We start from the raw sequence: 280336 nt of genomic DNA, 5'->3' as shown, positions 1-280336 counted from the left end.
GGCAGGAGAGAGATGATTATGCGTTGGAGTTGGCAATGGCTGACGAGTAAATTGGCAAGTGCAAGCTAGCAGTTGCACTAGGTGGTCTTAGGACCATCAGAAATGAATATCTTTTGACTTTTTCCTCATTTGTAAAAGTAGTTTGTCTTTGTTACTTCTATTGTTTTGTTTTCCTTTTTCTTTTCTTGGTGTGGGGGTGGGGGTGTTGTTGAGGACTGATTCTCGTGTGCGTGCTCTATTGAGATGTAGCCCAATGAGGCTTCTTCCTGAACAAGATCACTTACAGAAATTTTATGTATATCGAACACGAGAAAATATTTTTTCTTTCGCAAGGAGGCATCTGTAATAAAAGAGATTTGAGGCATCACAGAGAGCTCCCAAATGCTATACTTGTGAGCATGGCCTGCAGAAGACTTAGCATTGGCGGCCGATGGGCCAGATGCACATTTTGTGACTTCTTTTCATGCGAATTTGATTCTAATTGCCTTGTAGGATATCCAAATCGGATTTGAACAAGTGGCAATCTGAGCCATATGCTTCCAACTTGTTGCATCTATCTAGACTAAAAAGTCGCGTCGAAGTTACAAAAAATAGCATCTGATGGCGATAATGTGGTACTGGACCTGCCAAACCTCCTCCTCTCTTTCTTTTTTACGTTTGCTGAGCAGAAAGAGCAAGCCAAACTTGACTACTAACGTACAATACATGTCTTGAGGAAAGGCCCTTTTAGGATCCCTGACCTGGAAGACTTATAGGGTCCTCATCACCATCTCTCTCTCTCTCTCTCTCTCTCTCTCTCTCTCTCTCTCTCCGAGAGAAACATACCCCAGATAACAGAAGGCCTTCACAAATAGTGCAGCCTCATTGTTTCATGAATTTGTCACCATCTCTCTCTCTCTCTCTCTCTCTCTCTCTCTCCGAGAGAAACATACCCCAGATAACAGAAGGCCTTCACAAATAGTGCAGCCTCATTGTTTCATGAATTTGTTTTCTTGAAGGCATCCTTGATCCATCCGAAGGATGCCTCCAATTATGAGTGGGAGAGAAAAGAGAAAGATGATCGAATACCTTCTGATTGCGGTTCTCTAAGAATCTTCATCTCTCCACGCATCACCATTTGCTTGTAACCCGTGCAAAGTAAGAAAAGGGGTCTGCACTTCCCCCACACGGTTGGACAGGAGGCACTGGTTCGATGGAAATTATTTGGAGAGTCGGCTCACTGGGCCTTACTGAAGGAGTGAAGGAGATATATTGCATTCTGAAGGCGTTGAACGTCTTCTTCATTGACTCCATCAAGCAGGCGCAGCTCTTTTATCTCCTCCTGCCATGCCTCTACCTGCTGCTGATGAATCCTGTAAAGTAGCAGAGAGAATCAATGAAAATTCATTTCTTGTTGCTCCGTGCATGCAATAGAAATTCATGGACTTCTGTAGATCTGAACTGACGCTATTACACGCTCCTCAAAATCATTGCTCAATTCTTTGTACATAGCTTTTCCTGCTTCTAGGACCTCCGAGACCTGCACAAGCAACCAGGTTTTCCTATTATACCCTGGAACAGGGCCTCATCTGGCATCGACTGGTTGTAGATGCGATTGAACATATAAAACAATTGTAAGTAATTGCCAACGCAATGAAAATGACTGATTAATACTACGTTTAGAAAAAAGACAAATATTGCATATGCACCCAAAAAAAGTCGGAAACACTGGTTTGCTTGAACACTCTATTCAATTTCCAATACACCACCACGCTTCCATTTCACTTGTTTTGTCCTGCAGTTTTTTTTTTTCATGATTTCCATAACACTGTTCACCAAAGAGAATCTTGTATTCATGTTATAACTCCGGAGTGTAGAAATGCCAAGCTAGATGTGTCCTTTTAGTGTGATATGGTGCCTTTAGGGAGTTGTGAGAGGCATGCCTCTCTTTGAAGACTGAGCCTCTCCATGAGGAAAGAGGAAGACGCTTCTCACTTTTACCAATGCATTTGGGGCCCTCAACGCATATCCGACGACTGCCTTCTCGACCACTAAAATAGAGTCGCTTTAATGAAGACAAGTTCTTGTCTTAAATGAAAAAGGTAAATACTTCAAGTTGACGATCCAGATTTTCTAGGAAGCGTTTCTTTTTCCTCTAAAAGAGAAAGCTTACTTGTTCAGTAAATCTTTCAATCTTTTCGACAATGAGATCGATTTGTTTTTCCATTTCTTCTGAACCCAGCGTATTCCTGTCCTGTGCGTCATCTTCCTCTGCAGCACCTGTACCCTCTCCTACATCATTTTCCTACAGGTAAACATTAGAAGGAGACAATTATAAACAGGTATGAATACCAAGTTTTTTGTTGGTTGCATATCTTGAAAAATCATTCTATGGGAAACAGTTCAAAAATAAGTTGTGAGCAGATGAATAGTTCGTGAGTCAACTTTTTATGCATATGTCCAGAATGCAAAGTTGTACAAAATCGAAATGAGCAGAAAACGGCAGATTGATGCTGGAGCCTGCGGTCATGAATATGATCAATGTTTAACACTGAATAACTCGTCTTAAGTTGACCTTATGTAGCTTCCGAGGTTATATATGACAAAAAAGGAAGGTGGCCTAGATTTCTATATTAGTGTTGGCAGCCATTCGTTCTCTTGGTAGCCGGAAAGTTGGAAGAGCCTTACCGTCCAATAGAATAACACTAAACTCTTACAGTTAATTTCCTGCGTTTGATGGTTTCTGAAATGGATGTTGAAGTTGTAAGTTCTTCATTATCATCTTCAGCCAAATACTGAAGTTGTCCCTTTGCTTCGTCCGACTTCTGCAGAGAATGACAGTTGAAAATGATGACAATTAGCATTTCCATTCTTTGTTTGCACGAGATATCCATTTGGCACGACCAATGTTCAATGGCATAGTCAACAGTATTTTAGTAAAGCATGATAGTTAGACTAAATATGTAAAGAACAGATACACCATACTGACGAACATATGATTATTCTCCCGTACACATCCAGGAACCTTATTCAGATTTGATGGAAAATTTACAATTATTGGAGTTGTGTTAAGTTCCCAAATAGATACATGTAGTGCATATATCAAAAACTAGTACCACTGCATACTTCAAGGACATCAGACTCGATAAAAAATAAATATCAGCAAACAATTCCTTTCAGGAAAAGAAAAATGCTAATGATGTAAAAAATTGAGTAAAGCCGTGAAAGCTACCAGTCATATATATGAACTCGAGGCAAACAGACTTCATGACTCTTGTCAGTGTTTATGCGTTTCAAGCATACTCATACAATTTTGCAGTTTGCAAATACATGGTTCTCTCGTCCATCCATCTTGGCACTCCACGAGCCCTATTTCTAACGCAAGGAAACAGATCTGAGATCATGAGATTTAGTTGCACTTCCAGCAGAATAATACCCTGTGGCTAATACTGTTGAGGCCAGGACCTATGCATACTTAGGCTTATGCAGAGGGTGGTGCCGAAGGGATTTGGAATCTGACTCCAGACAACTAAAGCCCAACTACTGCACCAACTCCCTTGATTTCATCTGAAGTTCTTAATCTCAAAAATTCATGCTAAGATTCACCAAAGACTAAAATTATATTAGTCCTTCTACAATCTACGCAACTTCACTTTCTCTTCTACTCGTCAGAGTTTTCTGATTTGGTCCCTCTTGGACCCCGCAAGCATATCATGATCTATTGTGTCAAAATGATATGTGCTAGTATCCAGGGTTTCTGGGCACTTGATAAGCGCCAATGAACAACCCAGAATGAAGGATAACCAAAATTGCCAAGAAATGTTTACTGTTTTATCCAGGATCCATTGCACAGTAGTAGCTTGAAGACCTGTAACTGCTCTTGTTGCATGTAAATGCTGTTGAGCATGTGGATTTTTTGTAAGTCGTTAAACAAAGACACTTTACTCATGGCATGTGACATTAAATGAACCTAGAAGACAGGCAATCCTTGTGTTTCTTTAATGGAGAACTTAACTGATATTTTGCATGTATGCAGATACTAATGCTTAACACTTAACGAAGCACTTGTTGCCACGATGCATGAACATTGTTTGCACAAATTCAGGGAAGCTCGATTTCCTATTCTGGTAATATTGCTAGGAATGATGATATAACGAAAGGTAACACATGATTAAAAGTGAAGCGAAAGAAAATAGCTGGACAGCCGACTCACAGTGGCAGTGGTAACAAACACAACTTCAGATGATTAGGACGCATGCAATGTGCAAGCCCACTTCCTAATTGGCATTTTCTAATTTATTGAAGATAAAGCTAACAGAAATCAACTACTACTCACAATAGCAATTCTGGTTTCATCTAAAGCCCACTGAGTTGTCATAATCATGTCAGCCTCAGCAGCATCCTGGAATAGCAACAAGTATCTTTCTTATCATGAGAAGCTTAAGTTTTACCTTAAGATATTTTCAAACAGACCATCAACAATACTTAGTGCCAATCTAAAATAAGATTCTGCAGATTTACAGGTTTCTCAGGTAAAGCAAATACCTGAAACTTTGAAAGAACTTCAGTTAGAAAAGGCCACGACTGATTGGCATCAATCTGCACTGTCTTCCAAGAATCCCCAAAAGCCTTCTGATATTCATCTAGTACCTGGCATCAGATTCTCTTTTTTTCCCTCATTGTCTCGAAGTTAAAAGTCAAGGATTTTCTTGAATGGTAAAGCTTTGTACATTCACCTAATGACAAGCCTTCATTCAAGAAGCCAGGAATAGATACAAGTCATGTAGCACTCATTCCCAAAGGGTGATGCTTAAATGAGCAACAAAACACTCGTATATGAAGGTTTGCATCTTCATGAACTAGAAATAGTAATCAACAGACAGACAAGTGGCCGGGCAGTTTCCACTAATTCAAGTTACAATCGTGAGGCCAATTTGGATTCTCAACAGTAGCATACAATCGTCATTGTCGTTGTGATAGTAGTGACCTAAATTAATGGAAGAACCCAAAAAAATTGTACGTTGGAATAAGAAAGAAGCATGGGTTTTCAAGATGCTAAAAGTAAAATCATTGCATGACCACTGAACGGAAAGATATAATGTCCAGTCAGCAAAAATGAGTTATTTGCAACAATTTCAATTTGAGACATTTGAAGAAACCAATGAATGAAAATTCACAAAGTTTTTGTTAGCAATACAACTTCAAGGGAAGGGAGGCATTCCATGGCACTCGACAGCAATGGGATTATACTAGCATGTTTACTGGTAGACTTGAGCTAGGATAGGCTTGAATAGCCGTGAAAGATATAGCCGTCTCACGTTCATCAATGAACATTTTCTTGTTAGATACATGGAAAATAAGCAACCGAGGCAAACACAGCGGAAGAGACCAATTAAATTGTTCGATAATTAACTGCAGCTGACAAGTCATGTAGATTCGAAGAAAAGAGTATCTACATATCATGTAGACTCAGACAAGTTTCAGATAACCTTTACATCACATCCATCAGAAGACAACCTCAAAACCATCAGAACGACAAAATAAAGAATGACTGCACAACAGTGAGACAAAGTGCAAGAATGACCACAATGAGAACAAAGATTGAAGTGAAATTTCCAGCACAAACTAGATGACACTTTGTGCGATCTTGAATTCAACATTTTAAACACTTAGCATGAACAACAGCAAATTCTTGGGATCCAATTTATGTATTACCTTGTTCAGAATGCCAAACGCCGTCTTCACTGGGTAATGCTCATCAACAAATATCACGTCAAAGAGACCATCTCGGATGCAATAGTGTACCTTGTGTTCTGGAACATTTCTTTATAAAATCAATGAAACAAAGGATTTGCAACATCAAGGAGCAAAATGACGGCTGTGACAGCATATCACACATTAAATGTTTAAAGGAAGACCAGAAACTGTTCCTAATTGTTCAATTTTTTCAGATTGAGTTTATTTCTTCCACACCCCCCCCCCCTTCCTTCCCGCTTCTTTTCCGGTGCTGATTTAAGATCACGTTACTTGCTAAAACGTGAAAGCTGGCGTCAATAGCTTCTAACAAATTTGACGAAGAAAAAGCGCTATAATCATCGGACGGCAAGGCTAACTCAGGAGCACGATTTCATTACATCTACATGGAAAATCGTCTACAATAGAACGAGATACAAGACTCGATCTTGTCATCTATGAGCGGTAAACTAACTGTAACACGTCGGAAACTACAAAAGAGACGCGGATCTCTAAGTATATCAATCGAAGTATGGAACTTCTAAAGAAAATGCGGACAACAGGGAAAGGCAAAAATTGAAAACGGAAGAAAGAAGGAAAGACGAACCGTCGTGCTGAGTGGAATTCTGCTGTGAAGGATGGGTGGCCTTGGCCAGCTTCCGAGAAACCGATAAGATGGCCTCTTTGGCTCCAATCCTCTGGTAGTACCCGAATTGCTTGATCTCCATCGCGCTCGCAAGGATCACCGGCTCCGTCGCCGAGGCCGCCTCCGATCTCAGAACCAGCAACGCCGTGATCGTCATCTCTCTTTCTCGATAAGGAAAAAAACAAGACGGAAGAAGAAAAGGAAGTAGACCACAGTCTTGGAAGGACGATCGGAGAAGAAGAAGAAGAAAAGGAAGAGAAATGGCGGGAACGTCTCCGGACGATCTCGCGAGCAACGTTGGCCGTTGGGGCGGGACGCGCCTACTGTTGCATTAGTAAGTGGACGGACCCCATAAATTTTGGCAGTCGGGTCCTGGATCTGCCTGAGATTGGATTTGGACTGTCCAAGGGATGTCCATGGGTTGGCTTTACCAGCGAACCATTCGGACCACGTATCCATTTGGATGGGTCCGATAAAGAAATCAAGATCTGAATACCAATTGGATCCATCTGCAAGTTCTATGCCCGAGCCTCATCCGCTCCATTTTATTTGTAAAAGTAGGGGTTTGGTTTCAAAAAGTTCAAACCCAACTCGGAGTCTCAACCTGATGAAGTCGGACTTTTAGAAACATATTGACGTCCCCAAATCTGAAACCTATATATTTGATGAATCGGGTCGTGATGAATACATTTTTTTATTATCTACACATGGTTGTCTTCTTTTTCATGATTAAAAAAAGTTAGGCCGACAACTACCAAAGAGTACCAAAAAAAAGAAAAAGACAACATAACTTCTCCCATTGGAAGGGCCTAATAAGTGAGTCGAAAAGAAATGGAAGAAACAGAGAAAAATTATTTGGGTAATAAAGTGTGGTTATGCATCTGAAAAGATTGGATCTGGATCGGATCCGAGATCCAGTGATCATGTGCGTCCTGGTGGGGTTGCGTTGGACCTGGATCCGAGCACACCAAGCTTGAACCGACCACTTGGTTGGGATTTGGGAAGAATCTCGTTTACCACTAATAATACTGTAATTCGATCGTTATGATCTTCGAAATGGAGACCTCTCCATCCCCAATCGGTAGCGTTATGCTTCAAAGAACCGGGAAAAGGAGGCAGGATTCTTTTCGCCTTCCCTTTATTCGAGCTCTCCTTCTCCCTAAGCCTTACGTTTTTCCTTCGTTGGTTCTCTCTCCTCCTTCCCTCTGTCTTGTCTCTCTGGTTCTTTGATCATTGTTGTAATTATATATATTCCATCGGCCCGTGGCCTTGTACCTCTCTCTCTGAAGCGTCGATTCTGCGTGGTGACAGCTCTCCGGTGAATCCTCAGAGAGACAGAAAGAGAGAGGGGAGGAGATGAAGATCACGGCGTTGCTGGTGATGAAATGCGCTGGGGATTCGGCGGTGATGCTGGCCAACGCCTCGGACGTCAGCCAGTTCGGTTACTTCCAGAGGTCGAGCGCCAAGGAATTCATCCTTTTCGTTTCTCGTACCGTTGCTGCCAGGACGGCTCCCGGCCAGCGCCAGTCCGTCCAGCACGAAGGTCCCCTCCTCTCTCTTTCTTGGCTTTTTCCTCTCTTTCTCTCTCTCCTTTGTGTTTCGATATTTTTCTTGTGGCCCTTCATCAATATTCTTCTTCTAATCGCTGAAAATTTGGAGGGATCCTTTTCGCGATCTAGTGTGTGGGTGGTTTCATTTTGTCAGACAGGGAAGGATCAGTTATGTTGGATCTTCGGTTTTATAAATCGGAATTGTCTAGCCAAGAATCTGTTCGAGTTGTGCCATAATTATGGTTTTCTTCGGCGAGAAATTTCCATGCCCTCCAGATCGTTGTGCCTGCAATTCTTGTGATTCTCTAAATAAACTATAACCTAATAATCGTTTCAATTTTGAGCCACGTTAATAATTTTCGTTTTTCCCTCCTTCTGCTGGCTTGTTGAATTTTCTCCGTGGTTTTTCCTTTTGGCACCCTTATGTGCTATAATTTTTCTTTTACATTTTAATCATTGGATGCCATACTAGTTCCTGGAAGAAATTATTTGGTTATTGGTTTTTTGAATTTCTTTTGTGAACAAGAAGGATTTCATGAGAATTTGTCTGGCTAAGTGAAAAGATAGATGGTAGAGTGGGAGCAGCACCGTAACTCTGGCCATATGCATCTTAAAATGTTTGTTTATCAAGAGTTCGTGACAATGTTGGACAGATATATATATATTTTTTTTTCTGTTCGTGTTTGTATGATCATCTAACTAAGCTTTCAACTAGTAGTGCTGTCTATTTTTCAGAGAACGATCAACTTTCATGATACTGCAATTTTATAGCATCTAAGTTAGTGCTTCGAACGCCATTCTCTTTGGCTCTCCATTTAGCTTCTGTTGAAGAATATCATTTGAAAAGGAAGTGAATATTGGCTGGTTCCTGATGATTGGTATTCATTTAGTTGCTTTACAAGCAAGGAATGTAGCATCATGTAATTCTAGCACTCTATTGGTGCCCTCATACTTTTAGCTACTGTGTATGTGTCATCTTGATATTTTGCACTTCTTCTGCAGTTTGCTGATGTTTATTTCAAAGCATCATACTAATTCGTGCTCTATATTTAGTTATTCGGTTGTAACTAGCAGTTTTTGTTTGTCTTTTTGAAAAATGTGTAATCATTTGTTAATACATCATATACTTGCAGAATCATGGAGTCGTGGAAGTGCACATGCACGTATATATCTATATGTATGTTAATGGGAACACACATGCATGAGCGGAACAGTTTGATTATTGATATGGTTTTTAATTGAATTTTATTTGCCTTCTGAATTTCCTTTTTTTTTTTTTTTTTTTTTGCAATCCTGCATGTTTAAAATGCTGCACTATGAGGTCGAACATGGTCTGCATGCATTCCATTGCTTAGTTTGTAACTTTGTATAGGCTCTCCATTTACATTGGTCTTTTCTTTTTTTCCTCTTTTTATGTGGAAAGACTTTGCATTTGTTTGTTGTCAATTTAATAGGGCATTTATTCTTATTTCTTTTCCATGCATAGGCTTTATCACCAATTGCAGTCCTCCATTGCACCCATCATGTCTTAGCACCATATATCTCCAAATCTTGACCTGCTGTTTCTCTGTGAGCAAGTCCAACAGCATCCTTTTTCCTTTTGTCCTTCCATAAACATATTCCTCCAGTTGGACAGTTTCTTTTGACCAAGCCTTTACTTTGTTTCCATCATGTCTTTTAGTTCAGGACATTAAAGTCTAGGGATATTAAATTTGCATTAGACCTGTATATCCAATTGAATTTCAATGAATTTGTCAGATCTGAAGGAAGCTTAGGTTCCAATTAACAATCAACTTGGGTTCACTACGGAATATTTCTTCTAAATCCACCTCCACACCAGGATGGAATCCAGATTCCTGTAAATGCTGGATCCTGACCTAATGAATCTGGAAGCCCTTTTACATTGTTCATCTAAATCTAGATTTTGCTATATATCTGATTATGTGAAACCCAGTTAGGTTGAATATGGTAATGCCTAAATCAGATCTGAACTGGATCTGAAATTCTTATTTTGGCCTTCATTTCCTACTGAATATTGCATCCAAATCCCTTTCCCCACTGGGTTCAGATCCAGATGCATGTAGATATTGGATCCTAAGCTAGTTGAATCAGGACATTCACTTAGATTGTTCATCTAATTCCAGATTCTATTATGAATCTGATTATGTTATGTGAAATCCAGTTAGGTTGACTTTGGTAGTGCTTAGATTTGGAATGGATCCTACCTGTTTAGAATCTTGTTTGACCTTCCTTCCCCTGCCTCGTGTTGTTCGCAGAAGAAAGTACATAATTCATTTTACCTGGTTAGTGATCTTTAAAGACAAATTTTGAAGGACCTGAGAGACTTGTTTTTAGCATGAAACAAAGTGGAGTGTCATTGTGCAGATACTAGAAGTTTATTAAGGATACCTGGCAATCATTTAATTCTGTGATTTGGTATGATATTTTTATGCTATTATTTTTTAAAAGTGAGCTCTTTCCTGAGCTTTGGTTGTCTTTCATTTGGAAGTAAGTGACTTTTATAGAATGTGCATAACTTTGACATGACTATTTTTTTCTTTTATACTTAATTTGATTTTTTATGTTTTTTTGTGTTGATTTCCTGAATGTGGTTCCCTTGGAGTGCTGTTCCACCATTGTTGTTAGTGCTTTTTTGCTCTTTTTGGTTTATCCAAATGCTTATGTCGTATCTACCTTATCAGAATACAAGGTGCATTCTTACAACAGAAATGGTCTTTGTGCCTTGGCCTTCACGGATGACCACTATCCTGTTCGCAGTGCATTCAGTCTTCTGAATAAGGTCAGACCTTTTCTTATAGTGCTTGCCCCCTTTTTCCTGCTTTTGCTTGTCCTTTCTTCTTTTATTTTTAACCAAGACTTCTTTAATTTGTCTGAAACATGTCCTTCCATGTAACATGTGGTGGCTTGAAGTTTTCTGGTTCTTTTTCACATCCTTACTGCTGTCCTGTTTTTCCCTTGTGCAAGTTTTATCGATATTATGTTGAACTTCTCCACATTTTGCGTAAAGTTGATGTTTAAGTATGCTGAGAACTCCCTTCTTTTGATAAAGTCCCATGACTCCATCACAGCCTTTCTTATCCTTTTCTGTTCTACTTCTGTATTGTTTGATTGAGTATTATTCTTAAGATGCTATGTTAAATGAGGAAACATGACTTAAATATTGATGAGCAAGGTTATAAAAAAAATTTGTTAAATGTAAAATGCCTCCTAAGTTTGACACCTACTGACACTGCCAAGCTTGTGCTTAAAAGGTGGTCTAAGAATGATGAAAAGTACTTCGAACCAGAAGTTTCATAATGATGTCCTTAATAGACTTGGTACTCCAGGATCTATAGCTGTTTATCTGTGCAAAATTATGTAAGTGGTTTGCAGAAATTTTGGGTGTGGTGGCATGACTATTTATATATGACAAATGCGTCTGAAAAGCTCTAGAGAAGCCTTCTTGTTCTTATGACGAAACCTCTCTTGTTCTGTGAAGTCATCTCTTGTTGTGTTTGTTGAAGTCTTTTTTTCTCATAAACAATTTCAGCTATACTGGAAGTTGTATCTTGAGAGTTTTCTCAGTCTGTTTCTGTTAATAGCCAGTTAAGTGATTCTTCAGTTGTTTGATATTTTATTGCTCGCATGTCAAGCAACTTACTCCTGTTTTGGAGATTGAATTTGCCTCTGTGAGTCTCTGTGTGGTAACGAACAAAGGCACTTCTAATCCCTAAAAGAAAAACTTGCCTGTATTTTAAATTTTCTTGCAAAGGCATTTTTTTCTAGTTTTCCTTGATGGTTGGAAGAGCAGGCAACAACCATTTCAGAAAATGTAGGTTCTGTACTATTTTACGTTGTTCACATATGAGCCATTATGAGTCGTGCCTTTTCTAATGTATGGAACATGTCATGTTTATGCCTACAGAATGGCTGCTAGATCTTCCCAGCGGCTACTTTTGTGGATGGAACAGTTTAAATGTTATGCTATTTTGGTAGAAATTCAGTTACTAAAGTGTGAGAGAAAGGTCCCAAAATCTAATTGTCTGAGTACCTAAGCAAGTTAATAGTTGATCCGGTCACTGACTGCTATTAGCATTTGATGACAACTATTGCTGTCCATATTCTTTTGCATTTTCTTCTTTGCATGTCAGATGTTCATGTTACTGGATTTACATGCTTATATAACTGGACCAGCTGCTACTCTCTTTATGGTTTTCTGGAACTTCTTAAGCAGATGAATTGTGAATATAACTAAAAACAATCTCAGGTCCTAGATGAATATGAGAAAAATTTTGGAGATTCTTGGAGGAGGGTGCAAACAGATGCAAATCAACCTTGGCCATACTTGAATGAATCACTTACCAAGTTTCAGGTATATGTATTTGTAGTCTTATGAAGTTATCCAGTTAGCTTTTCATCGTACTGTTTAGTTATAAAGTTGTGACTCATCTGCTGGCTTGAAATCTATGAATGTCAGCTTTAGCTTTTATTCTTGAAGTGTATGATATTTATGGTGCACTTGCAATTTCAGGACCCCGCAGAAGCTGACAAGTTGATGAAGATTCAGCGAGATTTGGATGAAACCAAAATTATTCTTGTGAGTGAACTTGTTTTATTGTTTATATTTTCTTTGAAAGAAAAAAAAAAAAAGACATCTTTAATATGAAGTTGGTGTGCTATCATTTATTTGGTGCATCTTGGAGGCTTTGTCTAGGCAGAATATCTTATTTGGTATCAATCTAGCTCTTAGTTTGTTCAACAACTTTAATTTTTCATAATCAAGTAAATACCCAAACATGAATGACTTTGTCTGTATTTGATCTTTTTTTAAGATGTTTTACTGACATGAACATGCACGGTTTGGTGTCTCTGTGCCATAAATTTCTGGAACGAGGCAGCATAAAACTATTGACAGCGTCCTTGCAAGAGGTGAGAGGCTGGATAGTTTAGTGGAGAAAAGTTCAGATCTGAGTGCCGCATCTCAGGTAGATCTCTCTCTCTCTCTCTCTCTCTTTTGTGCATGCGTGTGTGTGTATGGTTGTTTCACCATGGGATGTGATGTCTTGGTTCATTTTGCAAAGTGGATACATTTAACTCAAGAACATTCATCTAGATAAGCCCTTGACCTTTGTCATAGGAGAATACCATACCATTTGCATGGGCATTTTCATAACTAAAATTCATGATCATTTGATGTGGTACTTCCGAAAAATTTGTGTAAGATAAAAAAGAAAGTCGTCCTTTTATTAATCAAAAGAAAAAAGTAATTGTGCCCTCTTCTTGAAAAAAATTTTGAACTTGCTTGTCAAAGCCATGTTAGATGTCATGTGCCCTGACCTAGACCCAGATGACAGCCTTCTTAAGCCAGAAGACAGGTGCCATCCTCTCCGCCACCAGAACAAGCGAATAAGAATAGGTAGCAGTGTCATCAGCTGTTGGTCTGAGCCATGATCACACACTTGATGCCGCGAACTCCCTGATAGGCTACTGGATGTCGTTTGGCAGAGGCTGCCACAGCCAATTCCAAATTATCCAGTGTTGGTACCTGTGCAATAAGTCTACAACTAGACTTCTAAAATTTCAATTTCAGCTTCTAGTGTGGTAATCCTAGTTTAAGAAATCTGGACAAAAGGTGGTTGTATTAACCAATCCTATCCTGTTTCTCCAGAATGTATCTTCTTAAAAAATGGCCGGAGTGGCTGTCATTTTGAGAAAGCACAATTTGTATCTGATGCACAAAGTTAATATAATACCAAAACTCATAGTGGTTGTAACACATGGAAGGTGTGTATTATGCCGGTGGCCTAGTATACTGTATCGAGATACACATTTGGCTTGCCGCGGACTCCTTGAACAGAAGGCAATACGTTTGACATGTTTTGCAGAATTCTCCAGGTGGACGTGTTTGTACTTGGTGTGGTTCATGCATTCTTAATTGACATATAAACAAGAATACTGTGTCCTTTTTTTGTTTGATCAAAATTGGTGGACCAGTAGCCGTGCTGTCATGCTAGCTGATGCTTTCTGATAACGTCCTGCTTTTTGCATGTGACAGATGTTCTACAAGCAAGCAAAGAAAACTAATCAGTGTTGCACCATTCTTTGAGTTGGAGAAAGAAGCACAACACAATGCAGTGGGATATGCTACTCCTAGTCTTTTATGTTGCATATATCTAGATGATCTGATGGTCTGTCAAAATTGTTTATAATATCTATAATTTAGTGTTTGCTTCACAACATTTAGAAGTCTTCTTGTTTTTTCTTTGTTTTTCTTGGTGTGGTTGTTCCTTATAGATGACATTTTTATTTTTGTAATCCTTTGTGCAATTGATTCTTACCTACCAAACATGAAATAGGAAGTTCAAAATCCATTGAAGCATTCTTAGAATATTACAGCGCTACAATCCCTTATAATCGCCCATTCGTGCAGGGCTCTATCGAGATCCCTCCCTTGACCATTTTTCGATGAAGGGTGAGGATGTTCATGTAGCTTTTTAGGTAGACGGTCCTGTATTAACTATGTTGAGACGTTTTTGTTTGCAATTTGAATACGATGACTTTTCAAAATTTGGCGCTATGAGAGTCTGATCCACTTGCACATATTGATTCGACGGTGCTGGAAACTCGTCAAAGTTAATTGATCCCGTGGGGACTCTTGAGATTTGCATGAGAAGATATGATCCAGTCATTTTTATTTCAAGGTGGTACAAGCTGCACGAATCATTTCTTACATGTCTCAAGAAGGTGGGTTAAAAGTTTCGTCAATTCGGGCAGTAGATGAAGGAAGCGCAGGATGCAAATGAACACTTAAACAAGAATGTATGAGGGAAGGTGACACATTCGAGTCCGAAGCACTTTACTGCATTATTTTGTTTTATCATGTGGGAAGAAGGGCAATAACGAATGTTAATGTTAATCCTAATTGTCTCATGTAAACAAATATTTGGGTTTGCCAGAATAGATTTCAGAAAAATTAATAAAATAAAATTCTACAAACAAGTGAGAGTCGGATTAGTCCTAGATTACTCTTTTTGAAAAAGAAACACAAAAATTTATAACATAGCAGGATAATATGAGAACAAGTGAAAACTATATCTTGGTTTTTCTTGGGTGTATCTGAATTAGATAAATCTGATTTTTCAACGTGTTTAGAATATCCTGATCCGGACGGTTTACATAGGCACCGGGTTGGGTCTGTACTGGTTACATACTGGACTGAGATCCAGAGTCTCTCTACTGATTTGGTCGGCCTGTGGATCAAATAATGGGAAAAAGAAATGTCATTTTTGAAGAAGAGAGGAATATTTGAGTAAAATGTTGACTCACGATAAGGTATACACGCCCAGACCGGGGCAGCGAGGTGAGGCAACAGCGGTGGAGTTGGCGGAGCTCAATCCAGGAGAACTATGGCGGTCTCTCTTTCCTTGTCCTCGTCCCTCTCATTCCTCAACTCCGTTCGCTCTTCCTCCCTCTCTTCTACGACCGCCCTCACTTCAAACTTCGGTCCCAAGAATGCCCGGTTCCTGAAAATCGAAGCCAATGCCAGGACCAGGAGAGAGGACCGCATTGCTCGGCATGAGCGTATCCGGAAGAAGGTGCTTCTCTTTTCATATGGTTTTATTTAGTTCTAGTTTTCGGTTTTCTTCATTGTGCGTCTGCTTTTCGCCTTGAATTTGACGGCAATTTGGTCGGAGTTATCGGCTGTTTCCAATTTTGGCGGCAAATTAGTGCTGTTCTGGTGTCATTGCTAACATTTTTGTGCTCGTTGCATTTCCAAGGTTCATGGAACACCGGAGAGGCCAAGATTGTGTGTTTACCGGTCGAACAAACATCTTTTCGTCCAGGTTATCGACGACACAAAAATGCATACGCTTGCCTCCGCTTCGACGATGCAGAAATCCCTTGTTGAGGAGATTCAATGCACTTCTGGACCAACAATTGTAAGTTCCTGAGCTGGGGGATTAAAATTTTGCATTTGAGGTTTTCAGCATTCTTTCCGTATCTTTGTGGAGAGGAGTTTCGGTTATCCCCTATCACATTGTCTTGCTTAATTGGATAAATCAACCGATAGTAAAAAAAATCAGTTTAATTTACTGCTCTTATCTTATACGGTGAGGATGTAGGTGTGAGAATGAGAACACAAAAGCATAGACGTGTATAGTTGAAACAGTAGTATAGTTCATCCAATAATTCCTAGAGCCACCTTCTCTAGTTGGTCTATTTTCAAGTGATTATAATTGAACTAAGTCTATGTTCAAGTGATAATAACTCTATTAATTGAGGGGAATAGTCAAATTTAGTTTGAGTACGTTATTGTTCAATAATGACTTAATTTCCGTTCAGCAGCTTCCACGATTCTATAGGGGTTTCCCTTTCTTTTGCAAGTGCCCTAGTTTACTCTGTAGTCTGTCGTTGCATGGTACAGAGATGCCATTCAGGGACCGGTTCATCTGCGTATCTTTAGGCGATGAAGGAAAGCCATGAATTTGCGTTTGGTTTGATGTTGCTGTGCAAGTGCTCAACGTCAGTGGAAATGCACACTCTGGTAGTGGAGATATGATGTTCAATGCCGCTTTTTTCTTGAAAATGGGTGGATTATAGGACGTGCTTTTGGAAGATATAGAATTAATTGGTTCCACATGGCGTTCAGTCTCCATGATAGTCTCTGTGTATCTGTTTTGATCACTGACCTGAAAATGGTTTATGTACCGACCTAATAGAGTGGATTGGACATTTTTTTTTCTACTAAAGACAGTTATTAGCATCTAACGTGGATATAGCATTTTCCATTATTTTATTTTCCTTTTTTGGACTTTTTAATGCTGCCCTATTTCACAAGACTAGGACAAGGGAGCTTTCTTAGGCAGTTCCACTTTCCTGCAAGACTGCATCTAGCTCACAGCCATGACACTCTTTTCCAAAATTGTCCTACATGGATTCAAATTTCAGATCCTGAGTTACTTTTTACCACATTCTGGTGAATTCTAAGTTAAAATTTATGCTGGCCACGTTGTTCTTTACTTTGAATGTCTTGTTTAAGTGAGGTGAATTAAGAAATACTAGCTTAGGAAACTTACAACATCTTCATTTACAGACTTGCTGGCTGGAAAGACTAGATCGAGAGCTCCAAGCCATGAAACCCCTAGCGATAGAGATATCAGTGTTTACTGATTGCGTTCTATGTGTGTAAATAACATACCGAACTGTGTTATAAAGTGTATTCTGTAAACAGTTTTGAGAGGGTTGAAATGCTCCGGGATGATTTTGTGTTCACATCATTCTTAGCCATATGAAGGCATCGATTCATCCAATTCTAAACTAAGTTGGTGTATTATTTTATGTCATTTTGTTTCTGACTAATTTCATAGGTAATAGTTTCAGTCAACAGATGGTATCTGAAGAAAATATCCTGTTTTTCTTTTTGACATCTTAATGGCTAGGCAGAAATAATATTATCAGTGGCTACAGTTACTGATTTTTACATCTTACTGGTTGGAATATGAAAGGAAAATTTTCTTTATACCTTTTAATGGAAAGTTCACATTTTCCAACTTTTTTTTCTCATAAATTTTCATCTAAAAGTGGATATATGTCCTACAACTACTTGAGGATTTACATCATAGTTTCTCATAATGGTTGTCCTCCAGCAAAAACTTTTGCTGGGAGGCTTCCATATGACAATGTGCATTTGTCACTTAAACTAGATTGCATAATAATCAACTACACAACTTCAATTAGATTTTTTTGAAACCTAAGCAGTATATACACTTTCATAGCTAATGGAAAGGCAAGTGTGGTTGTCTTTGATACTGTATGTAAATGCAGTAAATGAAGGACCCTGAAGATAAGGACATTTCTTTCCAGAGGAAATTGGCTAAGGGAAACCCTGTGGTGCTTGACTCTTTCACATACATTATCAAAGACAAAAACCCTTGCCTTTACTGCACTTGGTATGATATAAATCTGTTTAAGTCATTCTATTTCCTCAATGGATATCAACTTTCTTAATCATCAGTGTATTGTGATTCAGATATGTCTTCTCTTCGCTTAATAGATGCAGATATGATTTTTAGCCTTTGCAGAAAACTTAAAGAACTTGCAGTAGAGAGGTCATTTTCCCCTTCATGTCAGTTGATACCACTCAAACTCTGTTTTGAAGGCAAATTAAAGATACTTGATCTATTCATACAGGAGTCTTCTGTTTTAGTAAAAAGAAACGAGTTTATCATGTTGATTTACTTATTTTGTTCTTCTTTCTTTCTTTCCTGGCTTTTTTGTCATGAAAGTAATGATTTTTTTACTTGGTACATTCTTTTGGGAGCTCAATGATGAGTCTTTTTCACATGAAATTATTTACTTAACATCGAACGACAAATCAACCACAATTGGCACTGTAAAATATAGATAACCAAATGCTCTACAGGGGCCCTGAGGAGACAAAAAGGGGAACATCCTAGTAGGCAGAAAGAACTGCAAGCATCAAGCATGTCTATGTGACAGGACTTGAATGTGGTCTAGATGACAGAGCCTTGCTTCTTGATGACTATACTATACACCTGCGGCCCTGCCATTGGGAAATCTGATTATCAATGTACTCTCCTTATAAGACCATCAATTTCATGACTTTGTTGCTTCACAATTTTGACACTGACGAAAAAACTAAGGTGGAGATACTGGGCACTATGCCCTCTCTCTCTCTCTCTCTCTCACACACACACACACATACAGGCACAGTGGCACACACACTGTTCAAGGAACATGAAACTCAGTAAAGGCCATGAGGTGATAAGCACTCAGACTGTGGATTGACTTTCATATCTGGTGTAAAGTTCGATATAGATGCAACAGCTACCTTTCCAAGAATCTCATCATTCAATAGTTTCTTTTCTTACCCCAAGGAATTCTAGTTTATGTTCCTTACTCCTTAGAGATGTTAATTCAGATTTCGAATTGGTGATTTTAGGCATTGTTTAAAAAAGCGCAAAAAGAAGTGGGAAAATAAAGGAAAATGAAAAAAGTGAAATGTCACAATATTTTGTAAAAGTGGCATCATGAGAATATCAATTTTGTTTTTGCAATTTTTTTTTAAAAAAAAAAGCTTTCTTTTAACATTTTAATAACTGTTTTTAATGTTTGTCAATGTTTTTGCAATAAAATAATAGAAAATTCAAAATTGACACAATTTTCTATATGTTTTATATTTTTTGATTTCCTGAAATTTTCTCAAGGAAAAAAAATTGCAGATCGATACCCTAGAAAAACCTTGATAATAAAAACCTAAGAATAATGGGTTTCAAGTTTCTTTGACTCAACCGTTTTTGGTGGCCCAGCTCAGGAAGGCTAGCCTGTTGTTTCTTTCTGGTGGACAAGAGCAGGTTGGCGCTTTGCCATAAATATCCTTTTCCGTTCCTTTCCTGCAATGATCAAGGGTGGACACCTTCAGTTGCCCCTTCAGTTGTACTTTCAAGTTTTGAACTAGAGTACAACTGGAGAACGGTTCGTTCCCTTTTGGTAGTGTATTAATGAACTTGAAACTGTTGAGCCTGGTACAAAATACTTTCTTGACCTGGAAGTTGCAGGGTTCAATGGGAAGATAGTCATTCCCCAGCAAGCATGGCCTTGAGTAAAAGATTAGGAACCATTTGGCCTTCTGAATTTTTACAATCCATAAAGAAACATCATGTTAGGGTTGCATACCATTACCTGCATACTGTTATTTCTTCTGGTTTCTCTAGCTATTTTGGTTCCATGCTCTGTGCTAGTCCTTTTTCATTGTTTGTTCCTTGCTTTGTAGTTCACTTTTGGTTGTCTGTTATTTTTCTGGTTTTAATTTCTTTGCCTCTTACCAGAGTTGGCCTTAGTCACCTCAAGTTTCTCATTTACCATATTTCTTGTACCAGGAAGTTGCAAAACGAGTTGGAGAAGCCATTGCCAAGGTTTGTCTAGAAAAAGGCATAACCAGGGTGGCCTTTGATCGTGGGGGTTATCTATACCATGGACGTGTTAAAGCTTTGGCTGATTCTGCCCGTGAACATGGTCTTGACTTCTGAACGTGTCATCAATCTGATCTCTGATTTTTTGTCTATAATGTCTCAAATGTTTATGACAGGTCCTCTTTACAGAGTCGTTTTTCAATTTTTCAGAGACATATGGTTCTAATTTTCAAACTTGTTATCGATTGTATCCTCTTGTGCTTGGAAAAGGACTCGGTGTAATGCTTGTTGTCTTGTGGATGAAATCTACAACCACGAGCTTTTCTTCACCTTGTATGGCAAGATATGCTTCTTTTTTCCATGCCTTTTGAGCGTTGTATTCTTCTGCTGCCAAGGTAGCGGATGCTTTTCTTCTTCAACACGGTCATGGCCAGTCGCTTCATTGCAGGAGTGCCCACCATAACGAAAATGGTGTAGAGAAGATCCTGTTGTTCTGTTTAGTGGTAGGCATGATGCATTGTGAAGCAAAATTGTACAAAAATATTTCTACCCAAAAGGAAAAAAAAATCAAAGATCAACTAGAACGACAGGGAAATGACTAGAAATTGAATTTAAACCAGGAAATGATCTCATGTTAAAACAGGATGCTTCAAGATCTCATGACGCCCTCAAAGAGCATAACCTAACTGGTGCGGCAGGCGGTTGCCTTTGGTTCGATTCGTGTAGGTGTTACCCCAATGTATACAACATTCTAGTTGATTAGTGCACCATACCACACTTAGTTCTTCACACAACTTAAGACTCTTGGGGCAGGTTGCAGGGGCCTTTGGGCATCTTTTTTGGATGATGGGTGGTTTACTGCCTGCTCACTAGGAAATCTCATGACTCAAAAGTATCTTGGTTTTTCCACTTGGAACTCTCTTTATAATTGTGTATGGATCGTTTATCCGTCCCAAAAACTTGCAATGGATGAGATCTGGAGCCAGATGGACCCAGTGCACCTGTCTTGGGCGTTGCATCAGGCTATTTATTACTACATCAACCCGAACCAAGTGATGTTGAGTTTTAATATAAAATGAAAAGTGGAAGCAAGCGACTTCGACCTAACCAAGATTCGCACCTTTTGGACTCGAAACCTGACCATTTTCAGCTACACCTGAAATCGAACATGAACAAAACTTGTTTGGGGTTTGGATCGCATATTCGGAACTTGTTGTTACCAGGGTTTACTCAAACAGTGTTTTTAATTAGCCCAAAGCTCACCCCGCTTTTGGCATTCAGTTTTTGGACTTGGTTCGGAAATTAATGTGAAAAGCTCGAGACTAAATCCTGAATGTAGACTCCGACTTGGACCTGGTCATCAACTCGAGAACGGATTTGCTCGTAGTCGCTATTGTGCTTTGTGGTCTCGACCTTGAAAATGATTTCCTTTGTCTACCTATGGATGCAACAAGAATGATGATGTCATATAAAGAAAGACGGCAAAAATTTCTGTGGACAATTATAATGTACCATACGAAAAGTTTCGATCATGGGGCGGGGACACCATGCTTGGTTCCTTCCTTTAGACTTTTCTTACGCGATTTGTGGTTGTCACTCGTTGGTACATCCTTTTTCTATTGAAAAGGATGGCCACTAGTATTACTTTTTATAATTTCACTTGTTTATCAAAATCACTACATTCTCCTTTCTTGATAAGACTGGAATTTTGCAACAGCTGTGTTCCTTCTTTACTGTTCTGAGTATGAATAGAACATTGTTCAAGTTCTTTAGTCTAAAGGCATTTTCAAAGAACTTGCTTTCAATTGCTCTTAGGTTTGGTTTCTCCATGAAGCACATTTTTGCCAGCTATCAAGGAACAAAACTGGTAGCAGAATGAAAGTTTTTCTCCATAAGAACGCTCCAGCTGCAGCACATTTTGACGTTTATGAAACTGAAGACAAGAACAATTGCCAGAAACATGCAATTGTTGGCGAAATTTGGATCCATGATGGCTCTGCAATGAGATTGGTCTGGACTTGGTTTTGATTATGTTCCATAAAGAAAACGCAGTTGGATCAGAGGCATTGTGACTGATAGGACCTAACACTATCTAGGATACATGGTACAACCAATGAACTGACCCTTTTTGTAACTGAGGACGATTTTGAGAGTCCGACGAGATTCGTGATCATGTATGGACACAGAGTAAATGGCAGGCATCTCAGCTGGACTGTGTATCTGCTACTGTACTTAGATCAGTGATTTAGCAACACAGAATTGTCTGGTTGTCTGTCGTTCACAGACAAGCCATCTGCACATGGCCTTGCTCAATTATCCAGTTCTTTCTGTGAAGGCACGTTATTCAGTGAAATGATATGCCACTTCTGGTTGTCCAGGCATGGTGGCTTTCTGAATATATCTATTAGTGTTAATACCTCGAAGAGGCCAAAGTATTTCCCTGGCTGATTCGGGACCTGGGTTAATTTAGAGTTACTCCTTTAAACTCGAGAGTGGCGCTTGGATCTCCCTGTTCTTAAGACGAGAAAAATAATAAAGGTAAACTGATCAAGCTAATTGGTCCCCAGATCTTGCAATCTAGTTGAGCAAACTCCGAAATGACCTTTGTAGATTTTGCAGCCAAAATGAGGATACTATTTAAACAGTACACACCCCTTTACCTCTACCGTTCATGGACGGCAAGGACATTAGAAAACATGTCGATTGACTTCCACCGAATACATAACAGGATCAATCCACCGAATTTGAATGCCTTTCGGCTTCAAGGGATGCAGCAAACCACGTGAGCGCGATTTCTCTGCCCATCATTTCTTCTGAGTTGCATATGCTCTCCTCTATCTCTGCTGCAAGCAGATCTTCGTCAGATTTTAAATTATCGTATAGTTGTAGATACGTGATGAGATGAAACTACAAAAAAAATATATATATATCACTTCTCTATAGATTTGGTGAAATGCATTTACTGGATCATGTTGTCTCTCATGCTTATATGAAATTTCAAGGAGAAAGAAAGACCAGGTTATGTTGACAGTACAGTCGGGCCTTGATTCGACCAAGATGATTTAAATCACGCTTACACACACTGCAGAGATTCGTTTCATCCGAGATCTTTTCAAATTCATACATATGTTCAGACTAAGAGGGGAAGTGAAAAGCAGAAGCTGCTACTGCCTTTGAATCCTAATAACCTTTTGGTATTTCAAAAAACCGATGTGCTGCTAAGAATGTTTTTCTGGGAAACAAGTACGAAATACAACATAAACACTGACAATATCACAAATCGAGAGAGAAAGAGAGAGATTTGTTGGCCTAGATATGCTTTCTCTCAGCCCAATTGGAGTTATCTCATATTTGATTATCTTGAGAAAATTCCATGAACATTATTAGATGCCCAAAGAGTGAGCGGACCACCTGTCTTTTTCATTTTTTTGTCACTTGGCTAACTTTCTTCTCTGCCATAAGGTCAAAGCTGTGTACTAGTGGAGAGGGGACCTTATTGTCACCAGTAGTGCTGCTATTATTGGAAAGCTTTCATTATGCAGAAAAAGGAGAAGAAACCATCCATTTAAAACATGTATTCCAGTGGAAAAAATCAGACTAATTAAGGGGCACTAAGTGATGATTTGAAGAAACAACGGCGCATGCTCTAGTTGGTGGGTGGACCCATAACTCATTCGTAATCCATTGAAGGTTGGGTCCGAAACTCCGCGACAAGACCTAGGTCCACCCACACTCAATTGCCCACATGTAGCTCCGCCACTGTTTCCTTTTCTTGATTTCACCTTCTTATGTAATCATCCGATCAATCAAGAAGTGGACAACAGCTTAGTATGGAGATAAGTCCTTGTTCATTAGGAGTGCGTTTTGCGTCCCTGTAAATCCAAACGAACACCTTAGAAGTTTGTACTTTGATGTTTTTACGGTAATTTCTCAATGCGGTAGCAGGTGGTTCACTTTGCATTTTATGATGGTTTGTTCTTAATGGCAATTTAATTGCATTGGATTCTTTACCTCTGGAAAAGATTATCTGTAATGAGCTACTGTCGGTGTTTTTTTTTTTTTAAACTCCTCGACGAATTTCCGGCCGAGCTTCTTTCGGAGAAGGTGACCTTGAGATTTGTGAAAAAAGAGAGAATCTGTAAGGTCCGGTCTTTACAGATACGATAAGAAAAAAAGGGTCAAAATCTGACAATTTTTCTATTTTCTACTGATTAATCCTCCAATCAATTCTTGCATCAGGTTCACGCACAGAATACTGAATATATTCTTTTCAAAAGTGCTTGATTGGTAGGGAAGAGAAGCCCATTTTCTCACCGGTTTTTCTCCTTTTGCCTCTCGTTTTTTGTTTATACTGCATTTTCTTCTGTAATCTTCTCCTTTTGCAGCTTCTTGTGACAATTTTTTCTATTGCATTTTTCATTTTGTCGGCTTACTGGTTTTTCTGAGACGAAGGTACAAACAACCCAATTTATCACAAGATGGAGAGTCGCAATTCGTGAGAATTTTTCCCCTTAGTTTCTGCTGGACTTATGGGGATGTGACGGAAAACAGGGTCGCGCAACTTCTTTTCCACGATTCAAACACAATCCTTTACGAGTCATAAGGACACTGATCTCGAAACTCGTGTAAACAGAAGAAAAAAATTCCCTTGGGTGCACCTTTCCAACCTTGAGAGATGCCCCAAATCAGGGTTCCTCCACAAATGGGAAGCATGAAAATCAAATTGGAACTGTGAAAAGGTACAATTCAAGTTTTTTACACATGAACTCATTGGTTCGGATTCGAACCTTTCGGTTAAAAAACTGTTGGGAATTGAGGCAGAACGGTGGCCTGAATCAATTATTCGTCTACACAGCAGGTTCACCGGCGGCTCCAGTTTGCACGTGAAGAAGCTGCGGCAACAACGTCTGTTGAAAGGAGCAGAATAAGGAGAGGAATAGAAGAAGAGAGAACAGAAGCAATGTTAGAGTTGTTCGCGGGGCTTCCTTCCTTGAGGCTCGTATTAGGTAATCATCAAAGATTCAAAGATACTTTCTAATTGATGCATTGCTAAGCTTAAATAGTCAGCCTCACAGGATTTCTCGATACCCAGCTTGCGGTTGGGCAAGTGAGAGATAAACAATGTAAAGTTTATCTTAAAATTTATCAAATAATATGATTTTAGCAAACTGTTTTGAAGTTGATATCTTAACTTAGAGTGGCCCTCTCACACTTACGAGATGTTTGATAAGACTCAAAGGTCATTATCCAACATCTTTTACTTGGCCATAAGACAATTAAATTGTTTTCATTAAATGTAGGTTTCTTTAACCTTTAGTTACTTGATTTTTCAGTATTGGTTTGTCTATGGTAACTTAAGAAGAAGAAGCATAAAACTTGTGTTCATAGGTTTGCTTTTGGGAGGCACCAACTAAACCAACTAAGGTGTTGCTTCATAGGCGCCGTTTTGCTGTTGAAGCTCCAATAAAAACTTTGATACAATCAAGCTTCCTCTTCAATGATGATCATGTTAACACAAAACCCAATTTTCTGGAAATTTTCATGAATAATCCTGTTGGTAATCACTTTCACAAAAATAAACAAAAAAAAGGGAAAACCTCATGGGGCATTGCGCAGCGGTCCGGCTGGTGCCGGTGAATCTTTTTGTTGTTGGTTTGATTCGTATGAGCCTTATTTTCTTGGGTCTTATAATGTGCGGCATGGTGAAAAGTTGAAGGTACACTAGGAGGGTCATTTAGCTCTCACTCACTCACATGGTGGAATACCTCCTAATCACTTGATAAATAAATAAATAAATTATATCTTCTACTGCCCTTTTTATATTTTTTCAGAAAATAATTCATCCACCCAACAGATTCCAAATAAAGGGAAAGTGACCTACTTTCAGGTTCAGAGTCTGGAGGTGTCATTGTGATACTTTCTGCGGCTGTGCGCAGAAAGACAAATACATAACACTCATAATAATAATCAGACTGCAATCCTTGTTTGATTCGAACATTTCGATCTAGAGCTAGGGAAAGTCAAAATTTGTAGACTAAAGAACTCACAAATCACATGCAAATTTCTTTTCTTTCTTGTTTTCTACAATTATTATTTTGCAGGCAACATTGCGACTGCATCTTGGTCAAATTTTATAACACAATCAGACAGATACCCGATCTGATGTATCGAGATGGGCTTTTTTCAATTCGAATGCGTGACGGAAGGGCAACGCCATCTTGCAGTATATGTAGATAACTCTATCTGCGATGAAGCTTTAATTTATCGGGCGCGTCTTTCACGAAGGTCCCCAGTACAAAGAAACCATTAATAATCTCTAGTTGAAGTTGAAGGACTACCTTTTCATCCATAATTGTCACAGACAAAGCGTTGTCTCTGCGATGGGGCAGCGGAGTTGTATGTTTCTCGTGGGAGTTCCTACAGTGAGAGGACACACAACTATCCCCTTCATTTACTCGCAATGAAGATCCTTTACTGCCGTCACGCGCCCTTCCTATTCTTTTCTTCTTTTCTTGAGATGAAGGTTGTCAGTGGAAGATCCGGAGCTACCACAAGTCTAATAATGGACAACTTTTATGCCCAACAGAAAGGTTGGCAATCTGCAACAGGAAAAGGGTAGAAGCTAAAAAATAAAGTAGAAGCTAAAAAATAAAGTTTCGAAAGTTGTAACTTGGTGGACTACCAATGCGAAATTTCTCAAAGTAACTTGGTTTTTACCGTATGTGAAGATTTTTTTTTATCTTTCCTCGCTTTTCCATTTTCCGATCTGTTTCGCGGCAATCTAAGAGGAGGAACTTTTAATATTATTTCAAAGTGAATAAAGGGCGAGGCGCGGATGAAAAAACGCGGGCAGTTCACAAGAGGGAAAAGTTAAGAAAGGAAGCCCATCGGTCGGCAGGAACTGCAGCTCTCCCTCCCTCCCTCCCTCTCTCATTTTCTCTCTGTGCTTGAGCAAGATCCTTGGAGGTTAATGGCCGCTTTCTAGTGTTGGTGGCTATATCTCTGCAGGAACCCTCTTCCAACCTTCAGAAGCGTTTTAAGGACCCTGGGACCGTTACAGTGACGCCCTGCCTACCCATTTACCCGGTTGTTTTTTCTTCCCTTTGCGTTTTCTGCCACTGAGAACTAATCCCTATTGATGGTCCTCATCAATGCAATAAGCTGAAAAGGGGTGACACATCTCACTCATTGCAAATCTGCATCTCACCGCTCTGCGGTCCTATTTATATCCCTCACGTATGCACCACTGAGAGAAAGGGAGGGAGCGAGAGAGAGACTCGGTTGCGGCATAGAGAGGAAGAAGGAAGAATGGCAGGGACAGAGAACGGATGGTTGGGACTTCGTAGATATGCATTGTGGGTGCTCTGCATGGCCGTTTTATGTTTGAACAAAGGCGGAGTAGTGGCCTTTGAGGAGTTGAATGTGACAGAGATCCCACAATGGGTTGCCGAGTATAGTACCACTCCTGTCATGGTGCCCTTAACCCTCGTAGCTGGTGCTGCTGCAAAAGGAGCAGGCAATCTCTCTCTCTCTCTCTCTCTCTCTTTTCCTCCCGTTTTCCTTCTTCTATGATTTTCTTTCTCCGTTATCTCCATCAAGCATAAGATATGGTGGTCGCTGATGGGCTGATCATCAGATGGGGAGCGGTTATGCTATTATTTTAGTGTTTTGCAGTCACATCCTCTTCAAACAGGCTTTTCCATGGTCACCCATGTGGTTGTAATGATTACGGAGGTGATGAGTATAATTGCTCTCTTTGTTGCCACAAGGACAGGTAGCAGAGTGGGTTATTGGGGTATCAAAAGGTATAAAAGCGGCCTGGCTACGACAGAATACGGGGATAATTTGTTTCCATTGCTTTGCGTGGATACGACTTTTTACCTTTTCTCCTACTTCTCACTTCTTCATCTCGTTCTTTTTTTTCCAGTTCCTTTTGTATTGGTTATTCTTAGGTTTCGGCTTTAGTTAAGATCTGAGATTCTGAGACAGGTGACCTGGCAGTTATCATGGCCATGGCTTCCACCAGCTATGTTTGATGTTCTTCTCAGTCTGGTGTTTCTGATAGATGTCGTTTGCACAACTATACTCATATTTTTGAATATGTTCAACACTAAAGCTCCATGACATAGCATTAACTGAAAATAATTTCGGCTGCTAATTCGTGAATAATAGTTTTCAAAGATCTGTCCGTAACGAGTAACGATTCAGTCTAATACATGACCTGGCTTTGTGATGGCTATGGCGACAAATGGATTATGTCATTGCCCTCAATAAGGGAATCGTTCAAAATGCTAGCAAAAAGAATATATAATCAAAACTTTTGGATTCTAAGCTACAGTTACCTTTTCAGTCAAAAAAAAAAAAATCTCTAATCAAATAAGTCCTTAAGGTCATGTTTCAAAAGTTTATGATCTGCCTAATCTTTCTTTCCTTCTCACTTTTTGTAGTCTGCCTGGATGGAACTCTGCCTGGTTATCACCTCCACCGTGGATTTGGTTCAGGTGCTAATAGTTGGCTCATCCAATTGGAGGTATGAGAATCTATGCAATTTTGCAATGAAAAGTCAGCTCAAGAATTTTCGTAGTTGATACCTACATAACTAATATTATGTAAGGTGCCTCACCCAAGTAGTTTTGAGTATTTATTTCTGTTCTTTCATTTATGTGGATATCTGTTTCCACTTAGATTATTCATCTGATAACATTCTAATTGCAGGGTGGAGGTTGGTGTAACACCATTAGGAGCTGTATTTTTCGTAAGACAACTCGTCGTGGTTCATCAAAATTCATGGAAAAACAACTTCCATTTACTGGAATTCTAAGCAATAATCCTGCAGAAAATCCTGGTTTGTCAAATATGTTGCTTTGTTCCTTTTTGCCTCTTTCTTTGAGATGGGTCCAAGACATCCTGCTGTATCTTGGGAGTTGGAATGCTTGATTTGTTTGGAGAACTGCTAAATATTTTCTATTTAATAGACTTTTTCAACTGGAATAGAGTAAAGATTCGCTACTGTGATGGTGCATCTTTTAGTGGGGAAGGTGGAGATAAGGTGAGACCTGTGCCCATAATCACTATGATTACTTTTATGTAAATGTTCTTTCAGCTGATGGTGATGGCAAAGTTACGTACTTTATATGGAATTGATTGCTAGGCTTCCCCTTTCTAAATATCATATGTTGTTTATGGTTTTATCTTTTGAGTGTGACATGCATGTATGGGGCCATCAACTAAGTTATTTCTTTTAGTTGGTCGTTCTACGTGCCAGTGCATGGATGGTAGTATCTTTTCTTGTTCATTGTATCAAACAACTTTATTAACTTTTTTTTTTTTTGTGTTGAATACATAAAGATAAGTTCAGATAACTATGAAAAAAACTTAGGAATAAACAGTGCCTTTTTGCATTACAGGCATGAAATATGCATTAAATGATAGCTTTTCGTCTTTGTTGACATGAGAGTTCAAATGCATGATGAAACAACTATACATTATATTCATGTCCATCAAGGAAGAATTAGTTCATGAAATGAAAAGTAATTTCTTCAATTTGATATTTTTAACTGCTATTTGTCCAAACTCTAATCTTCCATTTGAGATCACTAACACGATGATTCAGGGAAAATTTATGAAAGGCATCCTAATGAATTGTGTTAGTAGGGCAGGTAGATTAATTGCAGGCTGCATCATATGAACATTTGCTGTTTTCAATGGTTGATCAAGTTGACCATGTGCCAGTGCTATGTCTCCAGCAACTGTGGGCAGGATATTTTTCTGAAATGCTTTCGAGGATCTCTTTGGAGTTCTGTTCTTTCTGATTTGGTTTCTGCTATAGTATGCTCTCTTTGACATTATCTAGTTACACCCTTTTTGTCCTTTCAGGTTTCAAACCTTTACTTCCGTGGACAGCGCATCTGGTTGGCTGCAGTAGAGGATCTAATGTCAAAAGGCATGCGTTATGCAAAGCAGGTTAGCTCCTTTATCTTGTAGTTTTCAGGTCACCATGTGGGTTTCATATTTTATGCTTGCACACGCATATGTGTGTGTGTGTGTGTGTGTGTGTACACATATACACACACAACACACACACACACACATACACACACATAGAGACAGAGGCATACAGTAAAATACAGATATTTGGAATACATGCAAAGGTGATCTTCAATGCTTAGGCTGATAAATTCTAGAAATGATAAATTTCAAGGACTTGATTTGGTCAAAATTTGTGGTGGAATCAAGTGTATATTAATATGAAGTAGCCTTAAATCCATCTCGCATATGGTTTCATGTAGAAACTTATCTCTTAACAGCCTTTGTTATATTCTGCAATAGAGCAAGTGCATATTCATGTTTGATAGTTGAGTTGACCATGACTAAATGAAGTTTATCAAAGACATTCATGTGGGAAAGTTGCAAAGATATACACAGACAATGTGAAAGGCTATCAATGAAATACAATCTCGAAATAAAATATGGAAAAAGAGAAAGAGGAAACAATCAGTTAAGAGGATGACCTATATATATATATACATATATATAATCTTTCTAACACATATTATTGCTAAATGTAAATTATTCATATACAGAATTTAAGGTAGTGCACAGATAACATTTGGATGAGGACATGAATTACTAGTCAAGTTGTTTAAATTGTTGTATGTAGCTTAAAAACCAAGAACGATTTACTTGCTTCTGAGAGCATGCATCAGATGGACTTGATGGATAGGGAGGGGGAATTGAGTAAAGAACACACTATCAAGGAAAAGAGAAAGAGAGAGAAGCAATACAACATATGGTTGGAGAAAGAATATGTTCTTATATGTTATACATGCTAGATACATCCTTAGATAAGTGATGCCTGTCATGTATCTTATTTCTATATGTTTCTTGGATGAAGATTAAATTGTAGAAGAGAGAATAAGACCTGAAAATTACCACAGGAATAATGCTTATAGTTAACATTGGTAGAAATGGATACATTTTGAATTTTGATAGTAGACTATCAAGTTGGAGAAAATGACCTTATACATTTGATACATCACATTTGCTCGGGATCCTTTGACTTGATAAAGATCCAGTTAATTTTTTATATTCAATGTGCATTTGCGACTTTTGTTTTTCTTTAGCATGTGAAATGGTAGTTCATCACATTCCATATTGTCCTTCTGGATATGGCAGTCAAATAATTACTGTCATGATATATGTAATCAAATTTTCTCCTGTTACCCAGAATGTCTAATTATTGGCTCTTTTGGAGCTCTGTGCATGGTATTTTTTTGTGGTGCTGTTTTTGGTACTTGAACTTAGTTTTAGCTATGACAATACTAGTCGTTTGCTTCCAAATGGCCCAGTGCAGTGCACCCAAAAGATTTTTTGATTGAAATTTGTTTAATTCACTGTTTTCTTGTTCACTTCTATATCATTATGGATTTCCCCACTAGTGCACGTGTCTTAAGATTCAGTATATATGCCTGGTTGATTTCTATGTTGGCATATGGTCCTCCTGTTCTTGCAATGTTAAGGCTGTCTAGATTGATCATGGTAATCCATGCATTGACAACTGTACCCTTTGATATATCATGTGGTTAAGATAAACAATGCTGCTTGTCTTCTACATTTTAAAAAATTTAGAGGCTTTAGTCTAAAGAATTGTGCTTCTTGTCGTCTTCATTTTTTCAAGGCAGTCCAGGTGATGAAATCATGAAAGTATGGTCAATCCTTGTTGCACCATATTAACATGTTATTGATCCTCACTTGTAACAAACCCTTCTTATATATTCTCTATACATCGGATTTTCTCTATTTTAGTTGGTATTGCTTTGAAGTTATCTTTTCTGCTGTAGCTGCATATTTATTGAGGGTCACACGTGCTGTACAGGCTCTTCTCTCAGGATGTTCTGCTGGGGGTTTAGCATCCATATTACACTGTGATGAATTCCATGAATTATTTCCAAGGGGGACACGAGTCAAATGCCTTAGTGATGCTGGATATTTCATGGATGCGTATGGCTATTGCTCTCTCTCAGTTCTTGCAGAACATTAACCCCATCGTGTTAAAGTTTGTGTTAACAAATCCACCTGAAAATCTTAAGATTTTACCTGTTGTAGGATTGATATTGCTGGTAGACGCACGATGAGGTCGTTTTTTGAAGGTGTTGTCAATATTCAGGTACTGCTAATTTTAGATGCGCCATCATTTTGGACGTTTCAAACTGGATAGCCTACCATTTTAGAAGCGCCCAAAGGCATGATGCTGAAAATTTTGTTATTTATTAGGGTTCAGGAAGGAACTTGCCATCTACTTGTACATCAAAAGAGGATCCAACTTCTGTGAGGCTCTACCACTTGTTCCTTTAAGTTGGCGTAAAATTACATAGCAAGTTAGCAAGACATTGTGGAAAATTTACATTTTTAATGTGTGCATGGGCCTGCAGTGTTTCTTCCCCCAGAACTTGGTGGCTAATATCAGAACCCCTTTGTTTCTCTTGAATGCTGCATATGACTCTTGGCAGGTAAAGAGAACTCATCTTAAAGCTCAAACAAAAAAAGGCCATGCATCATTTGTAAGAGCAATTTAATGATTGCAGCAAAACACTTATGGTATGTTCTTTGTTTCCTTTTTCCAGCTCCAGGCTAGTTTGGCTACTCAACCTTCTGATCCTCATGGTCACTGGACCGCCTGTAAAATGAATCCTGCACATTGTGATGCTTCACAGATTGGATTTTTGCAAGGTTTTTGTCCTTTTATGTATTCCTGCAAAAGGTGGCCATAAACGTTTATGTTACCAATTTTGATCTTTTATATTTCCTGAACTTTTATCATTTATGAGCAGGTTTTAGGGTGTCGATGCTTAATTCTATGAGGAGGTTTTCTTCATCTAGGCAAAATGGTCTGTTTGTGAACTCATGCTTTGCACATTGTCAATCAGAGAGGCAAGACACTTGGTTTGCAGATGGTTCTCCTACAATTGGAGGCAAGGTGTGTATATGGCTTTTTCTCTCTCAGAAACAATTTATTGTTGGAAGGTTTCTTGGTCTTTTTTCTTTCCCTTGGTGAAACATGCAAAGTTGCAAACTATGTGCACGTTTGTGATATCGTATAGCAAGAATCCATTAGCTTTGTGTAGTTGACTACTTTTGTTTCAAATCCTACAATGTTTGATCTAAATAAATGACTTTTTGCTATTTTCTTTGTGTATGGTCTCTGTGCAGTAGTCCTTTTTGTCATTATGCAGCCAACACTGAGGCTAGTCGTAGGCACTTGTAATCTGCATTACTATTGAAATTGTATTTCTCAGACAATGACAAACGGCATATCTCACATGCAGAAATATTCCTGAGGGATACAATTTTTTTGTGTTGTTCTTTGCATATTTTGGTTTGCGAAAGCAAAAAGCATCGTTTTAATGGCTTTCGTATGGTTGTGTGGACTAATAATACATAAATGACCACTTTAAGACTGTTACGGCTTAACTGGGTTTGTTTTCTGAACTTGATGTTTTCATGGAAGACGGCTCTTAGTCTTCATGGTACTTGTATACTGCCTTGGTCTAGCATAAAGTTTGTTTCTACCACAATAGACACAAAAGAAGTGAACTGCGAGTAATGTTGTTCATCTTGTATGGTATTGCATTATATAGTAACTTTCAGGAAAGCTTTTTGCTGATCTGCATTCAAGGATACTACTACGAAACTGAAACTTCTCTTGTTAGGCAATGCCATTTTATATGCGAATAGGAACTTCTTTTGGTTGTTAAAACTTAAAATAACTATTTCTTATCAAATACGCATTTTGTTCATAGTTCTTGATTCGTCTCTTTGATTGCTTAGTGTAATTCATGACTGTACTTTCATAATTGCATATATCTTTACTATAATTTCTTCTTTTACTTTCTGCAGAAAATTGCAGTTGCTGTTGGGGATTGGTATTTTGAACGAAGTGAGATAAAAGAGACGGATTGCGCTTATCCTTGTGACAAAACCTGCCATAATCTTATATTTTCGAATCTTTGATTGGCAAGTCCATTTCTTCCATTCATACAAGCTGTGAATTTCTACAAGATGATCAATAAAGTCGGAGCTTGCATTCTACAGAATGAAGATGGTGAATAGGCTCATGAAATTAGAAAACTATTTAAAGCATTTATTGTAAGCAGCGTTGTAACATCACGGGTGTTCAGTATCATTTTTTATGTCATTTTTTATGTGATGGTTTGATTGGTGATTTTTTAAAGCTGAATGACAATATCCTGATAATTGAAGGTCATATATATATATATGACACTGAAGTCAATGAAGTGCAGTTTAAAGATGACATTCTTGTTTCATGGTGTTATTTACTTTGTTTACTCGTGCGAGGGGCATTTGAATTCTTCTTGATAATGTAATGATATATCAGAAAATCAACATGCTTTTGTTTCTTTCAACTTGCTCCTGATAAAAGAATTGAATGCCGTTTAGGCCATGAAAGTCTCAGGTTGGAAGAGAAACTCAAGCCAAAACGTTCTTGGAGAAGCAACAACTTGCCTTGCACAATGATTTGGACTGTATTTTGCCGACATGACATCTAGGGCCCTGCCCTCCATTCCGGCGCCTTTGGGTTCCATCCAATGTCTAATTGTCGTGTAGCAGATCTGAATCCGAACCCAAATGGTAGAAAGGGTAAAGTCTGCATCTACAAACTTATATCTTGATCCGTCAAATTGTGAACGAAACCAAGGCAAGAATATTTAAGATAGAGAATCAAATCCTTCTGTTTAACCGTTTCATATATTGTCTTAAGACTGGGGTTAGTGGCATCATGAGAATATTAACTTTTTTTTGCAATTTTTTCAGAATTTTTTTTTAAAATAGCTTTCTTTTAACATTTTAATAACTGTTATTAATGTTTGTCAATGTTTTTGCAATAAAATAATAGAAAAATTCAAAATTGACAAAATTTTCTATATGTTTTATATTTTTTGATTTCCTGAAATTTTCTCAAGGAAACAAAATTGCAGATCAATACCTAAGAAAAACCTTGATAATAAAAACCTAAGAATAATGGGTTTCGAGTTTCTTTGACTCAACCGTTTTAGGTGGCCCAGCTAGGAAGGCTAGCCTGTTGTTTCTTTCTCGTGGACAAGAGCAGGTTGGCGCTTTGCCATAAAAATATCCTTCTCCGTTCCTTTTGCTGCAATGATCAAGGGTGGGCACCTTTAGTTGCCCTTCAGTTGTACTTTAAGTTTTTAACTAGAGAACGGTCCATTCCCTTTTGGTACTGTATTAATGAACTTAAATTGGAGAGCCTGGTACAAAATACTTTCTTGACCTGGAAGTTGCAGGGTTCAATGGGAAGATTGTCATTCCCCACCAAGCATGGCCTTAAAGATTAGGAACCATTTGGCCTCTTCAAATTTTACAATCTATCCATGAACAAGCATCATGTTAGGGTTCCATACTACAATGCCCTAAAAGTTTAGTTCCGTATACTTATAAAAACGGTTATTAATGAGATGATTGTCTTGGTTCATAACATTTTTGAGAATGAAGTCGAAACTACTAGCGGGTGGGTTGGGATCTGCCGAACCAGGAGCCCGAGCCGAGTAGTGGGTCGGGTTGTTACAGTGGTATCAGAACAGTTTCAACACTCAGACCTGGGGTCCCACACGTGCGGATGCGTGTGCCTTAACGGGGGTGGATGGTAACACCCCAAAAGTTTAGTTTTGTATTGAAAATTATGAGTGATCTTCAATGACTTATAAAGGTGGTCATTAATGAGATGATTGTGTTGGTTCATACCCTTCTTGAGAATGAATCTTCTTGTTTTTCTAACTATTTTGGTTCCAGGCTTTGTTTTAGTCCTTTTTCATTTGTTGGTTCCTTTGTCCGTAGTTCACTTTTGGTTGTCTGTTATTTTTCTAGTTTTAATTTCTTTGCCTCGCCTTAGTCACCTCAAGTTTCTCATTTACCATATTTCTTGTATCAGGAAGTTGCAAAACGAGTTGGAGAAGCCATTGCCAAGGTTTGTCTAGAAAAAGAAATAACCAGGGTGGCCTTTGATCGTGGGGGTTATCTATACCATGGACGTGTTAAAGCTTTGGCTGATTCTGCCCGTGAACATGGTCTTGACTTCTGAACGTGTCGTCAATCTGATCTCTGATTTTTTGTCTATAATGTCTCAAATGTTTATGACAGGTCCTCTTTACAGAGTCGTTTTTCAATTTTTCAGAGACATATATGGTTCTAATTTTGAAACTTGTTATCGCTTGGATCCTCTTGTGCTTGGAAAAGGACTCAGTGTAATGCTTGTTGTCTTGTGGATGAGATCTACAACCACGAGCTTTTCTTCACCTTGTATGGCAAGATATGCTTCTTTTTTCCCTGCCTTTTGAGCGTTGTATTCTTCTGCTGCCAAGGTAGCGGATGCTTTTCTTCTTCAACACGGTCATGGAAGGCCAGTCGATTCATTGCAGGAGTGCCCACCATAACGAAAATGGTGTAGAGAAGATCCTGTTGTTCTGTTTAGTGGTAGGCATGATGCATTGTGAAGCAAAATTGTACAAAAATATTTCTACCCAAAAGGAAAAAAAAATCAAAGATCAACTAGAACGACAGGGAAATGACTAGAAATTGAATTTAAACCAGGAAACTTCAAGATGATCTCATGTTAAAACAGGATGCTTCAAGATCTCATGACGCCCTCAAAGAGCATAACCTAACTGGTGCGGCAGGCGGTTGTCTTTGGTTCGATTCGTGTAGGTGTTACCCCAATGTATACAACATTCTAGTTGATTAGTGCACCATACCACACTTAGTTCTTCACACAACTTAAGACTCTTGGGGCAGGATGAGTTGCAGGGGCCGTTGGGCATCTTTTTTGGATGATAGGTGGTTTACTGCCTGCTCACTAGGAAATCTGATGACTCAAAAGTATCTTGGTTTTTCCACTTGGAACTCTCTTTAAAATTGTGTATGGATCGTGTCCCAAAAACTCGCAATGGATGCGGTCTGGAGCCAAATGTACCCGATGCACCTGTCTTGGGCGCTATTACTACACCAGCCCGAACCAAGTGACGTTGAATTTTAATACAAAATGAAAAGTGCAAGCAAGCTAGTCCTGATTTCGACCTAATCAAGATTCGCACCTTTTGGACTCGAAACATTGCCATTTTCAGCTACACCTGAAATCGAACCTGAACAAAACTTGTTGAGGTTTGGATCGCATATTCAGAACTTGTTAGACAACGGCCTTTTACTCAACCAGATTTATTATGCCTCAAACTTTTAATTCATGTGGGTCTACAAAATTTTTGATCAGCCCAAAGCTCACCCCGCTTTTGGCACACTGTTTTTGGACTTGGTTGGGAAATTAGTGCGAAAAACTCGAGATTAAATCCTGGATGTAGACTCCGACTTGGACCTGGTCATCAACTCGACAACGGATTTGCTCGTAGTCGCTATTGTGTTTTGTGGTCTCGACCTTGAAAATGATTTGCTTTGTCTACCTATGGATGCAACAAGACAGATGATGTCATTAAAGAAAGACGGCAATAATTTCTGTGGACTCTTATAATGTACCATTCGAAAAGTTCCGATCATGGGGCGGGGACACCATGCTTGGTTCCTTCCGTTAGACTTTTCTTAACGCGATTTGTGGTTGTCACTCGTTGGTACATCCTTTTTCTATTGAAAAGGATGGCCACTACTATCACTTTTCAGAACTTCACTTGTTTATCAAAATCACTACATTCTTCTTTCTTGATGAGACTGGAATTTTGCAACAGCTGTGTTCCTTCTTTACTGTTTTGCCAGCAAGCAAGGAGCAAAACTGGCAGCAGAATGTAAGTTTTTCTCCATAAGAACGCTCCAGATGCAGCACATTTTGACGCTTATGAAACTGAAGACAAGGACAATTGCCAGAAACATGCAATTGTTGGCGAAATTTGGATCCATGATGGCTCTGCAATGAGATTGGTGTGGACTTGGTTTTGACCATGTTTCATAAAGAAAACCCAGTTGGATCAGAGGCATTGTGACTGATAGGACCTAACACTATCTAGGATACATGGTACAACCGATGAACTCACCCGAGGACGATTCTGAGAACCCGACGAGACTCCTGATCATGTATGAACTGAGAGTGAATGGCAGGTTTCCCAGCTGGACTGTGTGTCTGCTACTGTACTTAGAGATCAGTGATTTAGCAACACAGAGTTCTCTGGTTGAAGTCTTATGTAATCATCCGATCAATCAAGAAGTGTAGTTTTAGCAAACTTGGTGGACAACAGCTTAGCATGGAGATAAGTCCTTGTTCATTAGGAGCGCGTTTTGCGTCCCTGTAAATCCAAACGAACGCCTTAGAATTTTCTACTTTAATGTTTTTATGGTAATTTCTCAATGCAGTAGCTGGTGGTTCACATTGCATCTCATGACGGTTTGTCCTTAATGACAATTTAATTGCACTGGATTCTTTACCTCCGGAAAAGATTTCTTCAATGAGCTACTGCCAATGATTTTTTTTTTTTTTTTTACTCCTCGACATGTTTCCGACCGATCTTCTTTCTGAGAAGGCGACCTTTGAGTTTTGTGAAAAAGAGAGAATCTAACGTCCGGTCTTTACAGATACGATAAAAAAAAAGGGTCAATATCTGACAATTTTTCTGTTTTCTACTGATTAATCCTCAAACCAATTCTTGCATCAGGTTCATCACAAAATACTAATATATTCTTTTCAAAAGTGATTGATTGGTAGAGAAGAGAAGCCCATTTTAGAAAAGCCCATTTTCTCTCCTTTTGTAGCTTCTTGTGACTTCTTGCCACATTTTCTTCTATTGCATTTTTCATTTTGCCGAATACAACCTTATAAATATACAAAAAATTTATAATAAATTAGAAACAGGCGAATACAAAAAATCATAAAAGACTACAAAACATTAGAGTCTAAATAAAATAGAATGCATACTAGAGATAAAAGATTTACTATTCTCCAACAAAAAGATAAAGCATGGTTCCCACTAATTAGTAGCAAAAAGGCACCATTTTGTAAAAATTTCTTAATAATTAATGTAACCCTGCAGAATAAACATATGACAATCAAAATAATAATTATGATATGATTTCCTTAGTTTTGAAAACCAAAACGAAGGTACAAAGAACCCAATTTATCACAATAGAGAGAGTCGCAATTCGTGGGAATTTTTCCCCTGTTGGACTTGTGAGGATGTGACAGAAAACAGGGTCCTGCGACTTCTTTTCCACGATTCAAACACAATCCTAAACGAATCATAAGGACACTGGCCTTGAAACTCGTGTAAACAGACGTAAAATTTCCTTGGGTGCACCTTTCCAACCTTGAGAGATGCCCCAAATCAGGGTTCCTCCACAAATGGGAACCATAAGAGTCAAATTGGGACTGTCCATCAGAGGAATGCTGCTTCCTTCCACCCCACTTAGCCTAATACTCTGTTATATTTCTACCAGAAAATTATTCACCTTTTGGATAAGTTATCCTAACCTTCAAGTGAAACAACACGTTTCTGGTTAAAGAAGTGGCAAGCACTCAGTCAAATAAAAGGTCCATGTTAGATTTCTTTGCTTGTTTTTTGTTTTTGTTTTATTTTTAAAGGGTGAGTGGTTCATTCCACCCCCTTCTAAGAGAGACCAGTGCCTCTTTTTTCGTGTATGCTTCTTTACCCTCACAAAGTATGGTTGATAACCTTTTACGATCCATAAGTATAGTGCACTGAGACATGATAGTGATCTCCAACATTCTAACAGGAGTCCTTAGGGATCTAGTTGCTTGTTATTGTTTGGGAAAACTGTTTGAAAAGTTATAGTTCAAGATTTTTACACATGAACTCAATTGGTTTGGATTGGAACCATTCGGTTAAAATTTTTTGACAAAATCAAGCTTCCTCTTCAATGATGACCATGTTGCCACAAAACCCAATTGTCTGAAAATTTTCATGAATAATCCTTTTGGTAATCTCTTTCACCACAATAAACAATAAACAAAAAAAAAAAAGAAAAAACCTTGGGGCATTCAAACTGGTGCCGGTGAATCTTTTTGTTGTTGGTTTGATTTCTATAAGCCTTATTTCCTTCGGTCTTACAGTGTGTGGCGTGGTAAAAAGTTGAAGGTAAACTATCTCTACATGAAGAGGAAAAGGAGGGTCCTTGAGCTCTCACTCAGATGGTGGAATACCTCCTAATCACTTGAAAAATAAATGAATTAATTATATCTTTTACTGCCCTTTTTATATCTTTTTCAGAAAATAATTCATCCACCCAACAAATTCCAAATAATGGGAAAGTAATCTACTTTCAGGCTGAGAGTCTGGAGGTGTCATTGTGAAACTTTCTGTGGCTGTGCGCAGAAAGACAACTACATAACACTCATAATAATAATCAGACTGCCGGCTGCGACCCTTGTTTGATTCGAACATTTCAATCTAGAGCTAGGGAAAGTCAAAATTTGTAGACTAAAGAACTCACAAATCACGGGCAAATTTCTTTTCTTTCTTTTTTTCTACAATTATTATTTTGGAGGTAACATTGCGACTGCATCTTGGTTGAATTTTGTAACACAATCAGATAGATACCCGATCTGATGCATCTTGGTTGCAGTACATGTAGATAACTCTATCTGCAATGAAGCTTCAGGCGCTTTTTTTCAAGAAGGTCCCCAGTACAAAGAAACCATTAATAATCTCTAGTTGAAGTTGAAAGACAACCTTTTCATCCATAACTGTCACAGACAAAGCGTTGTCTCTGAGATTGGGCAGCGGAGTTGTTGTAGGTTTCTCGTGGGAGTTCGTACCGTGAAAGGACACACAACTATCCCCTTCATTTACTCGCAATGAAGATCCTTTACTGCCGTCACGCGCCCTTCCTATTCTTTTCTTCTTTTCTTGAGATGGAGGAAGGTTGTCAGTGGAAGATCCGGAGCTACCACAAGTCTAATAATGGACAACTTTTATGCCCAACAGAAGGTTGGCAATCTGCAACAGAAAAAGGGAAGAAGCTAAAAAATGAAGTTTGGAAAGTTGTAACTTGGTGGACTACCAACCCGAAATTTCTCAAAGTAACTTGGTTTTTACCGTATGTGAAGATTTTTTTTTTATCTTTCCTCGCTTTTCCATTTTCCGATCTGTTTCGCGGCAATCTAAGAGGAGGAGCTTTTAATATTATTTCAAAGTGAATAAAGGAGGAGGCGAGGATGAAAAAACGCGGGCAGTTCACAAGAGGGAAAAGTTGAGAAAGGAAGCCCATCGGTCGGCAGGAACTGCAGCTCTCCCTCCCTCCCTCCCTCCCTCTCTCTCTCATTTTCTCTCTGTGCTTGAGCAAGATCCTCGGAGGTTAATGGCCGCTTTCTTGTGTTGGTGGCTATATCTCTGCAGGAACCCTCTTCCGACCTTCAGAAGCGTTTTAACTCATCTAAGGACCCTGGGACAGTTACAGTGACGCCCTGCCTACCCATTTACCCGATTGTTTTTTCTTCCCTTTGCGTTTTCTGCCACTGACACCTAATCCTTATTGCTGGTCCTCCACTCCTCCTCAATGCAATAAGCTGACAGGGGGTGCCACATCTCACTCATTGCAAATCTGCATCTCACCTCTCTGCGGTCCTATTTATATCCCTCATGTATGCACCACTGAGAGAAAGGGAGGGAGCGACAGAGAGATTCGGTTGCGGCATACAGAGGAAGAAGGAAAAATGGCAGGGACAGGGAAGGGATGGTTGGGACTTCGTAGATATGCATTGTGGGTGCTCTGCATGGCCGTTTTTTGTTTGAACAAAGGCGGAGTAGTCGCTTTTGAGAAGTTGAATGTGACAGACATCCCTGTCATGGTTCCCTTAACCCTCGTAGCTAGTGCTGCTGCAAAAGGAGCAGGCAAGCTCTCTCTCTCTCTCCCTCTCTTTTCCTCCCGTTTTCCTTCTTCTATGAACTTCTTTCTCCGTTATCTCCATCAAGCATGAGATATGGTGGTCGCTGTTGGGCTGATCATCAGATGGGGAGCGGTTATGCTATTATTTTAGTGTTTTGCAGTCACATCCTCTTCAAACCGGCTTTTCCATGGTCACCCATGTGGTTGTAATGATTACGGAGGTGATGAGTGTAATTGCTCTCCTTGTTGCCACAAGGACAGGTAGCAGAGTGGGTTATTGGGGTATCAAAAGGTTTAAAAGCGGCCTGGCTACGACAGAATACGGGGATAATTTGTTTCCATTGCTTTGCGTGGATACGACTTTTTACCTTTTCTCCTACTTCTCACTTCTTCATCTCGTTCTTTTTTTTCCAGTTCCTTTTGTATTGGTTATTCTTAGGTTTCGGCTTTAGTTAAGATCTGAGATTCTGAGACAGGTGACCTGGCAGTTATCATGGCCATGGCTTCCACCAGCTATGTTTGATGTTCTTCTCAGTCTGGTGTTTCTGATAGATGTCGTTTGCACAACTATACTCATATTTTTGAATATGTTCAACACTAAAGCTCCATGACATAGCATTAACTGAAAATAATTTCGGCTGCTAATTCGTGAATAATAGTTTTCAAAGATCTGTCCGTAACGAGTAACGATTCAGTCTAATACATGACCTGGCTTTGTGATGGCTATGGCGACAAATGGATTATGTCATTGCCCTCAATAAGGGAATCGTTCAAAATGCTAGCAAAACGAATATATAATCAAAACTTTTGGATTCTAAGCTACAGTTACCTTTTCAGTCAAAAAAAAAAAAAATCTCTAATCAAATAAGTCCTTAAGGTCATGTTTCAAAAGTTTATGATCTGCCTAATCTTTCTTTCCTTCTCACTTTTTGTAGTCTGCCTGGATGGAACTCTGCCTGGTTATCACCTCCACCGTGGATTTGGTTCAGGCGCTAATAGTTGGCTCATCCAATTGGAGGTATGAGAATCTATGCAATTTTGCAATGAAAAGTCAGCTCAAGAATTTTCGTAGTTGATACCTACATAACTAATATTATGTAAGGTGCCTCACCCAAGTAGTTTTGAGTATTTATTTCTGTTCTTTCATTTATGTGGATATCTGTTTCCACTTAGATTATTCATCTGATAACATTCTAACTGCAGGGTGGAGGTTGGTGTAACACCATTAGGAGCTGTATTTTTCGTAAGACAACTCGTCGTGGTTCATCAAAATTCATGGAAAAACAACTTCCATTTACTGGAATTCTAAGCAATAATCCTGCAGAAAATCCTGGTTTGTCAAATAATGTTGCTTTGTTCCTTTTTGCCTCTTTCTTTGAGATGGGTCCAAGACATCCTGCTGTATCTTGGGAGTTGGAATGCTTGATTTGTTTGGAGAACTGCTAAATATTTTCTATTTAATAGACTTTTTCAACTGGAATAAATAGAGTAAGGATTCGCTACTGTGACGGTGCATCTTTTAGTGGGGAAGGTGAAGATAAGGTGAGAACTGAGCCCATAATCATTATGATTACTTTTATGTAAATGTTCTTTCAGCCACAGTCACAAATAACGTCTCGGACTTTTAAACAGTGAGATTTTTCTAGGGTATAATACGGCAAGCTTGAAAAAAATGAGAAAAACACGGGAAAAAAACCATAAATTTTTAAAAATTTGAAAACTAAAAATGGGGAAATAAAATAAGTGAGAAATTAATAACACAAACATCAAAAGGTAAATAGATTTGCAACAAATAAAAAATAGAAAATGAACAAAAAAACTGTTTGGCATTAAAAAAACTGAAAAAAATGAAACAAGTGAAAATAAAAATGAAAACACTTTTTTTTTTCGTTTTTAATGTTTTTTTCAAAAAAACACGCTGTTCTTAAGTTTTAAACGGCCATTTAATTTATCGTGGCTTTTTTGCTTTTTTTTTTTGAAAAAAACACGTTTTCTGTGACTACCCTTTCAGCTGATGATGATGACAAAGTTATGTACTTTATATGGAATTGATTGGTAGGCTTCCTCTTTCTAAATATCATATGTTGTTTATGGTTTTATCTTTTGAGTGTGACATGCATGCATGGGGCCATCAAATAAGTTATTTCTTTTAGTTGGTCGTTCGATATGCCAGTGCATGGGTGGTAGTCTCTTTTCTTGTTCATTGTATCAGACAACTTTATTAACTACCCATTTTTTGTGTTCAATACATAAAAATAAGTTCAGATAACTATGAAAAAAACTTAGGAATAAACAGTGCCTTCTTGCATTACAGGCATGAAATATGCATTAAATGATAGCTTTTCGTCTTTGTTGACATGAGATTCAAATGCATGATGAAACGTCTATACATTATACTCATGTCCATAAGGAAGAATTAGTTCAAGAAATGGCAAGTAATTTCTTCAATTTGATATTTTTAAGTTTTAACTGCTATTTGTCCAAACTCCAACCTTCCATTTGAGATCTCTAACACGATGATTTAGGGAAAATTTATGAAGGGCATCCTAATGAATTTTGTTAGTAGGGCAGGTAGATAAATTGCAGGCTGCAACATATGAACATTTGCTGTTTTCAATGGTTGATCAAGTTGACCATGTGCCAGTGCTATGTCTCCAGCAACTGTGGGCAGGATATTTTTCTGAAATGCTTTTGAGGATCTTTTCGGTGTTCTGTTCTTTCTGATTTGGTTTCTGCTATAGTATGCTCTCTTTTAACGTTATCTAGTTGCACCCTTTTTGTCCTTTCAGGTTTCAAACCTTTACTTCCGTGGACAGCGCATCTGGTTGGCTGCAGTAGAGGATCTGATGTCGAAAGGCATGCGTTATGCAAAGCAGGTTAGCTGCTTTATCTTTTAGTTTTCAGGTCACCATGTGGGTTTCAAATTTTATGCTTGCACACGCATGTGTGTGTGTGTGTGTGTAACACACACACACACACACACACAGACAGAGGCATACAGTAAAAGGCAGATATTTGGAAAACATGCAAAGGTGATCTTCAATGCTTAGGCTGATAAATGCTAGAAATGATAAATTTCAAGGACTTGATTTGGTCAAAATTTGTGGTGGAATCAAGTGTATATTAATATGAAGTAGCCTTAAATCCTTCTCGCGCATGGTTTCATGTAGAAACTTATCTCTTAACTGCCATTGTTATATTGTGCAATAGAGCAAGTGCATATTCATGTTTGATAATTGAGTTGACCAATGTTGTAAAAAGTGTATTGTAAGCTGTATCGGTCTGGCTTTAAGATACGCCGTATCGTAAAATATCGTAACGTATCGTAACCGTATCGTATTTTTTTTTGACTGATTGTTCCCTCTTTCTCTTTTTCCATATTTTCTTTGGAGATTGTGTTTCATTTATATTTCTAACACATTTTATTGCTAAATGTAAATTATTCATATACAGAATTTAAGGTAGTGCACTGATACATTTGGATGAGGACATGAATTGCTAGTCAAGTTTAAAATTTTAAATTGTTGTATGTAGCTTAAAAAAACAAGAATGATTTACTAGCTTCTGAGAGTATGCATCTGATGGACTTGATGGATAGGAAGGGGGAATTGAGTAAAGAACACACTTTCAAGCAAAAGAGAAAGAGAGAGAAGCAATACAACATATGGTTGGAGAAAGAATATGTTTTCTTATATGTTATACATGCTAGATACATCCTTAGATAAGTGATGCCAGTCATGTATCTTCTTTTTATATGTTTCTTGGATGAAGATTAAATTGTAGAAGAGAATAAGACCTGAAAATTACCATATTGATAATGCTTATAGTTAACATTGGTAGAAGTGGATACATTTTGAATTTTGATAGTAGACTATCAAGTTGGAGAAAATGACCTTATACATTTGATACATCACATTTGCTCGGGATCCTTTGACTTGATAAAGATCCAGTTAATTTTTTATATTCAATGTGCATTTGTGACTTTTGTTTTTCTTTAGCATGTGAAATGGTAGTTCATCACATTCCATATTGTCCTTCTGGATATGGCAGTCAAATAATTACTGTCATGATATATGTAATCAAATTTTCTCCTGTTACCCAGAATGTCTAATTATTGGCTCTTTTGGAGCTCTGTGCATGGTATTTTTTTGTGGTGCTGTTTTTGGTACTTGAACTTAGTTTTAGCTATGACAATACTAGTCGTTTGCTTCCAAATGGCCCAGTGCAGTGCACCCAAAAGATTTTTTGATTGAAATTTGTTTAATTCACCCTTTTCTTGTTCAGTTTTATATAATTATGGATTTCCCACTAGTGCACATGTGTCTTAAGATTCAGTACATGTGCCTGGTTGACTTCTATGTTGGCATATGGTCCTCCTGTTCTTGCAATGTTAAAGCTGTCTAGATTGATCATGGTAATCCATGCATTGACAACTGTACCCTTTGATATATCATGTTGTTAAGATAAACAATGCTGCTTGTCTTCTACATTTTGAAAAATTTAGAGACTTTAGTCTAAACAATTGTGCTTCTTGTGGTCTTCATTTTTTCAAGGCAGTCCAGGTGATGAAATCATGAAAGTATGGTCAATCCTGGTTGCACCAAATTAACGTGTTAATTGATCCTCACTTGTAGCAAACCCTTCTTATCTATTCTCTATACGTTGAATTTACAGTGATGTCTATTAATATCAGTCTTTTTGAGCTTCAAATTGTTATTCATATTCTCTATTTTAGTTGGTATTTCTTTGAAGTTATCTTTTCTGCTGTAGCTGGATATTTATTGAGGGTATCACATGCTGTACAGGCTCTTCTCTCAGGATGTTCTGCTGGGGTTTTAGCATCCATATTACACTGTGATGAATTCCATGAATTATTTCCAAGGGGTACACGAGTCAAATGCCTTAGTGATGCTGGATATTTCATGGATGCGTATGGCTATTGCTCTCTCTCAGTTCTTGCAGAACATTAACCCCATCGTGTTAAAGTTTGTGTTAACAAATCCACCTGAAAATCTTAAGATTTTACCTGTTGTAGGATTGATATTGCTGGTAGACGCACGATGAGGTCGATTTTTGAAGGTGTTGTCAATATTCAGGTACTGCTAATTTTAGATGTTCTATCATTTTCGGCATTTCAAACTGGATAGTCTACCATTTTAGATGCACTCAAAGGCATGATGCTGAAAATTTTGTTATTTATTGGGGTTCTGGAAGGAACTTGCCATCTACTTGTACATCAAAAGAGGATCCAACTTCAGTGACGCTCTACCACTTGTTCCTTTAAGTTGGCATAAAATTACATAGCAACACATTGTGGAAAATTTACATTTTTAATGTGTGCATGGGCCTGCAGTGTTTCTTCCCCCAGAACTTGGTAGCTAATATCAGAACCCCTTTATTTCTCTTGAATGCTGCATATGACTTTTGGCAGGTAAAGTGAACTCATCTTAAAGCTCAAACAAAAAAAATCCATGCATCATTTGTAAGAGCTATTTAATGATTGCAGCAAAACACTTATGGTATGCTCTTTGTTTCCTTTTTCCAGCTCCAGGCTAGTTTGGCAACTCAACGTGCTGATCCTCATGGTCACTGGACCGCCTGTAAAATGAATCCTGCACTTTGTGATGCTTCACAGATTGGATTTTTGCAAGGTTATTGTCCTTTTATGTATTCCTGCGAAAGGTGGCCATAAAGGTTTATGTTACCAACTTTGATCTTTTATATTTCCTGAACTTTTATCATTTATGAGCAGGTTTTAGGATGTCAATGCTTAATTCTATGAGGAGCTTTTCTTCATCTAGGCAAAATGGTCTGTTTGTGAATTCATGCTTTGCACATTGTCAATCAGAGAGTCAAGACACTTGGTTTGCAGATTGTTCTCCTACAATTGGAGGCAAGGTGTGTATATGGGTTTTTCTCTTTCAGAAACAATTTATTGTTGGAAGGTTTCTTGGTTTTTTTTCTTTCCCTTGGTCAAACCTGCAAAGTTGCAAACCGTGTGCATGTTTGTGATATCGTATAGCAAGAATCCATTAGCTTTGTGGAGTTGACTGCTTTTGTTTCAAATCCTACAATGTTTGATCTAAATAAATGTCTTTTTGCTATTTTCTTTGTGTATGGTGCCTGTGCAGTAGCTCTTTTTGTCATCACGCAGCCAACACTGAGGCTAGTCGTAGGCACTTGTAATCTGCGTTACTATTGAACTTGTATTTCTCAGACAGTGACAAACAGCATACCTCTCATGCAGAAACGTTCCTGAGGGATACAACTTTTTTGTGTTGTTCTTTGCATATTTTGGTTCGTGAAAGCAAAAAGCATCATTTTAATGGCTTCTAATATGGTTGTGTGGACCTAATAATACATAAATGACCACTTTATGATTGTTACGGCTTAACTGGGTTTGTTTTCCGAACTTGATGTTTTCATGGAAGACTGTCTATTGTTTCTACTACAATAGACACAAAAGAAGTGAACTGCGAGTAATGTTGTTCATCTTGTATTTGCATTATATAGTAACTTTGAGGAAAGCTTTTTGCTGGTCTTCATTCAAGGATACTACTACGAACCTGAAACTTCTCTTGTTAGGCAATGACATTTTATATGTGAATAGGAACTTTTGGTTGTTAAAATAACTATTTCTTATCAAATAGACATTTTATTCATAGTTCTTGATTCTTGTCTCTTTGATTGCTTAGTGTAATTCATGACTGTGCTTTCATAATTGCACATATCTTTACTATCATTTCTTTTCCTTTATGCAGAAAATTGCAGTTGCTGTTGGGGATTGGTATTTTGAACGAACTGTGATAAAAGAGACAGATTGTGCTTATCCTTGTGACAAAACCTGCCATAATCTTATATCTTCGAATCTTTGATTGGCAAGTCCGTTTCTTCCATTCATACAAGCTGTGAATTTCTACAAGATGATCAATTAAGTCGGGGCTCTTGTTCTACAGAATGAAGATGGTGAATAGGCTCATGAAATTAGGAAACTATTTAAAGCATTTATTGTAAGCAGCGTTGTGACATTTCAGTATCATTTTTTTATGTGATGGTTTCATTGGTGATTTTTTAAATCAGAATGACAATATCCTGATAATTTGAAGGTCATATATATATATATATATATATATATATATATATATATATGGTGTTATTTGCTTTGTTTACTCATGTGAGGGGCATTTGCAGTTTTCTTGATAATGTAATGATATATAAGAAAATCAACATGCTTTTGTTTCTTTCAACTTGCTCCTGATAAAGAATTGGATGCCGGTTTGGCCCTATATCTGCTAGAGTATCTTTGTGAATGCCACCAAATTAATGGAAAATGCTTGGCCTAGGGAAGCAGGCCATGGCAGGCAGAATGATAGGCTCGAGGGCAGTGAGGAGTCATCCCGAAGACCATAAACGGAGAGCCATCCAATGTGCTTTCCTGGCATAAGTGAAAGCAAGTAATCGGTTGATTCCTTTTCTCTATTGGGATTCTTTTGTTTTTCGTGATGGAAAAAGCGGCCTTGTTAATAGATAAGATTGGAAATGGCTCTGGACTTTTCTTGCTTTTTTTAAATTTAAAATTAGCTTGGACTTTTTCTATGGTCTATTATTGAAAGATTTTCAAGATGAAAGAGGCCACGGGTTCAACACCTTCTTTTTGCCTCTTGGCATAAGTTGCCGGTGCTTCTGCCTAACCTCACCTTGTCTAATGAAGAAAAAGCGGTAAAGCCAATGATCTGTCCCTGACGAGGTCCCCTTTGTGTTATAGGCTTCTACTACGAACCAAAATTTCGCAAGCAATATGTTCCCTCCGGCAATATCTTCCATGGTGATTCCAATGGCTACTCTCTCTCTCTCTCTCTCTCTCACACACACACACACACACACACACACACACACAGCCATTGCCGGATTTTGGAACTGTAGAGTGGGCCATAATTTCAATTACTCCGCTGCTTTCACGGCACCATAAACATTCATGAACATATACTGGTAATATGTACAATGGGTAGTAACAAAATCATCCAGGATACTTACCCTGGTTACAATCAAGGATCTAGCTACCTAAAATCATGAGAACTTATTTTCCTTTTTCTTTTTCCAGAAAAGCAAAAGTTGCAGGATCACCTTCAGTGGCGAACCTTCTATATCTCGGATATTAAGCAAATTAGAGGACAAGACCACTTTGTGCTACGACGGTGTGGCCGTTAATTATGCCTTTCCTCCACAACCACCCAGCTCAATCACTGTGTGAGCGCCGAGGACATCAAACATGTCTTACCCTGAACACAATGTTGGCTTCCATGGCTTCTTTCTCTCTCTCTCACACACTCACGCACTCGTATACGCATGCATGCACTGGTCCATGCGGGTGCATGCACACACTCACACTAAATAATTACAGACTGAAGCCTTGTGGGACAATCTGTCATTCGAATCTACATTCAGAAAAAAATCAATTGCAGAGTCGAGCTGTGGAGGCCACCGCATGCGCCCACACTAAGAGTCTCGCCTTCACATCAGTTGGGTCATCCCCTGCAGGACATGAAAGAGAAAGAAACCACGGTTAAGGAGGGGGGTGGTGAGAGAGAGAGAGAGAAAGAGAGAGAGATGCTTATTAAAAGAAAAACCAAAAAGGCCAATATTTGTGAGCCCTCTGTTAATGGGTGTTCAAAACAACCAAAAAGATTTCAATGTTCACTGCTTTTTGGGAGCTTGACTGCACAGATCCTATGTGATGTAATGAGCTTTGGCAGCTTCAAATTCTTTTCAACTCCCATGTCTATTCGATTGTTGTCACATTTCTCAACAGTTTATTTCCTCCTTAACTCTATTCGCAGATTGGAAGCTGGTATGCGCCAATTACAAGCTGGACTAATCGGTTGCAGAATCCAGCTTGTATCTGAACGTATGTGCTAGTTGCATCTGTTCTCTGAACAGGTAGACATTTTTTTGGCAACTCCGTAAGTCCTTCCTGACAAATTCAAGATCTTACGCTGATACACTTGACAAAGAATCAAAGTTGGTTGTTTTGCCTGGATACTGATCTTTGCTATTTGATTACCTTTTTTGTTCTTCTACTAATTATTTTCCTAAATAAGTTGTTCTTATTTCTTGGCCATTTATTGAAACCATACTTCTAAAAATAACTAAAAATGTGCTTGTCCACCAGCTGCTAAATGGAGTTTCGCCTTCCAGTACACCCAAGACTTCTAAAGAGTATATAGTCACCGATCCTCATTTCTAGATCCCGAATATCCAGTGAGCACCATTTTAGGAGACATTGGTAAATATTAAGCCTTGGAGGTACAAAAAGGGCTCTGTAAAAAAGACAAGACATCAAGCATAATGTGCAAGTCACATCTGATTGCAGGAGAATTAAAATCGAGTTATTTTAATCAAAGCAACATCAATGTATATAATTTGCCTCTATGCAGCACTAATTATAATCGAGTGTATTATAATCAAACAGCGCAGTTAATTTCCTAACCGTCCACAGGCATGGCCTGATCTTTGCATCGATCAATCTTTCCTTGGCTATAAATGATAAATCTCGCTCCTGCTTTCATTGTGGGCCATCACGACATTATTGAAAAACCACGAGTGGATCAGAACGAACCCGCACATGGTGCGGGAGAACCTACCAGGACAAACCTTCCACCACCTAACCCTCCACAAAAGCCACCAGTCATTCTGTTTCCAAGTTTGCTATAAAAATTAATGCAGATATCCGCACTCATAAATGCCAAGACTACAATATTTCTTTTAGGAATATGGCATCTCTTATAAGGTTTAAACATCCTATAGAAGGAGGGAAATGGGAATCTAAGTCGTCTTTGCTGTATCAAATCGCATGTACCAATAGCTTTGGCTCGTGTAAAGAACCTTGAGAATCAAGTAAAATGGCAGCCAAAGCCCATTCTTTCTATTCCACCTCCTTCAGTCATGGCTCCAATAATGTTAAAGCATTTCAAGTAAATAAACTCATCATGCCTAAGCTTTTAGTAAGATCAGAGCAATTATTAATAGCCCAGCTCTTTAGGAGGAAAACTTTTAGTAGGGTTGGTCTGGTTAGTTTGCTAGTATTTTGTGGCGGAAATGCTCAAGTCACAGTGTTACAGAATGGCAGGATTCAGAGTAGTGTTTTCTGCTTTTTCTATGCCTACTCCATCACCTGTCCGCCATGATTGTTAATTAAAAGCTTGAAGTTAGGGTTGTAGTGGGGAAGGACTAGACTAACCTGGGCTGGAGATTCTCCAGTTGGCGATGGGCGAGGTGCCGGCGCTGCTGTTGGTGTCAATGGTCGAACACGAAAGCCTGCTCCTCACACTCGAGCCGTCGACCTTAAACCCGAGATCCCGACACGCCTTCAACTCGTCCATGTCCATGTACGTGCATCCCGTGCTCTTTGGCGTCGATGGCATCGACTGGTGATCGTTGCCACCATCCTCACAGTCGTCGTTGTAATCGCCGCCTGCCATCAACATCATCATCGTCTTCTTCATCTCCCACGCCTTCTCTAGTACCTTCTCCTTCTTCACCCTCGCTCTGTACCCTCCCTTCCTTCGCCGGTTTCCTCTGAGGCTGCCCTCTGCGACGTCGTTCTCGCTCGCGTAGTTCTTGGCTTCGATGGGCTTGCTCAGTGGGTCGGCTTGCATCCTCCTCAAGGGGTCCAGAGTGTCGCCCCTAAGCGACACATCTCTGCCCGGTTTCTTGCTGGGTTCGATGTCGGAATCCGACGTAGTCCTTGTCCCCGTTTCCTTCTCACTTTCTTTCTTGTCCGAGAGTTCCCCATCTGCGTCTCCTGACTCGTATTGAGGCTTCCATTGATCGTCGTCGCCATAGTCGTCAGACAAGGGGGACCTGGTACTGTTGCAGATGGACAAGCGAGACATGCATATCCTTCTAGCATCATCGCCACCATCATCGCTGTGATCATCGTCCATGAGGTATCTGGCCGAACTCATCCGCGTGAGGGAGCCATACCCACTGCTGTCATCGTCATCTTCCTCGTAATACCGATGATGGTCGTCGCCATCATCGCATGTGAGCTGCTTGGCAAGGGTTTCAGGAGAAGTCGACTCCATCTCAAGTTCGAGAGAAGAGAAGAATCCAGAAGAGAAACAAGGAGTGACTTAAACAGAGAGACCGATCTCTCTGAAGAAACAAAAGCAGAAGAATTTCTGTGGGAATAGCTATAACTGATCAGTTTTGTCGAAGAACCGCAAGATCACGTGAATCACAAAGGCAGGAGCAAATGGCCGCAGGCATCTCATCTTTATACAGCAACAGCAAATGAAGGCCCATTTTGGGCCTTCTTTCTTTCTTTCTTTTTTAATTTCTGAAGACGTGTGATACTAGTGTAACGCATGGCGCCCCCACCAAACTCCTTTCGTCTCTTGCCAACGTCTCAGCGTATGATTTGGAAATCAGCCAGCAGAGAGGCTGAATATTTCTGTCGTTTATTCACCACCCTCCATCTTTAAGACGGACGGCAGACATTAACACAGATCCAACCTCGGAAATTTTGTTTTCATAATTACAATTTACAGAGAGATGCCAACATATGGTAATAAGCCGAGTTACCATCCAAGCAGTGAGAGTCTGAGAGAGCAAAACATATCGGTAACTCCAAAAAGATGGTATTTCAATGAAAACGATGACATAAGCAGGATAAGCGTTATCTATGGAGAAAGAGAAATAAGAGGACACGCGTCCATGTATCTTTTCATGCCTTTGCCACGTTTCTCCATACTTTGACTGGGACAGTTAGCGAATATGAACCGTGGACCAATAAGTATGAAATACTGAGTTTTAACAATATAAAGCATCTTTCTGACAATATTCTTACCATCACATCTTTATAGTAGTAAGTAGAACACACCCATTCATTCATTATGGGCATGGGTTTCATTCATTGTTATAGTAAAAAAGGAGCTCAAATGATCTTCCCTGATTTTGTTACCTAACACAGACCGAAGATCAAGCTCGAGCATACGGTCTGCAGAGACTCCAGAGGTGTAACCGGAGTTTTCTTCAGACGAAGAAAAAAGTGAAGATCTACCATGAAAGATCAAGATCGAGAATCCGATGGGAAGTGATTTCAAAAGGGCATATAATCAGTCAGAAGCCTGTCAATTCTTTCCTTGAATTAGGAGCAACAGTGCATTAAAGGACCAGTAAGGGAGTACTTACTGCCATCTTTCTCGGGGAAATTTTTCATTATTTGACATTCTGTCGAACAAATCGGCTTCCAAAGGATCGAAAAGAAGCGAGGAAGAGCAGCATGATGGCGTCCACAATTTTTTTGTTTAAAGACCAGAACGTCCTCGTCCATACATCGTCGTGGGTCCGGTGGAAAGAACCACTTTGGCTTCTTTATTTAATTATATAAAGTGAAAAAAAAAATTATTGTTGAAATCGATTTGGCAGCAAGTGATTTGGATTTTAGGTAGTCTCTGTTCACTGTTCAGCCACTCGGTTGGATGGAAAGCGTGTTTCGTCTCTCTTTCCCCCCTCTCCCTCTCTATTGGCCATAGAACGAAAGCAAAGCTTTTGTTGAAACAAGGATAGTTTTTCGTCCTTTTGCTATGACAGTCTGTGTGAACGCGACGCGTGGACAAGTCCCCACAGTGAAAGGCGCAACGGGACACGTGGCTGTCCCGATGACCTTTTTCCGTCCTCGAGTATCATCATCGTCGCGGAAGGGAGACAAGCCCGCTTTCTCTTCTTTCATCTTGTGTCTCTCCACTTTATTTTTATTTGAGAAAATATCTTAAAGGCCGCAACTTGGGTTTGCATGTAGTTATTGTCGAGGTAGAATTTCATGTTTGAAATAATTAACATTTTCATTTTTTGGGTACAACTACTCCCCTTGATCTTTTATAGCTACTCTTGACAAATAATGCGGCGCCTTGAAATTCAGAGGTTGAAATGGAGCAATTTCTCTTTTAATAATTTTTGTTGTCGAGTCTGTGTCTCAATGAATAATGCTAGGAGTTTTTTTTTTTTTTTTTTTATTATCATTTTTTTGGCACTGTTCTGGGGAGGGAGGTCCCCCACCCAGCGTCCCCTTCTGTAAGTTGCACACGCCTCTCATGTGGGCGACCCATATGTTATTATTTGTCATGTATTATTATTAGAGGGTCCACACTGCTGAAAATGACGCCCAAGCTCCACTACAAAATCTTGAAAGCTATTACTCATTCAGGTTTTTAAGTATTTAACTTTTAGGTGTTTCTGCTAAAATTTAGCTACCATTTTGATTAGTAATTAGCAGAACTCAACTCTTGGATCACCTGCTTACGACTTAAGAATAAGTACTTTTGAAGGCTTCTCGGACGAACATTGGGTTGCAAATTATTTGCAGTTTGAAGGCCAGTTAGAACTTGTATATCTCAGATAAGCAGTATTATGTAACAAAGAACGACATGGGAAATTATCTATAGAGCACCGCATTGGCTAAACATGCTTGGGAAGGATAGTGTGCGCGCAGCCGCACCTGTGCACATACTTGCTGGAGTCCGATGCACTTCAGGAAAATGTGATGTAATTCCATGTTTGATGTGCACATTGTTATATGAAGGCAATGTATTCTTTATGTGGGATTTTAAGTGTGTGCTCATGTGTCATATATATATATATATATATGAGGAATTGGTAGGTGCTAAACACTTAGATGCCATACAGAAGCGGAACAATCTCATCCTTCCAACTTTTTCATATCAGAATTTGATAGAAAAATAACAAGAAAAATGTGTGAAGTAATAAGGTTGCATGTTCTTTATTCATCTAATATCTAAGTCTCCAGCACCTTCCAGTTGTCTCTCTCTCCCTCTCTCTCTCTTTTGATTTTTCATTTTTTTTATTGTTTGCTTTGTTTTTTGTATGATGGTGACATCGTGTCACCCATTTTGGTAATGAATTTCCATTTTATCTGCACTCTGTGTGTGTGTGTGTGTGAACATATAAGCTGCCACATTAAAGATAATTTTCCACGAATGAAGACATTCATGGTTCACGAGAAGATTAGAGTATAATAGCAGGCGTGCAGTTGCCGACAGACATTTTGAATACAACAGTCAACACTTGACAATTTATCTTACAGCGACGAGAAAGTAGCACCTTTGGTTCGTGTTTTTCACTCAACAAGAAGAAGACAGCCGCGTCTTGTTCACCAACTCAATGCATTCCTCATGCTTTGGTCAACGACACCAATGGCACACCAACGAGCCGCCGAGATTCAGATTTGGAACCATAAAATTAAGAACTTGGGTTCTAATCTTAATTTTAATTTATTAAGGACAATCGTGGAATCCCCATATTTCAACATGCACATAGGACTTTGTATAATTAATGTCAAAGATGGTATAATTGAAAAGTACATATTCTTGCATGAAATGTAAGGCTTTATAGTTATCCTGCTAAATCAATTAAGCGGATCACTTCTATTATTGTCAAAATTTGATAAGAGTATTTGACAATGTTAACTTTTGGGTTGTTACAAGATTTCATTCTGAACCAAACCCATGAGTGGGGGTGTTTGGCCGAAGGAACAGTTTGTGAGTATCCATGAATCTATCTAAAAAATAGTGCTGATTTATGGAACATTGAGAATATATCTACACCAGTTTTTGGGGCAGATTAATGAACACTCATAAAGTGTCCCTTTATTCAAATGACCCCAAATGTACTTAAAATGCCGTAGGTTCAATAGTTTCTTGGAAGGTAGCGACCAACTTGGTTATCGAACTCTTGGATTTCTTGGAAGTAGGGAACAGAGCTAGGATTTTTTTATTAGGAGATTGGAACTATAGTTTTAAAATTTTGATAGGAGCTATGTTAAAAAGTTTTTTTTTTTTTTAATTACATGCAGATTTTCTTTTTTTAAAAATTTGAGAGAGGAATATGAACCCTGCTGGCCCCTGGCTCCGCCCCTCTGACTTCAATGGGCGCGCTGCTAATGTATCTGAATTGGAATGTTATGGATTCCAAACAAAAAACAAAAGGGTTGAAAGAAGTTACAGAAGGGTTCAAAACTCCACTCGCATTATATATACCTTCAAAAAGCTTGCCATAAAAATCAGGGTTGTGAAATGAGATGAACCGCTAGTAACTCGGCTTGGCTTGCCCCGACTAGTGGAGACTCATTATTGTTTAATACATGTACGTTGTGTTTTATCACAGAAGAGTGAAAGGCAGATATTTCAGTTGTCCCAGGTGTGTGATTAGTTTGCTTCTTCAAATGTTGATTTTATAGTGCCAAACTTCTGTTCCTGAATCAGTCCCTGAAACAGCTGGAAGAGAAACTACAACCTCTGCTGCATCTCCTATTGATGTTGAATTCTATTGTTCTGGAATCACAAATAATCTGATCGAACTTGGTGCAGCCAAAACAACTAAACTTGGAAAAGACCCCAAAACGCCTTCAGTTCCTGCATTAGAACTTGGATGGGACTGGCAGGATCATACCTTTTATGATTTAGGGGAATAGCATACACTAGAATCGATCAAAAGATGTGCTATCTGCTTGTACTCATGCCTCACCGACTATACTATACCCCTTGGTGTCTGACCGACTATGCTATACCCCTTGATGTGAAAAAAACTAAAGCCTTCAAACCAAATCCCAGCCATTTAGAGTGAGCACACCCTTCCAATGCCTTCAAAGCTGGGGAAAGTTGCTTCTTGATTCCCTGTCTTTCTTCATGACAGATGGACTTAAAGACAGGGAGACACTTAATGGTCGGTGAAGTAAACCCCTGGTGGGGTCACCGACACTCAATTTCGTATGGACACGAAGTAACCTTCATGAACTGCTTTTTAGAAGACTCGATCAACCTCCACAAGTTATTGATTGAGAATTGAGATCAGGTCAATGTCTGCTTCTGCGGTTCAACGATGTAATTTGAACCGCAAATCTACGTATTCCGTGTTGTTGATGTATTAACGAGAACAAGAATGCTTATAATCGACAGGAAGAGTTCTCATGAAGTGCCACATAGGGAGGTGAAGTGGGCGGCCAACTGAACTCCATTCTGTTTATTATCTATCTGGAGCATCAACTAGGCCGACACGTGAATCAAGTCCATTAGAAGAAAATAAAAAGGATGAGCATAATCGTAAGAGGCATAGCATAATTGGTCGGACTAATGCAGCTAAAACTAGCTGTTGCCAATTGGATTCTTGATCAGGGAGCTGTTCCCCTGATACATTGTTGTGTTGTACACAGTATTGAATGCACCATCTCTATAACAAACCTCAAGTTCGCCTAATATCCCATTCAGAAATCAGATTAGATTCGAATTTAAGAAATGATATCAGATTGGATTTGGATTCAGATGTATATCAATATCTGATTGGATTCAGATTCAATTTTAGATTCGAATTGCATTTAGTTTTAAACAATTATATCCAATGCCCTTACATTTTAAAAATTGCCTATATTTGGTTCAAGATTTGAGTTTGGATTCGAAGTCAAAGTCAGATTCAAATGTCAATGTGAAAATCAGAATTTGGATTGTGAAGTCAAAATTTGGATTTAAACATTACCTTTCTTCATTCATATTCGAATCTGAATTTGAACCATATCCTCAAGAACAGATATAGTTAAAGAATATATCTAATTCAAATCTGATCCCCCTCACCCAAACATATATAGCAATATCGTTTGGCTTTTGCCGCCTATATCTGCGACGAAAGAACAATCTCTTTCTTTGTCTTTTTGTTTCTCTGTATAGCTTTTTACTTGCTGGTTTGCTTGCTGTAACTTCGTGGAGAAAATCTATGACAGTTTCCTGGAAATTGGATGAGGATGATGATTGCCGGGTTTTGGTGAGTGTGCTGCCTGCATTCCTTGTTCGGTGCAGCTGCATGATTGTTGAAGGGGAAGAGGTATCAAAAGAGTTGGTATCGGATCTTATGGGATTGTCTGAGCGCATGCGGTATAGGTTAACAATCCACTCAAAAGCCTCGAATTTCTAAACTTGTTTGGTAAAATTCAACTAGTCTTATATCAGGTAATTACTTTCTAGCTGTGGCAGATGTCAAAATGATAAAAGTTTTCTCAAATAAGGCGCTTACCATTTGAATTTAAACCCATGTACTTGATCTGATACCACAAAACTAACAAAAATCGGAGTAAATTTTGTTTCGAGTTAAACAGGTCCTGTGAACTTGCGCCTGCGTTTGTCTCGTGCCTTTCATTAAAGCCAAAATAATATACGTTCAACATGAAGCAGTATCTTGGGGTGGTGGCAATACCTTGGCATTAACACCAGACTGATAATGCTTGAGCGTCTTTATTTTGGTAAGCAGGGTTTACTTCGTGAGTTTGATCAGGTGGCTCTATACTTTGTATCGCATGCAACCAAACAAATTTGAAGTTTGTTTGAAAGATGGAACCGAAGTGCATGAATTTTTTTACTTCATTACTTTTCTCTGTAGAAATTTAAACAGAAAGTTGCTAAACTTAAATTATATGTGTAGGCATTATTCGGTTGATCGACGTACTGAAGTATTCAACTTTACGGATGATATAACAAGGAGATATATATGATCCAATACTATATGAGAAAACGTCAAATTACTGAGTCTTAAAGCATTTAATCTTCCTCTGCCAACGTGTCTGAGTGTGGATTCAAACAACCCAAATCTTGGACGGCCGAATACTTTAGATGTCAGGTCAGAATCTGTGCTGCTGCAGAGGAAAAAAGATGGCAAAATCCTCATATCATATCAGATACAATGGGGGGGAGCAGTGGCTCAAGCGACTCACATTTCTTTGAGCTTATTGATATAACGGAGGAGTGAGATCCACAGAGAAGGAAACCGAAAAAGTTGATGGTTTGAGATCTCATCGGACCGTTCTTGATTTGGGTTTTGTTTAATTAGTTGGACGTTAGATTTAGATTTGGCTGTTATTAAAAAACTAATTACAGGTCTGGATCTTATCTGAGATTTAAGTTTTACCATGGTTATCTTTTGTTGGGAAAATGATGTAAAGGGAAGTTTACTGTATTGTTTCTTAATTTCCTAGCCTATTTTACTAGCAGGCTTTTTACTCGAATAAATGTGGAAAACGCACTTAATTAACTACAAGCAATGGCTTCGTCTTAATTAACTTAGTACTTCCTCTTGATGGTCCATGACCCATAAATCGTCCATAATTCAAATCAAGCCATTTTGAATAAATATTCTGCTTTAATGAACATTTACGTATATACATTCAATTATAATAAGTTGACCATCGATCTTAGTTAAAGGTTCAATTTGATGATTCCGCTTTCGTGATAAAGTTCTGACCGCAGCCCATCCGTGAGAAAACCACATCTGGGTCGGACCAACGCCTGTATTTGAACTCCCCACCTGGGTCTCTGATCGTATGCCTTTAATTAAGGATGTCAATGGATTAGATTCGAATCTGATATGCTCTCTGTATTCATTTTTTCAGTACACTTGATTCAAATAAATCATATCCAAATCTGAAATCTGATTTTCAAACAGAATCTCCAAATTTGATTTTTTTCTATTCGTATCCGAATCTGAAATTTGATCCGAATCCAACCGATTTTCAAAGTGTAAGAACATTGGATATAATATATTTAATTAAAACTAAATCAGACTCAAATCCAATTAGATATTTATGTGTATCTGAATCTAAATCCAAATCTGATTAGATGTCATTTATTAAATCTGAATTCGATCTGTTTTTTTATTGAATAACAATTTTTCTTTTCCATATCTGATTTTTTTTTTTTTTTAAAGGAGTTCAATCAAGTATTGGCTTGAAATTCAAATAAGATATATTAACATCCTGCCTTCAACATCTAAACATATTCCGGTTGCTTAAACTCAAAAAGTAGCCATTGGGCTTCACCAACCTGACCTGCTTATAATTGAGACACACATTATATATATATATATATGCATTGTGTGATTCTTGGGAGAGAGACATGGCTATTCTGATCGAGGCCTTCATCACAGTTATCAGTAGAAAAGCACACGAAATCCAACCTCAGTACGTAAAGCGGAAGGCGAAGCAGGCATTACCTTGAAAAAGCATTATCAACAAATGAAAAAAAGCAGAAAGTCATGAACTCGAAAGCATTTGGAAAGCTAATTTTGGAAAAGAAAAGTGGGTTTCCCGGTATTCGTGTGTCGCTTACTGATAGTCTGTTCCTTAACTTGGAGTTTATGGCTTTACCGGTAATGATTCTCGGAATGGCCGATCGATTTGGACAAGAACTCTGTCTGCTCTTGGAGTTAATGGCACCCCACTTTTTCTTCTGTCGACCTAAATCCATCTCCATTAACAACCCATCGTTTCCACTGTCGAGCTAAAAACAGTAACCATGAACATCTCCCTCTCTCATGGACAGCCTTGTGCTTTGTTGGCGTGGAGCCCCATCCTTCACTGCTGCCTTCTGAGGGATGCCATGTCCTTAATTATGGCCTATGGAAACGATGAGTTAATGAAAAAAATTAGGCAGAGGTTCTTCTGGCTAGCGTACTGCCATATATTTTAATTAATGTTCGCAGTTGCGTCCAGCATCTATCCTCTTCCACCTCCCCCCCTTCCCTGCACCAGGCTTTCTGTCCTTTTCCTCCATGTTGAGTGCCCTTCTCTGCTTGGCAGCCTCACAGTTCAAACTTTTTGAACAAAAAGACTTGCAGATACGCCAAATTGTACTTGCTCAAACAATTTTAATGGCATTGATGTGTTTGGTGCAAAGGTGCCGAGTCCAATCACGAGTCTCGCCATTTACAACCATCCTGAGATTTTAGAACTAGTTTTATCAGTTTTTTCTTTGTTGAAGAAATTCAAGTTACTTTTCAAACTGCATGTTATTCTTCAATCCATTTACAAGTTCCATCTTGGTGCTCTGTGTTGGTCATTTGAAAATCTTAAGATCTTTCTGAAATTTTTGTTACTATGGTGCTAATTACCTGATCTCTGCCCTTGACAACATGATTATGGGTAGATTCCATTAGTTCCTCCTGGATCTTGTTCATTTTGAAGGTCTATGTATGCTGCTTCAGCTGAGCGTTTAATGGCTTGCAATCCTTATCAGCTTAATGCAGACGAAATCAGATTTGAAGCTAACAAATTCGGTACAGAAGGAAAGGGAGCAAAACACTCATTCGTGACAAACTCATCCCATCTAGACTCCATCTTCAACCTTACGGCAACCAACATGTTTTTGATATGGAAGCCCTTGACGCCATTCAATTTCAAGTGCCCTTATCAAAGCACTCAACAAGATGTGAAAGCTATTGTGGATCTTGTTGATGTCGTCTTGTGCCGGGTTTATTACTTGAGCAAAAAAAACCTCTTTGAAGCATAAGAAATGCTGCTCTCTTATTCATCGTGAACGTTTCGTACCCAATACCCACATTTCTCTTACATGGGGATGATCAAGTGATATTGAAATTAAATAATTCCCAATGTTTTGAACTTGATTTCGAATTCCTCAACTGGAAGGTTTGTAGTCCGGCTATTGATCCATTCCCATGAATGGTGATTATCGAATTAATTTCATTGTTAATTGTGATCACCAATATCACCTCTTTCTACCTCCTCTTTTTCTTCCAAGAGGCGATTCTCATGTTTCGTGCAAAAACAAACTTGCTAATTTCTATTGAGTAGGATTTCAAATCCATCAACCAAACACAAGAAAGGATTTGTTGCTAGGTAGATCAAATCCAAGCGTGTCAAATCTGCATGCTTGGAGGCGTGTGCTGGTCAAGGAGAACTTTCGAATGCATGGAAGACATTGGGAACTGTCAACCTCCCTTTGTGTACAATAATTTAGGGGATATGATTGGGGATGTCTAAGTTATCTCATTCTTTCACCATCCTCATCTTCTCTCTACAGCCACAATTCCTGTCTCCATGGATTTGCTCCCAAACAGAGGATAAAACTGAAACAGGCTGAGACAGGAGACCAAGAAATTCAGGTCATCATTTGCTTCAAGAAGAAATGGGGCTAAAATAATTAAAGAACAAGCACCACTATCAGTACAATAATGATGGTTCCTCCCCACCTTTTTTTTTTTTTTCTTTCAAAGTCCTCTGGAAGTTTCATTTATATGATCAAATTGATTAAAAAACACAAAAAAAAATTGTTAAAGAAAAACGAAGGCATTTTTCCGAGTCTTTCTTTTCCCTTGGCATTCTGTTGGCTTCCAGGGTCAACCCTACCTAATGTCTCTTATTGAACTGGGGAATCTTCCTTGTGTTAGCGTCCAAGTCTTGCAATTTAACAAATCTTAAAGCTAAGCCTGATCACATGCACTAGGGAAGGTAGGGAGAGAGAAAGAGGGAGAGAGATGGGTACGTGCTAGAATTAAGGGGGTCTATGATTGATTTCTTTTAATGTCTTTGCCAATTTAAAGTATGAAACCAAGCCCTCAACAAGCATCGGCAGTGTTGTTCATTCATGGCATGTGATGCAACAATTTTTCATATAAAGACGTCTTCATTGGCATTAGGCGCATGGGTTTCTTTCAATATCTTGATTACCAATTTTGAGAACGAAGCGAATGACTCGAACAAAGCACCCGCAGATTTACATCACGCCATGACAAAGCACATCCTTATATGGGGAGATGTCTGCACAAGAAAAACACCAACCATTTCGAGAAACGCTCCAAAAGAGGCAAGCAAGCTTCTCTACATAGAATGGAGCCATTACTTGCTGCAGAAGATTGGAAAATTTCTTCTGCCTTTTAATGAGCAATTGGTTCCATCGTCTTAGGGCAGGACATCACCATCAGAAGCCTCTGCATTCGTAGGATTCAGGGTCAGCATCAGCATCAAAAGTTCCCATCATAAGGCATTTCATTGCTGCTACTGCGCCTAAGACCACCACCTACTTTCTGAGTGTGCAAATGTAGCTTTCAACTCCAGCTCAGCAATCCCCAAAGGATTTTTAATGGCTTTCACCAATGCAATAGTCTTCCTTCTTCTGGGCGCACACGTCTTTAGGCCTCTTTTAATGCAAGTTTTGATCCCTTCCTCTCCCCACTCCACCAAACTCCGTCTCCCCAAGGCCACGCCTCTATCTTGTGGAAAGAGAATCTTAATATTCCTCATGGCCGTCGCCATGTGGGTAGTCTACATCTGTATAAGTATATAACAGATATACGATTCTCAAGTGACGGAAATATGGGGAGCATACAGTTCTTTCGGATGAGAGAAATTTATGAGGAAAAGGAAGAAATTTTGCTGCACGCTTTCTTAATCAACCGTGTGACAGAACCATCAAATCTTAACCTTGGTTCCCAAGCTTTATCAGCTGCGGCAAAATGATAGGATCCACCAACTTACCTAGACAAGTGGGACAAGGTTGGATATGGCATTGAAAGTATCTCAGGTTATACCACTTTTCTGGATATGAGGATTCATACAAACGCAAGCCCTTTTGGACCTGTACCCACAGTACACTTTGCAGCACATAGAACAAAGCAAGGAGATGAGGCAAAGAGTTGTTCCTTTTTATTGCAAACATGATGGTGGACATGAGTTTTGGTGGTGGAGGAAAACAATCAAGCAAGAGTTTAGAGCTTCTATAAACTGATTACAGGTACAGAACAGGATGCAATCTGAGTATGAGAAACAACTGAGAATGACAAATTGGAAAGAAAGCAAGAAACAGGCATCACTCGCACTGCTGGCTACCAAATAGGCAGGTGAGAGTTAGCTTGTTTCTTGACAAATATCCGAAGATTACAAACTGGAATTTGTATCAGGCCCTATTTACAAGAGAAAAATATGTGGCACACACCTGTAACCGAAAGCCTTTATTCAAACCTATCAAATAGAAAATGTGAGGATCCGTGTTTCTTTCTTGTCTCCTTTTTCTTTTTTCAGTGCCTAAGGGAGTGAGATGGACTCTTTAGAAAATTTACAGGCTAAAGATGCCCAAATGCTGCTGCAATTCGCTGAAAATCCTTGCTGAATGCGTCTGAGCTCTCCATTTGTTGTTGATGATGGTTCCAAGAGCTTGAATTCTCAATACCAAACTGGTCTTCCGATTTTATTTCGCTGAACAGCGGGGGATTCTGAGTCGCAAGATTTGCGGGCAATACGTAAGGTGGTTGGAGGTACTCCGACCACTTAACGTCGTCCTGCTCGCCGTCAAATTGGATTTGATTGTCCTTGTCGGCAAGCTCCGATGTATCAACTCTGCAATCTGCCAATCCCCATGGAAACATGGTGCTCTCAAATAGAGAATTGCTGTTTTGCAGTTCAATGCTGCCGCTACTGCTGCTACTGTTGCACGACCGGCCGGCTTCCCAGAATTGAACTCCGGTAACGCAGCTGCCGGAGGAATTGCTCATTGATGACGGTATAAGAGAACTGGGATTGCAGACTGGAGAAGTCAGAGTGACGGGAGGAACCATTGTCTGCACATTACTTGGCGCGTACTCCGCAATAGTCTCAAACGGCCTGCAGTTCTGATTGAACCAAAGAACCGAACTTGGATTTGCAGAGAGCCCAACAGAAGAAGTTTGGCTGCTGGAGCTCGCGGCGTAATTGACGGGCTGAAGAGGGAAATAACCCATCAATTCTGGAGCTCTTCGGCTGGAGGAGCTTTCCTGGCAATTCATGATCCTGTCTACGATCAGTTCCTTGGACAGAGAATTGGCTGAGTTGCCGCTGATTTGATTCTTGGAGCCAAATCCTTCAAGTTGGTACGCGTCTTCGGCCAACGGGGCGTTCGGCTTCATGTCAGCATCAACCGCGGTGGTGGAGAGAAGCTTCAGCTCACTTGGTGCGGAAGCCTTCTCATTGTTCGACTGTGACTTGTCTTCTCCATTCCCAACCTCGGCAAGGGGCTTATGAGTGTTGGGGTCTATCCCTCTCTGCCTCAATTTCTTCTTAATGCATGAATTCCACAAATTCTTGATCTCATTATCAGTTCTCCCAGGAAGCTGTGCCGCAATTTGAGACCACCTGCAAACCATTGAGAAATTAAGCATTAGATGATTCATTCAGTTACGCTAACGTAGTCCCGGAAGAAGGAAAAATTGGACAATGACAATTGAGGGAGGAGAGCTCCACCTGTTCCCCAGGACTGCGTGGAGTTCAATAATCAGATTCTCCTCCTGCTGCGAAAATGTTCCTCTTTTCAGATCTGGCCTCAGGTAATTGATCCACCTCAACCTGCAACTCTTACCACACCTCTGCAGGCCTGCAAATTTTCCACAGGGGAAAAACAGAAAATCAAAAAAAGTTCATACCCCACAAAACAAGAAGGAGATGTAATGAAATTGAGAATGCCAGGAGTCACAGGTCACAATTAAAGGCAGCGCAGCCCGTCACCTGCTTGTTTAGGCACCGAACTCCAGCAGCCATGGCCATACTTGGTGATATATCTCATCAGCTTCTCGTCCTCCTCTGGCGACCATAGCCCCTTCCTGAGTTTCTGCTTGTAGCAGCATGAATGGCGTCCCATGATCCACAGAGAGAGCGAGAGAGAGAGAGAGAGATTATCAAAGGTGGAACTGAACAAGCCGAGTGCTTAAATTGGCTGTTTTATCACTAAAATCTGGATCCTGATAAGAGTTAAAGGAAGAGAACAAAGCTCTAATGGGGTGTGAGTGTATGAAGGGAAAATGATGGTGTTGGGGAGTGAGGCCAAAGCTTATAGAGTTCTACTCTAAGGGGTCGCAGTCAAGGAAGTGATTGCATTGAGGCTTTTTGAAAGGGGGGGAGAAGGAGATGGGTTAATAATCTGGACTTGCAGATGTCTCATCTAGCTAGAAAAGCATGACCATTGAATAAATGGTGGGGCAATCGCTTCTGATATCTGTGCTCTCAAATAAAGAAGAACACCCAAGAAAAAAAAAAAAGAAGAAAAAAAAGGCAGACACAGTGTTTGGCTACTCCCTTGATGCTTCAAATTCAAGTCAGTTAGAAAGGGGGAAAACAGCAACGGGCAAATAATTCCAGTATGTTTTAACATGCAAGGAAAACATGCTATATTTTACATTAAGAATCGTCTTATATTCAACCAGAAGCAATTCAAAACCACCTTACTATACCAAGATTCCACGTAAAAACAAGAAACCCAGCAGGAAAAAAAGAAAGGTAAATGAGGGATATACTGTAGCAATTAATTGCAAGTAAAGAAGATAAAAATGAAACTACCCTTTTTATAGAATGCTCATAAAAAGATACCACATATATATATATATATATATATATCTAAAGAGAGAGAAATAAAAATGGGCAGCCAATGGAAGTGCAAATGAGATTGTTTAATGACAATAAAAGGACAAGCTATTAATTTATTGAATAAGTCATTTCAGAAGGTCCTGTTTTTGTAATATGTACCGGCAAGGAGGTGAAATTTTGTGGGGTGGACAAAAAAAAAATTGAAGATTCTGAAATCTGTCGAGTATCCCCGAACCAATTTTATTTTCATCAATGATTAGAAGAGTACAGTGGACAGAGCCCATGCCTGCTCAATACGTAATACTTTTTGGACTTCAAAAAAGAGGTAAATCCTCAGATAAATAATATTAAAATATTATAAAACACTTTTTACGTATATAATTACTGAACTGACCCCGATTTGCTATTTATAATTGCACGCAAGACCTTGCTGTCTCCAGCTTATGTAAGGGCCCCATGACCAAATCCGCCACCCCTTAGCCTCTAGGGGGAAAATATTTGATAATTTTAAGCAAAAAGACAAGTTATCTATCTTTCTTTGATTTTTTTTTACCAAAAGGCTTCTGGATTTTGCTTTAGAGATGAAGTTCACAGGGTCTCTTTTATCTTCTTTCTTTATAAAATTATGGAAAGCGGCCAAGGATGAAACTTTCTGCAGAAAGATGAAGGCAGCCTTCTGATTTTCATGGCGTAGAAGATCTATCAGTATGCCAATTTCAAATCTTTTTGGAAGATCAGAACCACTGAGAAGGACCATAATTATCTTCTTCTGCGTTGGGCACTGAATCGCAGTAACAAATTTCCATCGTCTTCTGAAAGCGAGAAATCGAGGACACGGGACGCTAGCCATTCTGACAACATTTACATCAAATCCAAGACACATATTATTTTAGGTGGCGCTTTGAGACTCTCTCTCTCTCTCTCTCTCTCTCTCTCTATATATATATATATATATATATATATATATATATATATATAACATGACAGATTGAACTTTCTTTTTGTTTGATTCAAACCACTGAACACGCTCTTCGTTATCTGTTTATATGAACATGCATGAATTCATGCTTATCAACGAAGAAGACACTTAGAAGTGCATAACCTTGGCCGGATAAATCGATTTCCATATAACAATTCAATGTTATCATACGTTTTATAAAAATCAGAATCTGAATCGAATAAGGGCAGCTGCCCATTTGGTGAATTCAGGCTGAATTTGAGGTGTAGATTGCAGGAAATATTGTTATATTTATTTTCTAGGAATACATAGAACCGGTAGTTTAAATAACAAAAAAAACTCAAACATTTAACAATTTGGGAAAAAACGAAAAGTGCACAACACACGGCACCTCTCTCCGGGCCAATGATTCATGGACTGACAATCTTCTTTATTCACACCCGTACTTTACATTTACCTGGTTGAGTAAAACTATAAAGTTTCATTCACATTTTGTACTTAATATTATACTTCATATACATATATTTATAGGCACACAAATGTTTATAGAAAAATATGCATTTGCTTCAACAATTTATGGGTATAATGTATCCAGTCGCTTCGACCCGATTCAATATGATCAATAATTCATAATTCAACCACTTAATTGAGTTTTTACCAAAACTTATGCTTTATAAACTTAAAAAAAAGTTGACATGAATAATAAGAAAAGCCTCAAAATCAAGTAGGCATAAAAAACTGTTGCTTCGATGGTCCACATGGGCTTCCATGGAGGGAAACAAAAAAATTGAAAACCATAACAATCAATTCGTAGTACATGTGATTGTATGAATGAGTATGCGCATACGTATACATATTAAACTTTGATAACTACAATTAACGAGAACTCAAGTAGCACTAAAGAAAAAGAAAACTTATTTAAATTCTTACATGATTTTAATATAATAAATATGAAAAAAAAAACACCTTCTTCTCGTAGATCGATGCAGAGACAGAACAATGTCTCTAAAATCTGATCAGTAAAATAAAATATTAGCTGTCAGTTTGTCGCGGCTCGCAAATTACAGAGACATGCAAAGAATTTTGTAGCTTCGAGATGATACCCGGAGCCGGAGGTGGACAAAGACGACGAACCAAAATGCGAATTTACCTAAACGCCCCCCAGGCTCCGACGAAAACCGTTTTCCCTTTGCGGGGGTCCGCGCCCCCGTGCCTGTCATTTCCCGAAATGACGGGGGACTCTTCCGGCAAAATTTTATCGTTTCTCATTTAAGGCGCGTCCCTCCAAGCCGTCGTTGCCCCCTTGGAAATGAAGCAGCTGGGCACGTATTAACGCTTAAGCAAACCGCGGGATTGGTTTAATGGCGGCCATTTGGAAAGTTGCAGAAGAGATGAAGCTTTTCGAGGAAGCTTTAATGGCGGTGGAGGAAGAGGAGGAGGTCGGGTCGGGAGGCGTTGCTTGAAGGAGGTGCATCGCCGTTGCGGTTTCGCAATCGAGCGTCGGTCGCGTCAGGAATTTTGCTTCTTACAGTCATAATGCACGCAGGTGTTTTTCAACACCATAATTCCTGCTTTTGACGTCTTAACCCGTCCAAATTGACTTGTCTTGTTGTACATTTATATGTTATGCAATCCTTTGTTCGTATGCGTGTATGAGTGGGAGTGCGTGCATGCACGTGAGTTGGTGTACTCCAGAGAAATTATTTTTACATATACAACAAAAGAAAATTGTATACTACCGTATATTTTGAATTTGGGAAGGTTCGCTTCTGCCATTACATTTTGCATGTGAAAGGTGTGAAGAGGCAAGTTTCTCCATGCTTCTCGCGTTCCTTTTCATCAATTCAAACATGCAGACCGAATGGAGTCGATGTTCTTGTAAAACACTTGATTGCTCTTTCTTACAAATAATATATATATATATATATATATATATATATAATCTGAAAAATTATATATACTATATATCAAATAAGGCGAAAACATTGACAAGATGTTAGAGAAAAAGGGCTCATCAAGGAACCTATGTGCTTGAGGCTCTACGGAATGATGCTTTGACATTTGAGATGTCAGTCGGTCTAAAAGGGATTGCTTGACAGCAAAGACACTTTGTGAATGTTTCATCAATCCATCCCAAGCTTGTAGCATCTCATGAATACTTTCTAATGAATTAATGTTCTATGAATTTGCCTCAATCTTTAACCTAATATAGATTCATGAAACATTTGTATATTTGCTGCCTCTAACGAGCAAACCTTGTGAGTTAAGAACATACTGAACTGAATTATAGAGATGTGTTATTGCTGGAGGACTGGCAAGTAGTAACAAAACTAATTCCAAGTAGATATATGGTAGAGAAACCGATCTCTTTTCCTTTCAATGCCGAAACAAAAATCGACAGGCACTTACAAGTTGTTCGTTAAGCGATCTGCCAAAGAGAAATGATATATGGGTCCAGATAAATAGAACCCGGAGATTTCATTGCACTAATTATTTGAATACAGATGCATAGTTTTTTGTTCGTATCTTTTATTTTATTTTTGAGGAGACTATGTATCTAGCAAGGGGCCAACCTGGGTCAGGCCCTCGTGTGTCGGGTCGGGCCCTTTACGCCCGTCTAGTGAACAGGCCGGGCCCTGCCAGTTTCCATTCACATTGGTCTGGTTGTATCAGAGTCAGCCAAGTTGGTCAATCTTTGTTGAATAGGTGAATCTATTAAGCATATCTTTTTTACCAGTCAAGTAAGTCTTCTTGATCATCACGTACTTGACTTGTTTTCTTGTAAATCATTTGAGCTTTCTTTAACTTTTTTCTTTTTTTTTACATTTTTGAAATTTTTGAAATTTCAAACTTCAATATCTTCTAATTCACAAGTAGTTTTTGTTTGTTTGAGACCGAACTAAAAAGCACTGGCAAAGCGAAACGTCAAAGCTTTTTGTTGGACAAAAGCAACACACTGTTTCTGCCTTCTTAGCGAAATGCTGGACCCACTTTGGACACGCGGTGAGAGCTGAAGTAAACGTTCATGTTCCCAGCCTATTCTATGGCAGTCTGAAATTTCAAAATTTGGATTGTGGTTAGGTTTTTGGGAGTTTTTGCATCACCATTGATTAATTATTCTTTTTAAGTTGGTGAGTTAGGCATGCTCTTACCAAATTTTATTAGTGAAGAAAAAGTTCTTACAGAACAGTTTAGCACTCTGTTTTCACTTTTGTTCTATAGCTTATCTCCCTAGTGAAAAAATGGATAAAAATTTCACGTCTCTCTTATCCCAATTTACTATACTCTTTCCTAGGGCCTTTTTTTCACCCCAATAAATGGGGATAAGTTGCCCATGAATGAATAAAAAGCTAAGGCTCCTCTTTTAGGAGTTGTTTGATTCCATAAATTTACTTTAAAAATAAAGACAGATTCATGAAAAACTAAAACTTTTTATGAATCTACTCCAATTTTTAGGGAGGTTCGTGGTTGACACGTACCAAACATCTTTGCTGACAAACAATCCCTTAGGGCCCACGGTTGCTTCGGCATGTAAAATGGGTCGTTACCGATGAGATGGAATCAGGGACCGACCACGTATACATAGTTAATCGGATCAGCTATGTCAAATCCCGTAAATAAAACAAAAGCAATTAGTCTTTTCAACCAAAGCATAAGGGTGAAAATAGTTTCAATAATCCGAGCTTAACCCTTGAACGCCGAAGAATGAGTTTTTCCAACACAAACAGGACCAAGGGGCTGGAGAAGGGCGGGACACAGCACTTCGATTGTGCCAGAACATGCTGTTCCTTGTTTGGCGCGTACCCAAAAAGCGAGTGGAGTTTCACATTGCTATACGTTTGAAAAAGTGTGAACAAGCCAGTAGAGTAGGTTGAGACTTATTTAAGCTTTTAAATATTGTAGCACGAGCAGGTGTACGTGTGCATGCATGCATGCACGCATGGGCCCAAATGCGCGCACCCACACACAGGCACCACGTGTTTGATGTAATTGTATTTGTAAATTGTTAGGTCAGAGCACCGTTGCAAGGGTGCCATGACAAAAACAAAATGACACATTTTCATGCCGAATATTAACTGTTACCAAACAGGAACATGTAGGAACGTGTGTTGCTGGATAACTGGGACAGAACCGGACGGACTTCTTCTCTCTTTTGATCTTATCTGAATCTGAATTTTGCGTGTGGTAGACGATGTACTCTGATTTTGTATAACATTTTTCTAAATGTGGCAGCTTCTATAAGCTAACTTTTGCATACAAATCGGAAAATTGTTAGCAGATCCAGTTTTATATATTATATTGAGTTGCAAACGGGTCGGATCGAGGACATTTAAGTACGTTCTTGGTGGTCGGGCCGGAGTTGGACAAGACCCTGGTGCCAGATCTGGCCCATTTGCAACTGTAATGGCTGTGTTAATTTAAAGCTATATTGGTTTGTGATTAAACTTGATGGTTACGTAAATGATATAAATTCATGAAATGCCACCCTTTAATTACTGCCTCATTACACATCGCTGTAATGACATTGATTCATCATCAACTTCAACTTATTGAAATAATGTGAAGACATTGATTCACCATTAGTAACTCATGCTATGCCTTTTTCATTATTATTACGCTTGCTACTGCTAGTACAATTACTTTATGATTCTCCACTGACGAAGCCCGAAGCTAAGACTCCTTCCCTTTTCCTTGACGCAGATGTCGATGAAGATCGAACTAGAGACTTGCCTTTTAAAACTCCAACATCAACAGCAACTGCTACTTTGTAATTAGGATTATATATTTTTAAAGTAAAACACATAATATAATAACAGTTTCAATAAACTAAACTATTTTACGGTTTGACAAAATAAGAAAACCTTTAGTCAACTAAGTGCACAACTGTGCAAGCTGGATCTAGTTATAATTTAGTGTTAAGTGGTTAAAAAAATTGATATGAGAAGACCTCAAATTCCTTTCATCCATTACACAAAGATCAAATGAGTAGACTGGCCAAATACGAAGCTTGGGAATTCTTTTCCATATGAATTTGGCCAGTATCGGAAAAAAATCGCGAAATTTTCCGCTAGTCTAGGTGCCAAAGTGGGTTTATCAGAAGATCCAAAATCTATGCCGAATACAGCCAAGGGTTATAATAGACAGGAAGCTAAATGGTTTTGATTCGGATAATTAAGCTAAATACAGCGTGAAATGGATACAGCCAAAAAAGCCATGCTCCCCAAACCACATATCCCTACTTTATGAAGATCCGGCGCCGGAAAATCCTTATCCAGGTCGGTCGAGACAAAAAATTCCTGGATTGGATGCTTTCAACTTTAACGCTGCAACATAAAAGCTTTGATATTCGAGATCATTATTCGTTGTTCTCAAAGATTCTTAGACCCCCAGGTAATATATTTCTAAGTTATTTCACTTTTTTTTCTTGGGGGGGTTCAAATTATATGTAAGAAAGGTGGCTTCACACGCAACGTTTTCAATATGTGAAATCAAAGATAGTCAATCCATGCTTTAGAAGCAAATCAACAGAGAGACATAGGCAGTTGTTTAGAAGAAGAAAACAGTATTGCAATAATTTGGGGAAACGGTTGATTGGAAAACGTCACCTCCATTTAAGTTATTTTCGTGTGTGGATGGGGAAAATAATTCCACGCAAGGGTGTGCATGGAACACCGACAGCCAAGCTTCTCAAGAGAATCTTCCATTTCTTTAGTCATTTCCTTATTTTCTAATCTATCCAAGTTTGGAAAAGGAAAACCCACCCCCCTTTAATTTTTTCCCATCCTTTCTTTAATTGGCCTTTTGTCACCTTCTCCAACTATTGCAGCCATCCTTGTTGGCATTCGCATCCCTTCTTTTCTTTCCCTCCCCTTAGATAAACACGTACGAAACAAACACTATTCCTTCACTTGGGGAAAAAAAAAATCTTAAAAGAAAAACTTACCGTCGGTCTTCCAATTCCCTCTTAAAAAAATTCGAACCGCTGCACTGGATCACATGATAATGCGCATAAAACTTATACCAACATGCATATAAATTTCAAACAAAATCCCCAAGTGGCTCGACTATTTTATCCCAAATTACTCTTGCTTCATGCTGTTTGCTAGCTATCACTAATCAAGTTGGGCAGAGCAGACTGGGGAAGCTTGTGGGGAGGTTTACCCTAGGTTGCCAGTTCAAATCCGGTGGTTGTTGGAAGCCCTGTGGGCGATGGGGTACCAATCTTGGATATTTAGACTCTAAGTAAACAGCAAAGTCTCTCGGTCTAAACACAGTTTCTCTCTCTCTCTTTCTTTCTATATATATATATATATATAACCATTTACCAGGAGGCAGTCACTTGATTGATTGAGATTTCGTATGCGGCCGACAAATCAATGGATGAGCTTAAAAACCACCCACCTTGCCCTAAGGCAAGCCCTTCCCCACATCCATTATTAGTCCATTAATTCAAGATTCCTCTAACACCATATTAAAAGGGGGGGGTCATAATTCTAAACCCATCAACCAAAAAGACCAGATGTGTTAGTTAATTTTTAGGTATCTGCAATAATCTCTAAATCGATCTTTTCTTGTGCATTGATTGTAGAAAATAAAACCTATAGTACATGCCATACGTCCAATTAAATCTAGTTACTAATTCACAGGTTAAAAGATATGGAAAGTACTGCTCTTTTAACTTATGTGTGGTGGCCAAGAGCAGAGGGAAGGATTGGGATCAGATCAGGGAGTGCGAGATAACGCCAAAGGGATGAGCTGAAGGTGTGTTTGATTGGACATGGCCGGACCCGCGTGCCATTAAGTCCCCTCTTCCAGCAACAACACGTCGGACGGATGTCTAGGGCTTTTATTGAGATGGAAGAGGAAGAGGGCCGTGGGATGTGACCCGCTTTGTCTTTATGGTTCTTGGCTTTTGAATTCAGGGCATAGGACCCCACGAGATACTGCTTGTGGGAGAGAAGCTGAAACGGATAGAATAAAAGCCATTTTGGATGCTTTTGAGATTGCCCCATGGATCTTCTACTTGCCTCTTTTTACAACTTTTATTATGGAAGATGAGTGACTAGACAAAGGCCAAAGTTGGCTTGATTGTAGGCCTTCTAAGACCATGATGATGCACAATGGTTGCCACCCATGTTGTCAAAAAGGGTAAAAATCCAATAGGGCCCAGGAATCGACTCTGAAAAAAGCGTGTTTGAGTTGGTAGGTGGTTTGTTTCTGGTTCGGGTAATAAAGATATCAATCTTTTCTGCAAGCCAAAGCAAGCATCCTCACACCTGAGGCCAAGGTGAAGGCGGGGAGCCTTTGGCTAGTTTGCGCATAAGATGCAGGAACACGCTCGGTCGATTCAATTTTTCATTTGATGACACTAAGTTTCAATATACTAAAAGAACCCATTTTAATAAAGATTGTGTTAAAATTAATATGGAGCTGTGTTGGTATTAGTAGCGGAATGTAACAACTTGACTCACTTTTAGTCTCAGGCTCTTGGTTTGGTGGATCCCAACTCGTTCCTTAATAGTTTCGACTCCAAATTTTAAAAAGGTAGAAACCAGGACAATCAACACAAGATCTCGACATATTTCAACTTGCACAAACAATTCATCTTGCAAATCAAATCAAACCAATTTATCACATTGACATGCATAAATCCATGACCAAAGTTCAATAATAAAAAAAGTATTTGCTTTGGGCTTGTTGGCCGCGGGTTGGCTCGTTTCCTCAACACCGCTAACGTATCCCCTTGGGATGTGCAGCCGAATAATAAAGGTCTGGATCACACGATCTTCCGATGTTGCCACGTTTGCCTATTTTACGTATGAGTTGTTACTAAGTGTCCTTTTACGTTACATCATCGTCGTTTATATTTTAGTGAAATATGATATCTAAAGCATATTTTTCCTCAAGAAGCTACAGTTGAGCCTACCGCAACATGACACAACCCACACAAGTCTGGTTGGTGAAGTTTCTATAGTGAAGAAGCTGGAGTTAGGCAAACTCCCACCGGCTAATAATCTTCTTCAGGAATGTTCAGATGGAAAGAGACATTTGCTTGAAATGTCAATCTTTTCTTTCCGATTGTTTGAAAGCATAGTTTTTCTAACTGTTCAAATGAAACCCTTTTCTTCTGACTCTTCAGCTTTCGAATTTCATGAAAATCAAACTCCTGTTGAAACTTGGGTCGATGGCTTTCCAACCATAAAATTCAATTCAATTTAATGCCCCGATATCGTCGAAACTTTAATCAGCTTCCAATCGGCTGGTTGAGGATAACATTCAAAAATCTGTCTGTCTCTCTGCTTTTGTGATTCTGCTGAAAATTTTCACAACTTCAAAATGATTATGTGCAATCATGGACAACGATCCTGTTATCTAGAAGATAAAAAAAAATACGATCTTGTGATCATCACAGCTGTATATGTCCAATCCTTTGGATTGGCTTATGTCCATCTTTTCAGGATATATAATATATAAGACGAAACAAAGGACAGTAGCGAACCTGTATAAAAAGTAACCATCTTCACAGCTCTCTTTTGGAGAATTTTTTTCTTAAGACAAAAATACTTCGAGAGAAGCATAACTTTCTGTTTGAGTAAGAATGTATCCACATGCCCCTCTCATTTAAAGGTCGGCAGTTGGTTGGTACAATTTATATTGTGAGATAATTCATATAACTTAAGGATTGTATATTTGTACATATACAAATAATCGTTAAGACAACCTTAATTTTTTTTTCTCTATCTTTCTCTTTATTGGACACTTATAATTGATGATAGAATCAAAATAGAAATTGGAGGTAAAATTCAGGGACGTTAGAATTTAAGACAGTCACGATATCATGACTTTTTAAATGTAACCTCTGTTTCTATATCATGGCATTTCGGAATCTTAATCACCCTAACCCAATTGTGATATAATTCATATAACTTGCTCAATCAACTTAGTTGGTATCTTAATAAGTTGTCATACGTTGAGTTACGTTTGAAAGTTAACATATGTTTTGAAATTCAAACATGTAAAAAGTGCTGCTTGAAAAAGGGCCGAAGCTTTCCCCAGGTCTTCTCATGTTGGAGACTTTAGTGAGATATAGTGTATCATCAACTAGAATGTTATGATCTCATCATCTAACAGTCCAGACAAGTAGCTTCCATAAGAATAAAATTGCCAATTTGATCAGCTTAACTCAAAAACCCTCAGTTAAATCAATCGAACAACTTAGAATAAGTTGTTAAAAAACTTTGGTTGATGAGTCTCCATTGCATTATACATCGACGTTAAATGATAATGCTTTCTTAATAAACGCAGTAAAAGTGAACGTAGACAAGCAGGCTCATTTTCCGCTCGGCGGCCCTTCCACCTGCATGCTTGAAGTCTATCTATCTATCTGACAAAGGAGCTGCCGGGAAAAGGGTGGACGCGTTTGAAGATGGGTGCAGAAAAAATGTGAACATCGCCTCTGATCGGATAGATGGGAGGACGGAAGGTCGCCGGATTTGATCAACGACTCAATTGTCGTCAGATATTTTGAAACTCACGTCAGAATTCGAAATTGAATCCAAACATGACATGGGCGAAATCAATTTCTGATCCAACACAGTCCCTTTTCCTGCATGCATGAATCAATCCTGTCAGATTAATCAGTAACCAGATCCGGTCGAAATTATGCAGAGAGAAGTGGGGGAGGAGAGAGAGAGAGAGAGAGAGGGAGATTCGGGTACGGATCATGGGACCGGGCTGAGTTCAGGACCCGGCTGGGCGTCCCTCACCTAACAATGTTAGAGGCACTACAGCCGCCTCGGTGGTGAAGAAAACGTCAACGGGAAGCAGCGGTGGGACCCAGCTGCCCGTTCCCGCCAGGCTGGGCGTCCTGGAGTACACGTGTGCTGCCGAGCCCCGGTGGGGCCCACTTCTCTTCCTACGTCCCGTCCGTCGGTGCCCCTAAAAATTGGCGCCCCCTCGGTGGCTCCTTCTCATTGGCCGAAGCTTTAGGGGGGGGCTGGGTCCCACCCCGTTCGTCGGCGTCCAACCCCCCGATTCGATTTATCAGAAATGACTCGTCACGAAGCGAGTGACGTGGCAGGGCCCACTTCTCTTCTTTCCTCTGAAAATTTTGGCTTTTGTCTAAATTGCCCACCCTCGACGATCGATATTCCGCCTTTCCGTTTCTCCCCGTCGGCACTTGGCGTTTGCGTTTTGTCCGCCAGCCGACGCCATTTTTGCGGGGGGAACAAAAAGGAGCAAAAATTTCTCTTGAGGTCCAGAATTTCACTCACAATTTCTGCTGCCCGCACTCCTTTTTCTTCCCGCTTTTCATAGCATCTTTGATCTTTTTTAAAACACTTTTTTGTTTTTTTTTTTCATTTTCTTTTTGTTTCACACACTATTTCGCCCTTTTTTGATAGAATGAAACAGTTTAAAATGGCATTAACTAACTACAACACGAGACAAACGATCAAGAGTTAAGTTTAAGTTCCCAGCAAGCAACATGTAATATTTTCAGGCAAGAGCATTTGTATATAAAAAATTTGTTGAGGCAGAATAAGGTCGATGTCGAGATTCCAGCCAAAAGGTTTGATTGCAGCTGCAAATCTCTTTTGAAGAATGAAGCGCCCCCGACAGTCAGTTGACAAAAGAAAAAAGAAGGTGAAGAGAAAGAAAAAGTTCGAAAAATCGGAAAGGGCGGTGCACGCGTGGCTTCTGCTTTTCCGCCAATCAACATCTGCTTGTGTCACATCAAGACCATCTTCCTTTCTCCTTCGTCCCGGTTCGCCTTCGATGTCCGATACAACCGGTGCCCGATCCTGTTTTTGTTCCGGACTTCAAGACTGTGTTTGTTACACCCTATTTGTTCTGGATTTAAAGTCTTACTTACTCTATCATCCGACTGTTTTTTTTACATAGAATGTGGATTTAAGATCTACGTTAATAAGATCATCGATCTTCTAAAGTACATCTTTAATGCAAACTCCAATCGCAAGGACTCTACCCATTTAGTTCTCTTAATTTGGACACGACTCTCATCTCAATCCGAATCCTACCCGTTCACATTTTTCACTTTCCATGAATGTGCACGTGCAAAAGGCAATGGAAGCCTTGTCTTATTGAGAGGGCAGTTGATGACGCAACAACCATGCACTCGGAAAAGAAAGAAAGAAGGGAGATGATCAGATGAAGACATTTTTAAATTTTTTTTTTTTTTAAAGGTATACACATTTTAATCTTTTAATACTTTTACCATTCCTTTTTCTTATCTTTTGATCAAAAGGCTCCCTATTTAGATTGTCCCGGTTCCTCTCTCTTTGCTCTCTTCCTTGAGCAATAAATTTGACTTCAACGAGTAAGAGAAGAGGAGCAACGTGTTCATGGCTGGTCCTCCCGGAGCCACCGCCAACCTGCCAATCTTTAATTAAGCGTGATTCGTGCACTTACTTTGCCAGAAGATCACGTTAATGGCGAAATTAATCCGGAATATATGTTGGTTGATGTTACTTCCCTCCTCAAACTTTAGACAACGAGAGAGAGTCTGTGAAAAGGAAAAGGCTTCTTTGTGGAAAGAGGAGTTGCTGATACTGAACGGCGAACGCTGTTCTAGTGTTTTGCAGCAATTAAGCGTTCCTCTTTGGTGGCTCTCAATGATTAAGCGAGTAGTTGACTTTGCTTCTTTCCTTTTGAGTTGTTCCAACTCCTCGATCTATTTTCATAATGCCAGTTTTTTAAAGATCACGTTGGTCAAAAATCTTGAGCTGTGAAGCAAACTAAAGCCGCTTGTTTATTTTTTTTTTTATAAGGGAATGCTCGTGCATATTAAGTCTTTGCACCTAATTGTTCCCACATCGTGAAACATGCGGGGATCCAAGAGCAGTTATTAGATTGGGAGGAAATGAATAGAATAGCAAGGGAGATGCATGATTAACAGATCTAGTAATTAACCACTAAACGTTAGGAAGCTCTCTTCCTAATTGACAGCAAAGCTGCTGCTCAACTAGTTAGCAGAACAAGATCGCTCGCCGAAATTATCTTTTCAAATGTACTGCCCAAGACTCTTAAAACAAGCAGAACATGAACAAATGATTTTTCGAATCAGATCGGCTTGAACGAGTGGAAGTTACACTGTTAGGGATGTCAATAGCTTGGATTCAAAAAGACTTAGTACGTTGGAGCTCAGTTCCCATCGAATTCAGTAAGTTTATATGAAAAGAGAAATCCTGTGGTTAATTTCTTTTCGTTTTTGAATCTGATTGTTCCAGATAAAAAACCCCAGCATGAACTTGGCTGCCACTTTTCGTAAAAATATTGTTCATCTCAGTTAATCTCGTCACAAGCATGACACAAGCGAAAATAACTCTAACTCGAGTGCGGATGTGCGCTCTACCAAATCACATTCATAAATGTATCGGAAGCGTTCCGTTGCAAGTACATGTAGGCTCCGTCCTGTGCCTGTGGATGCCAATCACCAAAATGGATGGTTGGTGAATAGTCAAGATCTGTTTATGAATGCGGCTTGGCAGATTATTCGATCTGTCCACCCTGAATTCTGGCGATGTCAACTTCTTCGCCAACCACTGCCGGCGCACCTTCGAAAGTCGAGTCCTCGTCAGAACAGTGAGATCCCTTCATTTATTGAAACTACAAAGTAGGAACCAATTTCAGGCTTTGCCTTTTGCACGATTAGGAAGCTTACACAGGATCACTATTTGCTCATGATTCCTGAGCCTTTTTATATATTTGTGAGAAGGTGGTGGTGATCTACCAGCCCCTTGAATGTTGCTTATCATTTAATTGATATTTGTTAGAAGTGGGAGGAGGATGTCAACGGCTTCCATTTGCACTTCATTTGTGTCCTGGCTTATGGCCAGTGAAATCCAACGATACCAACTGCGGATTAGGTGCCAATTACCTGCCTCATTCAACTTTCATGCACAAGTTTATTGTTTCTATTAATACAGTGCTACAAGTTCCTGCCGTTGAACTTGGTTTTTGATTTTCTTAACTCGTTTTTTAATCTTTGAGAGAGCCGTTAAACGGATTCACTGTTGGCATTTACACCATCTCCGTCTCTCTCTATACCTCTTTTTCATGTTCTAGTTCGAGTTTAGTTCGATGTAAGCAAATCATATAGGGCTCTTCTATTTTAGGAGCTTTGCAGAACAGTGACATTTAATGCGAAATCCGATCCCGAAAGGACATGGATTGCTTACCTCATGGCTATAGATTGTCCACTGTGTAGAAGTCAGTTGCTTAATACGGAAATTTGTTGTCAAATTAAAAAAGCGATTAAACGGATTGTCAGAGTCCATTTCTGGTGAAGAATTAAGAGTCAAGCAATGTTTTAACCTGCTACCATCAAAAGCAGCGTTCAACATACTATAGTTCGGCCTATACATGTTTCTAATCAAGAACACTAGTTAAGGAAGAAAAACAGAATCCAGAAGAAAAGGAGCGTGAACACCGTTATGGGCTTGCCATTCTAAATTCCTCATTCTCTTTTCCTGATTAAATCACATGTTGACAAATCAGGATTAGGTTAGCATATGTATGATTGATCGACGCGTATATTTTTCCGAAACATGACTGGAATATTCTAATGCTCTGTCATTCCGAGCTAACTTTTTAGAGAAATATCTGCCTCCCATAGTTGTGCGTTGAAATGATCTATCAAGAAGCCGGAATCCAGTAAAAACCCAGCTTAATTGTCCACAGCACCAGGCAAGTACTCCTAAAATGTGAACGTTAAGTTGTGCTACTGAGGATCTAAATCAACCCTCGAATTGTTGGACTATATTAACCATACATTTGAGATTTTAAGGTACTTCAAAAATTTACAAACGTGAAAAATCTCAAAATCATGTCATTGATCCAAAGATCTATTCTTATAAAGCATAATAATGCACATTGTAGACCATTTACCCATATTCATAATTAATCAGGAAATATAGCTTAAAACATTACATTTTACATAAGCTTTCATGAATCCTAACTGAGCCGTTAATGTAGTCATATGAGGAGAACATGAAAAAGTTCAGGTTACAGAAATGGGCAGTACTGTTAGGACTGGATTGGGGGCCTGTTGCAAGCTTGTCTAATCCGTTGGCGTCACCTAGAATGATCAAAATCCATGACATACATTCTTTCAACGATTGATGTGACTTGTTATAGCAATTCTGAGTTAGGTAATGGTTGAACTCGATCCATCCCCACAGGTACAGGCTTAGTCAAGTCGAAACAGTTATGCTTATGAGCTTGTCGTCAACGTGACCATCTGTGCAATGGAGAGTCGGGTGAGGTTCAAAATGAGATCAGAAATGTGTCAGCTAGAACACAGGATGAACCTAATCGGCATAAATATATAGTTTGGTGGCGTATTGGATTCCCTTGGTCAGGTGGATGAAGGTTTGGTGGTGTTCATTGGTTTGGACCGATCATTCTTTAGTTGGAGTGAGTTCAACTGTTGCTGGAGTCTTGTCCGTTGGTTTAGTCACTTTTAAGTCGATTCACATCAAGCAGTAAATGGAATGAATTGGTGGCTCTGAAGATGGAGCAGGAAGAATCAATTTGGAGTTAATTAGTAGTCCAAAAAGGTACCTGTATTATTTTGCAGACACCCCAATTTGGACTGCCCAATTAGCCAACTTGGTATCTCTCTTTCTCTCTAATATGATGGAATTTTCTTGCACACTTCATGGTCGTATACTTGCTTCGCCCTTCAAGTTTCATTCTTAAACATGTGAAGATTGCCGATGGCGGACGTTTGAGTGAGAAACCAGGTTGTTCTTGATTGCATGCTTTCTGCAGCGAGATATGTTTTACACGTAATATCTATCTACAAGAAATATCACAATTTTGAGGGAAACCAATCATGCTTCAGTGAAGTACCCAGAATCATGACGTTAGGATTATCCAGAGCCACTTTAAGTGCCTCACTTGCTATGCAAGTGACCCCAAAAAAAAAAAAATCCAACCGGCGTCCAGCATGGTTTTAATATGTTTGCGCAGTTTGCTTGGTGATCATAGTCCACTTACGATTCGATATTGGTGGGTTGCATTAATTCAAGTTAATTCTCACAAAACATGCGTCAAAGCCTTTATTATACGTTATTAGTTGCATTTTCGTGAAGTCTAGAATAATTTGATGGTAATAGCAGTAAACGCAAGCAAGAAAAATTAACCTAACACTGATAACTTTAATGAACTAGAAGGCAGATGATTAAAAAAATCTTTTAAGTTGAAATACATTGTGAGGAAATTGGAAACATGGTGTCGATGTCCCATTGTCACACGGTCCCGGGAAGGTCCAGAGCATCTCTTGAGATTTTACAGACATTCAGTATGAAATGGCTTGAAGAGAATTGTCGCCATCCCGTTACTGCTCTTATTTGCTGTTGTTTTATATATTATGGTTTTTAGCCCACCATTGACTAAAGAAGAAAAAATCGGCATACGTAATTCCCTACCCATTTCATAGGAGGTGCAGATAATCCAGTCAAGATCGACAATCATAATACATGTACTGAATACTTGTAGATTAAAGATGGTCAACCAGCTGCCTCAGAAAACTTACTACTTTCCTTGATTTTTGATAATCTTTTTTGAAGCATCGAATCCATGGATTGATTCACTGTAGCTATAAATATGGTTGGGGCTATACAAGGACAAAAAAAAATGATTCGAAAATGACACAAATAATATGGATTTCTACACACGAGAGATACAGATTTTCAATAATGACGGAAGCCGCTGACTTTCAGATTATCGCCATAAAAGGATTTCTGGATTTTCCACGGCAACCATCCAATATGGTTCAGTCACTTCGAGGTAATCATCCTAATTGTATTTGTCATGAGGGGTACCTTTTTTTTTTTCTTCATTTTTTCTCTGTCGAGTCGACCTATGATTGGCTTACCAGAAGCATTAGGCAAGAAGTGTTATCATCGTAGAGCCCTAGAGATTTTAACTATTCCCGGTCCAAACAAAGGTTACGCACTTTGCCTCAACGTTAAAAGTTTTGTTGCGTTGGATGAATATGAGCATCTTTCTCTCTCTTTCCTTCTCTCTCCTACCCATTTGGGTTTCAGGAAAAATTGGTGCTCGTATATAAAGCACATGCATCTTAATATAAAATACATAATTAAACGTCCACAATCAAAGGATGCTAAAGTCCATGTTTCAGGGTGCCATAATGTTTATAAAGTTTTACTAAGTTTCGAGTATAATGTTTATAAAGTTTTACTAAGTTTCCAATAAGTAAAAGGAATATTTCATCCTACTGCGAAACTAACTGAGAGCCCTACCTTTTCCACAATGGCCCTACCTTTTTCTCTATCAAGTAGAGTACCAGGCCACAATGTTTATACAGTTACATCCAGTTCACGAGTCTAAGGCTGTGTCGGGGTTAAACGAACTAAGGATCTAAAAATTGCAAGATTCCCCATGTTCACTCATACAGTGTGCTCTTCGTAGACCAGTTATGCTAAATTAACGGAGGGAGGCTCAATTCGTTTTGGCCCTTAAAGTGTTTGTTGAAGGTACTCATTCTTTCCTATAGCATCACAGACATACACACGCGCCGACGTATAGATGCAAGCTGATACACGCCTGGAAACAAGAAATTACAGGTTCATAACCCCTCTCTTCATCAACCTCAAATGAGAGTGTGAAGAATGATCTCGACTCAAGCGACACGATGACGCCCAAAATCACGCCCGGAAAAACCAAACCAGGATCGAACAGGGCAACTGGCTCATCGTTTGCCACCAATTGTATCCTCATTGTGATTTTAATCCATCTTTTCCTTTTGGCCTCCACGTAGAACACCGGCTCATATTGTTGAATCTAACCTTTCGACAGCTCGATACAAGGAAAAACATGTCAAACAATTAATGTTGGTTCGTTCAAACTCGTGTTTTGAGCTAACATCTCGACTAGACATTGCAATTACTGGTGTCTTTTCATATATGATTTGCATTTAGCATATGCAAACTTTTCAAATGTACCGATTAATTTTGTTATCTGAAGACAAAAGGAATGACTTCGTCGAGCAAAAGGGGAAAAATAAAAGATGACTTATCTTTCATGAGAAATGGTGCCAAGACCAGCTTGCAGCTTCCTAGGCAACTGCTCCTGACCTTGAACAGTTTAGACACTGGTTTGCCATGAAAATGTGGCTCCAAAATCAAGCATGAAAGAGATCACAAGAAAACCACCCAAATAGCTGCTGAGAGAATGAATCCATCGCAGTGCCTGTACGACTCATGAACCATGGCCAACCATCTTCTGACAAGATTCTGATTCTTCATCAGCTCTCACCCTCGTATTCATGATAACCTGGACACAGCAGGAAATTTTGGTATGGAGAAGGCCGAGATAAAACTTGATCAAGAAAAAGATTGGCAGCTGAAGTTTGTGGCCAAGGATGACTGGAACAACACTTTCCAAGCGAAGGTTTACCTTTCTTAGCATTGTATTCTCATTCACCAAAGTTGATATTTTTTCTTGCAATACTGAGTTCTTGTCTTCTAATTCTTTCACCTTCGCCTCCAGGTCATTCACGTACACCTTCTTTCTTTCCCGCGCTTGTTGGGCGGATACTCTGTTTCTTAATAGCCTATACAGAAACAAGTATTGCACGTCAAGGACAATAACATACCAGACGGTAATCAACAAAAGCAAGCATCACAACAGAGTTCAGTGTATGAAGGTTTTGATAAAACCACAAAGCCCAAATAATCTGTTGGATCTTCTCCACACAAAGCTTCTTATGAAATTAACTTATCTAAGAATCTGCCAGAAAGCCAACATGTGCATAACTGCAAGAGTGACACCAATTTGAAAATCTATACCAATTACTCTCAGTGAAATTTTCATCATGCAGCCTTCAGTAGAGTATTCATCAAGCACAGATGCAAACCACTCAGAAGATAACTGCCTCACCAGTTATGTTACATGATAACTGCCTCACCAGTTATGTTACATGATTCTGGATGCAGAGCGTGGCAAGGGTGTAATACAGAGACACACACAAAAAAACATAAACATTAGAATTAGAGATAGAATACAACATTAGTTACTAACAGCTGTACCACCAAACCAACTCGGCATGGCAGCCTATTTGCAGGATCAAGTGGTTAACAGGCATACCCATGCAGTTACCATATCAACGTTGGATATGTGAGAGTTAAATTTTAGCATCTACATAGATTTCCTGACATTTATTTAATACATTTTAGTAGTCTTCTTAGCACCTTTAAAGGAATTTGATAAATTCCACTGTATTGACATTTAAACTTATGCAAGTACGTAAAAAAACGTTTAGTGCACAAACAAGACACTAATGACTTTGCATTATTATAGAAGTCAATGCAGCTACGCTCAGTACTGCTATAACCCTTGACCTCAAGCATTTGAATGGTCCCACTTGCAATGGATAGGATAAACATAAAGGAGAACTAGAACAGCAAAGTCTCTTTTAAAGTGCTTGCCATGTCAAAGTCTACAACTTTACAGCTACAGGAGAAAAATCAAGGATTTGATACTGATTTCTACGTTTGTTAAATTCAATCAGAAATAAAGTATGCCCTCAGTTCATCACTAACATGTGCAAACAGGATAAATTCAATCAGAAACAAAGTAAGCCCTCAGTTCATCACTAACATGTGTAAACAGGAGGAGCGAATCAGCCACAGACTTGTAAGTTATAACATTGACATCAAGTGTATGAGTCATGCTGGTCTCAATGAAAATGAGTTATTATGTTTTTCTGTCGATAAAAGGTGGTCCTCTGAATTGCGGTTACCTTGAGAATTCCAATGCTTATCATCTGCCTGCTTTGGAGGCAGACTTCATCATGGACTTGTCTTATCCTAACAGATATGTTGATACTTCATATTCCAAACGAGATTCCAAAGGAGATCTCATGTGTTAATAAATATGCTGAAATCACTGCATGAAACCATGTCCTCAGGATGATGCAGATTCATACATAGGAATTCTGATATAGTGGTCCTAATGAACAAAATTGGGTCCCTATATTGTTCATTGGAGTAAGCATGAGTGAATATGAAGAGCCTTTGCAAGAGGAAATCTCCATATACTGTGGATACAAGGTCGATCATTCTCAAGGTACAAAGTAAACACCTTACAATAAAGAATACCCACATACCCAGCTATATAATGCTTATTTTCTCAAGGGACAAAACAATTTTGAAAGTATAACTTTAAGCTTTTTATGCATTTGGCACTTGGCAGTACTTTGCCATTGTTTCTCTATTTCCCTGAAATAGCAAAACTCTACTGAACATTTATACCACAAAGAGAAACAAGCTTGAACATGAATGTCAAGCCAATGAGTGTAAGTCCCCTACAAGCATCAAGTGAAGTAGATTTAAATGTATAAACACCAGGTCACTGAACGCAAGCGCCGTTTATGTGAACAGCTGGAGGTCAGTTTGATGACCCATGATGGGGCTTCGTTAATATCATGGCTTACTGAGACCCCTGACTGTAAAGAACACTCCATAAAAGTAAGGTCTAAGCACGCCACACTGGCAATCATAAAACCCTCTTTCAAATTTTGGTGATCCAAATCAACCCTTTTAGTGCAGAGTCCAAGAGAAAATGCAGAAGACATCACCCGATTAACAGCATATGAATAAGGAACCACAATATCACAGAGGCAGGGATAAGGCGATGATATCCTATTTGATTATCTAGAGAATTTACAAAAAGTACTTGATATCCATAGAAGAATCACCTAAGCATGCCTATCCTTTCATTACTCCATTCTGCTTCTCAGTGGTAATGAATACTAGATACATAAGACAGTGCTCCGAAGAACCTTTTGTGGATTCCATATTCAAAGGTAAAACCTTACATCCATCCCTGTGTATCCCCCACAATCTACTTTAAATGATGGTTGCTGTGGAATTCATCTTGGACAGACCATGAACAACTTGTTAGGCGTTGAAAAAATATCCACATCTAAATTAATAGCTCTCAAAAAGAATCTAACCGGTATTTTTTCAGAGAGACAATACCAATCTTGGAGGCCCATACTTCCATATTAAATAAACTGTGTCAATCTTGGCAGTTATCACAGCAACAAGGGCTACTAATCCATACAAAATAGTCTGCAATCACTTTTAGTGGAAATCACATCTGCACAATCACCATATTGTCCTAACGACTTTCTATATCCAGGAAGAGAAAATGAACGCAAATGCAACCGAAGAACTCCAAGGATTGTATTCCTAACAGGACTTATAACTACTTAAAAACATCCAAGATACATACAGAAGAGGATACCCAACTTTTAAATTTTTAATCTGCAATGCCTAATCTCGAACTTTGCCTAACCAACAGACAGAACCAAAGCCTTGGCCAACAAAATATTCCAATTTGACTACTACATTTTCAAAAGCCCGAATATCTCAACCCCTGGTTTCCCTTGTTTCCCTAAACATACACCAAAACCAATTCCTTTCCTAAAGAGCATTAAAAGGAAAACACAAAAGGTTGTCCAAAATTCTAAAGCATAAAACTCGCAAGATATGGGGGAGCATAAGTCTATATATATCGATCACTTGGCAGAAACGGCAAAAAGCAAGACAACAAGAACTCGACCTTTTGAGCCTCCTGTATTCTCTGTCCACCGGATCCCGGCCTCTCCGGCGCTGCTCCGACGAGGCACCTCCGTTGCTCTGCTGGACTTCCGCACCACCGGCAGTCGAATCGTTCGTCAACTGAGCCTCCATCTCCGGAACGGTAAACACATCATCATCGCTTTCCTCTGCCACCACCACCACCACCCCGTGACAGCCAAATTATTAGACGAACAGAACAGAGGCATTGAATTCATCCATAATATCAACTAAAACAGTGGGCACGAACCATCAAGCCAGAGGAAGAAAAAAGGAAAAATAAAAAGGAAACAAGAAAACAACGAGAGCCAACTATGAAGTGCTTTCAGGAAAGAGCAGAGGGAGACGGACCCAGTTTGGCGTCCTTAACTACAGATGGGAAGGAGTTTCTCCAAGAAGAGGAGGAGCCTTGCTCCCCGTAATTCGCCGACGAGAAGCGGCCGTCCGGAAGCAGCGCCATCGCCGGAACGGGAACCAACGAGCAGGTGCCATGGCTTGAACTCGCTGGTCTTTTGGGAGTGCGGAGTGGCGGCGGAGAGGAGTGGCGGGAGGACGTGGAACGTGGAAGGCGCTGGCGCGCTCGATAGGTTTCCACTGCCCATTGAAATCAACCGTTTGGAAGGAGGCAGACGGCCGACTGCAGATATTCACGTTAAAGCTCGGGGAATTACGGGCACTCTATCTTCACCGTTCAACACGGAGATGAACGGAAAATGAAAGGCCTACAAAGTAAAGTCAAAGCCGTAATTAAAATGAACCCTTGATTTCGACGGAAGTTGTAAAAGAAAATCAGACGAAACAAAAGTTTCATGCAAAAAATGTCTGAGCCCGGGTTCGAACCGGGGACCTCTAGTGTGTGAGACTAGCGTGATGACCAACTACACCACCCAGACGTAGCTGTTGAGCTTGCCCCCGTGACTTTAATGTATCTACTTTGCAAGAACTACTTTTTGCTCCCTCCAATTAGCACTCTTACCTTTCATACGGATTATCAAATAGAGTTTTCATGTAAACAAACATTCATTAACATGTAAGATAAGAAAAGTTAGTTACACTTTTTTTTGGGTTTTATCTTTAACTTTATAAATCTCAAATCATGAAAATCTTAAAGCAGAGTTAGATCAAGGGTCTCATCTTAAATCCATAAATCTCAAATCATGAAAATCTTAAAGTAGAGTTAGATCAAGGCTCTCATCTTAAATCCATAAATCTCAAATCATGAAAGTCTTAAATCAGGCACTCCTTACTTCTGAATTTAAATTAACATCTGAATCCAACTTTTTTAAGTCAGACATTGGACATAAATCGGATTTATTGACAACCCTTAAAGACGTTTAAAGTAAGTGTATTTGGGTGATGGCCAAAGCTGGGTTTGTGAAACACCCGGTTTAATAAAACACTTATTTTTATAGGGAACAACCTCCCCTCCCATTCCCCCCAAAGGTTATCCAAAGGAGATGTGGTTTTTGTCTTGCTAGTCAAACATAACATATAAACCGAACCTTAAGAACTCGTAAAAAGCCATGTTATCACAAAACATTGTCTTAAAGGTGTCATCCAAGCACAACTTCCAGGAAACCCACTCTCGTATAGAAAAAAAAAACAAAAGACGATTTGTGGTAAAAACAATATTTACTTACAAATTTCCACAAAGCAGTTTTTTTTTTCTTTTAATCATATATTGGTTTTGATGTCCTCTCTTTTCTTCTCTAAAACATGTTACGGCTAAATCATGAGAGTGGGGCTCTAAATTTTTTTGCATAAATATAGGCATGATATCAAAGGAAGTAGCACCAATTTGGTTCTTGCCTTTCTTATAAGCTAAAGTCTAAGGCACCTAAACAGTCAGTTGAGGGGTGGATCGGAGACCCTCTCTGCATGTACAGATTCGTAGAGGATGACGACCCAATTGATCACGTTCTTATCAGAATTTGATATTTTATTTGAGGAATACTGATTTTTCTTAAGCTTGGTGAACAAATATAAAACGGTTGCTTTCTGTATGATCCATTGCTGGACACAATTCATTTTCTTTCCATGTTCACTTTAATCAAAGTGGTGTCACCTAGCTGGTATGATCTCATTTTCACTTTTCTGCATTCATCACCTCCCATCGGGGAAAAAGATTGATAAGGAGGCCTTAAGTGTTTAAGAGATCATGATTTTATATACACTACTGAGAAAGTGATGTACTGCAGTTTCTGTAAAACTGAATGACTTAACAGAAAAATCCAATCCATTCAGATTGGATGTAAAATCGTCAACAACATTCATATTTCGTTCAGATTCCGATCAGAATTTACATTGGTGTTTTAAGTTGGAGTCTCTCATGTCTCGAAAAATTTCCAAAATGAACCTTTCCCCCCTGTGTGTAAGGCAATCGGAGTTGCACAAAGGCTTAAACTTGCCGGTTTACTCCGATTGTCATACTTTGGACATGGACCTCTTGAATTGTAAAGAATATCACTGTTTCTTGAACCGCAACAAACGAAATGATCTTTTAGATGGTAAAATATGGCTTCATTCTTGGTTGCAGGCTTAACATTAGAGACAGTGAAACCTGTACTCAAATGGCTTCAACAGGTAATAAACAGGTTTGAAAGATGGCTTATGGAGTGTAGGGACGTCAGGGTAGTCTTTACATTTCAGGAGTTTTTGAATTACCTGAAAGAAAACTGTTCCCTGAATCCAGTTCGCTGGCGAAAGTGTTGAGGGGTTTTATGCATGAAAGTTCTAAAAGTATTCGGGTGATTTCCAACCAGAAAGAGTGGTTGAAATGGGTTGAAGATTGTTTGGAGGGGCGCCAAAAGTTGTAAAAAGAGCTTGTCTATGTTTTGAAACTAATGCACCTGCTGAAGATTGGCAAAAGAGAGCCATGTAAGGAGGCCGCATGTTAAAAATAAAAGTTGCCTTGCTTATCTCCCTACCATTGAATTATTGACGTTGGGAGAGGAAACGTTAGAGGATGAACGTTGGAGAAGACCCTCTTTGGAAACTTACCATTTGCCTTGGATAGCTTCCTTAATGGCATACGTTACCTTGTAAAGAGCCTTTGCTCTATTCGTTCCATTTATTATGTGCTATCTTTCTATGCACAAGATAATAGAAAAAATCACACGAGGTGTGGTGTGTTCTCTCGTGGATGTAGGTCTGAATGATCGAACCACGTAAAATCGTGTCTTCTTCTATTTGATTTATTTTGTACATGGTATCAGAGCGGGTGCTCTAATTTGGTGTTTTTTTTATAGCTGCAACAAACATGACGTCAGATTATTCGGTTGAACGAATACTCGTTCAAGAACAGGTACCAAATTCTAAAATCATCTCTATCCTGCTACATGGAAGAAATTATCTGTCTTGGTCAAAATCTGTTTCCTTATATTTTAGCGGTAGATCAAAACTCAGATATGTTGATAGAGAAATTATTAAACCAGAAATTCAAGATGCTAAGTATAAGGAATGGAAATCAGTCATGATATGGTTATGTTTTGGCTTTTAAATTCCATGAAATAAAAAATTGCTGAATATTTTATGCGTGCTACTACTGCCCGTGACATATGGATTAATGCCAAAGAAATGTTTGGTGAACAAAATAATGTGGCTCGGATGTATCAATTGTCTTGCTTAATCCATAGTCTTAAGAAAGATGATCTTTGCATTGCTGATTACTAAGGTAAAATGAGACGTCTATGGGATGAATATGATCTATGCACCATGACTTACTCGGATAATGTTCCATCAAAGAAGCTTAGAGAACATGAGAAAGCTTTTCAACTTCTTGCTGATCTTGGAAATGACTTTGAGCATCTTCGAAGTCAAATCCTTCTCTCACTGGAATTACCTTCAGTCAAAAGTATCTTATCTATGCTTATAAGAGAAGAAATTCGTAGACGTGTCATGAACTCAGATCAACACAAGCCACAAATTATTTCATCAGTCGACGGCTCGGATAAGGCAGCATATACTACTACTAATACCACTGCCTTTGCTGCTACCATGGGGAAGAAAGATAGCCGCGGTTTCATTGGAAATAAACCAAGAAACCAAAATCGCAGCAAGTTCACCTGTACCTATTGTAAGAAGGATGGACATACCCGTGAGAGGTGTTGGACATTGCATGGGAAGCCAGACCAACCTTTGACTCGTCGATCAACTGAATCTGCCGCAACTGCCCATTCCGCTGCTACAGGAGATGTTGTTGTGGCTGCTCAGTTGAAAACTATTACAGAACTTTTACAAAGTGTCTACAAACAAAAAAAAACAACTACTATGGTGGCTTGACTCTGGAGCAAGCGAACACATGTGCTCTCAGTTATAGATCAATCAAATATTAAACATGTACATGGAAATGACTATGTGATTATTGTAGATGAATGAAAGGTAAAAGTAGAAGGTATTAGTAATGTTCATCTTCTTAATTGTGAACAAAATATTGATGCTCTAGTAGTTCCTAGTCTATCTACAAATTTATTATCTATTTATAGACTTACTAAGGAATTGAACTGTGATATTATATTTTCACCTCATGATGTGGTTTTTCAAGACAGATTGTCAAAGAAGATGATTGGTAAAGGAAGATTAGCTAAGGGTTTATATGTGCTGGAACAAGAAAGCAAGGCCATGGTTGCTAGATTTGATAGCTTATTGTGGCACAAAAGATTAGGCCACCCTTCTAGCTACAAACTGAATTGTTTATTTCATACATATTATTATGATTGTCAAACATGTGATGTGTGTCGCTATGCTAAAATGAGTAGACCTCCTTTTCCAAAGTCCGATACTAATGCTAAAAATTCCTTTGATTTGGTTCATTCTGATGTTTGGGGCCCAGCCCCTGTGGTTTCATATTCTGGTTTTCGGTATGATGTTACATTTATAGACAATTTTTCAAAGGTTACGTGGATTTATTTGCTCAAATTTAAAGATGAAGTTTTTGATAAATTTCAAACGTTTTATAATATGGTGAAAAATCAATATGGAAAACAAATCAAAATATTAAGGATGGATAATGGTATTGAATATAAAAATTTTAAATTTGAAATTTTTGAAAAACAATGTGGTATTGATCATCAATTTACTTGTGTGGGCACTCCTCAACAATACGGAGTCGCCGAAAGAAAAAATCGACATCTTCTTGAAGTTACTCGTGCCTTGTTATTTCAAATGAATGTCCCTAAGATTTATTGGAGTAATGCCATCATGAATGCTTGTTATATTATTAACCGATTGCCTAGCAAAAATCTTAAGGATCGTGCACCCCTTGAAATTTTAAAGGGACATAAGCTCATTTTAAATCACATGCGAACCTTTGGTTGTGTTGCTTTTGTCTCTAGGCAGCGACAAAACATAGACAAACTTAGTAGTCGTGCTCTTAAATGTATTTTCTAGGATATTCTATCTCACAAAAAAGATACCGATGCTATAGCATAGAAGAAAAGCGACTTTTTATATCTAGAGATGTTGTGTTTGATGAAAACACACCTTACTTTCATCACCTAATACCAAAAAATCATATTATGAAAGAAAATTCTCCTCCTACATCTAACGTTCTTGATGAGACTTGCCTTCAGGGGGAGATCGTGCGACCAACTATGGATCATTACAATGAGTTTACCGTCATAAGAAGAATCCGAAATTCACCAAAAGGATTCGAAGTAGCTAATACTGAAATTGCAGCTCCAGATCATCAGAATGATACTCAAACCATTGCAGTGGCTGCCAACGAAAATGACACCCAAATCACTATGAGAAGATCAGAGCGACAAATCAAGCTACCTACTCGGTTATCAGATTATGTCACTTACACTTCTACAAGTTATCTTATAAAACATTATATTGGGTATGAGAAGATTAACCACCTGCATAGAGCATATATATCAAGAGTCTCTAATTGTTCATAGCCAACTACATATGAAGAAGCCAAAAGAGACTCGATGTGGTTAAAAGCCATGGATGAAGAACTTAGTGCCTTACATCAAAACAAAACTTAGGACATTGTTACGCTACCTCCAGGAAAAAAGGTTGTTGGGTGTCATTGGGCGTATAAAATAAAATACAAAAGTGATGGGAGTATTGAAAGATATAAGGCCAAGCTTGTCGCAAAAGGGTATACACAGACTCAAGGCTTAGATTATGAAGAAACCTTTGCGCCTGTAGCGAAAATGAATACAATAAGGGTGATATTATCAGTTGCATGTAATTACAATTGGCCCTTATATCAACTTGATGTTAAAAACGTCTTTTTGCAAGAAGATTTGAAAGAAGAAGTGTACATGAATCTTCTTCCTGGACATCCTCAAGAAGCTAACAAAAAAATTGGTGTGCAAACTTCACAAGGCAATCTATGGCTTGAAACAATCTCCAAGGGCATGACACTATCGGTTGAGTATTTTTTTGAAGGAACATGGTTTTGTAAGAAGCAATGCTCACAACTCTTTATTTATCAAACGGAAGGATAGTGATCTGGTTATCGTACTTGTATATGTGGATGACATTATCGTGACAGGGACTGATGAAGAAAAGATCTTGAAAACTAAAGAACTGCTTGGCAATGTTTTTGACATAAAGGATCTGGGAAAGTTTCGTTGTTTTTTAGGTATTGAAATTGCTCACTCAAGCAAGAGTTTGTTGCTCTCTCAACGAAAATATACTTTAGACTTGCTTAAAGAAGTTGGAAAAATTGGGTGCAAGCCTGCAGAGACACCAACTGAAGTTGGACAAAAAATTGAAATTACTCAAGATGATCCAATTTGTAACAAAGAAGGCTACCAACGACTAGTAGGAAAACTCATATACTTTACCATCACTAGACTAGACATAACCTATGCAGTCAGCGTCGCTAGCCAGTGTATGCATGCACCCACAGAACATCATTGAAAAATTATTCATTGCATTCTGCAATACTTAAAAGGAACTCCAAGACAAGGCATATGGTACAAAAGGAATGGTCATCATCAAATTCAAGGATTCACCGATGCAGATTGGGCAGGAAGTTCAGACAGAAAATCTACAACTGGTTACTGTGTATTTGTTGGAGGAAACATTGTGTCTTGGAAACGCAAAAAACAGAGTGTTGTGTCCAGATCCAGTGCTGAAGCAGAATATAGAGCTATAGCTACAATAGCTAGTGAACTTACATGGATTAAAACCCTTATATTAGAAATTGGGCTACAGGTTCATCTCCTTATGCCTCTGCATTGTGACAATCAGGCTGCTATTCATACTTCAGCGAACTCAGTTTTTCATGAAAGAACCAAACATATAGAAATAGATTGTCACTATGTTCGTGAGAAAGTACAAAAAGGTGAAATATCTACCCCCTACATCATAAGCTCAGAACAACTAGCCGACGGACTTACTAAGGGCTTGACTCGAGAGTTACATCAGAAAATATTGATCAAGTGGGGGCGTATGAATATCTACACCTCACTTGAGGGGGGAGTTTTAAAAATAAAAGTTGTCTTGCTTATCTCCCTACCGTTGAATTATTGACGTTGGGAGAGAAAACGTTAGAGGATGATTTGGAAACTTACCATTTGCCTTGGATAGCTTCCTTAATGGCATACGTTACCTTGTAAAGAGCGTTTGCTCTATTCGTTCCATTTATTATGTGTTATCTTTCTATGCACAAGATAATAGAAAAAATCACATGAGGTATGGTGTGTTCTCTCGTGGACGTAGGTCTGAATGACCGAACCACGTAAAATCGTGTCTTCTTCTATTTGATTTATTTTCTACACTGTAGTTGTGTTTCTTCATCGGCGATGATCTGAGCGTTGTGTGCTCGTTTTTTGTTTTGGTTTCTCTTTGAAACACTCAGTTTCTATTTTCGTTTCTACTGGAGTCGTTTTGCAATAGGAACAACATATACCTGTTCCATGAATGTGCTCAAAAGTTGAAGTAAATTCATAGAACATGTTCCACGAGTCTGTCTCAATCTTTGGAAGACATTCATGGAGTAGTTAGAAACTATTGTCTTTGCCAAAGGAGCCGATTGTGTCCCTTTTTCATTCTTTGATTGTTTCATTTGATTCTCTTGATTAGTAGAATGGTAGGAGGCCCCTACCCACGAGCAGGTTGCATAGGACCTCCTTCACCTCTAAAGTCTAATGTCCAACACACCCTAACTAGTGGACAGAGCTCTTGCTGGCAATTAAACATACAAAGCTTACTTTTAACTAGTTTTTTGTTACAGCTCAACACTAAAATGGATATTCAGGGTCTAACTTTACAACATAGGATCATGTTTAACTCTGCATCAAGTGGATCTAGATTCAGACCTAACAGGATCCAGTCCATATCCGATCCATTGACATCCCAATTCCCCCATGAACCTGCCTCCCAGCTGAAAGAAAAAAGGGGGAGCAGCTAGCTTGGGAAAGTGGCTTTATCAGGAATCTCTTTTCGCAGGTCTGTTGAGTTGGAAAAGAATATCTGATCTGGATTAGAACTAGATAGTCTCAAACTAGATCCGATCAGTGGGTGGGGGCAAACAATATAGTCCTGGATGTCTACCATGTACCTTTCTCAACAAAAATGCATACTAATAATTTGTACATTTATACAAGAACATTCCAGCAGGATTAAGAGTTAAGAAGTAGCGAGAACGTTGCCTTCTCAAAAGTTGATAAAGTTTTTTATTGGTTAAGTTGAGAAAAATTGCATGTGCATAGCGAAGCTCGACTGGCGCCCATCATTCGTTTGCAACATCATGCCACCAAAAATCACGCCTAAATGCCCGGGTTCCTTCTGTTGATTTTCTTTCCATTGCTGTTAAGAAAGTCCTTAAAAACGATTAACTACTGAATCTGCCTTCGCAGTTTGGGATGCAAAGTGGTCAGATCAGATCCGAGACAGCTAAATGTATTCGAAGCCAGATGCAAATCTAATTTGGTACAGAGAAAAACAAAAAATTCTTAGTATACACTATGTCACCGTATATATTTACGCTATGACGAAGGTTTTAGAGTTGAGTTCGTAAATGGGTAGGATCTGGTTTGAGAGTCTTGACATTTTCTACTGTAAATAGTTCAATTTCCACCCGACCACAGGATCTCTTCAACTGTTCCAAATCCTACCCATGTGTGTCCCTTCTACGGGTACAGATCGATGGGTGCCTTTGGATTTTAAAAATCAAAGGCTTTGCTTCTTAGAACCCCAAGATTGATCGTGCAGGAACTAAGAAACACCCTCCAAGATTTAGATACAGTGTTCACTGCGCACATAGAGAATCGATCATGAAGCGTCCCGAGGAAGGAGATGCCACCGCCTTTGTTGGGGAGCTTCTCAGATGTACAGAGAAAAAAAAAACCACCATGACAGAAAGATCAAATGAATAGACAGGTGACGAAACACTTTATGGAACTTTAATCGGAGGCCGTGTCAAACTCTTGCCTCCCACACTTTTTTAGTGCAGGACCACACTGTAGAACCATGAATAAAGGGGAGAAGAAGAAGCCATGGCTCACGGGGAAGAAAAATTTTCTAAAACAAAGGAAGAAAAAAGGGGAGATTAAGAAAAAGAATGATGTTGCTGGAGAAGTATACGTTTGCCCGACAAGAAAAAAGACATGGAGAAGGAAAAGAGCCGCATGTTCTAGCATGATCATTCATTCACTCACCACAGTCCATGCCTACGAGTGAAGCAGAAATGGGAAGGGAAAGACAGAGAGAACAGATTGAAAGATAAGTGGGGACTCACCAGTCCTTCTGCAAGCGCCCTGTAAATGGGGCCACATGCCAAGCTGCCCATGGCCCTGCCTCAATAAAAATATTTCAGGACTAATGGGAGGACAGCCTATCAAAACCCATGTCAATGGCCCCACCAGTGAGGCATATCTAGGGTGGCAATGGTGTCAGGATGGCCTCATCTTGGGAAGCATAGGCCAAAATGATGAGTCTCTGTAATAAATTTTGAGGTGTCCCACTTGATCAAATCACCATGGTTGGGCTGGATTAATCCCTTGGTGTAAAGACTTGATCATCACAGACACCATAAGGGAATTTTGAAGGGAATCATCTGCTACAACTCAACAGGGTGGAAAAAACTTTAGTTGTCAATCACAGTGAGGAAAGATTGCTTGTTTTCAGAAGCCGACTCTGTGGAACTTGTTTTCAGATGCTTGAAGCTGTGAGCTTCCACTGTCTCTTTAGTCATGAATGAAAGAGCAATTAGGCAAGGAGGCAGCCATTTTATTGACATAAGTTGTCACGTAGATGGACTGGCCACGGCGGAGCTAGAAAATTCTTAATAAATAGCACTAGGTATAAACTTTTATACTTTTAAGGGGTGCCAAATATATAAATGAGAAAAATCACTCACAATTGTCAATATAAAAATGAAAAGCTTTTTGGAGTCCGTGTGGGCAATTGTCGATATGTAGCCCAGACCAACCTCCACCACTGTGCAGTGGGAACTATCGTCTCCATGAATCTGAACTCACTTATTTTCTCCTAGCACAGTGTCCAGGTCTCTCGTACCATAAAAATTGTTGTCCAGTTGTTAATGAGGATGCTATGTATGCTTTCTCTCTTTTTTTACTTTTTCTGATTGATTTTCTCTCTTCCTACCATCTTAAAAAGATGGATCGATTCTTCATCTAACCCCGCCTGAGTTCGATATGGACTGTTTATAGGCACTACACCATCTATCATGTGTGATGCAAAGCATGGGTTTCCTTGTCATTTCCAGAAAATATGTATCTTTTTTGTATTGTAAAACTTTGGTATATTTGTAGTGGTAAATGAGGCTGCGGGTGCAAGGGCCGCCCAATTTTCGCGACTTTTGAAAGATAGCACACGCCTGTCGCATTCTCACAATCAAAATTCGTTACGAACAAATCGCTCATCTCCAACGCGTAGCAACAAACTTCAAAGAAACAATAAATATATAGTGTAGTCTTTTCCAACCATATAGTACCTAACTGCTTGAACAGTATTATTGTCTATAGCTCAACAAAAGTCATGTTGATTTCTTTAGTTTACACTAGCACGTCATATGCTTCAGATTTGTAGAGTCCAACCTAAGAAACAAATTTCGAAAAAGAAAGAGGGAAGTGTAGTTCTTTCCAACTACATGGGATGTATTGGGATATAATAGCACATTATGTGCATAGCTTAACAAACTGGGAATTTTTTAGTCCCGTAAACTTATGCTGTTGCAAGCAAATCAAATTCTATGATAATGAATTGCATTAAATATCGGATCAAAATCAAGTTGGGCACACTAAATAATTGACAAAATCCTTAAACCAGAGCCGAACCATTTGCAACCCGATTAATATTTTGTAACCGAAAGTAGATGTAGGGAAAATTAAGGACTGTCAGTGAGAAAAGTAGAAAGTAACCACGTTCTATTCTCCCCCACTGATTTCCCAGATTTGCTTATTCTTTAATCAGCAACTGCTACTTAAATATGCAAACTTTTAAGGTCACACATTCGCTTTTTGAGGAACGAATCATGGCGCGTCATTTGACCTTAATAGGTTTCCATAGCCGGATGAATCCCCGAACGATAGAGGAAATAATCCAGCGGAAAGTTAAATATGGTAGAATAACTAAATCTCATCGTAGGAGGGAATGTGTGCTGGAAATGATTCGGGAAGAGAGAAATGAGAAGCAGGTGTCTGAGAAATTCTTGTTGGATTTGACACAAGCAAGCAGCAACACAGGCTGGCAGATGGGTTGGTCACTCATAACATTTATGAAGAAGCTTGTCTTCATGTTTGAACTCTGAAATGGACTTTGAGGATGTTAGAAATCTCAAGAAAAAGAAAAGAAACTTGTCAGAGACTCAGAATCTAAGCTACCAGCAAATGAACTTTTGAATATCCATGAGACTGCCCTTTGACAGTTTGACTGTGGTGGCTCACTCAATGGGTGGTAGTTTTACCTCCTGCCTTGCGAACCAGGACAAAGGAAAAGTCTGTTACCATGTCAAGCACCTACTTGAAGGACATTTTCAACTAAAAGGTTGTCTTGGTAAGTTTCAGGAGAAGAATATTTGTTGAAGGAATATTTTGTTCCTAATTGTTCTTTTGTCAAGAGAAAGGAACGGAAACAGCTGGAGGTCTGGCTAGCATACCTCACCTGAAAGGGCTGCTGCCATGCCATTCCCTCCTCCCTCTCTGTAAAAAAGTAAGTCTGTTAAGGCTGACTCATGCTGAGACAAACATACACCTGTCTCCTTCCAATCACCTGCAGACACATGTAATTGCAGGAATTTCTTTCTCTTTTAAATTCTCAAATCTGATTGTCATGCACTCCTGCTATGTAAAGTATTGGTTTCATGCACCAAAAGAAAATGAAAAAGGAAAACGAGAAAGCACCCTTCTTTAATTATTGATATCTTATGCTGGTGTGCCTTCTTCTGCGGTGCTGAGGTTTTCTCGTTCAATTCAAGGGCTCTGCCTCTGACTGTTTCTTTCCTCTTTCTTGAGGCAGCACTGTACTCGAGACTTTTCTTGTGAAGCCTTTGCTGAAGTTTTTGTCAGCAGAGTCTCAAGCTTTGCCCATATTTGCCTCTGTTTCGCCAAAGAGACATGGCTGGTGAGGGCACTTCACCGGACACACCCGCTGTAAGTAACAAAAATGAAACTTGGTTTCCATCTCATGGTTCTTCATGCTTTTTCATTCTCAGAGATGAGAGCGCTGTTCTCTACATGGTTGTGATTAGATATCACGGTTATGTTTTATGTTTCTCGATCATAAAACTATTGGGGTTTGTTGGGACTGTGTACCTTTTGGCTAGACAGGATTGATATGATGAACTAAAGTCGGTCTGCCTTCTCTTTCCTCTTGTTTTACGAATGAAAATCTTTGTTGTTGATGCAAAATATGTAAAAAGGAATAACTTAGTGTTGGTTTCATGATGACATACTTAGTGTTAGGCTGTCACGAGAGTGGAGGGTAGCAACAGGCTCCAAGGGATCGGATTACTGCGCTACCAACATATTTTTTTGCTGACTGATGAGTTTGTTCTTCTTTGTGATTCTCCTGCGCTATCTCGTGTTGGTAGATCTGGTCGTTCTCGCGTTTTGTACAGTAACGGTCATCCTGGCCATCTGTTCTCTGTTTCACGAACACTTATTAGGTGTTTTCTGTTTCTTTACTCTGTTTTCTGCCGTACTGTTCCAGAAAAATATAGGCGGTTTCTGTATGCTAAGGGTGTTCTTTAAATTGATTGTTTTACTATATTTTTATCATAGATCCCCATGGTTTCCATGGCTTTGCTTCCTTCTCTTCACTTTCTTCTGAGCGTGATCTCCGCATTGTTCATTACTCTTATTCTTAATATCTAGTTTTCTCATTTCCTGGTTTTTCATTTCGTTCTTGTGCAGTTCATGAAAATTTAGACGTCTTGTAGTTCCATAAGACTTTCTTGATAGTGCAGGGTTCTCATTCCTTTTCTCCCTTTTCTCCTCTTCTCTTTCTTTTGTTTTCCTTATCAGCAAGTTGAAGTACAAGAGCCCACAACAATTGAAAAGTTCGAACCAGAAACTGTCTCTCATACCGATTCCCGTTGTGAAGAACAAACACCGAAGGCTGAAGGAAAACCCAAAGCAGATGAAGTAGGGACTAATGGTATCCCCGTTCCCAAAGTGGAAGAAGTCAAAGGGGATAAGAAGATTGAGGATGAAGACGTTCCTAAAATAGAAGAAACCATTCCAGAACAGAACATTGAAAAAGAAGCAGGGGGTGCCGAAGTTCCTGATTCTAAAGCAGAAGAGGCCCTTCCAGATAAGAAGATTGAATGTGAAACAGGGAATGCTGATGCCCATGTTCATAACATAGAAGAAACCACTGCCCAGAAGAAGAGCGAAAATGAAGCAGACAATGCTGATATTCCTGTTCCTAAGGCAGAGGAGAAGGCTGCTGATGAAAATGTGCAGCCTGTTGAAACAATTGCTAAACCGGAGAGTGATTCTCAGGGTGGAATGCAACTTGCAGGCACCGAAGCAACTTCTGCCAAAGAAATTGGTTCTGAGAATGTTGTAGCGGAAGAAATGAAGGAAAATACAGAAGCGATCAGGGACAAACCGACTGAACCCGACGAAGGAACTCAAGCTGTGGGTGAATTGACTGTTGGCCTGGAGCAAGAGAAAAGTGGAGAAGCTTTTTCAACTGAAAACAGTGGAGTGGCAACTGAAAGCTTTTTGGATGTCAAACCAGAGATAAAAGACTCAAAAGTTCAAGCTGCTGTGGAGGTACCATCAGATAATAAGGTTCAAGAATCTGAGTTGGTCCCAGTAATTTGTGCATTACAGGTCGACCAGCCTGTGGGAAATGAGTTGGACGCACCTGCTGTGGAGGAGTCTCCAATCGTGGCAGTAGAAACAGAGAAGGAACAGTCTGCATTGAAGGAGGAAGTCTCGGTGGAGAAAGCACCTGATGCATTAGAAGTTCAGGAGCCACCAGCACCTGGACCAGAACCCTCACCATCTGAAACAGAAGTGGAGGAAAAAGAGTCTCAGGTACCTTTGGCCCCTGTGCTTAAAGTTGAGCCTGAGAAAGAGGTGGACGAAGGATCAACAAATAATCATGACCCTCAAGAGGCCACGACAAAGGAAATCTCAAGGGATTTGCCTGAGCAGGTTCCTGATATGCCAAAGAAAGATGAGATGGTGAAGGAGGTTATAGATTCAATTGCTACATCAGACATAGTCGCCGATGAGCCTATGGAGCAAGTTCTTGAGATGAAGGTTGATGAAACAGTCGTCTCGACTGGTCGAGAAGGTCAGTTGCCTGAACCTGCTGTAGAAGCTGCAAGAAAAGCAGAATCAGAGGTGGAAAAAGAGGGAGAACCCATCATTGAGAATAAATCACATAGCCTTGTTAGTGAACCAACGGTTAAAACCACTTTGCATGATTTGATGAAAGTAGATAATGGGAGTGAGGTGATTGAAGGGTTGGTAAAGGAAACAACAGCAGAAAATTCTGCAGTTATAGGTTCAGCTATTATTGAACAGCGCCATAGCACCAACTCAGCTGCTGCTATGGAAATGGTAAACGATCCAAAGAAATCCGAGCCTGACACCGGTGATTCGGGAGAACAGGTGAAAGAAACCACAAGTGATTATGTACCACCATCTCTTAGTCCAGCGACAAATGGAGATGAGCCTAATACCAAAGGGACTAGTCGAGAAACTTCTGCAGCTGATCCCGAAAAGGAGGTAGCAACCGAGACTGTGAGGGTGGACGAAAGCACAGAAGTTGCAGAGAAAAAGGAAACGACAGAAGAGGTAGAGAAGGTGGACAAAGAGGTGGTTGATAGAGAGGAGGAAACAGTGGATCCCAATGTTCCAAATTCCGATGAAACAACCAAGAATGTGGTGGAGGAAACCGGCAAACAAGAGGTGACAATCAAGTCCGTCCCACGCCAATCCAACAACATCATGTTAAAGGTTAAACAGTCGATCGTCAAAGTTAAGAAGGCCATTACTGGTAAGTCTCCGTCATCAAAATCATCCTCGTCCAAGGCCAATGAAAAGGCGAAACAATAAGCAATCCTAGGCCGATGATATGGCAAAACAATTGGCAATTAGCAAGCATGAAGAAGTATTTGATCGAGTCCTATTTTCTATCAAGACATGCTAGATTCTTTTAGCCTCTTCTATTGTGGTGTAAATGTTTCCTGCATGCTGCTGGAACTGCTGATTTTATCAGCCATTTGGCAGCAATGCGCTGTTGGTCACTCGCCAAAATCTTTGTTATCTCTTGGCCACATGGTGCATGTCAATGTGTAGAACTGGAGGTGAGGTGTCTTCGTGGCAGTAAAATTTCTTATGGTGTCCATAGTAGGAGAATGATTCTATAGTGTGCATTGGTCTGTGCTGTGTATTTGTGGAGTGAAAGCCAGTTTCTTTTTCTTTTGATTCTTTGAATTGTGTTTGAGTTTGTTTGCTAGATTAAGACAATAATACTGTCATTTGTGGAAGAACCTAGGTAATTTTGATTGATATTCTTTCTTCATTATTTCGTGCATTGCTTTCTGTATGTGTGCGTGCGCGTGTGCGAAAGAGTGTCTGGTTGTTGAAACGTTGCCAGTTAACAGGATTCTCTCGGCATTCTGGTCCACACTGGGTGTGGCCTTTCACTGAAAGAAGTATTACATCTCGATGATGCAGTGCTTCATGAGCCACATTGGTGCAGGCCCTCTGCATGAGCTGGATTCGGACTGGCAAAAGGACATGTGGTGCTCAGGAAGCCACTGGCTGTCTGTCTATCTTTACCACCATCGAGAGAATCCTCACGGAGATGGGAAATTATTCATGGGTTGTCTGTGGATTTGGAGCGTATACAGTCCAAGATATGACGCGATCTGTCCACAGTGCTCTCCCTTACACCTCAATAGACCTCCAACCTTTAATAATTATCTTTCTCCTTTCACACACAAGTTGCAGACAACAACCAGACGGATTGCAGATCAGGTCGACCCTTTTTGTACATCGTCAATGTGAAATACCACTGGAACCACGCGTTTGATGTACCATCATTAGGAATTAATGCAGAAAAAAGGTTGAACAACCTGCCAAGACAAGCCCAAGCTCAACAGATCTGAACCACATGGCCAATGTGTGAACCAAACAAAGGTTGGCTCGTTTCTTATGAACATATTTACCTTTCAAGAGGTTTTTGGAATAAAAAAATTAATAGTGTAAAGAATGTCTATAGCGAAAGTCTGTTACTCTCTCTCTCTCGGAAAAATATCTCAGTCCCTGTCCTAACCTTGTTCTGCCTGGCTGGAAAAGTGTTCTTGTTCATTTGTAACCTAACCTGACATAGTCAGATTCCACATGTGGACATGTGTCGAGTCCGAACGACTATGAGAGAAATTATGAACTTGAGTATGGGACAAGTTTCTGGCTGCACAAGAGCTGGAAGGACTCCCGTCTTGTGTCAGCCAGTTATGGTATGTGGTAGTACTACGCGCGCGCGGTCTCAAGTTTGGTGCAAGTCTTGTCCCCTCATGCTTGGAGCCATACGGCGGATCAGAACTACCTCCTTTTCAAGTCACATCTTAACCAGATACTTGATAACCTCATTTGTTCACCACGTAGCAGTGCTGACATGGTTGTTCATCCGGCTAAAATTTGGAATTTTTCTTTTGCTTTTTCCTTTTCTTTTAGGCATTTTCTCATTCAGGCCTTGAGAAAAGCCCAAATTTGTGCTGTTTGATATGTGGGTTGTGGAATGTAAACATATTGGAATCGGACTGGACAAAGCAATAGTAAATCTTGTAACGTTAAACGTAATAGTAAATAATCGCATTCAGATAATCATGAGATTAAAACTCAATTGTTAGTACAGAAAAAGTTAAAAACTCTTAAGTGAATTCCTAGAGGCATGGGAGACAATTGATGGTACTGATTGTCCTCTAGCTTCTTCACGTCTGCAATTTGTCATAATCTGTCTTTGTCGGCTTGCTGAATGTCTTCTCTATCTCGCAAGAAAGGGTAAAGCAACCTGGACATCCAGGTCCGGACGACGATAAGATTAGACCACTTAAATAAATACGCTTGTTTTCTTTTGAAATGGAAATTTCAAAGGAGCCTGGATTCCCATACCTCTCGAGAACACCAGATAAGGACCTTGGTAGGTGAATAAGAATTATTTGAATCGTAATTTAGTTCTCTCCCAATCCAAAGCCTAGTTACCCGCATCCAGTAGACAATAATATAGGTTCCACTGCAAGTTCAAAGTAAAATTTCAGACTTTGGATCTTTTCATCAAAAGCAGTTTGAAATTAATAACTTAGTAGTAAGACACAATTCCCAACATCCTTTCGAGTTCCAAAGATCAAAAAATCTGTTTTCCTCTTAGGTGCTACTTAGTTTATTTCCGGTTATGAGCTGAATGGTTTATATTTATGGGACAAATAGCTATAGTTCCACAATAGGATTTTACGTGTTCTTCCTTAGTCTATGAACAATACGAAAATGTGCGGTCATTATAGTTGGAAGCAGAAAAGCTAGGAAGCCATTGGATTTCTGATTGGCGTATACAGGAGGTTGATTTGGGAAAGGCCTAGAAACTTCAACATGACTGTACTCCTCATCTCTTTGGTGCTCGAGCTACAAAAAGAAAGATGGAGTCCTGCGTCACGTTATCTGTATATTTGAATCACTAATTAACTCAACACTTTGAGAATTTAAACCAACAACGTCTAACTTATTGCTCTGGAATTAGGACGCCAATCAACTCTCAAGACTCGAGTACATCCTGCAAGGAGTACAGTAATCCATCTACACATGTACAGGTTGCAGCAGAATAGGCAGACCGAACTGAGGCCGCAGAGTAAGGAGGCGAAATGGTGCATGCTTGTAACCAGGAGAAAGAGAAAACGAGTAGCGCTGCAATATCATGGCCAGCACCAGCTTCCCTTCCATCATAGCGAAGCTCTGCCCGACGCACACCCTTGGACCAAAGGAGAATGGCATCATCGCATTCGGATGCTTACCAGCTCTGGAGAGTCCCTGCGAGAATCTCAACGGGTTGAACTCATCTGCATCTTCACCCCAATACTCTGGCTTTCTGTGAACCATGAGGATGGGAAGCGTTATGGTTACGTCCTTTGGGATCAGCACATTTCCCAGCTTTAGTTCCTTGGCAGTCTTCCTCAACATCAAAAGAACAGGGGGGTACAGCCTCAATGTTTCCATGAGAAACATGTTAGTCTGAAACGCAGCAGCAGAAAAAGGGAAAACGATGAGATACAAAATCTCAGAGTATAGATGGCGTGTTCAAGTCCTAAGAGAGCAAGAGAAGCATTTCTCTCGTACAAGCTGACAACTAGGATCGCAGTTGCCACTTGCCAGGCCTGGCGGCATGGGAACTGGAATTAATCGGGAAGTTCCTTCATAAATTTGGAAGACTCGGGGAATCGGAAACCAGTAGGAAATGACATGGTGAGCCGTCTGAGAGATGGTGTTATGTTGGATAATGTAAAATACTGTTAAATGGATAAGTAAAATTTTAAGAAAGTAATCAACAATACAACGAAAGAAATGATATTGGAAGTCGCTTAAAATAAAATGACGAGGGAATTAGGATTCACATAATTGGTAGTTGGGCTCCTCTTTAGTAATCAGAATTCCTGTGGGTTCTGCTTACAATTCCATGAAACTAGGGCACTTGATTAATGCAAGTAATTTCGGTAACTAAGATTAGGGCCATAAGTGATATACAGTGGAAGAAAGAAAAAAAAAAAAGATAAAGTGGAAATACGTCTAGTTGAGTGAAGACTTTGTGAAAGAGATGAAAAAGCATGCAGTAATCAGACTCACCAATTTCAATTTTCCAAGCATATCTGCGTCAGGGGTCCCCCTTCCGCACAGATCCATCACTTCTTGTCTCAGTTTAGTTTGCCAATCCGGGTAAATACTCAACAGGAACATGGCCCAAGTTAGCAGATTGGCAGTAGTCTCATGCCCAGCGAAGAAGAAGGTCATGCACTCATCCATGATTTCGTTGAGGCTCATGCTCATTCTTCCATCTTCTCCTCTTGAGGATTCCATCATCATCCCAAGCAAATCATCCCCAAAGCCTCCAGCTTTTACCGCAGATCTGATTCTGGAGTTGATTATGAATTTAAGGTTATCTCTGGCTCTCTTCTCCAGCTTCCACAGTTGGCGATTTCTCTTTGTAGGTAAGTACCTTTGCATCAATAAAAGAAACTAACACCAGTACATGACCTGCCAGGAAACATCATAGAAGACGGAATCCACAATCTATGACTCTTTGTAAGTTTATAAGTTGCAATTCTCATGATAAAAAGTAACATCGAAGATAATTTTAACTTGCAGTTTGGATAACAAATTTCTGTGTTACATAGAACAGGAACATGTTGACAATTGACATAGATCATGAAGTTCGATGTGAGATGTTGCAGTCTCGAACTTCAGCAATTACAGAAAAAATTTTAATGTCTAAAGCAAGCGATGCAGATAATTCCTGTAAAAAATATTTGCATTAGAAAGGCTTGGGAGAAGGTTGTGATAAAAATTGGCAAGAAAATATTCTTTTTCCTTGATACAACGTTGGAAACAAAATTGAACTTTGCATTAGGTAGTCAGTATATTCCACGTTCTAAACGTAACTCTCAAACTAGCAAATGTTTGGAAAGAGCCCTAATATCAATTAAATTCGCGTGTGGAGAGGACATGTTCCAAGTGGACCACCACTAGGAATTTAAGAACTTCATAGTTTATAGAAATGCCTCCGAACCCTGACCCGTGCAAGGAAGAAGAGATAAGAAAGATTACTGCAATCCAGGCACAGAGATGTCTCCAAAGCTAGCAATAGCCATTAGGATTAGCTCTTCCTGTGCTGTGAAAACTTCTTTGCCTTCACGGTAGCTGCTTCCAAATGCTGTCTGGGCTATTATATCTGCTGTCAGCTGTTTTAATTGCTCATGAACCTCCAACTCTTTTTCTTCATCTGTCCACGTACTCAGCATGGAGATGGTGCACGATGCCATCGCCTTAGTCATTCCCTAGAATCGCAAACAAAGCACGCCCATGAAAAATTTCCAGGACTCAACAAACCTTGCCATGTAAATTAATATCTTTGTGAAATTAATTAACAAGAGAAAGAACTCCTGCGTATGTCTTTCCTTTTCTCTCGAGGTCAGGAAAAATCGAGCTTTTCTGGATGTGTCGAATTTCTCAAACCAGGAAGCACATAAATTTCTACGCCCTGCATAAGAACCCCTCAAGTGCTCTTTCCTCCCTATCGCTTCATCCTTGATGATTGAGGATCCAGCCATCATTATAGGTCTCTGTATTTTCTTCATCTTGGAATCCTTAAGCCAACCGTCTAAGTTTAGATTAGCTCACCCCTTATTGCAGTTTCCCAATGCGAAACACCACTAGAACCATTCATTTCCTGGTCAACAGTGCCATCATCGGTACACTGAAAATCCTGCTATATACGCAGTTCGTTGTGCATGTTGTATGAGAGACTTGTCACACGGACGCACAGACACAGACAAACTGTGTAAATTTAAAAGTTTAAAACAATTTTCTTCATGCCAGTTTTCTTAGTTGCGACCTAGTTCAGTATTAATCCAATGAAAGGAGAAGCAGGTCATTAGATCATGTACACTCAAGGTCGTTTCTTAGCATAACCTGGCCAATGGACTGCCTATAATTAAGCACAGCTTGTCGAAACGAACAAAAAACGTAAAGGCAAGCTCCAGTTATGTCTCACTTCAATCAATTAGAATCTAACCTTGCCTCAAGGTATGTAGCGTGGCCACCATAGGCATCCGATCACTAGTTCCAGTGGCAGGGGCGCTTATAAGCAGGAAAAGAAGAGGTCTGTTGTTGGTACCTTTAGTCTGTCGACATGGAAAGCAGGATTGATAACCCGCCTGTGCTCCACCCACTTCTCATCGGTGGCCAGAACCAGTCCCTTGCCAAGCAACGCTTTGAGTGCAGGTATGGGATCGTCCTTCGTGAACAATCCAAACTTGGTTTTCAGCATCTCTCTGATCATGTCTGCATCCGTCACACAAAATCTAGGTTCCGTTCCAACCCAGTACAGGAACAATTCCCCTGCATCACCAACAAGTGTTTTTCCCAGACTAGCATTAAGTACCATTAACAAGTTAACGAGGAAAGAATAATGGGAGGAAGGAACGGTGGCAATCGAGACAGTAAAATACCGTATCTTTTGGACCATTTGTGATAAGCAGGTAATACCCTTGAGGCTATGTCATGTGAGAAACCTTCTATGGGCTTGTTAATTGCTTCTTGTTCGAGGCTCATCATCTCCTGCATAGAACCATGGAGGAGGTGGCGTTGCGGGCCCCCGATCCCCTGTTTTTTGAAACAACTCTGTATTGCAAGAGGCTTCCATATGAGAACGATGAAGAGCTTGCAAGCTATGGGGATGAAGATGGAAGATAGCACCAGCAGAGTAAGCCGCAGCTCGAAGGGAAGCGCCATCAATCTTTGGACAGAAAGAGCGGGTCAAAGATGATTGCCCACAAGAAGGTGTCAGTTGGAGATCATTTTGGAACTTTCAGACATTTTTTCTTCCTTCAATTTTACTTGGGAAGCACATGGGATGACAAAGGCTGCTCCGTCGACTCCAGGGTCCTATCCTAACATGTGGCGGCAAGAGCAAGAGGCATACAACGACACTCCAGATACTCAGCAACAGTGGGAACTTAAGCATCGCGTTTAGCAAAAGAAGAGAGGATGATAAAAACTGTTTTGGTTCTAGCACTGAGAGGAGCATGCAACGTAACAAAAATTTACAGAAATATATCATCTGAAATGATTTAAAATTGGGGGTATTCTTTTGATATACAAATGTTCAAGAAAGCCAACAAAACAAAATGTATCTTTAGTCACATGATTTAAAAATTAGGTTATTTTTCTTTTTCAAAACCCCATCTCAATCTTTTGGATATGGCTCACCGGTTCCCTTTTCTGAGATGATTGCAACCTAGTCTTCTAATTAAAACAGTTTTTTCATTATTTTCGGTCAATAATTAGCAATATGAAAAATAAAAGTTAGTTCGAGCATTGTAACTATTTTAACTCATTACATTTTCTTGAGTTCAGATTGGCTAAAGACTAAAGGGACAGAAATATGTTTTTGATTAGTGGTGTAAAACGGATGATATTTAAACAACGTTGAAACCTTAAATCTGTCTTTTATCTTTGGCAAAACTTCAAATCAATGTTTGACTGGTAGGCCTAAGAACAACATTCATAACAATGTTACAGTTACTCAAATAAAAACATAGTGTCTTTAAAATATATGTTGTTTTGTAACCTCAGTTAACTTATGTTACTCTTTTAATTCGAGAGAAGTACATGCTACTATTTGCAATTAATTATTTGTAATTAATTAAAGTAGTGCTCACAAGAATCAAACTAATAATTGACTTTTTTTACCTACATAAGCAACTACAACTGAACTTTTGAAAATGTCAATTGTTTAGTGAGTCTTACTTGACAGATCGATGAGTCGACCCGGACGACGGATTTAAAAAATCTAAGTTGGGCGAACTCATTCTTGCCACTTACTTAAATAATGTTTTTATATGTTTTTTTTCTTAAGGCCCCGTTTGATGCATGTGAAGAAAAATGCACTGGAAAATTAACATTTCACGAAGATTTTTTTGTGGAAAAAAGTCGGACCTCTCTAGGTCCAACTTTTTTGCGCGGGGATTTTTCTCCATTTCAAAAAAAAATGCATGGTAAAATTTCTTTCTGCCAAACAAACTTGAAAAAAAATCTACCTAAGGAGCATTTGTTTGGGTGACACCAAACAAAGTCTCGTTAACTTAATTTTTTTTTGCTGCCTAGAAAACATTTGTTCGGATGACATCAAAACCGAGTTTCGTTAACTTGATTTTGAAAAACCTAGAGAGAGAAGTTTTTCAGGCGAAACTAAATTTTGTCTTTTCGCCCAAAGTTTTTGTCTTGTCAAGACCAGATTTTAAAATTGAAAATTTTAACCAGATTTTTGTAAAACTTTTTACAAAACTGTGCTCTTCCAGAGGTGTCACCAGAATGCCTTATTAGACTTGTAAGTCCAGCAAAGTCCTTTATATGGTGTTTAACGAACAACAAAAATAATTTAAACCGTAATTTTATTAGAAAAATTTATCACACATCAAATATTAAAAACAAAAAATTGAAATATATAATTATATATATGTTAATGAAATCGGTACGGTATTTCTATTTATTGTCTACCAAATTCATCTGAATTTCTTCTTAAAACTTTCGACCACTGTATTCATGAAATTTTTTCCGCTTCATCAAGTTTCCCTCGCAGCGAATGTCTCGGAATATGTTGTCACGGTCTAGCTACGTTCTCATGCCACTGCCAAATTTCTCTCAAAAACGGATGTGGATGCTGAAGACATTGACTAATTTCCCCGAGATGAAAATCTTGTCATCAGACTCCCGGCCCAAACGTGACCGCCATTGAACATACTGTAAGGAGCCGAGTCCGACACTTTCTTCATTTCTCCTCGAAGGGATGGGAAATCGGGGATTTTGCGGGACATTTGAAAGTTCTGTCCCTCGACTTAGATGGTTCTGGCTTTCCCATGGCTTCTGCTTTGTGGGTGGTTGTTTTTCCTTCCTGACAAGCATGGCTGTCGGTGCACTCTCGTAGATTGGTCCGTCTGAAGCGACTGCGTCCTGTTGACTGGTATGGGCACCTCGCTAAAGGAGTTCATCAAGGAGGAAGTGCCCGATTGGGACGACGACGTCCTGTCGGCCGCGCGCTTCAAGGCATTCAGCGGCCAAAGATCAGATTGGGAGACGAAATATTGGTTCTGGAGGGATTTGATCATCAAAGTTGCTCGGCATCTCGGCGTCACCGTCATTCATGCGTCGGAGGCAATCGAAGAACCCCAAATCTCTCTCTCTCTCTCTTGTGCACACACGCGATCACAGATGTATTTGTTTTTGTTGTTTTGTTTAATAATCGCTTGAAACTGTCTTTGGTGCAGCTCAGGAAAAATTGGTTTGTCAGAAATGGACTGACGCCTCTGTGTATGGATCGTGTTTTGGTGAGTTTCTTTTTTCAATTTCGGTGACCGATGATTTTTTTTCATTTTTAACAAATGCTTTGTGCTTTATCCTTCTCTAGTTACTGGGGTATGTATGATCAATATATTGAATTGCACCATATACTTAAACAAATCAGAGTGGCATATGTGCTGATAGGCGGCTAACGGTCGTCTACTAGTTTGCGTTCTGCATGCCCATATACAACGTTAGTGTCTCTCATTTTCTCAGTTGGTAAAACCATCTGAATAACTCAAGAAAACTTTCCAGCATCACCACTAGATTCAAATTCATTTATTACCCATGAGAACCATCCCCCAGTGGGGCAACTAAGTAATCAGTGGTCATTTATTTTCCCCTAGTGACATAATAGGATTATATGTAGGATAAGTTTGATCCCACTTGATGTGAATCTGGAACAATGAGTACAAGATCATTTGATATGTGCAGAAGGAGATCAATAATAAATTGCTACCATCGGTATGTGGAGTGAGTAGTTTTGCTTAATTGAACGATTGAAAGATTGTACTTGTCAAATCGGTTCCAGCAGCAGAACATATTTAAAATACTTGAAAGCATTCAATGGAGAGAGCATTGAGCCCTTTGCCCAAAGTCTCTAGGAATAGATGGGGCCTCGATGACCAGTTGTTCAAAGCATATGGTTTCTCATATGCAGGAAAATGACGGCAGAAAAATTTTTCATGGTGTTGTATATTATAGAGTTGACTCTAGGAGCAGTTAGTTGGTGGTTGGAGTGACTGCTTGAGAAGAAGTGACCTATTGCATGGCTATATGGATGTGAAGTTGTGTTCGACATGGAGCTAGTTGCTGTCACCCATCCTGCACACCAAGCGGATTAATTTGCCTAAATTGGTATCGCAGATAGAATTTCTACGACAAAAAGCCTGCTTTTTTTTCCAGTGCAAGGATGAAATATATTAATTAAATATCAACTACTATAACGGAAGTTATTTTCAATCATTGCAACGTAAGGTACTTCTCCTAAATTAGCACTTGAGGTGTACAAACTTGGCATATTTTCAATTGGTTAAATTTGATAGCGGACGTAAATAGTAAATACTTCTAGTGTTAAGGCAATTCTTCTTCAAATTATCAGTTGTGTTATATTTCTTATTCCATTTCCCTCTTCAGCTTGAAATGTACAATGATGGGGATATTTTAAGGATTGGTGATTTGAAGGATCCATCCGGTGGGACCTTCTACGGGTTGTTTAAAAGAGCATTAAACTTGGTTGGTGCTAAAAGATCAGCTGAAATTTTTGAGGAGCGGCTTATCCTGTCCACCCTGGTTAAGGTATGTTCCATGCAGAGACTATCCTTTCAATCTCGGAGGATTGTGTCTGCACAACCCAAGTTCCAATAGATTTTTTTTTGTGTACTGAAATTAAACAGAGAATAGCTTATCTTCCTTCTGCAACTTTGGAAACATTCTGCTAGTCTTTGACTTGTTTGTCGACTTCATCAATCACATGGTTTTTATAGGAACGAGCAGCTGAAATCATCAAGTCCTTATCTGAAACCAATTGGACTTCATGCTGTGTTATCACTATGGGAAAGTTTAGAAGTCTCTGCAGGGGAGCTGACGAAACAACTGCAATTTTTAGTTATTTGTATGAGTCAGCACAAGCGTGTTACCTAATAATCACTAAAGGGGAACGTATCGAGGTGAAGTAACATTTTCACATCTAAGTAGTGAATCAGGAATTTTAATGCAGCTTGAATTTTATTATAATGGAGCGGTGCTGCTTACATGGGCAATCTCAGGGTATGAAGCTGTCCCTTTTGCCTCAACCTGTTCCTACTGCTACAAGACTTGATTATGACAATTTGCACTTGGTCTGCACCCTTGAAAGGCTACAACAACAACTTGATGTAATTAATAACCGTTATAGAAAGTAATGTCTGTCTTTGCACACTAACTAATTTTTCATGTCTGTTTATCATATTAAAAGTGATTAGTGATACTAGTATGCCTGAAATCAGGTCGAAAGAGGCAGCTATAGCATCACTGAAGTGTGGAAACAGACAGGATGCTCAAAGGCATGTTAGGCATTTAAAGTTGGCTACAGGTAGCAGAAGCAAATGTATATCGCTATTGAACAGGGTTGAAGAGGTCCTTGGAGTTATAGCCGATGCTGAAGCTACAAAGAAGGTGTCTCTGGCATTTGTTTGGGCCTTTGTTTGGTGTTCCTTATGATGACCCCTTGATTAATATCTTGTTTTTCTAATCGCAAATGTTCCATTTGTTAAACATAATGTTAGGCTACCGAAGCAATTCAAATTGGCGCTCGAGCCATCAGGGAAAATGGTATAAGTGTTGAAGAAGTTCATCTTTGCCTCCAAGAGCTCAGTGAGAGCATAGATTTGCAAAAGCAAGCTGAAGAAATGCTTGGTAAGTTACTGCTCTCCAATTAAACTGCTCTTTTACGTTATTTGTGAATTTAACTTGTTAAGCGTTTCTGCTGCTCTAGTGTTGTTGGAATTGAATTGCTAAGAGTCATCCATTCTGGTGCTTTATTACTGTGGAATTATATTGCTAGTAGTCATCCAGTTACATGATTCTGTTCTTCCATCATGCAGCGGCCTGATTTGGTCAGTCTCACTAGTTATATTGTGGCAGCCACATAAGCTGTTGGTTTACATGGGCAGCTCAAAATTGTCGGAAAATTAGCTTCATTTGATCAAATAGATATTCTGTCCCTCTTTTATCTGTTAATAGCAAATTGTGCTGTATAGTTTTAGTATAAATATAAATATAGAAATAATATGCTGAATATTTTGAACTAAAGAGATTTTCTGTTCCTGTTGCTGTATTTTTTGAGTATTATTTTGAGTATAAATATAAATACACAAATTTGTTGTGTGTATTCATATTTATGCTCAAAATATACAGCAACAGGAACTGACTATCTATTTCGTTCAAAATATAGAACATACTTTGACTATTAGTAGATAAACAAATTATTTGAGTGTATTATATTTATACTTAAAATATACAGCATACTTTGGCTATTAACAAATAAAACAGGAATGGATGATCTATTTGGTTCAATGAATGTGATTCTCTGACTATTTTGAGCTGCTTTTGTCAACTAACAACTTATGTGCCTGACCACATTATAACTATGAGGCTGACCAAGTCTGGCCACTGCATGATGAAATAATGGAACCATGTAACTGGATGACTATGAGCAATATAATTCCAACAGTCTAGCTCTCTGTTTTGTTGACTTTTTGTTTGTGCAGCATCATCACCATTTCCAATCCTTGACGTGGATATGGATGATGAAGAAATGGAAGAAGAATTTAAAAAATTGGAAGCAGAGCTTGGAGAAGGTGTCAGGCCAGCTCAGATGGATGAAGCAGTTAGTGCCAGAGTGCAGCGTGCGAAGAATGAAGAATTAGTTGACTCGCTTGGTAATGCTCTGTCTAGAGTTACACTTGAACCTGCTTAAACTCCTGACCTAGCCGTTCCAGCTCTGTGCATGTGAAACCATTAAATTTTGTGTTATAAGAAGAAATATTCTTGCATATTTCTGGAATATGATTTCTTCAGATGGTTGTTTTGGCTGGAAAGTTTCAAGTTTATCCTTAAATCTGTGATCTGTGCAGGTGTAAAAATTAGAAAGTTTAAAGCCTTTCTTCTGCTAGACATTAGCTTATAGCCAAAGCTACTAATGAAATTCTCAAGTCACTGGTTGCCCACATTTGAACGACTTGTGAATTCCAAACTTCAAATCGTGTATTGCAGCATAGGGAAAAGTCACGTTCTCATATGGCTACGTAATCCTTCTCAGTTGTTCGTCTGTATTTAAAGGCAATCATGTGCTTTTAGTCTGTAAACTTGGAAACTTCAAAAGCTTATTTATGCGAGCAGTAATCTATAGGCATCTATTAGACGCTCCCTTGGCAAATTTTAGGTTTGAATTTGGTACGTGGAAAAAATTGGTACCTTGAAATATTAGGTAATGGTGAGGTCTGTAGAGTCTGAACGAGGGGATTTCTCAAATTTAAGTGTGATCGATCAGAACAAGAGGGCACGCTTATTAGTAGTTAATCACAACATCCTTTTTGCGATAATCTGTTCTGTATCTGTTACCAAGTAAAATGCCCTTAGACCAAGGCAATTGGCGGAAAACATAGATCTACATTGTCCATGGGAAATACACCTAAATTTTTCATCAAAGGGCAATGCGACATGCAACAGTGTTATATTGAAACCACAATTTCTGTTTACTTTGGCCGTTTGTTGGTTCAGGATATAGAGAAGGCTTATGTGAAATATTATGGACAAGCACCCTATAAATATTGATACGTCGTCTGAATCAAGTTTGACCATATGGATGTGAAGTGCATTGTTAATTCCATAGTAATCACTAATCGGACTCTGAATCAATGGATGCGTCATGAATAGTAGCATTTCAAAATTGTATAAAAACGTCAAATTTTCTGTTACACAAGAACACTTTTTGTACATGAAAACCATTTGTTTTGTGATACATGAACACATTTTTACACAACACTTTCAAAATTCTATCTTCATCAAATCCACGTCGATCACATTTATACTATTCAACTTGGTTGAAATGCCTCAAAATATCGAGGTTCCAAGGGCGCATACTTGCAGGTACTCTTATTTAAGGTTTAGTCGATCCAAACTAGTCGTACATGAATTTATCTTACCAGGAAAGTGAAAGCCAAGTGGTTGAACACCACTAGTAATACTAAAATTGTTTGAGACATCTATAACAGGCTCTAGCATGAGGCTCCACTTGGGTTGCACCTTTCTTACTATTTGTAAAACAATGGAGCCCTGCATATCATTTCTGTTATTTTTTCATAAATCTCAATAATACATGAGACAAGTAATACAAATTTACAGCAAAAATGAGGTCATTTTGTACAACGATACACCGCTTTCAATAAGCAATTATAAATGTTCAGAACCTCACTGTATATGCACTTTTGCTTACCAACGATAAATAGGATCTCTCTCTCTCTCTCTCTCTCTCTCTCTCTCACACACACACACACACACACACACACTCATAATTACGCTTTCAAGCTGTCTTGTTGGCCGTTAACCTCCATAAACATGGCTCTCGTTAGTTCTACTGCTAGAAAAGCATTCCTCATCACAAAACCACAGTACCCCTCAGAAAAAACTATCTCCTCCCTGTGCTTCACGATGGTCTTCATAGACATGCTCTTCAGCCTCTCATTCATGCACAATGAAGAAAGTTCTAGAATTTCCAATGCATTAGATGTGCTCAATGTCTGTAGAATTTGAGCTTCACAACACCTTGCTAGGTATTGCACTTCATATTTGTCAGCTGCAATCAGCAGAGCATGGGCGTGGTTTGCAAGTTGATCCTTGGGCAGACTTCCAGAGTAGAGGAATTCCAGTAGGCAGTCTAGCTCCTCACTCTTGAGCTCCGGCAAAGTGATGGTGTAAGGTGAAGAAGCTTTGCATTCATCAGCTTCAAACATTGCTTTAAAGATTGGGGACCTTGCTGCCTGGTCAAGCATGCCTGTTAGAATCGGAGCTAAAACTAAAGAAATGAATGACATTTGAAAAAGTGATTTTCAGTATCGAACTCATCCAGACAGTTCCGTTTAGATTTCTTCAGAATGAATCCTCCTCCAAATGACGGAAGGGGTAAAAATAAATCCCCAATTTGTCATGTCAAATGGTTATCCAGAAATGGCAGGCGAGAACCATAATTATTTCATAGGTTGCTGAAGCATAGTTCCATTTCTGTGCGGACATAACATGCTTTCTGTAATTAGACTACTGATTGCTTACTGAGTTCATACGGGATCTTTGGCAAGTCCACATCGTGGAGACCTGAACACGCCTGATTGATGTAACCCATGAACTGCCTTCCCCGAATCAGAATCAAAATAAAATCATCTGGTGCTTGACGAACACAAGTCAGGAACTAAATGATGTTACAGCAACTAGCAACTGCCTGGTGAAGTATTTGCAGGAAATATCCCATGGTGGCCTGGTCTAGGCTTTGCTCTATATTCCACAGGACCCTTTGGCTTAAACTAATCTATTTAGCTTGTTCTTAGGGAAGCTATCTACATGAACGTGATCTTTATAATTGAAAACTGGGAATCAATACCAAAATTCAAGTCTTCCTGTGGATCATCTGTTTGGTACCGCAGGTGATCTGATTCTGAGGACTATCGTTTTTGATATGTAAGATTAGGCAGATTCCAGCTAACAGAAAGAGAATATATATAAGGAAAAGAATCTCAGATAATACTGTGCAGACAGTAGCATACATTATACAAGGTAAAAATTAAAGAACAGAAACTAGGAGACCTCCAGTTCAGAGGTCTCCGTCTCGGGATTGGTCTTTGGAAAAATGATGGAGAGAAAGAATGGATGTAGAAAGAAAATGAAGGGACGCGCTTACCAGGACGGCCCTGTGGGCAAGCCTTGCTGGTCCATCCGTCGCCTTAATCTGAACGTCTGCGTGAAGTCCTTCCTTGAACGCATCGACTAATCCTCCTAGAAAACTTACTCGTTCAATCAAACCTTGGTCCCTTTCCTTCCATTCCATCAACTTCCTATAGGCGTAAGACAACCCCTGCATCGACAATGCTGATAGATAATAATCAGAGAAAGTTAAATTTCATATATCCTGAGGTCAATCGAATCCTTCGTTTTCATTTGTTTTTTGAACTAAAAACCAATCTGAAATAGGCCGATTTTTTTCTGTATCTTTTTGCGTTACACTAAAGCTGCAAAGAATGAGAGTTGATTCCTATCAACATGCATACACACCTTGGATCTCAACTCTTCCGTTATATCAATCTTTCTGGATTTTTGTTGTTCGTCAGCAGAGATGGGGTTCGGTTCGCCGTCCATCTTTTCCATGAAAGCTATCATGCTACGTGCTCCTTCATAGCAACTCGAGCAGATGCTGTTTCTTGGCAGCCTGAAAACGCCAGCTACAGAACTGCAAAGGCAGCAGTCCATGATCTCGATTCTCTCCGTCCACCACCTGCTAAATGGGTTCCTCTCTAAGAATCTCTTAAAATAGTTCTTTGTGATGAGAGCTCAGGAGGAGGAAGCCTCACGTTGAAGGTTTTATAGGTGCATCTGGTCTACCAATAAGGCAGGTAACAGGAATCATCAACGAGAGTGGGGAAAAAAGAAAGAAAAAAGAAACAACTCGCACAGCCACATTCGTTCTGCTTCGTGAAATCTGCACATTTTTTATGCTTCCGGTCAACTAATCTGCTCTTCCTAATTTAAAGTTAAGTGTCTGCCTTTGGTTCCTCTTACTTTTGGCTGCCAATTCATCTCCATGAGTGCGAATCACGTAAAGACAGTTCCGCTTTTTCTTGTGTATGCATAAGAGAAAACAAAAGCAAGATACCAAAAACCGACTCCTCCAGAAACATAAAGGAGGGAAGGTGGGGAATTGAGAAGTTAAAAACAGAGTTGCCAAAATAGGCTCTCTGCAGGTGGCAATGATTTGGTCTTAAGAGATTCAAGTGGAAAGCATACGAACTTTATATCTAGCTTGCTTCTCCTGGCATAATCTGTTCTACCTACTGGTTTCGAGAGGAAATTTGATATGTGCAAATGAAATACTGTGCTTATGTTTCGGATCCAACCTTTTATTACTGCGATAGGAAAGTGGGTGTAATCAACCCAATACTGCTTCAATAGGAGAGACTACGAAGTGGTACCTAACGTATTGATTTTATTTGAATGCACTCGATCTTTTAAAGGATCACCTGGTTGCCGACGGCTCACATAAAACTGCAGCTTGAACAAACGATGATTCCATGTAGGCCCAGTTATTGGGGTTGCTTCGGCCTTCGAGTTACTGTAAGGTGAAAAAATGGAGCACTTTTCCCAAGAAGCAGTAAGAATAGTTAGATTCGGGGTGTGACACAGAGAAACAGGAGGAAGAAGACATAGGTACCAAGAAGCTCGGATGGTTATTGAAGGACAAAAACAAAAAAAAGTTGAAAGATCAAAGCTCTACGGAATTGAAGCACAAAATCTTCATTTTGTTCCGACATCAAAAAGTGAAAAGAGGAAAGGAGAAAGAAAAATCTGTTTTTGTTAATACTGATTGATTCCTACAATGTTGTCCCAACAAAAGCATAATTTTTTTCCAAACAAAGACCAAGTAGAAGACCTAAGGTCAAGAGTTCAATACCCTGGAGTGACATTTGGCGAAAACAATGTGGTAGTATGCCTGACATCCGCTAGCCAACTAAAGAAGTGTCATCCCGTTCATTCAATCTTCTGAACGTACAGAGAGGACATTTTATGGGCGTTTCTCTCAGCAAACAATTACCTGAAGAAACGACGGCAACACAGGCAAGAGGATGGAGGCTTTCAAACAATTGACGCAGTAATATGCAGAGGTTGTGGCGTAGAAGGAAGGAGCACGTTACTTCCTAACCAGCTGCCGCGTCGGCAGTGGAAGTTGGTTTGCCCGAGAATCCCGCCATTATTTTAAGAACGAGCGACTCTGGTTAGCGGTCACCCTCCCCTATTCTGGACGCTGGCCAACCAACCCAGAAAGATGCACTAAAATTTTATATAATTTCTTCAATTATATCTTATAAATCATTTCGAATTCTTAATCATGGGTACCAAAACTGTGATTTTCATGGTTCGGTACCTACAAAATTTACTCCTACAACAATTGATCTTGGTTTAAATGAGATTAGTTTTACAAGGATGTTATTTTTCATTTACCAATATTTAGGGAAATAGACACATTCAGAAGCGCACCACCATATGGTGTTTGGCAACAGTAACATATTTATTATTTTGCAGATTTATGAAGACACTGTACTTTGGAGAAAATTCATGAAATAATAACAATTGTCACACGACAAACGACCCCTTCTTAGAGCTTGGTTTTAACACTTTTGCTCCAGTGGTTCAGAATTTACCTGCCCCATATATTCAGTAAGTCCGAGACGAAACAAGTTTGGAGTATGAGGTTGTTCGCTTACCTGAAAATATGTTATATCGAGCTCCCTTTTTTTGGTTGTTCATGTTGAATTGTTCGATCTTTCATTTACTAAACTCTAAGGAAGTAGCCGAAAAATTGGGCTGCAACTTGATCTTAATCTGTGGCTTGGTTGAACTCGTGATTATAGGTTTTTTTTATTTTGACGAGAAGTCCCTTTCAACCAAAGCGCCTGTAGCTCAGTGGATAGAGCGTCTGTTTCCTAAGCAGAAAGTCGTAGGTTCGACCCCTACCTGGCGCGTTACCCCTTTCTTTTCTTTTCTTTTCTTGAAAAGGAAAGGAGGGAAACGTGTTAAGTTTATTGAACATCGATATAAACTTTTGAGGTAGGGAAGAGAAGTCGCAATTATGAAAAATATTCCTGAAAAATATTCAGGGTAGCTGTTAGTTATAGGTCTGAAGGGGAAAGCCTCTTACCACCTCATCCAATTGCAAAACTTCCAAATTTAGCGAAACCCTATGGTTTATTCCTTATTATATTGCATAACGCAACTATAAGATCCGGCCATTTATACACCTGCCAATTGGGAGTAGGTTTATTATAAACATCCTGAATTATTATACGTATGTAGGACAAAGGGTTTTCACGTACAATGAATTTGAATTTTCACATACTGTAGACATATTCACAATGATGAAAGTGAGTAAAAGAAAATGAGCTTTAAGCTTGAGCTTGCAGAATATGAATATTCATTTTAAGCTATTTAACACCAAAAATTTCTCAGTGCACACTGAGTTAGAAAATTCAAAACCTAATCTCCTTCTTAAATCACAAAAGTGTTGAATTTGTAAAAAGGATATTTCGCCAAGTTCCTCTTACACCGGTGGACTGGAGAGAGATGTTTCTTCTTGAATAGCATATTAAGTTCAGCCCCCTTACCTTCTCGAAGGCATAAATTTATATTCACTAATCACGTCAAGACTTGGCCCTTCCAACTTGGAATATAATAATGAGAGTAGCTTTAAACTTGGGGAATATCTTCCACAGGTATTTATCCAAATCATATCTATTCAATGTTCACTGATTCTTTGTTCTTGGCAAAAAACTACAACGAACAAGGAGTCATATCACCTGAAACAAAATTCGACTAGATACACTGGCATTCTCAGTTGGATGCCTTGGGGTGAAACCTGTTTCATCGTCGATGATCGTTGGACTTTCGAGAGACGATCGAGATCAGAGACTGGAGAAACTAATCTCTCAGACAATGCGGTGATCGGAAAGCATTAACAGACGGGATTTTTGTCAATCAAACACAGAAAATATTCGATAGTGTTGGTCATCAGAGGTAGATCTAAAGTTACTAAATTTCCTTCTCATAAAACCATATCATCATTCCAACTGGTAACAGATACATACACACATATACATATGATCGCTAGTGCAAAATAAAGGGGTCTCTTCTAGCAGTCAAGTTTAGGCTCAGACTTAACCCCTTATGCTCCACTTTAGTCGGCCATCACACATCTAAAGCTCGATTCCTCTAACCTAAAACATTTTTTTCCTGCTCTACTGCATCATGCTTCTTCTCATAATAATGAATCGCCGCGGCGCTGGAAAGCACGGCCAGGGTGAGCGCTTGGGCGTGCATCCTGCAAGGAAAGAAAAAGACTATCTGATATACAGCCAAACAATGAGAACCAAAGAGGAAGAAGAGTAAAAGAAAATACGAACAGAAAATCAAGCCCGAGAAGTTCTATGCTTGAGAGGAGAAAGACAATAAAAGAGAGAGAACGGGAAAAGGCACCTTGCATGGATGAGGCGGAGGCTGGGTTTAAGGGACGACTTCATGCCCGTGTAGACAAGAGAGCCACCAACAGCCGCTGCCCACAATGAGCCTGTGTTCAATTCAAAAGCATAATCAGAACCACGGGCGCTTTCTCATTTTTTGCATGTATCACCATGATGCCAACAAATTCTCTTAATCATTCTTGGCGAGAAATGAAGCATTGGTTTTTCCTTACCAATGCTAGCGAGCTTGTTCTTTGAGACCCAATCACGAACAGACTCCATTCTTTCTTCTTTGAGAAAGGAAAACAGATGAAAAGGATGAACACTAACACGAGAGAAGGCTCAGATACACGCTCTTTGCGCTTGTGGGTATGGAAGGAAAGCCTGTGGGTGATATTTATAAAGGCGTTTGGGTCTGTGGTGCATCATTGGTGCCCCTGGTTTCTCTGTAAAACCTTGGACCCGCCCTTTGTTTACCGTGGGATAAAGAACAAAGCCATTGAATCCGGTGGCATTAGAGAGAGAGCGGGCGCTCGTTTCTCGGGGAGAGACTAGAGAGGGGGCTCCGTTATCTGTGTGCTGCTAGAGACTTTGAGGTGCCCCGTACATGAGCCATGTGGAGAGAAGAAACGACTCAGTGAAAAATTACTTTCTTCATTTTTTTAGTATGGGAAAAGGAAATTTGCAGAATCGGAGCACACATTCGTCATGAATCAACGATCACCTGGTCAGAGAGAGAGAGAGAAGAACGGGTAGGGACTAGGGAGAACAAGGAAGGCTTTCTCCATGTTTGACCTCCTGGTCGACAAGGACAGTTTGGTTGTTGAACGGGGAGCTCATCGGACATGAGTTGAACTTTGTCAGATCAGAACTAGAGCTTGAAAAAATACGTTCTAAATTGAGTTATGAATCTTATGATCCAAATAACACTCGGCAGGCAGAGTTCGGATCATAATGTGGAATAACATGTTCTAGTGTTTGGTCGATCCGGTGAGAAAACTGATAGGACGTGGTGCTTAAAGCTGGAAATACGTTGGAACTGTAGGAAGCTGGAAAAGAGAAGATCTAGAAATTCGATTCAACTTCAGGATAAAGTTTGTTTAATCAAATTTAAATCTGAAAACTAAGAGACTAATTTGAGTATATTTTATTTGCAGCGCCAATTTCTTCAACGACCGCCGCTTGCCTTGCATAGTTTTGACCGACGTCCAACATTGGACTCCGTCAGGTCAGGTGGACTTGTTGGACCTCCTCCTCCTTCTTCTTCCTTAAAACGTATCTGCTAATACTAAGAACTCTGATTTTTGCTAAACAAGGTGCGGTAATTGACGATTCTCTCTCTTTCTGTTTACTATTATTCAATTCAGATGTTAAAAATAAGCGACTTATTTTCTCGATGAAGTTCTTTTATTCAGTTGATCTTTACTAGATCATGCTACGTGTGCATTCCGTCCACCGGACTCATTATTAAGTCTATTAAAAATGGGTGTTCCACCTATAAACCAGTACGCATCATTGAACGCCAAATTGATTCGACTACTTTTTTAAACTTTTTCTCCGGACTGAAACGAAAGATGGATCTTATAATATTAAGCGTCATGTTTTGTTTTTTTGAAAATAGTTTAGTAACAAATTTTAAAATAAAATGCACGAAATTTCAGCAACTCCACCGCCGTAACGGATAAGAAACGAAAACAGTGTGAAAGGCCAAACTGACATGACAACACCGTTTCATCCTCATTAATTGATGATCTGAAATAAACAAAGAAAAAAAATTTAATGAAGATGCGTCATTAAACAAATTACAGAAAAATATTAATGCACCATTAAAAAACCTGGTTCAACTGGTGCAGAAATGGAGGGGATAATGTGTCCACCGACCTTTGCACGCATTACGCTCCCCAGAGAGAACTGCAGGGTCGAGAGCACGGTCTTGTTCATTTCACAGCGCCTGCGTCCATTACTAGAAAGTCGTTTCCTTCATTGGCTTTGTGCAAGGACACGACTACTCCGGAACTCGAACGACAGCCACCCGTGGCGGCGATCCTCCTTCGTAGTGACACTCTGCCGTGGCCTTCCTTTGGATCTCTACAGTATAAGACACTTCAATCTTTCTTGGATTAATGACTCTTGCATGATCTTGAAGTTTCCTTCTTAAATTAAATTTAATGATCATACATCGAACTTGCCCGAGGGAGTTAATTTTCATTTTGAATTTAGTTTGGGGCGTCGACCATCTGTGGAGGGCGAACATGGACGAAGAGAACTAAAGAAGGCGAAGGCTCGATGAGGTCTGCTTTGGAAAAAGAGAAAAAGAAATGAATGGGGGCGGAGAAGATGGAAATGTTCAAATGGAAAGTCTTTTGGCTCCTAGATTTAGATGGTAAAAGGCAGAGATGGGGGAAGAATATCGGCTCATCTTTTCAAAAGAGGTATGATTGGTGGGTTTTCGAGAGCAAGGGTGGTGCAGCAGAAATCGGGCACCCTCAGACTCGCCGCCCACAGGAGATACTCAATTCCCATGGATTCCCCCGAAAAGAAAGGGACTTGAAGGTCTGGTGTTTACTGCGTAGTAAGTGGAGCCGTCGTTTACATCTCCGGTGGGTGGAGGCGTTCTCCTTGTTCCCGTCCGTTTCTGTATCGGGCCATTCATGGCCGTCAGTCTCTGACACGGAGGTTGTTACCACAGCTGCTGACCATGGAACAGTTAGCAGTGGCTTTCAATTCTTTCCGTCTGTTCATATTCTCCTTCAATTGAGTTTAACCAAATCAAACCCTCAAGGAAACGAATAAATTAATGGTTACCAGTAATGGCACCAACCATCGAATTAACACCTCGATTTTTTTTCTTTCAGAAGCTGCCGTAGCTATAAATTGCTTTCTCTCCTCTTCCTTATGTTCTCCTCCACCGCTAGAAGTATACCAAATCAAATGGACGGAAATGGGAGCCCAATGTTTTTGAGGAAAGAACAATAAAATCAGGCAGATAGTCAAAAGTACTAGTGGTCATAACCACGTCTGCGCATCTGTTGCATTTTAGGAATCATTTGCTACTGAACTTCTCCGGGCAAGCACAGCCATTTGTCCGGCAATCTGCTATTCAAAGAAAGAGTCACCGTCATCCACCATCCTTGGTACTGTCATACTAGGTAGATCAACGTAGTGCACGGTTACGTCATGAACTAGCTAGAACAGCACTCCATGTGCCCTCCTTTTTAAGTGGACGTGCCGAAGGATCCGGTATGACCCGATCCCAACCCGTATCGGATCTGGCAGAGTCTAGATTTAGTAATGGAGGAGAATAGCTTTTTAAAATAGTCAAGTCCAAGTACAGGATCCGATAAATCTGTAGAGGTAGGACATATCACATATAATTGATCGGAACCAGGGTCTGACCAGAGCCCAAAATCTAGAACAAAATCTAAAAGGCAAGGAAAATAAAGGGCCGTAGACTCTTTCCTGGCAGTGGATTGTTAACCTCTCCCACACCCAGAAAATTGCAAGGTTCCTCAAGGCTCAAACAAGCCACTTCATTACTCTCGACTGGGAAATCACAAACCAGCCTCACAAACTTCTCAAGGAAGGGGAGCAAAGATTGCTGTCTGCGAAGCTTCTCTGCCAGAGAAGCGTAAACTTCAACCAAGTGGACAGTAACTAAAAAACCAACGTACTTAATGAAAGAAATCAAAATAATTTATTTAGTAATTTGTTTCTTAACATTAACAGCGATAACATGGAGTTGTATCTTGAGAATGGAGCCTTAATATATTGCAGGTGACGTCCTTAGCTTCCCTGACCTCAAAGATTATTTCCCAAGATCAGCAAACGTAAATTGCTCCTTTAAGAAATTTCTCAGTAGGATAGTAGTTCACCTACTCAGTCAGTTGACATGATACCGCCACAGAAATTTCAGATTGAGCGGGAAGGTAAGTATCACCACTAACTGGTGGAATTTCACAGCTTCTGTACAACGGGTTCCTCGCATCGATTTGAAAGTTAAAAGCAAGAGTTAAGATACACACTGTTAGGAAATGACACTATTACACGAAGATTTCACGGGCGGACGACCTCAGTCCAGTTCATCAGAAGAGACAGCCTCCTCTTGTAGTTCAAATGCATCAATTTCAGCAAAATGGGCCTTCCGTTCTTCAACAAAGTCCTCCGGTAGAGAAGAGTGTTTTGGAATTTCAGGCATTGAATGTCTTCGCTTCTGAATATATTACAACTAGAAGGATCAATAATGCAGTGACCATACAAGGGATTAACTGACATCCAGCACTAAAAAAATGATAGAAACAAAGGGAATAGGGAAAGATACAAAATTATGCACTAACTGCATTTAAGAATCTTAGGAGAACAAACAGCAAACAGTGAATCCCATTGCTATCTTAATTTGATATTTGAAAGCAATCAAAGAGCACCAAAGTCGCCAATGATAGTAACTGTCCTGAACAGAAAGTTAATTGCTCCTGGCAATTCTTCGTTTCAGCATTCAAAAAAGAAATCAGATGGTTTATCTAAAGCCAATAAGGGTCTAGGATACATTGCTCAGAGTTGCCATGGAAGGCATCGTTAGAGAGAACCAGAAAACCACCCTAATCAGTATAGTCCAGCAAGCGTAATGCAGATGATGCTTTTATTCAACAAAATATGAGCATTCCCAGTTCTCAAACATATTAAATGCAGTCTAACCACGGATTTCTCTAATCTCCAAATAGATACGGTAATCTAGCATGCAGACAACTAGCTATCTTCATTGAAAAACTACACCATCAGGACAGGAAGAAAAGTACCTAATGCAACTGATTTATGAATGTCCAAATTTGTTCGATAATTGGATTGTATTTAGACTTAAAGGTAAGCAGTCAACATTCAACTGATTTGCAGTCATTAGAAAGCGACAAGGATCTGCAGCTTTACCAGAAAATTTCAAACACGTTCACCACCTGGGTAAATATGTAGCTAGTCACTAGAAAGTTCAGTGTAAACAAACAAAATTTTCATGCTATTATTGCACATGGTGCAAGGAAATGAAGAATTACTTGCATATGGACCAGCATTAAGCACACATTTGGTCATGCAAATTCAAATATTTGAGGATTGCTTCAGAACATGTATTTAACCATCTTCTAGGAAAATTTACGATCCAACATGCAGAAATACATCATACCTTTTGTTTTACCATGGACAGCACAGACCTGCACATCCTAGATTGCCTATTCTCATTCGATGCTGCCTTCCCATAATTCTGCATGAAACAGTTTGTCAAATAATACCGAACATAATTGGATTGTAAAGGTAAGCAGTCAACATTCAACTGATTTGCAGTAATTAGAAAGTAACAATGGTCTACAGCTTTACCTGAAAAATTCAAACACGTTATCACTACCTGGGTAAGTATGTAGCTAGTCACTAGAAAGTTCAGTATAAACAAACAAAATTTTCATTCTATTATTGCACATGGTTCAAGGAAATGAAGAATTACTTGCATATGGACCAGCATTAAACATGCATTTGGTCATGCAAATTCAAATATTTGAGGATTGCTTCAGAACATGTATTTGACCATCTTCTAGGAAAATTTACAAATTACGATCCAACATGCAGAAATACATCATACCTTTTGTTTTACCATGGGCAGTGCAGACCTGCACATCCTAGATTGCCTATCATGCGATGCTGCCTTCCCATAATGCTGCATGAAACAGTTTGTCAAATAATACCAAACTGAAGGAAATATATGGCTTTTGACTTGGTAGCACACTTTTGCAGATATGGCATATATTACATATACATACCCTTTGCATCATCATACAAGCCGTAGAACTTTCCATCATAGATGAACCAGGTTCACATTGTCCCTCTTTATTACTCCTAAAAACACAACAATACCAGGAAAATGTTGTCCAAAACAAATAACAGACAAACTTTGAGTAGGAGAACTAATAGAAGCACAGTTAGCAGGCAATGAATTTCGCTTTTCTCTTTTCCCCTTTTACTTTAGTAAGACATGGAGACAAAAGCATGGGGCCACAAGAACATCAGAATGGCTTAAATCAATGTGCTATCATCAATTAAAAGTCATTGGGGAAAATTTTCAGTGATAACGAAGAAGATCAGCTGAAAAAAAGAAAAGTGCCATATACAATTAAGACAGCTGTTTGAAAATAACAGGAAATATGAACTTCGGAATGGACACAGATATTCTGAGTCAACTTGAATAGTTAGAGAAAGCAAATGGTTCAACAACAACTAGGACCAAGGAATGAGCAAGCAGCATATATTTGTTTCCAAATGAGAAATATCCAGGCAGATTGAATTTTTTGTTTAAGTGAAACAACAACCTGAGAAAGAGAAAAAAATCTTTCATGGAAGTTCAACGGCGAGAAAAAAAAAATGGAGAAGATTGTCCAATGGCACACATCAAATTTCGGACGGTGCCACTATATTTTCATGTTTGTGCATCTCCGGGAATATCTTTGACAAGCACTTGAATGCATAATAAGCAGTGCGCGCTTGGAGTAAAGTAACCTAATGCACCATACAAAGGTGAGAAGCAACCGTCCAAACGTGTAGTACATACATGATATCCAACTGAAATTAAACCAATATTTACTTGCGATTTTTCCACCTGTACTATCGATCAGATCTTCCAAGTGCTTCCGAGATAAGAAGACACAATTCCCCAATTCAGATTCTAAATGATACACAAAAAATTCTCAAAAAGACTACGAGTAAAATTCGTTTGACATTACATATGCATTCTTCTTCTCTTCCTTCTCTCTAGGAATCTACCATTTCTGAGTCCATTTCTGCAAGCAAATCTAAGTAAATGGAGCACAGTTTGTGGCTGCCATTCTCAATGATCAACAATGAAGAGAGATGGTTCATCTATCTAGAACCCACATCCACCGTGCAACAACCTGACACCGAAACACTCCACTCTAACAGTCCAGTCCCCTTCCTCGGGTCACACAGTTCTCGTGATAGCATGCTAGACTTTGGCATGGTAATTCTGTTTCCACAAAGAATAAATCAACAATTGTGTTGGAACCTCATAATCTTAAGAATTTTATTACCACTCTGTAGCCCAAACCGCAAACTACTAAGTTTCAAGAGTCCTAAAACTTGAGCGTTAGCACTTAGACGAATTAAGAAAAACAGCAGCAATGTACTTCAACAAATTGTAAAGGCAAAGAAATGCACATAAAACAAAAGAAGTATGCTAACCTAAGCTGATTATCGCCGTCCTTGACACCAGGTGGACAACTCAAGGAATCCATCACCGACAACCTCTGCAGATCCACACATCGCCTCTTGTACACCTGTTCACTGTAAGAAACCTCGGACGCCAAAATTCCTAAACAAAAGCAAGAAATAGCATACTATTGAAGCATACAAACCAGAGGAAAAAGCAATTGAAACATGAAACATTAATGCTCAAGAACACAATGAGAGACCCATTTGCTAGTATATACTTGCAATCAACAAACCCCTGTTCTCTAAATGAATGAGATCTGGAGATATCCACAAAGCAGGGAAAGAAAAGGGAAAGGACAAGATAGAGAGTATGGTACTACCTGGGGACGCAAAGGAGGAGGAAGAGAAAGCTGGTGATTGATTCTCCTTTTGTCGTTCCTCATCTTTCGAACGGTGACCGCTGGAACCAGAAGCAACAATCGAACTCTCGAATTGGGGCTTCCCTCCAGAGACTAGCCCTCTCTTTTTGCTGGTGGTGGCTGTGATGCCAGTGGAGGCGGCAACGCAACTCAGCGGTGGTGCGGGTGGTGGAGTGGTGGTTTGGCAATTGGTGGTATCAGAGAGGGGCTTCCGTTTGAGTTGTCTTCCCTTTCTAAGTTCCATCATCCTCTTCCTCCATTAGCTCCTCCTCTACCTGCTCCTCCTCCTCCTTGCTCTCTAAATACAGCGGGAAACAAACACGAAGATGGAGAAAAAGGAATTTAGATTTAAAATTCGGGTACAGGTCGGCCCTGAATCGAGTCTATGTGGTGATGGACAAACTTAAGGCCCTGTTTGGTGACAGGAAAAAATTTAACGTGGTAAATTTACCATGGAAAAGAATGCTGAAAAAAAATACAGGATGAAATTTTTTCCTCTTCCAATCTGAGGCCCTGTTTGATGACAGGGTAGGTTTTTGCATGGTAAAATTAACTGTGTTTAGTGCACAGGGTAAAATATATGAGACTTTTTTCCTGACCATTAGAAGTTGTTTTTTTTGTCTCCTTTTTTTTTTGTCTCCTCCAATTTCACGTGGGTACAAATTGGAAGATGATCTTTAAAAACAACAAATTGGTTAAACAACAATCCAATCCGGTTAAAACATGAAAGCTACAACACCTCTTCGATGGTAATGTTTTCGACAATATTTCTTCACAACTACATTTTTCAATATGAAAAATCTTGCATAAAAAAAGTTGTTAAGCGAACTGCTAAAAAAAATTATCGATGCTATCACATGCACATGGAACCATGGGTTGACAAATAGGAGAGAAGAAGGTGTTAAATGATCTCTTTGAATTAAACTGAAACAGGGAAAAGCAGGCATGAACCACCGGCTAACAGTTTTTCCATATACTAGTCCTATACCACCATCATTTGGTTGTCAGTGCGTCGTATAGCAACTACAGAGGCAACTCATAAGCATAAAATGTAGTGATCAAATCTCAGTTTGTACAGTTAAAGATGGAAGCTCAACATGGAAAAACACCCATCATACACTGCAGTCATCACTCCATTTCAGTGGGAAAGCAAAACATCAGGACAGCCCCAACATGCAGATTACAAGAATGCTAAGTTTTGGCACCTAAACAAGGACATATGCCCACCATTTCAGAGGGCGTCTAGGGTGATGTGAGTTTGCAGATGATCTGCCATGACAACTTGCTAAATGCACACGAACTAGTTGGCTCAATTTCACCCAGAAGAACGCTGAAACTCTTAAGCTCAATGAAATTCACATGGTAAAGTAAAGCAGTGCCAAGTTTGCTTTCACACAGAATTGACACCTCTGAGAATGAACGCAGAAAAACTTGCAAACCAAAGCATTAATTTAACAGATAATATCTTAATATGAATAGAGGATAATAGAAGTGAAAAAAAAGGGAATCGTGAGAGACATACCTGCAGCCAAGAGGGATAAACCCAAATTTCCTGTTGAAGATGGTGCCTGAAGGCCTGCGTGTGAAGAGAGAGTAGAGAGAGATGGGTTATCGAGAGAACGTGCTTGTGAGAGAGCGAGAGAGAGACGCATAGGGCTCACCTTGAAAGCACAACTGATTCTCTTCGCCAAGTGACCTTTTTCCAAATTGGCAGGGGTGTTCACCAAGCTACGGTAAGAGCAAAGATATCGACAGTAGATCAATTTAAAATGCTATTTCAGGATATCGACGAACAAAATAAAAACAAAATCATACTCGAACACCCAAAATCGCTAGTAACAGAAACAAATGCGAACGCCCAAAACTGAACCCCAAAAACGGATGCAACAAAAAATGCGAATAACAGAGAATAAGATACAGACCATATAAAAAATAAATCAAACAGAAAAACACATCAAAATGCACAAATTTAACGCCCAAAACTGAACTCCCAAAAACGCCGAAGGGCTGAAAGATGGAGAAAATAGAAGCGGAAGAGCTAACCTGCTGCGGAGGAGAGAAGGGAGAAGCGGAACTGTTGCTGCCGGAGCTCTGTCATGCGGAGGGTATAAGATCCGAGCAGGACTTGGAGCTGATGCTGGAGGCTAACTGTGGGGAGGGGAGGAGCGCTGCGATGTAACGAGGAGACTTGCGAAGTGGAGGAGAGTTGCGAAGCGCTGTGGAGAAGGGGCACCGCCAAAACAATACATGTGGCATTTAAAATATGAATCTGAGGAGCGTGCGCTAAAGAAAGCGTCGATAAAAATGAAACTGCGGCAAAAAGTTTTCTAGAGAGCGTCGATGACATTTTTGTTTTTCAGGAGAAAGAAAAGCAACCAAGTCTAGGATTTTTTTTTCCTAATTTTGTTTTTTTTTAGTTTAAATGCTTGCATTTTGAAATATTTTTAACATTTCAAAACAAACTTATGATAAATTCTTGAGTTTTGAGAAGCTTTCTCACTCTTTCTAATTTTTTTGTTTTCAGAAGCTTCCATTTTCTTTTTATTTTTTTTTTATTAGAAATAGACACCATTGGCTGATTCTTCAGGTTGTTTTTTTAATCATTGGATGGCATCCTAAAACTGCATTGTAGCGGCATATTTAACGTTTTATCACAAAAAATGCCACCTTGGGTGTGTGTTACATGTGGGTGGTGTATAGTCAGGCACACATAAATTGTTCATTAATTTGTATACTGATACCTGTTATAATTTTTACTGGCTGTTTCTTAAAAATTGTACTTCAAAGTATTTGTGTTCTTCATGTACATACTTTAATTTTTGATGCAGATTTATAAGACACTTGCTAAGTATCTATTCTCTGCCAAAGTACCCTGTATAGACTAATATATGATGGCATGATGCACGACCATGATTGAACAAGTTGCATTGCCTTACGTAAATTAAATTCTAAAATTTTGGACATAGAATTCATATATTAAAAAAAAAAGAATTTATGGTGTTTACTTAAAATTTTCATTTAATGCACAGGCGACTAGAATGTCTTTTCATATTTCACCAATCGAGTTTGTCATGAAAAAAGAGATGAGTTGAAGAAAACTTGGTCATAAACAATCTTGAATCTGATTGCATCAAAGTGGCCTTACTTAGATGAAGCTCAAGATGGACGGAGGATTTGCAGCTATATATATTCATATGTGTTTGTACTTAGAACTGGGCATTTCCATTTTTCAATCAAGCCAGACAGATTCAACTAGCAATATTTGAGTTCCAATTCTACATGTTGTTAAATTCATAGTATGTCAAATTTGGACTTGAATTCATATGTAAAAATTGCAAAAGCAAGCCTGAATCCGATTATCAAATGGTTCCGCGCGGCTTTCATTACCAACCTGAGAGTTCATGTTTGCATTCAACTTTGCAACTGAAAATAAATATGAACCGAGGGCTTTCCATGTTTGAAGACATTATGTTGAGGTCGCCTTAATTGAAAGTGATAATTACGTTATCAAAATTTTGAAGGTCCCCAAAGAGATATTACAAACTAGAGTATGACTTTCAAAATTTTGAAGGTGCCTGATAAGAACCCGGGCTCGGGCCCACTTGACACACACTGGAAATTAAATTATAAAAGTATATTTTAATATAAAAATAATATATAAATATTAATAATCGTAATAAAATATTATAATTATATATATAATAATAATAATAAATATTTTAGAAAAACAGTTATTGAGCCCACCCGGGCCTGCCCCATAACATTTCGGGCTGGCTTGATGCCCTTTTTTTCCAGCCTGGGCCGAGTCGGGTCGGGTACCTGCCGGTGGTCCGGTCTGGTACCTAGCCTTAGCCATAATCACTACCCAAGCGACGCGCACAGAGACAAACACAAACAGCTTACTGTCGCCATTGAGTTGCATATAGCAACTGCTACAATGTCCACGCAAGAAACCACCTCAGGGCATAGAACCTTTAGAGCTGCTTTAATGGCGTCAACCAGATCCAATCCCCTCAACGAGTTCATGTTTGGACCTACATTCTTTTTGGTTTGGATAGTTGCGGAGTCAGAACCTGGTTATATGCAGAAAACTTTTTAAAACTTTATGTAAAGACAAAATTGTAAATGAAAAAAAAAAAATCAAACAAAACATACTTTTAATAAATTATCAAAATGTCCTCCCTTTCTTTCCTTTCCTGCACATTGTCTGCCAAGGTCTGCTCGGTGCACGTAATTTTTTGTGTGCCAAGTAGTCCAAGAGCACCGGTGCGTCACATCCCTGAGTCCCACCAAGCGACGGTGGTGAGAGAACTCATTATGAAGTATGAACCATAAGAAATCTTGTGATCATAATCCGAACGAACAAGGTAATAAAAGAGAAACATAATCGGATGACTTTCTGTCAATTTAGAAGAATGCTTTTCCTTACTGCAGCTGTTCATAATGCACACAAAATATGCGACAAGATACTGTTCATTAACGAAGCAGCAGTCATGAAAGTTCAGGCGAGCAAGAGAGGCACCCATCTTCCTACGTTCGGACAAACGACCCGATGGTGGTGAGAGCAAGAGGACACGAAGTGGAGTAGAACTTAGACGTGATTTGTGCTTGTGCGATGGATTGCTAGCCACATAGAGCAAAGAAGAAGAAGAAGAGGAAAGAAGAAGAAAGAAGAAAGAAGAAAGAAGAAAGAGGATGACGAGGAACGAGACATTTCAGGGTTGCCAAAGTGTTAATTAGTACGCGATGGAACATTACATATTTTGACTTCATGAAAATGGTAGTCCCTTCTGTATCTTTTTTTCTGCACAAAAGAGAAAAAAGAAGATACATATCATTGAAGTCGGCAAGTGAAACCTTTTCTTCTCGTGTAGCCCAATCCAGTTTTCTTCTCGAACGACTTCATTAACAGGACTTCGACAAAGAATGATTTTTTTTCCATTCCCGCCTGGCTCATGAACGTTGAAACAAATGTACAACTGCCACTTTTCATTGGAAGGGTTAGCACTATGAGTGAGTTTCAGTATTAAGAACCATTCAAGAAAATTGCAATGATCATCAAACATGATTCCACCTGAGAGCACACTTCTTGGATATAATTCTAACATGCCTCACTTTGGCTGACAATTACCCAAAGGGTCATCCGGTTAAATCCTGTCATCTTGGGTAGATGTTTGAAAATTTACGCTTTTGAATAGAAATTTTGCTTTCCCTTTAATGAAAGAGAAGTGCTGCATCTTATATTTAAATAATGTTTAGGGATATCAATATATCCAATTTGAATATCAGCCAAAACCTTTCTGAAAAAATGGGATATGGAAAAAAATTTTAATTATTTGATTTTTTTTAAAAATGAGATATAGAAAAAAATTTAATATTTGATTAAGAAATAAGATCATATTTCGATTTAAGAAATAACATCTGATCGGATTCAGATTCAAATATACATAAACATCCGAATTTAGTTGTAAATAAATATCTTACAAATGGTTCTTACGTCAAACTTGCGTCAAATTTGGTTCAAAATTTGGATTCAGGTACTAATGTAAAAAATGGACTCGGATCATATTCGAATTGTGAAATCAGATTTCAGGTTCAAACTCATGCATGACTTTTCTTTGTTCATTTTCAAATCCGAATAATTAAGTAGCCGAAAAAAACAGACACTACTATTAAGGGTACATTCCACTCAAATCCTATCTAGTAGTGTTTTCACGAAAGAAAGAGGTAACCACTAACCACAAAAAGAAGCCCCGTGGAATGTATGGTATTGAAGAAATACGCCTTCACAATTTCCTGGCCAGCGATTCGTCAACTAGAACATGATACAGTTACAAAGAACGTGATAGGAGTTCAAAAATGAGCAAAAGCTAAACTTTTGATCCCATTTTTCAACCACCAGCCGGCCGGAAAAGATTCTTCTTCTCTTACACGAGGAAATCATACCATGTTGGAAAAAACTTTTCCACTCTTCTTGCATCATCAAACTCAAAGGCTAGTATTTCCGCCCTCAGGTCTTCTATGTTTGGCTTTGGTTTGTGCAATAAGTTTGATAGGTACTTAAAAAAAATCAAATGCATAATTCATTTTCTATCAACCACTGGCTCAACCAGCTAAGTCAAACTCTTAAGAGTCATTTGGGAGTAAGAATACTTTGTAAGTATCCCATGAATCTGCTTCAAAGATTAAGTCAGATTCATCAAACATTAATGCTAGTGTTTCATGAATCTACCCCACCATTTGGGTGGGTTCATGATAAACTTATACTCATTTGACAACAATAACAAACTGTATTGTCATATAAATCTGCCTCAAACATTGAGGTAAATTCATACAATACAATGTTATCATGGTCCATGAATTGTTCACAATCATTAGAGTAAATTTATGTAACAGAAACAATTTGATAGTAACAATTTGATACCGTTGCCAAACATGCTCTTAATGCTTGACATTTCCTTTATTTTTAGTATGTATAAAATAATTTCCAGTTGTTGTAGTGCTAGAAATTTATATATATCACGATTTTTTGTAAAACAATATTGGTGCGTACACTCTATTTCTGGTCACCATCAACCAAAACAACTTGCAGTAGTTTGTGAGATTTGTGTATACTTTTGTACGGGCTCAAGATTGTTCTACATATGAATTATCAAATGGAGTTATATATATATATATATATATATTTCAAATATTCAGGTCCAACTGCAGGGTTCGATTAGTTTGAGGAGCTAAGGCATTAATATAGAGCTAGCTACATAAACTTGATCCAGACCAATGCTTCAATTGATCATTATCAGCAAAAAAAAAAAAACTACAGATGATACTTCATTGGATATGACTCATATCTGCTTTAAATATATCTTGTTAATCGGTCTTTCAGTATGGGTTTAATTCCTTACGGCAGATTCGATCAGATCTGAATAAAGAAGACAAGGTATCCTATTGTAATCCATTAAATCATTGAAATGTTTACTGTAACCACGATCGTGTGCTTCAGATCCAAAATTCAGCACCAACGTGTATAGAATTGATACACGGATCTGATTCATTCTGAGAACAGGGAACTAACATTCGGAAGGGCCCCCAAAATAGAAATTGTCTGTATTTGTAACCATGCTGAGATGCTTAATCAAGCCCATGACATATCCTTTTCGGTTCAACTTTTATGTTCTGGGAACCTTGTTTTTGCTTAATGAATGTTTCATGCGCAGATTGGCACAATTATAACTAAGATCGCATTATTGGCATCAACAGACAAAAGGCTCCAACTGCTAAAAAGCAGAAATCAACATGCTTATCATTTACGTCATCCAACCATGTTTAGTGATTTCCCTCACCTTCAAAGTAGGTCATCACTAGTGAATCTGCAAAGTTAACATTGAAGAGTTCCTGATCAGAGTGAAGAAGGCCCTCCCTCTTCAAGAGCTTTCTGTAATATGCATTATCAAAGGCAGGCTGTAGGAGTTGTGACAACTAGGTGTGCCAAAAAATAAAAAATTATTGAAGGATGCAGTGGGCTGAGTGAAGCTGAAAGAGGGTGGAGGAGGATCGGTATTGGCTATAACTGAGTCTCTCCTCAGCACTGTATGTTTTGGTCGCCCGGTGTTATTATGCAGCAAGACGAGTTAGCAAAGTTGTTAAAAATTAAAGAAGAATGTGAATAATTGATGATAATTGCTTTCTTTTTTTTTTTCAATTAGCAACTTAGCAGAGGTGCGAGATTATATGTATATGCGTGAAAAATACGTCTCAATAATTTGATTTTAAATCTGGTTTAAACCTGAAGCCTGTAACAACACTTCAGCTTATGTCACAAGATAAGTTGTTCCTAATAATCTCGATCTGCAGACTGCAGTCTCTGCTGCTATGTTATATGGACTCTTCAAAAAAGGGGTCGCACCCTATCGACACGATGCTGATGTTGATGGAAATCCGACACGCACACCAACAGCATCTTTTTACAATAAAAGTAAAAAGAAAGAATAGATCAAGCTAAAATTATATATATTATGAATATATATATATATATATATATATATATATATATATATATATATATATAGTAAACACATTATATATATAGACACTCGCCGCACCCTCGCATTCAAATTTTTTGAGATACGTCATACTGGTACCCGCACCCGCACCACGCACTCAAGTGACATTTATGTTACATGGACTCTTCAAAAAAGGGTCGTCGACACGATGCTGATGTTGATGGAAATCCTACACGCACACCAACAGTGATGGTTGTTGTAGTTATATACATGAAATGGACGAGATGGTCAAAGGAGAAGAGAAGATCCATGAGACTTTCATGGAAAAAAAATTGGGCAAAAGAACAAACCGCCATTAATATACTGAACAGGATGGAAATATTAATTTTATATTGGAAAGCAGGGGAGCGATGGGAATGGGTTGGGTGAGTGAAACCTTGAAAATTAGCCTAAAATTAAGGCCATGCAGTTGTCCCTGCTCTCTAGTAGTATGAGAGTAGACTTTGGCCTAAAATGATTGGGGGATAGGAGGCCAACAGCTAGCATTTGGTCCCAGTCCATGCTGACGGCTGTCCGACTTTGGCAGTATATATAGGAATGGGAATTTTCTTTGAATTCTTAGGTGTATGCTTGCGTATCTTTTCAAAAACAACTTGCATGCGGAATATTTCTACAAACCACATATGCAAGCTCCTTGCATATGTACCGACTAACAAGTAGCTGGTAGATAAGGACAAAATTAAGAATTTTTAATGGGGGAGCAAATTATAGATCCAAAATTTTAATAAGAGTCGAAATTAATTTCTTAAAATGTTTATATAAGTTAAATGAATTTTTTTAAAAACTACATTTTTTTTTTTTGAAAATTTGATTGGGGAGGGACTTTGGGGGAGGCCATGCCCCCCCCCCCCCCGCTCTGCCGGCCCTGGTAGAGAATTTTATACACTTCGACAATTTACTACTAATTATTATCGTTTTTAGTTTTTCTACTGCATGCGGAAGTAGGAACTAAAAATGAGCAAATTGTCCCTGCGGCTACAATGAAAATTCTTAAGTGAAATGAGTAAGCATATTGCTCATACAAAATGACAAAGTGCCCTCTCTAGTTAAAATCAGGAACATGAGTGCCCATATATATTGGTGACATAACAGGGAAAGAAAACACTCTTGCTAGTTCTTTGGTTGCAATCATGGCAAGAGAAATTGTGAAAAATTTGTGCTTTTGAGTTTGAAAATTTTCTTCACCTTCTATGAAAGAAGAGATAGCTATTACTTTACTATTGAGAATAATTATGTTTTATCTAGGGTTATGTAAGGACTGTTGTTAGTAAATTGAGACCCATATAGAAGAGAGTTGATCAGAACCAAAAGGTAGTCTCTTGCGTAAATAAATAAAGATCACTCTTGTATTTAATTGACCATCCAACATAAGTTTGGAAAATGAGTTAGAATTAGAAAGGCTCCCAACTTCTAATCGGGCTGAGTCGAGCCGTCCTGCTTTCATATATATCTTTAAATATTTTTTGTTAAAATCTGGTCCAGCCGGGCCCGGGCCGGCGCCGGCCACATGCCCAGCGCTAGGTGGAATGTGCAGCTACACACCAACAACGGTCAGAGGATCGACGAAGGGATGCTAAGAGGATGAAAAAGGATAAACGCACTGCCCTCCCGACAGCGCAGAACTTGCAGGGCCACCCTCAAGGCCGCCTATGTTTGCTTTGACTTGTTTGTGATACATATAAAGAAATCCAAACACCTATCGGTGGCTGAACCGACCAGCCAAGTCAAACCATTAAGGCCAGTGGAAAAAACAAAGATGAGTGAAAGATATCACTTTGACCAAATTTGAACCATATGAATATAAGAACTAGCAAGAATTCTTCATCTCTTTCAATAAAAAAGAAAAAATTTGGAATGGATGTTGAACAAGTTGTGGGGGACGCTAAAACTTTCTGCCTCAAGTGAAAAATTGCACATAACAATGGTGTGTGGATTAATTCTACATGTGGTCACGCTGTATTAACTATGGGATTAAGCTATGGGCATTACAAGGATCAAACCCAGTCTTGTCCGGCCAAAAAAAAAAACTTTTGTATTGTGCATGAAAAGTTGCCCGTCACATCTTCGAGTTTTTAGTCAACTATGAAGTGTTGATTCCTTTTGAGGAGTCATTACTCATTAGCTATGGAACTCGTAGCGCATAGTTACGTCATTAGCTAGCAGGAAGGAACAGGACAGGATGTTTCCTCCTTTTCAAGGCAGAGAATTGGTTGTTGATGTCCATTGGGCGAATTAATTTTCTAAACAAGTTTCACGATGCCCATTGGGCGAATCAACTTTTAAACTTTTGGGCATTTAATCACATAATATGCATGACATTCATATATTAATGCGTAGCTTATATCTCGCATATATGCGTCGTTACATGTTTGCAACACAACTGCATGTCTGTAGCACGACCTGCATGTAGACACTCATGCAAGGTCCGACACGCATTGTTCTTCTCCTCTTCTACAGAAAGTATTACAATCTCATACACCAGAATACTTGTATCTGGGGGATGTTACATAAGGAACCACATTTTATAAGACCAGTACTTAACCTTATCCTGAAATCTTCGACAAAAGCTTCACACCAGAGCAAAAAGCAGACGGAGATGGGCAGGAGAAGCAACACATGGAAAGATGTAACCAAACTTGTAGATCTAATTGACTCTTCTGCAATTCCGTCTTATCTGTCCGCTGGTTCCGGTGAGGGGGCTTATGTTGCCCATCTTGATCATGGCGTTGGCGAAGTCGGTGAAGAAAGTGGAAGGGGTTGTGCTGTAGGTCCTCACTAATGCATCGGCAGCGCCTCCATTGAAGAGCTCTTGATCCGAGTGAAGAAGGCCCCTCTTGTTCAGCAGGTTTGTGTAGTATGCATTATCGAAGGTATTAGGAGTTGTGACGTCCAGGTTTGCCAAATTATTGTCGTCGGACGAAGAATTACTGCAAGTAGGTCTCAGAGTCGCAGCAAAGGCTGGATCAATGTTGCTCTCGCTTAAATGGGCTCGGAAATTCGTGCACCTCGCTTTCCCGAACGTGTGAGCGCCTGTTATAAGCACAAATCATAGATATCATATATGGCATTCATCAGTCTGCAATCTGCATGAATAATATAATATATGCATATGCATGAATTCAGATTATCACTAGTTCGTCAAAATTTTGAAGGAGAACATACTAAAAGTTTTTAAGAAGTATGCATTTGGGGTAATTACAGAAGGACAGGATTTGGAAGGTGATTAAATTACTAGAATAGTGAGGGAAATCACCTGAGAGGGCAACCATGTCTGTCAAACTTAGGCCTTTGTCTGAAAAGGCCTGAGTGATCTGAGCTAAGCTAAAAAAAGGAGCAGGAAGGTCGGTATTGGCGCCAGCTTGGTTTGCTACAAGTGAGTCCCTCCTCCCTAGCGGCACCGACCATGTGGGGCCGCGGAGCTGATAATAGGCAGCAAAGGAAGTTAGCCGAGTTGTCAAAATTTAAAGAAGATCCAGAAGATGATATAATTGCTTGCTTTAGTTGACAAACTGGGGGTAGATAGAACGCTCAAGGGATTCCAATATCATGAATATAACATTATTGAAAAGGGTGTCATGGCTTTACATGCGAGCTTTTAATTTTAAAATTTTGTTATTTAATATGTTGAGGTGTATTTTACCACCGGTATTTAATAAAGGAATCACATGCTAATTAATAACGGAATCAGAAAAATGAAAGCTTTTCACGAATCACAGGCTAATTTCTTCCATCTTTTATAGGCATATCAACGGTTCACGTATTCATCTACCATCTATTTCTGGGCCAAGTTAGGCATTCAATAATCGTTTTTATATATGAAAATCTGAATCCGAACAGTTATCGGAGCTTTTGTCCGGTATGAGGTTTGGCTTTCCTGCTCAATCCCATATAATTGATATCTGATTTTGATAGGAATTCGACATTTTATTTTGCGCAATATTTTCTAAGGGATAGCATCATCCAATCGAAAACGAATCTTATATACCATATACGAACAACATAGATATTTTAAATTTTAAATAAAGTAAGTATATAGAAAATATGATATTTTATGCAATTAACGATATATGGAGAAATGTATTAAAAAATATGCTGCCCATTCTCCTTTAAGACATCACCATCAGTCCATTTCTCTCTCTCTCTGTGTGTGTGTGTGTGTGTGTTTTGTTGTATGTGTGTTAATTCTATCTGAAGTTGTAATATACAGAGAAAATTTCATATAATTGATTATTTTCTATGCTTAAAAGCCTACGTTTGAGCAAACAAAAACTGAAAATCATATACATAATCATCATAATTTTCTGTTTCTAACTGTAAGATATATTAAAAAAACATGCACTATAGTAATTGTGTGGGGTAACGAACATCGATTATGTGCATGGATTGAATTGAAATTAGTAACTTAAGAAACTGACATTGTAGGTGTGTCCGTATTTGTCTTAGATATAAACCGTCTGGAGGTGTCCTCCCCACATCACATGTATCTTCACTAAACAAACGATCACACACAGAAGGCTTACCACCGCTACTGAGTCGCGGGCAGCAACTGCTAGAATGTCTGCACAAGAAACCACTCCAGGACAAAGGAGCTCCAGTGCAGCTTTAATGGTGTCGACGAGTTCGAATCCCCTCAATGAGTTTGCATTTGGAGCTGCACTCTTCTCGCTCTGGATAGTTGTGGATTGGTCCAAGAGCACCGATGCGTCACATCCCTGAGTCGCACAGGCCAACCAACAGTGAGCGAACGAAGAATCAGCCAGAAATAATCTTGTCATTATCCATAGAATGGAAGCATCGAATTCATTAACTCCATAATGAGTAAGAATGTCTCATTCGCTTATAAGAGTCAAGTTGAAAAGCCTGCATGCCCTCATGTTTGTGATCAAGGACGGAAGTGTTAGTTCATGTAAAAGTATTAGTCGACAATTGTATCCGATCGACTATTTCTCAAGAAAAAAATCTATATGAAAAGATGTATGAAGCAAGAGCAGAGCAGGAACATACGTTAACAAAGCAGTCATGAAAGTGGAGGCGAACAAGAGAGGCACCCATCCTCGGGTCCAACAGCACAGCCGTTTGGACAAGAGTTCTGATGGTGGTGAGAGCAAGGGGACACGAGGTGGAGTAGAAAGTGGGTGTGAGCTGTGCATCTGCGACGGAGTGCAAGCCACAGAGAGCAAGGGAAGAGAAGAAGAAGAAGAAGGAGAAAGAGGAGGAAGATGAACGAGCCATTTCAAGGGTGTTAACTAAGGAGCAGGGGGATCAATGCTAGATCTGTGCTCAAAGAAGACTCATCTAGTGAGATTTTATAGACGAGAAATCGGGCAAAAAGACTAAAAGATCCCAGATCGCAGGTTCGCATCGGTCTTCTAGCTACGGCTACCTAATTGAACCTGGTCCACGTTCATTAATTCACTGGGCCATGAAGAAAATATATATTTGACGTGGGAAAAGCAGGCGTATGGATGGAGCACGACTCTGCACTAAAATATTTTCGAAGGCAAGCTAGAGTGAGCGACGATATCTGTATTTCATCGAGAGAGATAGATAGAGAGAGGTTCAAATTTTGTTCATTCTTAGTTTGGCAGTCAGACTTGTTTGTACATTCATTCTGTTCAATGAGAGGATGGACTGTAGCCTTTGCTTCTTGTTCTTTTGTGTGTCCTGGTGTGTGTTGGCAACACTTTTGCAGGTATCTGTTCGTTGAAAGTCAAAATCTCTTGTGTGAACAGCTTCTGGCGTTCTGCTTTTAGTTGAAAAAAGTTTTGCCACCATTATTATTGACATTAAACACCTCTTTTCGGCCATGAACTGCTTTTTGCTCATCGCTACCAGTTGGTGCTGATCTTCAAAATTTTAATTTTCTGCAAAGTGTTCCCTAGAATTCTGTCTTCTTGTGATAAATGCTTTTGTCACTAATATCACCAAAAGATCATCGCTTGCTGTTCCAAAGTCACAGGTCGTTTAAGTCGGCTGGGATCATAAATGGGTCATGGGTCAGAACCCGCCAAGTCAGTTGGGATCTTCAACTAATTACATATTATCATTTATCATGCATTGTTCTGAAGTTTGTTATTTTTGAAATTAAAAAAATATCACAGACTTCACTAAATCTACACAAATACTTATATTGTATGTTATTTAGTTTTAGTTGATAAAAAAAAACAAGCATGAAGTCTTGATAAACTTATATTTTTCATCTATTTATAAAAAAATGCACTATAAAAACTTATGATCTAACCCAACCAAGTTGCCGAATCAACTCTCTAACCCAATGACCCCGTCTTCAGCCGAACTATGATGTTCGTTAAACTGAACACTTTGTTTCTGTCAAGAGAGTCTCCTTCTTACTCGCTGCAACTTCATCGCATGGCATCAATTAGGTTTCAGGATTCAGTTGCATTATTGTGCAGTTTCATCTTACTGTCTAAAGTACCTGTCCTTTTCATATATATCGCTACTGAGAGGTAATTCAAGCTCGAATGGAGGGGCCTTGTGTCCATATCTAGTCTCACATGCCATCGACCCATCGCCATTTCGGTTAAACAGAGGCGCCGTAAACTAATGAACGCATCTGGACCAAGAACAACCGGCGAGGACACATGAGAGCTAGCATTTCTTGGTTTTTTCAGTTCGGGCCATGAGAAGATCACAATCACGTTATAGATAATGATTTCCCGGGTTTAAAAGCTAAAGTTTTAAATTGTTAAGGGAACGACTGTAGCTATATATGATAGATTAACGTTACTACACATACCGTAGATCGAGCCAGGATTTTTTTTTACTGAGAGTCTATTCGGATTGATGACACAAGTTTGGTGTGGACATGCACTACATGTAATTTTGGAGTTATGGTAATGTGTCGTTGAGGCATGGTAATGAAATTTTTGATGGACTGGTGTGGGCGGTGGCCTACACCAGCTAATAAGTAACTCCGCTATCTCCGCTATTTTTTTGTCGATCGTACCGTGATTTCTTCTTCTAAATCCATTTTTTGAGTAGTTTTTTTTTTTCTCAATGGATGCAAATACTTCTCTCCAGTAGTATGAAAGCAGATTTTGGCCTAATCAGGTTTCAACATGGACCAGCTGCCAAGAGCCATCCGTCCCCAGCCAAAGGTAGTTCAATTTTCGCGGGCTCCCACTTTGGCTGTACAGGAATTATTTATAAGCCTTGGATGTCTGCTTGTGCATCTTTTTGGAAACAGATAAGCCGAGATGATATAATGTCGTTCGGCAGCATGTAGAACATCAGTACAGACTACATGTGCTCCTTGCATAGTAGTGGTCCTATATCGACTAACAAGTGTGCGGAAAAAAACGCTGACAACTTACTACTAATTATGAGCGCTTTTAGTTTTTTCATTGTGTGCCGAAACTGATTAGGAGTCGGGTTGAGATCTGCAGAAAAAGGTCGGGAACCTAACTCCTATGCAGTCTTTGTCCGGAACTATAACAGTGTTTAAGCTTGACCCAAGAAAATGACAATTGCATGAAGGAGCTGGATCTTATACATGGAAACAAACTCGGGGTCCAATTTTGATGACAGAAAAACGGAGATCGTGATCTTAAAAGCAAGGATTGGCAAGGAGTCGTTTAGTAATGATGAGGTACCAAATATTTTTAAGGTTATCATAGAAGAGACTTCAATTTTAGCAGCATATTTCTTCGATATATTTCTAACACCAGCGTCGTTCTGCTGATTTCCTTCATACATGCCTCACTTTGGCTGACAAATGCCCAAAGAGTTCTCCAGCTAAATCCTGACATGCCGATAAGAAGTCCGAAAAATTTATGCTTTTGAGTGGAAATTTTTCTTTACCTTTTATGAAAGAAGACGTAACTTCTATTTCTTGAAACTATTGTTTTAACTGGAGTTAAGGAGTAACCAAGTTTCAAAATTAAGGGGAGTTAGAATCTTGAAAACATGCGAGTATAACTTTGAGTGTTTTTACTCCAAAGGCGGTTTCTGTTAAATAAACATCAAAAATCAGGGTTGCGGGGTAAGATAAAGCTATACCCTCACTTGACATTGAAAGAAAAATGAGACGGACATAAACAGAAACCAGTCAGAATCAACAGATGACACCTTGAAACAGAAATGGAAAAAAACTAGCATATTCTGTCAACTAGAACATAAACAATCACAGAAAATGAGTTAGAAGTTAGAAAATGACCCAAGAATAAACTTTCTCCATAATTTTCCACCACCATTAACCGGCCGGAAGATGGACCATTTGGGTACGCAGAATCGAACTAATCGACTTCAACCATCTTATTTTGCGATCATCAGGTCATCAACTACCGAAAATAGGGGAAAAAAATAGAAATGAAAATTGATCGTTCGGAGGACCATTTTCCATAATTTTTTCAACAAAAAATTATTGTTAGGGGAAAAGTGATCAGCTATATATCAACAAAAATAAGCCCAGATTTGGAAAAAAAGGGAAAAGAAAAATAATTTTTTCATTAGGACAATCCCTTACCGGGTCACTGATTGCAAGAAAAATTAAAAGGAAAGCAGAAAAAATCTTTACCATGTCAATGAAAATCAAAGCTGATTGATTATATACGCCAACCTGAACAAAAATGACCAAAATGTTTTCATTAAAATTTAAAAAAAAAACTTTAAACAAGGTTATACAAGGATTGTGAAAAAAAAAAGTTTAAAATCTCTTCTACGCCATAAAAAAAATTCAAAAATGTCCCCATCACCATTGTGGTGTATATTTGTTGCGTGTAAAGTGGTGTACACCTAACAAAATCTCAGTGGAAATGTTCTTGGCCAAAACTTGACTGGCCGCTAGATGGAATGGCTAGCTATACAGCAACGATGCTGACAGGATGGATGATGGGATGGATAAGGAAATTAGGTGAAATATGTTCTCTTTTTTTAGAAAATTGATACTAGTTGAAAACTAAAAAGTCTCGCACTCGTTGTTGAAAAAAGACTACCAATGATTTTTTTCACTACAATCAAGCACCAGGCGTACCAGCCAAGTCAGACCTTCAAGTGGGTGTCTGATTATTTTAAATTTAAGATATACGGATATGATATGACATACTTTTGTTGACAAGATAAAGTAAAATTTATGGTTCATCAAATTAAGGGACGTGAGTTGTGCATGCAATCTATAATAAGCATAAGAGAGCAGAAGGACATTTTTGTAAGTTTTAAAAAGGAAGGGTTTTTCTTGTCTTTTTTCAATTTTCATTTTTGTCTTCACCAATTAGGGGTATTTTTTTTGTCATTAACCATGCAAATTCGTGCACCAATACAGCACACATAACTACTTTCTTAATTTAAGGATATTAAATTCAACATAAATATTCACATTTGAAATCTTTAGAGGCAGCCTTGTAACTGTCCCATAAACCTACCCCTAAATATTGGAGCAAGTTCATCCAAAAATAGTTTTAGTGTCCGACGTACTCCAAATTTTTTGTGCAAATTTATAGGACAATCACGAAGTGCTTTTTCTACCAAAAAGCCTCTTAGCTTACCTGAGAAACCAGGTCTAACTTGAGGAGGAAGTTGCTATATATGTAGTTCCGAAAACTATTTGTTATCGACAAAATCTAATTTTTGCACCAAGATCGCAGTTATGGAAGTGACTTCAAAAGTCGATGAAACAACTCTAACCTTGTTTTTATACATTACGAGTTATATGATTTCATTTTCAGCTCAATATTCTGCTTAACGAATGCTGAACACAATCTTGAAATCAAGAAGCTTCAAATTTTTAACTAAAATTAACCTCGTGAGAATCACTGCACATGGTTGATCCGATGAGAAATCATTGGCCAATGGTATGGTATATAACCATATGCTATGCGCTGGCCAACACTTAAATAATTCTACTACCATTATTACACAAGAAAGAGACCCATATTTCTGTGACGCAGGATGTTGAACAAGGGGGCCCCGCACCTTTGGATGCCAAAACTTTTGGTAACATTTTTGGAAATGATTAAATCTTGTCATATATAAAACCTTTTAACACATGTTGTATTATGAGAAATCGATTTTCCAGTTCTCTTTTTATAAATCAATTGTGTGGATTTGCTCTAATATATGTGGCCACTTTCAATCCCAAACAACTTGTATTAGTCTATGACATTTATGTATGCTGTTGCTCAAGGGCTTTGTTAATATATCTGCGTGAATTATCAAACCGTGTAGGAGTTGAAAAATCCAAGTTGATGAGATTGTTCTTGCGCTTGAGACATAAATGGTTCCCGGCGACTTATGGGCAGATCTCGACACTTTCACACTGTAATGGCCAAGGAAATACTTGAATTTTACAAAGCTACAAGAATAAGAGCCAGCACATAAACTTCTCAACTGCTACAAAACAGAAACCCAACATGCTTTTCATTTCCATCATCCCTAAATTCTTAACGAATTTAGTTTCAAAACTAAGACAGAACCAGTCGGATCTAAATCTTGGCCCAGTTTTACCAGTTTCTGAAATTTAATGGAGCTGAGGGTCAGTTATAGCATGGAATCATATCTAGCAACTAGAGAGCCGGTTAACATACAGAGGTAAATCAAGCTCGCAATCTTCCTCAAGCTTAGAAGACATTATTAACAAAAACCAGAATACCATCCCAGTCACTACAGTCCAGCAGCAAATGCATGATGCAGGCAATGCTTTCATGTTATCATGATCCCCGTAAATATGTAGCTATTCATTGAAAAGTTTATTGTAGGCAAGTAAAATTTCATGCTATTATTGCATATGGGCCGGTGCTGAAATGGGGAATTACTTGCATATCAGCCTGGACAGATTTGGCCATTATGCAGATACAAAGATTTCAAGATATCCTTGGTACATGTATCAACTAGACTTGGTAACACGACTTGGTAGGGGCATCTGTGTTTCCTGAAAGAATAAACTAATCACCAGTTGCTCGGGAATCCTTTACTTATAGCAAAGGATGTTATTACCCAAAAACCAAACTAGTCAAATTCAGATTCATTGTTTCAGTTCGGACGTTCAATATGAAATTTAATTGATGGTTTCAGTTCAGATTCAGATCAAGTAAGCGGGCTGTGCTCGGTAGTGAAACTTAAATCAACTTTGGTCCGACCCTAAGTGGGCCGCCGACTCCGACGAAATGCATCCGTATTTGTCAGATCTTGTATCTGAACCAGCAGACAAATTTCTGCCATAAATTTCACTAGAAAAAGAAGACCCTGTTTTTCGAGAGAGGATAACAGATCTTGCAAGATTTTGCTAGGGAAACGTTTCGTTTGTTTAGAAAATTTGAAGTTTAAAATGTTTGCTTTTATTCTTTTTGAGTTTACAGTACAGTTTAAATCTTGATGAGGGAGAAAGTAACTGCAGTTTCTCGCGGAACGCTGTATAAAGAAAATAGCTGAACTGGTGATAATTGAGAAGAGATGATGAACACATTAGCATACTTCTTAATATGATCATGATACACTGAAGAGGCACAATCGTGAGATCACCCAAACGGCAGACACTGACCATGAAGTTGATTACGCCAATGGAGGTGCACTAACTCTTGAATTTTTTAAGTTGAAGATATCAAGTGAACTCATTGTTGGCATGTCCCTATCTTTTACGGAAGCCACCACAATGGCAAATAGTCAAGGAACAGCGCTCTATCAAGACCAATCCTTGGCTTTATTGTGAAATCTTCTACAAGAGCTCCACACGCAGAACAGAACGCAGAGATTGGCAACAGAAGGAACACAAGGAAAATGTGGCCAAGCGGTAGATCTAGTTGACTCTTCTGCAGTTCAGCCTTATCTGTCCACTGGTTCCAGTAAGGGGACTTATGTTGCCCATCTTGATCATGGCGTTGCCGAAGTCAGTGAAGAAGGCCGTGGGGCTTGTGCTGTAGGTCCTCACTATTGCGTCAGCAGCGCCTCCATTGAAGAGCTCTTGATCAGAGTGAAGAAGGCCCCGCCTGTTCAGCAGGTTTCTGTAATATGCATTATCGAAGGCATTTGGAGTTGAGACATCCAGATTCGCCAAATTATTGTCGTCGGCCGAAGAATTGCTGCAAGAAGGTCTCAGAGTCGCAGCAAAGGCTGGATCAATGTTGCTCTCGTTCAAGTGGTCGCGGAAATTTACGCACCTCGCTCTCCCGAATGTATGAGCGCCTATTCACATGACCATATCAGTGGCATCAATTTGAGAAGCCTTGGCATATATTAGCCCTCGACGTGACTAATTCTCAATTAATTGGACCATACATATGAATATAACTTTGGGCTCCAATTCTATTATGTTATTCGATTCTTAAAACCTGCCAAATTAGGTCTTGAATTCATATGTAAAATTATGACTGAATCTGATGATCAATTGGTTGCTGCTTTCGTTACCAAACGGAGAGATCATGCTTGATTTCAATTTTCCGATTGAAAATGCATCTGAACCGATGGTTTTTCATAGTTGGGTTCAATTGGGTTGCCTTGAATTCAGTTTTGCCATTACTTCATCAAAATTCTGAACGGACCAATTAGAGGTTCTAGAAAGTAGATTACAAAACTAATAACTTTCTAAATCTTTGGGGGGTTGAAAAAGAAATAATAAGTAATCTTTGGGGATCCGGGACCTAAGTCTTCTTTTGAGGATCAGTATTGATAATTCTGAAACATGATTTGTCCAGGTATTTAAATTACGACAGTAGTAAGAGTAATCACCTGAGAGAGCAACCATGTCTTGGAAACTCAGCTTTTTTTGAGCGAAGGATGTATTGAGCTGAGTCAAGCTGAAAGAGGGAGGAGGAAGGTCAGTACTGGCACCACTTTGGTTTGCTATAAGTGAGTCTCTCCTCCCTAGCATCACCGCATAGTTGGGGCCACCAAGCTGATAATATGGAGCAAAAGGAGTTAGCGAAGGCGTCAAAAATTAAAGAAGAAGAAGATCAGTTGATGATAAATTGTTTGTTCTGCTAGCAACTATTCATTTATTTGATTTTAAATCTCCTTTAAGCCTAAAGTCTGAGTACTATGCAAGTGAACTATTCATTTATTTGATTTTAAATCTCCTTTAAGCCTAAAGTCTGAGTACTATGCAAGTGTGCTCAGCCTGAACATGAAACCAGGTCTCCATTAGAGGAGGCAAAATATTTGCAACCTCTAAATTTTGCCATTTTTGAAAAAAAAAACACTTCAAAATGTATAGGTTCCATCTATTTTAGTAAAAATCTTGCTGGGTAAAATTTTCATGAAACGCCCTAAACCTGAAAAAGAAAAGAAAAAGCTGGATATATACATTGTGTGTCTGGCCTTATCAGCTGGTCCAGAAGCATTTTGAAATAAATTGGTAGATGCCCAGGAGAACCTTCCAGGAAGTTTGCAGCCATCTTGTAAGGAATGACACTGCAATTTAAACTGTGGAGTTGGAAAAAGAGTTGCGATAATAACCTCCAGCATTTTAAAGACCTTCCTTGAGGTCTTCATGAATTATAAATGCGCGCATGCCCTTTATATGGAAGTAGATGGGCCTTTAAGTTCAAATCATACTGAATGCTTGGTGACAATCGACAAGGAAATGCCCATGAGGAGAGAAGCCTAATTTTGAACAGACAAACTCCTTTTAACAGTCTTAACTTTTTCATTATTTTTTCGTACTTATCGGGATGTTCCGGCTTTTGCTGGTCATTACACATTTCCGTGCATAGGAGTGTGCACATAATCAACTTTGAATAAAATCCGTTCAATAAATGACCTCCGAGCATATTCACTATATAGTCTCACACACACACACACACACACACAAAACAAGGCTTACCATTGCGACCGAGTCGCGGGCAGCAACTGCCAGAATATCTGCACAAGAAACCACACGAGGGCAAAGTACCTCCAGTGCAGCTTTAATGGTGTCGACGAGCTCGAATCCCCTCAACGAGTTCATATTTGGAGGCGCACTCTTCTCGCTCTGGATAGTTGCGGAGTCGTCCAAGAGCACCGATGCATCGCATCCCTGAGTCACACAGGCCAAGCAACACAGCATGAGCTATAATTCATGCATTATCCTTTCTCGGGAAATGGCAGTCCAGATTTCGGCCGCAAACCCAATGAAAGCCCTCATGGTTTCTGTTTCCCTAATAGCGGCCACCTTTTTGGTCGCAACAGCTATCAGGAAAACAGATCACTGGGCTACCGTTTTTCCTAAGATGGTAAATTTGATTACAGGAATCTAGCATGCTTCATTTTCTAAGTCTCTCGGGTTGAAACTCCTGCCTTCATGTTTGTAAGCAAGGACAGAATTGTTCGCTCATGTAAAAAACATAATAATCAACAATTCTGTCCGACTGTTGTCCAAGAACAAAATATATGTGATATGAAAGGACGTATAAAGCAAGAGCAGAGCAGGAACACACGTTAACAAAGCAGTCATGAAAGTGCAGGCGAACAAGAGAGGCGCCCATCCTAGGCTCAGACGTCACATTCGCACGGACAAGAGTTCTGATGGTGGTGAGAGCAAGAGGACACGAAGTGGAGTAAAAATTAGGTGTGAGCTGCGCATGTGAGAAAGAGTGCAAGCTACAGAGAGCAAGACAAGAGAAGAAGAAGAAGAGGAAAGCGAATGATGATGAACCAGCCATTTCAAGGGTGTTAAGGACGGGAGAAGAGAATGCTCTGTGCTCAGAGGAGACGGATCTCATGAGATTTAAAGACGAGAAAACATGGCAACAGAAATTTTTTTTAAAAAAAAAAACCGCGATCGCCGGCCGGCCGCCGGCAAGGTCCTTAGACCGTCCAAACAGGATCTGGTTCATGTTCAATATTTAATTCACTGCGTCAAGGCGAAAATAATTTATATTGGGTAAAAAGGCATCCCGCATTAAATTATTTTTGAACCGGTGCTAGCATGGTCGATGATATTTGTATTTCACCTCCTCCAACAGACTAGAGAGAGATTGATGTTCCGTGGGATTATAGGTTGGTAGCCACACTTGTTTGTGCATTTAATTATGAACTCGTTGGAGGATTTTCACGCATTCTATATGCCGTGAACTGTAGCATTTTTTGGTTCTTGTTCTCTCGTGGATCTAAAAAAACTTCTTGGCTGAAGTGGAGATTTTGTTTTTGTCAAGAGACTCCGCTGCTTACTCGCTTCAGCATCCATTAGGCTTTAGGATGTAGTTGTTCCTTACTTTTTATAATACCACTTGTTGGAAAAGAACATGCTTAGATGCAATGATTTGAATTATGCCATGAGAATGATTCTCCATGTACATCACGCGGTCTTATCTTACCGTCTCCAGTGACTCTAGAAATTGTTTATGTGATGTAATTCAAGCTTGGTTGAAGCGTTGTTGTTGTTGTTGTGCACGAACAAAGGTACCAATAACAAAAATATTCTTATTAAAATAATGAAAAGAAACTTTTAAAAAGTGGTAAAAAACTATTGCAAAAATGTGAAAATGTCTATAATGTCCACTTTTTTATCAAAAAAATAAAAAATAAAAAATGTCCCCGCGCCGGCACCTCTTTGTACAAACTTGTTGCAACTCAATCTGCCTTATTGCTATAAGTTGAAGCCTGACAAACCACCACGTCATTGTGTGGGGGGTAGTATAGTTTTTTAAATTTTTTTCCCGATTTTTTATGTTTGTTCTGTTCCATTATTTATCAACTTTCCTATTAGAAGTATTTTGGTCATTTTAGGAACCCGAGCACTTCGGTTGTGTTCGGACAGCACTCAATCTCTTGCAGATGATAATGAGTTCACACTTTGTTTTGGCTTCAAGGAGGGCATAACTTCTAGTGATTTGCTTCATTATGCTTTTATTTCTTACATTAATGGAATGCAACATTTAAGTTGAAAGGTGCATGACTGATGAAGCGACATCATTGATCCTCATGAAGCTTATGATCCCAAAAGCAAGGGAAATCGATGGCTTAAAGGAATTCTTTTCAACTCATAGATGCATGCTTGTGCATCTTTCGAAAACCAACAAGATGAGATGAGATTAATGTCATTCGACAGCATGTGAAACATAATTACAAACCACATGTGCTCTTTGCATAGTAGTGTTCGTATATCGACTAACCAATATTTACAACAGACAGAGAATTTTATATACACTTCGATCATTTGCTACTAATTAGCCATCTTTTTGAGTTTTTTTTTTTCTATTGCGCAAGGAAGCTGGCTACGGGACTGCGTGAGATTCGCGGTACCTAATTCTTCATGCATGTTCAGAAAAAACGGAGCACTTATGACGTGACTTAATTCAACTTCTTTATAAATTTTTAATTGTGTGGTTGAGCTTGATGCACGCAGACAACAATAAAGATCCAACCTCTTCTATGTGAACAAAATTAGGGTCCATTTTGATGACAGACGGGAACAAACTTAATGCAAGTAAGACAGATGTTGGCTTAAACAAGCTTTCCTAGCAAGTCGTATAGTAATGATTAGGAACCAAAAGTCTAGGGTTATAAAATATGATTAAATTTAAGAGCATGTTTCTTGGATATAATTCGTACACCAGCGTAACTTTGCAGGCTTTCTGCCTTCCCTCCGCTGAGAATTACCCACATAGTTCTCTAGTTAAATCATGACATGTCAAAAAGAAGTGAACGTATATGCTTTCGAGTTTGAAATTTTTTCTTTCATCTTATAAAAGGATCGCTGTAACTGTTATCTTTAATTTTGTATTGAGAGTAGCTGACAGGATTTTAGTAAAAATAGCCGATCCATGAAGCAAAGCCAAATATTATTTTTGTAAATATACGAAACAGAATGCCAAGCAAAGCCCATTTTACTGAACATGTACCGAACACAGTCTTGAAATAAAAGTTCAGCATGTTTAACTAAAGTTAACCTCATAGATGGGCCCGCGTCGTTGATCGGATGAGAATCATTGAACGATGGAGTGCTATATATATTATGCGTCCAAAACATGTAAATCATTCTACCATTATTATACATGACGAAGACCACGGCTCCCATCAAGGACTGGTGGGCTCTATTGATACGTGATGTTGAACAAGAATGGGGCCGCACTTTTCCACTTGAAACTTTCTGTAAAAATTTTGGACACAATTTGGAATGATTGGATTCTAGCATGCATAAAATATTTGACACTTGTTGTATTGTCACCAGAAAATGATATCCCCACTTCCTTTTTTAATAAAACAATGGTGTGGGTTCAAGCTATTATCTAAATGTGGTTGCAGTGTAGTCCATGAGAATAATATATGCTTTTGCTATGTGTTTAAGAGGTATTTGTAGATACATATGAATTACAGAGGGTGTAGGAGTTGAAACGTCCAAGTTGGGTAAGGTTGATCAAATAAGTTAATCCGTAATGCATACAATATTCATATGCATAACATTCTTCATGTCATGCATGCCAATCGTGTAGATATGCATCATACATAATACATTTGCGTAATGTAAGTGCATGTCTTAGCATGACATGCATGCATGTCAAACTCATACAAGTAACATATGATTGGTTGTCGGAAAATTGAACTGGCTTTTCAATATAGCCAACATGCGAAGATAACGAGAAGAAGATGATGATCAACATCATCGTCATGGAAGAGAAAATAAAATCTTGATGATCATGGAGAAGGAGGAGGAGGAAGAACGTGACCGTATCGTCAACGGACAACAGTATAAAAAGGAGCTAAACTCGTGATAATTGAGAAGACATGACAAACCCATTAACATACTTTATTGGATGATGATACGTACACCGATGAAGCATAATCTTCAGGTCGCCTAAGGGACGGGCGCTAACCAAAGTTGATTATGCCAATGGAGGTGATCGACGGGTACTCAGCCCTTGATCTTCTTTTTAGGTTGAAGTTCTTAAATGAACTCTTGTTGGCTGCCTGGTCGCTAACACGTTTCTCCTGGTGTTTAACAGAAAGCAGTACAATAATGGCACACGAAGAATACTTGCATCTGTTCCTGTTAAGGAGCATGATGTCTTTTCATGACCAGTCTTTAACCTTATTCTGAAATCTTCGACAAAAGATTCACACCAGAACAAAAGCAGACAGAGATCCGCAAGAGAAGCAACACATGGAAGATGTAGCCAAACTTGTAGATCTAATTGACTCTTCTGCAGTTCCGTCTTATCTGTCCACTGGTTCCGGTGAGGGGGCTTATGTTGCCCATCTTGATCATGGCATTGGCGAAGTCCGTGAAGAAAGTGGAGGGGGTTGTGCTGTAGGTCCTCACTATTGCATCAGCTGCGCCTCCATTGAAGAGCTCTTGATCGGAGTGAAGAAGGCCCCGCCTGTTCAGCAGGTTTGTGTAATATGCATTATCGAAGGTATTAGGAGTTGAGACATCCAGGTTCGCCAAATTATTGTCGTTGGCCGAAGAATTGCCGCAGGCAGGTCTGAGAGTCGCAGCAAAGGTTGGATCAATGTTGCTCTCGTTTAAGTGGGCGCGGAAATTCGTGCACCTCGCTTTCCCGAACGTGTGAGCGCCTGTTTTTAAGCACAACATCATATGTATGGCGTTAATCGCGCCAGCCCTACCAAGTATTTCCTCACCCGAAAAACGAAGGAAGAAATAAGCATTTTGGTATTTAAAAAAAAAAGTTTTTTATAATTTTTTTATTTTATTTGTACAATTTCTTTAGTGTAAATAAAGATAGTTTAGTCATTAACTATATTATGTACAAAAATTGGTATGGTGCATATAACCAGGTTCCTAGTTGCCAACTTCAATTCAGATTTTACCACTAAGTCATGAAAATTTTGAAGGAGCGTTTAGTGAAAAATTTTTGTCTATTGAAATATCCGATGGGTTGAACGTGGAATAGAATTATAGAAGGCATTGTCTTCGGGTGATTTTAGAAGTGGATTTGTATCGCGACCTGAGAGAGCAACCATGTCTCCGAAACTTAGGCCTTTGTCTGCGAAGGACTGAGTGAGCTGACTTAAGCTGAAAAAGGGAGGAGGAAGGTCGGTATTGGCACCACTTCTGTTTGCTATAAGTGAGTCTCTCCTCCCTAGCAACACCGTCCATGTGGGGCCTCGGAGCTGGTATTTCATAAAGCAAAACAAGTTAGCAAAAATTAAGTTGTCAAATGTTACAAGGAGAAAGATCAATAACAGTTCATATATATATATATATATATATATATCCGCCCTCCCACCCACCAGACCTAAAACGCTGCTGACACTAAAGCTGGTTGTAAGTGCCATACTGATGCCCAAAATTTTGTGCGCCAGTATAGTTAATGTCCAAAATATTTCTAGTTCATATAAAAAAAAACATGGTTTTGGTAGGATAAAAATGATAATAAAAAAGTTGAAATGACTATAAAGGATATGATCATTTTTCAATTACAACCATTCTTTTACTGCGCTTATTAAGCTGTGCACGTATAACGGCGCACACAACTGGTAGGGCAGTGAACTTGACCTCGTTACCAATTATAATTACACATTACTTTGACAAATCCCGATTAGTTCTTTAGATAAGTTCGGTTCACGGAATGAATAAAAAGGGAAGACAACGACTGATTATTATAAATATCATCAATATATAATATACATGTCCTGATCAATATATATCATGTACGTACTATTTTTAGTCATAAAACAAATCAGAAAGGGTGTCATAGTTACATTCTAGGCGTAACTGGCATTCTCCAACTTAAATGTTGTTATTTAACATGTTGAGGTGTGCTTATGTTGCCACTTTCCCTCCCAAATTTTTAATGGAAATATGGTGCTTCCTCACTGCAATACTTTTTAAGTTTAAAAAATTATAAAGGTCGGGCAAAGGTGTTTGATAAAAAAAAAAAAATTGATTTTTCTGAATAATTATGGCCAGAAAAACCTCTAAGCAGGAAGATTATCCTACCACTCAATGAAAGGTATTCATGAGGTGTGAGTGCACGTACGCTATCTAGAAGAGAAAAGGAAATTGAAGTTGTCTTGGAAGTTGGAAGCTTTTAATGCTAGGGGACTTTGGCGACGACTTTGCTTCTAATCGATCAAGTATATTTGGTCATGGCTCACATGGTCTTGTCTCTCTAATAAAACGACATGTATACTACTTGCAAGACGGCATGTAGGATTGATTTTTCGCATTTACATGCAAAAATTTCCTATGTTTCAGGACAAGTTCCGGATACATATTTTTCTTTGGATATCCATGTTCCTAGCTAATTGGCCAACTTATATGGTCATACAAATGTTCCAGTATATAGTGAAAATTTCCGGTACTTTTTTATTTTCCAGTTGATCTATGCTTAAAAGCCATGTACCTCAAGTGAGCATAACATTTTTTTTTTCTATATATTGGGTTTATTAAGGCGGGAAAACGCATTTTTGAGGGATCACGAAAGCTTAGATTGAACTAAAATCTTGTGAAAAAACTGTTCTTAGTTTGTAGGTATCCATGGTTGTCTTAAGATATAAACCGTCTCGCTACCACTAGTTACCATATTTACCAGACAAACAGGGACACACAAAGGGCTTACCGCCGCCACTGATTCGCGTGCAGCAACTGCAAGAATGTCTGCACAAGAAACCTTCCCAGGGCACAGCAGCTCCAGTGCAGCTTTAATGGCGTCGATGAGCTCGAATCCCCTCAGTGAGTTCATATTCGGAACTGCACTCTTCTCGCTCTGGATAGTTGTAGAATCATCCAGGAGAACCGACGCATCGCATCCCTAACCTCACACCAAACAACAGTGAGAGAGCGCACAAAGATCTAGGCGTAGTCCAAAGAATGAAAACTCCAAAATAACTCCATAATCCACGATGACTGAGACCTCAAAAGGAAAAAGGAATAATAGCAGATTTTCCTTATTAAAAACCGAAAAAAGGAGATCAATCGATTGAATATGAGTAAAAAATAGTTGTTCTGAGCGTTTTATATGTAAATATGCAAAAATTTGAGTCTAACGAATATGTAAATAAATTTGACTGGGTGGGCAATTGCCCACTCCGCCCCTGCCTGGCAGCCCAGTCTTTTGCCGTAAGGCAAATGAAGGGTCTCATGTTTTTTATTTACGCTAATACGGTCTTCCTTTTTTGGCAGCAAATACTGCAACCTAGAGAGCGGACTGGTTACGGCCTTTTCCTCAACATGGTAGATTTGATTACAAGCATTCAGCATGTTTTATTTGGTAAGAGTCATATTGAAAAGCGTGCCTTCATGTTTGTAATTGAGGGCGAAAGTGTTCGGTCATGAAAAAACATATTAGTCACCAATTCTGTCTAACTGTTTCTCAAGAAGCAAACAATTATGAAAAGACGTAAGAAGCAAGCAAGGAGGAACGTACGTTGACAAAGCAATCGTGAAAGTGCAGGCGAACAAGAGAAGCACCCATCCTCGGCTGCAACAGCACAGCCGTTCGGACAAGAGTTCTGATGGTGGTGAGAGCAAGAGGACACGAGGTGGAGTAGAAATTGGGTGTGAGCTGTGCTTGTGCCACAGAGTGCAAGCCGCACAGAGCAACTGAAGAGAGGAAGATGAAGAAGAAGAAAGAGGAGGATGATGAACGAGCCATTTCCTGGCTGTTAATTAAGGTGGACGGGGGAATGCTAGATGTCTGCTCAAAGAAGAGGCATCTCATGAGATTTTATAGACGAGAAATCTGGGAAAAAGACTATAAAAGATCCGAGATCGCAAGCCAGCATCGCGCTTCTAGCTACCATCTAAGCGAACCTGGTTCATGTTCATTAATTCTTATTTGAAAAAAAGGCATCTGGATAGGGCATGCGTCGCGTTTGCACTAAATTATTTTAGAAGGGGAGCTACCAGGATTGATGATATTAATTTTGTATGACTTTCACGTCGTCCAACAATTAGAGAGAGACCCAAAGTGCCGACAGAATATTGGAAAATTCATTAACAGAAAGGGCGATAGTTACTTGTCACCGAATTACAAAAATGACAACGGAGACGGAGATTACCAGTTTGGTAGTCACAGCTGAGTTAAGATATAACCTTTTTTGTGCTCATACATTTGTATTCTGTCTAGTTATGTCCTCGCTGCAGGACTTTTAGGTGATAAACAGATCCTTTCTGTTTCTCTTGTGGTTACGATAACAGTTTCGCCACCATTATTAGACTTTGAGTACCTTCTCTGCCACGATCAACTGTTTTCTTCTGGAAGTGCCATCGCTTCTACTGACCAAGATCTTAATTTTTTGCAGTGTCTTTTAGCACTATGTTTCAAATTTCTTTTGACAACGTCTTCATTACTAATATCACCAAGAAAACCCTTCCCTTGAACTGCAGTTTTTTTTCTCTTTTTTTTTGTGTCAAGGGAGATTCCCTGTTCATTGTTTTGCATTTTTACCATGTACTCCACTTACAGGTGAGTGAGTGAGAGGATTAGTCAACAACAAAATTTTTATTTATTTTGACATATTTTTACATAGACTTCTTATAATTATTTACTTATTTATATATGTTGTGTCCCTTCAAAAATAAAAATTTCTATAACAGTGTCTCGTAGCAGATCATAACTCACTACTCTTCCTCTTAAGGCCAGAGCAAGGTATCCATGCAATATAAATGCCACAGGCGACCCATATCCATATGTCCACAGGACCGACACACCTTTCTATTGCACCCCAGTCCAATCAGCTATACTAATTTCTTTGAAACCATCGACAATTAGCGTTTCATATTATATACTATTAGGAGGAAAATTAAAAACAACTTTTCTTGGATGATGTGATTTAAATATGAAACACCTTTCCTTTTCACATCTAATGCTAATAAGAGCCGATTAAAGACGGCCGGGTCCCTTATTTGTCCATTTAGTCTCCCTTTCGATCGGCCCGAAGAGCTGGTTGCACGCAACAAGCATAAAAGAAATGTATTTTTGTCATTAACCACATTAACACATGAAATTTCATGCACCAATACGGTGTATATAATGCACCAATACAATGTATATAATAAAGTCCGATCAACCGGGGCCACGCCATTTCCTCTGACCTGTCTAAATCGAATCAACTTGGAGATATATGGAGAGACTGGGAGGACACAATTGAAGAAGACCCCCGTTGAGTAGTAAATGACTAAATGCATGACACCAAATGGTATATGTCTCAAACGAAAAGTGCCGTAACTTTTTATAAATCGCATTTTTAACCACCTTTTTGTTGTTTTTCTTTTTTTAATCAGGCTGGAGTGGACCGACGATGACGATGAGGGCAGGGACGACTGTGGGTCTATGCCACGTTTGCAGAGAAAAAGTCTATCACCATGTGGCTGGGAAAACTTGTCTCCAGTGTGAAAGTGGATTTAGGCCTAAAATCATTTGGACATCGACAGGAATGCCAATCTTCCCAACAGCCATGGTCCCTCCCTCCACGGGGAAGCCCATCTTCACGGGGTCCCACTCTCGCTGTATAAGATTTTTCCCTTTTATTTTTTTCGAGTCTTAGTTGGACGATTGTGTATCTTTTGAAAACCAATTAATTGAGATGAGATAATATGGTTCGGCAGCATGTGCCCTTTGCAATGTAGTGATCGTATATTGACGAATAACTATATCGAAAAGACAGAGAGAGAGTTTTGTACATTTTTCAGAGTCTTTTTTTTTATTGTGCATGGAAGCTATCTATGGGGCAGGTTGGGATTCGCCATATCTAAATCTTTATGTTTTAAAAATGTGACACTTTTGTTGTCACCTAATTCAACAACTTTATGAACCTTTCTTTTCAACGTTTGCCATACAAGTGTGTTTAAGCTTGATTCATTTTGTAAGAAAACAAAATTGGGATCCATTTTGGTGGCAAAAGAAAACAAAGACTCTATTTAAGTAAGAGAGAGGATGGCTTAAACAAGTCTTTTCGTAATGATTAGGAACCCAAAGGTCTAGGCTATGAAATATCATTTTCAATTAAGAGTATGCTTCTTGGATATAATTCTAACATCAGCGTCGCTTTGCTGGTTTCCCAGATTAATGTCTCACTTTAGCTGAGAATTACCCGTAAGAGTTCTCTAGCTAAGCCACAAGCATGTCGGGAGGAAGTGAAAATTTATCCGTTTGAGCGTTTCTTTTTTGCATTGAAACTATCTTAACTAGGGATTGAAACTATCTTAACGAGGGTTATCACAGTCTTGAAACAAAAAAGTTCCATATACTTAACTAAAAATATCCTGATCATATCCAGGTCAGTGGACATGGCCGGTCTTGATGGAAATCAACTCTTGCAATTCATTCTACCATTATTTTGGCACTGATGGTTTTCAATGTTTAAAACCACTAGATTGATCCATATATATTTCTTCATCATGATGACTAAGATGAAGGCAAGCTGATCAACATCCAATGGTCTTGGACTTCACTCTTGTGCATTAACCATATCTAGATGGAAGGGGACCTTTGGCTTTTAACTTGCCTTGTAGTTTTCAGAGGAATTGTCAAGCATCAGCTTTTTGTTTGATTATTTGAAAATCTTTTTGCAGCCACATCAGAATTTGAATGTGAATTTAAAAGTCAAATTCGGCTCAATACGGATTCTAAATTCTGATGTTGGATTCGAATACGACTTTTGTTCATTTGTATTTGAATTCAAATTCAAATCAGAATATGTGAATATTTGAAAAAACAGATATGGTTAAGACTCCTATTCTATGGTTAAGACTCCTATTCGAATCTGATCAGCTGACATTCCTAGAGGAACCCTAGGGACATGAGGAAACATCATTCCTTGGTTGCATCTCACTCTCTCATAAATCCCCTCTCTCCCTCCCTAGTTGACGGGTACACTGGCTCCCACTTAGGTTTTAATGCAGTTCTAAACTGTAAAAGCAAGGTAAAAGAAGTGAGTTTCGTCTCTTAACTAGGTTCTAATGCAGCTCTAAACTGTAAAAGCAAGGTAAAAAAGTGAGTTTCGTCTCCTACCTAGGTTCTAATGCAGCTCTAAACTGTAAAAGCAAAGATAAAAGAAGAGAGTTTCGTCTCCTCGGGCATCTTCTCTCACTCCCTCACTAGTCTTTTTCGGTTCCTATGGATGAAGAGGCCTACTCTAAAACGCCAAGGGATATGGTGGGACAAGGCTACATTTTTGTGGAAAATTTGTGCGTCACTAGGCTTGTTCCCTTCTACGTATGTCTAAGAACAATACAAATGACAGACTGCCATTTGCTTTGCTTTTCTCTTGTAACTTTCTTTCGAGGAGAAGATTTTTTTCTGTTGCCCCCTGTTTGTCGTAAGACAAAAAAAGTGCTCGTATTAACCAAGATTGAATTTCACGTTGCATGTGAACTTCTTCTAATCCCACTTTATACAGATTAGTTCCTTCGGACAAAAACGAAAAATTAAAGAAGCCCCCTCGTAAAGGTTTGTTAAACGTGCCTCTTTATTCAGTAAGCCGATCGGTTCACCGGAACACTTGTTTCTGGATGCGATCGAGGATTAACGTCCACGGCCATCACTAGCGAGAGCATTTTCTAAGCTCCATTCTTCATTCTTCTACAAGTAAATTAAAAAACAAGTTCGGTCGGCAACATAGGCAGCATACATGAAATCAAACTTCAAATCCGAAATTAGTTGACAGTTCTGCAGTTCCGTCTTATCTGCCCACTGGTTCCGGTGAGAGGGCTTATGTTGCCCATCTTGATCATGGCATTGGCGAAGTCGGTGAAGAAAGAGGAGGGGTTTGTGCTGTAGGTCCTCACTATTGCATCAGCAGCGCCTCCATTGAAGAGCTCTTGATCCGAGTGAAGAAGGCCCCGCCTGTTCAGCAGGTTTGTGTAATATGCACTATCGAAGGCATTAGGAGTTGAGACATCCAGGTTCGCCAAATTGTTGTCGTCGGCCGAAGAATTACTGCAAGTAGGTCTCAGAGTCGCAGCAAAGGCTGGATCGATGTTGCTCTCGCTCAAGTGGTCGCGGAAAAACGCGCACCTCGCTCTCCCGAATGTATGAGCCCCTGTAATTATAAGCACAATTACATCCCATCGGCGTTTTAGAGGAAACTTCGGCATTTGGCATGAATGTGCCGAACTGGGCTTATATGATCAGGTTCGTGCTTCTGCTTGGAGAAGGATGCATGTTCATTAATGTGTCACGATTTTACGAGCCTTTGAAACGAAAACCGGTGATCTTTTGAGATCTGTGCTCCTAAAACTGAATTAACAGAGCAATTAAATTACTAGAATAGCGAGAGAAATCACCAGAGAGAGCAACCATGTCTCTGAAACTCAGCTGTTTCTTGGCGAAGGATGCATTGAGCTGAGTCAAGCTGAAAAAGGGTGCAGGAAGGTCGGTATTCGCACCATTTTGGTTAGCTGTGAGTGAGTCCCTCCTGCCTAAGAACACCGACCATGTGGGACCGCCCAGCTGTAATAATGCAATGAAGAAGTTCAGTTCGTTCATATTTAACAATAATTTCGATGATAAATGACGATATGACCTTCTTAAATCATATAATACGAACGATTATAAGAATGACGACATTTAAGAACAGATGTACCAGAACCTTTACTGAATATATGTGTTACACAGGGCGAGGTCTTACCACCACCACTGAGTCGCGAGCTGCGACCGCGAGAATGTCCGCACAGGAAACGACGCCAGGGCAAAGAAGCTCCAATGAAGTTTTAATGGTGTCGATGACTTCGAATCCCCTCAGAGAATTGTTGTTTGGAGCTGCAGTCTTTTCGGTCGCTATAGATGGAGAAGCGTCCAAAAGCACCGATGCATCGCATCCCTGCATCACAATGGTCTTCCCAATCAAAAGAATGAACAAGGTGGCCAACTTTCTCTTTGGACCCACTTAGCACACGGGCCTAACATGCAAATTGCATACATAAGACATTCTTTTGTACGTCAAATAAATGCAGATATATTGTTTCTCAAAGAAGAGAGAGAGAGGGTGAATCTTTCTAATAACATTACCAGCTTCCTAACAAGGAGCTAGGAAAGCAAAGGAACGTGTGGTTCTTTTCTGCAAAACAAGTTCATGAGCTAAAAAAACAGAAGAATGATTCAATTTTACATAAAGAAAAGTGTTGTCTGCGACACATCTTGTCATTAATTTTACATAAAAAAACGAAACAATTATGTGCACACACTTTTGTATACAAAAAAAAAAAATAAAATAATGCACAGGACTCTATAATGATTAAAATACCATCGTTGAGGTATATATATATATATATGATAAAAAGCATTATAAAAAAATTAAAAATCTAAAATATATATTTTATTATAAAAAAGACAACTTGACAGAAAAAAAGAGTGAAGTCTACAGGTCTGTATATGCAAAAGCTGGTTATATGCGGACTGTATATCATGCAACTGATAGTGTAGAACTAAACCTACATTGACAAAGCAGTCATGGAAGTGTAAGCGAACTAGAGAGGCACCCATCCTGGGGTCTACTAGCACTGCTGCTGTAACCACCGCCTGGATCGAGGTTAGCGCAAGTGGACAGGACGTGGAATAGAAATTCGTCGTCAGCTGCGCATGTGAAACAGAGTGGGAGCCAAGGAAAGCAGCAGAGAAGAAAAAAAGCAAGGAAGAGGAGAATGGCAGGGAAGCCATTGTTGGGTGTAAAGCGAGACGAGAAAGAATTCTCTGTATGCTCAACTGGTGGAGTGTCCGCTGAGATTTTATAGAGGAAAAATCGACTATCAGCAGAGGATTCATGATTTGTCGTTTGAGCACCCAAACAAACGCGGTTGTCATCCAATAATTCTCAGCCTGAAGATGAGATCGTTTTATGAGCATAGAAAACGCCAAACCGCGCCCTACTGAATTTTGGAATATAGAGGGAGGTCGAGATCTAGTGCTCCATTTCAATTTGGCATCGTCAATTTTGTTTTAGTTTCACCTGGTCGAGTGCCTCTTCTTTCTGTGAAAGAGAAAGAGATTCATATGAATGTACTGTCTGCAGGGAACTAATAAATGAAATAAATTAACAGTGTTCCCAAAACACAAAGAACACGGGTCCTGTTTGGACATGAGCTGCATTCTTTGCATTTTGCTCAAATCCTCTTTCCCCTGTTTCTTGATTGCAGAATGTGTTGGCAGATTACTCTGGCTACTGATTAAATTAAATATTTTTTTTCTTGAGAAGTTGTTTTATTCAGGTTCACCATGGCCACTACCTATGGAAGTCATTCAAGTTTTCAGCTTCATTTTTTATATTTTACAGTGGTTCTGTGCCGAACACAGCCATGTGGTAGGGTACCCCACTATAGTATTATTTGGACAAAAATAGGGAAGGCCCCACTATAGTAGTGTAACTCTTCCCATAATTTCATATAATCATTATGTACTCTACTATAACTAAAAAAGGTTACATGTATCTCATGATTCATAAGTGTGTTAGTAGGGATATCGATGAACGGGATTTGAGATATGGTTAAGGAGATGTGCTTTTTTGGATGTTCATATTCAGATTCAAATAAGAACGAAAAAAGGTTTACACCATATTCAACTTCATAACTAAATTCCATTTTTGAATTCACATTGAAATTCGCATCCGACTTTTAAATTGAATCTATACAACATGATATGTTAAGAAATTTGCATCTGACTTTTAACCAAATCCGCTCCAAATCTAATGGAATGTCATCTGTAAATCGGAACATGATCCGATTTTTTTTTAATCAAATGTTAAAATTTTCCTTTTGTGTGGAAGATTTTGAATTCTCAGGCCACTAACTTGTCCATTGCCATTATTTAACCCTCAAACGGTTATTGCTGGCGGGTCCTGGAGTCGGTCAAAAACAAAGGCACATGATTTTTTTTTCCCAAAGCTTTGCTGATTCATTCATGTACGAATACTCATCACATTTTAAAGCTGCCTGGCCAAAGACGGTATAGCCGCCTAGTTTCTCATAATTGGCGGGTCCAGTTCGTATATTATAATCAAATCATGCAAACAATTGGATTCTATATATATATATATGGTTTAGCCGCCTAGTTTCTCATAATTGGCTGGTCCAGTTCGTATATTATAATCAAATCATGCAAACAATTGGATTCAAAATATATATATGGTATTGTCGAAGAAAGGAAACTTTTACACTAGTTACTGCATACATTATTCCAGAATACCATTCTATTTGTTTTGGCATATAACAGCCAATCCGGCAAATAACAACTGCTATTATTGCATATATAATATTCTAACTTTTAAAAAACTTGGAACTGGGAAGAAAATAGAAAAGCTCTGAGGTATCATGTTTTCCGGTATCAAGCTTCAGGCTAATGTTGATCGAAATCTGTCGGACTATAGTCAGCTTGAATCACCTTGTCTGAATCCAGTCGGCAGCATCTGGATTAGATTTACTGAGCGAATCGGAGCTGCCATGTTTCGCACTCTTTATCTATTATTTTTATTTTAATTTTTAAAATTTATTTTATTTTTTATTTTTTTACTTATAGAAACGTATATAATCTAATTTTCTGCCAATTCACACTCGATTCAGATTCCGATTCAAGCCAACTGTCAAATTGATCATTGCAAGAACCGATTGTTAGTGACACTTGGTTGGGACACTGATAGCATTCCTGCATACATGGTATGATATCCCATAGAAACATGCAACTGAGTTCTAAAATATTAAATCAAACTTGTGTTCTTGAGCGGGGAGAATTGGCACTCAGCTAACTAAAATCAATGCATAAAGGTCTATTATAAGTTTCCATTTTTAAGATAATTTAATTAGTTCTCAATTCAAAAAAAAAAATTAAAAATAAAATGTTACGTGCCATTATATAAAGATGAAAATTTGACAAATGCACCTGTTTATTCAACAAAGAAATCACGCTCAAATACAATGTGCATTAAGGTAAGTTATAGCAGAACTTGTTTCTGAATCCCATCAAGGCAAAATCTAAGCAAACCAAGCAAGTGATCCGCTCGGAGAAGCACGGAAATCGAGCCTCAAATCTCAAATTTAGTTGACCGTTCGGCAGTTCAGTCTTATCTGGCCATTGGCTCCGGTGAGGGGGCTGATGTTGCCCATCCTGACCATGGCAGCGGCGAAGTCGGAGAAGAAAGTGTCGGAGTTCGCGCTGTAGGTCCTCACCAGTGCATCGGCAGAGCCTCCATTGAAGAGCTCTTGATCAGAGTGAAGGAGGCCCTGCCTGTTCAGGAGGTTCGTATAATACGCGTTATCGAAAGTTGTAGGCGTCGAAACATCCAGGTCCGCCAGATTATTGTCGTCGGCAGTAGAACTGCTGCAAATAGGCGTCAGCGTCGCAGCGAAGTTTGGATCAATGTTGCTCTCATTCAAGTGGGCGCGGAAATTCACGCACCTCGCTTTCCCGAACGTATGAGCCCCTGTAATAAGCACAATGCGTTAATCTGGTAGCATCGGCATTAGCAATGGACAAGAGGGCTGAACTTGGCTTGGATCTACAGATGACTAAATCTCATTCACTTGGTTTCAGAGATCGAGTAGCATGCATAGAGGTGTACACTCCACAAATATACACTCAAAAGACAAAATTTTCATCATTTTAAAAGTACTGGTAAACTAGAAGTGATTGGATGGTGAGAGGAATCAGGAACCTGAAAGGGCGATCATATCTTGAGCACTCAGGCCTTTGTTGCCAAAGAATGTTATGAGCTGGTTCAAGTTGAGAAAGGGTGGAGGAAGGTCTGAATTGGCACCGCTTTGGTTCGCTATGAGTGAGTCTCTCCTTCCTAGCAACACCGTCCATGTCGGACCGCCCAGCTGATAATAACCATAAACAGAAACGATGACCGCAGTTAATCATATATAAAGCCATCTAAATTTCACAGCATAAACAAACAGATATAACATTGAAGATAACTGTTAACACAATATATATACATATATCTATATATATGAGTGCCCCTTCAACTATAAAAATGTGTGAAAGAGTGGCCCTCCAAAAACTTTTTAACTTTTTTTTGTGGCTCCACCACTGGCAATTAGTATTTGACCGGGAAAAGTTGGGTGAAACCTAATTCGTGTCCGCAAATTATCTAGAACGACAAGTAGATTTTGTCGTTTGATATGAAACAATAATTTGTCTTGCTATCCCAGAAAGTGATGGAATGTATGAAGCCAGGGAAAAGCAAATAAAGGGAGGAACAGTGAGCACTCGTGATAAAAGCACTCGGTGGAGCGAGGACTGCACCTTTGGGGAGGCCGAAAGGTTATGACTTACACTAAATTGAAAATTTTTCATAGGAGCCAACCTATTTTCTAAAAGTTCTAGAGGAGTCATGAACCCTGCCAAGCCTCTTGGCAAATATTATGACAATTAAATGCTGAAAATATCCATGAATTCAGGACATCGCGACCCAAAACTCTTGCCTCAAGCCCAAGATTTAGCGGAAAGCATGTAATAGCACCAAATTGGACATTTCAAATTTGACTTATTCGATAATGGTATAAAGTGAATGCTATAAGCTTAGCGTGCTCGCGAAGAACAAAAAAAAAATTTAAGGGAAAGATGAAAGATCCTTACGTTGAGATTCTCAAGAAAACGTATGTAGCCTTACAATCAATGATTAAAGGCAGGAATTGTCACTAGATTTGAGAACATATATACCAAGATACTTGCTTTATACATATGCATCAAACACGAGGGCTTACCGCCACCACGGAGTCGCGTGCAGCAATTGCAAGAATGTCAGCACAAGAAACCGTTCCAGGGCACAGAAGCTCCAGTGCAGTTTTAATGGTGTCTACGACCTCGAATCCCAACAATGAGTTGTTATTTGGAACTGCAGTCTTCTCGCTCATTAAAGTTGGGGAATCGTCCAAAAGCACCGATGCGTCGCATCCCTAAATTCCAAATATCTACAGTTAGAAATACGCTCTCGATCAAAAATTGCGCAGCAAATTTTCTCTTTAATTGGATCAAAAAGCACATGCATAAGACAATTTCAAAATACTCATGTAATCTAGGAGGGCATTTGGCAACAGTTCATCAATATGTCCCAAAGATAGTGGCAGATTCCTAAAGCATTATGTGACGGTATTTTATGAATCTGCCTGAACAATAATGGCCTACTGTTGCTAAATGGCCCTAAGTGTTTTAATTTATGGTTAGTATCAGCTGGTAAAAAAACATGTGATTATATATATATATATATATATATATAATGTGTGTAAAGTTGGCCAGTCGACCTGTCCTTTCATTTTCTCAAAACCTTTTACTTATTTTTTCAACAAACCCACCTTACAGATGTAAGCGTTACGTCAGAATATTATATAAACTAAAGTTTTCCAGATTTTGTAGATGAAATTTCGCAAAATTTTAAAACAAAGAGTCAGAGTTATGAACATTTATGTTATATGTTCAAAAAGATGACTTTAATGTTCATTTTTCTGTTTTAAACGCACAAAACATGTGATTCTTCCACACAGTCACAAAAGAGCAGAAAACAGTGTGCAGTACGCTTATGAATGAGTGCTGAAATTGTAAGCACTTACATTGACAAAGCAGTCATGGAAGTGCAAGCGGACTAAACCGGCACCAATTCTGGGGTTTAACAGCACTGCTGCTGTAATAACCGTCTGGATCGTGAGGGGCGCAAGTGGGCAGGAGGAGTCGTAAAAACCAGCAGAGAGCTGTGCATTTGAACTTGGGAAGGAGGCGAACATTGCGGCTGCAAAGAAAAAGATGAAGAAGAAAGAAGAGAAGGATTTGGAAGCCATTTCTAGGTAGTTGGATGTGCTCAATTGGTGAGGGGTGTTGCGAGATTTTATAGAGGACAGATAGAGCGGCCATGTGCAGCAGACTGATGCACGATGGCTACCCGCATGGCCATTCACACATCCAAACAAAGTCCTGCTGTGGTCCTAGAGTTGCCAAGGCCTCCTGCACAAATTTGGAACGTAGAGGGCGGGTCGACATTTGCCTTTTTAATTTCACCTTGCTCTTTGGCTTTTCCTTTCAATGTGTACCGGGAGAGAGAGAGAGAGAGAGATCGTTCTAAGCGTACTGTGAACAAGTAAATGAAGATCATCCTTTTTGTGCCAACAATGCGGCCACTTCTAAAGCACAAATCTCTGAAGATTTCATGATGTAGTAAAATTATTTGGCAATGTCCTGTTTTTTTACTAGTGTGAGCTGCTTTCTTTAGCTACGCCGGAGCCGCTTTCTCTTGTTAATTCCATGAATGCAGGATGTGTTGGTACCAATTAAAGGTTTTTGCTTCTTTCGAAGATTCTTCTAATTTAAGTTTCTCACTTGTTGCAACACCAGGATCTACTGTACTGCCAGTTCGCTAGCTAAGCAGAAACTCCTTTCTCAGTAGATTTCATTTCACAGTAACCTTGTCACCATTGAGAAAATAAAACAAAAGAACATCAGTGGTGTCAAATTGGAAACCCAACTTCAAATCTTACGTACCCTTGCTATTCTCTTGCTTGAGTACTTATCTTTTCTCATGTTGAAGAAAAAAATTTGGCTTTCCTACTTGTGTTTCATTACATGAGGTTTTTTCTACTTAGACTCACTCTGTACTTTTATTAGTTCGCATCAAATTGTCATTAGTTACTTCTTCTAAGCATTGCTGGTGCGTGTAAATCCCTTTGCTCTTTTTTAATTCTTCATACACCGATCTGGTTTTCCAATTGTCAGGCTGTCAGTTGATGGCGGACACAGCCAACGGGCCAAGAAAGGTGTTTTCAGTGTCACTTTTTGTTGTCTGCATTCTTGCGCCCCTGCCAGATTGTCTCGAGCCATATGCCGGGCAATGACGGGTGCTGCGGGGCCGGCCGTATCGTCTGCCAGCTGCAACGAAACTTTATTACTTTTCAATGTTCTGTTGCCTCAGAGACGTACGAATGTTTTATCAGCCTCTGCCCAGCCTTGCAGATCGACGACCGCCTAGCAGGCTGCCGTTCGAATTGTTTCAGCCGGAAAAGTTTATTGTTTTGGCAAACTTTGAAGAGAGAATGTTAAGTCATTCAAGTTAAGTACACGTTCAGATCCAATCCTTAGCTGATGACCCCAAAGTTAAAGGTTCTGACTGGGAACGCACACCATTTGGATGCCCTGCACCCTTTACCTGCAAATCCAGCGTAATTGGATCTCCCCAAATTTTTGTTGTTCTCGGAAGATAGATTTCTAAAACCAAATCCATGTACAACAGGCATAAAATATGACTGACCATTGAAAATATAATATTGTTAGATGCCCCGGAAATAAAACGCCTTGAGCACTTATGTGCACCCATCGAATCAAGGACTCAGATTTGGATTCACGAGTCATAAAACTGCATTCCAATCACAGCAGATAATACCGACCGGCGCATTCACGAAATAAAACCTTTTGCTGTTCAGGGGCTAACCTTTTGACTCCAGCTATGAAAGACAAGATCTTCGTTTTTATTTGTTTTTTTCCTGCCTCCGTCTTTTGTAGCAACCTATGAAGATGTAAAGAGAACCTCTAAGAGAATGGGAAAGACGTGAAAGTGTGCAATTGCCTCTCATGTTTGTTCACGTTGAAAAATTTTGCTGGACTTGTTCCAGCGAAAAGGAGAAGGGATCATTATGTTGCACCAAAATTGGTTTTTTAATTGACGGCTAGTGAATCATGGGCTCCTAGTTAGTTTGCTGTCATCAGCAAAAAAGTGCAGTTTATAGGACAGCAATATATAAATGAGAAAAGTTATTCAAAATTATCAATAAAAAATAAAAAAGTTTTTTCATGTCCGTGTGGGCAAGGCAATAGCTCAGTAACTCACACCTAGGATGTGCTCAATTTATGAAAAAACACTCTGGATGACAATTGACATGACTGTATATGGGTCCTTTGGTGCTACGATGAAACCTCATACGGGTGAATCCGGATTCTGATAGTGATCGGCTCAAGTTTAATTTGGATGTGGGGAGCTTGGATACATATCATGGCCGCCTGGCAGTGATGAATGGAGATTTGTTCGTTTGCGTAACAAAGTAGTGCAGATGAATAATTGATGTACGAGTTAGGATCCAGTCCCTCTCACCACACAGCGACGGGTGCAGATGGTTCACTGCTTACTGATATTGATGTGATAGAAGAGGGTCCCCAGAATGCTCGGTCATACCGCATATTCCGAGCTTCATTCTGTCTTCCAGCTTCAGACTCCCGCCTTAATTACCCGGCAGTGATATAAATACTTTTTGCAAGTTTTTTCCAAGCAATAACACCCGTATTTATACATGGATACTGTTTTCGTACTGTCGCTGTCTTCTTTGAAGCCTATCTCATGACTGGGATTTTTCCTTTTCTGGTGTTGTGTTCACTTGAATGGAGTCAAGTTCCTGTAATCTAGCCTTCCAGGCATGGTATATTTTTGCCTGAGGACAATGTCACCGCTCCTTTGTTTTTCGTTTTCTCTATGAGAAAAAGGAAGGAAGAGTTGAAATTTTTTTACTATCGATCACGCCTCTAGTAATGCTGGTGACGTTAGAAGGATGAATTATTATTGACGGTTTGAATCACGTTCTTTCTGGTGAAGAGATTAATCGTCGTGAAAAGCTTTTAAACAAGATTCATTTGGTGGTAAATTTGAAAACAAAATGAGAAAATGGGTACGGCTAAAATTCATTCTGCAGACGACAGGATTTACAAAATATCAAAATTCCAATGCCATTGGTTGAAGATAAGGTTGAGAGGCGATCGACTACTCGACCTCCGCACAAAGAGCGATATATATATTTTTCTCCACAAAGGGCACATGGCAGGAATTAGAAGATATCAAAATCTCAATGCCGCTGAGTGAGGATAAGATGGAAAGTATACCGTGAAAGAGCCTGCATCTTTTATGAGAGGCACTTCAGTCACTGACCCTGGTTTCTAGGTATTGCATGTGGCGGAATAGGGGCTCAGCTCCTCTGCAATGTCATTTTAGATGTGCTTGCATTGGCACCGGCCGACACATAGTTCCACACGTTGAAAGAGACCGACCACCCGACCTTATTTTATTTTATTTTTTATTTTTTCGGTTTCAAATACCAGGCACGTCGATTTGGCCCCCGTAGCATGGACACACAAAAAGAAAAAGATTTTGAAAAAGAAACATGGTCCGGTAGAGGTAAACGAAGCCAAAAGTTAGAAATGAATAAAGTATTTGACAAGAATGACTCGTATGAAAGATACCTCGAACATCTTTTCTTCTTTTTTGTTCTTCGGGTCAAAACTGCTAAATATTGTGCACATACCTTTTGCAGTTTAAGAAAATAAATTATATAAAAATCAAACTAACAATCGGCCCTCATCACCCACCAAGGGCACTCCCTTCTACACTCCCTTCTACAATTAGACAACTAAGAGGAAAAGGTGCGGAGTGAAGGTAAATTTTACTCAGACGTCCTTGTTCCTGACATTTTAACAATATATGTTATTTTTCATAAAGCAAACAATTAAGAATAGTGATATAAAAATGCTTACAGGTGCGAGCGGCCATCTTGAATCCACAGAGATAATACCCAAAACCAAATGACATATATATGAAGTCAACTGTGATAAATACAGTTGACATCAATAGGTAGACAACGAGGGAGTGGTAGAATTAACCAGGGAAAACGACTGGTATGCGAACCAAGTGAGGCGAGATACAGTACGTCCTGGTATAGTTTACAAGTACTTTTTTTCTCTTATACTGTATTTTGAAGGCAAATACTAGGGAGCGAGACTCTGCGTCTGAAGCTCACAGTACAGTAGGAGGAGGAGGTCTGCTTTTCTATACTGATAACGTCAGAAAAGGGCAGTCGTATTTCTAGTGTATTTAAGTATCTCCACTGTAACACGGACATCAAACCAAACGTCCTAGCCCATACGTGTTCGTATAAAGGTGGAGAACCCCGTGAAGCCCGAGGGAGAATTCTGATTTTCACCCTTCAAGGCTTCAGCGTATAGATCGATGAGCTGCTTTCCCCGAGGCTGTGTTTGGTAGCAGGCCCATCCGTTGTGGTGGCTCGAGACTTATCAGCTGGGGTCTTTCAGCCACATCTACGATGGCATAGCAAAGGCAGATACGTAAACGTGTAAGAACAAACTGAGCCAGACAATTATGTTGATGGACTCCAACTCTGATCACACCATGGAATTGGGCTTCCCGAAGTTGCGTCTCACCTCCAGCGTGGTTCCTGCAGCTGCTGGATGCGATCCATGTTGATCATGGAGACCCCAAATTCCTTGAACAACTTGTTCCGGCTGTCGGCGAAGCAGGTGACGGTGGAATGGGAGGAACTCCCATCGTAGAGCACCTGGTCGGAGGTAAAAACCCATAAGCATGTCTCTCCAATTTCACCTTGTATGTTATAGTTCTTTTTCTGCAAAAAAGTGATACCCACTTAATTATATTGAACTACAATTCACCTGTATGAAACCCAAGATCCACCACTTTACGTATACACCTTGGGATCTCTCCTGAATTGGACATTAGAACTATGCATTAATCACAGAAATAGCGAAGCTGGTTACATGTTCGATTAGTGAATGTTTGGGTGCTCGAAATGACAAAAATACCCTCGTTTAGATCAAAAGTAGCCCCCAGCTATATATATATATATATAAGAAAACTTATGTTTCTATTTTGACCTGTTCATGGAGCAACGTGCCGAGTACGTGAAGTGTTGGGGCCGTGATCAACAAGCACCACACGCTCCCGAAAGGGACACAGTTTGGATTTCCAAGTGCACATGACCATGAAAACGAAATTCCAATTAATGCTGCTTCCCCTAAACTTTTGTTTCTGGTAAAATTCTATCAACAGGGGAAGGCATTAGACTATGGCTTTGTAAATCGAAGCATGTACCTAAAGCTCTGAAAGCGAGAGTCTAGACTTATCCCCAGAGAGCGCACGTGATCAAGTCTCATCGATCGCATAATGTTGATCTTCTCGTGTTCCGAAACCAAAACAGAGCACGACAAACCTAGTCTCCTCAACTTAGCTAGCAAGGAAAAGATAGCATGGTGCTCAATAAAAGTAGTCGTTAGAGGTCATTGTCCAGTGACTGGTAAAAGTAGATTAATTGCTGGTCAGGCCCCACGTATAAATGAACAAATATTCTCAACCGTAGATTGAAATGGAAAAGGTCTTCTCATATTGACAAAACGAGAGAGTTAATTAACTGCACAAAGATGTGGGGACGAACTTGTAACCATGAAAATTTCAAATGTTAGAAGATACATGTATGTTATCTTCGGTAGATAGCTAAGTTCAAATCATATACACAGACACACACTTGGGATCCATAGATTTTTCCGTCTTCAGTTTGGATGAAGAATTCCTCCGGCCATTTACAGCTCACCAATGCATCATGAGGTGTGTGTGTGAGCGAGCGACTGGTAGATACCAGACCACTTGGGTAAAGGATAAAGTCAAACCTCTTACATTCATGTTAACAAAAGTTTTAAACAGAATGCGAAGCTTTTAATGTGTTTATATACACTAATTTAATATAAATCATTGTTTACCTTAAGTCATTTTTATAAAAGTAATTGGTCTTTATGCTGTCAAAATTTTGATGTTATAAGAGCAGTTCATTTTTGTACTATTAAGAAAAGCATTACTTAAGTAAGAAAAAGACTAACTTAATCTATGTTTCTCATCAAATCACTCTTAAGATTATATCTATAAGGTTAGATTGTAAAAAAAAAAATGATAATAATTAATTTTAATAGGTCCTGTTTTTGTTTTTTATGATAAGGGGGTTTTGGGGCATGTTAGAAAATTTGTATTATATATATATATATATATATATATATATATATATATACCCTTATGACAAGGTTCCCCTAAGTTGCATTTGATTTTTTATGGGTCTCAGATTTGAGAGGATTTGAAATCCACAATTTCATCAAATTATGGACTTTAACATCCATTCTTACCAGGGATCTCAAATCCATGAAGTACCAATAAAACTCATGGACTTGAGATCCGATCCCACGAATGTCAGATTAAGATCGCCGCAGATATGAGATCTGCGGTCATTAAACTCAACCGGAGCACAAAATTAGAGCATGAAGGTGTTCTCATGAAGAAATTGTGCTTCGAACACAACATGTAGCATCCGTTGCTTAGGCATTCTCTTGTCTAGGGGCGATTAAACATTCTATTGCTTCGCATCGTTTTGAATTCTCTTTCTTTTTGGTCTGGCTTGAGACTTATCAGTTCCTTCAACCAAATCTTTATTGATTACGATGGCATAGCGTAAGGAGATACATATATATGGGAATAATGTTACAAACTGCTCACAGAGTCGCATAAGTTGATGTACTCTGTCTCTCAGGCCACGGAATTGGGCTTCCTGCAGTTGCGCCTCACCTCCAGCTTGGTTCCTGCAGCTGGCTGGATGCGACCCATCTTGATCATGGAGATCCCAAATTCCTTGAAGAACTTGTTCTGACTGTTGGCGAAGCAGGCGACGGTGGAGTCGGCGGAGCCGCCATTGTAGAGCACCCGATCGGAGCGGAAGAGGCCCCTCTTCTGGATTAGGTTCTTGTAGTAGTCGTTGTCGAACACGTTCTCCGTCTGCACGTCAATGGGGAAGAGGGTCGCGTCGGTGGCGCTATTGGGGCACTTACTCTTCAACGACGCCGCGTAGGAAGGATCGATGTTCGAGTCCTGGTAGAGTGCCGTGTTAAATGTCAAGCATCTGCCCTTCCCTATTGTGTGCCCTCCTGCACAGGTTGAAATGCGTTATATAAATTGGTTTACGACTCGAGTCCTTCGACTGGCTGATTCAGGCGAATCAGATGTGAAGCCGTCAAAAGAAGTATCCATGAATAACCAAACTGAATAAGTATACTAGTTGCGAAGCTGAACCCACCTGAAAGAACTATCATGTCATACTCTGAAAGTCCTTGCACCGAAAAATTCCCTATCAGCTCGGCGAGATTTGAGTCAGGGTTAGGAAGGCGCAGAGTGGCAAGATCTTGGCTTGCAGTTGTGGCGTCTTTTCTTCCAAGTGGAACTCCCCATGGCGCACCTCCCAACTGGTTTTTTTGCCCCCACCCACCGGAACGATTCAAAAGAAAGTCAATCACTAAATGACAGTCTTGAGAGACGCAAAGTCTCAAGAAAACACTAAGCAGAGGAACTTCGTTGTCATCAAGTTAAGCAGCAGTTAATTAGAGTTAAGCAACAGCTGTGAGAGTGTCGAACATGAGAATGCGTAAACGATGAATAGAGTCTGGCCGAGCGTAGTTTTGCACGTATTTGTTATCAATACTGTTCCTTTAAAACAAAGGTGAAATCCCACTGAAGATGAAAGAAATGACGTTGATAGGTTTTATTTGTATATAAAATTTCATGTGTTTGGACACTTGTACAAGAACCTTTTGCCTTGGAAAAAAGGGCCTGGATCATAAAACTCATAAAAAATACTCTTAAATAAAAGTTTACTATATATCAATCAGAACCTTGAAGACATACTTAAAGTTTTACATTAAAGACGATTGTCCGTAAGTAAACATTTAAAAGATTTCATGTAACAAAATAAAGTTGTGCTAACTATTCAGATAGGAAGTTTGATACAGCTTCCACCGGATTCAACTAATCGACAGAGTTTATATAATTAGATTCAAATTCAAGACTCAAAATGGGACCTCTTCTTTTTGGAACCAAATTCTGATCCAACTAATATAAGAGCTACCGTTCGTAACTTCTATGTAATCGAATTGAATCTTTATTGAATCTCAATGAAACATTAGAGTTGGATATTCAAACTCAAATTATATATGAAAAACTGCATACAGAATCAAATCCCACCAATAATCGAATATGGTTAAATGATTCTGTAATCTGATTGACGATCGAAAGCAATGGATCCATTTATATCGCTGCAACTCATGAGTAAAAAGTTTCAGGTACTATATGTTATTGTTAATTTATCTGCTTTCCAAGTACGCATTCGAGACAATAAAGGCAGTCAGCAGTCAACCGATGCAAAGGAGCCGGAGCCAGTGTACCTAGCGTTTGATGATGGAATTGATTACTCAGCAACTAAGTTAATGGTGCCCACAAATTAAGACGACGGCGACAAGCAAGCGGAGGTAAGAGCAAGTGAGACGTCCTTAATAATTACCTCAACGACGGCGTCACGGGCAGCAACGGCGAGGATGTCCGCGCAGGAGACGACCCCCGGGCAGGCCTTCTCTAACTGCGCCTTGATACTGTCGATGACTTCAAAGCCTCGGACTGAGCCATTGTTTGGAGGTGCTTCTTTCTCGGTGGTGAAGTTGCCTTCTCCCTGGTCCAACAGGATCGATCCATCGCACCCCTATACGTAAATACGCGGTCAGATTGCTTTGGCTTAATTTTGTAATGAATTAAACACAGAAGGAACTAGTTTAGAGAGCCCAAGTAGTTAGCTCACAGAATGAACATAGCCTCATACAATGAACTCCAATTCAATCCTTTTCGAACGGATTGAAAAAAGGCCGAGCATAGTAATCAGAAAGCGTTACCGCTCAGCTCCCCATCTTTTTCCTAACTACAAAACGATACTTGTGGTGCGTGTTCGCGTGCGATCCGGCCTTTACAGTGATACCGGCAATACCGTATTGGTTTGCTCACCGATACTTGTATTTATACATTGGCTCTAGTTTTAAACTAAAACTGAAATTACTGAAAAAAAAAAAGTAAAACATAATATACCAGCTTATACATATCTGTCATATCAGCTATACACCCCCGTATGAAGTGTTATTAATAATATGGGGTGCGAGGTCTATGCATTAGTCATACAACTGTGCCCGAGAGCGCGCACTCGGGCTCGTATAACGAACTTACATACCATCTGACATGTAGGAAAAGCCAACATCATCCGAAACCGCTAAAATTTAGAAATTTATTGTTTTATTAAATTTCCATAAATTGTGCACCACAAACTGTAGGTTAATACTGATCTAGTGATTATTTTTTTTTAATTTTAGCTAATAACAACTGACATACAACAGTGTTGAACTCTTGCGTGTGTATATGTGTGTGTACACATATATAAAAGACAATGCATGGTTTCATGAAAATTTAAAAATTCATCGTAAAAAGGGCCATAAACCATCACTAAAGCTACCATAAACCATTACCATATCATAAAAAGGCTAACATTAATATAGCAACTGTTTTAGCAATAAAATTTTATGCTTTAATCATCCAGCAATACATGGTACCATTATATATATATATATATATATATATATATATATATATATATATATATATATATATATATATATATATAGAGAGAGAGAGAGAGAGAGAGAGAGAGAGAGAAGAGAAGAAAAAGACCATGACTGCCAAGTGTCGTCGGATTGAATTTTTAAAAAAAATTTGTCATTAAAAATCTCACAAACTGTTGCTAAAAGTCTTGAAGAGCCGTAGCCAATTGAAAACGCTCTCCAATACACCTATCACGGTGGTTATTAACAATATAAAATAGAAAAATCTGTCCAGCAACACTGGGCAGCCGACAGTATATATATATATATATATATATATATATATATATATATTCCAACCATCACATCTGTAGTGCAGAGTGGATGTGATTAAATACAATGGAAAGTATGTTGTGAGCAGCCGGAGGAACCAAATGGAGAATGTCTAACTAAATATCGCCAGTGCCTCGCATACATGATTGGTGAGCGCGCATTTGAATATGCGAGTGTTTCATGCAATTGAACTGATATCAATTAATATCTAATCTATCAATCAATTTATCCTTGGTAATTAAAAAGAGAGGAGCGAGGGATATATATGTAGAGATTGGTAGGAGAGTTAGCTAGGAACTTGCATTCACAAAGCAGTCATGGAAATGCAGGCGCAGCAAGGACGCCCCCATGCGGGCTTCCTTCTTTACAGCTTCTTGAACGCCTGCTTTTATTATGGTATGCGCCTGAGGGCAGGAAGTGTAGTAGTAGTTGCTCCACAGGCTAGACGAGGAATCGATAATGGTAACCAACAGAAAGAGGACCGAGAAGATGAAGGAACCGAGGGCGGCCATGGCGGTGCGCTGGCTCTTGAGCCAACCTCAATATGAGAAAGGAAGGAAACCAAGGCGTGGAGGAGGACATGAAGAATAAAGGTGACGCTGGTATATATACAGAATAGGTATCTGCAAAAAGCTGAGCTTGATGGTGAAAGCATTTACTAAGTGGGGCAGTCTTGGTCCAAACCAATAGGGAAGACCATCAATGGCAGCGTTGTATCCAAGTGAGTACTTGTCTCCATTGATTATACAGAAAAGGCTCTCTCTCGTCTCCCCCCTTCCCCTCCGCTTTTTCTTTCTTTTTTAACCGACTTAGTTCTCTAGTACTTTCTGTTCGAAGATTATTCAGCAACCAGGAGGATGAAATGAATCCGCAGAAAACAAAAATTAAATGAAGGAAATTGTAGGACAGGGCGGCTGCATGTGCTTGGCAGATTTTAGAGCCGTGCTATCTCGTCCATGTCACAAACCATTAATCTTAAATACGTCTCTTTGAAAGGTCTAAACGTCAACATGAATTTCATATTTAGGTTTAAAGTTAAACCTCTCCTTCCAGGCCCCTGCTTTAAGCTTGAAACTTTCTTGAGGAAAGAATACAGCCAAGGCTGCTTGTTTCATCTTGTTCAAATCATCATTGGGCTTCTCCACGGAATACTTTGAAAAGTCATCTCCTCGGCGCTTAACAAGATGAAAGTTTCTCTATCTCGCCCTTTTGTTGATACATTTTGTTGCATGCATGGCCTCCATGCAGTTATTCCCTGATCAAACCAGACGGTTACTTGGCCTTCATCCGCACGCATGTAACATTGCCTTATGGGACTTAGTTCATCCCTTTCCATTAGGAAGCCAGAAGCCATCGATTAAAGCAAGCTTCTCTTTCCAGAGTTCATTCTGATATTCAAGCTTAATTACACCATTTGGAAAGGATTACCTCTGAATTGCACCATTAATTGTAAGCACAATCTGTGAGCCTGAATGGTTGACGACTCCTCGCCAAGATCTTTAAATGAGAGATGATTAGCACAGGCAGGCAAATGCTCTACGTTTACTAATTAGAGTAACATGGGATGAGATATGGTTCTAAATCTCATATCTTTGCAATTAAGTGTGATTTATTTCGTTGTCGACCTAGCGGTGGTTCACGATGTGTGGAAATCGTTTGTTACATCAATAGGGAAGTAGATACTATGGTATACACGTTAGAGCATCACTTTCTCCTTTTGCTTTATTTTTTTTTTTTAAAAAGAAAGCTAATTGAGGGATTATTCGTGCTCTCAGGAACGAATCCCCATAACAAACACTAAACAGGTGATTTGTATACATTTTTTTATAGAGTTTCACTACATGTATTTGATACCAATCAGACCATCATCCGTTAACATCATCTCCACGTTTTGATGGTTTGAGGTACAATTAACCTAGAGAACTAACCACTTCTCACAGCTGGATTGCGACCTAGTTACAGTGTAAACAGAAACGTTTCTGACAATGATCTATTGCTATATAGCCGACGCACTGATCGATCGGCCTATTTTGGTCCACACAGCTAGACAACTGGTTCTGGAAATTAATTAAAGAATTCGACTTGGGTCTATTTGTCACATAGTTGGATTGCATCCACCTCTAAGGCAATACTCTGAGATAAACTTCCCAAGATTTTTCGAGGAACTTGCATTTGGATGATCCTCTCCCCTTGATGTGACTTAAACACAACCTACACACACATCCCGACTTGTGGCCAAGCAAACCTGATCGATGCCCTTGACTACAAAGATAGTTTCTTTCAGAAGGAAGGAAGTACTGTGGTTAATGCGATCGGGATGAAAAAGCCACGTACTTCCAAAGGTGGTTCTGGAACACAGTTTCTAGAAATTTCATGTGAAACATATGTAGGTGGTCTCTCAAACCAAAAGGAAGAAAGCAATTCCTTTTTCATGGGGAAATTACTAAAGAAATTAAACCGTCTTCCTTTCAACACAGCAGATCGGAACTTAAAATCTTCAAGATAAGAAACAGGTGGCATCAGCCAGGTTCCGCTTGAGTAGTGGTAAAAGGGAGTGCCAAATTAGGTTAAATATGTTTAATTTACATTTTTTATTCTTTTGATAGAGGCTTTGCTTTTGTTGGCAATTAGTAAATAAGGGACTCAAAATATTCGTGTTAGGAAGCACGAAAAGGTATGCTTTTTTATATTATTCTTACAAGTTAACCTGGACGGAAAAAACTAGATTCTGGTCACAACTGAAGAAAATCAGAACACTTTAGGCTTTCAACAATTAATCTCTCTCTCTCTCTCTCTCTCTCTCTCTTCTTGAAATAGTTGTCGTGATCCATTGTCATATCAAGGTCTAATTACTCAGTTGAAAGCATCTTTTTCTTGAAAAAAAAAAATTATTATGGTCCATTGCTGTCAAGTTCTAATTTCTCCATTGAAACTGTCCATATTTTATAGTAACTGCGTACTTCTCATCTCCTTCAACTCACTGGATGATTTTAACTACTAGATACAAGGCATGACAATTATCAGCAAAACCGAAGCTCCTGCTATAAAAGTTAAGAACATGAAGCCTATATTTTTAAAAAAGAAAAAATGGAACCAAGCACTGAACCCTATAAATGAAGAATTCCCGGAGGATGAAGACACATACATACATTATTGTTAAGCTACAATGACAATGGCAGTAACAGAATTCCCATAATCATCCCGAACTTATCCAATGTAACAGTTCTATTATATGTATGTATGATTATTTTCCTTCCCCAAACAAAAAAGGAAAAGACAGGCCATTTAATAAGCTTATCTTCTAAGCGGTCGGCGTTATATATCAATTCCAAGTGCTTATCAATGAATTTAATTCGAGACCTACTCGCATATTGCTAGTGGCCTCTTGCCTTTAACTCCGCAAAACGTGTCTTCATCTAATAGACCAAGTCCAAAGTGACGGCCCTTTCGCCGGATTTTCTGTAACGTCTGTGATTGACGCGTATTAATTGAGAGTCTCATTTGAGCCTTGGATAAGGCCGTGTTGAAGGCACGTTCTTCCTCCAAGAAAGGGATACTTAATAAAGGCAAAGTGGCTAGGTACACCAAAGGCAGGTGTCACAATTTATTTCATGGTTCGCAATGGCCACCAAAATTCAAATAATGCAACGATAGCCGCCAAGATTGTCGGTAGCCTTTGATCTACAAGGACAAAATATATTACGAAGGAGTTACGCATTCTCTTCATTCAGTCAACACCTCCCACTTAGACATTGATGTGCATGTGAAGAAAAAAGATATCATTTTTCGGTTTTTCATGATTTTGTGAGAAACAATTAGGTGTACTTGAGGTTTTAGCAATAGCAGGAAACATATCCAAGAGCTTGGTATTGTTAAAGATGAGCGTATAGTTTTTCATGATTAGAAGAAAAGAAATGAGATTTCTCCTTGTTGGTTCTTTGCTGTTAAAAAAGTTTCATGAGAGGGACAGAAAGATAGAGATATTCATTTTTTTCTTTTGCCTTCCTGTTTTCAACTAGCTTTGGAATAACATGAGGGGACATGAAGCAAAAGTTAAGAAATAGCAAAACGGCCTCACGAAATACAGAAAAAAAAAAAAATGAGGAACGTAGGACAAAAGCCCATGTCAAGAGTACTGTTAGTTATTTTAACTCGTTACCAATACAAAAAAGGTATATATGAAACGGATGGAAGTGTATTGCTGATAAACACCGCAAAAACTTGCGCGTGTTTTCATGACTATACTGACATATTTGGCGCGTTTCCTCGCACCCTTGGCCGTTCTATCCCCCAAAGAGAGACTTTGAACCTTGCAAATTTCGGACTACATATGCCTAACTTCTCTTTCCCATGTAATCAGAGTCCGCCCTTCTTATCCATGAGCCAATTATTCCCAACTAAAAAGTTGAACGAGACTACTCTCATATGTGAAGAACTAGCGGTTTTTTTGGAAAGTATAACCAAGTTTAAAAACACTTTTTCCTCAAATTGCAAAATTAAGTCACTTTTTGATCTAATTGATATTTATTTTATATGGGTTGAAAGTACTTTGTGTGTGTGTGTGTGTCTATATATATATATATAGACACACACACACACACACGCACTAAAACACAAACATCATTGGCATATTTTTAACCACTTTGGCTTAATTAACACATTCATTCCCTTCTCATATTAAGCATATCGAGCGCAGTTCAACCACATGTATAACCTCTTTTACCATTAAGACATTTGATAAGAGAAACATTATACTTTTGGAAAATGGTCCAGAAATTCAACAATCAAATACTAGACATAATCAAACAGCATTTTATAGAAAAAAAAATCTTGAACTCTTGAAAATACATACGTTCAAAAAACATTATGTTCTTGTTCGGATGAATATAGTTTGAATATTAATATTCTTAAATTCTGTAAACAAGCATTGAACGCAACCATAAAACAAGAACATGGAGTTACTGGAATATAGTTCTTGTCAAATGCTCTATCAAAGAAATTCAACAAGCACATTCGAAATCCAAGTGCGCCATTCCCAAAGGCTAACAACAATTCTAGGGACAACTGAAACAGTTCTATCATTGAGGAGATAAGCTCTTCATCTTTTCCCTGTCTTTATTTTTCTGATAGGTAAGTTGTTTACATATCAAATATAGTGAATTGCTTTTTTTTTTTCCTAAAATAAGGAGCGCACCTAGTAGTACCAGAACTACTCATTAAGGGCCCTACTTGATAAAGTGAAAACCACAGGTAAGATTTGATCACCACGTATTATAAGGATACCACCAAACATCAAATTAAAAGTCTCTTTTTCAAATTGAATGTCTAAGGATTGAACCCCATATCCTGGTGCATGAATTTCCTGTTGGCTTGTGGATTTAGGGCATGAACCACTGGATAACACAGCCATTTGTTTTGTGCTTCTTTTCCATGATTGATTGACTGTTCGTTTCAGTTATTCCCCAAAGGAAATTATGACTATAGTAAAATCTACATTTACGTAGGAGATAGAACGGATAACACCTATGTCACATAGATACGGGTATGAAAAAATGTGTATGGATACGACATTTTCACCAATCTTAGTATGATGGTACGGTGGACCGTTTGGCCCACCCCTGAAAAAAATCCTAACCACTACCAACAAATTAATCTATATCAACCAAAGACATTAAAATGCACCTTTAAAACAATCTCCGTAAATTCACCCAAAACCCCATGTCGTAGCCCCAAAATCCTAGCCATTTTCAAGGAAACCCTTTCAGACGAATCGTAGTCAAACACGAGAGAACTGAAAAAACAAACTAAAACTCGACAAAATTCATCCTCTCGTGCTACTAATCAAAATCAACCAAAAAAAAAAAGAGGAACCGCTAACCACATTGAACAAGTCGACAGACAAAACAAAACAACACTCAATCGAGAGAAAGATAGAGATAGGAAACGGAAAAAAATTGGAGGAGAAGCTGAAGGCCACTGCCGCCAGCCGTCCAAGCCCTACCTGGACACCGAATCTCCGATGGTAGAAGAAAGAAACGGGAAAGCAAGCCGCCAGCGACAAATAGGAAAGGGAACAAAATTGCAGCAACCCTAAAAACAGCCAAATGAAAAAAATAAAAAACATATTACTCTGCCTGCCATCTCCGACTTGCCGTCTGTCGCCAGTTGCTGCCCAAGCTTCCACCAGACGTCCGTCCCAGCTGCCCAAGCTTCCGCCGGAAGACCAAAGAAGATCGAGAGGGAGAAGAAAGAAACGGCGAGCGCCGAGGGTGAAGCAGTTTAACGTATTATTATGGTATGGTTTGGATCTGGTTTTGACCTAGAATAATATTCAAACATAAGAAACCATACCAACGTAGCCGTTTTGGCGTACCAGCGTATTGGTACGCGTATGCAGGTCTCCCCCACATACCATGGTGACATAGGATAACATATGTTATGCTTGTAATGAAATGAAGAATAAAGGAGGGTACAATGAAAGTTCAGTAAAATAAATGGCTAATAGCTGTGCGGAACTTGTAAAATATACCTGCTTCTGAAATTTAGAATATCTGCCTTCTCGCGTACGTCTTCATTCGAATGCTTCAGTTGAGCAGGTTTGTCTTTGGCAGAAAGCAAAATAGCAAAGCACTAAAACAAGCTTCAAGCCAACATAGTATCAAGAAATAACTTAGGATCAGGTCTTCAGATTCAGGACCAAATGGGCGCAAAAAATGGAACCATTTCCGTCTCTGACGATGGAAACTCTCAAGTTCGGAGTTTCTTCATGAAAATTGTGTTGGAGATTCGCTTCCTTGTGATTCATCTCGAACTCTAGCTCTTACGGTACTTGCTTAGAGTCTCACTCTAATTGGTGTTGGTGTTGATGGTGATGAGAATCCTTACAAATATACTGGTCGACGAACGACAAGAGCATGAATATGTCTCCAGCCACGATGAAGTGTGCATAGAGCCAACCAGAATCATATGGAGTTTATGAGTTCAATCGGTTTACGGCATTCTTAGAGCAGCGTTGGATGGATTGAAATCTGTTAGTTCTCTTCTAGACATGTCACCTCATTGGATGTTCTTATCACATGTGTAGCTTTGTTTTAGAGCTGGTCAGCCTAAAGGATAGGCGACAATGCATCATATTATCATATTCCTGTAGGCATTATTCTCAACTACAAATGATGGTATGTGACACTTAAGTTGAAAGTTATATTATAAACCATCCAGCTTCCAAAGCAGCCCGGGTAAGTGGGAAGGGGAGTAACTTCGTGCATACCACCCTAAGCAACACTCTGACTCATGGTTAACTATGTTGTTGGTCTTGTAGTATCTGCAGTCTTTGTGAAAAGAAATACCCTAGATCATACTTTGTGTGTCATGAAGTTGCCCACATGTTTTTTCTGAAAATTTTTCTTCTATTTTCATTTTACCTAAAATAAGAGAATTTAATTCTAATTAGAGAGAAGGTAAAACATATTCACATTTTCCACATCAAACCACTAAAGTCATAAAAATGGCCAATGCCTCGAGTCCACTGCTATAAATGGCCAATGCCTATGAAGCATGTGTATATAATGAATCAAAATGTTGAGACCTAATCCTGCCAGCCAAGCATTAGCATGAAGATCAGTTAAACGATCAGCAATCCACCAGTATGAAGCCAATGGACGCCACTAATTTTTACCTGGTTTCTAGGTCTACCATACATGATCCAGAGGTGCTGTTTTCAAGCCGTGTCTTCTTTTAAATGGAGAATTACACGACGAGAGTTATATTTACAAAACCAGGGAAATGGACAACCTGTCCACCAATTAATCGAGGAACCAGAAACATTGCAGTGTAAAGAATATCAAAAGAATATGGCCTTCATCGATCTGCTCCATCTCCAAGCTTAAGCTAAAACTAAAGAAATCATATGTTCCAACTGAATATTTTGTACTTTCTTCCTACTTGTAGGTCAAAAACCACTTGCACATTATTTTACTGTTATTGAGTAGAGAAAAGTCCCAGTATATTTCGTTCAATTAGTATAGCCTCTTTCAACTAAAACAAGGGATCGAAATAAACATATGATTGGTTGGTCTGACAAGTTCAAAAAAAATCTTTCCCTTGTTTCGTGGGAACTAGTATTGTTCAACGACTTGATACAATGGGTGATCCACGATCAGTGGGAAGAAGGTGGACGGCTAAGTTACACGGGTAGGTATGATCTAACCAAGGACTTGTGTCGTTACATTGGTACGGCGACATGATACATGTATGGCTGTGTACAATTGTTGTTTAAAAGTTAAAATTTTAAATTTTCAAACTTAATTTTTTCTTTAATTGTGATTTTTTCCCTTCTACATGTATTTTCAGCCTTGACTCTGGAATCTTTTGCTTCTCGGCGGGTGCCATTTAGAGAAGGTTCAAGATCCATACCCTAAAGGGGGTATAGGCAGTTCACTTAGAGCACTCTTAGATTCTATACGCCCTCTCATTTTTCTTTAATTTTGAAAACATTTGGGGATTATTATTTATAATATATATTTACGTATACATTCTGTCATATCTTCATACCTAAATTCATGCCCATCTAACTTGGGTGGGCGCGGACGCAGATTCCCTTTGATTGGAATGAAGCAACAGTCAGGGGGGTCACCTTCGAGACTGTAGAGTAATGGCCATCAAGGGATATTTAAGAGGGTTTTAGACATTTCAACGGAGGAAGGGACACGGAAAGTGAGAGAACAACTAATAATTAATCAGTGATGCTGTTCATCCAAGGCATCACACCAAACCGTTGGGCTTGGAGTTAAGAAGCGTCCCAGTCGAAGAATGGCAAAGTGATAGAGACTTTCTTCCTTAACTCTAGCAACATAATTATTAAAGAAGAAACTAAAAATCTAAAAAGTTACATCTGAAAAACGTCGTCGTCAATTCTCGTGACTTTGGTAGATTTTTTCTATTACAATCTTACCAGCGACATTTTCGAGTTAGCATATATTAAGAATGACATTTTATGACGAACTCCATATCGTACTTATTATCCTTTATGATATATTTATGTTTAGAATGTATTTACATTAGAGTTCACGTTAGAATACGGGATCCAGGAACATTGAAATCAAGATAATTTCGATTTGTTAATTTAAAAAAAAAACAAGGAAAAGAACTTGTCTGTATACCATGTGGTCAAAATAAGTATTGCTAAGGATTGACTTGATGATCCTTGGTTTAAAAAAATAGTTTAAAAAAAAAAATTGTAAAAGATACCAATGTTTGCGAAGCGCTAGGCCTGTAAAGCTAGGGGAAGCCAAATGATGAGTAGTGAAAAGTACGTTTGAGGACAAATAAATGCTAAGTAAATAAATTCACAAAAGTAATTTTAAAAATAAAAAAAAAAACAATACTGTTAGTTCATAAGGCACATAAAGAAAAAAGAAGAAAGTGTTAACACATGAAGAAAAAAGAAAAAAAAGGCTTCTTATGCTTAAGAACACGTCTGGTACTAAAAATTAATTAATGGTATCTCATTGTAACAAAATCGTTTTATGTATAATTAAAGGTGGTAGTTTTCTATAAAACTTGTATTTGCAGAAAACTAAGCTGTAAACCGCTTTCGCAAATTTCTGAAAACTAAATTGTTGCAGTATTCAACCTTGTTTCTAAAACGTTCCAAGCCTTCATAGATGAATATGTAATTTTATTAAAACAAGAATGAATAACTTTTCACCAAAAGAGTATTTTTTTGTTTTCTCACAATGGTTTTGATGAACTTTTCTCAAATGTCTTTTTATTAATTCCTCTAAATATCACATTTCTGTTCACCCATTAACTACTTGGGTCTTTAGATTATGTTGTCACTTCATGCGTTCTCCTTTTAGGATAGAGTAGGGCAGAAGCTTGTGGATTACCTCTATTGTTGGTAGAAAAAGCTACTTTTCCTCTCAAGTCGTATTATTTTTACTAAGCATTGTCTTGCGTTTGTTCATCTCCATGCTCTCACGGTCTTTCGGCTTCTTGCGACTATCCTAAGAAGGTTTGATAAGATCATCTGTAGCTTCCTCTGGGATGGTGATCGGCCCTCGGATAGCCTTGCACGCTGGAACATAATTGTCTTTTCGTCCTTTTAGGGGTGCTAGAGTTACTAACCTTAATCTTAGTCGAGTGTGTAAGTTCTCTTTGTGTTCTTGGTGATGGGGTTTGACAACTGAGCATACCTCATTCACCATTTTTATTTGTTCTAAATATAACTTGTCATCCTTTAGTGATATTTCTCTTCCTCACACCTCTCTTTCCCACTTTTGGTGTGGTCTACTCTCCGTCTTCTCCTCCACCTTCCTGACCCCCTATCGCTCAACCACCCCCCATCTTGGCCTCTTCTGCCTTCATGTGATTTTATTTTCTTGCTACTTGACTTCTTTTAGTTTTTTCGCTGTGTGCCCAACTCGATCCATTTGGCTTCTTGGCCCCTCTGCTCGTGCCATTGCTTTTGACTGGCTTCTTTTTCATTACCATATCAATACATTTAACCAGTTACAACGTCTTGGTATTAGTTTAGCTAACTAATGTTTCTTTGTCTCGCCGCGGCTGAGTTTCGAGTTAACCTTTTTACCTTGTGTCTTTTCTTGTATAGTGTTCTTACCTCTGCATGATCTTCCATTGTTTGTAGCCTTTCAGACCCGCCTTCCTTTCGGCTTCTTTTTCTTTGTTATTTTTCCCTCCACTTGCTCTTTTCTTGAGGTTGTGTTTGGAGGTTATAGCTTATATCCGCTTGGTGGCGCATTTGAGAGGAATGCAACAACAGTGTCTTCAGGGACATTGCCGGATTCTGTGGCACTTCTTGTGCAAGGTGATGTTGACTTTGCTACTCAGCTACAACACCATCTTTCACTTGTTGTTGTGTTACTCTGTTGTTGTGTCTATTCACTCTCATCCTCTTTTCTCCCTTACTCTGTTTTATTGTAATGTTGTTCATATACTTCATTCTTTTGTTTTGTTTTGCGATTTATTCTTGTATTTAAGAACTACTTATCCCCAAATGTTGTTACTCATTTTCATTTTATCGGTTATCTCTTCTTCTTCTTTTTTCCTTTCTATCTCTCTCTCTCTCAACATTTCTCCAGGTTTTTTCTTTTGGGTGTTACACCATTGTGAGGTTTTTTCTTTTGGGTGTTTCACCGTTGCGACTTTTGCAGCTGCCATCCATCATCCACGGCCTATTTTGGCAACTGACGAGATGCCGGAAATCACAAAATAAACGCGCGGCACCGGTGAAAAATGAAAATGGTTTCACCATCTTCATTTCTCATTTGGTGTTTCCTCCGACGAAACACCAAAAAGAAGCGAACGGATGGCCACCGTAGACGACGGTTAATGACATGAAGAAACAGAGCCTTTTACAGGCCACTGATGATCCGACAAAAAGGTTTTTCTTGCTTACTCCATTTCCACTTCTTTTTGCCCTCAAAATGGGAGTGAAGACCTTGATATCTTGGTTGAAAACAAAAACGAAAATCAGAAACACGTGAATAAGACGATAAGTTGACATTATTGTCAAAATTTAAGGAAGAAAAAACTTTGTGCCTGAGGCGTGCGCCTCAGAAACATGGATAATGCGCACAAGTCACGTTGGCTTCACCCATAAGCATGTGGGTGAAGCGGAGTGAGGTGCACGCTTCTCGCCTCTAATAACACAGAAAGATACAGTCCAAGAATATATAAGAATATGCTTATTTCACCACAAAAGTATGTAATTTCAAAACAGACGATTTAACTTGGAGTCAAAATATTTGAACTTTTTAATAATTACAACTGTTTGCCACTAAAGACAAGGTAAATGTACTTTTTCTAAAATGATGTCTTTTCATTTTCCCAATTTGAAGAGAACTAGATCAACAAAATTGAAATTACACAAAAAAAGCACACCCAACTTTGCACGCCGTGGTTAATTTTTATGTTATATATAAATCGCCTGAATTACATGAGACAGGTGGTTGAATGAAAATAGCCAAACTTATGTATGTCTTGTCATACGACAAAAAAGTGTTTTCCAGAAAGCAGATATTTGCCAAACCAGGAGATGTTCCATGGCTATCGAATTAACCCTCTTCAGTTCGGTGCTCTTAGTCAAACCCTTCCGCCGGTTGAATAAACTTCGTTGTGGAGTTTTTATGACAGACTTCAGTTACATCTCTGATATTTACATATTCCAATTAAATTTTTCTTAAGATTTTCCGGCATATAGTCACGTAAGGTACTGATGCATGCTAGTTAATCGCCAAACTCGAAGGACTCTTAGAGCATAGAATTATGTCTCCAGAGGAGGTTACTGCAGTAGGAGTTGTTGAAGATATTCTTGTCCCACTTCCATAGTGAAGAGGAGACAGAACCTACTGCTTAGCCAAGTACGTTTTCTCCACCCACTGAACATCACTGTGTTGCTATTGGAAGAGAAGCCACCGGTAAAACTCGGTTTCAGCAGTACATATTCCTACGCCATTATATATATATATGATCTCTCTCTCTCTCTCTCTGTGTGTGAGCTAGGGAAAACTCTTCATCATGGATATCACATTACATACATGTGACTTGTGAGGTTTACTAAGGGGAATTTAGTTCCAGCGAGTTGTTTCAGCTCCACTCAATCTCTGCGAACCTGCTGAAAGAATCAAACTTAAGCATTTGCTCAGATTCAGATGCACACATGAACCAAGCCCATGCAGCCTCTTCGAAGCATGATAACTCTGCAACAAGCTCACAAGAATTCAACAGACTATGAGAATATGTAACATAATTTACTTATTATTGTTGAATCTCTCTTTCTTTCACAAATGGATTCATCATCAGCTGGCTCAGAAATTTCTAGCACAGTCATCTCCTCCATCAACAGCCTTGTTCCTTCTCTTGTAAAGAAGTTATGATTTTGAGTCATGTCCCTCCTAAGAGGTCCACAGTCATTTAACGTGCTTAGTTACATAAGCAACCAAGTTGTCTCGACTTGAGCTCACCTCGAGGTTGCTTTGCTTAAAAGCTTGTCTCAAGCTCACTTATTTACATGAACAAGCCAAGCTTCAAGCTCGTCTATCAAAAGTTCTAAACAGGTCAATCTTGAGCACCCAAGGCTTGCATGGACTGACATGCATAGCCTAAATCCAGTGCAAGGATTACATCCGCCTCCAACCATGTGTCAGAGAAAGTTTTAGTCACCAATGAAGACCTTGTAACCACACATACATACCCAGTCAGAAAGTTCATTTAGATCAAATAAAAGGAATGTTCATGGACAGCTTCTTATCCTTTGTTTTAAAAACAAGGACAAAATTCCCTTCCTTTCTGATGGAGGGTGGTCAAGCCCATGCTCTTACGGAAAGGTCACAGTGATCGACCGAAACTGGTAGAAAAGAAAGCTGATTGATGTTGATAGAAAGGAAAACTAGGTAGTCAGAGTGCAGATGCTCACTTCCACGGCCCAGTCTCAAGCAGCAACAGCAGTTATACCTATATGGAGGACCACCCCTGGGCACATCATCTAAAATCTTGGCCTTCATCATGCCAATGTGGTTGCGTCCGCTACCAAAAGCTGCTCAGAGAGAATGAAAGGATACACACGCTGACTCAAAAGGGTTCTGTTAACCCTGATTTCATTCCATCAAAAACTTGCTTCAGTCGACTAAAACACAGTCTAGTATCGAGGCTGCCTTCGGATCTAGTCTCTCACTTATGACCCCATACAACTGATTACAAAGTCCTAACACTTTTTGTGTTTACATTTAACTCCTGCTTCTTTCCTAATGCTGTCAAAATGACTTCAAAGAATCTCAATGAGCCCAACTTCGAAGTTGTTCTGCACTGCTTTTCCACATTGCAACCCTACACCTTTTCATCATCAGCACCCATAGAGACAGCTGAATTGAAGTGTTTCTCTCTGAGTTGAAAATTTGAAATGCATATCTTGAGTTCACAGGTACAGTAAATCATCATCGATCCTTGAATAATGTCCATCTTTATGGAAGAAATAATGTATGCTCCATTCTCTTTGCATACCCATCTTATTTGACTCAGCCAATAGTTGCTTAAACTAAATGAATGGAAGTGAAAATTCTCGAGCTACTTTGTGTTGCCTTTGTTAGCATCTTCCTTCTAATAAAACCACATTGACAATGGGAACATATTACATGATGGTCATTCCCCATCACAGCCAAAAAAATATCAATGTTCACCATCACATTACTATGTGGCCCATTTTGGTATCAGCAGATAGTAGACATGTTAGGAGTATCGTGATTCAGAAGACCATTTAAACTAGTCACTGCAGACTGTATTACAAAATGAAGTCCTTAGCAATCGAACTAAATGAAAAGTGCACAAAATGTGCATGCAGTTGCTTTTTCTCATGTCTATGTATGAAAGAGAGATAATATAACATAAAGAAAGAAAAGATAGTTAGGATCAAGAGAGTTGCATTCACAAATCAGTTATGGAAATGTAGTCGAAGCAAGGAAGGCCCCATACAAACCTGGAGTCTAGAGCCTGGGTGCAAGAAGAAAAGTAGTAAGAAGTTGCAGGCTCGAAGCACATGCAACAGTGAGGGCAACACCCAACGAAAAGGGAAGCAAAATATTAGTGAAAGATTTGGAGAGAGACATGGTATATGGAACGTGTGAGGATTATGGGAGGCAGACTTACAAGAAAAGAGTAGGAAGAAGAGGTCGTGAGGAGCATGGGTCAGTCTGATGCTTCTGTACAAAAGTAGGTAGGACGACCTAAGAAGCTGAAATTGATGGGCATATCACATGGCTTTATCAGCTTCAAAGAATATCATCAATGAATCAGATAAAGCTTGCAGCTATATGGAATGTTTGAGCAAAAAACTTTTCTAATATACAAAGAAAATTATCCAGTAGGGTATTTTTCAATGTTCTAGATGCAGTTTCTTTTTCATGTCAGAAATCATGTAAAACAATATGTATCATTGATATGCATCGGCCTGTATCAGGTTTCTATTTAAAATTAATGAAATATTTAAAATTATTTAATAGAATAAAATGGTTATTCTCCAACCCTTGCATTGGCCCGCATTGCATTGGTCTGCGGCAGATACTATCCCTTGCATCTAGTCAGCTGTCAGCAACCTCTTCAGATTACACCCTATAGACCATGTGGATTTTTAACTTATTGACGACTGCCAAATCTATTCCTACTTTTCGGCAACTGATAAGCATATTTCTGCTTGTTGCTAATACCTCTAATTGAACATTTCAGGTTAGCTGCTATGAAAGAAACCCCCTTCTTCAGATGAACCAATGGATTTTGCAAAATAACATGAACCATCACACAAGGACATGGAGTATAATTTCACTCATTTGTATAAACAGGTAAATTCTCAATCAAGCAGTTCTTGATAAAATTTTGCAGTTTTTCTTAACTACAAGAGGGTGAATAAGTTACAGAAATAAAGTTCGCAATGAGCGAACAATTGGAAGAGATTGTAGCACTTTGCAAAATGACCACTAGAAATAAAAGCATATGTGTTCTTTTTTATTTCCTGTTGATTGGCATGACAGATGTCAGATAGATTTGGGGTTATGCAAAGTGAGTAAATTAGTAATGAACATCAAACCGGGGTGATTGCAAGGTATATGAACTGATAAGCAAATATCTGATGGTCTTGCTACAGGGTACCTTTCTCTCAACAAGTTGTATCCTGTAAAGCATAAGGCTGCTAAGCGATACAAATGGACCAAACTTAAAGGCATTTCAGCATTGTACCATCCTTTGGTTAGTGCACGTCATTCAAACTTATGGTTAGATGGTTAGACCAAGATACGCAAGTGAAGCTTCCACTTTGATTCCACAAGAAATATGATCGCTTCATCCAAAGGTTCAATATAGACTTGCCAATATATCTAGTGGAAAAGTACGAATCATTGTTGAGAATTATGTTAATTATTAGCAGATTTCCAACAAGACAAAATTGTAGCGATTCAGAAAAATAGCTTTCACTTCAATTCTACACCCAGTGTATGAAAAGCATAAATTATAGGCAATTTGTTGTTGAGCACAACAACAGAATAAAAATGCAACCTGTTCCATTACACAACTGTTGAATGAGCTTCATTTACAAGAAAAGAACAATCCAAGGAAGCAGAGTGACACAAAAATTTGCATAAGTATGTCAAGAAACCTTCTAGGGGGAGAGGAGGAAGAATGGCAAGAAAGAGATGAAGTAGATTATAGAAACAGTGGTAGAGGAGAAATGTAAAATAGTTAAAATCTGAAAGAACTGAACATATGGGAAGGAACTTGGAAGAGACGTAAAGAAGGAAAACATGTACATTACATGCAGATAGGTTGGAGTCGTGTGGGAAGATAAACCAAGTTACAATGTGCATCTCGAAACAAAGTAGTAGTTAAACAAAAGATATAGGCAGTGAGCGGCAATGCATAAAGATGCAATACGGAAGCAGGAAGCTGCCGAAACCGCTTTCCACCTTCGTTAGAAGCAACAGATTACTTTCTATTTGAGCTAAACAAGAGTTAAAGACGGATTATACACATTCAGTGCCTCACATGAAACCTAACAACAACATTTATAGGAACACCAATCCAACTCCAATGAACTAAGGTTTTACATTCCACCAAAAGGGAAAATCAAATTGCATGCACTATCATATAAAATTCAATCACAGTAGAGGCAGAGCTCCAGAACTAAGTGCAGAACAGAGTTAATCTATTGGCATCCTGAAGGGAGACGGCCCAGAAGACCAAGAACCCAGGAAAGAAGAGGATCTCCAAATTTTCAATCAGGAAGAGAAAATAAAACATCGAACCCAAGCTAGGAGAAACATATCGACCAGGAGAATCAAAAGGAAATAAAGATCAGCGACGAATAGAACCACAAGAAAGCGTCGTGATTATAGGATTGAAACGACTCATTGCCTGCTGCTGCTTCAACATTTCTCTGGATCCCTCCTAGGGTTTCTTCCACAAAATTTTAGGCCCTTCCCCCTCCACCTCGTTGACGAAGACCAGAGTGAAGGCCTCAAGAAAATACTCGATTGGAGAGATACAGGGCACCACCACTGATCAAGTTTCCCTCAGTCCACCACACCTGCTGGATCGCAGACACATAGAGAAGGAGGATTTGGCGGGCTTTGCCGCGGGGCATGTAGTAAGCGGATTGGATCGGTTCCGTTAAGTTCGTTAAGAGCTCATAAGAGATCGAGAGTAAAGAAACGTCGGTATTCGACTCAATGTGAGCCGTTTGATCTAATTAAATAGTTCAATAACTGAAAACAAAAACTATTATAACGTTATTTTAACGTAGCAATTTGTAATTTTGTGTTATGCAATTAACCGCGTTTAATGTTCGTGTTTTAACCTTTTTTATATGTCTTTATATGTCTTGTTTTGTGTATTTTTTATTTTATTGTAGTCTTGAATAAGTATATAAAGGTCACCTTAAAAGACATAGCCTAACTGGTCGAGTTAAGAACTTGTATAAAGGCATGTCTCTCATTTGATTTTTATAGGCATTATGTTCTGTGTCTTAAGATGGTATGACACAATATTCAAATTAAATGGTATACTGTTGCTATCGTTGACACCAATGCAACTCAGAACATCAAAAACAAGAGGAATGGGGGCCTTCGAACCTCGTCTTGAAATGAACCTGTAGTTCACCCAAAAGTGTATAAAGGTGCTCTATTCATACATCGTAAGCAAAATGATTTCTAGCAAATACATCTAAGAAATAAACTTTCATCGATTCAAGTGTGTTGATTTATATGTCAATTGATTGGGGTATTATAAGTTATAACTCATAACATTATTCTCGGGGTTTTCAATTAAGCCTTTTTCGTTCATTCCCCTTTTTGGTAGAAGTGGTTGCCTTACATTATTCCCGGCTTGTTGCACATTTTCGGAGATGTTTTTTGTCACTTTTTGAAGCGAATAAATTTGTCGCGTCCAAGTTGAACAACTAGAACACATTGGTGAGCCCCAAAAAGTTAGGCGTAGCGAAGATTAATAGATAGAACGCCTGTCTATGGTTTGATTTTCATAAGGGTCAACCCTCTCTATTATAGTGTAACTACGCACATCAGCTGTTAGTTATTAAATACAGTAAAATGTGCTGCTATGATGCCTCTAGTTAAAAACAAATCAATAATTTAAATATTTTCAAAGATAATGAGAATAACTTCAAAAGAAATAATGTTTTAACTCGCACATTTCTTACAATAATGACCAAGAGTTTGTTGATACAATTAACAGCATAGTGAGATGTCTGGCTAAGGTGTCCTTAATAATAAGAAAAAAAAAAAAGGAAAATAGGTTAGACACTTCTATGAAATGACAATTTTTTTTTTTTAAAGCTCAAAGTAGATACGACTAAAGATTTGACGTTGTACTGTTAAAAGTTAAAATTGTAAGATAATAATAATAAATCTTACATACTACAATTCCATTACAAAACGACCGTGAAAGCATCTAATGTCTTGAAATGGCAATGTGCCTCATAATAACGTGTATGGTTTATGGTAGATGGTCAGTTTCCATTTTAAGTGTTAAGGATGTCAATCTGATGTTGCAAAAAAAAAGTTATCGGTTGAAGGGCAACGTACTGACACTATAAGACACCGAAAGTAGAGCCTATACTCTAAAGAGATAAAGAATAAGGTGAGAGATGCGTGTCGCTCGCTTGAAGAAAAAGAGAGAAGAAAAGGACGTCAAATCCGTTTTGTTTATCCAACTTCTTCAGCTGGATATGAGCGAATCATTTTAAAGTTTAAACATTTTTGAAGCCGATAAAGCTTTCTCAAATTTTGACAAGAAATTAGCTGGAGTTGTATATGAAAATCTTCACTAAAACTATATCAACAGAGAAATACGTATCCCGAATTTAAGCTCTACACCTTACTGAAATAGCCAGTTGATGGTACGCTTCATTTTCTGTCAAATCTATGTCATATGGATAGTCGTGTATAATCAAATTATAAACTCCACAGTATCTGCCCATGAAAGACTCTTGTTTCGTGGAAGTGATCGCTTTCCTCCATGTTGAACACGAAGATTCGGGGATGCCTGTGGTGATGCTTTTTAACTACTGAAAAAAAAATGGAAAACACAGATATGTATTTGGACGAACGCCAAAAATATGTGTTTTTAATATTGACTTGCTTGGATCTCTGCCTGACTGCCTCTGTGTGTGTGCGTGCATGTGCAAGTGCGTGGGTGTGTGTACTTCCATGTAAGAAATTCACGACCTTTAACAATGACTTGTTCAGAACCGTTGAACACTGCGGACAAGTATAAACCACACTCTCCATGTGGCGGCTAGAAACTAAAAAGATATCGAACCTACTGCTGAAAGAAATACAAGCTCTGTGGTTCTGTGGTGCTTTTGCCCCGTCTCTCTCTCGTGCGCAACCATTGCCACTGATTGCGTCTGTAGAGCAGATATGCTTTCACCCACCAATTTATTTGGATACGTGAACGTCCCTCCTGAGGCATTCCACGGCCATTATAATTTTTCGAAGCTCCTGATTTCCGCAAGCCGACACCGATCTATCAATTAGAATGTGTCGAACAAGGCAACAAATTCTAACATGGACAGGTGTAGGCGTTCTACAAGATGAACCCATGTGGGCAAAAGGAAACGGACAAAGGCGAAGACAGACATTACTGCTCACAGTGAAACTTGTGAAGAGGGCAGCGACCTCAGAAGATCACGAGAGGACAAAAGTATCCAAGAGGTGCAAGAAGAAACGAGGGAAAGGATTTTGGATGAGGACCAGCACCAATCACATCCTTCTCCATCAGATCACCATCATCCACTTACCTCACCGAGATTTTAACAGGTACGGTGCATGAACACCATCTGCTATCATTTTCAGAGCATGGCTTTGCGTTGAGGCTCCCAGTGTGTGGACAGAAGCGCATTTCAAAAGATTCTCTTCCTCTCCTTTCACATTAGACCAAAACACAACATGCTCTTGACAAGGAAATGGCAGAATGTTCCTGCAAATCCAGCTCTCATTTGGTCCCAAACTGTGGGGCCGTTCACTGGACATGAGCATTTAACATTCTCAGTGGCCAAACTACTTTAGCACGCAGGAGTTAAAGCATCTACCACGTTCGCAGTACTTCTTTGAGATTATCTCCGGCATGAAAAGCCGGTGGAGATTCATTCGTTGTGGGAAATTAAAGAAAGACCTGGGATGCTTGTACATCCATCAGAGTAGGCATTGAAAAGGGAGACTAGAAAAAACAGAAGTTCAGAAACCTGTACCATCCAATGGCACGGTGGTGGTATTGGATGAGCAAGCTCGTACTCATGACATGGCTCTACGTGAGCGAGACAAAGAAATTCAATGATCACAATCACTTGAAAACGGCAACAAAATGGCAGCAAAATATTTGTGAAGAAGCTCAAGTCACAAAATGTAGACAGGAGAATCGCAATAGTTGAATAATTAGAATGGTGCAAAAGGGACAAGTATATTAAAGAAGTCATTTTCTTCATGAAGAAAAACCAAAGCAAACATGAACGCTGATAAACAAGCATGGCGTCATGCTTTTTCAACCGTTTAAAGCAGTAACTTATAATACCACTTCTGTTTTTTGGGCAATACTTCCAAAACTGTTAATGATTCTTGTCGCCATGAGAAGCCCACGTACCGCACTTCGCAGTTTCCATGCCTATCGAGATTGAGACTGAACTAGCTCCGGTTGAATGAACTGGGCGTGCACATCCCCACTTATGGCAACTTCACTATAAACGCATCCCGCTGGTTGATGCCATCATAGAAGGCAGTCAGAAACTTGTGGCAAGCAATTGGCCAACACTGGCATGAAGTGGGACCATGGAGCATTTCAAACAAAAATGACAAAACAGGCACCACCTCCAAGCTCCAGAGCATCACCAATTATTTGGTTTGTCCCAGTGGTCATGTCGCTGCAGTCTTATCTGCAAATATACGCGTTCAAGCACCATTTTTTTCTGAAAAACACAGGGTTTCTTCTGAATATGTATTTTTAATAGCTCTGCCTCGTCCTTGGTTCTAAACTTTATTAAAAAAAAAAACCATAAAAGCTTTGGCTTTTCTAAATAAATGTAACACCCATGTCTTCAGAAATTTGACACAAAACCAAGTGAGAGACCATCATTTCAAGAAGCTGGATATGTGCAGCCTACACCATTTTCTATTTACATACAGCAGCTGGTACATCAAAAACTTTGACAATCTAAAATAGCCATCTTTTATGGATCCCGCAACAAAATGTACAACAGCACGTAGTGCCACACCTCTCCAAGGTGCAAAACTTTGTTTTGTTAGTACTTCTACATGCTCAATGACACTTGTTATTGCCTAGCTCCTATGCCAAATCATTTCTTGAATGACCCTCCTTCACTTACTATCAGAAAGCTTCCTAGCCAAGCATGAATAAAATGAATAGAATATGCAGACAACAACCGGCCCACCATGATCACTGTTTCCGTTCCTCAGCTCTCACAAAGTCGTATATCAGTCGCAACCTACAGATGTACAAACATGCCTTTAGAAACATAATCAAGAATGAGTCTCTCAGAAAGTAGTGTTAAGAGGAATAGCATGATTGTACATCAAAATCAACTATAACTTACAAGCGGCATTAGTTGGAACTCAATCTGTTTTAGTAGTATGGGGGGCTGTATTGCCGCTACTAGATCCAGCTTGATGAGTTGTGGAAATCGCGGCAGACTGGGAAAAGCATCCTTTCGCACCCTGCAATACCAAGAAAGTCTAGCACATCGGCGTTCATGTATAATAAATCTGACATAAAAATGGAAGTCTATAAGACCTGCTTGAGAAATATCTTTCCTAGTAGAAAAAAATTAGAACTGCTGACTTTCCAGTTATGTAGAACAGAAAAGAACCTGTGTTCTCTGGGTTTGCTGGGGGCTGCTACCATGTACTGACGCTGAACTTGCGTTCTGAAGTTGGTCTTTCTGAGTTGATGGAAGAGCTGATCCAGAACCAGGCACTGCGGTAACAGTAGCCGAAGTTTCAGGTGCGGAGGCCATTTTTAGTGAAAACCCCGAATATGGCGAAAGCGGACCACGAGGCATTGTCATGGGAAGCCCTTGGCCTGGAATTCCAAACATTGGAACATTTGACCCAGGCATGCCAGCCAAACTAGCAGAACCAGAAAGAGAGGAGCAAGGAAGCTGCGGACCATGCATTTGAGGCATTGGAATCATGGGGCAAGCAGATGAACAACCCATGTCAAGCATTCCCATGCCAAAGCCCATGCCCATACCCATCCCCATTCCCATTCCCATCCCTACACCAACTGGAGGGAAATGAGCCATATGACGCGCATGCATATGCCGCATCCCAGCAGGCACCATCATCGGAGGCATGCACATTCCACTGCCCATCGACATAATCTGAAGCAGAAGGAGAATCTGTTACAGATAATCTGACATCACGAAAGTGCAATTCCATAGCTTGGTAAAGTCTCTTACTTGGACTTGCAATTGAAGGGTCTTAAGGTATTCAATGGCCTCATCCAGCATCGAGGCCTTGTCTGCCTGATAATAGAAACAAATCAGCGACAGGACAAGGAAAAAAAATAGAACAATGAACTTGGCACAGTTCCGGGGCTAACAGGACTGACCTTATTACAATTTGGGATAAGCTCTTGCAATGCACGCATCTTCTCATTGATCCTATCTCGTCGTCTCTATATTAACAATTTGCAAAAGTCAAGAACCAACCAAACTCAGAGGAGGTAGATTTGGACTCAAAGATCCCAGAGATACAAATGCAACTAACCCTTTCTGATAAGTTGTGCACTTCTGCTGCACGGCTTCGCTTGGCGCTCGTGCTCTTTGAGGTGGTTGCTTTTCTCACATCTATAGACTCTTCCTCGACATCCTGAAATAATATTGTGCTGTTTGAAGAAACAACAGCAATAGAAGAGCAAACCTTAATGAGAAAAGGACTGTGCTTACCTCGCTGCGATATCCAGACTCTTCAAGTTCAGTGGATTTTCTCTTAGACCCGCGTTTGCTGTCTTTCGTAGATCTCCCTGCACTGCTCCCTGAACAAACGGAAGAAGATGCAACTACTGGCTCGAATGCCTTCCCACTATCTGATCTTCCTAATTCTGTGCTAGCTGCAAAACTGGGGCTCTGTGAAACAGTTTGATCCGGAGACCTGTTCCTACAGATTGAGCCATCCTCTCGACATAGAGCATCTTCATGGTTGTGACGTGCTAGTTCCTGAAAAGGGAGCTCGGCAGGTAACTTGATTTCTGTCTTGGAGAGCAAACCAGGTGGTCGACCTTGAAAATTGAGCACTTTCTTACATCCACCAATCTGTCTCGAACCACTAGTTGAATCAACTACTGAAGATTCGATAGGATTGGTTTCAGTAGTGGATGCTTTGTTGGTGCTTCTAAAAGGATCGGCCATCGAAGGACCTGCACCGGTCCCTACAGACTGAAGATTGCTTTTAACAAGAACCGCGGGCCTGGAGAAATGAGAAAAGTTCATCACACTAGCATTGTTAGTAGGCCTAGACAGCTTCACCGGCAAGGAAGCAGTCTTCATGGTCTGCGCTGTGACCACCGAAGCCGGTGAGGGTGTAGAATTCTCACAAGGAGCTGCATGGGAAACATCACTACCACCAAAATCTACAAGCTTTCCCTTAACTCCAAGAGCTGAACCTTGAAACTGTGAAGATTGAAAGCATTGACCACCTCTAACTCTAGCGGGAGCACGGCCAGAGGTATTAAGATCCGACTCCAACACAGACTCCTTATATGAGTTCCCCTGCTCCAGATTTTCACCATTTTGCGCAGATACCATCTGAGAATTGCCCAAGTTAGCAGCTTTCTCTAAGCAAGAGGCATTGCTAGGAGCAGGCATAGAGTTCCGGTTCATTCCCGATAACTCGGAGAAAAAATCTGAAGAGTATTCCTTCTCCAGAGAGTAATCAAATGGGTAATTCAACCATGGTACCAATTCATCATCTTGAACTAGACCAACCGTCGCAGTGGCACTGGAGGAGAAATCCTGAGCGACAGCCTCTGCTGTTCCAAACTTTGCGCCTTTGGCTGGGATAGGAAGAACTGCATCGTCTCCATTGCTGGTGGGATTGGAAGCAAAACCAGCAGAGACGGAGACTTTTTTGTTTCTATTATTTTGCCCCTGCATTACAATCTGCCCATTTTCCCACAGCAGCTCAACGAACTCATTGTCAGGCCTGAATCGAATTCAGAAAGCCAATTAATCACACCAACACACAACAGAAATCGCCAAAGAAGTACGCTAGCCTACAAGCAGTAAATCTGATCGAAGGAAGTAACAAAAATAACCAGAATTCGAGCTGAGGAGATAAAAAAAACTCACACAAAAGCCAGATCTGCAGAGCAATTTGCTGCCATCTTTGGTTTAGACGGCTCCCATTTCCCCTTTGCCATTTGATGGAACTCAGAGTTAGACATGAGTACTCAACCAAGAAGTGCACTGCTACACCGTCATTAAAGAAATGGGTGTGCGCCTCCAACTAAAATATTAATTAAATTCTAACTATTACTGCACCTCCCCCTACCCATGCTGCAAAACCCACTTCCCACAATCCTCATAGGACGACACCAAATCATTCAAGAATTATATCCACAAAAGGAAAAAAGAGACGAGGGGTAAGAACTACAGGCATCCACTCCAGTCAAAATTTCCCTTTCATTTGTTGTTAAAGAAACCAAAATTCGAAGAAACCTCACTCGAAATCCTTCTCCTTTTGACCCCTTCTCCGTCTGCGTTTATCTCCGATTCATGATAATATGAAACAAGCCCTTTTACTTCTTCTAGGGGAAAAAGAAGAAGAAGTCGCAATTAAAAATTCCCTAGACTAAACCTACCCACTGGACCAAAAAAAATATCGACAAAATCAAAACCCTACAATCATCAACTATACACACTTTATCTGTCTTCAAGAACAAACAAAAGGCCGACTTCAAACGCCAATTAACCTCCCGGAGGAAGTCGAAAACCAAGAGAAATGACAAAAAACAGAGTCGGTGAAACAAAACAAGGAAAAACTGGGGATGGCGCCTTCTTTCTCTCTCTTGCAGCTCAGAGTAGGAAACTTCTTGGTTTTTATTCAGGCGCCCAGATAGTAGAAATCGTCCTCCTTCAACCACCGAAACTGAATCCCGGAGGACCCGAATCTGGCTACGATCTCCGCTTAAGAAGGAGAAGAAGGGAAAAGGATAAAAGAAGTAGAAGAAGAAGAAGGATAAGAGAAATAAACTATTTCCCGTCAGACATCCATGCGGGGAGGGGATTGCTTACTATATCAAACACCTCAATGAACCCTCTGTCTCTCTATATATATACTCACATTATAAAAAAATGAAGGAGACAAGTTAAAAGACGTATCTGACGAAACCCAAATAGGGAACGGCGTTGATGAAAAATGCAACCTGTGCTCGTGGAATACGGCAAACGGTTAGCGGCGAGAAGAAGGGCAGACATATACCCGTCTCGAGAGTAAACTCTACCATGGTTAAACCTTGCCTGGTCCTTCTGGTTTTGGGTTCCCCATAGATAACAATGATTGAGCGGAGGGACCAACCATGGTTCTTATCCAATGGCTCACATTGTCCGTGCGTTACAAGAAGATAAGGTTTTTATTTTTTAAACAAATATCAGGTCAAGATATCTGCGTGTAGCGCGCGTTCCTCTTGTTTCTTTGTGTAAGAAATATATATATTTTATGGTGTTGGCTTGTTCAAGGTGTTTCTTATATTGATTTTCTCTATAGTTTATTATTATTGTTATTATTATATGTTGATAATTGGTCTATGGTGGTGCTTGTACAAAGTGTTCCTCAGCTGACTGTGGGTTTATTTACGATCTTCAAAATGATTAAGATATAGATTGACCTTGCCTTCGCTGTTTGTCGGGGAGTCGATGGGGACAAGCTCTTGTTTTAGGTTGCAGCTTGACCTTTTCCATGCAATCTCGAAGATGACCACGTTTCTAAACATGCTATAAAGAGCTTACTTTTACAAGCAATTATCCAACAAGGTCTTAAGTCAAATTAAGCCTTTTTCAACGTTGTTCTTCTAACTTAAACGAAATTTTCACCTTTTACAGCCAAAGAAAAAACAACACACACACTTACATATATATGCACACATTACTTTCATTTTCTTAGTCTTAAATGATATTTTAAGTAGTGTTCAAAGCTACATAAAAAGTAGATTCTTACTTATAGCTGTCAACAAAAGTAAGGAGCGTATCCAGAAAATCATAAACGTGGAATTACTATTAAATTTTTAAACAGGTGGCCCCCTTTAATAGAATTTCTCCTTTTTATATGGGGATAGCAAATTCCAAGTTTTGGGAATATGTGATTATGTTTGCGATATTCTTAATAAAGTATGAGCTTTCTTTAGAGAGGAAAAAAAAAAAGAAGAAGAAGAAAGCTCAAGACGTCTTACCAATTCCAATAATGTGTTGTCCAACCACCAGTAAGGTCTAAACTAAGTACATGGTAAAGAAAAGGCTGCAGGCAAAAACTCCAACATGTTCTTGGCCTGGGATGAAGGTGTTTGCATTTACATAAGGAGATACGGTGCTTTGATTTTTTTTGCATCATCTTCACCATCATCATGACAAAACATCATCTCTGCCCAAACGCTGATACTAAGAAAGAGGGCATGTCATGTGTGGTGTGTTTGATATCAGAGTCTGAGTGCTCTAAGGAACTCCTGCTCTCATGGGGTTTTGAAAGGAGACGCATCCATTTCCTCAACCACTCACACTTGGTGTGATGTGACTTGTCACACTGGAAATATTGATGGGCAGGGACAACCAGGTGCTGGGCCATTAGCGCATGCATGATGCATCTGTTCAGTGAGGAAAGTCCCTTGCCAACCTTCATCTTTGGAGAGAATTCCTGAAACGAAACGGAAGAGCTCGGAAATACAGATGCCAAGGACATCTTTGTCGTCCTTTCGGAACTGTGGTTGTCAACTGAATCAAGAACAGGGGGGAGATTTTCATGGAGGTGGCACAGGAATCAAACTGAGATTTCATGAGAGAAAGAGCCCACTGCGCAATAATGCAAACAGCATCTTCCCCTTTTCTGAGTTCCCCTTGTTTTTTTCCTAGCTAATCTTCCCTTCTTTTTCTCAGGTAACAAGCCTAGAACAGTAGCCTCTTCTAGATACCCATTTCCTGCTTCGATGATGCTGTTGTAGCAGGCATTTCTTCCTCAGCAGTGGGGAAGAAGATAAGGATCCAAATTTCCACCGTCCGCAGATGTCGGTGGACCGAATTTTAATATGGTTGAAGCCAAAATCAGAATCCAGGAAGTCAGAATCGGGAAAAGAATTTGGATCTGGTCAGGTACCATATCTGCATCTGGTTCATCATAGTCGAATCCAAGTGTTGGAGGACAAGTGCTTAGTTAGTTATCTATTTCAAGCAAGTTGGATCTATATCGGGTTCAGCATTACGAAAAAAATTCTCGATTTGGAATCGGGTTAGATTTGGACAATTTGGTAATGGCAGAATCCAATCAAGTCAGTCTGGTGTGTTTGGACACACACCCTGACGATCCGGACCAGCATCCAACTGCCTTTTTATGGGTTTTTCCGTCATAGTTGGTCGGATATTGGTCCGATCCAGAGCTGGCGATGGCTGGATATTTTTAACCTGCACCCTCTATCCGATCCAAATCCACAAGCAAATTCAGAAAGAGGAGCCGGAAGGTATGACTTTTTATAGTTGTTGCAAATCTGATTCACAATATCTGTTTCAAATGGGTTCCGGCTGCGTGAAGAGGAATTTTGGAGCTAAATCTTGACCCTTCCACCTCGTCCAATTCAAGCCCGATATTATGCAAAGTTAGTGCACAAAGTATTAATTCATATAAGAAATTAATCTAAGCTCCAGAGCTAGCTAGATTCTGATCTGAAGCCAGCTCCAACCGGGAAAGAAATCCAGTGATTAGATACTTTGAAACATAGGTGGACATGGATCTGGTTGCATTCCGTGCATATAAATGGATCAAGATCTAACCAAGGATGTGAACTTGGTGTTTCATATCCGATTTCCATTGCAATTTCTTTGTCATAAGTTAGCGGAACATGCATCCAATCAGTAACCACATTGTACATCTGAATCTAAAACATAGCTCCCTGTTTTGAGAGAGAGAGCTGCCGACCAAATGGAAAATCATTAACAAAAACTTGGTGACAAGAAGTCACCAAAGTACAAAACGGGAAAAACAAAAGCGAAGAAAAGAAAACAACAAAAAAGAGAGGAGGAGAGAGAGAGAGAGAGTCGGATTGGACAGCAGATCTTATAAATAAAACTGAGTAAAAGTCTCTTTTTAAAGAACGGAGGCGATCCGCCTCGATCAGCAAGCCTTAACGAGTCAAAACCAAGTGAAAGCTCAAGCAACAAAAAAAAAAAAAAAAAGACTGACATATCAAATCCAAGATCTTGAACTTGAAACCGTTTGCATTCGCTCCATACAACATGCTCACGACTTACGTGATTTTTGTTCCTCCACTAAGACCTGCGTGGCCTTTTCTGCCGAACATTCATATCCAACTTGTACAGCTTTATTTTAGCAGCCTTTGCATATGTGGAGGAGAACGTCCTCTGGCTTTCCGGGGGGCGAGAGACCTTTGGCTTGCCTGCCATCAAAAGAGAACAAGCAGATTGTCGGTGCGTAACTTCAATTTTCATAATGTTTATACCATACATGTTTTCCTTACTTTTGCTACATAAATTGTACTATTTTCGTCATCATTGATGGTTGATGTAGTTAGCTAATATTATAATAATATGTTTAGAGTCCACATTCATGGTATTCAGCAACAACTCACTTCAGATCTCTAGCCCACCACACTGAGCTAGAACTACCTTACTGAGGGGAGAAATTAAACACACTATAAACCTCAGAGTCAGAACCATTAGGGCTCCAACTGAAACCCTTACAACCATTTGCTGCAGACCACAGTCTTGTCAACATCTCAAAATTACCATATATATATATATATATCAGTTCTTTGTAGGGGTGAGCCCATGTGTGACTGATCTCAGTGTCCAGCTCTTAGAAAGTGATGCACCACCGGTTGTGGGCCTGAAGCAACAGACAAAGATGAACTGGTTGACGCATGTGAGCCCCACAAACAGTGTCGGCCCGCAAGCTAGAACTGGAACCAGGCGCTACCGGGCCATGTGAAGCATCACATTTGGATCTCAGTGTGATTCGCACCGGCAGAGAGCAGCCCCCGCCCTGCAGGTGGCAGAGCTAGAAAAATTGATTGGAGGGACACTTGCTTAAACAAACTCAAATTTAGTGGAGCACTTTTATATATATATATATATATATATATATATATATATATATATAATGATAAATATTTAAGATTTCTATTTAAAAATAAAAAACTTTTAAGTGGCTGATGTGCCCGCCACAATCTGACTATGCCACTAAGTTCAACCCCAACCCAAACAGCTAGAACTTCTTAGAGCTGCGGGCACATCAACTTCAAGTTAGGAGAGTGAAAAACCTATACAGGTCTCTCCTCATGTAAGTACGATAGAAGACGAGGGGTTAGATGAACCTTCCTTTTGAAAGGTAAGATTAAATACTCTTATTTACCCAAAAAGCAAAAGCAAGTACAGTAGAGGGCTCATGACATCATAATTCTGACAAATTTTTTCTCCAGCTTGACAGGATAACCAATTATATGAAGCGTACTAATTATTGAACATGGGATAGGAAGTCGAGTGCGTGTAGAGTTGGCTTAAATCACTTACAGTAAGTAAACATTTCGACTACCAAAGAACGTCTTTGGTAAAAGTCACAGCTGATGTTTTTTTGTACATACGATTCGCTTCAAGATTCAAGAGTCTTGCTAGTACGATTCGCTTCAAGATTCAAGAGTCTTGCTAGTACCAAATTTATTTGATAATTACTTAGGTACATCATATATGGCCCTCGCTTCTCTTTCTGTCTCTAGAAAGAAAAAGCTGAACTTAACAGGACAGAGTAAAAGACTTTGAGGACTCTCAATCATTTGACAAAGTACAACGGTGAAAGACTCTTTACCAATGTGAGAAAGCACAATGGTGGAAACCTCTCACCAATGGATGGTCCATGCACCACCGTCACCGGCAGTGCTACTGCTGCAGCATTGGTTTGCTTACCGAGATGGCATTTTGGCCGATACCAGTCTGCCCGAACACCGAGATGGATTGTTGGCAGTCAGTACAATACGTATCGGGCGATACAGCTAATATTAATATATGATACTGGTGCGACTGGTAGGCATTCAAAGCGCTTTGCCGTTCCATAACTCTCTGGCCAAAACATATTAAATGCCGGCCATTTTTAAAGACTCAATGCAAGTTATGATTAATTCATCACAGAAGCTCTGTCAGGAGGAAAAAGAAGACGACATATGCTTCAACGAAGGGATTGTTAACCAGGTTGTCATTTTGTTTGAAATGGCCAGCTAAAACTTGGAGCTGTGAGCGCTATAAGGAAAACACCAATTCTGATATCATATCTCTTTCTTCTGGAAGCCAAGATTAAACTATCATGAAAGCGTTGCTGTTACGTTTTCTTTTCTAATCAAAGAAGGAGGTTTGCTGTAGGATAATTTTCCTGAAAAGATAGGATTTCCATCTCATAAGGGATGTAAATGATCTGGGTTTAATTTGAGTCTGATTAGTCAGGTTCAACAAGAATTAAAGTCACGGCTTTAAATGTAGCTGGCATTTTCCTCCCCAGGTATGTTTTTTATGGATGATATGGTGATTGTTAGTAAGACAGAGCCCAAATCCGTATGCTTGTATGAAGTTTGTGTTGGATAATTTTGCAGATAATGTTGGATTCTACATTAACAATTTCCATATTCAAGATAAGGTGCGTGAGGAGATTGCTTGCTTTTTGGCTGTGGCAGAGCCACATGCATGTGGGCCATTGCCCACACCAGCCCACAGAAATTACCTTATTTACATTTACATATTGGTATCTTATTAATTTTTACTTATTTATATACGAGCGTCCTTTCAAGATCAAAATTTAAAACACTAATGCCCTTTAGAGACAAAATTTTTTGGCTCCGGCAAGGGAGACTGAAAGCAGAACATGCTGAATTTTTTAAAGGAAAAAGCATTAAAAAAGTTCTATTATCCTTTGTAGGTAAAGGCTGTTTAGTTAAGCATGTTATAAACCAGTGTATTAATATTAGACAATGATTTTTAAACTGCATACTGGCGTGATTTTATTCACTGAGAGGGAGTGTAGCAAGTTTGCCTGGGGCAACCGGGAGGGTGGTAGAAAGCGTCAAGCAATCGGTTGACCTACTATGTGTGGTCCAGTTGATGAAGGTGGTATGGGTCTAATCTCCATTCTCGCTACGACTAGAGCAAATCTGATTCACATGGCTTCTAGATTTCTTACTTCTGATCTTATTTGGTCAGTGATTGTAAGACCATCTGAAAAGGAAAAGTCTGTGGACCTGTAAATCAGGTCCATCCATGTCCTGGTTTTGGAAAGGGATCTTGTGGGCATGGAATGAGATAAGCCATCCAGTAGCTGGAGACTTGGGAATGGAAGACAGATACACTTCTGGACGAATAATTGGGGTGGGGAGTGCTGGTCTATTTGACTAACTTGAGTGAAAATACAAGGGTCAGAAACCTGCCAGATTTTTTAGTTGAGCAGATGGTGATGGTGATGTCTGATTCTTGTGGCCGCTGTCACCAATCTCAGGGAAGATGAATTAGTGTGGACTAATGATGTAGCTAAGAGATTACAAAGAAGATATATATATATATATATATATATATATATATATATATGAGAGAACCAGATTAAAGCTTACAACTGATGAATGGAGAGGAAAATTTTGACAGTGTGATGAGTTACCACGGGCAAAGTGGTTTTGTTTCTTGTTTCTTAGTGTTGAAGAGACATTGATCACGATCGACAAGCTCAAGTCGTTTGGAATTAGTTTGGGGGACAAATCTGTGGCTTGTGGGAAGGATGAAGAACATGTTAGCCACCTTTTTTGTGAAATGTGAAGTGGTGGCTCAAATCTGGAAGTGGGTGCCCGATAGATTTGATGTGTCATAGAAACAGCTGAGTTCCGTTAGGGAAGCCAGGATTTGGTGGTGGAAGAGATCCTTTTAGGAATAAATGGAGAAGAAGATGCTGGCGTTTAGCCTTTCCTATCGTCATTTGGAACGTTCGGAAAATGAGAAACGACATTTTGCATGATTTGCGGGTTCGAGTCAGGGGGAATGTCAACGGGAGTATTTGGGAGGGCATAATGAATTTGAGTTGTAATGCTGAATGGGCTCTGAAAGTGAAATGGGAATTATTGATGTTTGAAGAAGTGTTATCAGACCAGATCCTTGGCCATTCTTCAGATCATGTGAGTTCACTCTGCAGACGGGGTTTCTGCAGGAAGAAGCAAAGATGAGATCGGCATATAGTGTGAGAAACAATGAAGGAAGTGACACATACTCCCAGGTTCGTGTGTTGCAGCAATCACTTAGTTGGTAGCCTAGGAGGTGGATGAATTCTAAGAGAAATGTAGAAGCATTATCTCCAACGGAGGGGAGAATCTTCTAAATGGCGAAACAAGCTCAGAAGGAGCCTCTGTATATATGCTTAGAGGTCACATGGGCAGGAAATCTTTTTGTGACAGTATAAAGAAAGTTTTATTGGTGAACTATAACCCTGCCATAGAAGTGATGAATCTTCGCTTTTCTGGTAGGAAAAGGGATTATATTAGATAAACTGTTTCTGTTTTTGAGTCGTGGAACCCAATGGCCTGATCATTGTGGCATGTTGGTGTTCCTGTCAGCTATTTGTTTCTTTGATTGTCGCTTCTGTAAATAGTATAATTCTTTCAATTGTTGGCAATAAAAGGGTAGGGAGCCCAACTCTCAGCAGTCTTGCATCGGAATGCATCTTTGATTAGGTAATATTCAATCAACTGAATATGATATTAACTGTATCAATTGCTAAAGTGATCTAACTGCATGCAATCAACAAGTCTTCTGTTTCCTTTTCCGCCTTCGTTCTTCTTTCTCTTCATTGTTTGTAAAATAGCTTCAGTCGCATTCCGCATAATTTCAGGATGGGTGCGACTCATCAATGACGCAATTACTTGACATGTGATAGGAAATGCCACGCGTCAAACATCATAAATATATATTGTCCATCTGCGGGCCTGAAATATGGTAGCATCAACGTCGTGAAGTTATTGCGCCGTATCGGTTTGTTTATCATTCCGATATGTATTCTATTCTTATGTATCGACTTTTGCTCTATTTTTATTTTATAAATTTAAAGATAATTCGAAATAATTTAAACTGTTTTAGAAAATCAAAATAATAAAACCAAATATCGGCGTTTTATGTTTTCTCTGATACAGAGCGGTATTAGATACAGTGCAGTATTAAAAATATTGGATAATACTTGTAATTGTACCAGTCTGGGAGACGGGCTGGCAGATAGAAGAGGGCTCTCCATTCTGGCTGAAGCCGGCCACATCTAGAGTGAATAATTGAGATTGGACGTCAGCAACCTTCTGATGTTGCTGGCTTCTGCGGCTCCTTATAAGTAGGAAACTACTTATTTGCTTTACAATTTTTAGTCTGTTTCTAACTACACACTGCAATATGATATGCAGCCATTCAGAGTAGACACTGGATTGTAATGGAATGATCAATAAATAAAAAAATGTAAATTGAATGATAAGTTTAATTTGAAAATTTGATCAACCGAATGATTTATGTGTCAAGCATCAAACTAGCCTTGTATCATGCATTTTCTAATCGATTATATTTATCTATTTATTTGTCGGTTACCATGAACAGCTAAGGACCGGACCGGCTAACCGGTCCAACCCTAAAAGGTAAATCCAGGGAAGCAAATTATGGCGCCCCTGCATGAAGACGAGCGTGCGAAAGCTCAGGACTAAGAGAAAAATCCTGAAGGTTTGATAAACCTGCCTATGGATTGCAGATATCTACTAAAACCCACAACTTACGAAACAAATCATGTTGACTACATAAATGAGGTTTAGCATTCGCTGTGCAAATAAAAGCAAAAGGTGCCAATATAATCAGAGTCCCATCCCACATATTTGTCTAGATTATCACATTTCAGAGATGGCGCCCGTATCCTGTAGAAATACATAGATCGTCTTTAAACACAAACTTCTTGGTTAACAAAAATCAAGGTTGTCTCATATAGCTTTCATCTCCATTGTTATGAATGCACAACGAGAGGATTAACTTCATGGAAATTAACTAGAGTGCGAAGCTATGCATCAGAACCCACATATCCATGCATGCCTCCATGATTATCTGGGATGTCTGTCACGGTAGAAGTCGCATCAGTGAAGGTTTCACTGATGATGTGGCTATATTTATTGGTGTTTTTATCGCGCCAGTAGAAAGTCGTTTTTCTGTAGTGGAGTGTTCTCGAGTAATGTTGAATTAATATTTTATATTTCTCTGTAGTGGATGGTGCTCAAGCCCGTGGTAGAGGTTTATTTCATTCTCGCTGCGAACTTTTTTACTTGTTTTTGAATCTTTCATGCCTGATGCATGCTGATACATGCACCAACATATTTAAGGTGCTCTTTTATTTGGCTTCTTCAAACATAAGAGCGTGTATTTTTGTTTTTGAATTTCAGTCAATTCAAAATCATGTGTTGGTGTGCTTACGTGAACAGGCCGGCATACTTTTTTAAGAATAGCTATCTTGAGGTTCAACATATGTCCGAAGGCCAAATTTTGACCCAACTACTATGATCCGAGTTAAAACCAGGACGAAGCGTTTCAAGATTCGATTTGGCTCCAGACCATCGATTTATTATGAGGCAGTACTGTCGGATAGACTTAGTCTTAACGCCCATTTAGGTGGACAAACGATCAGGTTCAGGCCTTTCGGCGTCAGTTTCCTTGGCTGGGATCAGCTTGTTGCAACTTGCATATTCCAAAAGTTAATTCCATTTTGATTCTCTCTCTCTTCATCGGTACACTGGGGCTATATAGAACCTGTCAACAGGACAAAATCAAGAACAGACAAAATCAAGAACAGAAAACATACTTCTGCATATTTGGTTGGCTATCATAGGAACAGACGCATGTTACCTCCTTCAGGTTTGTGCCAGAATATCCATTTTCCATTTCAAAGGGAGGACTTGAAATCACACTTAGCTTTTACTTAGAAGAGAATAGAATACCATTTTTTACCATGCACAGGTATGCACACTATGGACTTCGTGTGATCTTTATGTGAATGAGCGGAAATTTATCTTAGAAAATGTGTTGCCTTCTAAAACTCTTACAGTTGGGAGAGCCGACATTGTAATGTGCCTTATGAACCTTAAGGCTTTTCATGTTTCTGATAAACGAACATACCACCAGCGCAGAGAAAATAGTGAAAGCAAAACCCAGTTGCTTTTACTACTATTTTTATTTTAAACCATGAGCTTGGTTAAAATTTTAAATATTTTTCTATTCGAGAACCATTGATTTGTTGTACTACTTCTTTATCCTTACATCAAATGCATGCCCAATCCGTGATATACAACCAATGAATGAAATGTCTTCTCACCTAAATCGAAGTTAGAACCCCAACATATCTTGTTTCTTTATTTATTTTTTGAAGTTAGCATTGATCGAATTCTTATGGGCAAGAATAGCACCCATTTTCTTTGAATGTAGAATTGAGTTGAAAAGCGCTAACCTGATTACATGTGTATACTAAATAAATGTGATGACCATATTACCAAATCATTCAAACAACTTGCCTGATTCTTTGGTTTTGCAACGGCCACGAGATCTGCTTTCTTGGTGACTTTAAGTGATGGCGGGACTTCTAGGTGTTACATCACATTAATTGAATCATATTCCTTCACAATATTTAGACGCTTTATCAGTGAATTGCTATGGGACCTAGTCCAAAAAAGTTTCATTGAAATGGGAAGATATTTTTACATCTTTTCAGTAGACTGTCGTTCTGCCCTTTATCAGTATCAGACCACGCATGGTGTAGGAAGAAGGAAGAAGAAAATACTCGAAGTGATCAAAATCCACTTCCGTTCTACGTGACATGCTGTTGCACGAGCATTCACGTAATTTACATAATCTCTTATCAACGACCGAAGGGTCCAGCGAAACCGACATCCCATGTTAAGAATGGTAACCCTCAAGAGGCAGTGGAACAAAAGAAGTCATGCCGGCATAATATGGTATATATGCAATTGTAGCGATGTTACCTTTCCATGGGCAGGCTGATCTCCACGACTACATTCTGGCATGAAAGAGGTCCACGTTCAAGCTCATGCATGGTCCCAAACATGAACATCAACGGAATAGACCCCATCTAAAACGCTCCACTAAGCGCACGGTTTAACTCTTGCATCCTTTTGCGGGCTTCCTGTGAAATCATTGAAGACAAAATGTGATTAGTGACGGTCAGATCCACCCCCTTTGCCCTCTCACATATCCATTCCCGACTCAAGCAACCATCGCCTGCGTTAGATTTGGGACACCCGCGAACAGCCACACAAAAGACTTAAGAGCATGATGTGACAGAAGCCGTTGAAAATTTTTGGGGCCCTAATAGCACACAGGTTGAGAAACCAAGGTCGAACTTGCACCTTGCCAAAACTGGGGGCGGAAAACATGGCACAGTGTTTACAACAAGCTGGGACCCAAGCTAGGCTGAGCGCCTGCTAGTCGGGCCCTGGTCTACCACTCTCACCTAATCGAGGGCAAATCCAAGTGGCCTTACGCAGGCACATACCACCAAAGACCACAGGTTTCCTCGGTTGTCGCCACCACCATCACACTCGGGAGCCCTACAAAGGATATGAGAGGAGTTCTACTCGAGCGGAATGGCCTCCTCATGAAGCGCAGCCATGTTTAGAGATGACGGGCTTATCAGCATTTGGTGGGTCCCCTCAACGCGACTGCATTTTTGAAAGGTAAAAACTACTCAAACACACGACTCTCCTAATGGAAGTCATTTCCAGAAGATTTTTAGATGTGGTCCGTATGGGGCTTCACTGATCTCAATTCCATCCAAACTGATTTCGTTGCATGCCCGGCCAAATCTAGCTTAAGGGGGCAAGGTCAATTGCTGCATCCGGAGAAGGTTTACATCTGAACTTGGAAATAGACATGACAAACAATAAAAGCGTTTGCAAAAAAGAAGTAAACCGAGCCAGCGGCCGAGAGGCCACAGGTTCTCCACAATGTTGACCGTCTAAATGGTTGAGCTGGTGTCCTTTACAGCCTGTTTGGATGGAGGGAGAGGGATAAAAAGGAATGGAAATGATAGCTAATAACTGTGCTTGGGGAAAAAAAAGGGAAAAAATGATTTTTAATGAAATCCTAATCCCTCCGAAAATGGCGAGATTGGGAAGAAAAGGAGTGGACGTTTCCTCCCTTTCCTTTCCCTCTCCATTTCCTTCCGTTCCTCCCTTTTTATTTTCCATCCATCCATTTCATTTCATCTTTCCCTCCATCCAAACATAACGTAAATATCTGTCAATCTAATACCAACATCTCTAACGGGCTTCACTTTTATATGTTGATAAGTAAGGAACTTAGAAAGACGAGTCGATAACTTGCCTTATGTAGGGTACCGATTCTTTTTTCAGCGTCGTCCAATTGAGCTTGAATCCCTTCCTCCACCTGTGAGAGCAGCTTTCTGTGCGATGCCTCTGCAAGTCATGGCACCGTCCATACAATGTTCAACAAAGAAATGAAAGTGAAGGTGCAAACCGAAATTCTCCCAAGGCAGGACAAAGATGTAAACACGGGCATATTCCATTAAAATAAATAAGGAGCAGCAACAGGATAGAAATATTACGACACGAGCAAAATCACATGGTAGGCGCGCGTGCAGTAACTTCTAATCGGACATATATTCTAGTTCATAAGAAAAGGCGGGTCTAGTCCCCAGCAGCCCTTCGTTGGCAAAGCCTTTACACATTTGAAGGCCGAAAACCTTACCGGTGGCCTGACAAATACGGCTGCTTTTGGTAAGAGTCCTATTACATGAAGACGCATACATTAGCTTCTTGCGAGTTACGCCTTCTACCAGATTGGCATCATTCTGTTCCAGCTTAATATCCAATGAAGTTAGCCTTTGCTAAAAAATAAAAGCATAATTAAAAAGGAAAATCATAATGCAAATGCACTGAGATATCAACTTCCTGTAGTATCTGAAGTTTCCATCACAACAGTAGACACTAACCACTCAACTGGCCATAAATTAAACAAGATCGTGATGAATGTGTAAGTGTCTAGTCAAGGTAAACCTATAATGTCTATAATAATTTCTAAGATAGAATCCTCATGAAAGCATAGATACCACAAGGAGAGACACTAACCACTCAACCGGAACATAAATTAGACACGATCGTGATGAACGTACAAGTGTCTCAGTCAACGTAAACCACGTTAAGAAATGTGACTGCCATTCGCATGCCATTCTCTAAAAATTATGAAAAGTTTAAAGAAAAGCTTGAGAGAATTAATGAGAGAAAAAGGTAAGATTGAAACATTACTCTCCCAGTTGGAATAGTATCTCTAAGGATTAATGAACAAATAGCAGCCACACGAATTCATGAACAAATGGCAGCCACATCAATGATGCCACTGCCAAGGGTTTGAGTTGGACAACCAACTGAACGAACCCTGATTTCATTCTGCTCAAATTGGTAAAAACCCAACAGTTCACTTTCCGGTCCGATCCAATTAAAACCAAGTCTGCTAGACATAACTTTGCAGCAGCAGTATCTCTGAGGATTCATCATAAGCTAAATATATGCGTGAAATTAAACCACACGAATTCATGAACAAATGGCAGCCACAACAATGACGCCAATGCCAATTTGAGTTGGACATCCAATGAACAGTAATTTCGTTCTGCTCAAATTGGTAAAAACCCAACAGTTCCTTCCGATCCGATACAATTAAAACCTAACCAAGCCTGCTGGACATAAGTTTGCGGCTACTCGGATTCACCCGAGTCTGCACCAGGTTTAAAAGAAAATACGATCTGGCAATTAATTAGACACGAATTTAACAGCTATGCAACTTAATTCAAATCCAAGTCCCATAATAAAAAAGCCAATACCGTTTCAACTTTCATGTAATGATGTGTGTCTGAAACCAACTGAACCTAGGTCTGGTTTCAAAAGGTTATGTCCAAGTTCAAAACCAAAACCGAGTCCAACTGAGGTGTAGTCAGATTGGACTTGATAAAACCTGGGCAGACACCGAGTCCAAACTATTTATATCGCTAGCTAAAGTGTTTTCCAATCTGTACAAGCAGCAAGTAATGCAAAGCACTTAGACCCTATTATAGCATGTCAAGTGTGAGAAATTGGCAGAGAATGTCGACGTTAAAATTAATAAGCTAATTTTTCAGGTGGGCACAAGCCCACTCAAACCAGACACTCAAAGCCGGTTCCGAAGAGTCCATGTAATTGGTATCAAAATTATGTTCAGTACTCCAAGTCCAACTCCGATAGATATGTGTTCATTGTAAGAGGTAAACTAAAATATCTCAAGTATAAAGATTGACGCAAACTCACCTTACATTCAAAAATTGAGTTCTGTCAAAGGACCATATGCATCTTAACTTTCTACCTACCAAGTCTTATTCCTAGCTCGATTTGAGTGCACAAGGTGGCCAGCTAGAAGGCAGGTTGGAATCTGCCTAATCAAATACCAAGTTCAGGTTTGAGCTTATACCTACTGAGACATTGCCCTTACCAATATAAACTGTTAACAGCATGACCATATTAGGATCCAAATCCACCAGACAATGTCTCTCCTAAACATGCCTTAGTCGTCTCAACGAAGATCTAGGTTGAAGGGGTGACTGACCTGCAAATCGGGTGTCCTCCTGTCATTGTCACTTTCCTTATGACTCCGAAGTTACCGCAGTATCCTATACATCGATAGAAATCTAAAGGTCTTTTTGTGCACTTGGTAGTACATGGAGTCGGTTCAGATCTACTGCTTTCCAGCTGTTGTGGTAAATAAGAGGGTTGCTGCTTTAAAATTAAGTCTCGAGTTCTCAATCCTGCCTCTCTGCGGGATGTTAAAACAAAAAGCAGACCAGTTTAAGTAGTCTGACTGTTGAACTGTTTCTCACAATTCTGAATATATAGGCTCCACCCAATCACGTACACTGACCTGAGATCCTGGGGTCTCAACACCGAATCCTAGCAGATCAGACCCAATTCAATGACAAATACTAGTAGTTCTTTGGTGGGAGGGGACGGTGTTATCAATGTTTTTGCACATTGACCTGCATTTACTGAGCCATTCTATCGGCCTCCTACCAATGCTATAATAAACCTGTCTACTTATACCAGTTAATATGGTGGCTGAATTGGCCAAGTTGACCTAAATTATTCAATTTAGCAGGTGTAGGCCCTTTTATAATAGAATGACAATAGACATGCATCTTTAATTTTTTAAGTAAATATCATATTAAGGGACCATTTTCACCTAATATGCATCGACTGAAACGCATCAGCCGACACAACCGATTCACCGCATCATTCAACAAAATAAAACGGGTTTCATATCATATGAATTGGAGGGTAAATTCTTTAAGTATTAAAAGCCATACTTTGCCTCTCCGAGATTGCCCTTAGCTCCAACTGATCTGCTTCTATCTCTCCTAGCAAGTTCTTGCATTCTTGGAGATGTATATTCACTTCCTCCTTGAATTTTGCCTGTATTGTTTGCAGCCGTTCTTGTTGCCCTATGCACGTGAAAGAAAAGCGAGCAAATCATCAATGGTCAACGAAGTCGGTCAATTTGCTTGGCCAAAATACAGGTTGGTTTTGTCTTTTTTACAAATTTAAAAGATACCACAAATTTTCCTTTTTATTTAGATTACCTTGAAATCTCGTTTCTAACCTCCTCCTCTTGGAATTGCTCAGACTGATAAGCTTGTTCCTGTAAGAGATAATTACAACGGAGATGAATAAACTCTACCGACTTCACACACACACGCATATATATTCAAGATAAAGTCTTCCCCTATATATATATATATATATATATATATATATATATATATATATAAGGATAAAAACAGACCTCTTAAATTGTTAAAAAGTGTTTTAACAAAATGTGAACCTTCTAATATGTTTATAAACAATAATATAACATAAATCATGGATTAGTTTAAGTCATGTAAAAAAAAAAGCATCTTCCTACTATCAAAATTTTGACGTTATAAGAGCCGTACAATTTTTATTATTAAAAAACATTATTTAAGAAAATGACTAACCTAATATATATATATATATATATATATATATCTCACAAAATCACTCTTAAGTTCATATCTATACTATTACATTACAAAAAAAAATTAATTTTAATGAGCCTGGTTTTTGTTTCTTACCTAAGTGGTCTACTTTTTACTTTATATATATATATATATATATATATACTCGATCCTGCACACTGATACCCTATATACTTCTTTATAGAAAGGAGGAGAAAATGCGACTTAACATGGCATTGGTGTTTAAAGGGGTATGTAAAGCATATAGAATTTTGTTATGTACTCATACATATATATATATATATATATATATATATAAACACCTTCTTCCTTCTGTCACTCGCTTACCTTTTTCCGACCATCCTTTTCATCTTAGGATCTATCCTGGGAAGAGAAAAAGACTCGAAAATCCATTCCTATTTTGGAATCGTTTTTACACGTTTTGCACACACACAAACCATATATATATATATATACAGAGCCAGACGTACATGTTTGTATTTCACAGAAGCAGCAACAATGTTAGACATGACTCATAAATGTACTAGAAAATGATTTACTCACAAAAATTTGCAGCCTTAATCATCTCCAAGATATCACGAGGAAACCTTTAAAATATTGAAAAATCAAGCCGAAAGAATTCTGAGGACAACTACTACTAAAGAAAGAGTGACCGGACCAAAAATGTGCCATGAGTGGAAAGATCTTGTGTTGATAAGTGGAAGAGTGATTTAGATCACCTACAGTTCTGTATGTATTTGAGAATCCACACTTTGTAGTTGTGCTTGAATTTTGTCAATTGTAACTGAGAGGATCTCCGAGGTTTTTCTCTGTGTATGAGACTTCATTCTAATCTTGAATTTTTCTAAACCTGAAGCAAATTGAGCGATGGCCCTGCTTTTCCATGAAACAGAGAATGCCCTTTAGTTCAAAATTAGATATCAAAGTTGTACTACAAAAAATAAAATGTGGTAAAGAGATGGACGTGAGTAAAATAATTTGTTAGAAGATAGTCGAATAATCACATCCACAGGAACAAAATGCACGCAAAAGGTAAGATCCCTTACATGCACCTACATAGTGGAAATTTGGTAAATTTCCTCACAATTTTTTGGTCAACTTTCAAAATTCATACTTGAGAAAGTTTATTGGTAAGAAAACACGGTCTTGAGAACAACTTTCTTAGGAGGAAAATGTCCACTAAATGGACAAAGCTGAAAGATAGCAATATGAAATCAAAGGATGACGTAGCCGTATGTCATTCAGGTTTTTTGATGCAGAAAGGCATAATGTTGAATGCAATGGCAGGTTTACAGCAATATCATCGTGTTCCCCTGGAGCATACGCAAACAAGGTAAATAGTGAAAATTCCAAAGTTTGATTCCTCCAAGAGGACAGATCCGGTAAGTTGCAAGAATGACACTCCATACGCCTCCCAGTATGTATAAAAAACAGCACAGAGATTTTCTACTGGTATCAATCCAACTTTGACTGTAAAAGTAAAAACTAAAATTTCAATAATATTGGAGTTGGAAAATGGAAAGCCAACTCCAGTATCCTGAAAATTATTAACAAAATGGGTTATTCTTAACTACAAGATATATATTGTAACTGATGTCTTGGAGTCGGAAAGCTAGGTCCAGCATCCCAGCCTCCTATCAATAATCAATTACATACAACCTTTAGAAGCATTCATGTGCGAATGCAAGATACTGGAAATCAATTTGAGCATCTTAATCCATGCTTGCTAAGTGAAAAATTTTTTGATTTCAATTCTCAAATTAAACAAATGGTACGGAAAAAAGAAAACCTTGCTAGTGCGTCCTCACTTTGCTGAGATCCAATATCCAGTTGAGAATTTTCCTCTCCTATGGATTTGGGGTAATGTTGCAGGAAACAGTCAGCAGGACAACAATAAGAAAATGATTGAAAGAGAAAAAGGATCAGGTTTTACCCTTCATGGATGGCAAAACAGGGCTTGGAGCTCTGGCAATTTTTTCTCGATGCACTCTGGTGCTGCGATGCAGCAGAAAGAGTGGCTTTTGCTGGCATTTTGGCGTCCATTTCTCTGTTGGCATCAGGAAGCACAAAACAACATGACCAATGATAAAAACTTGGCCATCCTTTCCCTGAAGGTGGTTCTCAACTTTCTACCAAATTTGCTACAGAGCAGTGCTTTAATTCAGAAATGAACCAAACAATAGTGCATTCAGATATTTGACAAACAAGCATAACATGGTTGAAGGCATGATTTGGTGAGGTATAGAGAATCAGGCTCAGCCAGACTCACCAGCATTTCAGAAACATTATATCTTCCAAATTCCTTGGAACATAAGAAAGGACTAGGTTTGTGAAGCAACATTCAGGACAGAATCTCTAAAACTAATATGATGTTTATAATTTTCCCACATGATTGACACAATTGAAGCGGTTCACATTGTATGCAAAGAAGCAACTTATCCAACAGCATGTTTCTATAGAGAGATTAGTTACCTCCTTTGGTCATATGATGCTCTAAGGGTTCATCACTCTGCTTTTCAATTGAAGACGGAGAAGAGTTCTCCGCCACATCTTTCTTCTGAAATATAGGTGAAGTCCCAGAGAAATTTTCTCTATCCTCTGTAGTATCATCCTGCAAAATCAGTTAAGGAGGCGCACAAAATCTGTTTAAAGTCAAAGCCAATCGGCAAATGAAAATATAAAGGATACAGAGGATGCCACACATGCATGTGAATGCCTTCTATGATGAAAGAATCCCCTTGATATTGTCATGTGTTGAGGGAGTTCTGGACTATCAAGGCATAAGTTAACAGCACGCAATGGTGGGATATGAGAACTCTTTCCCTTGGACACCTCTGTTTGGAGATTTTCTTTGTCTACTTCATATCTGCATAAGCTTCCTTCTTCAACAGCTGCATCATTTGGAACTGGTGAGTTTTCAAACTCGACATCAGTTCCATGCATTGGTGATCCCTGTTCAATATGGAATCTATTTTCCTTGGTTGTGCCAATTTGTGGCTTTTCTTTGTTTAAATCACATTTCCATGATTTATTGCAACAACCTTCTTCGACATCTCTATCCTTTAGAATTGGCAGATTGTCAAGCACACCAACATATTTATGTATTGTTGATTTCTGTGGACTCTGAAATTTCTCATTTTCAGTAGCATCAGTTTGGAATTTCTTTGCATCACGTTTCCATGATTGACAAAAGCCACTTTCTTCTACAGCTCCGTCATTTGGAAGTGGAAAATTTTCAACCACATCAGACCTATGGTTTGGTGATCTCTGTGAGCTTAAGAACCTATTTTCCTTAGTTGCATTGATTTCAGGTTTTTCTTTCACAACACCTTTGCACGACCTATGGGTGCTTTCTTCTTCTACATCTGCATTATTTGGGACTGGTGAATTTTGAACCACGTTGACATCACATTGATGAAATGGTGTTCCCTCAACAACTTTGTCACTGATACTCTGCCTTGGCAACATCTTAGGAACAACAGTCTGTGCCTTCTCTTTTTCTTTCGTCTCCATTGGAAAGGATAGAACCACCCCATCACCACTGGTTACTAGGAGAGGACTTCTCAAACTTTCTGCCTTTGTTGCTTCATGGGGTGGCAGCAATGGTGACTGCAGGTTTTCATGCTTCGGATTTTCTTCAGGTTTACCTTCAAGAATCGGTTCTGGTGAATATTGAATTCGCCGAGGTGCAATGAGACTGTGCTTCCTCTTAGACTTCCTTTTAAAGCTGGACGAATTCCTATTCATGCCCGAAGCACACATTTGCCCTTCTTCTCCAGTAAACCTGAAGACACCTTTCTCTGGAATTTTCTGCTGGACGCATGGAGGAAGATGCCCAATTTTGAGTTTTTGTTGCTTACTTAGAAATTTGTTGGTTGAATTCCTTTCTAATATGGAACAAGTGACAGGTCTACAGGAATTGAGAATTGGCTTCTCAGAATCAGTCTCAATGGTATCAGAATTTTGATCAGTTTTGGGAATTTTAACTGATTTGTTGTCTTCTGCCTGTGATGGAGCTGATTGGAGTATGTCCCACAGCTTCATTCTCAAAGATTCACTGCATTGGTTCGTCTGGAGTTGTCCATCTTTTTCCACCACTATTTTATTGTTAATTTCCCTTTTATTTGTTACACACATTTCTTGCGTTGCTGCAAAAGCATACTCTTCTAACTTATCTGGGCCAACATTGTTCTTGCTCTTTCTTGAATACGTGACACAGCCAACCCTTTTTGACATCCCATTTTCAGACTGAAAAAATGACGACCTATTGGCATAGAATTCTATAGATTTTCTTTTCTTATGAAAAGCACGTGAAACCCATGCACCTGATTTCTGAATTTTAGTTTCTGCTTGGCCAATTTTGAAACTTAACTTTCCTGAATTTTCTTGTGTGGTCCTCTCACCAGATATATTCTCTGCATGTGAAGCACCAGTCCCATCCTTCATTTTAGTGACTGAACCTATTCCTGCCAAAGCTTCCTGAACTGTGACACCAATTGAAATTTTACGGTGTTGATTACAAGAATGATAGCTACTACTGAAGCTTGGGCCGGCACCAGCATTTTCCTACATCAGTTTGAAAAAATAGGCATTATTATTTGTCTTCTTGTTTTGCTCCTTGAAAGACTTTTAAGTATATAAGTATGAAAAGGAAAAATATGCCACAATCCGGGAACAACAGTTAAACCAATCATCCATTGGGAGTAGAGGCAAAGACATGCTGAGCTGAAGGCATCTTTTTATTTTAAAATTTGTTCTCCAAACTAATATATAATAAGCAGAAATTTTGTATGACAACCATCTGACTAACAGAAAATTCTATTACGTGAAAATGTTGGCTCAATATCATTAGGCAAGGCTGAAGAACCTCCATACTGCCCAGAAATTCAGCAGAGTAAAATTCTCAGATAATGAAGAGTAGTAGTAAGTCAGTCAGTATCCCCATGGTTCGCATTGATGGTATAGTATTGTAAGTCTTCTACATTGAACAACAAAGAGTAATTGCTTATATCCAGACTCCAGAGGGGTGAAGGCTTGCATGGCTGATCTATCAAATTAGAACTTCATGCTTCAGACATACATGTCAGCCTTGCGTATGTTATATGCAGTTGTTGCTGTGCAGTAGCTATTTGACTACTCATTTATATTTCTCATAAACTATTGAACTAGATAACAGAATACCATCATGGGTTCAGAGTGAAAGTGGAAAAGATTCTCTTCATGTGCTGGGCACACGTATGGAAAATGCTCATTTACATTGTTTAGACCCCACTAAACCAAGTAATTACAATCAAGGACATTGTCAGACGAAGGTCATATTGCTCTTTCAGTTTCAGGACAAACGCAAGCATAACAAGCAGATATCTTTCGCATCAAGGTTCCATCTATAAGCATAAGTACCACATCATAAGCTTCAACAGTGAACTAAAACTTTCTAGAAAAGCCAATCAAAGTGGCAGCGCATTCACTAATAGCAAGTAATAAAGACAACCTATGTGCTATATCAACCGCGTCTTGTACTTCATTAAGAAGATAAGTCATAGATTTTGTGGATGTTAGAGGGAAAGGGAAAGGGGAATATAGAAAATCAAACATTATGACTGTTTAAACGAGAAAAGAAATCCTTAAAGAGAAGGCAAACTTTGTGATCTTCCCCCTTCCCTTCTAGTTTGAACATTTGCAGAACCCAATAACAATTTCTATTTTAAATAGAACAGGACTTGGTTAGGGAAAATTGTAGTCATCATCTGGTAGAAGTATCCGAGATAACTTATCCAGTAAAGCACTTGGGGGGAAAAAAAAAACTCATTCAAGTTAAGCAGCTTCAACATAGTGTGCCGTAGCAGGAGAAACCCTCTCTTAGATCCCCTTCAAGAAACCAACAAGCAAAACTTGCTTTCTGCTTCAGCCACTAACTTCCATCGAAAATGCCACTCAACATGAAGGGGAAGAAGGACCACATCAGCAGTGAGCTCACGGGTATATTTATATGAAAAGTACATTTATGCATGTTCACGAACAATATTGTGAATTACTTACAAGCAGCCTATGTCTCTTCCTCTCTATCTCCATTTCAGGTCCTTCAGCAACTCAGTGAAATATGCCAAATATCCACCTTTCTATCCGAACAACATTGTGAAAATGATTAAGGAAATGGACAACGAATCATACATAAGTAAAAGAATCAAGGGCCCCACCGAGAGTTATAATCTACTCACAACCTGTTCATGTCTCTTCCTCTTTATCTCACATGCAGGTGCTCTTCACCATCTTACTGATAAAATAAGTCAAGTATCTTCTATCTGAACAGGATTTAACAAATAAAAACAATTAAACAAGATAGAATTTATGCAAAGCATGAGGGAAAACAAGTGCGATAAACCACAAACAACGGAAGGAAGACACCAGTAATCTAGCTCAGCATTTTAACATTGCCAAAGATCAATCAACTACATACGGTCCTTAGTTCAAAACGAAGTGTTATTCGTCTGGTTCTTACTTTATGCCAAAATCCATTTCTTGCTTTGCAGCATTGTAGTCCTAAGCCTCTCTATTTTGATTGGAACTTGGAAGAGAAAGTGATTCATGTACAGTTGAATAAACAACAAACATTTTGGTATATAAAGTTTCAGGACTAGCCAGGGCGATATCTATAGAAAATTAAAACTGTACGTTAAATCTTGTACAATAGAATTCAGAAGAGCGAAGCAAATTTATGGGGATAGACCTAAAATAGTTTTATAAGATTTGTCTGAAAGAAGCGTCATGATGACAAAATTTTAAATCCAATAAGAAGCTGGCATTACAGAAATATGGAATTGTTCATGCAATGTATTTAGGGTCTACGGATTCAAGTTCTGGTGTCCAATTAGAGCCGCAGTTGCAGTTTCCTAGAACAAAGAAAAACTGGACCTATAAGATTCGGTTAATGGCTTCTTCAGAACTTAGAACAGCAACAGATTGAATAAATAGGGCAAAATCAAGATTCGGATTTCCGGTGGTCAGGATTAGTATCATTGTCAATTTGGTTCAGGCTTATGCACAACTAGCATCGGATATATTTTGCTGGCCAGTTATTATTGGATGCTAAAGTGTCATGTTAGTTTTGTTATCTTAGAGATTTATAAAAATTCGTGCTAATCATCTTAAAAGGAAAATAGACCTAAATGAAAGGAGAGCGGTAACTTTTGCTAAACCGGTGAGGAATAGAACGGGACTCCTGAATGGCCAACTTAGTATAGAGAACCACTGGCATCCATGTTGATTTTTTATATGGCTGATATTCCTCGTCAATTTTCAAATTCTTCACAGCTACTTGCGAATGATTGATTTTACCGCCAAGAAGCGGGAATCCTCATCGCGAAAACATCTCCTGCTCTTCAATGTCCCGGATCAGTCTCCTTCCTTTATAAAGAAACCCTCGCAAGCGACACGGAGGTGTTCCGCGATCGGAAGAATCGCTGCTCGCACGGATTTGACTTCCCTTCGGATTCTTCGATCATGGAGAAGCTTCCATGACGGAAATGAGAACCAGCGATCAGAAAGTCCGACGTCCGATCACCGTCGCGCCTAGTGGCTTCTTGAGCGATGTATTGCCAGCAAAAAAAATGCGAATTCGGTGGCCGGAACTACGATCGGACGCGACGGGATTCCAAATTTCCAAGATGGAGAGTTTGGCGGGAACGAGTGAAATAACGTGGAGGGAGTCCAGAAAGGCACGGGAGAACTTTGAATGGGAAGGGAATGTGGGGCTTCTTGATCGTATCGGCTTTGAATATGGCCTTGGACATTTGAGGCAATTGCGAGACGATAATTGTAGCGACGTCTTTTCCATTATGTCGAAACCGTCCCCATCTTTCCGTCTACCCCTGCACCTTCTCTCATCTCATCGTGGTAATATGCATTTGAAGACGGACGTTTTGGTCATTTAAGCTCCGCAATAAACTCATCCACCCCGGATTTGGGCTCAAACATATGGATATGAAGATCCATATGGATATTGGTGCCAGGCAGATCCAGAAAACAAATCTTAGAACCTATTAGTAATCAACTCCATCCCTAATATATAATTATTTTTTAGGCATTATATTGTGGCAATTGGAAATCGCATAAAAAGTTATATCAACGATAACAGAAACTGCTTGCCTGGGGTCGGACTAGCAGTAAAAACAGGTCGAATCCAAACCAGTCAAAATACAAATACAACCCGACCCGTTTAAGCCTAAGCGCAACAGCCGCGGGTTCCTCAACCTGTAATTGAATTTCGGGTCAGGTCTGAAATTATACAGGATCCGACCCCTTTGCCCCGTCGGTGGAGCCCACATCTGACCGGGAACCAGGAGTTCGCGGCGACACTCTGAGAGCGGATTGGTCGAGAAGTTGATCGCCTTCTCACCTAATCCCTTTTACTCAGCCCGCGAAGTCCCGCGCTTCACTCGGACTTCGGAGTGGGCAGTTTTCTGCGCCGGCTAGCGGTTCCGAAGGTAGCGTACGCCGGATTCTTGCTCCTCCACCGAGTCGCAATGCTCGTCGGTCTGGCCATGCCGCCGGGGTTCACAATTTCCGTCCAATCATCCGGCCTGGTTGCCGGAGTCCTCCCGCTCTCCGGCGTTCTCCCTTCTTCCTCTCTCCCGAAGGCGCATTCCTCGGTCCTTCTCCTGCGCAGGAAATGTGGAGCTAGGGTTCGCTGCTCCGCCACGAGGGAATCGTTCGTATCCGCTTCCCCGTCGGACGTTTCGTCGGGCGAATTGCTGGACTGCGTGGTGGTCGGAGGGGGATCAGCGGGCTGTGTATCGCCCAGGCTCTTGCGACGAAGCATCGGGATGCCGTTGGCAGCGTCATCGTGACGGAGGCGAGGGAGCGAGTCGGAGGCAACATAACGACGGTTGAGAGGGACGGGTATCTGTGGGAAGAGGGTCCCAACAGTTTCCAGCCCAATGATGCTATGCTAACCATGGCGGTAGACTCGAATACTTTTTTCGTTCCCTTCTTCTTATTCTCCTTTCTCATACTTTGATGTAGATGAAATCACATGGGGATTTGACCTACTGAAATAAAGAAAGGTTGATGAAATCACGAATTATTGACATTTAAACTCTTCTTTTTTATACTTATAAAGCTGGAAATTCGAGCATTCATGAATGTGACTGAAGGAATGGAGGAATTCTGGTCTTTTATGGTCAATTGTACTTGCTGAAATGAACATTCATTCAAATTCTAGTTTGCTTATGGCCATCTCACACATTTGTCGCTAACGCATGTTTCGTAGGTTGATAGTGGACTGAAGGATGATCTTGTCTTGGGTGATCCGAATGCTCCACGTTTTGTGTTATGGGGTGGAAGGCTGAGACCAGTGCCTGCAAGTCCTCTTGATTTGCCTTTCTTTGACTTGATGAGCTTTGGTGGGAAACTACGGGCTGGTTTTGGTGCGATTGGGCTTCGACCACCTCCGCCGGTTTGTACTCCTGTTTCTTTCCTACCTCTTTTTGACTTGGTAGTATGAAAAAGAAATTTACATGTTTGGTAGCATCTTTTTCTTTGTCTTTCTTCTTTCTCCTGTCGTGGAGTGACTTTAATGGCTAAAGGTTTGGCAAAAGCTAGGGTCGTGAAGAATCCGTTGAGGATTTTGTTCGTCGTAATCTTGGTGATGAAGTTTTTGAACGCCTGATAGAACCCTTCTGTTCAGGTTTGAACTAAATTTTATCCTGCCTTTCACTTATTATAATGATTTCTATAAGGCTCTTCATTTCTATTACCTTCCTGTGGCTTCTTTTGTGAAATTATGGAGTCACTTATTGGCATTGCTTCTTGTACCATATGCTGCTGTGAGGTTCATCCTTCTCTACGAGGAAAAGATTGTCAACCGATGAGGAAGGTTGCCTGCATAAGCAGAGAATCTATCCAGTATGGCTTCATTGTCTTACCGTGATTCACCTGTATGTGATATGCAGGAGACACAAAATTTTCAATAAATGCACCTCACACCTTACTCAGATGGTATCATGGTAGCATTAAAAAAGTGTCATGTTAAATGAAGCAACCCCTGATGACCTTACATATCATGAGAACAACTCCGGAAAGTAAATGCAGTCTGCTATCTGATACTCATAATGATAATTGAGCAACAGACTTCAGTGCTAGAGTTCAATCTCAAAGATGTTTTATATTTCTACGGGGAAACTAAAACAAATTATTGAAAAGTTCTAGAAACATGATACAAGGTGCTTGCTGACTGAACCTTACAAGTGGTATTGATGTAAAACTTGATGAGCACATCTGTCAAGAAGGCACTATATGCACCACAGGTTATGAAGTAGAAGTGCCTCCATGTTGGTAAGTAGCCCACTTTCCATGAGAAGTTTGAGATGGGCCATCATGGAATAGAACTTGAAAAGTTTCAAATTGAATTGTCACTTGATGGATGTTACTGACTGATGTCTTTGTGAAAAGATTGTGAAGAGTTGGTTGTCGTCTTCTCAATAACAAGCTGCACCTTTGTGAGCATAGGTTTGAATGGAAGGGTATGAGTGGTTAGTTATGCGCGAGGGTCTATTAGGAAAATAGGCATTACATATTTTTAGATGATTACAGTGTCCCAGTAATTTGGTGTTTAGTATGATGCTTCTTATGAGGCACCGTTTGAAACTCAGGTCTTCTCAGTGCCTTCATTTGTCATCCTTGATTAGGGTTACAAAGATCATGTAGCAAACAAAGGTGGAAAACTTCCATCTTTGACATGCATTTTTGTGTTAAACATTTTATATATTTATTATTTTCTCTTGCTTGCTTGACTATTTTCTTCCTTGTTTTTTTAACGAAGTTCTGAGTTGCTGCAAGTAACCCTCAAAAATCTTTTTTAGGATTTTAGAATTAAGATACTGAATTTATTCCAATAACAACACAACAATAATTGTACAGAGACTTCTCTTTCTATGAACTAAGTATCTTGGTATTGGAGATCAAGCTTCCTTGCCTAGAAGCCTTTCTTTTCTCTCTTTTAAATGTGCTGACGAGGTATTTAGTTTGAGATGTTGAGCTTGAGCATATTGTCAACGGCATTGCTCAAGTTTTACTCAGCTTATTGTCCAGCATATCTCTTATTTCCAGAAAACGGAACTACTCAGCTGCAGTGGTGAAGCAATTTTGTCCATAAAAGTAGGTTCACAGTTTTAGGCCATGAAACACATTTAAAACTGCAAGCTACATGTAAAGGGCAATAAAAGCTGGTGAAGACCCATCTGAACAAATTCACCTATAGCAACATGTCTGATATAATTTTTTTTTTTCTGGTTAGTTTTTAAAGCTGCATGAAATTATGCCCTTGAATTGAAAATCATCTGCCTGTTCTTCCTTTGACATGCATCTCCATGTAGGTGTCTATGCTGGGAATCCTGCAAAACTTAGCATGAAAGCAGCCTTTGGAAAGGTTTGGAAACTGGAGCAGAATGGCGGTAGTATAATTGGCGGTACCTTTAAAGCTATTCAAGAGAGGAGAAAAAATCCTCCACCTCCTCGAGATCCGTAATGATATGCTAGATTGTTGTGATTTGATTTATTTTTCTTCTTAGTTGTATTAATGTGCAGTTATGTTAATATTCACTTCATATTCAGACGCTTACCTAAGCCGAAGGGCCAGACAGTTGGATCTTTCAGAAAAGGACTTAGTATGTTGCCCAATGCCATTTCTAAGAGGTAACTATAGATTCAAGCACTTAACTTGAGGTTTCATGCATACTTTTGCCTTGGAGTAGCAGAGAACTTCGTTTTAGGTGCTAGTTCTTGGTTATGTCACCACCTAATCGGGTGACATCTAGTTCTTTAAAGATCTTACGTTCCAATTTCTGAAAACCAAAATTTTGTAGGCAGGCTGCTGGAATAATTTATGATGAATGTAGAAATATTCTTAAACTATCTATTGTCAATGACCTATACTTTTTGTTTTACCTGTGCAGCTTAAACTAATGATGGTTCTTAATATTATGTTTAGGTTAGGTGCAAAGGTCAAGACCTCTTGGAAATTATTGAGCATTAGAAGGTTGGATGGGAGAGGCTATATTTTATCATATGAAACACCAAATGGGCCAACTTCTCTCCAGACCAAAAGTGTCATTCTCACTGTGCCATCCTATGTTGCAAGTGGCATTCTACATCCTCTATCTGTAAGTCTTTTGTCACAAGTACCAGGATATAGGTGTGATCATGTTTTTCCATCTTACTTTTTTATTTTTGTCTATCTAAATTTTGGTACTTTTGGATATTGTTGTCTCAATATACGGAAGTCCTGTTTTTGGTGTTGGCGTATATGGTGCTTTGGTTGTTACTATCTGCTTTGCATGGGTGATATGATTGTTGTTTTCTGGCAGTATGAAGACATTTTCAATCAAATGGTATGTCTATTTGTCAGCAAATTTGTGTTTTGGGGATGTGCTGGATGGTGAAGGGAAATGGAGTCAGGCCACACATACACACACCAACCAGTGATAATGATTTGATATTTAACAATAAGATCCTGTTATTATACTATTGTTGTAGTTGTTTTTAATGTTCTTTGTGAAAATTTGAAACTTTTTGGCATTTAAAAATGTTGGTCACAGAAAATGAGTGGATAGATGTTTTTTTTGCAAAAGATATATTAACAGGTAGATTCTATTGAACAGTTGTCAGAGTGATTTATTATTTGAAAAAAAAACAGTAGTTTGTTGGTGCTAATGCTGTAGTTCGGAAATTTTCTTTTGTATGAACTTGAAGTTTTATGCTTCCAAAAATGGCTGAATTTTGAGAAATGATTCTCTTGGGAATCACGATGTTGATAGTGTTTGTTATGCTGGTCACCATAAATTTAAGTGATTTATTTTATCTAGACTAGAAATTACTTCAATCCGTTAATTACTTTCTGTGCCATACGCACATATCTTGTTTTCTTGTAGTAAACTTTAGCTGAACCTGTTCCCTTGTGTTCATTTCCAGGCTGCTGCTGCAGATGCACTCTCAAAGTTTTACTATCCACCGGTTGCAGCTGTTACATTATCATATCCAGATGCTGCAATCCGAAAGGAGTGTTTGGTAGATGGTGAACTTAAGGGGTTTGGTCAGTTGCACCCACGTAGTCAGGGAGTAGAGACTTTAGGTAAAGTTTTTCTACCCTTGTGAATTATCACTAATAGGCATCATTTAAGGAATTCAATATATCTCTTATTTAATTTTCTTGTTTTTTGCTTGTGTATTGTGTATCAAGTTGGTAAAGTTTCTCAAGGCATGTTTATGAATTGTTTTACTGATGTTATTCAGTTCTTTCTTGTTTCTTTTTCTTGGAGATATGTTCTTCCTGACCCTGGACAGGTCACCATTTTGCACTATTGCACTTTCTTTTAATGCAGAGACAAGCAAAAATTATAACTAGCTTGTATAAGGTGTTTGGTTTTCTGAGTGGAACTTCTGAAAGGGCCGTGTCTGTCTGTTGAGGACTTATTAATTTGTATTGCTGCCATATGTGGACAATAGCCTGATCATATACATTACTTGTGCATTTTCTCTTAAGTGTGTTCAGGAAATCCTCCAAAGAATGAAGTGTTATTTTGAAGGTGGGCAACTAATGTTACTACAGCTGCCCACTGCAACCAAGCAAATTCTCAACAATCCACTTAGTCGAGTATCCATGCCCTTCAGGCATGTTAGGGATCACATAGTTGTTAACTCTTCCTGTGCATATCTTTACTATTTTACTGGTAGCTTACTTTTCACACCTTTGTGCTAGGCATGCTCACTGCTCATGATTTGCTGACTATGGTCCTCGTCATGGGCATCATGATTGTTAATACTTGTCCATATAGAAAGCAGATGAAGTTTGAGGAACGCTCTGTGCCTTTGGCTGGCTATACGTACCCCTGAATCATCACTAGTTTATAGAAATACATGCCAGAGAACAAAAGTGAAATTTTGTCTTATTTGTTTGGCTTCTCCATTCTTTAACTACTGATGCAATAATAATGAAATTACCCATTTGTTGCTGCTGGTGCAGGTACCATATACAGTTCATCACTCTTTCCTGGTCGAGCACCTCCAGGGCGTGTTCTGCTTCTTAACTACATTGGAGGTGCGACAAACACTGGAATTCTATCCAAGGTACATACTTTTAGACTTTTGATCATCATGAGCTAAGATTGACAAAAAAAAAGTGTATAAAATTTTGGGCCACCTTAAACCAAAGTTTTTTTTTTCCTATTTACTAATGATGTCTTCATATTATATAACATGATGTTGAACCAACGGTAATGTCAGGATTATCATCTCCTAGATTCTTCTGACCTTTGGTTAAATCCTGTGTGCGGTACTATTCCTGCGATGCTACACCCATTGTACTGTCTTTAAATGAACTAGTTGCGCTGGATAATGTTTGTATAGCCAAATTCATGTATTGTTTTCTGTTTATGTGACTTCAGAGCGAAGGTGAGCTTGTCGAGAGTGTAGATCGAGATCTCAAAAAAATGCTCATAAGGCAGGATGCAAAGGATCCACTTGTGGTTGGTGTGAGGGTCTGGCCACAAGCTATTCCCCAGTTTATGATCGGTCATCTTGATCATCTCGAAGCTGCAAAAGCTGCGCTTAGAGAAGGTGGCTTTCATGGTCTTTTTCTTGGCGGAAACTATGTATCAGGTGTGGCCTTGGGCCGATGCGTTGAAGGTGCCTACGAGGGCGCTGCAGAAATATCTAGTTACTTGGCCAGATATGCACGTCTGTAAATGATACATTTGTTCCGACCAGTGTTGTGCAAAATCAATCTCCAATTTTGTCTGTTCAGTTCATTTCTTCTTAAGAGTACCATGACAGTGGTAGCTGCTATTATTTGGCTGAAATAAGAAAAAGATAACCTGATTTCCCTTTTTTTGTTTATACAAAAAGAAATGTATTCAAGTAACTTTTTTAATATTGCCTGGATTAGATGATCACGTACAAAACATAATTTTTCAAGAATTATCTACAAAAAGTGGCGGAGCCAAAAAAATGTTTTGGAGGAACACTAATTCACATGTATAAAATCATAGCTGAAGGGGCACTTACATGTATAACAAACTAAATATTAAATGATCTTTAACATAAAAAAAATGAAAGAAAATTGAGAAGCTAGTGTGTGTAACTGCCCACATCAGCTTATATGCGACTCCACCATTGCTTGCAAAGGGACCTCTTGGACCAGATTTCAAATTGGCATAACCTGGTACACTTGAATCGGAAGGTTGGCAACACCATTTTGTGTGTGTCCATTATGTGTGTGTGTATTGAATCCTAACTTCTACAAAAAGTTGAAAGGATGAAAACTTTTTAATTTTCTCATGCGTTCGATGTATATTGCGCATTAATGAGAGGCAGAGTTGTTACATAGTGCTCTCTCTCTCTCTCTCTCTCTCTCTCTCTCTCTCTCTCTCTCAGCATTTGATTTTATAAAAGCTTTTAAAATCAATTGTTTTAAGTTGATCAAAATTTAAGGGATTATACGATTCAATATCTAATGTACATACTGGATTTCTGTGATTTCATTTAGCTTCTAAATTTGAGGCCGTCTAATTTAACGTTGAAGTTAGAATGAAAAAAAAAAAAAGGAAAAAAGATCGGACGTAATTCGGTTGAATCGGTCAGGCGGTCAGAAATGCTCTCTACCTAATTCAGATTCGCCTTGGTGAAGTGACGGTGAGAGAGGTTGACCAGCTTACATATAGATGTACAAGTCGAAGAGAAGGGGAGCCTGGAGGGGGTGCGGCATAGCTGGTTGTCCTAAGTATCGTGTTAAGGATGTGGTTCTTAGTTTAATTGTGTAAGTGCTACTCCTGTAGACTATAAATGGCGGCATATATGATCATCGAGTTAAATGGTGTAGTATAAAACTGACTACCAAGTTCTTGAAGTTACCAAGGTCCTCAAGCAATCTTGGACCTTGGGGGCAGGTGCAAGGGAGTGGCTTCACCTTGCAAACCACGGAGGAACCAATGTGAACGTTTATACAAATGCTAGTTTCAATCGTAAAACCAAGCACATCAAGCTTATATGTAATACCATTTTGGCCTCTCCTACTAGCCACACAATTTAAAATTACCAAATTAAAATGAGTCAAACGATTTTGCTGTCTCGTTCTAGGATGAGTTGAAGTTGCCCCGACCTTCAACACTGCTGTTACACTTTACTCTGTGCTCCCGATAAGAAAATTGAACGATTAACGTTGCTAAACTTTAAATATAACCTCTGCAATCTCTTCCAAATCTTGGACCGAAGCATCTTCTTTGTTGATAAAACTACGAGCTCGGAGATACTAGAACATGAGAAATGAAGACACTGGGGATGAAAGTTGCGCGTTTTTCTTTCGTTTCCCTCACGGAACTTCCCGTCCCTCACGGCTTTAATTCCTGCCAATCACGTATTGTATAAGTGTGGCTGGTCGCTTTTCACTTTTGTTTTCACCTTCTCCTTTCACGTGTGTTGAGATCGTCTCCACAGGGGAGCAGGAGAGAGTGGAAAGTGGCTTCTGCCATCTGTTTTGAAGATGGCAGTAAGTTTGTCCTGCCTTTTCGTCGGGAGCTCTCGCAAGAGGAAGTTTCGGATTGAGTTTTGGAATGCTGGAGTGATGCCATAACGGGTATGATTAGAGTCATTTCCAACCAAAACAGGTGGAAGTGGAAGAAGATGCTTATTGCAGGGTCTGAAGTATGTTGCGCATGGATCTAATGTCCATCAAAAGACTTTCTAACCAGATTTTGGTAACTAATGACCTCCCAATCAGGAACGTAAGGATCATTTGGTGGACCTGATGAATTTTAGACATTATGACTATCTTAATATAAATATTTGGTTAAGTGATTGCGTTTTATAATATCATGTCATTTTATATTGTATGAGACAATTTATAATGTATAGATACTTATCCGTAATTATGAATTTTTTTATGGATTGAATCTGTAATTGCTCATAATATAAAAGGGTAGTGATTCATGGGGTCGTGCACGGTTGCTTGAAATATCGCTTTTTAGGGTTGTCTATTACCTATCTGAGAAAACCCGCACGTGTTCCGTACAGTTCCTAGAAGATCCTACTGCGATTTCACCGTCCGGTTGTTTAGATATTCAAGTACGCTTCCGATATAGTTAAAGTATTAATTCAATGATTTAGCATGAACAAGATCATGTTTTAGAGCATCTTCTTTCTGTGTATGCATGTGGAAATCTCTCCATCACATCTTACATGGTTATTCTGGTCAAGCACTCGTGCCTCTTACTATCTTAATATTTTCTGTATATCAATTCCTTTTGGCTGTAGGCCAGACTCTTGCAGTAGCGTTTTTTGAGAGTGAGCTGTTTTGATTTGAAGTTCTTTTAACATTTTTACTACCTTTTGATTGTCTACCCCAGTGCACGTGAAGGCATGTGAACAAATTTTAGCTGCAAATTTCAGCTAACGGGCCATCGTCCATCCATCAACATGCGGTGTCTAACGAAAGCAACCTTTGCTTTGTACTTGAATGCAAACGAACTGAGACTGATTTTTCTGATCTTTCCTTCTACTCTGAAAACTTTTCAGCTGCTCTTTCTTCTATTCCCTCAACCATAAAGAGATTGCAAACTCTACGCTCTCTCCCACAGCTTCTAGAAATCCGGCCCTTCTTACGTCTGTAAACATAGAAATCTGGCCTCTTTTACATCTGTAAAGCTTGTGCCGGAGAGCTGTAAATAGAGGGTTCTGTCTAAAACATTCCTGTTCCGAGCCACTAGATCTTGTCCCCTGCTGTTGACTCCAGTCATTGATTGCATCGCTAGAAATTGCGTTACTTGGCCGGAGCCCTTGGGAATGGAAACGCCCAAGCCACCAACACCATCGAGATGTTCTCCTGAAAGCAAGAAGGGGGCGCGCGTGCTCGCCGATTATGTGTGCAATATTATAATACACTTTAGCTGCTCGTTAGTGTGTACGTGAACAAATTTTTTCCCCTCTTGCAATTCAAAATCGATTGCCGACATGGATCCCCATGCTCAAGAAAGTACGAACAAGTTTTCTCACTCTGCACCTACAATTTTATGAGCTCAAAAACTTTAGCTGCTCGTTTTAAATGCTTATGAAACATAGTCAGCAAGTTGAAAAATTACAACTTTCTTTTGTCAATATATATATATATATATATATATAAAGAGAGAGAGAGAGAGAGAGATCTGTATGTTGGGTTTCATGATTGAGGAAAGGAGATCCGCATCCCAACAGGAAGACATGATTATGACCCTTTCTAGGAGTCCACCAGCATGTGGATCCGCCGCTTCCCTCTACTCATTTCTCTCTCTCTCTTGAATTCTGGAATTGAGACTCACGGGACAGAAATCGAATTACCTGTGAGCTTACTGTTGAAACGAAAAGGAAGAAGGCAAAGGAATGAAACGAAGATAAAGAATGGGACTGGAGAGCCACGAGCAAACCCCTTTTCAAGGGACCAGAGCGTGAAAAAAACGATAAATTTGAGCCACAAACATGTTATGAGTGGCCTTTTTAAGATGTCATGTGCCCCAATGTTGGGTACAGCCTTGATACAATTGTTGGTAAAACCGACCCTTGAACTGTCGCCAGATTCGGTTCTGGAGTGTATCGGTTTTCCGGATTCGGTTTCGATCCGTAATGTTTAAACGTTCTTTGTGTTAAAGAATACTGATATCGACCGATACGGCCTCGCATTGGGTGATATTGGTTCATTTGGTTGGTACGAGTCCGATACCAGCCGATACGGCGTCAGATTGGGTGATACTGGTTGACAATACCGGCCGATACAGCGTCAGATTGGGTGATACTGGTTGATAATACCGGCCGATACTCAGGCTAATGGGGCGAAGGGCCGATATAGCAATGACAATAGTGCCCCCACCATTGATCTCCCCACTCACCAAGAATGAGTGGGAAGCACTAGAGGACATTCTTGAAGTGCACACTAAGTGAAGGAAATTAAGGGATGAAAGGCATGGAAGGGAGATAGATGCTTCATGGGAGGAACATGAAGTGGGCAGCAGCTAGTAGTAATACTTGTTTTGCGTTTCTTAAGGGGTAAGTAAGAAAAGGGGTAGTTGGCAACTGAAAAGTAGAAAGAAGAACATAAAATTAAAGAGGGAGAGAAAGAAAGTGTAGGACCTGGAAGGCAAAGGTGTGGAGGAAAGGGGAGGGAATATTGGTGGTGGGCCTGCAAGTCTGATTGCCTGCCTGCTACCTTTGAAACCCTAATTTAATAGTTTCCTTCTTGTATCAATGATCTAGTTTCACATTCAACCTTATTGTATCAAGCTTGAATTTGAATGTGTGTGAGTGTATGTGTATATATAGGATGCATGTGTGAGAGGTTCGAGCATTTAGACAATCGAAAAAGTTCACTTTCTGTACATATGTGTGTACACACAGTGTATATATATATATATATGTATACATACATATACGCTATCGCATGATTCATTTAAAAAACACTACCTTTCGGGCTTAAAGAACGTGTTTGTCTGTGTATAGAAAAGGCAGAATTAAGAAAAGGTGAAAGTTTGTGAACAATTTGGGTAGGTACGTAGTAATTGTATTTGCAATGCTCATTTTTATGAAAAGCTGTGTGTTGGTACGAGTTTTAAGTCGACAGCAAACTATTAATTTTCAGTAATATTTTGGTCATTTATAATGTTTCAACAACTTTAAGACTAAGCCAAACACTGAATTTTAGAAATTGGGGAAAAAAATTCAAGTCTACTTGTAAATGAATGAACGTAATATCACTTAAGCAAAAAACAATGTCCTAATCTTTTAGCACTGGCTACATTGTGTAACCATTCTATGCTTTAAAATACTTAGGCAACAAAGGATATGATATGGTAATTAGATAAGTTGTTGTTATTCCTGATGAAAAACATATTGCTAATATGTATTTGAAAAATCAAATATCAACTAATACATTGATTTGAAAAAAAATAACTCTCCCATATGGCACATTATATTATATAATAATAAAGCCTAATAATTAGTTTCAAATACAAATGCGGTTCCGCACTTCCACTGAAAAACTTAAGACTTGTAAATGAATACGTGCAATGCAGTATTCTAATAAAATCAATAATAGTTATAATTAATTAATTAATTTGCCAGCTAACAACCACACAAGTTCGTGCGCATGTTCGAGTCATCTGATTATGTTTAATTACCCGTTCGCTTTAATAATAAATATAATAATAATAATGAGAAGTAAAAATGGTAAGGAGGTTGGTGGGCTAAGTGGACGGCTTTTTCCGTTGAAGGGGAGGATGAGTCCGACGCAGCCGCCCGCTTGTCGCCGCTTTTTAGACGCCATGTCCCTATAGTTTAAAGCCCCAAACCGACCATGCAATCCCCCATGACGCCCGCGGCGACAGTGCTTTCCCAACCACCTCCCCTTCTGTCTCCTCTCCCTCTCTAGTCTTTAATTTCTTAAACAGCAAGAGACACCATAATGGCGTCTTCTGCATAAAATAGTGGCCTTCTCGAATTAAAAAGCTGATCTGCTCCCCCAATCTTTCCTGCAACCCCTTCTACCTTCTTCTGCTTTCTTTTCAGGACCCTCCTGACTCCTGTCCCTTTGCGCATCCAGAGCGCCTTCGTGTACCCATGTATGTTCTAAATGACCAGACACACGTCGCTGTTGCCAAAAGTCGCTGCCCCTCCAAAATGGAGCTTCCTTCCACGCATTCTAAATCCTTTACTTGCTTTCTTGTTTGTTGTCAACAAGTTAGATCGAGGAGCATCGGTTTCAATACTTGAGCTGGGGGTATATACATATTAATGTATAAATGCTTATTAGATGAAAACAGAAAAGAGAAGAGACGTAGACACTTGTTCTTGTCTGTAATTTAATTTTTGTCTGTCTGTAATCTCCAGATTCTCCACTAATAGCTGCTCCCTTAACCAAAGTTAAATGTTTAACATACTGTACCCAAGTCTGTGTTGGAGGCACATCTCTGGTTGGAATTTGTGGGTGGCTCTGCTCATATATGAACATCGATGCAGCTTTGAACCTGAAAGCAAGGAGAAGGAAAACTGCGGCTTTCACTGCAATCTCACCCACTTGAAAACAACTTATCGCGTTCTCTCTGCTCAAAAGACTGGCGCATCACATATTTGACGCGGCAATCGTCTCTCTTCCTCAGGAAGTACAATGCATGGGAACTTTATTGATTGAAGAATGATCGGACCGATAGAGTCCTCTCTTTGAGTTTTCAAAAATATTGTTAGGTCTGTGTTTGGGACTAATTCATATCAGGCTAGAGGACATTCTCGCCAATTTGTTAGTAAGGAAAATTAGTAACGCTTGATTGCGCACTGGTTATCAAATTCTTTTCCATCCTGGTATGGTTTTCAAAGAATTCCACTGTTTTAAGCCATTGTCAAGTAATAGACGTTACGCCATTTGTTTGCAAATTGCGAAGCGTAACAACAATCAAATGAAAGAAATATTTGATGCATATGAAGATTCATGCACACCTTAACAAGTAAAAATACTACGAACGAATGATGATCATGAGAAGAACTTTGCTCCTTCTAAGAAAACGGCTGCAAGGATGTGTATTGAAAGGAGTATCAAATGACAGACATAGTAAAAATTAAGAGAAAAAGTAAAAGAAGAGCAAGAATGTGGAGAAGGAAGAAGAGAAAATTATGAGGTATGAACATTGTGGGAGCGAGGAGCTGCCGGCCGGCTAATTAAGGTGGGGCCATGAAATGTGGAATTGGCCGAACCGGGGATCGAGCCGACTGGGTTCGGTGGGGTTTGTCTGCTCAAATCGAGGTGGAGTGCGTGGGTGTGTTGCATGGGGAAAAGGAAAGTGAAGGCAAGGCTGAAGTGCTGGCTGGCTTTTCGGCCCAGAAAGAAGAGGGAAAAAGAGAAGAGGTGGAGGCAAGAAAGACCCGGAAATGGCACAGACAGCTGCAATGTCGGCAGCTGTTGCCGAGGGCGGTGGGATTCCCTCATTTTCGCCGCCTTTGTGGCAGCTCTGACTAAAATTAAATTCTACCTTCTCCCTCTGTCTCTTGAATTGCAATGTTATTAATCTTTACTGTGTCAAGGTCGACATGTCTTATGGCTTCAAAATCTTTCATTTATGAAAGTTTGAATTAACCTTCGTTAAATGTGCTGCTATTTTTAGATCTATCTAATTAGAAATGCTCGATGCATTTGATGCATTGTATTGGATAGATGTGATTAAACTCTGCATTGTATTGGGTAGGTGTGATTAAACTCTTTACTCAGTGTAGTGTATCACACTGTATTGTGAGTGCATTGTATTAGGTAGGTGTGATTAAACTCTCTACCGCTACCGCTGTAGTGTATCACACTGTACTGTGAGTTAGAATGATCACTACTGGGACCTCAATGAAAAGCACGGAGACAGGAGCTAATCTCCCAAAACAGCTTGTATTGGAATGTTCAAGCGAATGAACAATACTGGAATATATTACATAGTTATATTGTATCTTATATTGCACTTTTGAATTATACAAATCCAGTCCAACTAGCGAATACAGAAAAATTATGCAAATGTATGTGCAAAATTCTTTCCATACGCACATATATACATAAAGGAAAAGATTAGTTCCGTGTCCTTGAACAATGAATATTACATCAATTCTTCTAGTTGAATCATACAATGTAACGACATAAAGTTTGGTTATTACCATGGAACTGTATTACTGTAGCAAAAATTTGTGCAAACATACAGTATTATAATATCTTCTGACTCGGTCCATTACTAATGGATGTTCTCGACGTGTTCGGTTCTGACCCAGTCCGTTGCTTCATGGATATGTATCTTCAGCACTTCCTATTTGCCGACAAGAAACTTACACTATGCTTTAGAAGTAGTCAAAGTTGTGCATTTATTCAATTGACTAGCATGACTCTGACTGGACTTTTGCTAGTCAATGTCCTAAGTCTGCCTACTTAATTTTCAAAGGTCAAGATTATACTGTGTCACATGGACACCTCAATATTCTTGGTACAAGTTTGAGGCAAGCTGAGTATTCTTGAACTTGCCGAGTCCTGTCAGGTTCAACTCGAGTGAAAACCGAGCTTGACCATGAGGTTGCACTCCTTGAGCCAGCTCCTGGCCTGTTCGAACTTAGCCCAGCCACATATTTGTTTTTAGATATGCAAAGTGCAAATATATATGAGAGAAAACAAGTAACTACCAGACTCTCATGTGCTAGACTTTGAAGAAAATATGAAAAGATGTAAATATGAAAGTCAAGTTGTTTTAAATAACATCTCAATGAAGAGAGAGAAAAAAAAAAGATGAAAAAAAAATGAGTTTCCTTAAACCAATTCAAAAAAACAACTTGATTTCTATATTTGCTACTTAATCTCCACTGTACATCTTCCTAAAATTGGCGGTCCAAAAGATTTGCATCAAATCAAACTCAGTGTATGAAGATATAATAGCTACATGTTTTCCCTAGTTTTTAACCAAAAACTTTTTTCGAATGAAAATCAAACATGCACCCTTTGACTCAAAACATTCTACACGATACCATACACACATTCATTGTGCTATCTTAATTAAGTTTTGAAGAAGGCGAACTTGCCTGATTTACCGTTTTAAATCAATGGCGACATGACCCACTTCATGCGTTAAGCAACGACGCTTATTCTGCTAAAAATGCGCACTCTTCTAGCTAGCTTTGTGGAGGTAAGTTTAGTGAAAGAAACAAAAAAGCTTACTTCCCAACACTCATTAACGTCATTTTTTGGTTAGAAGGCTAGCCAAAGATGAGCTTGTTTGTCTTACAATCCACTCGAATATGGACAAAGGCTGTTGGTCCTTGGTCTCCTCGTTTATGTATTCCATATAAGTGTAAATAATTTATATTGGACATTATATTATTCGATAACTTAGAAAATTAGAACTAGTAGGAATGAATGAGACAAACTTGCCAAAATCATTCTCCATGTATCAATCACTTCATACATAATATATAAAAATAACTCAAGTTTTCTTGACGAAGCAGCTCGTGCTCGAGAGGAGAAAAGCGTGTCCCGTGTCAAGCTCGGCCGTCGCTGCGACAGACTGTGAAAACAAGAGCCTCCTTAAGTCAAGCTACGTCACATCCACCACGTAAGCATGTCGGCCACCATCGCGACAGTTCAAACGTACCCAAGAGTCGTTTGGCGACCTCTTTCTATATATTCTGTCTTTCTCTCTCTCTCGCTATTTATTGATCCGTGAAACCTCCTCCAGTCCGCCTCTCCACCGATCTTCTTCCTCTCAGCGCCGCCGATGGATGCCGACGCTTGCGACTCCTCTTGCTCAAGCAGCAGCTACGCCTCCCACTCCTCTTCGGCGTCCTCCCTCGCTCACCACCACGGCGATCTGAGCACAGAGCTGAGCTTAGGTCTCAGCGTCTCGACCTCTAAATCGCAGCTTTCGTCCGCAGCAAGGTGCGGCTCTGATTAATTTTATTGCTCTAATGTGTCACAGTCCTCCCGTTGCGAATTCGTTCACGCAAGTTTTTTTTTTCCTTTCCCTTGATGCCGCCATTCTTTCTTCACGTGGTGCTTGCAGGGACCAACTCTCCGGTTGGCCGCCGATCAGATCCCACCTTCGCAGCCAGATTACGGCGCGGCGCCGGAATCCGGCCACTTTCTTCGTCAAGGTCTACAAGGAGGGAGTCCCAATCGGCCGTAAACTCGACTTGCTCACGTTTGACGATTACGGTGGACTGATAAGAGCCCTCGGAGATATGTTCAAGACTAGCATTTTCGGTAAATCTCTCTCTCCCTCTCTTTCTCTCTAAGCTGTTAAACATATATGTAAAAAGATCATTTATCGTATGATCAGAAACTTAACTTGCTGATTTTCACCGGAACTGTGCAATTCTCATAACAAAAGGTGATCTCCATTAGATCTCCAATACCTTTCATATAATTCTTCTTCTTTAGAACTGCTGAGAGGAAGCTGTTTTTTCTATTATATCCTATCTTCATCTACCTTCTATGCACAAGGAAGCGTACCCCGCGTTATTCTAATATTGTTGGCTTTTTTCTCCTGTGAATTTGCTTTAGATCATGATATCTCAGGCGAATGTTCAAAAGGGATGTATGTATTAACCTATGAAGATAAAGAAGGAGATTGGATGATGGTGGGAGATGTCCCTTGGGAGTAAGTGACCATATACGCTTCTGCGTTTCTTTGCCTACAGTTTGAAATTTCTCGACGGAACCCACATTTATCTTTTCCTCTTTTCCTTGCAGGATTTTTCTTACTACTGTAAAGAGGTTGAAGATCACAAGGGCAGCCGTGAATATTTATAAATATTAATCTCTCTCTCTTCCTTCCACACATTCTCTCTCTCCACAGTTTTGTTCGGTAGGCAGCCAAAAGAAGAGAAGCTTAGACGTAAATATCAAGATAAAGTTTCATGTACAGCTTTAATTAGTACAAAGGAATATGAAATTTGAATAATGTTATACTTTGATATTTTTAAATAACTCAAAAGTGTTGTTGTTGGGATGTGACATGCCTCGTGTCTTGCTTCCGATGCAACTTTGTCACCACCACCATCTTCTTCCCTGCATCGAATGACGTGCATCTGAAGGCAGGAGTGCTTTGCTGTATACCCAAATCTGGAATGGGCGGCAAAGCATGTCTTTCTTTGATGTGTTTGGTTGTGGTCCTCTCTGATGTCATTGTTGCCAGAATAAACTATTGCGTATTAAAACTCAACCATGTTCATACTAATGCCATTACCAGCAGATTAACTTTAACTTCATTTTAAAGCAAAAAAAGAGAGAGATGGGGCAGTTGGGGCCATGAATCTCTTCCCAACCGCCTCGGTAGGTGGCCGGCTTGTTTATTGGAAGAAAATTTATCAGAGTGGTGTGTGAGTGCGGGCACGAAGATTTAACACTTTGACAGGAACGCCACTAATTATGATCAGTTGTTGCTATCAGAGTCTTAATCAACTAATCAAATATGCTTGCCGTTTTCTCTGTGAAAAAAAGATGCGCATTTGTAAACCAAATACCCCTTCCTCCATTCCATATATGATTCTTCTTGATCCTCAGATTCGTGTCACTTGTGGATGCAATCTACGTGAATCCAGATCCGACCAGCAGAATGAAAGCAGCTTTGTCTGATCATGGGAACATGTTCCAGTCTGCTACCATTGATGCTTGAGTTTGGGACTCACTCGACGGGACATCCATATGAATATGACCTCAATGTTGTTACACTGCACAATCGACTACTTTTTCAACCCTGCATGAACAGATAGAGATGAAAGCAACACAAATTAGTTTCGTCATGTTTTGGCGCAGAGTCCTCATGCAGTTAACAAATAAAAAGACAACTATTAAAGGGCATTTAATAATCTTCTTAAAACACATGTTTCAGGAACCGATATTCTTGTAGCAGGAAATATAACATGGTTATCGATATTGTTCATTGATTCAACAATTAAGCGGTGAGCATATCACACTATTTTCCTACAACAAACAACAATATTCTTATTATTGAAAGGCCTCTTTTTCTGTTGGATATACAGACTGAAAGATATTATCACAGCCCTAATGTTGAAGTTTTGACCTCCTTCAACCTAATGAAGAACTTTAGTTCTGACCAAGTTGTTTGGCAGTAGAGACATCTTTTGAGTGTTTCATAAATTTGCCGTAAAGATTATGCTACATGCATGAAATATTAATTCTAATATTTTATGAGTCAACCTCAATTTTTGAGGCAGATTCATAAGATTTACACGATGTCCCTAGTGTCTAACGACGACTTAAGATTGCAACTCGATCAAAGTGTTGTCTATTTTGGTTGTGAAGGATTTGCTTTGGAGCCATTATTTCTTCCATAGTTTAGGGTTTCCTCTATGCAGATCTGACTTGATTCCCTCCCTTGTATGGCCTCTCGACTGCTAGCTTTTGCCTGGCAAAGAAGATTACTCATCTCAATTATCAAACTCTGAACCTCCCACATGTGAACAACTCACTATCCCCGGCAGATCCTTTAGATTGTCAGAAAACTGCTATTTCAGGAACTGCTGTTTTACATACATAATTCAAATATTAGGGAATTCATTATGCATTCAAGTGAGAATAGATTATTTTACCAATCCAATTTTCGAGAATGAATAAACCAAGTTAAGATCTAGGAGAGGTGCCAATTCCTCCCAGGAAGAACGATGTGAATGGACCAGTGGTTAGGGATCCAGCTTTGTCAATCTAAGCTGTGGTCGGTTTGGTCATTTTAACTATGTTTTAGACAAGAGATACAAAAACTGCTGATGCGTTTAGTTAGCTGTAAAATGTTCCAAAAAGCAGCAAAAGCAAAACTTTCGGTGTGTTGAGTAATGGTCAAGGAAATAGCTAGTAGGGCACGCAAGTACTGATATTTGCGATGCATGCAACCGCCGGTACTTCCTGCGAGCTGTAAAGAAGAAAAGGCGATAGAAAAAGAAAGTCGCCCTTGATTTCAGCACATTATTGTAAAAGGTCGAGAGAAGTAGAAATGTCATCCAAAATAGCTGGATCAATGTTTAATAAAAAAGATCCAGACCTGAATTGTAGGGCTCCATGTTGGGTTGGGTAGCGCAACTGGTCGGGTTGAGTGGCCTGTTATATCCACGTCCTTAGTTCGGTTCCTAAAAGGTGCTATCTTGATGGTGTTGAGAAGTATTGTTGATTTTGAGATTTAAAGTATCATTATATGAAGCTAAGCAGACTAAGTTCTTGTCTCCCTTCTCTCAACACCCTCCTTTCACACACAGGACAATGGTGTAAAACTAGTGTATAAGCTGATATGCGTTGAAAACTTCACAACACTCTTGGTACCTGTCCTGAACCCAGGGAGTAAGGGGCTTTAGCACCATCGAGTACTTCTTTTTTAGCTCACCTGAAATATAACACAATTTATGAGTACAGAATATATATATATATATATATATATATATATAGAATAGTCCACAAAAGTTCTTGAAATTAAAGAAAATGTACGCAACTTTAGTTTGCACGTAAAGAGATGGCTTCTTGTCATTCGCTCGCTTACCTTGATCAGCACCATCGAGTCCATGGTGGGATCTACTTTCAAGTACTCAAATAAACCTCACTACACGGTTGGGAAAACATAGGATCTATAGCAAATTAAAACATGCACATCACATTTAAATCCAACAACTAAAGAATGAATACGCTCATTTTTAAGAAAAATGCTTAAATATGTATTTTAATAATACAACGTTTTTTTAAACAAATGTCCTCTAACAGTTCTCGAATTGTACTCTCACCTAAGTTACAACATGAAAGGGCTACATATGACGATAAAATGTGATATGAAAAGCTGCAGGGCCTTTGTTTTTTGGACAACGTAAAATGACACTTTCATAAACCTGGTTTTCATAAAAGTTGGGTTTGTTACAACCTGGTTTTTTAATGAGTTTTCAAAACCTGGTTGGCCTGTTTGGATGACAAAGCAAAATTCATGTTTTCACTTTTCAAAACCTGATTTTTGTTTGGATGATAAAAACTGAATTTTTGAAGATACTTGTAAAAAAAGGTTTTATATATATATATATATATACATAATATGTGTGTGTGTAAACCAAGCTTTTTAAGTGGTTTTTAAAAATTGGTTTTTGTGTTTGGGTAAGACACTGAAAAAACAGTTTTTTGTGAATTCACTCCATTTGTAAAACCAGTTTTTGTGAAAAATGGGTTTTGGTCAAAGTCATTTTTCATGTTATCCAAACACACCCAAAACCAGGTTTTGCCTCAAGAACCTCGTTTTAATTTATCATCCAAACGCTCGAAAGTCCTGTAGTGGTCCGGAGAGCGACGAAAATCGCGAACTTACTTAGAACCGGTGCCTTGTTAGTCCCCAACCTTTTGAAATCACAAACGCCAAACCATTTCCTCCCTGAACTGAACCCCTGCGCGCGAAGAAGCAACGGCGGGCGACCATGAAGACTTTTCCGGCGGGCGCCCCGAAATTGGCGACGAAATTTCGAATGTAAATTCGTATCTTCCTTCTATGGTGTAGCATTTTCCCTCGGTCTTGTGTTCGTCAGCCACGCATATGAACAATACCGGCAGGTCGGACCCTAGGCATATCTCCTTTCAGTCAACCGTTCTCCTGAAACGAGCAGCGTCTTGTCAAATCGTTCTGGGGTTGATCGTGTTGCTATTTTGATGGTTGGATTGAAACCTAACTCCATGATTATTGCCTTCTGTGGTGGACTAATCCGTCGTGGTGGCTCCCCATTCGAGCACCTTGCGCTTCTATTAGAGAGCAGAGGCTTTGTCGCGTTAGGGCTTGTGATTCTCTTTTGCTTTCCCCTTCTGGCCTGTTATATCGTAAAGTTTATCTGTTATTTTGTTTTTTTCATGCTTTAGCAGTTAGCTCTTGCTAGAGTAGGCCGTTACTTCAGGAAACCTTGCGTTTGTGGTTAAGAAACTCTGTCTTGAATACAGGCCGACGTCGGAGAATTTGGTTCCCATTCGTGTTGATGTTGAAGTAGAGGGACAGCGTTTCAAGGATACGTTTACATGGAACCCTACGGGTATGTGCAGAATTGGGTATTCATAGATTAATTGGGTTGTGCTGCTTGGTAGTTGTATTTCTTAATGGTACTTAGTTTCAGCTTAAATTCCCGTTTTTTTAATGCTTTTCTCTTATTTATCTTTGGAATGCTAACACCTATCAGTTTATGTCGATTTCTTTCTGAAAGAAGATGGATTATCTAACTTCTATTGAGTTGGTGAGAGATGAAGTTAGAAACACCTGAATAATTCTGTTATATAAGTTGTTTTCGTCGAATTTACTCTGTATCAGCAACTGTTTGTGAAAAATGAAGCACTGCAGCTTACATTAAAGCCAGAATGGTACTCATGTTGAATGGAATCACTTGAGAATTGGATACTTAGGCTTTAGTAAAAGGTTTTATTGTAGCCTTCCTTACCCTCAAAGTCTTGGAAATATCCCATGTTCTGTTGCCTCTCAATTTGGGAGAGGAAGACAAGTCAAAAAAAAGAAAACAAGCGACCAATGCCTCTTGAATCTGGACCTAGCTCCACAGGCCATGTATAGAAACCACTTCACTCTAGGGTGGCCAACATTGCCCCACAACCATTCCCTCCAAACCTGTACAGCAGCTTTATGACGTATTAAGTTCCAAATATCAGCTTTCCTCATGGACGACACCTCACTCCCATCCCACATGAGAGTATCCAGGAGGCTGGAACTGGAAGGGGAGCATAATTGCAATCTGTTGCCAATGAAGTTAGACAAATCCTCATTGAAACCATACCAATTGGGAAGCCGCCGCATATCCAGAATCGTTACTTTAGGGTCCTGGAATACTAGGAGCTGGAGGTAAGCTTCGATTGCATGTAGTGGAACACCTCCCCCGCACCTGTCCAGCCAAAACAGGGTTTTTCCTATCATTAAGTCAAACGATTTGAAAATGAGACCTCTGTGAGGTACCCTCAGTCAAACCTTCTGGGTTGAAGTATCCACTGGTTCCGCATGTACACTTGCTTCCAAGAGATCTTGTTTGCCATAGATTTCAACTGGGACGATATACCTTGTTACATTCTGATTCTAGTGATGGAAGAACTTCTCTGGTCCCTGGGTGAACCCACAGAGATGTGTTAGGCTCTCATGGCTTGACTAAATTTATTTGTTTGAGACCTTTAAGCATCTACTGTAAACATCATAGTAAATTTAGATGCACCAAGAAATGATGGATCTATTTAAAATTTAGAACAAACCCCAAGAGGCCTTGAGTGAGGCCTCTTTTCCTTTACTTTTCCTCATTGTACCAGGAGCTTAGCACATACTTGTAGATTGAAAATGCTTACAGTCAGTAAGCACATAACCTGGCCCCTTTCTTAATGGTTAAGTGAGATTCTTATGTAACTTTTTCTAAAGTTTACTACATTAACTATAAAATCATAGTTGCTTGTCTCTTTCATAAAGCCAGTGCCACGTATTCTGAATTTGGTGCACTCATGTCAAAGATTTAATCATGTTTTTGTGTGCTTATGTTTTATGCAGACCCAGACTCAGAAGTGGTGGTGTTTGCAAGGCGGACAGTTAAGGATTTGAAATTGCCGCCAGCTTTTATTACACCTATTGCACAATCTATTCAAGTAGGTCAAGGATGTATAACATGCTTGGATGCTAGTCACTCTTCTCCCTTTTGTTTTATTTCAATAATTTTATAAGTTAGTTCTTTGTGTGTTTCTTTACATTCTTATTGACTATAAAAAATGGTCATTTTGTTTAATTGGATTCAACAAGTAAAAGACTGAGCAGTCATCTTTCTTTTATCTCGAAAAACTGTCGAATGAAAATGTTCATTTGCCATCTCAGGTCAAGGCAATTGCATCTGGACACCAATAGAGGATATTTTATGAATGAAGTATATGGTTATTCAGTTGGTCATAATGGACATTTGTTTCTTCCTTTTTCTAAATTGTGCGTTGACAATACATTATGTGGATAAACATGATCTTCTAATGGTTTTCAATTAATTGCAGCTTTAAGTTGGGATGTTTAATAATTTTAGTTTCTGATGCGTGTAAAATTATAACTACCACATGGATGGGTTAAGTTTATATGTATTATTGAACTTCACAATAAATAGTACAATTGGTAACATAGTGATGTTCATAAGTTCTTAGACTTACCTGAATATATGGACTTGCGTAATGCATCGACCCTTATATAATGAAATGATAACCCCAAAGCATCATATACTTTTCTGAATTACTAAGCATGTCACGGTTAATGGAAAGTGCAACTCTCTCCACCTTTCAATTTGTATGCATGGTGTTCCCTTCGTTTTTCCTCTCTGGCTCTTTAAGCGTAATGTTATGGCAGGGCAATCGTCTGTTTGTACACATAGAGATGCCTTATGGTTTCCTCTATGTGCCCTCTCATTGTAATGGCATGGCCAGAAATTGCCACTGGTCTGTGTGTATGCATGGACGCCCGTTATTGTTTTCTTTGTGTGCTTCCAATGGTACTGTCCTAACAGGAAAATGACAATGCTGCTGTCGACTGGTTTGATCTGCAAATGTTTGGCAAGCGTTCTTATTTCTGAAGGAAATAGATGGTTGTTTGATGGTGGTCTTAGTAAACCAAAGTTAGTGAATGCTTTTATTTATATGTTTTATTCTTTATGGGTCATGAGATGGAGAAACCTTATGGATGCGAGCCTGGATTACATTAGTAACCCAGTATTGTGCACTTGCTGACTTTCGGTATACTTTTGGACATTGTCATAAAAAACGCGTCTTATTCAAAAAAGATGTGTATAATATGCCAAAACACAGTCAGCCGTATAAAAGGTAAAAAAGCTGTATAAAAGGTAAAAAAACACGTTTTTTTTTTAAACGTGAAAAACCACGAATATGCGTATTATACACGGTTTTTCACATTTTTGCATTTTTTAATATTTTATATTTTTTTATAATTTTCAGGATGTATTAAATGCTTTAAATTTTTTAAAAATTTGTTGAGATTTTCCCGAGATATACAACTTTGCCATATTATACCCGAGAAATTCCTCGCCGTATAATACTCGTACATGTAACTTGTAAGAATGTTGCTCTTTATTGCTATATATAATTTATATGATTGCATGTTTATACGGTATCTACTTAATTAACTGTGATTTGTTCATGCTAGTCTTATAACATGAGCCATCCTTTTTGTTGAGAAAATATGTCTTATGCATATGCTTGTTAGTCAGCAGGCTCCAACAGAATGACTAGACTGACAACTACATGTGCTGCTTTCAGTCACAGCTAACAGAGTTTCGATCATATGAAGGACAGGAAATGAGCACAGGTGAAAAGGTCTTGCCACTCAAGGTAAAAAGTTTTCTGAAATCTTCTCTTTATGCCTTGGCCTTTTCTATATAATTTGAATCCCCCCTACTTCGTTTCTTTCTTCCTCTGAATTTGGAAGTGGTTTTTACTGCAGCTTGATCTTCGTGTAAATAACACAGTCATACGTGATCAATTTCTCTGGGTAAGAAATTCAACACCCAAGTGATCAGAGAAAATACATTTCTAAAGTGTTCACGTTCTCATTTGGTTAAATTTTTGAGCCTTGTCCAAGAATGAATAGTGGACTAGCTCAACAATGTAACTACAAGATCCTCAATGCAGCAGAGGAAGCTGTTCACTCTGAATGTATCTTGCGGGAGTTTGGATTATTTAACTTGCATCTGCTGTTTGCTCATTCTGAAGATCTTTCTTAGTTTTATTTGTGACACTTTTTGCAAAATTCAGGATATTAACAATTTTGAAAGCGATCCTGAAGAGTTTGCAAGGATATTTTGCAAGGAATTGGACATCGGAGACCCTGAAGTTGGAGTAAGAATTGTTTTATAGCTTTAAGTTGGACCTTTACTTGTGCTCTGTTGCTTATGTTTTGTTTTTCTTGGATTGAGAAGTGATATGTTCAGACTTCTCTATTTAGGCCCTTCTGCTACTTATTATCATATAAGCAGTTGGAGAAATGATCTAAAATTCTCTCAAAAGTGTTTTTCAGTTTATTTTGAATCTTAAAAAATTGAACATTTTTGAGACTGAATTGTTTTTGCTACATTTCTTCATCATCTCTGACTGTCTAAGGATGCATGGTGCAGCCCGCTATTGCAGTTGCCATCAGGCAGCAACTTTACGAGGTCAGTTTGTTGACCTTTTCTTCGAAGAATCTGCTTTCTCTGCCACCATTTGTCCTTTCCTACCTGTTTCATTTTGTCATTGATGTGCTTGTAAATCTGCATACTTATTATTTCTGTATGTCTTTCGCATTTTGCTTTTTGTTAATGTTGGTATTAATTGGTGCAAACAAGTCCATCTGTTTATGATCTTGTGAATACATGATTTTGTAGGTTGCAACTCAAAGTGTTACTTCTGCAAGAGAGACAAGAGTTGGCAAAAAAGGTCGTCGGGAGAGAGGAATTGAACATGTTTCTGCTAGGTAGTGTGGCTTATCTTCAATCTTTAAAACAGAAGTTAGATTTGTATTGAAAGAAAGAATGTGAAATTGTGAATACTTGGAGAAACAGTGAAAGGCCACATATTCAATCTTCCTATCGTGTTTCTACTTTGCAGTTAATTTTGAACACTCTAATGGATACCTCTTATGCTTTGCTTCTAGATGGTTATTCTGATGCATATGGATCTCTGCAGTAAGCTAGGGGTTCTGCTTTCGACTTGGTGAAGTTGTTTGGAACTAAGTCTACTGTTACCAGGTAGGTTCTTAGTTTGAGGGTTTGAGCTCTAGATATTAGGCAATGGCAGCATTGGTCATTGCTGCAGATGCTAAAAAATCTGTTTCATTCTCTTTTCTTGTATGTGCTGAATTCACTATTAAGTTGATACGTATGACCTTATTAATTGCAACAAGTTCTGTGGTCCACTGAAATCTGATTGATGGTATGGATATCTAATTTTGTGAAAATTTTGCCAAAGTATTGGTAAAGAGAAAATAGCAGACTATGGACATCTTAAACCTTGAACCTGTTGCCTGATGTTTTTGAACAAGAAAAGACAAAAGGAAAATAGTATGCATGGGATAATGGATATCATGACTGGACAATCTTATGTTGACAGATTTAACCAGGTAATTAGGTTGGTTACCTGCAATAATAGTGGAGACTGGCACTGCAGGTAGCTTTACTAGTTTATGTAACTTGGCAAAAATGCTCTAGTTTTTGGTAACCTCTCGTTTTGGGTATTTTTATGGAATTTAGTTATGTACACTCATGTGGAAAAGCGGATTCATATACTTGAAGCATTATGAATTTTTTTGCATGTGTATTCTGATTGATTTTTCAATCTGTTATTATTGATGACCTGCTTGTCTGTGCATTATGTTTTTGTAAACCCCTGGGGACAGAAAAAGGAAGGAGTGGGATTTATATGAGCCTATTATTGATATCCTCTCAGCTGAAGAAGTAGAAGCTTTGGATGCAAAGGAAGAGAGATATGCTCGGTAAGTATTTCCACTCCGAATGCATCATGGTATAGTTTGATGCACAAAGTGCTTATAGATGGATCTGATAATTCATCGACTGCACTGGTAAAAGTTTATTTTGCCTTTTGTAGGTTAAAGAAAAGACCTGATGACTAATAATTGCTCTGCCGTTCCTATTCCAATTGATGACTGCCTGCTGAGGAATTTGTACAACTGATGGCGAAGATCCATAACCCATCAGCTGAAGCTACTTACAGTTACTCATTCTTATGACGTATGGTTTGCCCATTCAAGAAATTTTATTCTAGTTTGTTCTTTTATGCATATTTTCTCACATGCATAGTAATAGTTTCCATTTGAGAATTCAATATTACTATAACTTTCATGGCATTTTCTTGTTTAACCACGTGGCACTTGCGCAATTAAAGTGAATGCGACTTGTGAAGGAGCCGTGTCTGTCATTCTTGGCCTTATCCCCTTGGCAAACAAATACTATAGTTAATTGTGTAATGAAGGCTAGCTACCTACCTAGACTTTGACTTTGAAACCAGAATGGCCTCGTGTATGGTCAAACTTTATCAGTTCATGGCATTTTATTTTCTTTTAACCACGCGGCACTTGCACAATTAAAGTGAATGCGACTTGTGAGGGTGCCATGCCTATCATTCTTGGCCTTATGCCCTTGGCAAACAAATTCTATTGTTCGTTGTGTAATGAAGGCTAGTTGTCTGCGTAGATTTTGAAACCAGAAATGCCTCGTGTATGGTCAAAATTTACCTTCAGTATGCTGTATGCTGCATATAGTTACACCAGAAACTGTGGTTGTTCCATGTCGGCGTCGCTTCGGATAATTTCAAGTCTCGGCTACTTAATGGCAGGATGTGCTAATCCAAGGATCGAGTTTCTCTTAACACTAAAGTACCTCTACCATCTCCATTTTCTTTTTTCTGTGGGAAACCATGGTCAGCCCTGACATGATTTAGACGTACAGGTGCCCCATTGATCTTGTTTTTGTTGTGCTGTTAGTGGTGTAAGTTGCTGGACCGGGGTATCTTGGTCCTAATTAGCTCTGAATCCTGAGGGCGGGGAGAAGGGGGCATTAGCTTCGCCAGTCGCCTACCTCTTATCATTATGATGATTATTATTGTTGTCAATTATTATCATTATTGTGTCTTTTTTGTGTTGGTGGGCAATGAGAGTTTTGTCTGCTCTAATAAAAAAAGGTTTGTGTCCTAACAAGAATGTGGGTAGGATCAAACTTGGACATTCCAGCATGGAATCCTCTTTTGAACGTGTCATAGTATAAGAACTTTGAGATTAGCAGAAAGGTTGGTCTATATTTTGGAGATTTAAGTTAAAAAGACGACTCTTGCCTCTTAACTCAATGAAGTGTTTGTATCTATCCTCATTTCTTTTAAGCAAATTAGTAACACGTTTTCTCTTTAGGGTTTCTAGGGAATGTTCCCTGCCTTATGAATCCTAGAGCAGAACTTCCTTTATACCGTGTATTTCTGCAATTCATACAATACGTTTGGTTAGGTAAGGCCACGGACCTCAAATTAATTAAAAATGTCGGGAGTTGACAAATAGGCCCACTGAAAATGTTAGACTTGAAATACATTATAGGGCGACATTTTACAAGACTAATCGCAGAGATGATATTCACATGGAAATCTGTAAGAATCAAAACAAAAACATGTTTTTTAAACTGTATGGTAAGATTTTGAAAAGGTGACAATTGCTAACAATCATGTAAAAATTCTGGTGCGTATTTCATTGAAAAACACCACGTATTTGGTTCTCAAGGCTTCTTAACAGAGACATCGCATTTTGAAAGAGAACAAAGCGTGAGTTTCACCTAGGAAGCTACGGTCTATAAGGCTTCCAGGTATCCTTAAGAATGACGAGACAAGAGTCAACTGTAATGGCCCCTTTTTGCTCTCTACATACACAAATCATTTTTGATAAATAACAGGTAGGGGGCCTACCACCAAGAAGCCTTTGTCCGGAACTGTAATGGCCCTTCTTGTTATCTAAGCCAAAATAACTTTAGCACCTTTTAATAAAATAGTGATATTCACTCACAGTTCAGAAGTTCGGTTGCCATTTGCAGAACTCCATATGTTGTTTGTTGTTTTGGCAATAAGAACATTATGTGAGTTTTACATGGATCTATGATAAAGATTGGGACCGATTCATGAAACACTTACTTTGTTTAAGTGTTCCATGAATCTGCCAATCTTTATAATAGACTCATGGAACACTCAAACGGTTCTTGAGGTAACTAAAGGCCTTGATTAAGGGGCTGTAGCCCCTCTAAACATATTGTGAAGACAAATTCCATAATGGAAAGAAGAACCTTTCGAATTTGCCGGGTTTGAAGTTAAATAAACTTATGCATCGTTGTTAGTTTAGGTGAATAAGTGACTCCATCTGACCCCCTTGTGTACGTTGTAACTAGATCTTGGTAACTGATTTGAACCCATCCATTTTATTATCGTTCTGGATTTGGATCGACATATCTTACAAATTAAAGAGCGCTGTGCCTCCTATCTATTTGACAAACAACCAAACCCAATTGACCAAACTCTAGACCCAAGAAAATGGGGCCGGTGGGCCAAAGGATTACGTTAATTTTCATATACAAACCGTATCGAGCAGAATTTGGAAAGGAAAATCTTACTTTAAGAACTGACAAGGTATTTCGTTTCTCGAAATGATCAAATTTTAAGAAATTATAATTGTTAAACAGACAGCGCATATATTACAATTACTATCACAATCAAATGGAGTCGTTCATTTTTTGGATATTAAAAAACACATGAGGGTCTCAAATTTACCAAGGAGACGTACATGCTCTAAGCTTTTGGACTGGCCGCGACAATTTGCGGCATATGCAGCTTTTCTACTAAGTTTGATTCTATGTAATTGGGTCTGAATATTAATTCAAAAGCGAAGATTTTTGAATAGTTTCTCGACTGTAAACTCAGATAATAGTGGCATAAGATCAACACTTGAAACAAAAACAACAATCCCCACTATTTCAACTTTGCCTTGATTCCATAGTGGCTAGAATATTGATCAGTGGGTTGGATGCGGGCGATTGCCGACCATGGAACCATTCTCCTATTACAAAGAAAAAAAGAAAAAAACAGAAAGCCTTAGAACAAAAAAAGAAAAAGGCAGGAACAGAGAACGTCACATCCCTGCACAAAAAGACCAAAAAAAAAAAAAAGTTGAAAAGTTTAATTAAAAGGGACCTTATGTGCTTACCTGAAAAGTGCCACTGGAGGAGGAGAAATGGGCGACACAGTATGCCTTCTGTTTCAGTGGTTCTTTATGGCTCCATGTAGAATATTTTGTTTCATAAGGTCATTAAGTGATGGCTATCAGAGGAAACAAATTTATTGATAATTAATGATTTGCCTACTTCAATCCAACCAATCCCTTCAAGCAAGCGCCTTGTCGGAAGGCTTTCTCTTCTTCATTCAAACAACGCCTCTCCCTTCTCCTCCTCGGTTCTCTCTCTCTCGTGAATATGGCCTTCTCTTTCCTCGCCTTCGAATCCATACTCGTCCTCTTTCTTGCGTTCCTTGTGTTCTTGATTGCTCTGCTGAAGCTATCAGCTAGAGATGCCGAAAAGTTGCCTCCTGGCAGACAGGGGTGGCCTCTCGTGAGGGAGAATATTGGCTTCTTGTCAGCCCGTCGGCATGGTGTTCTCCATTTTTTTCAGCCAAGGATCGCAAAGTGAGCCAGCCTGAAGAATTCATTGAGTCCATAGAGCCCATGAATAAAACTTTCTAATGTATCCTTTTTGCCGCCTTCGCTTGCAGGTACGGGAAGATCTTCACCACTCACCTGTTCGGCAAGCGAAGCGTCGTCTCGGCCCATGCCCACTTCAACAAGTGGGTTCTTCAGAACGAGGGAAGACTTTTCACGGCCAAGTACCCGAAGGGCTTGAGCGCGATCATCGGGAAATACGGGATGCTGTCCATCCACGGCGACCTCCACCGGAAGCTCCACGGCGTCGCTGTCAGTCTCCTTAGCATGGACAAGCTGAAGGCCCATTTTCTAGCAGAGGTGGACTCCATGATCCGTTCCCGAGTAAACCAGTGGATTGGAAATGACATTCTCCTTCAAGACGAGTGCCGAAAGGTTCAACTTCTTTGTCCCTCTCCTCCTCTCTTCTTTGGCCTACCAGATCGTCTGCGTCAACGTCATCTTTTTAAAATGTTGGCTTCGTTTCCTTCGGCGTCTCACAGCCTTTTCATTTACTGCTAACTGTACGTGCCTTAATCTGCATGCCGTGGCTCGCACACGGTTGCACCATCATGGTCCATGGAGACCGGGCGTGGTGATCGGAGTCGATCTCAGTCAGGTGACTGACATTAATATCAGAACACCAGAAAATGGTGAAATGAAATCACCACCGGCGACTATATTGATCTTCAGTATCCATACCATCGACTGTAAGCCTCAAAAAGTGGTAGGAAGTTGAGACTAACATGTAAAAATTGAAAAAGGTAAAGATAAAAAACTTAACGAAGAATTACCTTGTAGAAAACGCAAAGTCGTTTAGCAAAAGGTAAATATAAAACAGGGAAATAAAATTTAGCAGGTAGTCTATGAAACGGAAATTGATTCTTTGAGAAGTTTGTTTCCTTTTTAAATAAGTTGAGATTTTCGTAAACGAGAAATTAGTCTCTCCAACATTATGCTTTTCTGGGGAAGCGTCAAGCTTTTTCTTTGGAAACTTAGTTTTGAGAAGTCTAGGCTCCCTTTCTAGCTAGACGTTTTAGATAACAATGATAAATCGGGTCAGATCCAGGTCATGTATTACATATTAACATATCCTTGAAAAACCAAAGCAAGATACAACTACAGCATCAGATCTGAGTTTTGCATCATATTATATAGATCAGATTACATGCATGCCAAACATTGGTCTAGCAATGATCGCATTTTTTTGGGTAACCAAATCCAATAAGTATTGTCAAGTTGGTACTGGACCAACCAGATAAAGCACAAGATCCGGGTCTGAATATATAGCTTGTCTATCCATATGCAGATGGTGCTGGAGCTCATGTTGAAACATCTACTGGGTTTGGATCCATCTGAAGACACAAAGGAGATTGAAAGAGAATTTCGGGACGTGACAGGCTCCGGCGTCGGGGTTCTACCTATCCGGCTTCCGGGCACCAAGTTCTACAAAGCCATCAAGGTAACACACGGGGTTCAAATCGAGCCTGAGGCTTCTGTGAACCCAGCTCGAACCCACCATTTTCTGAACTGATCTCCTTTGGGTGGCTTGATTCTTAAATAAGTTGAATTCATAAAAGAAAAAAAAATATAGTATAATGATCATTTATTAAATAATCCGGCAGTTGTTCTCTGCAGTACGTTTGTTAATCAAGGCTTATTGAATAGTTTTTTACAGTCTTTATTTTACATTATTTGGCAGTTTTGATTTTTTTTTTTTTAAATTGATGACAACTCACAATGCTGATCAGATCGGAATCACGGGAGATTTTATCTTAATGAACTATTTAATAATTGATGTCAAGGATATAGATATTTATCGAATGATACATTGAACATTGCACAATATCAGCCGTGCCTAGTCAGGTTGGTTGAGTTTCATGGCCAGATAAGACCCAGTTCGGCAAATCCATCATCTAGATTTATCATATATCGCTTATACTTTAGCATACTATCATTAAATTATAAAGCAGTTTAACCTTAGAAAAATTATTTGAATTTCTCATAACAATGAAAAAATGTATCAAATTGCATCCTCATTGCATCATAAAAACTTTCATAAGTATTAAGATTGATAGTGTTCAGTATTTAACAGTTACGTAATACAGCACATATATTACAAATAAAGAAAAAGGAAAGGAGTATACGTATTAAAAAACAATTATGGATAACCTAAAGTGGGGCAGTTAACATGATCAGTTGTGTCATAATCAATTTCAAAACTTTTGTTTGCGTGTGTGCGCGTGTCACGTGGCTCTTTAAACGTTTGGAACCGGTATTAAGATCCATCTCTTTAGAAAGCTGACTTCAATTAATTTTCTAGCTTGTGAGGAAATACATTGAACCGCTACATCTCAATAATTTTCATGAGTTTTTAATTATATTTTTTATTTATCATGCTTTAGCAACATGCATAATTTTAGTATTTATCTGTCTGTTTGACGTCAGGTGGGGCACCTGATGACTTCTTCTTCACTGCCAGCTTTGAAATCTCTCCCATACTTCCGCAAACTTAGGTTCCCTAACGTCACGTAGATTAAACAGGTCGACACAAGAAACACAATTTTTTTTTTCAATTTATAAATGTTCATTGACAAATGAATGGGACTCGAAACAGCCCAATGGAAAAAGTTTGAAGCTGCACAGCCATTTTGAAATCCTACTGAGCAGCGTCCGAAACATGATAAATTACTGTACACAACTCGTTCTCAGAATAAAGTAATGGGCGAATCCTTGTCATAAGCCAGTTCTCAAATTTGTGGGAAAACTTTTTCCAATTATGTCGTGGTTGATGTCAAAATATTGAAGCTCGGTTGCTTGCTTTCTGCTTGACAAAATGAATGAATGTCCAAATCTTGGTACGTGAATAAATCCAGACATGCAAGTGCTAACCATGTTCTGGGCCATGGGTCAGGCAAGGGAAGCATTGGTGGAAAGGATGAAGATGGAGATCAAGAAGCGGGAAGAGGATCCAAAAGCATTCGGAGAGGATCTTCTGTCAAGGTTGCTTAACGATCAAGAGAGCCGCCTGCCAAATGAGGTGGTCATCGATTTCGTCCTCTTTCTGGTGCATGCCGGGCACCATACTTCTGCAAGGGCCTTGGCCTTTGTTGTGAAGCACTTGACTGAAAATCCCGAAGCTCTTCTGGAACTAAGAGTAATAAATCTTCTCCTTGATCTGGATCCGATCAATATGTTATTTTGACAACAGTGTTCCACTCACTTTCCCTTTTTCTGCAGGAAGAACACGACGCCATAGGGAAGAGCCGGAATGGCGGTAGACTTACTTGGGAGGACTACAAATCCATGAAATTTACTCGATGGGTGAGCATGCATTAGATATACGTATACTAGCCACATTATAACCACGTACCATCTGAATCTTAATTCACCACCGTAGACGTGTTTGCCATGAAACTCTACCTGATTATGGGGATGAACACTCCTAAAAAAATTGCAGGAAGCGGCAGTCTATGTATCAATAAATGAATACATGACGGATTAGCCAAGTTTTGTAGGTTATCAATGAGACGCTCAGGCTTGAAGTTGGAGCGAACATGGTGGTCAGAGAGGCCATGGAGAATGTCCCAGTTGAAGGGTACGTGATTCCCAAAGGCACCTGCGTCATCCTCTTAATAGATGCTGTCCACAAGGAGAAGGACAACTATGAATCCCCCTTGGCTTTCAACCCGTGGAGATGGCAATCAGATGATCTCCAGGTAATGAACTTGTAAACGCTTTTCAGGTCAGCCCTACAGCTAGCGGTTTGATACATATTATAACTAATCACAAGTTGGCACTATCTGGGTATAGAAGAAATCATCGACGGATGGGATATTTACACCATTTAGTGGAGGGCCAAGGCTATGCCCTGGAGCACAATTTGCTCAGATGGAGATCTCTGTCTTCCTTCACCATTTGGTGACTAATTGCAGGTGACGCTTTCTTCTTCTTCTTTGTTTTTTTTTAACTAATCTCAAATTTTTTATTGAAAGCTGTGATTTCTAACAAATTTTCATCCTTGTACTCACGGTTGTACACGCATATTCAAATCTTCCCTTACAGACTAATAGTAAAAGTAATGTTGTTGTTATTATTTTCAGTCTTTTACTTTTCTTACGTTCTTCTTCTTCTTCACTAAGAGTTGACTAGCTGTGTAATTTGCAGATGGGAGAAACTAACGGAGCATCAAGTCATCCGAATCCCTGCCCCGACTTTTGCAGACGGATTTCCAATACATGTGTATCCAAGAGAAGCATGAAAGAGAAGGAAGATAAAGAACAAAAGTGGTGTCGATCATTTGATCATCAAAATCACGAACAACACGTTCGATTCCATTGGCACAATCTTAATACAGGATCAAACCGTAGAAGAACATGCAATTTGCAAATAATGTGCAATGAGATGGTTTCTAATTCAACTGAGGCTTCAAATGACAATTAGATTTTACTTTCATATTAATTGCTTCTAGACCTTGACTCCAATTTCCATGAGAATCGGTTGCCGAAAACAAGGCAGCGGCCTGAGGCATCCTTGACTCTGAATATAAATATTGTTTACCTCATCTTTAGTGAGTCCGACTAATAGAAATGCTTGGCAAGGATGGATTAAATTTCTTTTTCTTTGGTTCCCCACATCTTTAATTAATTCTTTTTCCTCGTTCGTTAACTTCTAACTTCCATCGGAAAAGAAAAGGTCGCCATACTCCAAAGCAAATTCGCTCTCTCGCTTTCTGCTTCGCATTGCTGTTGATCATCTGAATGTGACATTTCTGAACATATAGTTCCCTACATTCTCGAGTACTCAAACTTCTCCAGGTTTGAATCCTGTTCGCTTAAATATCACTACCAAGCGTGCATTTTCACAAGCAAATAAATAATGTGAAATATTAGGATTACTGCAGAGCAAGGATGACAACGCTTCCGCAGTACTGACAGGTACCCGAACTGAACCTCTATTATTAGATATCGACCCTCATCCAAAGTTCACTAGTGTTCATGCTAAGTTGCGTTTCTTTGTGATATAAGATTCTATATGCACATCACATGATTCACATCATAGAGTTGGTGCACGAATTAATTGGCTTGTATATTTATGGATGTCTGAACTGCACGCAACTTTGTTTATTTACGTAACTCCATTATTGTTATAATTAATTATTTAAAAATGGCGGAAGTTGATAGATAATACTGGTTTTTCCCTTTTTCCTTTTTGTCAACTACTACTTGATTACCAAATTCTTGGATGTTCGATTTTTAGGTTAGTAACTTACTATTTTACTATTTGGTTGTGTGATGGGCGCGTTTATAATCGGGAAGGAACACCAGAAATTACTTTTCAATATCCCATTAAGACAATTTTTTTCTAAATATGTTGCAGAAAAAATGCTTAAAAGCGCGAAATGGTGCACTCGAATAGTACATTTGAAGTTACAACTAAATGTCTATTTTATAGTGGGCGGGTTGATTAAAATAAGCATTGTGTGTATTGATTATGAGTCAACCAATCCGCTTGATTGATGATCCGTAAAGTAACTTTTTTCAAGTTTTTTTTTTTTTTTTTTAAAGTAGATGAAGTACAATTTTAACTTTGAAATATAAGTTTACACATGTGATATATTTGGTAAACTATCAATCAACTATATGTAATTGATTGGATGACTTATACGTCGTACTTTATTCCTTATTTTTACATGGCGCAAGAGCAAAATGATCAATTCTTCATGATTTGTTGGTGGAATGGGGCCTCTTTGTATAATTTATCATGTTACCAAGGAAGAAAAAGCTGTTATGGGTAAAAGGTACTAGCTATATATATAAAAAAATTTAAGAAGCACCAATATATAAATGAAAAAATCCCCCTAAAATATCAATGGCAAAACCATCAACTTTTTGTGGGTCGTGAACAATTGCCCGCACATACCCACATCTACCTTCACTCTTGAGATGAGTCAACCAATTAGCTTGATTGATTATCCCTAAAGTAGCTTTTTTAAAGTTTTTCTTTCTTTTTTCTCAAAAAGTAGATGAACTACTATTTTATTTTACTTTGTAGTATTAAGTTTACACATGTGATATTTGGTAAAGTATATCAATCAACTATATATAATTGATTGGATGGCAATTTCTTTATACTTCGTTCTGGAGTCCTCATTGCACTTTCTTTATGATTTGTTGGTGGAACGGGGCTTCGTTGTACAATTTATCTTGTTACAATGTCATCACGGTCCCTTCTCCGATGAAGAAGAAGTTGCTCTGGCTAAAAGGTACTAGCATATATAAAATTTTATAATTTCAAGGAGTACCAATATGTAAATTGAAAAAATTGCCCTAAAGTATCATTGCAAGAACAATCACTTTTTGTGGGTGCTGAGATGAATAAAAGCAATGTTCAAAAATTACAATGAAATGTAACTTATTCGGAGTTTTCTTCTCAAGGAGGAGGGCATAACCTTGAAAGGTTGCTTGCTATAAAAGATCATTAAATAAATAATTAAGTCAACAAAGAGTTAAAAGCTGTGCTGAGTGCTTATAGTTATCAATTGCCCGCCCGCAATCTAATTTATTTTGATAAAGCAAAGGCGACGAACTTATTTTAATTTCTGTACGTCCAAGTTTTTTTCCTAAGTGCTGATAGTTAATTGAATGTACAGACCATCTGTCAAGGAATGTATACATAATTCACATTTCATGCAATATAATATTTAGCACATTAAATAACGGAAAAAGAAAAAAAAACTACTTATTTAATTTAAGAGAAAATGGATTTATATGATTGATACATTGCATCAGATCAAGTATAACAAGGCCAAAAATTTTCCTACCTGCTACAAAAAGGATTCGGCCACTATCTGAATCAAGTCCGTTCTTTTTCCAATCTAAAACTTGTAGGCCACAATTTACTAAAGAAACTCTCACTGGACTCGTAAATGTTCCGAGACAATGATACAGGTCAGGCCCTTGGGCTTAACCTGCAACTTTTTAGCTAGCGTTTGGTTGTTCTCCGGCAGAGCCATGATTTTTTTATTAGGATGTTGAATTATAGTTTCAAAATTGTAATAAGGACCAAATACAATTTTTCAAAATTTTTAAATAGACTAAATAAAAATATTGTAAAATTACATGTAAAAGTAAAAAAAAAAAAAAAAATTGATGGGTACCCATGGCTCCTGACTCTGCCCTTTGCCCCCACTTCCTCAACGCCCTCATTAGATCTTTTCAAATCTTTGTATTGCTAGGGTTGCCACCAGGCACTGGCGTGGCGCCGCCGCTGCCACCACCGCTGCGGTGGATGCTGCCGGCCAATATGGTTGATTGAGTCTTTCTCAAAAACTCAAAATTTTAGCTCAGCCTTTGCATCAGTGAAAAAGACCACAGGTCCCCTCACCAGATCGCCCGCTCTCATATGAACCAACGGTGGAGAAAAAAGAAAGCGCAGGGTAAGCGTGAAAGAAGGAACTTGGCCCATCCTTTAGATAAGATGGTCCCGTCGATTGGACCTACCCCGACTTTGAACAGAAGTCTTCAGGATCGACTCATTTTTTACGTGACTCCTAAAAAGACTAGTTATCTGCACTTAAGAGGATTTAATTTAGTTTCAACTTGGGAACGAAGCCGACGATTTCTCTCCTCCGATCTCTCTCCTTGGCGTTTTCACGGCGACGGTGGGCGAAAGGAAAGGAGCGACGGAAGACCGGATCGATCTCAGTCGAATGTGTCGGGTATGAATTGACGTTTTCTCAACAGGTCACGTCAAGTCAAGTTTCTTATTGATTCGCATGCCATACCTTGTCGATGGAAGATATGCCATGCTTTCTGCCCTGTCCCAGAGAAACATGAACCGGATGTGATAGCCGGATTCCAGGGGGACCCTCCCTTTTACGTACCTCATTCAACATCCCTTTTACTGCACTAAGCTTCCGCAATTCTTTAAAATCATATTTTCTTCACAACATTACAGTGCAGAACTAAGTTTTCTAATAATAAGAAGAAGATGGTCATGAAAGGAAAGATTGATAGCAACAAGAGTAACTTACGGGACACAAACAACAAGATCAGCCTTGACGATCGACAAATTTTAACATGTAAGGGAGCGAGTAATGGGATTTGGGAGCTTTAACTTTTATCTATTAATCATGCCTTGTCTCGATAGAAAATTCTAAATATTGATTCACTTTTTTCAATTGCGTGCACAAATGCCAACCGCAGGTGCTGGTTTGACATTGGAAGTGAGGTTTGGATCTGGGATTTAGTGAAGTTGGTAGCCAAAGTGAAATATGAGATGGAAAAACTAAAGTTGGAGCGAGCCGCAGTTCTCATGAAGAAAATAGAACCGATACAGGAAGGCCGACCATGCTTCTCTTTGCATTAATTTAATTGCCCTAGCTAGGCAGCTTGCCTTTCAATGAGTCAAAGGGTAGCGCATCATCTTAATTGCAAGTCGTGATTTTCCCATTAGAGAAACATCATGTTTCTTAGTACTCCTCCCTTGTTAATACTTTCATCGGAATCCTGTCTTGCACTATCTTTTTTCGAATTCATACCTCTTGTTTTTCAAAATTTGTGGTGGGATCAATCCTTTCCTTACTCCATTTCATCCGGATCACGCACGTTGAATATGGTGAATAAAAAAAAAAACCAAAACTCAATTTCTTAGAGACCTGAATCATGCCTTAAACCAACAACGTGGACTTGGTGGCCTAGCTTCATTGTCTAGTTACGTAAAGTTGATTGTTTACAAAAGCATATATGACTGTTCTACATACGAACTGGAGATAATATTTTCGTAAACATACTTAAAAGTTATAAAACAATAATTGTACAACTATTTTATTAAATAACATTAAAAATTCGATGAATGGTCTAATTCATACAAACAGCTTTATGTCACGTCGCCACGCGTGTCGTGCACCTTATCTAATCAATATTTAATTTTTTATCTCGTTGTCGGTTAAGCTGGCGTCCATGCTAGAACAAGAGACCAGTTGTACTTGCCACGGGGGGAGAATTTATTTGTCATTGTTAGGAAAAAAAGATCGGGGAAAAGTAGGATTGATGGTTATTAGAATTTGCCTGAGAAGGTGGGTACAATTCAGAAAGATACTTGAGAAGAAAGGAAGGGAAAAAGAAAGGAAGCACGTAATCCAGAGATGGAGTTTGCGATTTATCACCATGTTTAGGAATGTTGCGTACGTAACGTTGCAGAATTGGTCCGCTCAGTTACGCAGTACATTTGCTATCTAAAATATTATCAATCCATCGATCTTAATGCTTCAAATTGCTCTCTCTTCCCTCTGACTCTGACTCTCTCAAGGCAAATGGCGTTTCCCTTTTCCCTCTCCTTCGAGTGCATACTGTTACTTACTCTTGCCTCTCTCGTCTTCCTGATCGCTCTGATCAAGCTTGCAGGAGATGATGCTAAGAACTTGCCTCCCGGCAGGCAGGGTTGGCCTTTAGTGAGAGAGAACATCAGTTTCTCGGCTGCTCCTAGGCACGGACTTTTCCATTTTCTCCAACCAAGGATCTCAAAGTAAGGAAAACTTTCCATCGACAAAGCCAAAGTAGTTAGCGAATTTACATGCTTTTGTAACCTCGCATTTGCTGATAGAAATTATGATCTGTTTTGATGGAAACAATCGATTCCTGTCGCTTCTTCTTTGATATAAACAATGTTGGTAGCATAAGTTTTTGAAGGATCGGGGCTTGTAGATATTACAGTCTCATACATATAACTCCTTGATGTAATTCTTTAATTTGGTTCTAATTAGTTTTTTTGTTGGGAACCTGTGTGCAGGTATGGGAAGATCTTCACCACCCACCTGTTCGGCAAGCGAACCGTCATCTCGGCGGATGCCAACTTCAACAAATGGGTTCTACAGAACGAAGGGAAGCTTTTCAAGGCCAAGTTCCCCAAGGCCTTCAGCGAGGTCTTCGGAAAGTACGGGATGCTGTCCATCCATGGCGACCTCCAGAGGAAACTCCACGGCGTCGCCATCAACCTGCTCGGCCAGGACAAGCTCAAGGCCCATTTCCTAGCCGAGGTGGAGTCCATGATCAGAACCCGAGTCCACCAGTGGGTTGGCAGAGAGATCCTCCTCCAAAATGAGCTTCGGACGGTCTGTCTTCTTTCTCCAATGCCTTTTCCTTTTCTCTTCTCACTCGAAAAACACTTTGAATTCTCTCTTTGTATATTCCTGTTGTTTAACCCGCAATTGTGATCATGCCCTTGTTACAGATGGTGTTGGAGCTCATGGTGAAGCAACTGCTGGATATAGACCCATCAGAAGAGGTAAAAGTGATGGCAAAGGAGTTTCGTGACTTCACCAGCTCGGGGATCGGTTGCCTACCAATTCGATTTCCAGGGACTAGGTTCTACAGAGCGCTCAAGGTGAGAAAAAGGTTCTTTTACTACTCTGTTGCTCACTTCAATTTTACGTTCATCGCCTACGATGGTCATATAAGCGCAGAGACTGCATGCCTGATAGAATTGCACGTAGAAAACTTAGATTTGGCGTTAAAACAAAACTCTAAAAATTGTTTTTACAGGTTTTTAATATAATTTTCATGCCATCAAACTTACAGTTACGAAACCCTTTTGAAGTTGGATGCATATACTTAAAAGAAGGGGAAAAAAGCTTTAAGCTAGTGCTTTCCTGCCGTATGGCTTAGGCTTAAGATCGAGAGTTTACCAACAATGCTTTCGTTGAATTAATTGGAAACGATCGGCCAACAATGGCGGCCGGCTGTAATTCCACGCGGGTTTAGAGCATGATACGAATACATGACCTGAAATTTTGTATAATTGTTTATTCATTTTTTTAACCTTGTCAGTTGTGACGAGGAACTCTCTTATTAAAAACGGAACCCACTAGATAGATGGACAAAAGCAGAAGACCCATTCATCTCAATAGTACATCATCATTAATGCATGACAAGGGAACCGCACATCTGAAACATGGACTGCCAACGTTATAGATTCCTTCTCGCAATTCAGTATATTGACAAATTATATGATCTGCTCATCTTAAGGAGTCGTCGTCCCAGCCAGATGTGCATGGGGTGTCAACCAACAACTTATGAATTGTCTGTATAGAATCCAGCATCCAACTCAAGTTTAAACCCAGAAATGAATTTGGCAAGAAAATACAGAAAAGTTCAGTGTCCAGGATCGGATATCTGCTGCTATTATATACAAAAATACAAATACGATTTTGTATTTTTGTACATCCAACTTTGGACGATCTGAATCCGTGACCAACTTAAAAATGTTAGCAACAATTAGTCATAAACATTCAATATTCACCATTAAAACTGCTGACAGTATTGAATCTCAATTCTGCCATCTTATTGGTTGAAGCTTTGAGTTTTCCATGGGGTTGTCTTCGTAATGTATGTCGAGTGGGTAGGGACTCACCTTCTTCATGGATAGAATATTTTCAAAGGCATACTATAGTTCAATAGTTGACTTGCTTCAGAAAAAAGTAGAAACTCTAAGAGTGAGTTTGTGGGAAAAGAGCTATAATTATTGAAGGAAGCACTGTGACATTTGTGGCGAATGCTTTTTTAGGTCTGGCTTAAAATACTGAAAGGCATGCGGTTGCTTTCCTTTGCTGAGCTAAAGCTGCGATGTCACGCTATTAATGCAGTCAAAAGAAACATGGCTAACTTTTCAATAAATGTAGATGTTCTTGACCTGTAAATGAATCCGCACCGGCTTCTTGCCTTCTGTAAAATTAAATTTTACCTTGTTATCTAATAATACTAGTAATCGTTCCAAAAGATTGTGAAATTAAAACAGCAAAATGGCATCTGAGGTTCGCACTTCACGACAGCGATTTAATCTCTTTAGGTCATCCTGCTAGCTGCTTTTGAGCTGTGCTCCATGCCATTTATTGCTCATACGTATGATAACGTCAAATCAAATCCACTTACGGGGTTGAAACGATAAATAGAAAAGGAAGAAAGGAGGAAGGAAAATTTTCGATGATAGAGCTAAAAAGGTAAAGATAATCTAGAAAAAGAAGACACCTAGCCTTTGAATACCTTATATTCAGCTAATTAGTCTTTCTATTATTAATTAAAATGATTTATTATTTTATTTCTGTACTCTAGTCAACTTTTCAATCAGTGAGAATTTATTATTTTATCTTCTTGCAAAAGCAGCGGGGAAAAAGTACTGAACTTTGCGAATGCATGCACCTACGTATATAGGTTTGTACTGCAACTGCTGTTAATATTATAAGTGAAAAATTCATCTCTCCATGTCAGATATGAATTGAAAAATAAAAGGTAATTTCAATTGAACATGTATTACCATTATCAGGTACAGTGAAAATGGATGATGCATTAATGAACATGAAATTTATGTTGCATTAAAAGTATCTTTGTCATTTTTATCTCATCATCCCCAACTTGAGTTAATAACAACACAAGTTTCACTTTGGTCTACACGCTTTTTAACGGTATCAAGCATCGAAATTTAGTTATATTCTATCGCAATGGAATTTTAGGTGTCCTTGGAAATTTCTTAGAGAAAAAGGGAAAAGGTAATTCTAATGGGGTTCTAATTACTGATCAGGCAAGGGAAGCATTGGTAGCAAGGGTGAAGAAAGAGATCAAAGAGAGAGAGGAGCACTCGGAGGTGAGCAGGCCGGACCTTCTGTCGAGGTTGCTCAAGGAAGACAGCCGCCTGCCGGAGGAGGTGATCGTGGACTTCATCCTCTTCCTCGCTCACGCCGGCCACCACACTTCCTCGAGGGTGATGGTTTTTGCCGTCAAGCACTTGACGGAGGATCCCGCTGCCCTCCAGAAACTTAGAGTAAGTTTTCCTTTCTGGCCACAGTTGGTAGGACGCCATAAATTGATCAGTGTACTCACCCGGCCGCTCTACGCCTTGATCAGGAAGAGAATGACGCCATAGCCAAGAAGAGAGAAGGTGGCAAGCTCACGTGGGAAGATTACAAATCGATGCAGTTCACTCGATGGGTAAGCTTGAAATTCATTTTGGTCCGACTGGTCTGGCTCGACTTTGATCGAACCCAGTTCGAGAAGTAGCTAGGTGTTCCTTCCAACCCAGCGAAGCCCACGTTGGCCTATTCAATACTAATGCATACATAAGCCATTATTCTTAGAGAAGCTAGTCAAAAGGGAGTTTATATTACTGCTCCAGTCGAGTAACTGATTCAGGATCGAGTAATCAGTTTCCTTGAATAACATCTAAGAAGATAAGCCGGAGAAGCCTTTCCTCCACAGAAATAGGACACGCAGTCGCAGGGGACTCTGTTTCCATGGAGGACTCTCTTTTATAGTGTGAGCGTCCAGAACCAATGAAGTCTTTCTGTAAACTGGAAAATCAGGCACGCAATCCCAATGGGCATTGCAGTTGGAGGTAAAATTAAGTATGTCGACAAACATAGACATGCTGACCCTTGTGGCAAATGACATATACTGGATACAATTCTTGTAGGTTGTCAGTGAGACTCTCAGGCTTGATGGAGCGAGCATGCTTGTCAGAGAAGCCCTGGAGGATGTCTCAGCTAACAACTATGTAGTTCCCAAAGGCACCTCTATCATCCTAGCAATAGATGGTGTCCACAAGGACAAGGACAACTACATCTCTCCCTTGGCCTTCAACCCATGGAGGTGGCAATCACTTGACTTGAAGGTAACAGTAAATGCACGCAATTCTTTTGCAGGTTTACTTGGCTAATAAGACTTTAAACGTTCTGAGATGAAGTTGGCACTTCATTTGTGTGCAGGAGAAGCCTCTCATGGATGCCATATTTACACCATTTGGTGGGGGTGCAAGACTCTGTCCTGGTGCACAGCTTGCCCAACTGGAAGTGTCAATTTTCCTTCACTATTTGGTCACCAATTGCAGGTGAAGTTTACCCTTGTATGCATTCCCTTCTTTTTCAGCTAAATTTCCTGTCAAAATAGGCTGCAATTTGTGATGCCAATGTTTTCCCAGAATTGGGCTTAGAAGTTGCACACAGAATTTTTACTTTGACAAATCACGGTATCCCATTCTACTGCCCAAGTAAATACATACAGTTTAATGGTTCCAGAGAGAGAGAGAGAAAAAAAAAAACAGAAAAAAGAAGAGATTGGATATTAGTTCCCTGGCAATGGAAGGGGAAAAGAACATGCAAAATTTCAAGACGCTTTGCAATAGAGAGAACTTTCTTCAATCTGGTACAATATGGAGAACGGCTCATTGGAAGAAGAAGAGCAGAAAAGTTAAGTAAGGGGTTTCTGATCTCCAGGCAGATGTGCCCAATCGTATCTAAAACTAAAAACGACGGGTCTGTTTGTATGTGCAAGGGATCCAAGGACTTCTCGTTGTATGCTTTGCTTCTTTCCTTGAAAAGGGACAGCACTCTCATGAATCGACGCAAGAATTCGTCTGTTCTTTCTGTTTCTTTCATTTCCGAAAGGCTCGCTAGCACGCTGCCTTTTACTGACAATGAGAGTTGCCTCACGATTTGCAGGTGGGAGAAAGTGAAGGAGGACCAAGCCATGCGATTCCCTACTCCACTTTTTATTCACGGATTCCCAGTACGTGTGTATCCGAGGGAAACATGACCTAAAAAAGCGGGAAATCATTCACACAAGTTCAGCAAAAAACAAAAAACACAGCACCGTTTTCTCGTCAACATTACAACATCTCGTGGAAGAAATTAGATAAATGTATTTTTGCTTCTTCTGTGGATCCATTACACATATAGAACTAAAAAAAAGATTGTACTGCACAAATACTTTAATTCACTAAAATAATTTTGAGCACAGAAGAAGGGACCTGGATCTCGAAACGAACATGTCGAGCATTTTAGCTTGGTCATGGATAGCTTGATCCGTTGACTCATCCCTGACACCCGCTGATTGCACCATCTGCTTCAAACTTGTGGGCCAACAATTCCGGCCCACTATTGTTGGCATGTCTCAGTCAAAGGATCCGATTGAGATTCGGAGGCAACATATGGCAGAGAATGACGCTCCATGTGCATGGATCCGACTGTGTGGTTGTGTTCATTAGAGGTCAGGGAAATCCAGCTAACATCCGTGAGCATCCATTGAAGCTTCAAAAATAGCTTTATGAAGACGAAAGTGATACTTGTGGTTAATGCTCATCTGATCTTTCCCATTCAAAATCCCATTCTAGTGCGTCGTTTCTATTCAAAACGACGTCATTCATGGATTCATCCTCTGGCAAATAACAGTGTTTAAGACCAAAGAAATCAAATTTGCATTATTGCATAATACTAGAAAATCATGATGGCATATACGAAAGGAACAATGGTGGACCTGTTCTTGCTGACGCTTTTGATCGAAACAACAGACTAATGTGGGCGTGCTAGAGCACACACAAAGAATTACTGGACAACATTGTCGATCGTAAATCATAACTTATAGAATTTATAATATTTGCCATTGGAGAATAAATAATTAGTCAAAACATTAATTTTTGCTCGAGTTCATGTTCCTGCTTAAATAAATTACGACCGTACCTTTCCTGATACGAGATGTTCCATCTGCTAGCTTAAATACAAGAAAAAAAATGTGCCCTGTTTTATGTAAATTTTGTAACATTTGTCATTTAATTACAGGGCATAAACACCATCCTTTCTAAGACGAAAGGATGTAAACATATCAATTAAAAGAGAGCACCTCTGAGTGATTATATATATATATATATGTATATATGAAAAATATTAGTTGTGACTCTTGCTTTTCATAGTCACCCAGGTCATCCGTTTGATCATGATGAAATATCAAGAGAAAAACAAAAACAAAAATGTTCAACTTCGAGTATTTTTTAGTCGTTGTTTGCTTAAGCTTGATAGCAAGGAACCTGAACTCAATTCATTTTCAAAGATTCAACTTCCTGTTGCAGAAATAGGAATTACACATACCCTAGCCGACAGCACATTTATTATAATCAGAAAACAAAATACTGTTTGTGATTCATCCTAATATGAATTTTCTTCACATTTTGATGTGAATTCAAATCTCATTTTGCGAACATCCGAAAAGAGGATATGTCTAAGAATATATCCAATTTGAATCAGTTCCATTGACATTTCTATAGAAGTCATTCAATATGTTGGTAATAAATAAATTTACAGCCCATATGGTAAAAACAATGGAGCCATGCGCTCTCACTAAAAGCTTTAATGGTAATTACGCTTATTCATGATAATTAAGAAGCAAAAAGAACGATATATACAATCAATTATGAAGGTTGGTGACAGTCTAGCTGTCTCCCTAGAGCTCAGATCCAGTTTTGTCATTTGTTAAATGGCTTGTAAAACACTCCAAGAATTAGGTCATGTCCATGGTTTGGATTGGCCCCATTTCCATCCCCTTAGTGGCTGTCATAAGCAACTAGGTATTAGGTATTGTAGTTCAGCTTGTGCTTAAAAGGAATGGGATCCACTGCTTAATGTCATTGCTCCTACCGATTTGCTGGAGGAGTTGACAGGCAGTGGCATAAACAGGTGTGAGCATGTATGAGCTGCTGCTTACGCAAACCAACTCATTTTCAACAGTTAGGCAGGCGGGGCCAGTTGCATGCTGTGCTTATCAGAGATGTCTCCCAAAACTCTTGTAACGATTCTTCGGCTAAAAATTTCTACCTTCGCCGTTAATCCGAAAGAAAAGAAAAGGAATATATATATGTTAGCCATTTTTAAGACAACTCTTTTTGAACTTGATGGTGTCATCGGTGAGTCCTAGTAGATCATCAATTTGAGACTGGTGTGGGCTGATATGGGCCATTGCTTAGACACCAGCCTACATAAATTCTCTTATTTATATATTAGTTCCACTATAATTTTTATGGATTTGTGTACAAATGCTTAAGTGCTTCTTATAGTTTAAACTGTAAACTATTACTGCTCGTTAGCTAGAAATTTCTATCACAGATTGTGAAAAGAACCTCTTACATCAGTTAGTAATATTCGTGTAAGAGTTGTAATTCCATTCTCCCCACCGATTAAAAGGGCCTTCCAAATCAATGATCTTGTCTTTGTTATCTATTTTTAATGTTTGCAGTGGTACCTCTTTAGTGGGATCTATCTTTAGCTACAACACACCTTTTCCAAGGGTCCAAGACCACAAGAGTTGGGTCTGAAACCGCAGGCGATCACAACTTCATCTGGATCAGACGCACAAGCTACGCCCAAGAGACTCTAGCTACGAGACACGGTATGGCTTATGGGGTTTGTGATAAATGTTTACCGTCTCTGCCAGGGTTTAGGATCGATGTTCCTCCTGCCCACTGCATCCAAATCACAAACTAAACCCAAATCTGAACCTGTTACCAACCAAACACTTCATTAGTAAATGCAGTACGAGTTAGATTTGCCCTATATATTAAGACTTGGCTGCTAATTCTTGTTGGAAGTCCAGTTGGACCTACTACAAGCAACGTAACTAGAATCTTCCTGATCCAAACATCAGGTCCAAAACTTGGCTCGATCCACTTGCAACCTCGTTGAAGAAGTACCAACCAAGATCTATCTTCTTGCATCTCACGGGTTTCTCAAAATCTCAAAGCCGTGCAGTTAAAACGACAAGAAGACTGCAATTACACTTCAAATTTTTGTAGTGTAGAGCTTAGAAATCTAATCTATAGTGGGCTTGTTTTAAATTTCATTAGTAGTTGAGAGAGAATTTTGTTAATTTGAAGTCTCGCAATTTTTTATAGGTGCAAGGATCTCATTTACTGGCCCAACCAAACAACAGGTCGAGAGTTCTCAAGAATCGGATCCATAGAAATTCCAGTTATACGATTCAAATTTGAAAATAAGAACTTGGAAAATCGAGATTTGAGAATTCAAAATTCACAGGTTTGTGTTCAGTTGCATGTACCCAAGCCTCGCTCTGTCTCTGAGCTGGCGCAACCTGTGGTCCTAAGAGCCAGAAACCAGGACCAGGCGGACGCAGTGCGTCTCATTTACCTCATTTCTTTGCTCAGTTACGTTGCATCTGATCACCTCTCTACAGTCAGCTGCTAGCCGTATCACTCTTTTCTAGAATCGGGACTGCCATGCCTTCAGCTTTACCCTGAATCTTGCACCCCTTTTTTGCCTACGAAACTTTTGTTTTTTCGGCATGGAAATTCTGCTAAATTTGAGAACATGCAGACTTGTTTCTTGAAGTTTCTCATACCAAGCATATTCTTTGCCGCATCTGATGAAATGGGAGCTTTTCAGATGAGTATAGAAGGCGGGCGCATGCATTGGATCAGGATGAGCCATATTGGTGCTGGCGTCAGGACCATGGCTCGTCCATAGCCCCAGACAATACCATCCTGGAAGTAGGGTCCCGCTGCTTCGGCTGACC

General features: G+C 39.2%; 25 protein-coding genes and 2 non-coding genes across 48 annotated transcripts in view; 12 read left to right on the top strand and 15 right to left on the bottom strand.

Annotated features, from left to right (window-relative positions):
• Nucleotides 1-364, top strand: part of LOC116262270 (ferredoxin C 2, chloroplastic) — a 2472-nt gene extending 2108 nt beyond the window's left edge. The window contains exon 6 of the mRNA XM_031641458.2: nucleotides 6-364. Coding sequence (XP_031497318.1) covers nucleotides 6-50 — 45 coding nt within the window. The 3' untranslated portion in view covers nucleotides 51-364. The remainder of the gene's footprint in view (nucleotides 1-5) is intronic.
• Nucleotides 1-6662, bottom strand: part of LOC116262268 (VAMP-like protein YKT61) — an 8271-nt gene extending 1609 nt beyond the window's left edge. Inside the window, exons 1-8 of one of the 3 annotated variants that reach the window (XR_007574471.1) lie at nucleotides 6320-6662; nucleotides 5695-5792; nucleotides 4525-4629; nucleotides 4316-4381; nucleotides 2697-2804; nucleotides 2153-2284; nucleotides 1446-1519; nucleotides 1069-1352 (exon numbers count right to left, since the gene is read on the bottom strand). Coding sequence is in view for 2 of the 3 variants with exons in the window: in XM_050080091.1 (XP_049936048.1) it covers nucleotides 1217-1352; nucleotides 1446-1519; nucleotides 2153-2284; nucleotides 2697-2804; nucleotides 4316-4381; nucleotides 4525-4629; nucleotides 5695-5792; nucleotides 6320-6515 (915 nt within the window). In the remaining variant the exon portion in view is untranslated. Of the gene's footprint in view, nucleotides 1-843; nucleotides 1353-1441; nucleotides 1520-2152; nucleotides 2285-2696; nucleotides 2805-4315; nucleotides 4382-4524; nucleotides 4630-5694; nucleotides 5793-6319 lie in introns of those variants that run through there. The other 2 variants (XM_031641456.2, XM_050080091.1) reach the window with 2 other exon arrangements.
• Nucleotides 6663-7403: 741 nt separating this feature from the next.
• LOC116263331 (VAMP-like protein YKT61) lies at nucleotides 7404-14277 on the top strand. 3 transcript variants are annotated; one of them, XM_031643022.2, is made up of 7 exons: nucleotides 7404-7539; nucleotides 7670-7901; nucleotides 10611-10708; nucleotides 12176-12280; nucleotides 12440-12505; nucleotides 12807-12893; nucleotides 13964-14277. In XM_031643022.2, the coding sequence occupies exons 2-7, from the start codon at nucleotides 7715-7717 to the stop codon at nucleotides 14012-14014; spliced, it is 594 nt and encodes a 197-aa protein (XP_031498882.1). In that variant the 5' UTR covers nucleotides 7404-7539; nucleotides 7670-7714; the 3' UTR covers nucleotides 14015-14277. The 3 variants fall into 3 exon arrangements, with proteins under 3 accessions (XP_031498882.1, XP_031498881.1, XP_049935935.1); XM_031643021.2 differs by having other exon boundaries at nucleotides 7438-7543; XM_050079978.1 differs by having other exon boundaries at nucleotides 7457-7473.
• Nucleotides 14278-15247: 970 nt separating this feature from the next.
• Nucleotides 15248-20170, top strand: LOC116261867 (50S ribosomal protein L18, chloroplastic-like). Its single transcript, XM_031640777.2, has 3 exons — nucleotides 15248-15503; nucleotides 15687-15848; nucleotides 19809-20170. The coding sequence occupies exons 1-3, from the start codon at nucleotides 15315-15317 to the stop codon at nucleotides 19956-19958; spliced, it is 501 nt and encodes a 166-aa protein (XP_031496637.1). The 5' UTR covers nucleotides 15248-15314; the 3' UTR covers nucleotides 19959-20170.
• Nucleotides 20171-26759: 6589 nt separating this feature from the next.
• Nucleotides 26760-48807, top strand: LOC116262563 (pectin acetylesterase 12-like). 5 transcript variants are annotated; one of them, XM_050079976.1, is made up of 12 exons: nucleotides 26760-27357; nucleotides 28289-28371; nucleotides 28557-28686; nucleotides 28817-28890; nucleotides 29718-29804; nucleotides 31717-31841; nucleotides 31947-32007; nucleotides 32115-32168; nucleotides 32273-32350; nucleotides 47254-47359; nucleotides 47461-47606; nucleotides 48470-48807. In XM_050079976.1, exons 1-12 carry the CDS (start codon nucleotides 27150-27152, stop codon nucleotides 48581-48583), a joined length of 1266 nt encoding a protein of 421 aa, XP_049935933.1. In that variant the 5' UTR covers nucleotides 26760-27149; the 3' UTR covers nucleotides 48584-48807. The 5 variants fall into 5 exon arrangements, with proteins under 5 accessions (XP_049935933.1, XP_049935932.1, XP_049935931.1 ...); XM_050079975.1 differs by lacking the exon at nucleotides 47254-47359 and adding an exon at nucleotides 32465-32570 and having other exon boundaries at nucleotides 26763-27357; XM_050079974.1 differs by lacking the exons at nucleotides 47254-47359; nucleotides 47461-47606 and adding exons at nucleotides 32465-32570; nucleotides 32672-32817 and having other exon boundaries at nucleotides 26768-27357.
• An 836-nt stretch (nucleotides 48808-49643) lies between these two features.
• On the bottom strand, nucleotides 49644-53024 carry LOC116262802 (uncharacterized). The gene is made up of 2 exons (XM_031642306.2): nucleotides 51946-53024; nucleotides 49644-50240 (listed from the first exon to the last, which is right to left on the bottom strand). Exons 1-2 carry the CDS (start codon nucleotides 52790-52792, stop codon nucleotides 50161-50163), a joined length of 927 nt encoding a protein of 308 aa, XP_031498166.1. The 5' UTR covers nucleotides 52793-53024; the 3' UTR covers nucleotides 49644-50160.
• Nucleotides 53025-64181: 11157 nt separating this feature from the next.
• Nucleotides 64182-66487, bottom strand: LOC116263247 (transcription factor MYB61-like). The gene is made up of 3 exons (XM_031642909.2): nucleotides 66034-66487; nucleotides 65773-65902; nucleotides 64182-65664 (listed from the first exon to the last, which is right to left on the bottom strand). The coding sequence occupies exons 1-3, from the start codon at nucleotides 66164-66166 to the stop codon at nucleotides 64620-64622; spliced, it is 1308 nt and encodes a 435-aa protein (XP_031498769.1). The 5' UTR covers nucleotides 66167-66487; the 3' UTR covers nucleotides 64182-64619.
• Nucleotides 66488-84890: 18403 nt separating this feature from the next.
• On the bottom strand, nucleotides 84891-89081 carry LOC116261749 (transcription factor HY5-like). Its single transcript, XM_031640594.2, has 4 exons — nucleotides 88831-89081; nucleotides 88463-88628; nucleotides 85292-85448; nucleotides 84891-85168 (listed from the first exon to the last, which is right to left on the bottom strand). Exons 1-4 carry the CDS (start codon nucleotides 88937-88939, stop codon nucleotides 85094-85096), a joined length of 507 nt encoding a protein of 168 aa, XP_031496454.1. The 5' UTR covers nucleotides 88940-89081; the 3' UTR covers nucleotides 84891-85093.
• A 217-nt stretch (nucleotides 89082-89298) lies between these two features.
• TRNAV-CAC (transfer RNA valine (anticodon CAC)) lies at nucleotides 89299-89372 on the bottom strand. The gene has a single exon. It is a non-coding gene; the product is annotated as a tRNA-Val (tRNA).
• An 11379-nt stretch (nucleotides 89373-100751) lies between these two features.
• Nucleotides 100752-104448, top strand: LOC116262805 (uncharacterized). The gene is made up of 2 exons (XM_031642310.2): nucleotides 100752-101054; nucleotides 101928-104448. Exons 1-2 carry the CDS (start codon nucleotides 101019-101021, stop codon nucleotides 103977-103979), a joined length of 2088 nt encoding a protein of 695 aa, XP_031498170.1. The 5' UTR covers nucleotides 100752-101018; the 3' UTR covers nucleotides 103980-104448.
• Nucleotides 104449-106551: 2103 nt separating this feature from the next.
• LOC116263150 (cytochrome P450 709B2-like) lies at nucleotides 106552-110643 on the bottom strand. The gene is made up of 5 exons (XM_031642766.2): nucleotides 110144-110643; nucleotides 109810-110033; nucleotides 108741-108970; nucleotides 107763-108132; nucleotides 106552-107153 (listed from the first exon to the last, which is right to left on the bottom strand). The coding sequence occupies exons 1-5, from the start codon at nucleotides 110424-110426 to the stop codon at nucleotides 106722-106724; spliced, it is 1539 nt and encodes a 512-aa protein (XP_031498626.1). The 5' UTR covers nucleotides 110427-110643; the 3' UTR covers nucleotides 106552-106721.
• A 1597-nt stretch (nucleotides 110644-112240) lies between these two features.
• Nucleotides 112241-116580, top strand: LOC116261697 (uncharacterized). Of its 2 annotated transcripts, XM_031640498.2 has the most exons (9): nucleotides 112241-112438; nucleotides 112621-112847; nucleotides 112961-113020; nucleotides 114171-114332; nucleotides 114521-114703; nucleotides 114803-114933; nucleotides 115022-115190; nucleotides 115301-115430; nucleotides 116285-116580. In XM_031640498.2, exons 2-9 carry the CDS (start codon nucleotides 112659-112661, stop codon nucleotides 116491-116493), a joined length of 1233 nt encoding a protein of 410 aa, XP_031496358.1. In that variant the 5' UTR covers nucleotides 112241-112438; nucleotides 112621-112658; the 3' UTR covers nucleotides 116494-116580. The 2 variants fall into 2 exon arrangements, with proteins under 2 accessions (XP_031496358.1, XP_031496357.1); XM_031640497.2 differs by having other exon boundaries at nucleotides 112242-112847.
• A 1276-nt stretch (nucleotides 116581-117856) lies between these two features.
• LOC116262789 (BTB/POZ domain-containing protein At3g56230-like) lies at nucleotides 117857-121454 on the bottom strand. Of its 3 annotated transcripts, XM_031642287.2 has the most exons (5): nucleotides 121231-121344; nucleotides 120800-120914; nucleotides 119838-120057; nucleotides 119467-119640; nucleotides 117857-118555 (listed from the first exon to the last, which is right to left on the bottom strand). In XM_031642287.2, the coding sequence occupies exons 2-5, from the start codon at nucleotides 120850-120852 to the stop codon at nucleotides 118091-118093; spliced, it is 912 nt and encodes a 303-aa protein (XP_031498147.1). In that variant the 5' UTR covers nucleotides 120853-120914; nucleotides 121231-121344; the 3' UTR covers nucleotides 117857-118090. The 3 variants fall into 3 exon arrangements, with proteins under 3 accessions (XP_031498147.1, XP_049936165.1, XP_031498148.1); XM_050080208.1 differs by lacking the exons at nucleotides 120800-120914; nucleotides 121231-121344 and adding an exon at nucleotides 121372-121454; XM_031642288.2 differs by lacking the exon at nucleotides 120800-120914 and having other exon boundaries at nucleotides 121231-121361.
• Nucleotides 121455-122226: 772 nt separating this feature from the next.
• Nucleotides 122227-122299, top strand: TRNAR-CCU (transfer RNA arginine (anticodon CCU)). Its single transcript has one exon. It is a non-coding gene; the product is annotated as a tRNA-Arg (tRNA).
• Nucleotides 122300-127462: 5163 nt separating this feature from the next.
• On the bottom strand, nucleotides 127463-133683 carry LOC116263377 (uncharacterized). Of its 2 annotated transcripts, none has more exons than XM_031643095.2 (9): nucleotides 133453-133682; nucleotides 133071-133137; nucleotides 132932-132985; nucleotides 131371-131707; nucleotides 131021-131150; nucleotides 129589-129664; nucleotides 129411-129485; nucleotides 128961-129038; nucleotides 127463-128000 (listed from the first exon to the last, which is right to left on the bottom strand). In XM_031643095.2, the coding sequence occupies exons 4-9, from the start codon at nucleotides 131654-131656 to the stop codon at nucleotides 127860-127862; spliced, it is 786 nt and encodes a 261-aa protein (XP_031498955.1). In that variant the 5' UTR covers nucleotides 131657-131707; nucleotides 132932-132985; nucleotides 133071-133137; nucleotides 133453-133682; the 3' UTR covers nucleotides 127463-127859. The 2 variants fall into 2 exon arrangements, with proteins under 2 accessions (XP_031498955.1, XP_049936270.1); XM_050080313.1 differs by lacking the exon at nucleotides 127463-128000 and adding an exon at nucleotides 128027-128736 and having other exon boundaries at nucleotides 133453-133683.
• Nucleotides 133684-141778: 8095 nt separating this feature from the next.
• On the bottom strand, nucleotides 141779-144742 carry LOC116263288 (peroxidase 70-like). The gene is made up of 4 exons (XM_031642973.2): nucleotides 144474-144742; nucleotides 143990-144181; nucleotides 142723-142888; nucleotides 141779-142499 (listed from the first exon to the last, which is right to left on the bottom strand). Exons 1-4 carry the CDS (start codon nucleotides 144699-144701, stop codon nucleotides 142114-142116), a joined length of 972 nt encoding a protein of 323 aa, XP_031498833.1. The 5' UTR covers nucleotides 144702-144742; the 3' UTR covers nucleotides 141779-142113.
• Nucleotides 144743-150902: 6160 nt separating this feature from the next.
• LOC116262761 (cationic peroxidase 1-like) lies at nucleotides 150903-167109 on the bottom strand. 3 transcript variants are annotated; one of them, XM_031642253.2, is made up of 4 exons: nucleotides 153833-154181; nucleotides 153241-153432; nucleotides 152148-152313; nucleotides 150903-151604 (listed from the first exon to the last, which is right to left on the bottom strand). In XM_031642253.2, exons 1-4 carry the CDS (start codon nucleotides 154115-154117, stop codon nucleotides 151219-151221), a joined length of 1029 nt encoding a protein of 342 aa, XP_031498113.1. In that variant the 5' UTR covers nucleotides 154118-154181; the 3' UTR covers nucleotides 150903-151218. The 3 variants fall into 3 exon arrangements, with proteins under 3 accessions (XP_031498113.1, XP_049935927.1, XP_031498994.1); XM_050079970.1 differs by lacking the exon at nucleotides 153833-154181 and adding an exon at nucleotides 166739-167109 and having other exon boundaries at nucleotides 150920-151604; XM_031643134.2 differs by lacking the exons at nucleotides 150903-151604; nucleotides 152148-152313; nucleotides 153241-153432; nucleotides 153833-154181 and adding exons at nucleotides 164748-165344; nucleotides 165589-165754; nucleotides 165933-166124; nucleotides 166739-167015.
• Nucleotides 157122-161047, bottom strand: LOC116263036 (cationic peroxidase 1-like). Its single transcript, XM_031642606.2, has 4 exons — nucleotides 160727-161047; nucleotides 159920-160111; nucleotides 158303-158468; nucleotides 157122-157910 (listed from the first exon to the last, which is right to left on the bottom strand). The coding sequence occupies exons 1-4, from the start codon at nucleotides 161018-161020 to the stop codon at nucleotides 157525-157527; spliced, it is 1038 nt and encodes a 345-aa protein (XP_031498466.1). The 5' UTR covers nucleotides 161021-161047; the 3' UTR covers nucleotides 157122-157524.
• Nucleotides 167110-169116: 2007 nt separating the features above from the next.
• Nucleotides 169117-172098, bottom strand: LOC116262130 (peroxidase 2-like). The gene is made up of 4 exons (XM_031641232.2): nucleotides 171844-172098; nucleotides 171001-171192; nucleotides 169944-170109; nucleotides 169117-169712 (listed from the first exon to the last, which is right to left on the bottom strand). Exons 1-4 carry the CDS (start codon nucleotides 172066-172068, stop codon nucleotides 169327-169329), a joined length of 969 nt encoding a protein of 322 aa, XP_031497092.1. The 5' UTR covers nucleotides 172069-172098; the 3' UTR covers nucleotides 169117-169326.
• Nucleotides 172099-178520: 6422 nt separating this feature from the next.
• Nucleotides 178521-182437, bottom strand: LOC116262131 (peroxidase P7-like). The gene is made up of 4 exons (XM_031641234.2): nucleotides 182146-182437; nucleotides 180436-180630; nucleotides 179179-179344; nucleotides 178521-179029 (listed from the first exon to the last, which is right to left on the bottom strand). Exons 1-4 carry the CDS (start codon nucleotides 182353-182355, stop codon nucleotides 178635-178637), a joined length of 966 nt encoding a protein of 321 aa, XP_031497094.1. The 5' UTR covers nucleotides 182356-182437; the 3' UTR covers nucleotides 178521-178634.
• Nucleotides 182438-202986: 20549 nt separating this feature from the next.
• On the bottom strand, nucleotides 202987-207357 carry LOC116262366 (transcription factor PHYTOCHROME INTERACTING FACTOR-LIKE 15-like). 2 transcript variants are annotated; one of them, XM_031641666.2, is made up of 8 exons: nucleotides 206220-207357; nucleotides 204819-206073; nucleotides 204640-204741; nucleotides 204482-204547; nucleotides 204330-204395; nucleotides 203739-204269; nucleotides 203466-203586; nucleotides 202987-203357 (listed from the first exon to the last, which is right to left on the bottom strand). In XM_031641666.2, exons 1-7 carry the CDS (start codon nucleotides 206312-206314, stop codon nucleotides 203485-203487), a joined length of 2217 nt encoding a protein of 738 aa, XP_031497526.1. In that variant the 5' UTR covers nucleotides 206315-207357; the 3' UTR covers nucleotides 202987-203357; nucleotides 203466-203484. The 2 variants fall into 2 exon arrangements, with proteins under 2 accessions (XP_031497526.1, XP_031497527.1); XM_031641667.2 differs by having other exon boundaries at nucleotides 203739-204251; nucleotides 206220-207355.
• A 10485-nt stretch (nucleotides 207358-217842) lies between these two features.
• On the bottom strand, nucleotides 217843-230963 carry LOC116261993 (meiosis-specific protein ASY3). 3 transcript variants are annotated; one of them, XM_050079868.1, is made up of 13 exons: nucleotides 230410-230963; nucleotides 229422-229526; nucleotides 229264-229343; nucleotides 225913-227790; nucleotides 225697-225835; nucleotides 225158-225271; nucleotides 225014-225071; nucleotides 223948-224097; nucleotides 222808-222866; nucleotides 222535-222669; nucleotides 219897-219934; nucleotides 219509-219604; nucleotides 217843-218309 (listed from the first exon to the last, which is right to left on the bottom strand). In XM_050079868.1, the coding sequence occupies exons 3-13, from the start codon at nucleotides 229294-229296 to the stop codon at nucleotides 218286-218288; spliced, it is 2724 nt and encodes a 907-aa protein (XP_049935825.1). In that variant the 5' UTR covers nucleotides 229297-229343; nucleotides 229422-229526; nucleotides 230410-230963; the 3' UTR covers nucleotides 217843-218285. The 3 variants fall into 3 exon arrangements, 2 of the variants coding, with proteins under 2 accessions (XP_049935825.1, XP_049935826.1); XM_050079869.1 differs by lacking the exon at nucleotides 219897-219934 and having other exon boundaries at nucleotides 229264-229526; XR_007574380.1 differs by lacking the exons at nucleotides 217843-218309; nucleotides 219509-219604; nucleotides 219897-219934 and having other exon boundaries at nucleotides 222653-222669; nucleotides 223944-224097; nucleotides 229264-229526.
• A 631-nt stretch (nucleotides 230964-231594) lies between these two features.
• On the top strand, nucleotides 231595-238020 carry LOC116263173 (protoporphyrinogen oxidase, chloroplastic). The gene is given in 10 exon segments (XM_031642795.2): nucleotides 231595-231999; nucleotides 232002-232183; nucleotides 232493-232678; nucleotides 232825-232909; nucleotides 234597-234744; nucleotides 234835-234915; nucleotides 235211-235382; nucleotides 236191-236350; nucleotides 237242-237345; nucleotides 237663-238020. Coding segments are annotated over 10 exon segments (1671 nt in total). The 5' UTR covers nucleotides 231595-231746; the 3' UTR covers nucleotides 237963-238020.
• A 9445-nt stretch (nucleotides 238021-247465) lies between these two features.
• On the top strand, nucleotides 247466-248901 carry LOC116263009 (auxin-responsive protein IAA31). Its single transcript, XM_031642572.2, has 4 exons — nucleotides 247466-247675; nucleotides 247800-247999; nucleotides 248300-248396; nucleotides 248489-248901. Exons 1-4 carry the CDS (start codon nucleotides 247515-247517, stop codon nucleotides 248553-248555), a joined length of 525 nt encoding a protein of 174 aa, XP_031498432.1. The 5' UTR covers nucleotides 247466-247514; the 3' UTR covers nucleotides 248556-248901.
• Nucleotides 248902-252059: 3158 nt separating this feature from the next.
• On the top strand, nucleotides 252060-258639 carry LOC116263374 (chromatin structure-remodeling complex protein BSH). Of its 4 annotated transcripts, none has more exons than XM_031643090.2 (11): nucleotides 252060-252245; nucleotides 252707-252795; nucleotides 254292-254386; nucleotides 256043-256114; nucleotides 256227-256274; nucleotides 256538-256621; nucleotides 256883-256935; nucleotides 257146-257234; nucleotides 257447-257508; nucleotides 258156-258251; nucleotides 258365-258639. In XM_031643090.2, exons 1-9 carry the CDS (start codon nucleotides 252196-252198, stop codon nucleotides 257452-257454), a joined length of 588 nt encoding a protein of 195 aa, XP_031498950.1. In that variant the 5' UTR covers nucleotides 252060-252195; the 3' UTR covers nucleotides 257455-257508; nucleotides 258156-258251; nucleotides 258365-258639. The 4 variants fall into 4 exon arrangements, with proteins under 4 accessions (XP_031498950.1, XP_031498948.1, XP_031498949.1 ...); XM_031643088.2 differs by having other exon boundaries at nucleotides 252061-252245; nucleotides 257415-257508; XM_031643089.2 differs by having other exon boundaries at nucleotides 252064-252245; nucleotides 256897-256935.
• Nucleotides 258640-261735: 3096 nt separating this feature from the next.
• LOC116262670 (abietadienol/abietadienal oxidase-like) lies at nucleotides 261736-266520 on the top strand. 2 transcript variants are annotated; one of them, XM_050080120.1, is made up of 8 exons: nucleotides 261736-261980; nucleotides 262067-262388; nucleotides 263302-263454; nucleotides 264907-265149; nucleotides 265233-265316; nucleotides 265511-265711; nucleotides 265809-265927; nucleotides 266160-266520. In XM_050080120.1, the coding sequence occupies exons 1-8, from the start codon at nucleotides 261772-261774 to the stop codon at nucleotides 266251-266253; spliced, it is 1425 nt and encodes a 474-aa protein (XP_049936077.1). In that variant the 5' UTR covers nucleotides 261736-261771; the 3' UTR covers nucleotides 266254-266520. The 2 variants fall into 2 exon arrangements, with proteins under 2 accessions (XP_049936077.1, XP_031498011.2); XM_031642151.2 differs by having other exon boundaries at nucleotides 265806-265927.
• Nucleotides 266521-271098: 4578 nt separating this feature from the next.
• Nucleotides 271099-277031, top strand: LOC126410455 (abietadienol/abietadienal oxidase-like). The gene is made up of 8 exons (XM_050080121.1): nucleotides 271099-271520; nucleotides 271785-272106; nucleotides 272226-272378; nucleotides 274569-274808; nucleotides 274892-274975; nucleotides 275457-275654; nucleotides 275749-275870; nucleotides 276481-277031. Exons 1-8 carry the CDS (start codon nucleotides 271309-271311, stop codon nucleotides 276572-276574), a joined length of 1425 nt encoding a protein of 474 aa, XP_049936078.1. The 5' UTR covers nucleotides 271099-271308; the 3' UTR covers nucleotides 276575-277031.
• The last annotated feature ends 3305 nt before the right edge of the window (nucleotides 277032-280336 follow it).

Source organism: Nymphaea colorata, chromosome 10 (genome assembly GCF_008831285.2).
Source record: "Nymphaea colorata isolate Beijing-Zhang1983 chromosome 10, ASM883128v2, whole genome shotgun sequence".
Lineage (NCBI taxonomy): Eukaryota > Viridiplantae > Streptophyta > Magnoliopsida > Nymphaeales > Nymphaeaceae > Nymphaea > Nymphaea colorata.
Note: the sequence above shows the minus strand (reverse complement) of the source record. Positions and strands in the feature narration are given on the sequence as shown.

Bases quoted from the DNA above. Each gene is read 5' to 3' on its own strand.
- LOC116263374 (XM_031643088.2), top strand. From the start codon at position 252,196: ATGAAGACTTTTCCGGCGGGCGCCCCGAAATTGGCGACGAAATTTCGA. The intron at 252,246-252,706 runs GTAAATTCGTAT...TCTTGAATACAG, and splicing joins TTGGCGACGAAATTTCGAAT to GCCGACGTCGGAGAATTTGG. The intron at 254,387-256,042 runs GTAGGTCAAGGA...TGCTGCTTTCAG, and splicing joins CTATTGCACAATCTATTCAA to TCACAGCTAACAGAGTTTCG.
- LOC116262130 (XM_031641232.2), bottom strand. From the start codon at position 172,068: ATGGCTTCCAAATCCTTCTCTTCTTTCTTCTTCATCTTTTTCTTTGCA. The intron at 170,110-171,000 runs GTAAGCCCTCGT...GGTTATTATCAG, and splicing joins CACGCGACTCCGTGGTGGCG to CTGGGCGGTCCGACATGGAC. The intron at 169,713-169,943 runs GTTCCTGATTCC...TGCTTATTACAG, and splicing joins AGATATGATCGCCCTTTCAG to GGGCTCATACGTTCGGGAAA.
- LOC116261697 (XM_031640498.2), top strand. From the start codon at position 112,659: ATGGGCACCTCGCTAAAGGAGTTCATCAAGGAGGAAGTGCCCGATTGG. The intron at 112,848-112,960 runs GCAATCGAAGAA...TCTTTGGTGCAG, and splicing joins CCGTCATTCATGCGTCGGAG to CTCAGGAAAAATTGGTTTGT. The intron at 115,431-116,284 runs GTAAGTTACTGC...TTGTTTGTGCAG, and splicing joins GCAAGCTGAAGAAATGCTTG to CATCATCACCATTTCCAATC.
- LOC116262805 (XM_031642310.2), top strand. From the start codon at position 101,019: ATGGCTGGTGAGGGCACTTCACCGGACACACCCGCT. The intron at 101,055-101,927 runs GTAAGTAACAAA...TTTCCTTATCAG, and splicing joins CTTCACCGGACACACCCGCT to CAAGTTGAAGTACAAGAGCC.
- LOC116261867 (XM_031640777.2), top strand. From the start codon at position 15,315: ATGGCGGTCTCTCTTTCCTTGTCCTCGTCCCTCTCATTCCTCAACTCC. The intron at 15,504-15,686 runs GTGCTTCTCTTT...TGCATTTCCAAG, and splicing joins ATGAGCGTATCCGGAAGAAG to GTTCATGGAACACCGGAGAG. The intron at 15,849-19,808 runs GTAAGTTCCTGA...TTCTTGTACCAG, and splicing joins GCACTTCTGGACCAACAATT to GAAGTTGCAAAACGAGTTGG.
- LOC116262131 (XM_031641234.2), bottom strand. From the start codon at position 182,355: ATGGCCGCCCTCGGTTCCTTCATCTTCTCGGTCCTCTTTCTGTTGGTT. The intron at 180,631-182,145 runs GCAAGTTCCTAG...ATTTACGTATAG, and splicing joins TCCATGACTGCTTTGTGAAT to GGGTGCGATGGATCGATCCT. The intron at 179,030-179,178 runs GTGGGTTCAGCT...CAACCTGTGCAG, and splicing joins TGACATGATAGTTCTTTCAG to GAGGGCACACAATAGGGAAG.
- LOC116263288 (XM_031642973.2), bottom strand. From the start codon at position 144,701: ATGGCTCGTTCATCTTCCTCCTCTTTCTCCTTCTTCTTCTTCTTCTCT. The intron at 144,182-144,473 runs GTATGTTCCTGC...TGTGCGACTCAG, and splicing joins TTCATGACTGCTTTGTTAAC to GGATGTGACGCATCGGTGCT. The intron at 142,500-142,722 runs GTGATTTCCCTC...TGCTTATAACAG, and splicing joins AGACATGGTTGCCCTCTCAG to GCGCTCACACGTTCGGGAAA.
- LOC116263036 (XM_031642606.2), bottom strand. From the start codon at position 161,020: ATGAGATGCCTCTTCTTTGAGCAGACATCTAGCATTCCCCCGTCCACC. The intron at 160,112-160,726 runs GTACGTTCCTCC...GTGTGAGGTTAG, and splicing joins TTCACGATTGCTTTGTCAAC to GGATGCGATGCGTCGGTTCT. The intron at 158,469-159,919 runs GTAAGCCCTTTG...ATGAAATACCAG, and splicing joins CACGCGAATCAGTGGCGGCG to CTCCGAGGCCCCACATGGAC.
- LOC116262670 (XM_031642151.2), top strand. From the start codon at position 261,772: ATGGCCTTCTCTTTCCTCGCCTTCGAATCCATACTCGTCCTCTTTCTT. The intron at 265,150-265,232 runs GTAATAAATCTT...CTTTTTCTGCAG, and splicing joins AAGCTCTTCTGGAACTAAGA to GAAGAACACGACGCCATAGG. The intron at 265,712-265,805 runs GTAATGAACTTG...ATCTGGGTATAG, and splicing joins GGCAATCAGATGATCTCCAG to AAGAAATCATCGACGGATGG.
- LOC126410455 (XM_050080121.1), top strand. From the start codon at position 271,309: ATGGCGTTTCCCTTTTCCCTCTCCTTCGAGTGCATACTGTTACTTACT. The intron at 271,521-271,784 runs GTAAGGAAAACT...ACCTGTGTGCAG, and splicing joins CTCCAACCAAGGATCTCAAA to GTATGGGAAGATCTTCACCA. The intron at 274,976-275,456 runs GTAAGCTTGAAA...CAATTCTTGTAG, and splicing joins CGATGCAGTTCACTCGATGG to GTTGTCAGTGAGACTCTCAG.
- LOC116261749 (XM_031640594.2), bottom strand. From the start codon at position 88,939: ATGGCGCTGCTTCCGGACGGCCGCTTCTCGTCGGCGAATTACGGGGAG. The intron at 88,629-88,830 runs GTCCGTCTCCCT...TGGTGGTGGCAG, and splicing joins AGTTAAGGACGCCAAACTGG to AGGAAAGCGATGATGATGTG. The intron at 85,449-88,462 runs GTCGAGTTCTTG...GTTTCTGTATAG, and splicing joins GAATACAGGAGGCTCAAAAG to GCTATTAAGAAACAGAGTAT.
- LOC116261993 (XM_050079868.1), bottom strand. From the start codon at position 229,296: ATGGAGATAGAGAGGAAGAGACATAGGCTGCTT. The intron at 225,836-225,912 runs GTATCCTTTATA...CTGATTTTGCAG, and splicing joins ATGCATGTGTGGCATCCTCT to GATGATACTACAGAGGATAG. The intron at 218,310-219,508 runs GTTATCGACTCG...TTTCACAGGAAG, and splicing joins CGGTACCCTACATAAGGCAA to CCCGCAAAAGGATGCAAGAG.
- LOC116262761 (XM_050079970.1), bottom strand. From the start codon at position 167,104: ATGACAACCGCGTTTGTTTGGGTGCTCAAACGACAAATCATGAATCCT. The intron at 153,433-166,738 runs GTAGGTTTAGTT...TGTGTGACTCAG, and splicing joins TCCATGACTGCTTTGTCAAT to GGATGCGATGCATCGGTGCT. The intron at 152,314-153,240 runs GTAAGCCTTGTT...CCATATTATCAG, and splicing joins CCCGCGACTCGGTCGCAATG to CTTGGTGGCCCCAACTATGC.
- LOC116262366 (XM_031641666.2), bottom strand. From the start codon at position 206,314: ATGTCTAACTCTGAGTTCCATCAAATGGCAAAGGGGAAATGGGAGCCG. The intron at 204,742-204,818 runs GTAAGCACAGTC...ATATTATTTCAG, and splicing joins AGTCTGGATATCGCAGCGAG to GATGTCGAGGAAGAGTCTAT. The intron at 204,396-204,481 runs GTCAGTCCTGTT...TTCTATTATCAG, and splicing joins TTATCCCAAATTGTAATAAG to GCAGACAAGGCCTCGATGCT.
- LOC116263331 (XM_031643021.2), top strand. From the start codon at position 7,448: ATGCTTCAAAGAACCGGGAAAAGGAGGCAGGATTCTTTTCGCCTTCCC. The intron at 7,544-7,669 runs GTTCTCTCTCCT...GCGTGGTGACAG, and splicing joins CTTACGTTTTTCCTTCGTTG to CTCTCCGGTGAATCCTCAGA. The intron at 12,281-12,439 runs GTATATGTATTT...TTGCAATTTCAG, and splicing joins AATCACTTACCAAGTTTCAG to GACCCCGCAGAAGCTGACAA.
- LOC116263247 (XM_031642909.2), bottom strand. From the start codon at position 66,166: ATGGGACGCCATTCATGCTGCTACAAGCAGAAACTCAGGAAGGGGCTA. The intron at 65,903-66,033 runs GTGACGGGCTGC...GAAAATTTGCAG, and splicing joins TTCGGTGCCTAAACAAGCAG to GCCTGCAGAGGTGTGGTAAG. The intron at 65,665-65,772 runs GTGGAGCTCTCC...AATGGTTTGCAG, and splicing joins CACGCAGTCCTGGGGAACAG to GTGGTCTCAAATTGCGGCAC.
- LOC116263377 (XM_031643095.2), bottom strand. From the start codon at position 131,656: ATGATGGAACTTAGAAAGGGAAGACAACTCAAACGGAAGCCCCTCTCT. The intron at 129,039-129,410 runs GTATGATGTATT...TGTTTCATGCAG, and splicing joins TGCCCATGGTAAAACAAAAG to AATTATGGGAAGGCAGCATC. The intron at 128,001-128,960 runs GTATGATGTATT...TAATATATTCAG, and splicing joins TGTCCATGGTAAAACAAAAG to AAGCGAAGACATTCAATGCC.
- LOC116263150 (XM_031642766.2), bottom strand. From the start codon at position 110,426: ATGGCGCTTCCCTTCGAGCTGCGGCTTACTCTGCTGGTGCTATCTTCC. The intron at 110,034-110,143 runs GTATTTTACTGT...TTGGTGATGCAG, and splicing joins CAAATGGTCCAAAAGATACG to GGGAATTGTTCCTGTACTGG. The intron at 108,133-108,740 runs GTAATCTTTCTT...ATTGATGCAAAG, and splicing joins ATCTCTGTGCCTGGATTGCA to GTACTTACCTACAAAGAGAA.
- LOC116263009 (XM_031642572.2), top strand. From the start codon at position 247,515: ATGGATGCCGACGCTTGCGACTCCTCTTGCTCAAGCAGCAGCTACGCC. The intron at 247,676-247,799 runs GTGCGGCTCTGA...TGGTGCTTGCAG, and splicing joins CAGCTTTCGTCCGCAGCAAG to GGACCAACTCTCCGGTTGGC. The intron at 248,000-248,299 runs GTAAATCTCTCT...AATTTGCTTTAG, and splicing joins GTTCAAGACTAGCATTTTCG to ATCATGATATCTCAGGCGAA.
- LOC116262789 (XM_031642287.2), bottom strand. From the start codon at position 120,852: ATGGAATCATCGTTTGTTCAAGCTGCAGTTTTATGTGAGCCGTCGGCA. The intron at 120,058-120,799 runs GTGATCCTTTAA...CCCATTTAGCAG, and splicing joins TGTGAGCCGTCGGCAACCAG to GTGGTGGACGGAGAGAATCG. The intron at 119,641-119,837 runs GTGTGTATGCAT...TTGTCGATGCAG, and splicing joins CGGAAGAGTTGAGATCCAAG to GGGTTGTCTTACGCCTATAG.
- LOC116262802 (XM_031642306.2), bottom strand. From the start codon at position 52,792: ATGGAGTCGACTTCTCCTGAAACCCTTGCCAAGCAGCTCACATGCGAT. The intron at 50,241-51,945 runs GTTAGTCTAGTC...CATGTCCTGCAG, and splicing joins CTGGAGAATCTCCAGCCCAG to GGGATGACCCAACTGATGTG.
- LOC116262563 (XM_050079976.1), top strand. From the start codon at position 27,150: ATGGCAGGGACAGAGAACGGATGGTTGGGACTTCGTAGATATGCATTG. The intron at 28,372-28,556 runs GTATGAGAATCT...TTCTAATTGCAG, and splicing joins GTTGGCTCATCCAATTGGAG to GGTGGAGGTTGGTGTAACAC. The intron at 28,891-29,717 runs GTGAGACCTGTG...TTGTCCTTTCAG, and splicing joins GTGGGGAAGGTGGAGATAAG to GTTTCAAACCTTTACTTCCG.